We start from the raw sequence: 269,815 nt of genomic DNA on the forward strand, positions 1-269,815 counted from the left end.
TGGGTGACACAGGCTCAGCCTGCACCAGATGTAGTATATGGCCAAAAAATAACCAGACTGTTGATGGTTAAATGCACTTCGGTGACACAGGCTCTGCCTGCACCAGATGTAGTATATGGCCAAAAAATAACCAGACTGTTGATGGTTAAATGCACTTCGGTGACACAGGCTCAGCCTGCAGCTGATGTAGGATATAGCACAAAATAACCACACTATTGATGGTTAAATACACTTGGTGATAGCTTGTGCTGGCGCAACACAAGCCACAAAATGGCCGCCGATCACCCCAGAAAAAAGTGATCTAAAAACGCTCTGGGCAGCCTCAAAAAAGTGAGCAAGTCGATATTAGCACTTCAATGATCCACAGCTGCAGATCGATCACAGAATGAAGTCTTTTGGAGGAGTTAATCTGCCTAATCTCGCCCTAACGTCGCAGCTGCAACCTCTCCCTATGCTTGAATCAGCAGAGTGACGTGCAGCGCTACGTGACCCAAGCTTATATAGAGGCTGGGTCACATGCTGCACTGGCCAATCACAGCCATGCCAATAGTAGGCAAGGCTGTGATGGCCTCTTGGGGCAAGTAGTATGACGCTTGTTGATTGGCTGCTTTGCAGCCTTTCAAAAAGCGCCAAGAAAGCGCCGAACACCGAACCCGAACCCGGACTTTTACGAAAATGTTCGGGTCCGTGTCACGGACACCCCAAAATCCAGACACAGTTCGGGTTCGCTCATCCCTAGTAATGACCGGATCATAGGGCGGGGATGGTGGCTGTCATAACGCAACAGCGTATTTTTATCGGTAGGCTTCACAAACAGGTCAGTCCTCAAACCCCGTCCTACGATCCGGACCTCCATATCAAGGAACTGTAATTTATCAGTGGAATGGACAACAGTGAATTTAACTGTTGGATCGATTTCATTGAGAAATGCGTGGAACGCGAGGAGGCCCAACGTGTCGCCCGTCCACACCAAGCAGATGTCATCGATATAGCGCCACCACCCCAGAACATGTCTGAAGTGGTGGCTGCCATATATAGACGACTCCTCGAGGTGGGCCATGTAGATGTTAGCATAAGTGGGCGCCACGTTGGACCCCATCGCCGTCCCCTGCATCTGCACATAAAAATCGTCCTGAAACAGAAAATAATTTTTAGTTAGAACAAATCTCAATAATGTCAGCATGAAAATTTGGCAAACCTCAGTATACTCTGAGGTTTTAAGACATGTTTCCACCGCCTGGAGGCCCAGCTCATGGTCAATCGACGTGTATAGGCTACACACGTCGAATGATACCAGAGCTGCGCCCGCAGGGATGTCAAGATCATCTATCTTAGATAAAAAATCACCTGTATCTCTGATAAAGGATTTTGCGGAAATGGCATATTGGCGCAACATTTTATCAAGAAAAATAGCCACATTGCAGAATAGGGACCCCCTCCCAGAGACAATAGGGCGTCCGGGGGGGGGGGGGGGAACCAATCTTTTGTGGATTTTAGGCAGGGTGTACAAAATGGGCGTACACGGTTTGTCACAGTATAGGTATGAAAAAAGTTTGTCATCAATAATGTCGGCCTCCAGGGTCTGGTTCAGAATATCACGCAATTCTCTAAGTAACCCAAATTTCGGATCCTGTGTGACCCACTTGTACACCTGCACGTCATTTAGTTGACCATAGATCTCCCGGATGTACTCACTGGTGTCCATAACCACAACCCCACCACCCTTGTCAGCCGACTTGGTGGTGAGGCTGTGGTTGGAGACCAGAGAGTCCACTGCGGTGATCTCATCTGATGTAATATTGCCATATCTCAGGCAATTACCATCAGAGGCATGTTTTAACCCGTCAATATCTCTCCGTATTGCTAGAAAAAAAGCATCAACAGCCGGGTGATCAACTACAGGGTTAAAATTGCTCTTGGTATATAACCCTGTATTGCACAAAGATAATTCAGTTGGTCTAGCCCGGATTGGTTCAGCATGGAGTTGGACTTACACAGGTTCCTATGTAATATTAAACTTAAAATTTGGTTTTCCACACAGTGTCAAACCCCTAGATGTGATATCTAGGGGTTTGACACTGTGTGGAAAACCAAATTTTAAGTTTAATATTACGTAGGAACCTGTGTAAGTCCAACTCCATGCTGAACCAATCCGTCTTGGACACCGGGCAAAAGGAGAGCCCCCTGTTGAGTACGGATTGTTGTGCATCATTTAAGGAAAAAGAAGAAATATTTACCACTGTGTCCTCTTTTTGTTTAATTCCTTCTGGCGTTGGGGTCTGTGGTTTTTGATTTTCCCTTCATCTCCCAGTTTTCCGCTGACAGTCCGCAAATTGCGGCTGTCATTCGGAAACATTGGAGGATGATAGGGAATAGTTTCCCTCAGGTCGAGGAGTTTGACACACCTCCTCTATTCTCCTATCGCAGAGGACGTCATTTGGGTGATAGATTGGTGAAATCTGACGTGGGTAGTGCCAAGACCAGTGTGAGAGCATTATGTGGCTCCACACGGACTGGCTGCTACCTTGCTATCACTGCATAAACTGTAACCTTATGATAAAAGGGAATACATTTTTTAATCCGGCTACCAACAAAATGGTCAAAATCAGTCAGTATTTGACGTGTGATTCGTCCTACGTGGTCTACCAGCTGACATGTCCATGTGGGAAGTGGTATGTTGGGGAGACCACGTGGGACGTGAAGACACGGTTAAATCAACACCTTTATTCCATCAGAAAAGAAAAAATGGATCTGCCGGTGTCCAAACACTTCAAAGAGGCGGGACACACACAAAAAGATCTAAGGTTCCGTATATTGGAACAGATAGAATTGGGAAGGCGTGGGGGGGACAGACAGGCTCTCCTTAAAAAGCGCAAGCTATTCTGGATTTTCACTTTAAAAACCCTGAAGCCCAACGGGTTGAATGTTGACTTTGGGGTGGATTAGTGGTGTCTCTCGCTTGACACGCTTTGGGCCCTACTCCTTATTGTAGGTTGAGTGTACATGTGTACTTATTAGGGCTCTTTCACACTTGCGTTATTGTCTTCAGGCATAGAGTTCCGTCGTCGGGGCTCTATGCCGGAAGAATCCTGATCAGTTTTATCCTAATGCATTCTGAATGGAGAGAAATCCGTTCAGGATGCATCAGGATGTCTTCAGTTCCGGAACGGAACGTTTGTTGGCCGGAGAAAATACCGCAGCATGCTGCGCTTTTTGCTCCGGCCAAAAATCCAGAACACTTGCCGCAAGGCCGGATCCGGAATTAATGCCCATTGGAAGGCATTGATCCGGATCCGGCCTGAAGCTAAACGTCGTTTCGGCGCATTGCCGGAGCCGACATTTAGCTTTTTCAGAGTGGTTACCATGGCTGCCGGGACGCTAAAGTCCTGACAGCCATGGTAAAGTGTAGCGGGGAGCGGGGGAGCAGCATACTTACCGTCCGTGCGGCTCCCCGGGTGCTCCAGAGTGACGTTAGGGCGCCCCAAGCGCATGGATCACGTGATCGCATGGATCACGTCATCCATGCGCATGGGGCGCTCTGACGTCATTCTGGAGCGCCCCGGGAGCCGCACGGACTGTAAGTATACCGCTCCCCTGCTCCCCGCTCCTACTATGGCAACCAGGACTTTAATAGCGTCCTGGTTGCCATAGTAACACTGAAAGCATTTGGAAGACGGTTCCGTCTTCAAATGCTTTCAGTACACTTGCGTTTTTCCGGATCCGGCGGGCACCTCCGGCAACGGAAGTGCATGCCGGATCCCAACAACGCACGTGTGAAAGAGGCCTTAATCAAGTTTATAGAATTTTTCTAAAAATTCTTTCTTTTGTTTTTAGATTCATATATTGACCACGGTCATGGCTGATGCCCTGTATGGTGAATTGAACATCGCTGATCCAGTCGGCTACCCGCAGCTTTTCTTTGTATCGTCCACATACATGATGACCTGACTGCTGCTCCGGTGCAGATGTGGAGTATGTTCCATGCCAGTTTGGAGCCTACTTAGATTATATATGTATATGGTTTTCCCAATAAGATGTAGTTGACATTTTCATCCCTATTATATTTAGCTATGGTATTTACACTCTGTGTACGGATTGGAGGGTGAGGTGGTCCATTGGGGTGAACGACGGTTCGCGGGGTGGTCCCTTTGCGACGTCGTCACCTCCTTAGCCCGACAGTGATTGGACCGTTGATATGGTTAGTCGCTGCCGTGGGACACCAATCCTTCCCATTATGTGCACGTTAGGGTGATTGTATTGCCAGCAATGAGGTTGGTAGGACCCTGGTTCCCGGATTTCCAGATTTGTTCTTTTGTGGGAATTCTGGGTCCACAGTGGTCCAGACCTACATTCTAACATGAAGATTCCTCAATACGATTTATTTACCTGATGGTATCCGATCACGTGACTATGGTTGGGAGGCCGATACTTGTACATGGACATGCGCACACTGACCGGGAGACAGGCCTAGCCCTCTTTGTTGTGGTCACTAGTCAGTTTCTCTGCGCTCGAAGTTTCGCGCAATTTGATTCTTTCGCGCATGCGCAGAGACTGAATAGGGACGCCGCCGAGACCGCGATGCCGGCTCTGTACTGAACATCAGCTGACTGTGAGTTTTGGGAGTGGGATTGTGTCTAGTGTAGTTAGTACCGTATTAGTGTGTTGTTATAGTGTGTTTACATATATTGCTGTGTGCTGCTATAAATATATATCTATTCCATTGATAATAAATACCTTTTATTTAAGCACAGTGTGTAGTCTTTTGTTGTAGTAGGTGCCGCAGCAATAGCCACAGGTAGTTCAGTGTAGAGTGAGGTAATCAGTAGTGTTTGTTCAATTGGTATAAATAGGCGGAAGCATCACTAGACGACTCACGCCTATTTATGAATATTAATGATTGAGATTTTCATAAATATCAATAATTAATATCCCCTTTAACAAACTCCAAAAATGTCACCCCAATTTGGAAACTACACCCCTCAAGGTATTCAAAACTGATTTTTACAAACTTTGTTAACCCTTTATGTGTTCCACAAGAATTAAAGGAAAATTGAAATGAAATTTCAGAATTTCACATTTTGGCAGATTTTCCATTTTAATCAAATTTTTCCAGTAACAAAGCAAGGGTTAACAGCACAAACAAAACTCAATATTTGTTGCCCTGATTTACAGAAACACCCCATATGTGGTCGTAAACTGCTGTACGGGCACACAAGGAAAGGAACGCCATATAGTTTTTGGAAGGCAGATTTCACTGGGATAATTTTAAGTTGCCATGTCACATTTGAAGACCCCCTGATGCACATTTGAAGACACCGTTTTGAAAACTACAGGATAAGGTTGCAGTTTTGTTGGTACTATTTTAGGGTACATATGATTTTTGGTTGCTCTATATTACACTTTTTGTGAGCAAGGTAACAAAAAATAGCTGTTTTGGCACCATTTTAATTTTTTGTTCATCTGACAGGTTAGTTAGATCATGTGGTATTTTACAGAGCAGGTTGTTACTGCTGCGACACTACCAAATATGACAACTTTTTTTGGTTGTAGCTAAAAAAAATTTTTTTTAGTGTCTCCATATTCTGAAAGCCATAGTTTTTCTTTTGTTCTTTTTTTTCGACTGTCTTATGTAGGGGCTATCACACTTTTTGTGATGTAAGGTGACAAAAAATTACTTTTTTTTTTTTACGGTGTTCATCTGAGGGTTTAGGTCATGTAATATTTTTATACAGCAGGTTCTTATGTATACCTAATATGTATCCTTTTTTTTTTATTTAAGTTTTACACAATAATAGCATTTTTGAAAAATCATGTTTTGGTGTCTCCATATTCTGAGAGCCATAGTTTTTTTTATTTTTTGGGGCGATTGTCCTAGGTAGGGCGCGTATGACTTTTTGATCGCTTGGTATTACATTTTTTGTAAGTTTCGTACGGAAGCTGCGATACCTAATATGTATACTTTTTTTTATTTATTTAAGTTTTACACATTTAACACAATAAAAGGATTTTTGAAACAAAAATAATCATGTTTTAGTGTTAATGTGCATACAGCAGGGGTACGGCTATCCGTGACTGCCGGACCCCTGCCGCTGATCGGGTGGGCACAGCTCCTGCACCCACCCGATTAGCCCGCCGTACATGTACGGCACTGATCCTTAAGTCACGTCCACCGATGCCGTACATGTACGGCGCGGGTCCTTAAGGGCATATTCTGCATTTTCCATGCAGCCCTGGCCCGAAAGAAGTGAATGGGGCTTCAGTGAAAAATGCATTGCATGTGGATGTAATCCAGATGCAATGCATTTTTCACTGAAGGTTACTAAGAGATGTTGTTTGTAAACCTTCTTTTTTTTTTCACATTAAAACGCATTGCACCCCAAGATTTTTCTTCCGTTCCTTAAACAAGCATATACGAAAAATTTATTTGGCAAGGAAAGTGCTCGCGGATCTCCTTTGACACACTGACCAAACCTAAATATGGGGGTGGGATAGGTTTACCTGATCAAGAAATGTATATGAGAGCTATTCACACTAGAGTTGTGGATTGAATCAGAACCCCCCTCACAAATTGTGGCTCAACCTAGAAAATGCCTTCTTTCCAACATCTATAAGGGCCCTGCTGTTGACGGGTGGGATGCTCCCTCTATCCAGTACTATACATAACCCCATGATTCAAAGCACTCTACAGGTCTGGAGATGGTTTTTGGCTGGCTGAGGGATAGTGGCGACACCCTCCCCTCTCCTACTCATGAAAGATGTCATAGCTCTAGCCCCTAGGGAACTGAGGGAAAGTTGTCCCATTTCTCTAAGATTCTCGCCTAGGCCCGTGTCGGATTTGCTTGATCAAGACGGCTGTATCCTGTCTGACCATGCTATTCAGACACAGCTTAAAGGGAACCTGTCATCAACTTTATGCTGACCTCACTCAGGGCAGCATAAATTAGTGACAGAAATACTGATTTCAGCGGTGTGCCACTCATGAGCTAATAGTAAGTGGTTGCCGAGAACCGGCATCATAATCATTGCAGCCCAGGCCTTGAAAAGAGTCAAATCTACCTGAGAAGAGTCATGGTTATTTATAATCTCCTGCTCTCTCACCCATCTGCTGATGATTGGCAGTTCTCTACTAGTGAGAAAGGGAGAAAGCTAGGTAGAAGTCTGACAGTCATCAGCAGGTGGCAGGAGAGCAGGAATTCATGAATAACCAGGACTCTTCTCAGGTGGCCGGGACTCTTTTCCAGACCTGCTGTTATTGGTTTATGGGAATAAGATTTAAAGCAGAATTTGACCCCTAGTGAAATCACTATAATATTTGTCACCCCACATAAGCTTTTTCGCTGTATCCGCATCCAAGAAAATAGAAACATAGAATGTGTCGGCAGATAAGAACCATTTGGCCCATCTAATCTGCTCAATATACTGAGTACTACGGATAGCCCCTGGCCCTATCTTATATGAAGGATGGCCTTATGCCTATCCCATGCATGCTTAAACTCCTTCACTGTATTTGCAGCTACCACTTCTGCAGGAAGGCTATTCCATGCATCCACTACTCTCTCAGTAAAGTAATACTTCCTGATATTACTTTTAAACCTTTGCCCCTCTAATTTAAAACTATGTCCTCTTGTAGCAGTTTTTCTTCTTTTAAATATTCTCTCCTCTTTTACCTTGTTGATTCCCTTTATGTATTTAAAAGTTTCTATCATATCCCCTCTGTCTCGTCTTTCTTCCAAGCTATACATGTTAAGGTCCTTTAATCTTTCCTGGTAAGTTTTATCCTAAAATCCATGTACCAGTTTAGTAGCTCTTCTCTGAACTCTCTCCAAAGTATCAATATCCTTCTGGAGATATGGTACTGAGGTTAGGACTGTATCACAGATTTTATATTCTGCTCTTGGGTTTTTACGCCCCAGGTGCATTATCTTGCACTTATCAACATTAAATTTTAGTTGCCAGATTTTTGACCATTCCTCTAGTTTTCCTAAATCCTTTTCCATTTGGTGTATCCCTCCAGGAACATCAACCCTGTTACAAATCTTTGTGTCATCAGCAAAAAGACACACCTTACCATCGAGGCCTTCTGCAATATATATTAAACAATATGGGTCCCAGAACAGATCCCTGAGGTACCCCACTGGTAACAAGACCATGGTCTGAATATACTCCATTGACTACAACCCTCTGTTGTCTGTCCCTCAGCCACTGCCTGGATATAAAGTCTTAACTCGCTGGTACAAAACACCTGACACACCTCCCTCTTTGCGCCCAACATCTCTGATAAATGCTGGAGATGCCATACTAAAAAAGGCACCTTTTTTTCCATATTTGGTGGTCATGTACGATAATTAATGATTAGTGGGCTAAAATTGTCAGGCTCAGTAACCAGATCTGCCCAACTGCCTTTCCCCTGTACCCCTGAGTTAACTTAGCTAACTCTCGGCATTAGAGGAGTAAATGTACATAGAGCTTCTCTCTTTTCCCTTATGTTAGCCGCTGCTAGGGTGCTTTTGCCTACCCTTTAGCTCTCTCCAGAAATACCAAGTATAAAACACTGGACTAATAAAGTAGACCAGATCTATAGGTTGGACGAGATTTCCCATTGGAAACAACGTTCCAGATCCACCTTCCTCTTGATTTGGGCTCCTTGGAAGAGATACAGACAATTCTCCTGAACACCCCTACCTTCTCAAGGTAGCATTTGTGCCACATTTTGGATGATATCTCTTTTCTATTACAGATTTATGTCCTTATTCACCCATGCCTTACCTGTTGATATACCTGTTTGTTATTAGGTCCTGATGTTTTGTATGCATCATTCTGTTCAGTCACTCTTTGTGCCTGTTTTCCTTACCTGTGACTAACTTTTATGTAACTACCTATATACTATGTACAAGCCTTGGTGGTGTCAATATGCATATAAAACAATAAAAATTGTTAATTACAAAAAAAAAGCATTGAACGCAATTGACGACAAAACAGACTGAACTTGCTTGCGAAATGGTGCGAGTTTCACTGAATGTATCCTGAGAGAATCCATATTGTTCATGTGAAAGAGGCCTTAGGCATGATCATGTTGTGTTTTTAAAACTGCTGTGTGAAGGGGAAATTCTCTTTTGTTTGTCTACTTATGTGGGCCATATATTTATATGATGTCCCCTCATGACAACTTTACTAGTTACAAAGTAAAGCTACCTTATCTTTATGGGGAGGATTATCAGGTAGCCCAGGGCATTTTTACAAAAGGATTTCAAGTCATCTGACCCCGATATGGTTTATGGAAATTTCCAGGTTTTAGTAAACATGCAGTGTAGGACATCACCTAAGGCTATTACTGGTGCGTGATCTGAGATAATATTCGGGTATTTGTCACATCTAGTATATTATGGTATAAAGTGTTCAATAGAAGAATAAAGTCTATCTTGGAAAAGGAATCACGGGCTGTGGATTGTACCGGACCTTTTCACTGTTGAACAGTGATATGAAATTCCTGGCTAATGTCCTGGACAATTGGGCTTTATGCCTGGAAAGAATATGGATATTAATTTGCATAGACTTTATACTAATCTCTCCTTCACATATGACAACTGCAGTACACACTTTAGTTTTTATTGATCAGGCCAAAGCGTTTGATTCTGTGGAATGGAGGTATTTATAAGCAGTGAGAAGATGTTTTGATTTTAGCCAAACATTTCTTAAATGGGTGCAATTCATATAACACCAGTTGTTAGGGTCAGGACTAATGCTCTCATTTATGAAAATTTTTCTCTAGGCAGAGGATCCCTAGATGAGGTGCTTACTATCTTTATTCTTTAGAGCATTATGCTCTTATTTAAATTACTATACAGTGCAATATGCAAAAAGTGATTCCATTTATTTGGAATCACCCAGAAAAGACCCACTAAATCTTTTTGGATGAAGGAAGCTAACAAAATACTTTGCTGTATAAACTTACCTATATATTGTGTAGATGCCCTGACAAGTTTAATAAGGTCTAACGCCCTTGGCTGACGAGTTCTGTCACCAATTCAGAGTTACTGGTTGCTTAGGCCTTCTTTGGGATATTTTTTGACTGTATACCACTTAGCGACATTTGAGATTTTGCCCTGAATGCTGTATGGTTTTACTGTTTCATTGAATAAACGTTCCTTTAAAAAATATATCTTTGAAACCTCTTGAGCGACTTCAATGGCCTGACTTGCCTCTGGGCTAGGTGATGCTGGAGGGCTAGCAGAAGAGGGCAGATGAGGAAGGGGGAAATGTTGTCCCCTGGTAGCAGTTCCTGGGATTCAGAAGTTAATTGTTGGGGCTCAGGAACCATGGTTTCCTTTGGGAGTGTTGAACTCTTGACTATATGCTGAGAGGAATATCTCATTAATATCACAAGCAAAAATATAACATACATTACCAAGTCAAGGATGGACAGAGTTTCGGATGGGTCCAGTTCTCAGGAGTTCTCTAGTGGTCAAAAATATAATTCAAGTTTCTTTTGATATCCTTTCTTATGGTTTGATCTGATGGTTTTGATCTCTCTCTATGTTCCACTCCAGCAATACTTATCCTCCCTGATATCTTACGTTACCACCTCCTGGATTATGATCCCCCAATCAACTGAGGAGGGTGTAACGTATGTTAATACTACTATGATGTAATCTTAACCCTTGATATGCTGGAGAAAACAAGTTATAAAATAATATAATATCGTCCATCTACCTCTAGATGGCACTGTTGTACCATATAACAATTTCAACATTAATTCTAAATACCTAATAATATATTAACATGACCTTTTTAACCTATTCAGTATACATCAGTATTAAGGGTTTCTTCCTGACATTTTAATTACCCCTAATCTAGACATGTTGGAGTCACCATCTTCTACTGTCTTCTCAGGGACAATGGACAACGGTTCCTTTTACTTGACATCCGGGTTTATTAACTTGCCCACATGGCTGGCTAATAATATTCAGCTCTCCTCATGAAATCCAGTTAGTAGGAAGACAACGTCAATACTTTCTAAACCTTAAAAAGTCTATATGGTCAGTGGGATACACACGGCATAAAATATATATTCTAAATGAATATATATATATATATATATATATATATATACATACACTCACCTAAAGAATTATTAGGAACACCTGTTCTATTTCTCATTAATGCAATTATCTAGTCAACCAATCACATGGCAGTTGCTTCAATGCATTTAGGGGGGTGGTCCTGGTCAAGACAATCTCCTGAACTCCAAACTGAATGTCAGAATGGGAAAGAAAGGTGATTTAAGCAATTTTGAGCGTGGCATGGTTGTTGGTGCAAGACGGGCCGGTCTGAGTATTTCACAATCTGCTCAGTTACTGGGATTTTCACGCACAACCATTTCTAGGGTTTACAAAGAATGGTGTGAAAAGGGAAAAACATCCAGTATGCGGCAGTCCTGTGGGCAAAAATGCCTTGTGGATGCTAGAGGTCAGAAGAGAATGGGCCAACTGATTCAAGCTGATAGAAGAGCAACGTTGACTGAAATAACCACTCGTTACAACCGAGGTATGCAGCAAAGCATTTGTGAAGCCACAACACACACAACCTTGAGGTGGATGGGCTACAACAGCAGAAGACCCCACCGGGTACCACTCATCTCCACTACAAATAGGAAAAAGAGGCTACAATTTGCACGAGCTCACCAAAATTGGACTGTTGAAGACTGGAAAAATGTTGCCTGGTCTGATGAGTCTCGATTTCTGTTGAGACATTCAAATGGTAGAGTCCGAATTTGGCGTAAACAGAATGAGAACATGTATCCATCCTCTGATGGCTACTTCCAGCAGGATAATGCACCATGTCACAAAGCTCGAATCATTTCAAATTGGTTTCTTGAACGTGACAATGAGTTCACTGTACTAAAATGAGCCCCACAGTCACCAGATCTCAACCCAATAGAGCATCTTTGGGATGTGGTGGAACGGGAGCTTCGTGCCCTGGATGTGCATCCCTCAAATCTCCATCAACTGCAAGATGCTATCCTATCAATATGGGCCAACATTTCTAAAGAATGCTATCAGCACCTTGTTGAATCAATGCCACGTAGAATTAAGGCAAAAGGGGGTCCAACACCGTATTAGTATGGTGTTCCTAATAATTCTTTAGGTGAGTGTGTATATATATATATATATATATATATATATATATATACACAGTACAGACCAAAAGGTTGGACACACCTTCTCATTCAAAGAGTTTTCTTTATTTTCATGACTATGAAGGCATCAAAACTATGAATTAACACATGTGGAATTATATACATAACAAACAAGTGTGTAGCCACCTTTTGCTTTGATTACTGCTTTTCACACTCTTGGCATTCTCTTGATGAGCTTCAAGAGGTACTCCCCTGAAATGGTCTTCCAACAGTCTTGAAGGAGTTCCCAGAGATGCTTGGCACTTGTTGGCCCTTTTGCCTTTACTCTGCGGTCCAGCTCACCCCAAACCATCTCGATTGGGTTCAGGTCCGGTGACTGTGGAGGCCAGGTCATCTGGCGCAGCACCCCATCACTCTCCTTCATGGTCAAATAGCCCTTACTTTCAAAGTTTTCCCAATTTTTCGGCTGACTGACTGACCTTCATTTCTTAAAGTAATGATGGCCACTTGTTTTTCTTTACTTAGCTGCTTTTTTCTTGCCATAATACAAATTCTAACAGTCTATTCAGTAGGACTATCAGCTGTGTATCCACCTGACTTCTCCTCAACGCAACTGATGGTCCCAACCCCATTTATAAGGCAAGAAATCCCACTTATTAAACCTGACAGGGCACACCTGTGAAGTGAAAACCATTTCAGGGGACTACCTCTTGAAGCTCATCAAGAGATTGCCAAGAGTGTGCAAAGCAGTAATCAAAGCAAAAGGTGGCTACTTTGAAGAACCTAGAATATGACATATTTTCAGTTGTTTCACACTTGTTTGTTATGTATATAATTCCACATGTGTTAATTCATAGTTTTGATGCCTTCATAGTCATGAAAATAAAGAAAACTCTTTGAATGAGAAGGTGTGTCCAACTTTTGGTCTGTACTGTATATATCGACACACTGTTACACATAGATGACATATTATATAATTCATTGGTTAAGATATGTTGCAAATTTAAATATACCACACAGGAATATATAGAATATAATTATGAAGACATGAATGGGACATTCACACACCCAATGCTTTCTATAAAGCAGACTTCCTTAATGACTTTGTAATGAAGTAAAATAATACATTGCTATTCAAATGGTTCTCTCTCACAGACACATGTCTGTAGGACCCATCATAGCATTAACAGATATACCACATCTGCTCATAATAATTTTAAGAGACAATACACTCTATGTCCCTACAAACATTTTACCCAAACTGAACTCAGCATAACCTCATCTTGGCCTATTTCAATCCTACAGAGATTTTAGACTTTGGTTCAGTCTGTCTCTATACTTAAAGGCAATGAGCATTGACATTTAAACTATAATATTTTCAGATAAGACTGTACACTTATGAAAATGCACGACAGGTGGTTGTGTCAGATGCAGTTGGGGGAGAATGTCTAGTCACACGGTATGTAAGTGCTTGCTGGGTTTAGTAATATATTTCAAAGAAAAAATGTGGGGGATTCAATCAGCACAACCCTATATGTAGGTGCACATTGCTAATATAGTAATATATTTGTACATGTCCTCATTGTGGGGTAGGCACCAGATAAGTCTCAGAGGTGGAAAAAAAAAGTGGAAGGAGTCATGTGATTACTACATCACAAGTGTAGCTATCAAGTACATGTCTTTGATATCTGCAACACTCCCACTTAAACTGTCCAAAGTAAGGTTTGTGCCTCAGGAGTAGATATCAATATTGGTCCAAGTGGGTAGGCACCTGTGTCATAGGCTATGAGGCAGTATGTAGGAGCTTTTAAAAAAAAAAAGCAAATGGGAGTCAAAGTTGCCAGTTTTTCTGTAAGATGTCACTAGATGGCAGAGTATCTACTAAAAAGTACCTGTTCACAGCTTACACACAAAAAAAATAAGGGGTTAAGAGCCAGTTCGATCTTCTGCCACGTCTCAGGGTGTGGAAAAGCAGTAAGGTAAAGAGGAATAATAAACTGAGAATAGCCTGAGGGGGATGCAAGCAGTCACTTCTTGTCGTTACTAGGAGCTAAGGCCACTAAGGTTAAAACAATATACAGTAACCCTAAGGGGTTAAACAAATATGCCAAGGAGGCTTTACCACTTGGAGCTACTGACTCCTAGTTCCCAAGTCCAAATGTGGATCTCCTCTAGCAAATAACAAGCCAGTGAGTTAGTCCTTTTGCTGGGAGGTAGACATACAAGGATTTATATCGGACTGGCACCTTTGCAAGATTCCTTAGGGTCCATTCACACGTCCGCAATGTGTTTTGCGGATCCACAGATCCGCAAAAACACGGACAGCGGCAATGTGCGTTCCGCATTTTGCGGACCGCACATTGCCGGCACTAATAGAATAGGACATGTTCTATTTTTTTCGGGAACGGAATTGCGGACCTGGAAGTGTGGGTCCGCAATTCCGTATCCGAGCAGCAAATCGTGCTGCCCCATAGAAATGAATGGGTCTGCAATTCCGTTCTGCAAAATGCGGAACGAAATTGCGGACGTGTGAATGGACCCTTACCGATTTCAAGCTCCATAGCCAAGATAGCTTTCAGAACCCAATAATATACGTTAGATCGCCACAAGAGTTAGGGTACTTTCACACCAGCGTTAGAAGAATTCGGCAGGCAGTTCCGTTGCCGGATCCGTCTGACAAATGCATTCAAATACTGGATCCGTCTCTCCGGTGTCATCCGGAAAAACAGATCCGGTATTTATTTTTTCCACATTTTTAAAGGTCTGCACATGCGCAGATCGGAAAACCGGTTCCATCAATGCGGCAATTTCATGAACACTTGGTACCGAATCCAGCATTAATACATTTTAATGGAAATGAATGCTGGATCCGGCAAGTGTTCCAGAATTTTGGCCAAAACCATAAGATAGTGTTTTAAAAAATAAATAAAAAAATAGACATATTAGGTATCGCCGCGTCCGTAACGACCTGCTCTATAAAAATTTCACATGATCTACCACCTCAGATGAATTCCATAAATAAAAAAAAATAAAAACTGAGCAAAAAATGCCTTTTGTCACCTTACATCACAAAGTGTAATATCAAGCATTCAAAAAGATATGTTCCCCAAAATAGTACCAATCAAACCATCTCTTCCCGCAAAAAAATTAGCCCCTACACTAGACAATCTCCCAAAAGATAAAAAAAAAATATGGCTTTATAAAACTATAACTTGATCTATCCCCTCAGGTGAACGCCTTAAAAAAGCCATTTTTTTTGTCACCTTCATCACAAAAAGTGTAATTCCAAGCAATCAAAAAGTCATACACACCCCTAAATGGTACCAATCAAACCGTGATCTCTTCACGCAAAAAATGAGACTCTACCTAAGGCAATTGTCCAAAAAATAAAAAAAATGGGTTTCAGAAAATGGAGACACTAAGGCCCCTTTCACACGAGCGAGTTTTCCGCGCGGCTGCGTTGCGGGAGGTGAACGCATTGCATCCGCACGGAATCCTGACATGAGCGGTGATTTTCACGTATCACTTGTGCGTTGGGGGAAAATCGCAGCATGCTCCTCTTTGTGCGTTTTTCACGTAACGCAAGCCCCATAGAAATGAATGGGGTTGCGTGAAAATCGCAAGCATCCGCAAGCAAGTGCGGATGCGGTGCGATTTTCACGCATGGTTGCTAGGAGACGATCGGGATGGAGACCCGATCATTATTATTTTCCCTTATAACATGGTTATAAGGGAAAATAATAGCATTCTGAATACAGAATGCAAAGTAAAACAGCGCTGGAAGGGTTAAAAAAAAAATAAAATCATTTAACTCACCTTAATCCACTTGATCGCGATGTCGGCATCTCCTTCTGTCCCCTTTACTGAATAGGACCTGTGGTGAGCATTAATTATAGGTCAAGGACCTTTGATGACGTCACTCCGGTCATCACATGGTACGTAACATGATCTTTTACCATGGTGAATCACCATGGTAAAAGATCATGTGACGTACCATGTGATGACCGGAATGACGTCACCACAGGTCCTGTTGCTGCACAGAGATCAGATGAAGCCAGAAGGAGATGCCGGGCCGCGAACAAGTGGACTAAGGTGAGTTAAAATTTTTGGGTACCAAACACGCGCAATTTTTCTCACGCGAGTGCAAAACGCATTACAATGTTTTGCACTCGCACGGAAAAATCGCAGGTGTTCCCGTAACGCACCCGCACATTTTCCCGCAACGCCCGTGTGAAAGAGGCCTAAGGCTGTTTTCAAACGGGCGTTGCGGGAAAAGATGCGGGTGCGTTGCGGGACCATGCACGATTTTCCCCGTGAATGCAAAGCGTTTTAATGTGTTTTGCACGCGCGTGAGAAAAATCTGCATGTTTGGTACCCAGACCCGAACCTCTTCTTGGGTTCGGTATTCTGTAAATTTTATTATTTTCCCTTATAACATGGTTATAAGGGAAAATAATAGCATTCTTTAATACAGAATGCTTAGTAGAAGGTCAATTGAGGGTTAAAAAATAAATAAAAAAATTAACTCACCTCCTCCAATTGATCGCGTAGCTGCCGGTCTCCTGTTCTTTCTTCAGGACCTGTGGTGACGTCACTGTGCTCATCACATGGTCCATCACCATAGTGATGGATCATGTGATGCATCATGTGATGAGCACAGTGATGTCACCACAGGTCCTTTGACAGGTCCTGAAGAAAGAACAGGAGACTGGCAGCTACGGGATCAATTGGAGGAGGTGAGTTAATTTTATTTTATTTTTTTAACCCTCAATTGACCTTCTACTAAGCATAATGCTATTATTTTCCCTTATTACCATGTAATAAGGGAAAACAATACAGTGAATAGACTTACATCCTAGCAATCATGCGTGAAAATCACACAATATAGAGCTTTCTGCGATTTTCACGCAACGCACAAGTGATGATTGAAAATCACCGCTCATGTGCACAGCCCCACAGAAATGAATAGCTCCGGATTTAGTGCGGATGCAATGCGTTCACCTCACGCATTGCACCCGCACGGAAAACTCGCCCGTGTGAAAGGGGCCTAAAACATGATTTTTTTTTTCTTCAAAAATGCTTTTATAGTGTAAAACTGAAAAAAAATTCAAAAAAAAAAATATACATATTGGGTATCGCCACATCCATAACAACCATCTCTATAAAAATATCACCATAAAAAAATAAAAACTACCAAAATTGCCATTTTTTTTCACCATACATCACATAAAGTGTAATTCCAAGCATTAAAAAAGACATATGTACACCAATATAGTACCAGTCAAACTGTCATCTCTTCCCGCAAAAAATGAGCCCCTACATAGGACAATCGCCCAAACGATAAAAAATATGTTTTTCAGAAAATGGAGACACAAACAATTTTTTTTCTTCAAAAATGCTTTAATAGTGTAAAACTGAAATACATAAAAAAAAGTAGACATATTAGGTATCGCTGTGTCCGTAAAACCCTTCTCTATAAAAATATCACATGATCTACCCCCTCAGTTAAACGCTGTTAAAATAGATAAAAACTGTGCCAAAATTGCAATTTTTTGGTCACCTTGCCCCAAAAAAGTGTCATATTGAATGATCAAAAAAATCATATGTACCCAAAATTGGTAACAAAAAAAAAGAGCCCCTGCACGATCGGCAGAAAAATAAAAGAAATGTAGCTTTCAGAAAATAAAAGACACAAAAACATCATTTTTGTTTTCAAAAATACTTTATTATGTAAAACTGAAACTACAAAAAAAAAATACACATAATTTGATATTGTCGCGTCCCTATCAACCTGCTCTATAAAAGCAACACATGATCTATCCTGTCAGGAGAACTCCGTAAAAAACAAAAAATAAAAGCTGTGCCACAACAGCCATTTTTTGGTTACCATGCCTCACAAAAAGCGTAATATCGAGCAATCAAAAATAATATTTACCCCAAAATAGTACAAATAAAACAGTCACCTCATCCCGTAGTTTACAAAATGTGTCACTTTTTGGGAGTTTCTACTCTAGGGGTGATTAAGGGGGGTCTTCAAATGTGACCTGGCAACTTAAAATTATCCCAGTGAAATCTGCCCTCCAAAATCAATATGGCGCTCCTTTCCCTCTGCACCCTGCTGTGTACCCATACAGCAGTTTACAACCACATATGGGGTGTTTCTGTAAACTGTAGATTCAGGGTAATAAATATTGAGTTTTCTTTGGTTGTTAAACCTTGCTGTGTTACAGGGAAAAATATAATAAAATGGAAAATCTGCAAAAAAATGTGAAATTTCACCTCCATTTTCCTTTCATTCTTGTGGAACACCTAAAGGGTTAACAAAGTTTGGAAAATCGGTTTTGAATAACATGAAGGGTATCGTTTCTAAAATGGGGTCATTTATGGGTGGTTTCTACTATGTAAGCTCCAGAAAGTGACTTCATAACTGAACTGGTCCTTAAAAAGTGGGTTTTGGAAATTTTCTTAAATATTTTAAGAATTGCTTCTAAAATTCAAAGCCTTCTAACGTCCTAAAAAATAAAATGATGTTTACAAAATGATGCCAACATGAAGTAGTACTTTTCAGCAAACAGGTGTCTCATGGACATGGATTTTAGGTGCCATGTCGCATGTTAGGCTAGTTTCACACTAGTGGTAAGGAACTCCGGCAGGCTGTTCTGGCGGGTGAACGTGCCACTTGCCCCCGGACTACCGCTTCGGCCCCATTGACTATAATGGGGGCGGGCCGGAGTTTCGGCGGCAGCACGGCAAACATGCCGAGAAGCGGCCGAATAAAACTACAACATGTCGTAGTTTTATTCCAGCAGCCTCTCGGCATGTTTGCCGTTAAGGCTACTTTCACACTCGCGTTTGGTGCGGATCCATCATGGATCTGCACAGACTGATCCGCACCGATAATACAACCGCATGCATCCGTTCAGAACGGATCCGTTTGTATTATCTTTAACATTGCCAAAACGGATCTGTCTTGAACACCATTGAAAGTCATTGGAGGATGGATCAGTTTTCTATTGTGCCAGTGAAAATGGATCCGTCCCCATTGACTTACATTGTGTGTCAGGACGAATCCGTTTGACTCTACAAGCAGCGTTTTGGTGTCCGCCTCCAGAGCGGAATGGAGTCGGAAGGGAGGCAAACTGATGCATTCTGAGCAGATCCTTTTCCATTCAGAATGCATTAGGGCAAAACTGATCTGTTTTGGAGCACTTGTGAGAGCCCTGAACGGATCTCACAAACGGAAAGCCAAAACGCCAGTGTGAAAGTAGGCTAACCCGCCGTAACAGCTTGCCGGAGTTCCTTGCCGCTAGTGTGAAAGTACCCTTAAAAAATTCCTGAGGTCCCCAGAAATTTAAAACCCCAAGAAGTGACCCCATTTTGGAAAGAGCAGCCCCGTACGAACATTTTAAGTAGTGGAAAGGGTACTTTGCAGCAAACAGGTGTCTCACAAAAGGCAGAAACACTTGTTAAAGGATTTCAAAGCACACATTTATAAAAATGAAAATATTACTAGCTGACCCCAATTTTTCACTTTCACAAGGGGTTAAAGGAGAAAATGCACCCCCAGTGTTCCCCATTTTCTCCCCATTCAGGAAACACCCAACATGTGCTTGTAGCCTGCTGTATGGGTGCACAGCGGGGCTCTAGAGGCAAAGTGCAAAATATGGTTTTTGCAGGCTTGATTAACCCCTTAGTGACCAAGCCTGTTTGGGCCTTCATGACCAAGCGTTTTTCTTCCTTTTTCATGGTCTCGTTCCAAGAGCTATAACTTTTTTCTTCTTTCGTCTATATAGCTTTATTAGGGCTTGTTTTGTACGGGACAAGTTGTAGTTTTTAATGGCGCCATTTTGGGGTATACATAACTTTCTGATTAACTTTTATTAACTCTTTCTGGGAGGGAGATGGGGAAAAATAGCAATACTGCCACTGCGTTTTTACATTATAAATTTTACGGCGTTCATTTTTCGGTACAAATAACATAATATCTTTATTCTCTGGGTCAGTACGATTACAGTGATACTAAATACTTATAATTTTTTTACGTTTTACTACTTTTTTTTTGCAATAAAACCCATTTTATTAACCAAAATAATTTTGCATTGCCACTTCACAAGACCCATAACTTTTTTAATTTTTTTTCTATGGAGTTGTGTGAGGGCTTGATTTTTGAGGTACGACTTGTATTTTTCATTGGTATCATTTTGGAGTAAATGCCGCTTTTTGATCGCTTGTTATTAAGTTTTTTTTCGGTGGAAACTAAGAATAAATTAGAAATTCAGTCTTTTTTTTTATTTTTATTTTTTACGGCGTTCACCATAGGGGATAATTTACGTAATATTTATGTAGTCCGGGTCGTTACAGACGCGGCGATACCAAACATATGGGGGATATTTTCTTTTTGCAATTTTTTTCATTGAAAAGCGTATTTTCAATGCAAAAAAAAGAATATTTTTTTATTTTATGGATTTATTTTTTATTTAATAAATGTGTATTTTTTTCTATTTTTTTTTACCACTTAATAGTCCAACAAGGGGACTATAATATACAGTATTTTGATTACTTTTAAAATGTAATGCATTATCTCTATAATGCATTACATTTCAATAGAAATGCTATTCAAACATTGACCAGGCCTGATCGGAAGCAAGGTAAGCTTCCCAACACATCAGCACCCTACGATCGCATTTTTGGGGTGCTGATGGGAGACAGAGGGAGTCCGCTCCCTCTGTCACCACTTTACATGCAGTGGGCGATGTAAAGGGTTAAACAGCCCGGATCGGCACTCCTGCCGGGTCGGGCTGTTAGAGCAGGGCCCCGACTCTCATGTGAGAGCCGGGTCCGTGCAGCGCTTAGACTGGGCCGCCGTAAAAAGGCGGCGGCCCAGCCTAAGGCCCCTTAGTGACCGCCGTAAAAAGGTGTATGGGTGGTCACTAAGGGGTTAAACAGACATGCATTTTAACTGCCATGTCGCATGTTAAAAAATTCCTGGAGGTCCCCAGAAATTAAAAACCCCAAGAAGTGATCCCATTTTGGAAAGAGCACCCTGTTCGAACATTTTAAAGGGTGGAAAGGGTACTTTTTACATAACCGCTGTTTCACAGAAATGAATATGTAGTGGTTGGTGAAAAGTGGATATGTAAGGTGGTAAAACTACAGGGTACATCAAGGATTAAATTAAATTAATGCCCCATGAATGAGAGGTAGATTCTGAAACAGTCCTTGATGCACAGGCCAGGTTTTTCAGGGCAGGTTTCGCAATGGTAAATTGTGTCTTTCCTCATCTCTCTTTTGGAACACACCCATCATCTTTTTTGGGTCCTTCCCTTCCTCGCTGTTTGGGGGTCTTGACCAGGGAAATGTTGCACTGGTACAACTCTGGCACCGTAACTTGCAGAAGTACTCGGGCCCCCCATTGCTTGGTTTGGAAGAATTAGGGCTTTTATCTTAAAATAGTAGGAATGTTCTTGTCTGTCCTCTAGATCTAAATAGCACCATCTGTACAATGTGCACGACCAGTTTTTTGTACCACACTTTTGTTTTTCATGTGGCACTGTAGGGCTTCAGAACTTGATCTGAAAGATCAACTCCACCCATATGCCTGTTGTAGTCCAGAATGCAGTCTGGTTTGGGGACAGCGGTAGTGGTACCACGTACAGGGACAGGGGAGCTGGTGTTACTGTGAATGGTGGTCAGCAAACGGACATCCCTCTTGTCCTTGTACCATTCCCCTTTAAGGCTAGGGCTACATGGCGACATTTTGTTGCACAACAATTTTTATAATGATAGGATCTGCAGAAACAGTCTGCAGAAACGGGCCAATGGCAGCGATCGGGGCTGCAGGGGGTCGGAAAAACCTACCTGTTCCTGTAGGAAAGATGGCTGCCTGCCATGCAGAGCAGCCATCGTACCACGGTCATCAAGTGATTTCGCTCAGGGAACGGGTGTATACAGCGCCGTAGCTGTACGGCGCTGGGATTTCTGACCTACTATCCAGCACCGTACATGTACGGCGCTGGTATTCTACAGGTTAAAGCACTAGCACTGTGACACAAGCAGAGAAATACAATTTTTTATTTTTTACATTTTTTGAATTTTATTTAATTACATCTTACATATTAAATACATTTCCATAAAGTTTTTACACACAAAAGGAAATTAACCTCCTTCATTGACCCTGCCAGAAGTAGGTTCCTTACATTTGGAGGTGCAGTGCATTGTGCAGTCCGTCTTCCTGTTATGCCTAACAGAAGCACAGTATAGATGCTGGAGTACTGAGTGTGAAATGTAAAAGAAAAGTACGCTGGCAATGCTGTTTATTTGTTAGGTAAAATAATATCTGCATTTCAGTTAATAAATATGAATATTTTGTGCTTCCTACCCCAGGGCCACTTCAGCGAAATAACATGCTCAGTTCTGGGAACTCAGCATTAACATATATTGCACTTTAGTCTTACAAACAGAACAGTCTCATGATTCAGCTACAAATGTATTATGGACAGAAGGAACTCAACAAACCAGTGCAAAAATTGGCTAAATTGTCGCCACAATGTAATCTGATTGACTCTTACCACCCCCCAAGTGACCATATCTGCAGATTTCCCACTTGCTGCAATCCCCCTAACCTGCAGAGACACAGGACTAGAGATCACTACACACACAGGAAGGCTGCACCGATCAGAAGGAGCTCAGTAAGGGATGTCATTTTGATAGTACTGGATCATGTCATACGTTCTGCTCCTGTGGGAAAAAAATACAGAGATGATGAGCAAGCCAGAAGTAAACCTCAACTCTGCTTAGCCATTATCAATTCTAAAACCCACTTAAAGAGGACCTTTCACCGATTATTACTCTATGAACTAAGTATACAGACATGTAGAGCGGCACCCGGGGATCTCACTGCACTTACTATTATCCCTGGGCGCCGCTCCGTTCTCCTGCTATGCCCTCCGGTATCTCCGTTCCCTAAGTTATGGTAGGCGGAGTCTGCCCTTGTTCTTCTGAAGCGCTGGCCAATCGCATTGCAGAGCCTACAGCCTGGGAGAAAATAACCTCCTAGGCTGTGAGCTATGCGCTGCGATTGGCCAGCGCTAGAGCAGAACAAGGGCAGACTCCGCCTACCATAACTTAGGGAACGGAGATACCGGAGGGCATAGCAGGAGAACGGAGCGGAGCCCAGGGATAATAGTAAGCGCAGTGAGATCCCCGGGCGCCGCTCTCCATGTCTGTATAGTTAGTTCATAGTGTAATAATCAGTGAAAGGTCCTCTTTAATATATTGCGGGACTGATGTAAAGGTGAAGTAGAGATTTCTTGTGCAGATTTAACCTCTAGATGACTTGCATTGTAATAGCAGAGCTCAAGCAGGAGTCTGTACAGGACCTCCAGCGTACTAGATGGGCACTGCCGCTATGCCCATAAAATCGGGAGCAGGACCACAGGTGTAATAAACAGACGTGGTCCCGCTCAATCTACATCGCTCAGAGAAACCTATGATCTATGTAGTTTAACTCTTGGTATGCAACGATCAAAGAAGGCTGCAGTATACCAGGGGAAAGCAATGGAAGGATCCCTTTTGACTGCAGTACGGCGATTACCTATGACGCAATTTATACCCATTGATAGTCTACTATGGACCCTAAGGCTTTCTATTTATGATGCACGTTATTAAGGCATATGTATATATGCAAGTAAATTATATAAAATCCCATAAAATTGTAGTAAAAATAAATTAACTTAAATGAATTACAAAAAAAACAAAACAAAAAAAAATCCTGGTCTTAAAATTTAAATATGTAAAAAAAAATAAAAAAAAAATATTGCTTAGATGGCTTCACACCTTCGGCTTTCATTCACCTTGCTGGGCTTTTCGAGTGTGTGGAGTACGGAACCATAGGAAATATATTGGATCTGTACTCCTCACGCTCGAAAAGCTGAGCAGGACAGTTAAAAGCAGAAGTCTGCCCCTTCGTGTTTTCAACAAAGGTTTAGTTACCCTTTAAAAGGTCAAAAATGGCCTTGCTTTTGATGCGGTTAAAAAGTGAAAGGCCGATAAAAACTTCTTAATATAAGAATATCTTTTGATGAATATTCTGTAACATGGCTCGTACAGCTGATTGTTTAATAAATAACTTCAAATATTAAAATCAAATAACACTTTTCGTCCAAGATTCCGAATTTCGTTTCCCTCCAGGTCCCCTGTTCCCTCTTGCCAGTTGCTGTCACAGCTGCCACTAGAGGGAGCGAACTGCATACCTATGCATTTATACCGTCCGAATTGACAAACTGAACCTCTAATATAGACAGACAGTATACGATTATCCACTGGATGAGGAAATCTGGAAAGAAATATATCCAACCTGTTGCTGAGGAAGCAGTTTTGAATTATCTTCAGGATGAAATTTGCTGCCTCTTTCTCGGTCATATTAGGACTAAACCTGTGCCTGTGTAATAAAATACAGCCAGGATGAGTGACTAGATGAGAAACAGAAAAATCAACTGCTTCTCTAGAATATGCACTAGTAACTTACTTCAGCAATTTTATTGTCTGCCCACGGAAGCAAGGAAGCCCTGTGTCCAACATGAGTGTGACCAGAGATACTACAGCCTCCATGTAAGGCCTGTTATACAAAGAATACGGAATGGATAATAAAATTAGGAAAAACATCAGTCTGTTCTGCAGCCTTCACTGCATTAGCTTTCCTGCAAGGCAGAGTTACCAACCGTCTGTAAATTTACTGCAAAAAAAACACATTTTTTTCTGCTGTCCATAGTATATGACAGAAAATACGCTGTCACGGATTTTATTTTAAAGTTTGCACTACACATGTGTGGCGTGCGCTGTTTGCAAACTAGACCAGGAGGGAGGGGACATCACAGAAGATCAGTCAGTCCACTCCAGGCATGGAAATGATACAAGTGGCATCATGGACATAAAATGGAGACAAATTTTAAGTGAAACTTTTTGCCTGATCATAAATAATACAGGATCCGATTGCCAAATTTATGAAATTTTACATAACGTATAGTCCCAGATATGTAAAATTTGAAAGATGATCGAGAACAATTCGTAAAGTATTATATAAAATATATTTCCCAGTAAGCACTATGCAAAAGGCAAACAAAGATTTTTGTCTTATTCCTTGGCTTTTTCCAGGGGTACCTGAAGCTAAAGGTCAAAATGCGTGGTGCCTCAATGTCTGAGGTGGAAGCCTCTGCCTCTGTGATTACCATCATGTCTAATATTTGGACTTGTCTATAATATTGGCCAAACTCCTACATATCTAGGAATCAAGAAAGTCTGATCATTTAGCACTTGCTTTTAGCAAAGAACTGAAATATGTTCACATTTTTGTCTGAGGCTCTGTCAGGTCTTGAATGCTGTCAGATTTGATGGGAGGAAGAGAGCTGCATTCAATCACATTCTGTCTGGTTTCAAGTTACAAAAAAATAAAAGAAGAAGAAGGAAGATTGTAGTTTAACATATCCCTCACCTGACAGCCAGGTAGCCACGTACACACATCTCCATGAACCACTTGAAAGGTGTAGCTTCCATTTTGCGCCCCATGATCATCACCATCTCATCAGTTAACTTTATATCCGGTTCCCAGCCCAGATTGCCCCCAGGGGAGCTCTCAAACATAAATCCGAAATCTGAAAATAAACATGTACATTGAGCAATTGAAAATGTCAGGCAAGAAGAAGCCATATACATACAGGACAGTCCAACTTTTACAGTCAACTTAGATCATTGGCCCACGTGTACTAAAACGGTCTAAAAGTAAGTCTTAAAGTGTGCCAGATTTATCACAGTGTCTGTCCGATGCTGGATAATAACTCTGGCGCACCTTAAGGCCTGGTTCACACCTGAGCGTTTTACAGCGCGTTCCTACGCACTGTAAAACGCTCAACAGGCGAAAACCCATGTTTCCCTATGGGCATGGTTCTCACCTGCGCGTTTTACAGCGCGTACGAACGCGCTGTAAAACGCCCTACACCCAAAGAAGTACAGGAGCTTCTTTGGGGTGTATTGTCGCGCGTTCGCGCCCATAGACTTCAGCGGGAACGTTCTCCTCTGTACATAAACACACAGGAAAGGGTGATGGTGCTCCGCAGGAAGTCTCTTTCATTAGACACCTCAGTGTAGACATGGCTGTTTTTCATTGGACGCCTCTGTGGTCAATCGCAAGAACGTGCGTACGATGCGCGTTTCCTATTTCCAAAAACGTGCGTATAAAATACGCTCAAGTGTGAACCCAGGCTAAGACTGTCTAGACTACGTTTACACTGCCTATTTGCTGGCTTAGTATACTCCAAAGTTTTGGAGCACAGAGACACATTTAAGCCATGTCCTTTCTTTGAAAGCCATGTATGTGTGGCAAATTCTGTAGAGACAAGGCGTGGCTGAAAGAAGTCGGCATGGCGTTCTGGGTCGAAAAGAGAACTTCTACATCTTAAGGAGATGTCACTACATTAGGTATGCAGCCCTTTATTCTCCTGTATGTTTGGCAGCACTGAAAAACCAGGCAGCATGCTGAAGTTAGGATGGGCTCAGTGTTGTGGCCTGCATTCAACTCCTCAGCCCCCTCCTCCATATCTTAATAGGAGACAACTGGAGAAGGAGGAGGACAGTAGCTTCTTTGGAGGTATTTTGTGTTTCTGGGCCAGTACATTGTCCTGCACTGTGGTATTTGGCTCTGCTGGGGCGATATTTTGTGCTGCACTGTGGTGCTTGGTTCTGCTGGGGCAGTATATTGTGCTGCACTGTGGTGCTTGGTTCTGCTGGGGCAGTATATTGTGCTGCACTGTGGTGCTTGGTTCTGCTGGGGCAGTATATTGTGCTGCACTGTGGTATTTGGCTCTGCTGGGGCGATATTTTGGTCTGCACTGTGGTGCTTGGTTCTGCTGGGGCAGTATATTGTGCTGCACTGTGATGTTTGGTTCTGCTGGGGTGACTGTGTGCTACACTATGGTATTTCTGGCCTGTCTATTGTGTAGACCCCAATCCTAACCCTTCAACATGGGGCCACGTAAAATTTTTTTTTTCCAGGGCCACTTTAAGTTCCCAGTCTGCCCCTGATGATGGCTGTATATATCTGTGCAAGAGAGGAAATGGGGAGGAGTAGAAGTTTATCATGGAACTGAGGAGAAGAACGTAAGAAGAAAATAAATAAATAAATAAATAAATAAATAGAGAAGTGGCTTAATGAAGGCGAGGTATTGGGACACTGATGTGAAACAGGTACACGCAGGAGAAGCTACAAATTACCACATGCAGGCTCCCAGACCAGACTGGTATTTTGAAGAAAGAAGAGGGAAAACAGGCAATTAGGTTACTGGCCGCACTAACCAATATGAATGATGTGCCCCTCCTTATCCAGCATGATGTTGCCATTGTGTCTATCTTTAATTTGAAGCAAGAACAGCAAAAGGCTGTAGGCCGCCATACTCCGAATAAAATTATATCGAGCCTGTCAAGAAAGAGGAACAAGAATATGGGAAAAATGTATAATATTACTTAACAAATGATGATGCAGAATTCAAATCCAATTAAATACATAGAAGAGTCAATAGTAAGGCCCCAAACATAAGATAGCTGCCAGCTGAAAGCCAGGTGAGGCTTCTTTTACACTAGCTATAGGCTGCTCCGGCAGGGGAACAGCCTGCTAGATCTGTACTAATGCTTGCACACGTGTGCTGCCAGAAGTCTGGCCCCATTCACTATAATGTTTGTCGTGCTGCGGCCGCATCTCCTGCTGTCCCCATTATAGTGAATGGGGCCGCGGCGGACTTCTGGCAGCACATATGTGCAAGCCTAAGTACGGATCCGGCAGGCTGTTGCCCTGCCGAAACAGACCGTCAGACAAGCCTAACGCTAGTGTGAAAGACGCCTAAGCTGACAGCCATCCACCCTGAATTCACGATAAACATTTTATTGCTGGGAACAAGCTGCTGCCCGCCACCGCTTGCTCTGCTGCCCAATCCATGTTTTCCTAATGCCAAATATTGTGGGATAGTCCTAGTCACTCACCCAATACACATTAAATTGTTGGTGGCATTTAGATAAAAAAAAAATTTCAGTCATCTTTCATTACAAGAAGAGAGATGAATTATTTAAAGAAGTTGTCCCACGAAAAATATTCAGCAGTTTTCAAACCAGCCCCTGGATTTGAATACTTTTGTAATTGCATGTAATTAAAAAATTGGTATAGCCACTGAGTTATTCAGTAAAATGTATCTGTATAGCACCACCTGCTGTTTGTTCTTTTTCTTATTTCTCTGTCCACCTCACCGAGGTGGACGCACATGCTCAGTGCCATTCTTCAACTGCCACCTGAACTGTGATAGGGAGAGAGCTGCAGCAGTCAGCTTGATATAAGTCCACCAGAGCAATGAAAGGGGGGAGTTCTGGATCCATATGAGGTATAGCACTGGCTCTAGATATTAATGTCTGATTTTAATTTTTTTACATGTGATAACCCCTGTAAGTAGAAGGCGGTGCAGAAATACTGTACCTTTTGAAATGCCAGAGTAGACTCATCTCCGTACTGCCTAGTGAAGTAGTCATACATGCCAAAGTCTGTCTGTCGGCCTAGCTGATCTCGGGAGGTGCAGTTTGGAATACACTCGATAACTCCACACTGTGATACAATACATATTTAGCATCCATGAATGTTTGATTTTTTTTTCACATAATTTTACAATAATGAACCCCTCCAAAGACCACAAGATACCACTTCTAATGGGGTAATATGATGTATGAATCCCTGAAGACTTGCTCAGAGTTCAGCATCCTTCTTGTGGTCACATATAGTGCAATACACAAAGCAGTCCCATGTTCCATCACATCACTACATGACATGGACAGAAAGACCTTGGGAATTGCAGGCAGCACTTACGGCTTACCTGCACTGCAGTCATTTTAGGAACTCCACACATTTTATTGATTTTTCATTCCTGATCTGTTATCTGTATGGATCTGGACAGCACCTTACACAGAGCACCCTGAATCCAATCGTACTACTGTACGGTGCCTGGTGTAAGCACTACACTTCCACAATTCCAGTCTGCAGCTATGCAGACACTTATGCAGGCCTTACTGATAGATATTAGCTCTGCGGCACGCAGAATAGTGAATGCAGCTCTAGACCATAATAAGGTATAATACAGGTAAGTATCAACCCCAGTATCTAGACCAGGTAAGTATCAACCCCATAGTGGGTCCAACTGCTCTGAAGAGGTTTGTTAAAGTTTAGTCTTTGATAACCCCTTTAAAGACTGTGCAAAATTAACTTATTACATATCCACAGAATAGGGGACAAGTATCTGATTGGTGGGGCTCCCAGCAGCAGATCCCCCACGATCACCATGTAATCAATAGAGCGACCGACGCATGAGTGCTGCTGAGCCACTCATTCTCTAAGGGACTGCCGGAGATGGCACAGTACAGCGCTTACCCATCTCTGGCAGTCGGGCCACCACTGATCAGATGCTTAACCCCTATGATTCTGTAAGTAAACTGTCAAAAGGACAACGTTCTTTACTGAACTCACAGAAGATTTAGTAATGCATATAAAACAACTATAAATTATCCCTAGTATCAGAGAAGCCCTATAACAATATGGGAGAATTATATCATATGTCTAGCGAGAACAGGCAAAAGTTGTTAAATGAGTAATTGTCAAATAAAAATTTCCATTAAACATTTCCATTTGTAATATCTACTCACCCCAGGAGCTGTTGCCACTACTCTGTACGGAAAGACAAAGAGATCAAGCCCAACCAGCTGGAAAATGTTCTTGAATAAATCAATTATCTGCAAGGCCAGCATATCCTGCCATGGAGAAAAGTTATGGATATATAAAATGATAAACTCTCAGACCTGCACATAGAGTTACCGTAATCTCAGGACTGTACATCCAATAGTTACTGGTCCAGATTCCTCAACTATGCTATGGCTCAACATGTTGAAGCCGTAGAGCAGGGGAGATCAGTAGCTTCCAGTCCTTATGACACACCTGATCTCTGGGGACACCAAAGAAGCAAGAAGAAGAGAAAAAAAAAAACATACCCTGTTGTATACTTGACACCCGCTATGCCATGTTCCTTACAAACAAGTTATACACCAGTAATGGCTAACCTCTGGCAATCCAGCTGTGGTGAAACCACGACTGCCAGCATGCTCCATTCATTTCTGTGGAGTTCTGAGAACAGCCAAGCAAGTGTGCATCTTGGGAGTTGTAGTTTTACCCCAGCTAGAGGGCAGGAGGTTAGCCATCACAGGTATATACTTTGCCATGTCCCTTACAAACAAGGAATAAACTATGCCATGTCCCTTACAGATAAGATTATAGGTAAAACACTATGTCAGCTACTAATGCATATTCCACTTCTAGTGCAGACACATTGTGACACACATTTAGGGTTTGCCAGGGTATACAAGATGAAATTAGCTGCAGGAAATGTTACAGAATACAAATATTAAAAGTTTTTTTTTTTTTAAAGGAGTCACATACTGATGTCATCAGGGTAGGATAGCTCTATGTTTTTTTTTTTTGTTTGCTTTTTTAGAACATTTCCTGCGGTTTCTTAAAGGTTTTTTTATGAGAATTATTCTTTTTTTTTTTATCAGTGGAGGTCTGACAACTAGTACCCCCGCCAATCAGTTGTTTGAGAAGGCACTGGTGCTCGCAGCTTTGCCGAGGCCATGTGACCCCCCCTTTAACAATTTATTATATGGTAGAAAATTGCTACTTTTTTTTTTTTTTTTTTATACATCCGTCACTCACTTGTCTGCAGTCATCTCCCACTTTAAAGATGGCCGCTTGCCAGCATATCTTTTTATCCACATCTTCCTCTTCACTTTCATCAATGGAGTCTGAGCGGCACTGAAGGCCTGAGATTCAGAGTTACAAAAAATGAATGATTTCTTTAAAGCAATACAAGAATGGTTACTTCAATAGTAAACAGTTTCATTTTACCTTCCTTCTCCAGCTCACTGACTCCACATCTCTTGACCTTGAACTTGGCAAGATATGGAGCTTTTGCCGCACTACAAAAGCAGACAAAGATTTATCAGATGCTGCAGCAATGACATGGGTATATCCAATGGCATACGACACACACAACATCATTGATACAGACTGAACTGTACTATTAGCAGGAAGTGGGAAATACTTCTAGGCTCAACCTGCTATACAAATCAATTCAGAAATATAACATGTTAAACCATTTCTCTAACTTTTTTCATGTAACAAACAAAGAATCCAAAAATATACAAGGGCAAAAGTACCATTGTCCAAAATCACAAGTATCAGCAGTATAACGATAAAATCAATATACTCATAGTTCACATATCAAAGCTTAAAAGGGACACTGACAGGCCCTATAAACATATTTAGTTATTCCTATGCAGTCCTAGGTCTATTAAAGTGTATTCCAATGATATAAGAGTACCCCCTGTCCGCATTGTAAACCATGTAAAAACAACTTTATATTGATCTGTCAATCACATTTCTTTATGCCCAAGGGGCGTTTTTTCTCCTACTTTCGTGCCCAGCGGCGCCTCAACTGTTGATTCCTACCACCGCCCAGCTCATCATTATTCACTGCGCTGGGCGGCTCTTACATTGACAATGAGGGCGGAGAGAAGAGTTTCTTGGCCGGCGCAAGCGCATTAACTATCAGAATTTCTGATTACATCAGCGCTCTGAAGCGCTAGATACGAGTGCCTTGGAGGAGAGATTGGGCGCAGGCGCAGCAGGAGACAGAGAGCAGCGGCATAGAAGAAAACGGGACGCAGGCGCATTCAATTTCAGGCTTGGGATGGTGTCGGCGCATGCGCAGATGGTCCAATTGAGGCCGATGCCCATAAGTCTCTATCGGGCATGCGCTGGATCTGACAAGATCGGGGAATGTAAGAGCCGCACAGCGCAGTGAATAAATAATGAGCTGGGTGGCGGTAGGAATCGACAGTAGAGGCGCGGCTGGGCACGAAGGTAGGAGAAAAAACGCCCCTTGGGCACCAATGAATGTGATTGACAGATTAACAGGGGGTACTCTTATATCATTGGAATACACTTTAATAGACCTAGGACTGCATAGGAATATCAAAATATGTTTATAGGGCCTGTCAGTGTCCCTAGGGCTGTCTCACTTCGGCTAATGGCATCTATCATGTAGAGAAAGTTATTACAAGGCACTTACTAATGTATTGTGATTGTCCATATTGCCTCCTTTGCTGGCTGGATTCATTTTTCCATCACATTATACACTACTTGTTTCCATGATTACGACCACCCTGCAATCCATCAGCGGTGACCGTGTTTGCACACTATAGGAAAAAGAGCTGGCCTATGCACACTCCCACGGTCCCAGCCACCACAGAGGCCGGTGCCTTTTCCTATAGTGTGCAAACACGGCCACCGCTGATGGACTGCAGGGTGGTCGTAACCATGGAAACAAGCAGCGTATAATGTGATGGAAAAATGAATGAAGCCAGCAAAGGAGGCAATATGGACAATCACAATACAATGCCATTTGCTGGAGTAAGACAACCACTTTAAGCTTTCCCATTCTTGTTTCACAATTTGCATTTGATATTTATTCCTGCAGCATGGCATGGTAGCTGCTCATGACACTTGTTAAGGCAACTGGCATTTGGCTATTTATTTGGACAGATACCTATTTGGTGGAACAACTATTACTGTCCCACCGAGGAGCTAAACCAAAGCTCCGGCCACCAACCTTGCTCTTCTTCCCATAAGAGCAAGGGTAGTTGGCTCTGTTATTCTAATCCGAATTTGAAGGATGATTAGCATTTAGTTTAGCGCACCCAATATCCTTCTGAGATTCTCCCTTAGCACACTTTGTACTGATGCGCGGTCATCAGTTGAACCATTTCTGCTCTCGACCAAACTTTAAGAATAAGAAATTCTTTAGGACATTCAATCCATATCCTCATCGAAGCCCAGTACCATATTTGTTTGCAATTAGGCAATCAGTTCAGATGTCATGGGAAAATCTGTAGATAGTCAGTGAAGAAATATGCCTCTCAGGGCTTAAAGAGGTTGTGCAGGGGTTTTATATTGATGACCTATCCTCAGCTGCTTGAAGAGGAGGTAGCGCTTCATACGCGAGTGTAATTATAAGTACTCTCTCCATTCATTTGACACTACAAAGTACACTACACTGCAACCTCCTCTTTAAACAGCTGATCCGCAGGGCTGCTGAGCATCAGGCCCCCACAGATCTGGTATTGATAACCTATCCTGAGGATAGGTCATCAATATAAAACCCCAATATGAAGATACGGCCAGTTATTTATTATTTGACCATCAAATATAAAAAAAGAACATACATACATTTACACAGGGCCAGTGCAAGGATTTTTGCCGCCCTAGGCAAGATAAAAATTGCCCCCCCCCCCCCCCCTTATCAGATGATCTGCCCATATCATGATCTGTGGATGACGCACTGTTATGGGGGGGATCTGTGGATGACGCACTGTTATGGGGGGATCTGTGGATGACTCACTGTTATGGGGGGGATCTGTGGATGACTCACTGTTAGGGGGGTATCTGTGGATGACTCACTGTTAGGGGGGGGATCTGTGGATGACGCACTGTTATGGGGGGGATCTGTGGATGACGCACTGTTATGGGGGGATCTGTGGATGACGCACTGTTATGGGGGGATCTGTGGATGACGCACTGTTATGGGGGGGATCTGTGGATGACGCACTGTTATGGGGAAGATCTGTGGATGACGCACTGTTATGGGGGAGATCTGTGGATGACGCACTGTTATGGGGGTGGATCTGTGGATGACGCACTGTTATGGGGGGAATCTGTGGATGACGCACTGTTATGGGGGGGATCTGTGGATGACGCACTGTTATGGGGGGATCTGTGGATGACGCACTGTTATGGGGGGATCTGTGGATGACGCACTGTTATGGGGGGGATCTGTGGATGACGCACTGTAATGGGGGGGGGATCTGTGGATGACACACTGTTATGGGGGGATCTGTGGAGGACGCACTGTTATGGGGGGGGGATCTGTGGATGACGCACTGTTATGGGGGGGATCTGTGGAGGACGCACTGTTATGGGGGGGGGGGATCTGTGGATGACACTTATGTCATCCACAGATTCCCATAAGTGTCATCTACAGATCCCCCATCAGATGCATCAGTGTGGAGGGAGGAGGCGGAGACACTCATGGTGGGGCCTGGTGCAGTGATTCTACTCTAATACACCGGGCCCCGCCGCAGCTGTTAAGTACATTACTGTAGTACCTTATGTATAGCATTAAGACGGCGCAGATAGGCAGCTCCCTCGGTCATGCGCCGCTTGCCTGCTTATCTCACTTTATGAATGAACAGGCAGACGGGCAGGCGATGCATGAGGAGGGAGCTGCGGCAGGCGGCGCATGACCGAGGGAGCTGCCGGTCTGCCGATCTTAATGCTATACATAAGGTACTACAGTAAGTACAGTACAGTAATTGCGGACCCATTCGGATTGAATGTACTTAACAGCTGCGGGGCCTGGTGTATTAGAGTAGAGTCACTGCACAGGGCCCTGCCATGAGTGTCCCCGCCTCCTCCCTCCACACTGATACTTCGCTGGCCGCGCTGTGCATCATAGCGGCCAGCGAAGTATCCGCAATCCGCTTTATAAGACGCACGGCCATTTCCCCCCCACTTTTGGGGGGGGGGGGGGGAAGTGCGTCTTATAAGGCAAAAAATACAGTAAATAATAAATATATTGCATAGTCTACTGACTACTTACCACCAGGACAATAAGATGAGCTGGTCTCTGGCTCTTGGTCTGGCTCTGGGGACTGGAGACAAACACAGTACGTACACGGCACCATTCACCAATGTCGCCCTGGGGTCCTGGGGAAGAAGAAAGCAGCTGCACCTGCAGGCTGCACTCCAATCCAGGTAGGAGCCCACTTCTGTTCTGTCCCAGAAGGAGAAGGCACTGCTGCTGCTGCCGCACTGGGGGTCGGGGGAGGCAAATTGCTGGTGGTGGCACACTGGCACTGGTGGACCGTGGCCGTGGCTGGCTGCTCGGCTTCTTGCTGCTCAGTGTGCGGCCTTCTCTTCCTCCTCCGCTCCACTCCTCTCCTCTCTCTGCGTCACGTGCTCAAGGGTGGGAGGGGTCAGGGGGTTCAGATCAAGATCATTCAGGCCAGGGCGGCAGAGCTCCGCCTCCGCTCCCCACCCTCAGCAGCCTGAAGCCAGCAGCCAGGTAAGCTAAAACTAGCAGCAGTTAGTCACTCAGACCACCAGAGAGACAGACAGCACAGCGGTGTCAGACTGTCATTGTCACTGACAGTCTGACAGACTGTCTCTCTGGTCCTCGGTCTCTCTGGTCCGCCTGCTGCTCCGATGCGCCCCCGCCCCACCCCCACGACTTCACTGAGGCGGGCGGCAGCAGCTCAGCCTCTGCCCCCAGTGCCCCGATTCTCCTCCGAGGCTCCGACATGTCAGACAGCTGCACAGAGCAGACACAGACAGCAGGCGCAGCGCAGGCAGGCTGTGCAGCACTGAGCCGGCGGCCGGAGATTCTTTAGAGCGCTCAGCCTCAGCCGCTCAGGAGGCGCAGCCGCAGCATGAGGGGCGCCGCCGGCCGCCACTTACGTTAACTTATATAACCAACGTTTTGGTTTTTTTTAAACCGCAACGGGCGCCCCCTGCTAAATGGTGCCCTAGGCGACTGCCTAGGTCGCCTTAATGGTGGCGCCGGCCCTGCATTTACAACAGTAAAGTCCAGACAACCTCTTTTAATATTCCACACAACATAAGAAGATGGAAAGAAGGTGTATCTTTCATTAGTTACAAAATGGCTCATTATTTGTCTACGGAGCAATCATCAGGGGAAATAAAATGTCCGCCATCCTATTAGTACACACAAAACCTGTCCTAATCACACAGCAGGACAAGCTACTTCACAACACTGAGGTAAACAGCCGCCTCATCCTCCTTTCTGCTCTGCTTGTCAGGGATTATGATCCTGAATACAGCTGATAAGATCTTCAGCTGCATCTCTGTAGGAATAGGGTTCATGAGGAGACATGAAGTACAGAGAGGAGGTGGGGGTGCAGCACTTGTATGTAGTCTCTATTACCACAGCACCACATTGTCACAGTCTGTCCTGTCCGTCCTCTCTGTACTTCAGGTCTCCTCATGAACTCAATTCCTACAGAGATTCAGCTGAAGATCTTATCAGCTGTATTCAGGATCATTATCTGTGACAAGTAGGAGAGGAGGATGAGGCAGCTCTTTACCTCAGTGTTCTGAAGTAACTTGTCCTCCTGAGTGATTAGGACAGATTTTGTGTACTTATAGGACAGCAGCCATTTTATTTCTCCTAATGATTGCTCCCTAGACAAAAAGAGCCATTATAACTAATGAAAGGTATTAAGGAATTTATAGTAATGTAATATTTGAGTATTTTTAAATTTCTTTATTCCCAGAGAACCCCTTTAATGATCCTGAGCACTGGTATTCAATATTCTCACACTGTATAGCCCCTTTAACTCCTTCATCGCAACTGCCATAAACTCACACACGTTGATGCAATGTCTATACAGATTATACAGGAAGTTTTTAAAAATGCATTTTGCTACCAGCACCCCTACAGAAAGCTTTTGCTCACACATACAGTGATTGGCACTGCATTTGTTTACAGAGAAAGATGTAAATTACACTATGTGGTTGGGAGAATCAGTACTCACAGGCACACAGTCAGTATTTGACCAGTATTTTACATCATTATTTGTAGGCCAAAAAAAGGATTGGAACCTCAGTTCTCCAAATGGTGACCAAAATGGACACCAATGCAACTGAAAAATTGCAAATGGTGATGTCATGTTACACATGCATGGTTTGCCTTTTTATTCTGTGTGTGCCTTCTCCCTTCTCCTCCTGCTGTGCTCTCTGTAAATTCTCCTTCCCTCTCTCCCTTGCATTCTGGCTTCACTCTTCATCTTAGCCACATGTATCCTGTTAGCTGCTCACACCATGATTTTTTGACCTATCCATTTGTTCATCGGTGTATGATCTGCACAGTTTGGAATAAACTCCTTCATGATCTACAAGGTGTCGTTTGGATCGAGTCACTGTCAGCCAATTAAACTAAGATTGATGGTTACCGCTATCTCATCATAACTGTTAGTTACAGAGATCACACTTTAAATGCTTTAGACTGGAGAGGCAGAACAGTCAAAAAATTATAATCTGTGAAAGGATCTTAGAAGATCAGCCAAATATCTTTCAAAGGATCCTTGCTAGCTATGCATGTATAGTGAGATGTATATGGACACTGGAATATAGCAGCAAAGCACAGTGCAAGCCTGCATACTCCAGCCAGCAAGCAAATCTCAGCATATAATTCATCAGTTTTCAGCACAGATTGATTGCAAGGACTGTTTCCTGCAACTGTTATATAATCAGCTTCTACACTGTGTCTGTGTATTTCCACATTCATTTTTATCTGTAAGTGAATCTAAGCTCTGTATGCAAACAAAAGTAACTTTGCAGCAGCCATTACTATACTATTCCCTCTTGCTCCTTTCCCCACTGTTTGCCTAGGAAACCCAATCCTCTAGTCAGAACATTGATACATTTCTATGCAAACATATGCCTTGTAATTTAACCCTCTGCTTATTATCACAATGCACCAGCAAGGCAATTTACAATGTGAGGAGCCTAATACACAGCAAGAACCTGAACTTCCTTCAGATCAGAAGTTAGATCCTATTAGCCACACAAAACAAAAACGTTTAGTAAAACCAACTTGGAAAGTTGAACAGAACTAGGAGGCTGACAAAGAGGAAGTGCTGTGTAACATACGTCACTTATGGTCTAACACTGTTAAATGCATGTCAGCTCTGTCTCAACCAACTAATGAGGTATTGCACCTACAGTCGTGGCCAAAAGTTTTGAGAATGACACAAATATTAGTTTTCACAAAGTTTGCTGCTAAACTGCTTTTAGATCTTTGTTTCAGTTGTTTCTGTGATGTAGTGAAATATAATTACACGCACTTCATACGTTTCAAAGGCTTTTATCGACAATTACATGACATTTATGCAAAGAGTCAGTATTTGCAGTGTTGGCCCTTCTTTTTCAGGACGTCTGCAATTCGACTGGGCATGGTCTCAATCAACTTCTGGGCCAATTCCTGACTTATAGCAACCCATTCTTTCATAATCACTTCTTGGAGTTTGTCAGAATTAGTGGGTTTTTGTTTGTCCACCCGCCTCTTGAGGATTGACCACAAGTTCTCAATGGGATTAAGATCTGGGGAGTTTCCAGGCCATGGACCCAAAATGTCAACGTTTTGGTCCCCGAGCCACTTAGTTATCACTTTTGCCTTATGGCACGGTGCTCCATCGTGCTGGAAAATGTATTGTTCTTCACCAAACTGTTGTTGGATTGTTGGAAGAAGTTGCTGTTGGAGGGTGTTTTGGTACCATTCTTTATTCATGGCTGTGTTTTTGGGCAAAATTGTGAGTGAGCCCACTCCCTTGGATGAGAAGCAACCCCACACATGAATGGTCTCAGGATGCTTTACTGTTGGCATGACACAGGACTGATGGTAGCGCTCACCTTTTCTTCTCCGGACAAGCCTTGTTCCAGATGCCCCAAACAATCGGAAAGAGGCTTCATCGGAGAATATGACTTTGCCCCAGTCCTCAGCAGTCCATTCACCATACTTTCTGCTGAAGATCAATCTGTCCCTGATGGTTTTTTTGGAGAGAAGTGGCTTCTTTGCTGCCCTTCTTGACACCAGGCCATCTTCCAAAAGTCTTCGCCTCACTGTGCGTGCAGATGCGCTCACACCTGCCTGCTGCCATTCCTGAGCAAGCTCTGCACTGGTGGCACTCCGATCCTGGCGCTTGCTGGACTTTCTTGGACGCCCTGAAGCCTTCTTAACAAGAATTGAACCTCTTTCCTTGAAGTTCTTGATGATCCTATAAATAGTTGATTGAGGTGCAATCTTAGTTGCCACAATATCCTTGCCTGTGAAGCCATTTTTATGCAACGCAATGATGGCTGCACGCGTTTCTTTGCAGGTCACCATGGTTAACAATGGAAGAACAATGATTTCAAGCATCACCCTCCTTTTAACATGTGAAGTCTGCCATTTTAACCCAATCAGCCTGACATAATGATCTCCAGCCTTGTGCTCGTCAACATTCTCACCTGAGTTAACAAGATGATTACTGAAATGATCTCAGCAGGTCCTTTAATGACAGCAATGAAATGCAGTGGAAAGTTTTTTTCGGATTAAGTTAATTTTCATGGCAAAGAAGGACTATGCAATTCATCTGATCACTCTTCATAACATTCTGGAGTATATGCAAATTGCTATTATAAAAACTTAAGCAGCAACTTTTCCAATTTCCAATATTTATCTAATTCTCAAAACTTTTGGCCACGACTGTAGATGGCGCTGTTAAGTAATTGAATGCTGCTTATGACAACTATCAAAGACTGTCTGCCAAATATGCTGATCTCTTAAAGCAGTACAACACAGAAGATTCCCTACAAGAATTAAAGGAATTGAATGAGCTCAATCTTTAAAGAGACGATTTAGTAATACAAAGACAAAAGCAGAAGTAAAAATTGCACATCTCCATGAATCCAGATCCCATCTCTCCACAACGTCTAGGTGCTCCACAAGAGCTTCCAAATCCTTACGATCAACATCTACTCTCAGCCAACAACTCAAAGCCCGCGCTGATGCAGAAGCTTCTAAAATCCAGGCAGCCATCGCCCAAGAGAAAGCAGAGATGGAAGCTGAAGCTGCACGGAGGAAAGCAGAGATGGAAGCTGAAGCTGCACGGAAGAAAGCATAGATGGAAGCTGAAGCTGCATGGAAGAAAGCAGAGATGGAAGCTGAAGCTGCACGGATGGAAGCTGAAGCTGCACGGAAGAAAGCAGAGATGGAAGCTGGAGCTGCAAGGAAGAAAGCACAGATGGAAGTTTTGGAAAAACAATGTGAGCATGCCAAAGACATGGCAAGACTAAGAGTCTTAAAGCAGGCCGCAAGTTATAATGAAATAGGTATTAATAGCAGTCACTCTGTTACATCTTATACATCAGATTCATCACAGACCTCTTCAGAACTCCATCACTTTGTCATAGCAGCCAAAGCATTCAACCAAGGTGTTTTCTCTGCACCTACTGCAATTTCTCAAGCGGCAGAAACTGGTACGGATAGAAAAGACTTTCTACCTTACTATGGCACTAACCAGCTACCTCCTAACAAACCCACTACTATACAGCTACAAACCAACACACCCTTCGACTGTACCCCAGATCCAGTGTTGAATGCCTTAGCACCATCTTATGTGCCCAAGTCATTCATCAGTGTACCAGCCACTGCAACTAACTCTGTCCTACCTGCAACTGTATACCTAAAGTCTGAAAACACAGACAAGTCACAGTTTGCTAAATACATGCTTCGCAGAGAACTCCCTAGGGCGGGCCTCACCACGTTCGATGACAAACCTGAAAATTACAAAGGCTGGAAATTCACCTTTAAAGTCACAATCAGCGAGCTAGACATCACTGCTGCAGAAGAACTAGATCTACTCATCAGGTGGCTAGGTCCCCAGTCTGCCGAACGTATAAAGAGACTCAAAACAGTTTACACTTCCAATCCTGCTGCTTGGGACAGACTTGAACGTAGCTTTGGCAGCTCTGAGGCCATCGAAGATGCCTTATTCAAAAGGTTGCAAGGCTTCCCAAGGATTACAGCTAAAGATAATCTAAAGCTTCAAGAACTCAGTGATCTTCTACTAGAGCTTCAACTAGCTAAGGCTGACACCCTCCTACCTGGACTTAGTTACCTCAACACCCCTCATGGCATCAACCCTATTGTCCTTAAGCTACCATAGGGCATTCAAGAAAAACGGGTTAGTCAGGGATCAACTTACAAGAAAAACTTCTGTGACTTCATAAAGGAAATCGCGGACTCCAAGAATTACCCAAGGTTCTTCTATGGTGACTGTAACCCTCTCAGTCCACCTCCTCTAGGACTTGCAAACACACTTATAACGCACAGAGACCGCAGGGGCCCAGTATCAGTGAAGAGAACCCTCTACAAGAACATAAGAAACTTTTAAAAGGGATTTAGAGTGTGTGTCAGATGCCGTGCCTCCACAGAACACTGTGCAAAAGACTGTAAGGCTGTCATTAAATGCATGGAATGCGGTAGTGACAACCACGTACAAGCCCTTCATCTGTACCAACACAGCTCTACTGCATCCACAGACATCCCTCCCGGGGCAAAGCATGGCGGGGAGCACACTGAACAAACAGCTGCCTCCACCCCAGTATTCTCTACATGCACTGAAGTCTGTGGGGAAAGACTTTGTGAGAAATCCTGTGCAAAGATATGCTTGGTTCGTGTATACACAAAGGGCCAGCCAGAAAGGGCCATAAGACTGTATACCATTCTTGACGATCAGAGTAACTGATCTCTTGCAAGTAAAAGGTCCTTTGATCTGTTAGGCCTAGCAGGAGATGCTCTACCTTATACTCTAGGTACTTGTTACAAAAGTCTTGGATAGAAGAGCCAGTGGCCTCGTAGTTGCTCTACTCAATAGCAACATGGAAATACTCTTGCCTACTATCATAGAGTGTAATTAGATCCCAACTAACAAGAATGAGATCCTCACTCCTGAACCTGCCTTGCACCATTCTCACTTGAAGGACATAGCTAACCAGATACCAGCCTTTGATGAAAATGCTGATATCCTGCTGTTACTCGGGAGAGACATTTTAAGGGTGCACAAGGTTCGTCATCAAATAACGGCCCACATCATGCACCTTACGCCCAGCGTCTGGATCTAGGTTGGGTCATCATAGGCAATGTCTGCCTTAGCAACGATAGGAAACCTTTCTCAGTTTCTTCCTTTAAAACACACGTTCTGCCAAATAGACGCACTACTTGTTTTCCACGACGACAACATCACTACAGTGTGAAAGAAAAGCTGTGTGACAAAAGGTACGCAAGAGCGCATCATACTAGATCAGGCATCCTCAAACTGCGGCCCTCCAGCTGTTGCAAAACTACAACTCCCAGCATGCCCAAACAGCCTACAGGTATCAGCCTACAGCAGGGCATTGTGGGAGTTGTAGTTTTACAACAGCTGGAGGGCCGCAGTTTGAGGATGCCTGTACTAGATGATAGGAAAGCATTTATCTTCTGGGATGACAACATTGGAAACACAGTGTTTGAGGTAACCACAAGAGACAACGAGTTAGCAGCCACGATGAAAGACAAAGAATTCTTGAGAACCATGAGTAAAGAGTTCTACCAAGATGATTCCAACAGCTGGGTGGCACCGCTACCATTTCGCACCCCAAGGAAGAGAATTCCAAATAATAGACTACATGCAGATTTACGGTTCATCTCTTTAGAACGCAACCTGAACCGGAGATTAAGAAACATTTTGTCGACTTTATGCAGAAGGTGTTTGAGAGAGATCATGCTGAGCCTGCATCCCCTCTTACACAAGGAGAAGAATTCTGGTACCTTCCGTGTTTTGGTGTCTACCATCCTCGCAAACCTGACCAGATTAGGGTGGTCTTCAACTCAAGTGCTCATCATGAAGGCGTTTCTCTCAATGACAATCTTCTCACTGGGCCTAACCTGAATAACAACCTCCTAGGAGTCTTACTCCGCTTTAGACAAGAATCAATTGCCATTATGGCCGACATCCAACAAATGTTTCATTGTTTCATCGTCCGTGAAGACAACAGAAACTTCCTCCGGTTCCGATGGTACCGCAATAATGATGTCAACGACGAGGTTATAGACTATGGGATGAAAGTACACGTTTTCAGTAATAGCCCTTTCCCCGCAGTTGCCATTTACGGAATGAGAAAAACGTCCCAAGAAGGCGAACAAGTGTTCGGGTCTGATGCACGTCAGTTTGTTGAAAAGAACTTCTACGTATACGACTGTTTCAAGTCTCTACCTACAGAAGAAGAAGTCATCGACCTTCTCACCAGAACATGCTCGCTACTGCCAACCTCAGACTACACAAAATCATCTCCAACAGCAATGAGAGCATTTCCTTCTGATGATCATGCTGTCAGTGCTAAGGAATTCCAACTAGGGTCTGACCTTTTCCTCACGCAACGCAGCCTTGGATTGCTGTGGGATGTTGAACAAGACATGTTCACATTTCAAACATCAGTCTGTGACAAGCCCGTCACAAAAAAAGGAGTACTGTCTGCAGTAAACAGTATCTATGATCCCTTGAGATTTATAGGACCCTTTACTATTCAGGGCAAGATATTACTCAGACAACTTACTTTAGAGAACACTGACTGGGATACCCCTTTACCCAAAGTGAAACAACAAAGGTGAGACTCCTGGAAGCAGTCCCTCCAGGCATTGGAACAGTTTAAGATACCACGATCTTACACTCTTGCGTCCTTGAAGAATGCCACCAGACTAGAGATCCATGTCCTTTCTGATCTCCCGGTTGTACACCCTAAATAGGTGTAGGATTCGTCATGGGCAAGGCCAAGCTAACTCCAAAGCCTGCACATACTATTACAAGGCTCGAACTCTGTGCAGCCATGTTAGCTGTTAAAATTGCTGAGCTTATAAAGCATGAAACAGACTTCAACATTGACTCCTTTGACTTTTACACAGACAGCAAAATCGTGCTAGGATACATACACAATCAAAGAAGACAGTTCCATGTGTATGTCAGCAATCGAGTGAAACGCATTAGGAAATTCTCCATTCCCGAGCAATGGCACTATGTACCCACTGATCTTAACCCTGCTGACCTAGGCAGTCGTGCAGTGCCTGCTGCTGCTTTTCTGGATACATCATGGATATCTCCACCATTACTCTTGAATGACAAATTCTTCTCAAGCCCTGTAGTCTACCTTTGAACTTATCCATCCAGAGTCAGATAAGGAAATCAAGGCTATTGTAGTTACACTTAATACCTCCGCGGAGGCAAAGGTGAAACTGAAATCTCACTGTTTTGAATGTTTTTCCAAGTGGTCTTCTGCTGTACGAGCGACTGCACGTCTTATTCACATTGCTCATCACTTTGCAAACAGCGGTGACACTAATCAAGAGTTTCATAAGTGGCCCATCTGTAAAGGACCCCCCACAATTGCAGAGTTTGCTCAAGTGGAAAGGATCATCATCCAATGTGTCCAACATGAAGTATATTCGCAAGAGATTCACAATATGTCAAAGGGACTCAACCTATTTAAAGATAGTCCTCTATACCAATTGAATCCGATAATTGATCAGAACAAACTACTTCGAGTTGGTGGTCGCATAACATTACTGCTCTGCTAGTCAGACATTACCATGAGCAAGTGCAACACCAAGGCCGTCACTTCACAGAGGGAGCAGTAAGGTCTACAGGTTTCTGGATTCTCGGGATGAAAAGATGTATATCCTCCATACTCCATAAATGCGTCAAATGCCAAAGAAGGGGAAAACATCTAAATCAACAGATGGCAGAGCTTCCAGCAGACAGATTAAGCACTGAACAACCCTTTACCAATGTCGGCATAGACATTTTCGGCCCCTGGACCGTTGTCACACGTAAGACTCTTGGCGGAGTCGTTAACAAGGGTTGGGCCGAGCTATTCACTTGTTTGAGCATTCGTGCAGTGCATATCGAAGTTATAGAATCAATGTACTCTTCTTGCTTCATTAACGCCTTCAGAAGATTTGTTTCCATACGCGGACCTATAAAGTTACTTAGATCCAACTGCGGGACAAATTTTACAGGAGCAGAGAAGATAGACAACTTCTTCAATGCAAACAAGTGTAAATGGGAATTCAACCCGCCACATTCCTCATATATGGGAGGCTCTTGGGAACGCATAATTGGGATTTTGAGAAAAATCCTGGACTCTATGCTGCTGGACCACAAATCTTCCCAGCTCACACATGAAGTCTTGGTCACCTTCCTTGCTGAGGTGTCCGCCATAATCAATGCAAGACCACTTGTTCGTTTCCTCAGACCCAGAGCCTCCAGTATTGCTAAATCCAGCCACCCTTCTAACTCAAAAAATCGGAATAGCCACTATTCCTCCTCAGGATTTGCTAATAAGTTTTGGAGCAGTTGGAAGATGTTGTACCTTTGCAACCTTCAAAGTCGTAGAAAATGGCAAGTCAGCAAACCCGACCTGCAAGCCGGGGACATAGTTCTCCTGAAAGAAAGGGATGCTCATCGTAACAATTGGCCTATGGGTCTTATTACAAGTAATGACGGCAAGGTGTGGAAATTAAAAGTTAAGGTAATGAAAGAAGGTTCTGCAAGACACTACTTCAGACCCATAAACGAGCTGGTACTGCTTCTGCCTAAACAGGAAGATGAACTCCTCCCACCGACCTGATGCAAAGAGAGGTAAGAAGGACTGCTGCATGTTGCTGCCTTCCCCTCTGAAGATCGACTCATGGATCTATCTTCCTCCTAACGCTGTCAACACTTTAAAGAGCACGTCTACAAGTATTGTAGTAATGTTTTTGTTGTTCCTTTTTCGTTTTGCAGATTTTCCAGAAGAAGAAGCATCTATTATTCATGGACTTATCTAAAGTTTATTATTGTTATTACAAATCATAGATTTTGACAGGGAGTGTCATGTTACACATCAATGTGTCCCTTCTCTCTTCCCCTCCTTCTGTGCTCTCTGTAAAGTCTCCTCCCCTCTCTCCCTTGCATTCTGGCTTCACTCTTCATCTCAGCCACATGTATCCTGTTAGCTGCTCACGCCATGATTTTTTGACTTATCCATTTGTTCATCGGTGTATGATCTGCACAGTTTAGAATAAACTCCTTCATGATCTACAAGGTGTCATTTGGATTGAGTCACTGTCAGCCAATTCAACTAAGATTGATGATTACCGCTATCTCATTTACCGCTATCTCATCACAACTAAGTTACAGAGATCACACTTTCAATGCTTAGACTGCAGAGGCAGAACAGGCGACAAGACTTTTTAGTCTGGTCGCTATTTGCAACTAAACCCGCCTCAATGCTGCAGTTGAAAAGTTCCCTGCCCGCTGATCACCCTCATAGTCCTGAGGACATTACTATGGGGCACTGTGTGTGTCATTACTACGGTGGAGCACATTACTACTGGTGGGTCAGTGTGGGGGACATTACTACTGGTGGGGCAGTAAGGTAGACAATACTACTGGGGGGCACTGTGGGGAACATTACTACTAGTGGCACTGAGGAGGACATTACTACTGGGGGCACTGTGCAGGACATTACTACTGGGGGCACTACTACTGGGGGCACTGCGGGGGACATTACTACTGGGGCACCGCGGGGGACATAACTGGAAGCATTACTGGGGGCACTCTAGGGGAATTTTTAATACCGGGGACAGTATAAAGTGCATTACTGGTGGCAAAGGGGACTTTTAATACTCAGATACTATGGGGGACATTAGTGGGGCATTTTTCAATATGAAGGCACTATATGGGGTATTACTGGAGACACTAGGGGCATACAAGGATTTCTTTTTGTACAGAGGCATTATTACTGGGGGCACCATATGGGTCATTAATAATACTGGGGGCAGTATAATGGCATTTTTACTAGGGGTAAAAATAGGATTTTTTGTGCTTACCTGTAAAATCCTTTTCTCGCTGAGTTCATTGGGGGACACAGAAGACCATGGGTATAGCTGCTGCCGCTAGGAGGCGACACTAAGCCTACAGGCACCAGATCATCAGGGGACAAACTTACATGAATGACATACTGAGGAAACCATAACAATGATAATCCCAACTCAGAAAAGAGATCCCACAACATAAAAATGAGAGACATAATTAATGATATATTGATTGGAGTTCTGCCAGTATGCCAAAACACGTGCATGCACTAATCAGTGCCAATAGCCCCATACATCTCTAGGGAGGCCCAACAGGTAGAGGAATAGTTATCATTGAAATGAGGCCCCCATTAGATGTTACATAATAAGGAAGGTACATAGATACTGAAGTATAGACAACTGCTAAGGGCCAACATATGATTCAATACTTGCGATACTAAAGAGCCGGCATATAGTCACCAAATCCCAAGGGAAAGCACTGCTGTCATGGTAAAATAGCAGGATCAGTGGCGTAGATAGCAGAATGAGACGCTGCGTTCTGAGTCCCCGCGCCACTTTTTAAATGCGCATGGGGATGGGTATTGCAAGAACACGGCCGCCTGGGTCACGTAACATCATGTGACCTGATGACGTGTGGTGTCATGTTCAGAAGTGGTGCCGATGCCGGCAATTGCGATCCCATAGCCGCCTCAGTGGTGGCGAATTTTCACCAATACAGGAAAACTTTATTTAGATGAACTTCGAGACATGAACAATTGAATGCCCCCAATGGAGCACCACCAAAAGTCAACGCCACTGTCACCAAAATCAATATTGATGCTATTATTTTTAAAGGGAATATGAAGATCTTTATTTACAGTGAAACTTGATATCTTGATTTGGATACAATTTGGGGTTTGATATTGGATTGAGATATATCCGTAACTGAAGGTACAATCTTAGACCGCCATTTTTACTTTCTGAGGATTTGTCAATGTGTTATGTGTGAGCGTCTCATCATAAGTGTATGTATATTGTTAGTGACTTAGTGTCTATATGTACCCTACTTGGCAGACATACATTATTCACTATTTGGTGACGGGATCTATCACTGTGTCAGGGACCCAACAGGGCAAACAGGAGGTTCCTGACCCGGGATCGCCCCCATCGGGCTGGCCATTCCGTTTTTAGGTAGGGTTTAAATAGATATAGGGTGAGAGATAGGGAATTGTTTTTCTTTTTTCCTTTATTCCATTTTCTTTGATGTACCCAGCTTTATACAAATAGTCAAGTGAACAATGATTTTATCAGGGACTTTATCTCTATTAAAAGTTAAGTTTTAGTGGTGTCTTCAGTGAACTCTACTGTTTAATCTCGACTTCCTTCATTATACGACCATCTGACGGTTGACTAATCAGAACTGTATATTCATACTGGTAGTCAGTCAGAATTTTGGTTAGGGTTTTCACTAGGAGGTGTCCATCTTCCTTCCCTAGTTCTCAGGCCTGATTCCCTGTTTCCCCACTTCTCTCCTATGCTCGGTGTGGTGTTTCCCTCCCACACCGAAGCGTGACATTGTCATGGTGGTTTGGGTCAAATGGAGATGTAACTGGATACAGGAGGTATATGGTGCTGTATTCTCATATACAGTAGATATAAAAAGTCTACACACCCCTGTTAAAATGTCAGGTTTCTGTGCTGTAAAAAAATAAGATAAGATAAATCATTTCAGAACTTTTTCCACCTTAATGTGACCTATAAACTGTACCACTCAATTGAAAAACAAACTGAAATCTTTTAGGTGGAGGGAAGAAAATAAAACAAAAACCTAAAATAATGTGGTTGCATAAGTGTGCACACCCTCTTATAACTTGGGATGTAGCTGTGTTCAGAATTAAGCAATCACAATCAAAATCATGTTAAATAGGAGTCAGCATACACCTGCCATCATTTAAAGTGCCTCTGATTAACCCCAAATAAAGTTCAGCTGCTCTAGTTGGTCTTTCCTGAATTTTGCTTAGTCGCATCCCACAGCAGAAGCCATGGTCCACAGAGAGCTTCCAAAGCATCAGAGAGATCTCATTGTTAAAAGGTATCAGTCAGGAGATGGGTACAAAAGAATTTCCAAGGCATTAGATATGGAACACAGTGAAGACAGTTATCATCAAATGGAGAAAATATGGCACAACAGTGACATTACCAAGAACTGGACGTCCCTCCAAAATTGATGAAAAGACGAGAAGAAAACTGGTCTGGAAGGCTACCAAGAGGCCTACAGCAACATTAAAGGAGCTGCAGGAATATCTGGCAAGTACTGGCTGTGTGGTACATGTGACAACAATATCCCGTATTCTTCATATGTCTGGGCTATGGGGTAGAGCCTTTTCTTATGAAGAAAAACATCCAAGCCAGGCTACATTTTGAAAAAAAACACATCTGAAGTCTCCCAAAAGCCTGTGGGAAAAGGTGTTATGGTCTGATGAAACCAAGGTTGAACTTTTTAGCCATAATTCCAAAGGATAGGTTTGGCCCAAAAACAACACTGCACATCCCCAAAAGAACACCATGCCCACAGTAAAGCATGGTAGTGGCAGCATCATGCTTTGGGGCTGTTTTTCTTCAGCTGGAGCTGGGGCCTTAGTTAAGCTAGAGGGAATTATGAACAGTTCCAAATACCAGTAAATATTGGCACAATACCTTCAGGCGTCTGCTAAAAAGCTGAACATGAAGAGGAACTTCATGTTTTAGCATGACGACCCAAAGCATACATCCAAATCAACAAAGGAATGGCTTCACTAGAAGAAGATTAAAGTTTTGGAATGGCCCAGCAAGAGCCCAGACCTGAATCAGATTGAAAATCTGTGGGGTGATCTGAAGAGGGCTGTGCACAGGAGATGCCCTTGCAATCTGACAGATTTGGAGTGTTTTTGCAAAGAAGAGTGGGCAAATCTTGCCAAGTCAAAATGTGCCATGCTGATAGACTCATACCCAAAAAGTATTAGTTTAAGGGTGTGCACACTTATATAAAAATAAAATAATACGGTTGAATTTTTTCTTCCCTCTACCTAAAAGATTTCAGTTTGTTTTTCAATTGAGTTGTACAGTTTATAGGTCACATTAAAAGGTGGAAAAAGTTCTGAAATGATTTATCTTTGTCTCATTTTTTTTACATCACAGAAACCTGACATTTTAACAGGGGTGTGTAGACTTTTTATATCCACTGTATGTATGTAGAGCTGGCTCACTAATGTGCACTTGTCCTGCAAGTCTTTTTTTTTTATTATTATAGTATGTATTTAAAATTTGGTGACTAAAAATTTATTTGGCTCCTAAATTTTTAAGCTTAGCAGCCATGGCTCCTAAGTATTTTTTTTTTTTTTAGTCTGGAGCACTGAACCTAAAGCTTTGTACATTAAAAAACTCTAATTGGATCACATAAAATTAGACATTTCCCCCTCCGTATTATCCTGCCCTCAGACAAAACTAACACAGGAGACCTAACACAGCTGGTTTAAGTCCACATTCGCACAATGAGGTTGCATTGAAGCATTTCCCATCCACTTTCCCCTATCAATTCAAAAGGAAGACTTCATTTAACAAGGAACAGTTAAAGTGCATGTGCACAAAAATGTATCCCCCCTCAGAATATAGTCTTGGTGGAAGTTCAGAGCCGAGACCCTCATCAAGCTAGAACAAACATATTGCTAAGATCACTGTGCTTTTTGGCCTTACTAGGAAAAGCGGTTCTTATGCCATTATGGTCTGTAGCCCAACAGTGTCATGATAGCCTTTTGTGGTCTCGAGTAACTTTTGTCATGTTATAAGAAGACAGACTTTATGTATAAAAAAATATTCTCAGATCATTTTCACCTTTGCATGGGTGTTCCAGATTTGTAGTCTATATCCAAAACTATAGCTTCTGGATTACTGGGCAAGTAACAACCTGAAAACAGGACGTAAGAGAATACTTATCACTAGACACTAATACAGTTATATAACAACACTCTTTAACTTTACTGGTGTTACACCAAATTGGAAACCACACCACAATTTTCTGTTTACTGGTGGTCGGGGCATCACTTAATGGAAACCTATCACACTGAACATGGTGTCTGAGCTGCAGGCAGTATGTAATAGAGCAGGAGTAGATGAGCAGATTGATATATAGTTTTATAGGAAAAGGTTCTTTATAAGTTGTATTTCAATCAGTAATATCTCTGATAAATTCTGGGCTTTGAAGTCGAGGAGGTGGACCTATCAGTGATTGACATCTATCTGTGTATACACGGTCATAGATGGAAGGCTGTCAATCACTGATAGGTCCAAGATCTTGATGCCTAAACTACTACATGTTTTACATAACTCCCCGGTGTGGATCCCGCAAAGGATTTTCTTAACATACAAAGCCTATTTAGATGTTTGATATGGAGGGGAAAAAAATCAGCTAGGATAAGGTTGGGGACTCTGCAAAGAGGAAAGGAATCAGGGGGATTGTCTCTTCCTAACCCTTGGCCGTATGTTATTGCTTCGCAGATGCAGCACTTGGGGGGATGGGGACAGACTCCTGGAGGTGGAGGAGCAGCGGCAAGACTAGTAGCCCACATTATAAAATGTAAATCCCCTATAGCAGTATTGGAACAGGATGGTTTATCAGTTAGTGCCGTGGAAATGCCGACTATCAACCTGATCAGTAAGGTCTAGTAAAAATGTCAAAGGATGTTGTCCATAACGTACTCAGGTTACACCACTCTGGAATAACCCTCAGTTGCTTGAGATATTTCGATTGGAAGGGTTTTCTCCATGGGAAAAGAAGGGTGTGATTTTTCTCCATCAACTGCAGAAAGACGGGGAACTCAAGTCATTTGAGCAGCTAAGGGAGGAATTCTCCCTTCCCCGTACCGCTTTTTAGCAATTTTTAAAATTGAGGCACGCGTTTCAGACACAAGCTAACTATTTCTTCAATGACATGTGTAAATGTCCCACTCCTGCATCAGATTCTCACTAGGTCCTCTACAAAGGTGCTGATCTCCTCAATTTACAGGAATCTTTTTGCGAAATCCGTGGATGAGGGTACACTACCAGTTAGAAAGAGGTGGGAGGAGGATGTAGGTGCAGTCTCAGATGAGGAGCGGAGTGAAATACTGGATTTAACCCCGCAGTTATCAATATGAGGGACACCGAGTATCTTAATTGTTGCTGACTCATAGGGTATATAGAACCCTGTCCTTTCTGTTCAAAATATGGGCTAGAGTGAATGATTCCTGTCCGAGGTGTGGGCGGGGACCAGCATCGCTACTACATATGTTCTAGGAATATGAGGAGCTTTCAAGCTTCTGGGCAGGAGTGCTACAAAACATTAAGGACGCGTATCAAGTGGAGATACCAGCCACTCCTAGAGATTGTCTTTTGGGGGTGATGATCACTGGAGATCAAGGCACATTTCCCGGGGTGCAACGTCTATTATTTCAAGCTCGTAAATTGATAGCCAGGTACTGGATCCGTCCTCAACCCCCCTCGCTAGAAGAATTCTTTAACAGAGTGACCGACTTATTACACCTCAAAAGGGGGGTATATCTAAAAAGGAACTGTGAAGCCAAATTTACGGCAATATGGGACAGGTGGCTCTCGGCTAGGGCTGGGGCCATATCCACTTATTTTGTCAGAGGCCTCAAATACAAGAAGATGATAATTTGAGACATACGTTTGGAATTAAAGTGATGAGGGGGGAATGGAGTATGTCTAGGAACTGCGCCAGGTGGACAGAATTAACAGGATAGCACTAGGCTCTTCATACAGATAGAAAACAAAGGTTTCCTTCCTTTCTATATACGGACTGATAGCTGTCCGGAGGAGAGGGCGGACCGTCTCTTCGCTATGGGGTGGGGGAGATTTGGTTGGGTTTCTTTTCCTTTTTCACTTTATTTGGTTTTCATGATGGCTCTGTTTGTCTATTATGTGATCAGATGTCATATATTATGTAAAGAGAGTCAAAATTTATTTGTATAATGTTGTAATAATGTTGCAATAAAAACTATCTGATTTAAAAAAAAAATTAAAATCACTGATCGGTCCGCCTCCTTGACTTCAAAGCCCAGAATGAGCAGGAATTTAAATGAATGAAATACAACTTATAATGAATCCTTACCCATAAAACTATATATCAATCTGCTCAGCTCCTCCTGCTCTATAACACGCTGCTGGTAGATTACACTACATTTTCATGGTAACAGGGTTTCTTTAATGGACTATAACAAAACAAGTACTGTACATCCTGAAACATCTCAAAATATATTTCATGACTATTCAATCTTTCTCAATAGGCGAAATCAGAAAGTAACACGCAGGGGGTCTTACCTGGCTGCACCTTGACTTCAGACAGGGCATTAAGGCAAGCTTTTTTACGTTCTTCTCCTTTAGGGTATGGTCTGGTAAGAGAAGGAAGCCGATAATTACAATATAGCTATATACACACACATACACAAAGAAAAAAAAAGGGAGGGTTTCTGGTTTAATGGTTTCTTTGGTTAACCAAGAAGAAAATCCATAACAATATAAAACTGACCCATATTTAAGCATTATATATGTCTGTTAGCAAATGGATTAATTCAAAGACAACTACTTGGGACACAGTGCCATGTGAAAGACTTGTTTTACATGTATTTGGATCAACTGGCTGAGTAGCTCCACAAGGGAATAAAGTACCTTATAATACCAGTCCCTAGATTACAAAAACTGACTGGAAAAAGTCACTACATATTCCTTAGACTGTAATATTTTAGGAATAATTCCCATAAACAATTTTCCCCAGATTTATACAGTTTTGTGACTGGATTCAGTGCACTTGACTAATGGGTCTGATGGGAGAACTTTGTGTTGCCCCTGCGCCTCATTTCCCTGCACACTACTGATTAAGCAATGACAATAATTACACATCAATGCCAGGTTTCTTCGACATAAGGGAAAAGGTGCAGTGGGATTAGTGATGCACATAACATGCCAGCTCCAGATGGCTTCCCACAGGTTTCCACAGTAAATTAAACCACCTGACACATTATTATGTTCAGGCAGTAAAATAGATTTTCAGTCTGATGGGTGCTGTAATGGTTAATAAAGCATAATAAAGTGCAGCTTTTAAAGCAATTGCCCTCAATAACTGCCCTTACCTGTGAAGCACATCTGTAGTAAGATAAAATGACAATAGAAAGTGTGACCTCTACCGAATGGGCACTCAAAGGGGCTTACAGAGTGAAAGACTTGCTTCTTCTTACGCTATTAATATGAACTTTCACTGACAATTTTCCCCAGTAAATGCTATGTTATTATGTTATTGCCAGTGTTGCAAGTGTCTACAATCATCTGATACCCCAGACAGGGAGGGTGCTGAGATCTAATATTGGCTCTGATAGCATGAGTAGCAGAAGTATCTCCACAAGTAGAAGAAACTTCTTTTAGTTACTCATCCACAGTGATGTTTTGGCTCATCCCAACCTGTGAGGGAATTTAGGCTGGGTTCACATACATCAGTTGTGTCTGCCCAGTTGTTTTATGCTCAGACACGATTGATGACATTTTGTGCACTGGTCCAGAGTCCATAGACTTAAAGAGCTTAACAGAAAAGAAAACGCTAGTTACATTTTTCTGTCTAGCATTGGGAGACATCTGTTGCTACAACTGATGTGTTGGATGCAAGAATTGATCCCACAGAAAACTATGGGTTCAGTTCTGGACCACACTGGAAAGATACACCTACTGTGTCCTTCTCCCATACCATGTAGATTGTAAGCCCTCTCTCCTTCTGTACCAGTTTGTAACTCGTCTTGTTTATGCTTAGTGCAATTGTCTGTATTATGTATGTATACCCCTTTTCATATGTACAGCGCTATGGAATGAATGGTGCTTTAATAATAAATAATATTAGAAAGGATGGCCATATATTTGGGAACCCAGCTTTAGGAGTATTCTTCAAAAGTTTTAATGATAGAGAAGATACAACAGACTTACTTAATAATGGCAGACACGTTGGTGATTTTATTGAAAAAGTCAAACTCCCGCTGGTAGAAGTCTTTGGCAGGCCCTGAAAGGGATCCTGTGATTTCCTCCATGAGCTGCTCCAGCAGATCTCCAATGTCAGCTGTAGGGGAGCAACAAACCAGAGTCAAGTGCAGCCCAATGCTGACTGGTATGTTAGAATAGTAGACAAAACCAGCACAGGAATACAATGGTAGAATAGTAAACAAAACCAGCGCAGCAATAAATCATTTTGTTACAGATTTTATTTTACATCAACTTTTGCATAACATCACTAAAATGATTCTTAATGCCCTAAAATGAATTTTTGTAATAAACTTTTGTTTTCTCATTTTCCATACAAAATAGGGACCTCAAGTTCAGGTGCCTATAGAGCTTTGGAATCCATACACTCGTACAATGCAGCATGTCAGAGGTGTATGGATTCCACTGTGGGGCCACAGTGAGCATTGTACAGGCAGGAGCACACCTCACTGCTCCTGCCTGCACCAGCTCTGCTAAAGCCTGACATAGGACATCAGATGTGCTATGTCAGGCTTTACCAGAGAGGAACTTGCTCAGGCAGGAGCAGCAATGTGTTATCCTGCCTTTACAACGCTCACTATGGCCCCACAGTGGAATCCGTCCTCCCGTACGTCTCTGACATGTCAGCGGTGTACAAGTGTACGGATTCCAAAGAGCTATATTCAAGTGCCTATTTCGTATGTAAAACGTGGGGGGGGGGGGGGGAGTATATTACCAAAACTCATTTTAGGGCCTTTAGAATAATTTATAATTAAGTTATTTAAAAGTTTAGGTACACTTAAATGGTTCTTATAGTTTAAAATTTTTTTTTTGGTGAAATATCATAGAACTGCAAGCGCCAATTACTAATATATTATTAGCTGCATCACTGAAAATACAGAATCCAGAAGATAGCCATGGGTACATTTATGTATAGGTTCAGCTTTGCAGAGATCTACTGCATTTTCTGCTGAATCACTATAAGGGAGTATATTTGGGGTATATTTGCATTTGTGGATAGTTGGATAGTGACATGACAAACAGAAGCATCACTGTTGTTCCCTTTTAAAAAGAAGAACACTGAAAATGGCAAGATAACAATGTGTACAGATACGCTGTACCGCAACCACATGGCCAATAGGCATGAGATGTTTATTGACTTGTGTGACCTGTCCAGATGTCAAATGTGAGGGCTGAAATGGATGTGTGTGGGTATGAGGGGGCTTAGTGGCCAGTGCAAAAAATGCAGGATTTTAGGAAATTTTTAAAATATAAATATTAACATGTAAAATTAAACATATCACCAAAAATTCTTAAAAAATATCTCTAACATAAAAACTTAAATTTAGACAGTAGGTAATTTTGTGATGATACATTACTATTAAAGGGGTTGTGCCACTTCAGCAAATGGCATTTATCATGTAGACAAAGTTAATACAAGCCACTTACTAATATGTTGTAATTGTCCATATTGCCTCCTTTGCTGGCCTGGTTCATTTTTCCATCGCATTATACACTGCTCGTTATCTAGGGGTTATGGCCACAACTGCAGCACAGATACGAGGTGGCCTGGACGGGAGCTGCTGCGTATGTGTGCCTATGCGTGCTCCCATGGTCCCAGCTACCGGAGAGGTCAGCGCTTTTTGTTATAGTCTTCCAAGACAAGACGAAGAAATAGGCAGCACTCACCACTGGTTCTTTTCTTCTTTTATTTCATAATAGCAGATTACAAGCGGCTGAGTAGCAGTTAGCCAGATTCACATACAGCGGCGATGGCCGTTTCGCGCTTCCTCAGGCCACTAAGTCAGCATGTATCTACGTGCTGACCTCTTATACTAGGCATCCAGTTGTCATAGAAACCGTAAATAACCCAGACGCAACACACATAAGGGTCAATAAAAACAATGAACAAACGCAAGTGCGCTATTACAAAAACACATTCAGACCTAACTGCCCTAGTGCTCCTGTGCATATAATCCATTTCGCTTCCTTTTGCAAGAGAAGACCATGTCTATCCCCACCCTGAACTGGGTGAGGGATGACTTCCACTCCAGCAAATTGAAGCGCTTGTACACTTCCTCCATGCACTTCTCTTACATGGTCGATTAGTCTGCGATAGCCCTTCCCCGTTCTTCTGGAGTTAAAGTGCTCTCTGATCCTTTCAAATAAACACCTGATGGTTTTTCCTATATAAAAATGGCCACAATTGCACATCAATAGGTAAATCCCATATGTACTTCTACAGTTTATGAAACTGGTTACTTTTTGAGTTATGGGACCTATCTCTAAAATTTTCTTTTGGGAATTGTACTCACAAAAAGAGCAACTGCCGCATTTGTAGTTGCCCTTAGGCAACCTCTCCTGCAACCAGTTGCTCTTTTTTTTCCTCTGTGAATCTGCTTCTAACAATCCTGTCTTTGATTGTGTGGCTTCTCCCATAGGTTATCAACGGTTTTTCATCCACTATACCCTTCAAGCCTATATCTTTTTTTCAAAATATCCCAATGTTTAAATATTGCCGTTCGTATCAAATTAGCCATTGGGCTAAATTTGTACGAAAACACAACTCTTCTTTTTTGATTTGTCTTCTGTTGTCCTCTCACCTTGTTTTCTCCTTTACCTATTAACAGCTCATACTGGGAAAACTTGCCTGCCTTCTCCATCTTCTCATCTAGTAATTTCTCAAGGTAAGCCCTTTGCAATAAGCATTTTTTTTTTTTTTTTTTGGAGGTATCAAGAGGCATTTTTTAAGCACTCGGGTGTGTTGGTAAATATCGGCAGTGCCACCTGTAACTCTATTTTGTGGATTGAATGGACTTTTTCGTATAGTATCCAATTGTACAGTGGTCGTAACCCCTAGAAACAAGCAGTGTATAATGTGATGGAAAAATGAATCAAGCCTGCAAAGGAGGCAATATGGATAATAACAATACATTAGTAAGTGCCTTGTATTAGCTTTGTTTTCACGATAAACGCTATTTGCTGAAGTGAGACAACCACTTTATGGAAATCTCTTATTAAGCTCAACATTACTCACGGTCCTTCTGGTGTCCTTCTTCATCAAGATAAATGTTCGTCTTCATGTTCCAGATAAACTGATGAGCCAAGAGCTGGGACTTGGAAGCTGCCCACAGAATGTATTCCCGAACATAACCCATCTGTGTGCACAAAATAATTTATTTCCCACCAAACTCACAGTTATGCTACAAATATACTAAATGGCAATAAAGAATGTTTCTTTAATCTGTCCATATGGTATATTTAAAGAATGAACAATAGTGATGACAAATTAAGTGACACATACTGACAAATCCAGCAAATATTAATTTCCAAATGTACCAGATACTGGTTTTCATCATTTACTTAGATGTTAAGATTTGAACAATGCAAATTATAGCTAGTCATACCGTTAATGGAGCACCTTTATTTGACTTTGGTTCATTCGATCATTTGACAAGCTTTTGGAAAATGAACTGGTAATATATGGGAGGATCAGTAGAGAGAACTCACCTTGTCATACCGCAGAGCTTGAACAATTTGTGGAATGTAAAAAAGAATGGCATCCTAGAAATTAAGAGAGAAACAAAAAGAAACACAACACAAAGAGCAAATTAGGATATAAAGGCTAAAGAGAAATAAAGTAAAGAAAGTGAAGGAAAAAAAAAGCGAGGAGACAAAATGGAAAAGTAAGAATCAGCTACGAAGAGAATAGTTACTTAAGACTAACATTAACACAGGGTGGGGAGTCATTACCGGAGGGAATGATCGCAGTACTTTGACCCCATATTGGGCAGTTAGTGGATGTGGAGGGTACATGCTGGAGAAATAAGACAGTCCGGTAGGTGGGTCAGTTGGTGCCCAGCATAGAATATGGCTGAGCTCTGGAGCATCTGCATCTATCGTATGCCACGTTACCAGATACTGCAATACAAAATAATGCATCAGTGATCAAGAGAAAATGCTGAGGAGTTAACGTGTCTGCCCTTTTCACCACTTACTTTGATGGCCTCTGGAATGTCACTTACAGCACCTGGGTCCAGTCTCACTAGCCGAGTCACTTCTCCAGCAATAGCTTCAGTGTTTTTAAATCTGAAAATTAAAGGGTACCCTTTTTCACGACAGGCCAAAAAAACCATAGAAAGGTCATAACATATCAAAGGACAACCCACATATATACAAAGGCACATATCTTTCCTAACAAAGTTTTACTCCAAATTCTCCACTTGATCTGATATAATGACTCTTAGTGCAGCGTTTCTGAGAAATCAAGCAAACATCACTGACATCTCGTCTCTGTAAAGAACATTCACCTTGCAGGTAACTGGACTGCTAGATGAGGAGAAATACTCCAGGCCAGGTTAACATTGTCTTTCCACTGCTTTTCACTAAGACTGATGTACTTCGATCTCCAGTTGGCAACACTGTTTTCTCCAGTTTGATCCAGCTCCAACTCGGGAGCAGACAGCGGGTTGTACCATGTAGTCAGGCCATCAATCTCAGTAGCCTAGGAAAGCAAAATAAGGAAAAGTTTGGTTTGGAAAGCATTGATGGCACATTTCATACACAATGATAGAATAATTGTCTTTCTACTGATCTGTCCTAGGTTTCTCTCAGACACTAGAATTGACTTGGCTAAGACCATGAACCAGAAATCTGAAGAACAGACCGACACATGACAAACCATATAGGATGGTTTGCAGAGATACAGATACATATATATATATATATATATATATATCTATATCTATATATATATCAAATAATATGCTGGGCAGCACTGCAAACAAGGTAGAAAACAGAGTGCCAGCGGCTGCGTAAGCGATCCAACACCCAGGTAATAATAAAAATGAAAATTGTACGGCTCTTCCAAAGAGGAGTAGTGTGTTTGTGGGTTTATTACACCAGACGCGACGTTTCGGTTCTCTCTGCTTGAAAAAGGTTCCATAGAGAGAACCGAAACGTCGCGTCTGGTGTAATAAACACACTACTTATCTTTGGAATTTCCATTTTTATATATATGTACATTTTGCAGCTGGTTGCCCATGCAGCTACTTAAAGTAGCACTCCCACAAAATAGTTTTATTCTCTGACCTGTTAGAAAGGTGCATGATGTAATCTGTAGTGAATGCAATCAGAAGGGAGGGGATAGTTCACGTATATAGACGCTGGTAAAAAGATTACATTCACTACAGATTACATCATGTATCTTTCTTAAGGGCTGGTTCACACCAACGTTATAAATTCCGTCCGTTCTGGCTTTCCGTTATAACATGGTTATAATGGAAAATAACGGAATCCATAAGACGGAATTCAAAACTGAAACCTTTAGAGGCATTCCGTTGTGATCCGCCATAATAGAGTTCTATGAGCAAGCAGAACAGATCCGTCTGGAATTCATAACGCTGATGTGAACCCGCCCTAACAGGTCAGAGAATACATTTTCTTTTGCGGGAGTTCTTCTTTAAGGTCCCTTTGCATGGGCTGAGAATGTCACAGATAATTGCTAACAAGCATTCATAAAAATGTAACGCCGACTAATTGATGAAAGAGCGAAACGCTTGTTCGTCGGGTAATAATTTTTGTCACCGAACAAATGATCTATTGTTTGCCCACAGCAGATCGTGCTGTGTAAACAGAGTCAGTATAGAGACAAGCAATGGCATTAGCAAACGCTCTTCCACCAGCTGGCAGCATATCGTCGGGAAGGAACGCTTCCTACCCGACAACCTGCTGCCATATCGTCCCGTGTAAAGAGACCTTTAGTAAGGATACTAAACATCAAAGCTTCATTCATGCTCATACCAAGAGGGATAAAAGCAGAGTCCTCCTTTTCATGTAGTATTTGTGTAACTGAGTCCCTCGGTTTGTTTTCTTGGTCAATCCTGAGAACAGAACAATGTATACAATAGAATATAAGCTTACATTTAGGAATAAATAACATTTTACTGTTGGAAAAAACAATCTAGAAAAATATAAGAGGCTCAGTGAAAATACTAATAAATTACCAGATTTTTTGGAGATTGTAGACATGCCACTGGATAAAGGGTACGTATTTATCCAGCCCTGGGTTGTTTGTTGCCGTGATCCAACCGTTACATCTAAATTACTACGCGTCACATCCGCCATTACAGACAGGCTGTTCATTGAGGGATCCTGGTTATCTAGAAGTGAAGAAAAACAATAGCAAAAGACTAGAATCAATAACTAAAAATATAAATGGACACTAAAGATTTCTCATCAGGTTGGAAGTGTACTACACAGTTCAGAATAATCAGGCTTCATTGCCCCATGTCTCAGAAATAGAGGAATAAGACCTGTCACATTGAATATGCAGTCCTATCTGAAGGCACCGTCTTACAGAGCAGGAGGAACTGAACAAACTGATATATGGTTTTGAGGGAACAGATTCAGCACAGTTTGCAAGATATAGATCAAAATCTTTGCTCGTTCTGGGCTTAGGAGTCCAGTAGGAGGTCTTATCCATGACTGACAGCCAAAGTAGTAAGATCTCAGTGCATAGGTCCTCCCACTGGACTCCTAAGCTTGGATTCAGCAAAGATTTAGATCAATAAGTTACAAGTTGTACTAAATCTTTTTCAACAAAACATTGGAAGGGGGGGGGGGGATTTATCAAAACAGATTTAAAGAAAACCTTTCATTTTCCGAAGGTGCTCTGGCAATTAAAAGGTGGAAGCTGATTGGTTGCTATGGGGAACTAAACCAGTTTTCTTTTACATCTGTTTTGATAAATCTCCCGCTATATTTCAATCTACTCAGCTCTAACTGTTCTATAACATGTTTCCGGCAGATCCGACTACATGTTCTAAGTGACAGGTTCTCCCTAAAGGATCTGCTTTCCTAAAACGGCTAGAAATGGCAACACTCTTGTTCACTGTCTGACATTGTAGTTCAATGCTATTCACTCGGAATGGGGCTGAGCTGCAATACCAGACACAACCAATGTACAAAAGTGGTGCTGTTTCTCAAAATAAAAAGCAGACTTCTTTTTTTTTTAATCCTGGAAAACACTCAATCATGTCTAAGACAACTTTCTTAAAAGGGGCTGTGCCAAGTATATAAGTTATCCTCTATTCACAGGATAGGGGATAACAAACTGATTGGTGGGGTCTGACCGCTGGACCCTCACCAATCCCGACAATACATGCACCTGTCCTGATGGCTGAGCATGCACCCTGCTTCTCCATTCATTCTTTAGGAGACTGCCAGAAATAGCGGAGCGCTGTACTTGGCTTCCATAGAGAATAAATGGATCAGCAGGGCACACGCTTGGAGTGTCGCTCCGTCAGGACATGAACATGGGACCCCAGTAGCCAGACCCTTACTGATAGGGGATATCTTTTACACTTAACACAAAAAAGTGGTCTGTATGGTATATATTGTACATTACACATTGGGAATGGACAGGATAGGGACAGGAGCGTAGCTATAGTGGGTACAGAGGTAGCAGTCGCTATCGGGCCCAGGAGGCTGAGGGGGCCCAAAGACCCTTGTGCTGTATAAGAAGACACTGGTATAATAGAAGGTGGGAGGGCTCTGTTATAGATTTTGCACTGGGGCCCAGAATCTTCAAGTTACACCTCTGGCTGAAGGGAAGGGGTTTGGTCAAGAATTTGGCAGAGGGGGGGGACGGGGACGGGGACGGGGGGACGTTTCAAAGCACTGAGGGAACGGGGGCCCAAGCTGAACCCTTGCACCAGGGCCTATGAACCTTTAGCTACGCCCCTGGATAGGGACTGTGTAAGATGTAAACTTTAAATAACGTTTGTATGTTTGGTGCAACTTTTCTACTGCCGTGATCCACACACGTAAATGTCTTGGTTGTGGTGTCAAATGCTCAACTTTTCAGTCTTTTAAAAAAAAACTGATTGATGGGGAAGGGGTGAAAACATGCAGACGTCTATTTACAGGGATAATTTGTGCCTCCTCAAAACAGCCTCCATTGTACGCAGTCGCCTCCACCATGCTGACTGACATGAGAGCTTGCTGCAGGTGAGGCTACGTCAGTCTGTTGTATCACAGGTTATAAAGCAGCTAAAGACCTGAGCCAGTTCTTGTTTTAAAGCCAAGAACACAAGCTTTAAACGAGATCAGGATCGCATAATTGCACCTCATACTTTCCGGCAGATTTCACTGTAGACCTGGTTGCTAAAGTCTTGCTCTGTAGCAACTAGATATGTCTCTGGTCTTGTTTTAGAGCTCACCTCTAGAGTTACTACACAGTCTTAGGGCTCATGCACACGACAGTATGTATTTTGCGGTCCGCAAAAAACGTATATCTGCAAAAAATACGGATGACATCCATGTGCATTCCGTATTTTGGGGAACGGAACAGCTGGCCCTTCATAGAACAGTACTATCCTCGTCCAAAATGCTGACAATAATAGGACATGTTCTATTTTTTTGCGGAACGAAAATACGGAAACGGAATGCACACGGAGTAACTTCAGTTTTTTTTGTGAACTTATTGAAGTGAATGGTTCCGCATACAATATTTATTTATTTTTAACTGATTTAAAATTGAGTCCATAATGAGTATGTCTATAATAAATCAATCTGATCCAATGTATAAAATGTAAAAGTTAATGCCTACTGTTCAATAAGAGATTACGCTTGGAAGAATCTCACCTGGAGGAACCAGCTGATTGGCTGTAAGGTACTTCTTGTCTGAGAACATAGCTGTCCAGAACTTAATCATAATGGTTATATCTTCTCGGAGTTGCTTTTCTGATTGTGTTGGAAATTTAGGAGGAGAACTGTACAAAGAATAGATGTTGTTCATGCATGAAGACAAACCTTATATATTACACCTAGGGATGAGCGAATTGACTTCGGATGACTTCGATTCGCGTAAAATTTCATTTCAATCAAGTACAGAGCGAGGGCTCCGTACAGTATTAGAATGTATTGGCTCCGATGAGCCGAAGTTATTACCAGAAGTCTCGTGAGACTTCTGGTAATAACTTCATAAATTGATTTCTACTGTAAAAAACTATTTCCCGAACTTGGTTTTGGTTCCAAGGTTCCACTTGAACCACTTGGAGTATTGAAACAAAGTTTTATGCGAATCGACTTCGGATGTTTCATCCGAAGTCAATTCGCTCATCCCTAATTACGCCGAAGCAATGCATGGTCATAAACGTATAACTCATAATAAAACTAATATAACAAAAAAAGAATCTGCCTAATTAGAACCAATAATTCATCAAGATACATCTGCAAAAAAGCAGAAAAAAGGCATTCAATACCGTACCTGAAGTAATCAAATGCTGTTGAGTAGATTTTTTCCCTAAGAACATTACGAATGGTGGCATTAGGAACCACATCTGCATGTAATAATGACAAGCCTAGAATCAGCAGCCTGCAGAAAAGGGTGGACACAAACAATTTAAGCAATCTCTTATTAGGTAGACATGATCAAAAAAAAAACTGTTTAAATGCAAGCTTTGAAGCTACTTCAACGATTATATTATTAGTACTAGTAGTAATTACCCAAGTTGTTCAATTTACAGACATAACGCTGCAGAATACATTGTAAATTAGGGAACATTTTCCCAGGGAGCACTGCCTGGCCACACGTGAAAAAAAATGGCTATGGAAAACGGACACACTTATTTTTGCAGCCAGCCACTAAAAATTGATGATTTTTATTGGCTTTTTAATTTAAATCCCAAACCCTGCAGCATACATAATGTCCCCCATAGTGGCCCCCAGAATTAATAATGTCCACCATAGTGGGCCATAGCATTTCCCCCATAGTATGCGAAGAAAAAGAAAATACAAATACTCACCTCATCTACTTGCTGCAGAAGGACCTGCGCTCCCAACATGGTGACATCATCATGCAAGGAGCACAGGTCCTTCTGCATCAAGTGAACAGCAACTGTTTCTGAGCATGCAGGTGGAGGACATGAATACAGTAATAGTTTTTTTAACCGCTAAAATGCCATTTTTCATTAGTGTACCCGTTTTTAATAGCTGTTAGATGGGTGCATTCCTGTCTAAGCGGCTGTTAAAAAACGGTCCCATTGACTTCAGTGGGAAGTCACTCCAACTTGTAAAGCAAACAAATCCAATAGTCTAAACAAAAGTTTCAATTCATATAAATCTGAAAGTAGTGTCATCGTGTACGTTCATCCTACAATTTAGAGCAGTGTAAAAGTTTTTTAGCAATATACTAGGTACTTATTTGCACTGCTGTATACTAATTTGAAGAAAACAAAAAAACGAACTTCCTTAAAAACTTCTTAGTGTAGTCATAACCCCTCCATTATCCGTGTACAGTGGTATGTTCCACAATAATGTAGTCAGCCAAGGAGATGTCCTGTGTATTGTGGAACAGACCACTGTGTACAGATAATAGAGAACACCACAAAATCAGAAAGAGGATTGCTGTTTTCCCGATTGCTATTATGAATTGTAAAGCAAGGCAACATCAACAGATAAATATATATGACAAAACACTACCCTATATAATTACCTAGTTTTGTGTGTTATAAACTTTACACATTAAACGTTAAATCTAGGTCATTTGATTTTGAGTGTATCTGTTGTTTTAGGCAATTTTTCAGAATAAGCTGCAGGACAGAAAGCAGTTGGTTTTATGTCTGCCCAGACACAGGACATAGAGAAAGAGGAGATTCTGCCGATAAACTTTCTGTAGCACGCCCTCAGAAGCAACAGCAGTAATGGAGGATGCTATACAGTTGAACTAAGCAGTTTAGATGCAAATCCTGCAGTTAAGCAAGACGGTAAATCACTTATAAACCAGCAGTCAGTCTCTCTGCCACGGCCTGTCTCCAGCAGCCTATCCCTTCATCCTCCCCTCTCCATACAATTCTATGTAATTTCATCCATCAGTGAGCAGGCAGTCTGTCTTCACTGGCCAGAGGTCTGAGCAGTGAACTGAGAGTTAGTGAAGGGTGGAGCAGGTTCCTGATATGAGGAGAAGAAAGCACCTTTATCTGATAAGATATATTACAAAGTTTTGTATATTCGTGTGTCCAATTTATTAAAAAAAAAAAAAATATATATATATATAAAACAACAGCAATTATACTTCAAGTAGTGGTAAATGAGACGCTTACTTAAATCGGGGTCCAATAGCTGCCACATGTCTATTTATGTTTCCTTTTGCCCCTCCAATATTTAGGGAAAGTGATCGCTGCAGGAGACTGGAGAATATCTCTACCTGATCAGAGCTGCAATACTTGGCAATTTCAAACCTTTGCATCAGGAACTAGAAAGGAGGGAAAAAAAGTAAGTTGTAATTCTAATGTGTCCTCACCAATCCACATTGTTCAAATGATTGATGAAGGACTCATACTTACTTGCTCCCCGCTGCTCTAATCCTGATCTCTGACTCCTGCATGTCCATCTTTCAGTCTGCACCAGCTCCGCTGCAGCCAATGACTTGCTTTAGTGGTAACTAGAGATGAGCGAATTTCATATTTTGAAATTCGTACACGCTTTGTTAAAGCAGAATTGCGTTATGGATTCCGTTACCAAGGACCATAACGCAATTCTATGACTGAATGCATAACGGCATGCCTTTACAGGCATTCAGTTATTCATTTCGTCATAATAGAAATCTATGGGCTGCAAAACAGATCTGTCCTGGATCCGTTATGTAGTCCATAGACTTCTATTATGATGGAATGAATAATGGAATGTCTCTAAAAGGCATTCCGTTATGCATCCCGCCATTGAATTGCGTTAGGGTCCGTGGTAACGGAATCCATAACGCAATTCTGCTTTTACCACCAAATGAAGCGTGAACGAATTTCATAACATGAAATTCGCTCATCTCTAGTGGTAACATATCCACAAGATACACGTCACCGCTAAAGCCAGCAGTTGGCTGCAGTGGAGCACGTGACCATGCCCATGCCAGGAATGAAATAAGCTGCAGACTGAAAGATGGACATGCAGGAGTCAGCGCTCCGGACTAGAGCAGCAGGGAGCAAGTTAGTACAGTATGATTCTTTCAATAGGTTGCGAGCATCAGTTGAAAGCTCCAGACAACCCCTTTAACCACGCTAACAAAAAAATAAATAAAAAGGTACAATGACATACACTTCCCACGTGTATGCCAAAATGACTCTCTTTTGGCACAGATCAATCAACAAGGGCGTATAAAAATAGGGGGTAATTTACTACACTGAAATACGCCTAAATTAAGCGTATTTCATGTGCAGATGGCGGCATAACGGTTATCTGCAACTTTGCCCCGCTCACACCAGTTCTAAAATTGAGGGTGTGGCATGGGAAGGGAAGAGGACGGTCCGGCAGGCTTGTCTCATTGACCATTTTCTACGCCTGTTTCAGGCGTAGAAAATGGTCTAAATGTAAGACTTGAAATCTCTCTTACATTTAGTACTGGCGCTGGATGCACCAAAGTTATGAAGAGGCCGGCGCCTCTTCATAACTCCAGCTGATCAATCGCCAGCTTAGGGCTTTATTAAGACCGGCATCTAAAATGCCGGTCTTAAAAAATGTGCCCCATAGTCCGTATATGCACTAGAAGCTTTCTCGCTGCATATGTCTTAGGTAGATTGCAAACACAGTGTGAGTACACCCTAACATGACTGGTTGCTACTGTTGGACAGTATGAAGAAATCTGTATAGTTGGCAAATTACAACTCACATCAATCCATATGTAATGGGGATTCACTTCTGGAGGACATGGATGAGGTTGGCTTTGCTCTGAGGCAGCCAAAGGGTCTGCTTCCTTCTGCTCAGGTGAGAACAGCCCAATCTTCTGCTCCACTGTCATTTGCCAAGCACCAGCCATCTCTCGCATGAACTGTGAGAATACAATGAGTTTAGGGAAAGCACAGCACAGCACAGATACAGAAGCACAGTAAATAATTAAAAATTCCGTTTACAACCCATGAACCCTCCAGCAACGAGAAAGAAAACATTTTATTATGCTCAGACATAGGGCTTTTCCAACTAAATCAATGATACATTTTCTCTATAAGGTTGGGTCACGCCAATTAGTTCCTTACCGGTACTTCAATCCCATTCTTAGCTGCCAAAAGCCATTCCCAGCAAGCAATGGCTGTCTCCATTCCATGGTCAGTAAACATACGAAGAGGAGCCCAACATAAATGGTGTAGAAGCTGAGCATCACAATCTAGAACATAGATATTTTTATATGTCAGATTAAAAACACATGGTCTTGCTTCTTTTTGCAACAAATCTAGAACTCTTACCATTGCTGCTGATGAGCATGGCTGCGAGTTTGAACATGACTTGGGTGTATGCTTCTGGCTGGTCTGAATCCAACGCATTATTCAGATTTTTCAGCATTAACGTGTTCAAATCAGAGGTCCGACTAGTGGCTCTGGAGAACTCGATCATGCCAGCGACCTACCGGGAGAATCTGAGATTAAGATTTCTTGGGATTTCATAATGTGGTCTACTATTTCTGTTAAATCAAGTATATGCCTTGACCAGGGCAGGATTTAACAATAGACACAGTAGACAAACATGTGGGAAGGGTGACTGAAGGCTGAGCAATGTGTAGTCAACATTCAAAGTACTAAGGGAGTACAGGAAGATGCTCGGGAAGGGAAACAGACATATGACTAGCCTTTTTGATGGGTGGAGTAGAAGGCAATCTGTGTCTACAGACTCCCAAGTGGTGAATCTGAATCAGAATCCCCATTTATTAAAAGAAGTTGTCCAAGTTATATTTATTGAGGACCTATCCTTAGGATAGGTCATCAATATCAGATCGGCTGGGGTCCGACACCAGGCACCCTCACTGATCAACTGTTTGAAGAGAAGGCGCGCGCCGTGCCAGCGCTGCCTCCTCTTCATTGTTTACCTGCTCGCCGTTGCATCTGCAGCAGTGAGCAGGTGTAATTACACCCAAGCCGTCCCATTCATTTCAATGGTACGGATCGCTTCTATACACTTGTATAGGAGTGATCCGTCTTATTGAAATGAATGGGACGACTTGGGTGTAATTACACCTGCTCACTGCTGCAGATGCAACGGCGAGCAGGTAAACAATGAAAAGGAGGCAGCGCTGGCACGGCACGCGCCTTCTCTTCAAACAGTTGATCGGCAGGGGTGCCGGGTGTCGGACCCCAGCCGATCTGATATTGATGACCTATCCTAAGGATAGGTCATCAATAAATATAACTTGGACAACCCCTTTAAGCTTTATGTGTTCTAGTAAATGATAAATTGTATACAAAGTTTTAGCAAAAGCACAATCTGTTTAAAGAGGACCTGTCACTACTAAATGCAATGTAAACTGCTCTTCCGCTCTCCACTCTAGCCAAGAGAGGAGGGTCCTGAAAAGAGGATCTACCTCCATTAACTCAGGGTTCCCTAACAGGGTGTATGAAAAAGACATTTCTAAACTGGAAAACCCCTTAAACGTCAGAAAACAATATAATAAAAAATGCACTAGAACAGCAGCATGTATTGGCTGATACAATGTTATGCCTCACTACCATGAAATCTACTTACCTCTCCAGCATACCGGTTACGCAGGTTCAGAGATGCCATGAAATTGGAATAATCCTTTTTGACACAGGCTGGCCGTTCAGTTAGTTGTGTTGTCTGTTGGAAATGCAGTGCAACATTTACTGGTAATACTTGAAGACTGGAAACCCTGCTCTGCATTACCCAGTTTGCACCAGTTTAAAACAAAAAAAGATGCAGACAGTGAAAGTGAATAAAAGAGAGAAATGTCGGAGGCGGCTATTCCATCTCAAAAACAAATGATTAAAACAATATCAGATACTAAATAAAGCACAGGGTACACAGATTATATTCCCAGAGCTATAGCCATACTAATGAATATAAATCTTAATCAGTTAAAAGGTACAAAACAAGTAAAGGCTATTCTAGAAAATTAGTACTGGGTCCAGAGTGACTTGGAAAGTAATGCAGCCCCCTTTAACTTAATATAATGGTTGTATGAAAGTACAATAAATTGAAAAATTGTTGAAGGGAATCGCTGTGATTTGGCCTTCAATTACAAGTAACAGGTCAATTTACTGTCTATATATGTAAAAAAAAATAACCTATATAGAAGTTGAGGAGCTCTATAAAGACTGCAGCACCTCCTTATTGTGCCATTGTAATCCAGAGCTGCATTCACAATTCTGATGGCTCCAGAGCCATCTTCTTCCAACTCCTGCCGTATCAAAACAGGATGCTCTTCTGATGTATATCCCGAGAGTGTAGGATTATATTGATACATCAACTATGATATCATAGTCAATAGGTGTGCATAACGTTTCAAAATGGATTTAGAAATTTTGGTCAGATTGACAGTCAATTGGTTGCACTGGTTTTTTATTTAACACAAGATGTATGTGCAATAACTGTGTACAGGAGGTCAATTTTTAACACTCAATAGCTGTAGCCCCCGACAATCTGCTCTCTGGCAATCCATGTAAGAAGGCAGCAATGTTAATAGAAAGACACCCAGCAGAGTCCCCACGGAAAGGGTTACTGTGCACCGGTCAGACTGCAGTAAAGTAGAATGCTGTTCACCATTCATTCCAAAAACAGTGAATTAATGTTCCAACAGAGGAAAACCGGAAGATGATATCAAGAAGAAAAGAGCAGCCTTGGCTGAAGAAATAAGAGAGACTTGTGGCAAATGGTGAGTGTTAGAACAAACCTGGAAATAGGGAGCTGGAGACTGGAGGGGAGGGCAACAACAGACAATGCATGGCATGGGCAACAGGAACACATGGATAATGAGATCACATCATCAGTGCAGAAGTGGAAGAAAAGGTAACGGCGTTACATTGTGAATTGACATAACCGTGAAATAAAATGAACAACACATGCACAAACAAATAGCCATGCTAACAGATAAAGAAGCACTCCACAGTACACAACCATCGGAGTGGACAGCGACTACTGGGGGCTTATCGTTAAATGATGCTTTAGGGTTTGTTCACATCTGTGCTTAACATTCCTTCTACAGGAGCAGAATAACGAAGATAATGGAGGCTCCACTCTGTTGGGAAACATGACTGATGAAACCACTGACTATAAAAGGAGGCTGGCGCTCACTCGCTGTAAAATATTCTTATTGGATATGAAAATAAAGAATATACCTTGCTGAAAGCAACACGCCTGCTGGGATTACTTTGAAATTGACCGTGGGGATCGCCCCTTCAGGCGCAGAGCGACACACGGATCGTGAGCTGTCTAACCTCAAGCAAATTATAAAGGAGGTCAGTCAGGTTTCTGTCCGAAAGCCCAACATTTTACTGGCCAAAATGGCGCAGCATGCTACTCTATTTTTCTGGCTTTTTTTTTCCCATGGAATTTGTGACGGAGGTGTCTAGCAGAGCCTTCAACAGGGATGTGAACAAGACCTTAGTTTCACGCTCTAAATTTAACACAAAGAAAAAAATCCTCCTGAAACCAGGCAATCCGTTGCTTCACCCTTGCTCTTCCTGCTTCCTCTTTCTTTCCTGATTGACAAAACCAGGCCCAGATGACAATGCAGTGTCAAGGAGGGGGGAGGCGGGGCTTGCTGAGGAAGCAGGAGGAGCAAAGGTGAACAGAATGGCTTGGGCCCGCCCTCGGTGCACTTAACTGCTCATCTGCATATTGATTAAAAGCACTTTTCTCTAAAACAGATTGCTAAGTGAAAGGTATCAATACATTTAGGTGAGCTAGACATACAAGGCAATGTGTCTGGTTTATCAGGGAATTTCCTAGTGACATATTCTCTTTGTAAGCTTCCGCTAGAGAGAATACATGGAACAATAAGATAAGTGTTATGTGATCAGTAAATAATCTTCAAACTGAAAAAAATGTTTCTAGCCACACACTGTGAAGGGGAAATTGTATAATGTGCCATTACACAGTTATTCTAAAAACTGGATAGAAGTTAAGTCCCGCACCAGGTCTGGAAATAAAAGTCAATCCTTTATTGAAGCATATTAAAATTGTGCTGTAGTTCAGGACAAGGTATGCGTTGGAAATGCGTATAGCTCCATCTATCCATCCTGTTTCTAGACATATCGTCACAAAAATTCAGCAATTATTAGCACTGAATGGAAGAACGCCTCTTTGAGGATTACAGTTGATTTTATGCTTCAATAAAGGAGTGACTTATCTCTAGATCTGGTGCTGGACTTAACTTCTACCCTTGGATCATGCACATGTAACTGACATGGTATCCACGTACAGACATGGGGACTCCATAGGACTTGGCGAGCTGAAACTACATACAAACCTTCTTTCTGCATTGTAACATCCGTGATACCGAAGTCCTAATATAGTGTGTGGTACATGTAAATTGTATTATAGAGAGTTATTTAGAGCCTTTATAGTTATTCGAAGTCTGACTTATTCATGAGTCCTCCATGCAGTGCTGAGAAATCACTTCAATGTGGAGTCTCTGAAAATAATCCATAGTGGGATTTCTCAGGCTCAGATTAATAGTGGAGAAGTCCACCATTCACCAATGGACTAGCAGAAATTTACAAAGAGAATACACCTTCTTAATTTTAAAGTGACCGTCAAACTCAAGAAAAAAAATTCACATTAACTGGGGAACAGAAAACATGGTGATCCCCTTTCCATCTTTGTAGCTGCAGATCTGTCAGTTCCCAAGGTCTTCTGCCATCCACAATGGCTACATTGCTTTTCAGGCTGTCTGAAGCATACTGTGTATTTGGTAACCCAAGACACTTCCTACTGCCCTTGGACTGGCCAGCAGTGTTCACATGAGCAGTGTTGGCCAAATCAATTGTAGCAGGAAGTGTCTTGGGTTACCAAATGCCCAGTGTGCATCAGGCAGTCTTAGAAGCAGTACAGTCATCATGGATGGCAGAAAAGGAGCCCAAGAATTAACAGTGTTGGCCCATCTTGGACATTCGGGGCATATCGCTAGGATATGCCTACAATGTCTGATAGGTGTGGGTCCTACCTATCCTTAGAACACAGCCCGCAAAGTGCAGTTTTTATGGGAGTGCTGAAAAAAGCAGACATTGGGTGCATATCCTAGGAATATGCCCTCAACTCAATGTCCAAGATGTCCCAACCCCTTTATCCGATCTGGAACTAAAAAGATGAAAAGGAGGTCACCAGATAAGTGTTTTGCTCATTCCCCATTTAATGTGATTTTTTTGTATTTTTAATTTTATTATTTTTTTTTACTGGAAAAGGGACACTGAATACATTATATTCTAGTACAAAACAAGTAAAATGTAGAGATGAGTGGCACTGCCGTATGTCTATCCGTTACGTATTGAACCCCCCTGACACTCTGTCTATCTCCAAACAGTATACGTGGTGCTCAGCCAATATTCAAGTGCCAACGATAGTTGTGTATAGAGATAAAAGAAGGCGGCACCCACCACTGTAGAGTATACGTTCCTTTATTCTTCCATATGTGGGGGCCAAAAAAAATATTGTGATTAACTTGACTGACCATGAACTCTCTCCAGACTGTATCGCAGTCCTTAATAAAGGGCTGGGATACAGTCTGGTTAAGTATTTTGATCCAGTGGAGTTTGAGATTGATCTGTATAGATCGATCCACAAGCTGTATCTTAAAAAAATGTTCAGAGATGTACCCTTTAAGCAACCATTGAGTAAGCAAGGAGAAATACCAGCTGATATTAATCAGTTGGGGTTTAGTATCACTAATCAATTCGACAAAATGGAAGTCTCATGCCTAGAGTTACTTACCGATACTGACCTACGATAGCAGAGAAGTACATTTGGAGGGTTCGACAGATTCAAGGGTGGTATTAAATCCACGTTTTGTCCCCGCATGCCGGCCGGCTGTAGCATAGACATCTTTCACAAACAGGTCCTTAGGGATATGAAAGCTTTGATTTATCCCAGGGTCCAAGATAACATAACTGCAGGTGAGAGAATCGCCCTTCAGTGGCTCGGTAAGTTAGATGATGTCGTAGTGAAGCCGGCTGACAAGGGGGACAACGTTGTTCTGATGACCAAGGATTACTACCTACAGGAGGCACACAGACAACTTGAAGATCTCACTGTATATGAGAAATTGGGAAGTGATCCCACTGGAGAAAAACTGTTACTTAAATACGTAGCGGCTGACTTCCTCCCTAGTAGTATCATCGATAAATTGGTACCGTCCCACCCTAGAAAACCCACCTGGTACTTTGTACTCAAGGTCCACAAGTCGCTAAGGCGTTATCTAAATACGTGGACCGCTATTGAAATGTGCCCCCACACATCGAAGTGACACAGGAGACTTCCTCCGTGCCATTAATAATTTTGAGTGGCAGGAGGGATTCAGCCTAGTGTCACTGGATGTAGAGAGCCTGTACATCCGCATTCCTCATACGGTGGGAGTTGAAGCAATTAAAAAAGTGTTAAGCAGGACAGATAAAAGTAAACTCTATTGCCATTTCGTCGAGAAAGCCCTTGATTTGGTCCTCACTAACAATGCCTTTAAGTTTGGCGAACAATGGTAAAAACAAAGACTTGGAACGGCAATGGGTACTCCTGTGTCGTGTATCTTCGTCAACTTATTTTTGGCTGTATTTGAGGACAAATGTGTGTTTTCTAGCAGTAACCCATTTTTACGGTACACGCAGCATTTTTGGCGTTATGTCGACGACATGTTCTGAATTTGGTCGGGCACGGAGACGCGATGTAGAGATTTCCTAACCCATTTAAATAACGTCAATGATATGAACATGAGGTTCACGCTTAATTATGGAGGGAAGTCCCTAGAAATTTTAGATGCATCGGTGTCGGCACACAAAGGGAAATTGTGAACATGTGGATATCGAAAACCCTCTGCTACCAACTCCCTATTGTACCATAATAGCTTTCACCCGCAGAGTGTAAAACAGGCCATACCATAAAGTCAATTTGTTCGGTTAAAGCGAATTAATAACACACGGGAAGGGTATGCAAGACAAGCGCAAGAACTAAAAGACTGATTAGTTGCTAGGGGTTACCCTGAACAAGATGGAAATGCAGCTGGGAAACAAGTCATGCTCCTTACACAGAATCAATTATTGGCTAGGAAGAAGTCTAGGGCACAGGGTGGAGAAGAGAGGCTTGCGTTTGCCTTTAAGTTCAGCCCAATGGCTGATTCAATCAAACATATTCAGAACAATTGGGATATTTTGAGAAATGAAGAAGGGTTACAAGAGCTTATGGAGAAAAGACCCCTCGTTACTTTTAAACGGTGTCATACTATTAAGGACAAATTAGTGTTGGAGAAAAATTCGGGACACAAAAGCGGGTAACTGGTTGTCTAATACAAAACAGACAGGCAATCACAAATGCGGTAATTGCTCCTTTTGTAAATATAACAGTCAAAGTAAGTTTCTGTCTTTTGGAGGGGTGTCACATAGGGTATCTCAGTTCATCACATGTAGAAGTCATTTTGTTGTCTACTTGGTGCAGTGCCGATGCGGTGCTTTTTATATAGGGAAGACGATACCACCCCTCTTTGAAAGGTTCAGGGGGCATATAAATTCAATCAGAACAGGTAAGGGTTGCCCAAGGCTTATAGAACATGTGTGTCCGTACCAAACATGGAGGAGATCTAGGTTGTCTGTCTTTTGTGGGAATTGAGTTAGTTCCACACATGTTTCAAGGTATCGCACGCTTCTACAAAAAGAAGCGAGATGGATAATGAGAACTGCAGCCTTGAGCCCCTCAGGACTTAATGACAGAAATGACCTCAGTGTATTTGTGTAATGTCGCAGTATTGCTAAATGGTTTTTTCTTGGTATTTTTTTGGTAATGTAATCAAGGCAAGCGTCTATGTGCAAAGGTCATCGCATAGGTGCGCGCTGACATCAGTGGCCAGAGGAAGCGCAAACTAGCGAAAAACGGCCGTTGCCGCTCTATTTGCTGTAAAACTTTGCAGGTCGATCCAGTCCCAATGTTTTAATATATGGAAGAATAAAGGAAAGTATACTCTACAGTGGTGAGTGCCGCCTTCTTTTATCTCTATACACAACAAACATTATATTCTAGGGTGGCTGAATGTATTACACAGACTAAGGTATCAGGGGGGACTATTTCTTCTGACAATGGTAAAAAATTAACTTTTCACAAAAACACAGAAGGTATAATACACACAAAAAAGGGCTCATGCACACAGCACAGGTTCCACAGAGGACTGTACAATGATGTAACCATTGCTTGTGGGGTAGAAAAGCTTCATACTGGTGCCATATTACGGCTCTAAAACTCATGAGGCCTAATACAAAGACCAAGTGTGGTAAGTGCTTCAAGGAAGACCTGGCAAAAGGTTTAAAGGGGTTTTCAGAGATTTTGATACCGATGACCTATCCGCTGCCTTCTCGAACAGCTAAATCGGCAGGGGTCCCGGGTGTTGGACCCCCACTGATCAGCTGTTTGAGAGGGCATTTTCTCTGCTTTTTCTAGGCCAGAGACGTCATTCACGTAGCCTAGAAGCAGCTCAATCCCATTCAAGTGAATAGGGCTGAGCTGCGATACCAAACACAGCCACTATACTATGTATGGCACTGTGCTTGGTAAGGCTACTTTCACACTGGCGTTTTGGCTTTCCGTTTGTGAGATCCGTTCAGGGCTCTCACAAGCGGTCCAAAATTGATCAGTTTTGAACGAATGCATTCTGAATGGAAAAGGATCCGCTCAGAATGCATCAGTTTGCCTCCGATTAGTCTCCATTCCGCTTTGCAGCGTTTTGGTGTCCGTCTGACGAAACGGAGCCAAACGGATCCGTTCTAACGCACAATGTAAGTCAATGGGGAAGGATCCGTTTTCAATGACACAATTTGGCACAGTAGAAAACGGATCTGTCCTCCTTTGACTTTCAATAGTGTTCAAGGCGGATCCGTCTTGGCTATGTTAAAGATAATACAAACGGATACGTTTTGAACGGATGGAGATGGTTGTATTATCTGAACGGATCCGTCTGTGCAGATCCATGGCGGATTCGCACCAAACGCGAGTGTGAAAGTAGCCCAAGCTGTAAGAAGGCAGCGGCACTCACAGGAGCGCCACTGCCTTCTCAAAACAGTTTATCAGCGGGGGTCCCAGGTGTTGGACCCCCACCGATCAGACACCGAAGACCTGTCCAGAGGATAAGACATCAGTAAAAAAAAAAAAAAAAAATTCAGAAACCCCTTTTAACCAGCAAGACATTATTTTCAGCTCCACATTAATATGTGTCTATACAAATATGCAGTAATAGTGCAAACTGACCTTCAGCATCCACTATATGTTTCAGTACATATTGTTCAACTAATGCAAAAGTGATAACACTTGCAGCCTAAGTGAATAAATTAAACTTCAAGACATACATTTCTCTGCTGGTCATTACTTTGGAAGATTTTGATTATAACTGTATCATTGACATGGCACATGCATAGCTCCATCCATCTATCCATCCTGTTTCTAGACACATTTTCATTCAAATTCTGCAATTATTAGCACTGCATGGATGAAAGCCCCTTTAAAATCAGCAAGATAGTCACTCACCCCTAAAGTTGTGTTCTGCTTATTGTAGCCTGCAAAATGCAATATGCTTTCAGTTGCCATGGCAAGTCCAGTGTGCTGAGAGAGGCCAGATACCCAGTTCTGGTGCTTGTTCAGATATTCCTGTACAAGAAGTGAATAGAAAAAGCAAATTCATTAATTCATACCAAAACAGTCAACAAAAGGGGCACAGATTACAAAAAAAAACAAAAAAAACACAGCACGTAAAACTGGATATCATCATATTATAAGGGTATTTCTGGGGTCAGGCTTCCCAATTCAACACAAAAATCAGCAAAGATTTCGGTCGAGCTCCGGACAAATCATGCACATGTAGGGTGCCCTCAGTTGTAGTAGGTAAAGAGGCTGTGGTGCTCCAAGAACTGTTCAAACCCCTTTTGTGTGTTGATCGTTGGGAATCAGACTTTCACAGATCCACCTTCTGGTCAAAGGGCAGATGACTGTGGAAAAAGAAAGTGTTTCTTCCCAACAATTGGCTGCTCTTTAAGTGGAGGTGAAGCGCTACATTTAAACACAGCCATCACCTCCACAGTAGGAGGATGAATGACGACTGCTGCTATAGCTCATGCCCATACAAAATCATTGTTCCTGGGCAGCAGAGTAGGGTTTCGATATCACGATCTGCTGCCCAGGAATGATGATTGAGGTGTCCGCACCGCACATTTCAGGTAATATGCGGCACTTTTAAATGGCCCAACATCAGGAACGCTTGTTCCGGAAAATGGTCCAAGCAACGGGCTGTGTAAATGCGGCTTTATTCTAGAGATAGACCTTTAACCAAAGACTTTGGTATAAGGGTGATTTTTTTTCATTTTCTGATCTGCATATAGAAAAATTCACAGATCACACTCGGACACCCATTTGCTATGCCATAGAGGAAAATTGTGGGGAAAATCGTTGAAAAAATGTCATATAGTACAAATTTAACTAATAATGAAGAAGTTAATAACCACAACTCAAGATCCTAGTTAATACCTGCAAGTGGGATTTTGTCACAGATGGTGCCCATTTCATAGCTTCTTGCAGGATCATCCCACAACGAGCAGCAAAGTCCTTTACAATGCTCTGCAATAAAGCAAATTCAAATCTTTTGTTGACTGTCGCAATTACATTTGATGGTACTGGGCAAAATGCTAAATTAATAAATGTAAGATTCATTAGGCTTCAGTGAGGAGAAGGAAGAAGTATAGGCAGCACACTGCAGAGACAGAGAATGCCCTTACCTCTCTGGCCTCATAAGTATCAGGCACAGTGATTCTGTATGGAGCATCTGGAATGTCGTAATATGGTTGGTCCTTGTGAATGTCCTGAAATATGATACAACATGTGCCCTCATCAGTATAATAATGCAAACACGATGCTGTTTGTAATATACATTGAGAACTTTTCCTGATTTATATGTCAAACGAGACAATAAAAGGGCATCCCTGGGCAGATTTGACCCTATTGCACTTGGCAGCTGAAGACATCTGTGTTGGTCCCATGTTTATATGTGCCCGCATTGCTGGCTGATGTTTTAATATATGCAAAATGAGCCTCTATGAGCAATGGGGGCGTTGCTGTTACACCTAGTGGCTCTGTTCTCTCTGCAACTGTGGCACCCTCTGCACTTTGATAGAGCCAGCATTGAAAACATCATCACACCTGACCCTGTCAAACAAAGTACAGAGGGCGCAGCAGTTGCTGAGAGAGCCGAGCCTCTAGGTGTAACGGCAACACCCCGGTTACTCCAAGAGGCTCATTTGCATTTATTAAAACATCAACACAGATGTCTACAGCTGCCGAGTGCAGCCAGTTTCATAGGTACAAAGCTGCTGACAGATGCCCTTTAACATGATAAGAACACAGCCTACTTGCAAGCACTGCAGTATAGTAGTTTTAAAAAAAAAAAAAAAAAAAAAAAAAAAGAAGGACAATGGTATCTCTCTAAGGTCTCTTGCACATGACCGTATGCCCTCCGAGACATATGGTCCGTGAGCGGGCCATATGTCCCGGAGCGGCATTGATAGTGCACACGGGGTCACACAGCATCATAGATTACACTCATATGATCTTATGAGTGCGGGACAATAGCCCCACGGGTGGCCTGACGTCCACAGCATCATTGTAATCTATGATGCTGTGTACTCCCGTGTGCACGATCAATGCCACTCCGGGACATATGGCCCGCTCACGGACCGTATGTCTCATAGGGCATACAGTTGTGTGCAAGAGGCCTAACTCTACCATCCACTCACTGCCAATGAAATGCACAAAAACTCCAAGAAAAACTGATACACTGTGTTATGCCCAGTACAGGGCATGATTTTTTTTTTTTGGTGTTCTCTATTTTGAGGCCTAATGATTTTTTTTTGGGAGTCTTCCCTTAATGTCACCTAGATCCAACAGGGGTGGTTAGTTATAAATACTATACCGTGAATTGGTTCTCACCGCACTAAGTGACAAAGACAAAGTCTGCAAGATATCAAGCATGGTTTTCAACACTTTACCACTCCATAGTAAATGCGGGAACCTGAAAACAAAGCAAAGAGCACTTAGAAGTCACAAAAAAAGGGAAAACTTTAAATATACACTACATATGGTAAATACTTCATTCCAGCAAAAAGTTTACCCAGAAATGATATGTCTTTTTTGCATTCATTTTCAGTTTAAAAACTATAAAGACGCGTACATCCACCAGGTAATTATGCATCACTCTAAACCTTGTGAACACTTAATACTCACTTGTCTACCAGTCCAGATAAATATTTGTCTGCGACCCTCCTGATGCGCTTGTGAATGTGATTGAAGTTCACCAGCAAGAACTGTGCATGACGTTCCAACTCTTCCTCATTCTCCTTGGTTTTAGGCTATAAGAAGAAAATATAAAAGACATACAATAAGAAAAATATAATATAAGATTTAAGAAACAGCACACTTTATACTGACACCAATAAGGGCTCGTTCACACAGGGTCTTTTGATGGTGGAATTTTGGCATGGTTTAAAGAGGACCAATCACCAAAAAATGCAGTGCAATCTGAAAGGGGGAGCAGAGGGAGCTTAGCAGATTGACATACAGTTTTGTGGGACAAGATGCAGTAAAACATGTAATTTATACATTTATATCTCTGCTTTTTTTCCCCCACTTACTGGGAAGAACTATAAGTACAGGGAGGAGGTGTTATCAGTGACTGACAGCTATCTCTCTATGAACACTTATACACACAATGCTATCAATTACTGATAACACCTTCCTCCTGTACCGACAGCTCTTCACAGGAGGTAGAAAAGGGAAATATATAAAATGTATAAATTACAGGTTTTACTGAATAGTTTCCCAAAAATATATATCAATCTGCTCAGCTTCTCCTGCTCTATGACAAGGTGCTTTCAGACTGGATATGTACACCTTCGGAAGCAATTTTTGTTTATGATTGCATTTAACTCATTTTTGGCTAAAAATCATATTTTGCAATTGAGCCACTGTCACAAAGGGTTAACTGTTTTCTAGCTGTGTGACTGGTACTTTCACTTTCACTTTGTAAGCTCATCTAATAACTCTAAACTACTAAGAGGTCAAACACTTATTTAAGCCACATTCTTATCAGTAAGATAAGAACTGAGCTATAATGAGTGTTTATAATGTAATAGAGCAGAGATAAGGAGCCTGTCAGCTCCCCAAATGACGGAAAAGACAGAAAATCCACAAGCTGCCACTATAGCATTTCATCTATGTACACAAAAAAAGGGTTAATTACTCTTACCGGTAATTAGATTTTCCAATAGCCTCCCCAACGGCACTGAACAGTAGGGAAGGGGGGTGACCCCGCCCCGGGACAGGAAACAATACGGAAGCTTGAAGCTTAAAAGGCCTCCTCTCCTTACCTAAGTCAGTAAATAACAGAGTACACTGTAGAGATGCCAAACAAAAAGATTTATATATTAATTCATATACAAACCACAAGACATTCAGAAAAAATTGCATAAGGGAGGGAAATCCCAGTGCCGTTGGGGAGGCTATTGGAAAATCCAATTACCGGTAAGCGTAATTAACCCTTTTCCCAGCGCCTCCTCAACGGCACTCAACAGGAGGATTTACAGAGGAATAAATCTAGGGAGGGGGGGGGGGGGGGGGGGGGGACCACTGCAAAAAGGATTTTGCGTCCAAAAGAGAGGTCCTGGTTATGGACCACGTCTAATTTATAATGTTTGAAGAAAGTCATTGGATTTGCCCATGCTGCTGCTCTACAGATCTGTTCGATAGAGACGGAGGCAGATTCAGCCCAAGAAGCTGACACGGTTCTCTTGTTGAGTGGGCTTTAAGGCCTGCTGGAGGATCTTGATTCTGCTGAGTATAACATAAGGAGATAGTGTCCCTGATCCATCTGGCAATTGAAGCTTTACTGGCTGCTTTACCTTTATTAGGCCCTTGGTACTGGACAAGGAGATGGTCTGAATTCCTGAATTTAATCAGAATATTTTAGATAAGCCAGGACGCATCGTCTTACATCTAAGTTATGAAAGTTATGCTCTTGATCCGATGAAGGCTTGGCACAAAATGATGGTAAGGTAATTTCTAGGTTACAGTGGAAACTAGATACCACCTTTGGAAGAAAGGACGGGCAGTGCTTCAATATGATGCGATCGTCAAGAATCTGCAGATAAGGAGAACGGCAGGAGAAAGCCTGGATTTCCCCAATTCTTCTGGCTGTAGTAATTGCAAGAAGGAAGGTAGTCTTCAGAGTCAGAAGCTTCAGGGAGATTTCCTCAATGGGCTCGAAAGGAGGATTCATCAAGACCGAGAGGACTAAATCTAAGTCCCAAGGAGGGACAGAAGCACAGATAGTAGGAGAGTCTCTGATCGCCCCCTTAATGAAACGTTTGATTAAGGGGTGCTCCGATCACTTAGTGTCCAGGAAGACCCCTAGAGCCGTAATCTGGACCTTAAGAGTGAAAGGCTTGAGACCTTTCTCCAGGCCCGACTGTAGAAAATCCAGTATTTTAGGGATATTCTCTAAGGCTTCCTGGTGAATTTCATATCCCGCAAACAATAAAAAGGCCTTCCAAGCCCTGAGGTATATTCTAGAGGTTATTTTCTTTCTGCTTTTCAATAAGGTGGATATTACCGCGTCAGAGAGACCTTTGTTCTTCAGACTTAGCCGCTCAATTTCCAGGCAGTCAATCTCAGATGAGCGACCTCTGGGATGAGGCACCGGGCCTTGATGTAAGAGACCTGGACTCACGGGAAGAGTCCAGGATATTCCGGACGATAGGCTCCGAAGCAGCGGAAACCATGCCCTTCTGGGCCAGTAAGGAGCAATCAAAATTATTTGTGCATTTTCATCTACCACCTTCATCAAGGTCCTCGGAATCAGGCTGAAGGGAGGAAATGCGTACAGGAGTCCCTGAGGCCAAGGGCAAGACAGGGCGTTTAAGATATCCGGATGGTCCTGAGGAGATAGGGAACCGAACAGTACCACTTTCCGGTTGACTTTGTTGGCGAACAGGTCTATGATGGGCATGCCCCATTTCTCCGTGATCTGAAGAAATACCTTGGTGTTTAAGGACCATTCGCCCTCCTTCAGAGTTTGCCTGCTGAGGTAGTCTGCTATTAAATTGTTGCTCCCTTTTAGGTGAACCGCCATAAGAGAAAGCAGGTGGCTCTCTGCCCATAGAAATATTTTTCTTGTTATCGATGCCAGAGCTTTGTTTCGGGTACCGCCCTGTTTGTTTAGATAGGCCACAGTGGTAGTATTGTCCGAGAGGACCTTTATGTGACCAAAAGGCCTTTTTGCTTTGAGTGCTAGAAGGACCTTGTGAACCGCTGTTAGTTCTCTTAAATTTGAAGAGGCGTCTGCCATAGAATGGTCCCAGATGCCCTGAACCACCAACTGTTGGGTATGACCTCCCCAGCCTCGACTGCTGGCGTCTGTAGTAAATTATCACGAGCTGATCTTCCTGACGCCAAAATACTCCCAGTTGTAGATTCTTCTTTATTTTCCACCAGGCCAGAGAGTACTTCACATGGGGGGGGAAGGGGGGGGGGAATAATGATTCTTTTGTCTAAGGTACCTTTCTCGCCGTTCCATGTATCCAGTAGGAAAGCCTGTAGCATTCTGGAGTGGCTTTGCGCCCACCTAACTGCAGGAATTGTTGCTGTTAGTGATCCCAATAAGGTCAGGACATCCCTGATGGTCGTGGTTCTTAAATCGCAGAAACGACTTACTTTTTGATACAGGGCTGTCTGCTTTTCTTCGGGGAGAAAGGACATTAGTGAGCGGGAGTCGAGAAGGCCTCCTAAAAAAAACTTTTCGCTGAGAAGGAGAGAAATCAGATTTTTTTTTAATTTATTACCCATCCCAGATCTGAGAAGGTAGCCTGGACCATATTTAGATGGGAGATGAGACGGTCTTCTGAGTCTGCGGCAATTAAAAAATCGTCCAGGTATGGGACAATTAAGATACCTCATAGATGCAGATGAGCAGTTACCTCTGCAATAACTTTCGTAAAAATTCTTGGCACCGATGCTAGGCCAAAGGGGAGAGCCTGAAACTGAAAATGACTGAGGTGGCCTCTTAAAAAGACTGCAATTCTGAGGAATTTTTGATGATCTTCAGATATGGGAACATGGTAGTAGGCATCTTGCAGGTCCATAGTTACCATGTAACAAAATTGAGGCAGAAGATTTTCTGTCGATCTGATGGTTTCCATCTTGAACCTCTTGTAGGTCAAGGATTTGTTTAGATTTTTCAGGTTTATGATTAGCCTGAAGGAACCTCCTGGTTTTTGGTCCAAAAAAACAGGGGAATAAAATCCCTGTTGATGTTGGTGCTTTGGAACAGGAAGCAAGACTTCTTTTTAGATCAGGCTCAATATTTCGGATTCCAGACACAGTTGTTCTTCTCTTCTGGGTAATGGATTGTTTATAACAAAATGCTGCGGTGGGTAAGAATCGAATTCTAGTCTGAAACCTTCTTGAATGGAGGCAAGTGCAGATTTTTTCCCAGCTTGGGGCGAAATTTCTCAGTATTGCCCCTACCTGACCTTTGGCGTCATTGGGAGGATTTGGATGATTTATCTGGATTGAAAAGGAACCCCTTTCCTCTTCCTTTTGAAGCCTGCCATCTTCCTGAGGATTCTCTCCTTTTTTGGTCCCCTCTGGACTTGTTTTGGGAACGAAAGGACCGTCTCTGGTGGAAATATTTTGGCTCTGAAGGGAAACCTTTTTTCTTGTCGGACGCTTTTTCCAATATGTCGTCCAGGACAGATCTGAAAAGTCTATCCCCCACACAAGGGATTGAGCAAAGGCAATTTTTTTAACCTGTATCACCTGACCAGGATTGGAGCCATACAGCTCTGCGGGTGGAATTTGATATAGCTGCGGATCTTGCGGAAAGCTTTACCAAGTCAGCTGAGGCATCCACTAGGAAATTTGAGGCTTGTTTGAGTACAGAAAGGGAAGCTATGATCTCTTCTCTGGGGGTGCCTGCGGCCAAATGATCTTCTAGTTGAGATAACCACACAGATAAGGATCTTGCGGTACAGGTGGCTGAGATACTCCCGTAGTATATCTATGTCTTCAAATGGTAGTGAGGATTTCTTTGAAATTCGAGCCACAGGCCCATCAATTTTGGGGGTTTTGTCCCAAAGGCTGGAATCAGACACAGCAAACGGGTACTTTCTTTTAAAGGAACCTGAAATAGGCGTACGCTTTTCAGGGTCCTTCCACTCTCTGGATATGAGTGATTTTATATTATTGTGTACTGGAAATACCCGCCTTTTCCTCTCCCCCAGACCTTGGAACATCTGGTCCTGTAAGGAAACACTTTCCTTGGTATCTTCCAGGTTCATAGTGGCTCTTATAGTTTTTAAGAGACTCTGGGTGTCCTCTGGGAGAAATAAAGGCCTTCCCGATTCGTCTTCTGAAGAGTCAGAATTATCACTGGAGGTATTCTCTCCGTCGTCTAACTCCGGCCCATAACAGGATGCAAGAGATCTACGGGAAGTAGAGGCCTGGGGGGATGAAGGCGGCAGCCTGGATTCTACTGCTGCATTCACTTCTTCCTTAATAATATTGCGCATAGATTCCAGAATGGAAGGGAATTCTTCTGACACAATTTTCTCAGTTCACTTTGAACATAATGATCTTTTGCCTTTAGAGACAAAGGATTTGCGGCAAATTGCACATTTTTGCGGTTTTATTCAGATGCTGGTGCCTTGGAAATGGAGGTTTCTCTGCCCTAAGGGCAGGGGGTTAAATGGCAATATAAGAGATTTCCTCCAGCACGAGGCACCCAGGGTGAAAGAGTATAATCCAGACATAGAGAGGAGGCTTACCGGGCTAAGGGCGACTATGGCTGGATCCATTGGCTTGCGGGCAGCGTCTACCTCGATAGGAGCCGACATCCCAGACCTGGAACACCACAGGTAAGAAAACGGCAGGTTCCCGGTCTTATTTGAATGCCGGCATAGCGTGACGTCACGGACGTCATTACGCATGCGCTGCCGCTCTGCCAATGGGAAATCTCTCCCCGCCGGACACGGGGAGACTCCGCCCCCAGACGCCACTTGCTTACTCCTTGCTCCGCTTCAGGGAGCAAGCGATTTGAGCCCGGGGCTGCCTTACAAGGAAGGACTTAAAGAGGACCTTTCACTAGAATAAAACATCTAAACTAACTATACAGACATGTAGAGCGGCGCCCAGGGATCCGCCTGCACTTACTGTTATACCTGGGCGCCGCTCCGTTCTCCCGTTATAGCCTCCGGTATCTTCATAGTTAGGCTCCACCCAGGGGAACCTGCCGGCGTCTCATTCTTCCATGCTGTAGCGCTGGCCAATCGCAGTGCTCAGCTCATAACCTGAGAGAAAAAAAAGCTCTCAGGCTATGAGCTGAGCACTGTGACTGGCCAGCGCTACAGCATGGAAGAATGAGACGCCGGCAGGTTCCCCTGGGTGGAGCCTAACTATGAAGATACCGGAGGCTATAACGGGAGAACGGAGCGGCGCCCAGGTAAGACAGTAAGTGCAGGCGGATCCCTGGGCGCCGCTCTACATGTCTGTATAGTTAGTTTAGATGTTTTATTCTAGTGAAAGGTCCTCTTTAAGCCAAGGATGGAGAAGGGAGGCCAATCCGTTCCCGAGGCTCCCTATCCCGTGCACGGTCCTCCCAGACTGGGGAAAAGACCAGACCGTGCACCAACGCTAGGTTCCTGGAACGCATCTGGAGGAGCTTCCGTGCGACCCGGGGACAGGAAACAACATTGACTTAGGTAAGGAGAGGAGGCCTTTTAAGCTTCAAGCTTCCGTGTTGTTTCCTGTCCTGGGGCGGGGACAGGGCCGGCGTCATAACCCGGCATCCCCGGGCAAGTGCCGGGGCCCAATGCTCCTGAGGGGGCCCACTGAGCTGCTATGAGCACTTCCATCAATACAGATGGGAGCTCTCACTGCTGTCATTTCACATACGCAGTACCCCTCTGGTGGGCCCTCTGAGCTGCAGAGACTCAGGACACGCCCCCTCTACACAGGACACACGCTGCCTGAGGAGACTGGAGAGAGACCGCACGGCTGGAGCTGGAGCAGAGAAGTGTGGAGACAGTCTGTGAGTCTGCACTGTGACTGTCTCTTCTCTGTGGGACAGAAGGAAAGGGGGGGACACTGCTGCTTCATTCTATTTAGTTGTGTTACTGTTTTATTAAGCAGTTTGCCTCCATGACACCTGCCCCCCCCCCATATCCTGTCCTATATCACCCTTATGGAGCCCCTGCTGTCTCCTTTCCTCCCTTATGTATCCAGGGCTCCTGTCCCACCCTCCTATCTCCTATTGCTGCCCTGCACAGACCTCCTGCCACTACTTGTATGAATCCCCCTCAGAGCCCCTTCAACCTACTTGCTGTGTCCACCCCTCCTGTCCATCCAGGGCCCCGGGCCCCTGTCTCACTCCTCTGCCTCTCATTATGGTGGCATCTGAACCGCATTCACCATAAGGACCTTCTAACATCACAGGGTCATGTGACTGTGCCCCCCACCCCGTACTGAGCCCCTTTATACCCTGCATTGTGCCCTCTTACCACACTCTGTGCAGTGCCCATAGTCATTCCCTGTACTGTGCCCTCTTATACCCTTTTATCCGGTCACTGTATGGTGGTTTTATCCTTGTATGGCGGTGTTATCACTATATGGCGGTGTTATCACTATATGGCGGTGTTATCACTATATGGCGGTGGTATCCAATAACTGGATGGCCATAACTGTATCCCTTTCTGCCCACACCACTTTTTTTAGACCTGGCATGAGCGGGAAAAGATACAGATTGCGGTGTTAAGGACCTTTGCGCCACATCTGTGTCAGAAATACGCCTAATATAGACGTATTTCTATATAATAAATGACCCCCTAATCGTATGATTATTCGGGGGGTGGGGCTAATATCTTTATATTATATAGATTCTAGTGTATTATACTGTGCCCTGTATTTTCCAGTAGAAAATGATCCTTGGGAAACACAGTCCTTATCCCTGACCACCAGGACCAGGTAGCGCTCTGTCAGTACATGGCGGCCTCCCCTCTCCTCCATGCTGCTCCGCTGTGTACTGGGGCTTATTATGACACTAGGGCTGGGTTCACATCACATTTTTGACATCCATTTAATGCATACTGAAAATGTATGCGTTACCAGATGCCTCAGACTGATGCCGTACAGTGGCGTCCGTTCACCATACAGTTCCATGGTAGAAAAAACATATACGTTAACGTATGCATTTTTTACTTGACTCTGCAGGATACAAAAACGTGGAGTGCTGCACATGTGTATACATCAAACCGATAGGAAAAACGTAATGTGAACACACATTGGGGGGGAGGGGGGCGTACTAAATTTCGCTGTGGGGCCCAGTCAGTTCTAGCTCCATCACTGCACATCTCCTTCTCTCCTCCAGGCCTGGCTCACTGCTGCAGCGGGCCGGAGGAGAGAAGGAGCGCAGGGAGCTGCGATTAGTGAATAACAGGACCACCAGCTCCCCTGCAATGATAGGTATGTGAGGGGGCCACTGGGGGTCATTCATCACACTGTGAGGGTCCCTTACACAGTATAATGACTCCCAGTGCCCCCCATTTAGTATAATGATCCCCATTGACCCTCCATTTAGCATAATGACCACCAGATCCCCCATTAAATATAATAACCCCTCGTGCCCCCTCCATACAGTATAACCCCCAGTGTGGGGGCGACTGGGGGTCATTATTCTGAATGGAGGGTCACTGTGGGGTCATTATACTGTGAGGGCCCTTTACATAGTATAATGACCCCCAGTGTCCCCCATTTAGTATAATGATCACCAATGACCCTCCATTCAGTATAATGACCCCCAGAGCCCCCTCCATACAGTATTCCCCCCGTGTGGGGGCTACTGGGGGGCATTCAGGGCCGGCTCCAGGTTCATGTGGGGAGCTGGGAGCTGCAGTTAGTGAATGACAGGACCACCAGCTCCCCTGCAATGATAGGTATGTGAGGGGGCCACTGGGGGGTCATTCATCACACTGTGAGGGTCCCTTACACAGTATAATGACTCCCAGTGCCCCCCATTTAGTATAATGATCCCCATTGACCCTCCATTTAGCATAATGACCACCAGAGCCCCCATTAAATATAATAACCCCTCGTGCCCCCTCTATACAGTATAACCCCCAGTGTGGGGGCGACTGGGGGTCATTATTCTGAATGGAGGGCCACTGTGGGGTCATTATACTGTGAGGGCCCTTTACATAGTATAATGACCCCCAGTGTCCCCCATTTAGTAATGATCACCAATGACCCTCCATTCAGTATAAATACCCCCAGAGCCCCCTCCATACAGTATTCCCCCAGTGTGGGGGCTACTGGGGGTCATTATTCTAAATGGGGACGACTGGGGGTTATTATTCTGAATGCAGGGCCACAGGTGGTCATTATACAGTGGGGGGGGGAATTGGGGGTTCATTATACTGTGTGAAGGGCCACTAGTAGTCATTATACTGTATAGGGGCCACTGGGGGTCATTATACCGTGTAGGAGCCACAGGGGGACATGTCAATGTAAAAAAATGCCTCATGGGGGCCCACTGGGATTTATCGCCCAAGGGCCCACATGAACCTGGAGCCGGCCCTGGGCGGGGACACCCCCTTCCTTACTGTTGAGTGCCGTTGGGAAGGCGCCGGGAAAAGATTCCAAATTTTTTATAAAGACCAACTGAAAAAATATTTTTAGCTCAAAAGAAGTACAATGCAATAATAAATAAAAAATTGCCCCCAAAGGTGTACATAGCCTTCAGCGGGTGTCTGCTCAGAGATTAGCTCCACTCAGTGGTGCTAAACTACAGGCATGTCTGTGGAGTTTACAGTGTTTTCTGCTGCAATAACCCACCATGTGAACCTCCACTAACCGTGTATGTGTGCCAGCATTATGATACATACCTTCAGCTGGCATGGGACATAGCACAATTATACATGCTGCCAAAGAGCGGCAGAATTTAGTGTAGAATTAAAACACTGTTACACAAATAGAAGACTTTTGTTTAGTTCACACAATGTATAAGAGAACAGAGTGTTTAATAGTGGAGTCAAATAGCTTCCATTTAAACTTAATTAGGAATATCTCATGCACTCAATGTATTTTTAGGTTTTGTGTCCCTTTAAAGCAGGCATGCTCAACCTGCGGCCCTCCAGCTGTTGTAAAACCACAACTCCCATCATGCCATGCTGTAGGCTGATAGCTGTAGGGCAGGCTGTCCAGGCATTCTGAGAGTTGTAAAATCAATGGGATAAACAATTTATCAAACTGGTGTAAAGTAGAACTGACTTAGTTGCCCATAGCAACAAATCAGATTCCACCTTTGATTTTCCAAAGGAGCTGTGAAAAATGAAAGGTGGAATCTGATTGGTTGCTACACCAGTTTGATAAATCTTGCCAAATGACTATACAGGGAGTGCAGAATTATTAGGCAAGTTGTATTTTTGAGGATTAATTTTATTATTGAACAACCATGTTCTCAATGAACCCAAAAAACTCATTAATATCAAAGCTGAATATTTTTGGAAGTAGTTTTTAGTTTGTTTTTAGTTTTAGCTATTTTAGGGGGATATCTGTGTGTGCAGGTGACTATTACTGTGCATAATTATTAGGCAACTTAACAAAAAACAAATATATACCCATTTCAATTATTTATTTTTACCAGTGAAACCAATATAACATCTCAACATTCACAAATATACATTTCTGACATTCAAAAACAAAACAAAAACAAATCAGTGACCAATATAGCCACCTTTCTTTGCAAGGACACTCAAAAGCCTGCCATCCATGGATTCTGTCAGTGTTTTGATCTGTTCACCATCAACATTGCGTGCAGCAGCAACCACAGCCTCCCAGACACTGTTCAGAGAGGTGTACTGTTTTCCCTCCTTGTAAATCTCACATTTGATGATGGACCACAGGTTCTCAATGGGGTTCAGATCAGGTGAACAAGGAGGCCATGTCATTAGATTTTCTTCTTTTATACCCTTTCTTGCCAGCCACGCTGTGGAGTACTTGGACGCGTGTGATGGAGCATTGTCCTGCATGAAAATCATGTTTTTCTTGAAGGATGCAGACTTCTTCCTGTACCACTGCTTGAAGAAGGTGTCTTCCAGAAACTGGCAGTAGGACTGGGAGTTGAGCTTGACTCCATCCTCAACCCGAAAAGGCCCCACAAGCTCATCTTTGATGATACCAGCCCAAACCAGTACTCCACCTCCACCTTGCTGGCGTCTGAGTCGGACTGGAGCTCTCTGCCCTTTACCAATCCAGCCACGGGCCCATCCATCTGGCCCATCAAGACTCACTCTCATTTCATCAGTCCATAAAACCTTAGAAAAATCAGTCTTGACGTTTCAGCTTGTGTGTCTTGTTCATTGGTGGTCGTCTTTCAGCCTTTCTTACCTTGGCCATGTCTCTGAGTATTGCACACCTTGTGCTTTTGGGCACTCCAGTGATGTTGCAGCTCTGAAATATGGCCAAACTGGTGGCAAGTGGCATCTTGGCAGCTGCACACTTGACTTTTCTCAGTTCATGGGCAGTTATTTTGCGCCTTGGTTTTTCCACACGCTTCTTGCGACCCTGTTGACTATTTTGAATGAAACGCTTGATTGTTCGATGATCACGCTTCAGAAGCTTTGCAATTTTAAGAGTGCTGCATCCCTCTGCAAGATATCTCACTATTTTTGACTTTTCTGAGCCTGTCAAGTCCTTCTTTTGACCCATTTTGCCAAAGGAAAGGAAGTTGCCTAATAATTATGGACACCTAATATAGGGTGTTGATGTCATTAGACCACACCCCTTCTCATTACAGAGATGCACATCACCTAATATGCTTAATTGGTAAAAGGCTTTCGAGCCTATACAGCTTGGAGTAAGACAACATGCATAAAGAGGATGATGTGGTCAAAATACTCATTTGCCTAATAATTCTGCACGCAGTGTATATGGGGGCAAATGATCACAGTAGCGATTGCTCATCCCCATAGAGAGGAGATGATTGCTGCATGTAAATGCAGCTCTCACCTCCTCTGCCAAGCAGACAATTAAAGGGAATGATGGGATCACTCACAATAATTGCCTGTTGAGTCAGCCCCTGTAAAGGGGCCTTTAGTTCCCTCTCCCCATTCAGAGCACACAGACTCAGCAAAGCATGCATGCGTATGGGGGTTGGGAGAAATAGCTGTTGGTCAAACGAGTAAAAAAATAAAATACAGCGCTTGACTTTCATATAAGAGAGTTTAGAAGCCATATCTCCTACCTTATCAGCCATCACTGCTAAAAAGGCATCAAATACTTTATCAGCTACAGCAATAACACATTGCATCATCCCTGAAAAGAGCAAGAATGGATTACAATCCTATATCCAGAACATATCAAAGCTGCATTAATATTTCTTGTGTTTTAATAGTGACATACAAATAACATGAGCACAACAAATGAATAGGGAACGCCTAGAAAAAATATAAATCCACCCCCATCACTTTGTGTAAAACTGCTGCTCATTTACAGTAAATGAGGAAGAATCCACAAATTGGTAACTTCACTAAAGCAATTTTCTACTTTTTTATGTTTTATTACGGTGATCGCAACCTTTCTTCATCATAAAACAATAAACTGCCATAGCCCCGTACCCCACAAACTAAAGTGAACGTCCACCTTTCAACACCTTTTTAGGTGCAACATTCTGTGCTAAATTTCCTGGAACAAACTCCAAATACCCAGTGCAGACATCCATATCTAAAAGGTGGAAAACTCCTAACCTCTTTAAGCCGGCCATACACAGGACAATGATCAGACACCAGAAGGAAGATCAGTCATCTGTGGGATCAATCGTTTGTACGAACAATCCCACCATCAACATCCCAGACTAAGGCTGAGTTCACATCATGTTTTGGTTGTCTCACTAGAGCAAATGTCAATTATCACGTAGACAAAATTACCGGTAACACAAGGCACTTACTAATGTATTGTGATCGTCCATATTGCCTCATTTGCTGGCTTGATTTATTTTCCCCTCACATCATACACTGCTCGTTTCCAGGGGTTATGACCACCCTGCAGTCCATCAGTGGTGGCCGTGCTTGCACACTATAGGAAAAAGTTCTGACCTCTTTGGTGGACGGGAACATGGGAATTCACATAGGCTGGTGCTTTTTTTCTATAGTGTGAAAGCATGGCCATCACCGATGGATTGCAGGGTGGTCGTAACCATGGAATGAGCAGTTTATAATATGATGGAAAAATTCATCCAGCCAGCAAAGGAAACAATACAATACATTAATAAGTGCCTTGTATTAACTTTCTCTACATATTAAATTATATTTGATGAAGTGAGACAACCCCTTTAAGTTTAACGTATACAAAATAACATACATAAAACATATAGGTTAAACAGACGCCTCCGAAGGATGTCATACAAAGGATGTCATACAGTGGAGTTCCACTGTAAAAAAAAAAAAACACAAAACAAAAACAAATGTTTATGTTTTTGCTGGACTGTGCAGGATGGAAAAGCGTATTGTACTATGCTGCTATGCTTTTGCATTCTTTTCTCCCCCAGTATTTATGTTAAAGATAGGGCAAAAACATGATGTGTACCCAGCCTAAGCTGCCCAACTGATTCTCTCAGAGCCAGAACGATGAGTAGGTGCCTGCCTATGGTGCCACCTATAATGGGGGGCACAATCACGGCTGCTTTTGCAGCTGCTCAGCCTCATAGGCTGCAGGCCGCCATGAGGCAGTAGACGGGCGCAAGAGGTCGTGATGACATCACTGTGACCTCCTGCGTCGGGTCTTGCGTGATTAAGTCATCGTGCGAAACCCGGCACAAGATTGGTGATGTCATCAGGACACAGCATCACATGCTACAACTCAGGCAGTGGCCTGCATCACATATTGCGGGGGGAGTGAGGTGTGTTTTTTTTTTTTTTTTTACACTAGGTCACCACTACTGGGAGCAGCAAGGAGGGGAGGGCGGGAAGTATTATATATACACAAGGCACTACAGAGCGGGGCACCTAGGAGGGAGGAGCATTGTATATCTGGCACTAAAAAGGGGATAATTATCTACTGGGGCACCAAGGGGGTAGCATTATATATAGCGGACACTAAAGAGGAGGTCAACATCTACTGGGGGCATCAAGAGGGGGGCAATATATATATAACTGGTGCTAACTGGCACTAAAGAGGGGGCTTCATCTACTTGGGGCACCAAGGATGGAAGCATTATGTATAACTGGCACTAAAGAGGGGGGCATCATTATATACACCTGGCACTAAAGAGAGAGTCATCACCTGCTGGGGGCACCAAGGGGGGGGGAGCATTATATAAAACTGACACTAAAAAGGGAGTCATCATCTACTGGGGAGACCGGGAAGGGGGGGGGGGGCATTATATACAACTGCCACTAAAGAGGGTGGCATTATCTACTGGGGGCACCAGGGGAGAAGCATTATATATAACTGCCATTAAAGAGGGGGGCATTATTTACTGGTGCACCAAGAGGGGATGCATTATATATACTTGGCACTAAAAAGGGGGGCATCATCTTACTGGAGGCACCAAAGAGGGAGCATTATATACTGGGGTCAACAAAGGTAGGGCATTATATATAACTGGCGCTAACTGGCATTAAAGAGGGCACTTCATTTACTGGGGGCACCAAGGATGGAAGTATTATAGGGGGGAAGACAACAACAATACTGCCACTAAGTTTACTTCATTCTCTGGGTCAGTATGATTACAGTGATACCAAGTATACATAAATTTACTTTTAAGTTTTGCTAGTTTTGTACAATAAAAAAAACTTTTTAATAAAGCTAAATGTTTTTGCACCGCCGCATTCCAAGGCCCATAACTTTATCATGTTTCTTTCTACTGAGCTATGTGAGGGATTGATGTTTGCAGGACGACTTGCATTTTTTATTTTTTACATGATAATTGTGTTAGGGTCGCTATGGATGTGGTGATAAATATACAGAGGGGATTATTTTTTCAATTTTTTTTCCCTTGAAAAGCATTTTTTCAATGGAAAAAAGGTGCATTTTTTCAACTTGGAGATTTTTTATTTTTTTTTGTAAAACTTTAATTCTTATGTTTACTATACGATTTTACTGCGCTGCAGAGGTTAGTACAATGTGGTAGCCCACAGAATTACAGATCACTATGATACAGTCCGTTTTTGTCAGACAAGCAGTCACAAACTCATGTGACTTTACAAAAAGAAAAAAATCTTCTGGATAAAACACACACCTGACTTATCTTTCTGGATAGCTTTATCTTCAAAGTAAAAGAACATCACTTGGAACCGATCCTTATCTGTTGAGTGCAAAACTCTAATAAAGAAACAGAGGTGTACAAAATGAATATATACCGGTAATACATATAGCAATCAAAACATGTTAGTGGGAATGGGCATGTGTTTCTAAAGTTATTCCCACCTCATTTGTTCCAGGCGATAGACAGAGAGCAGATAGGTGGACATGGCAAAGTCTAGCTTGTTGATGAGTGCAGATACCTCAGGAGCCGGGTCCAGCAGATTTATAATTGTGCTCCTTAGCTCATTAAGTTCAGCCTATAAAGGAAAGGCAGAGAAAAAAAACAAAAGACAATATATGCCAGAAACAAATCAAACCTTATGAAACAGACCACACTCTGAGACGTTCTTACCGGTGTCACGGTATCATTCTTCATAGCAGAGTTGTACTGCAGTACTGACCGCAAAGGCTCCTTGCTAGGAAATGTCAGCAATGGTGACTTAGTAGCTATTTCACAGACTCCTTCATACCACTCCTCAGGCCATAGACCTGTAGAAAATTCTAAGATTGGCATTTGTGGAACACACAGAAATATACAAAACGCTGAGCTCAAAATGCTACCTATAAAAATGATAAACATGGCCAGAGTTAAAACGTACCAGTCTCTTCAGATATATAGCACTATATCTGACCATTATATGACCTGCTGGCATCTTCTCCAGTGTTCGTCTCTGCAAGTCCCATCCGTTTCTCAGTTTTCCCTGGACTAGTGAGTAGAGACTAGCTGCTATGATGTCTCTCATACAGTGCACACAAAGAAGAGGAGATACTGCTCCCCCATCACTATCACTCATATATAGGACCACCAGCAGCGTAGAACACATTATAAAGAAGTACTTGTAGTGAATATTTAAAACTAACAAGAGAGAGAGGGGCATTTTTCTTAGGTAAAGTATATTACAAAGTTTCTTCTATTCACTTGTACTATTGATTGAGGCAAAATGTATTAACAGTGACCATTTATGTTATATAGTCCATTTTATGTTCTGTTGTGTGGTGGTCCATTGCTGGCTACACAAACAACGGAGCAAATACACTTTGTGAACACTGAAGACCAATTGCCAAGACTATGTTCAAATGTAACAGGCAGCTGGAATTTACACTAAACTAAACTTTTTAGTAACATAAGTGCACTCAGACTTGCAGTGTTACATTGAACAACATCTAACACAAATTAAATATCTATAATTATGTACCTATCATGATCCGCACTGTAGTGAAGATTAATATATGCAAAACTTCACAAGAGGCTATGGGGGATATTTATCATTTCCCTTGGGCCAGAAAACTGGCTTTAGAAAGTCGCAAGCTGTGTGTTTGTGACTTAAAAAAAAAAATTAATAAAATAAAAGGTTGCAAGTGCCTCTTTTTTTACGCTGCCCTAAGGGTGTGACAAAGGGTGGAAAAGGAAATAAAATGTTAAAAATATACCGCGGCACTCTTTTCTTCATCAATTCAGTATTTATTCACAAATTCTTAGCTAAGAATTGGTGAATAAATACTAAATTGATGAAGAAAAGATACTAAAATGATGAAGAAAAGAGAGTGCCGCTGTATATTTTGAACATTTTATTTGCTGTGACTGGGTATGTACGGACTGTTACCTGACACCGCGGGCACCACCACTACACAATCCCACTGTTGTGCTGTTGCACTTTTCTTTTTTTAAAGGGTGGAAAAGGGGTGTGGCAAAAAGAGACTACGGTAATTTATCTTAATTTACGACAGTTTTCTAGTGTATCTCAGCTGTCGTAGATTTCTGTTTAGGCGCATCGATTGCCAAAGGATGCGTTTAATTTATGAATAGGCCCGCGCATCCTCCAGCAGCGCAGGAGACATCAAGACCATATACACAAAAACCAGTAGTTCAAGTACATTATTATGAGTTACCTGACCCTTCCACTGCAAAGCCCATCAGAACAGAGTACAGCCAGAAATCTCTAAAGAGCTTCTGAAGTCTTGGTTTGGCCTCTTTAATTGGTGGTAATCTTCTTGTTAACTGTAAAACAATCACAAAGACAATGAGCTGTCATGGAAAAGAGAGTGTTATAAAGTCATTCTGCTAAATCTTCCTAAAGTTCTTTTGCAGTCAAGAGGGGGTCCTGATTTGCCTTTCTACCAATCCTATGGGCAGCTGTCTCTGAAATTACAGCTGCTCGTAGGACTCAAAAGAGCAGTGCATGTAAGACAGCCAAGGAATCTTACACAACTGGAAGACTTTTGGTAGGAAGAATGGATAAAAATCAATCAAACAAGAACTGAAAGACTCATGGCTGGCTATAAAAAGCATTTACATGCTGTGATACATGCCAATGGGGTAATAACCATGCAGGATGCCCAAGCTTTTGCTTCAGGCCCTTTTTTCTTTTTTGTCATTTTGAAAATGAAAAAGATGTAAACAAAAAGTTGTTTGCGTGGTATGAAGATTGCAATGTTGCATTGCACGGCGTCGCAATGTGACATGACCAACTGTGACACGACCGATGCAAAACTCTAACACTTAGATTTTTGGTCACAAGTCTCAAGAAATTTTGCCATCACAGACCACAATGCAAGCCACCTGAGAAAGCAATTTGATATTAGCTCAAAATTGGTTATTATTATTTTTTGCAGCTTTAAAACATTTGATACATGTTGCCGTGTATTCCTAGTGGCAAACTGTGGAGGAGAATACCCGATAATAAAGCTTGGGTTGGAATCAGTGTTTAATAAATTCCATATGAACCCATGAAAAAATAGAATCCTACGTATGAAACTGGAGTTACAGAGAGGTACAGTACAATATGCATCCATACAACAATTATGCATAATATCATGTTGGGTATCAGTATGCAGAAGGTACTGTACCATGGTTTGAAACAATGAAGCCAAGGCAGCTATGAAGGACCCATACTCCATCTGTAGCCCAGACAAACTGTTTAATGACCACTACCATGTCTTTTTTAAGGAGCCTTACTTTACAGCTCCATGTTTTTATGGCATTGTATAATAAATGCTGCATATGTGGTAAGACAGCCTAGCTCCTGCAGAATGGGCTGGGAACAGAGGAACCTTTTAATCTTTTCAACAGCGACCTTTCCCTCCTTCAAACGTGTCACTGGGTTTCCTGTGCTCAAGGACTAGGGAACCTAGAAAGAACCCTAGGGCTCTTTGTACACTGAGCTGGCTGTTACGGCACAGTAATGTTGGGTTTACAGGGCCCGATTGTTGTTCCTACGGACGCTCATTCCCCACAATCTGCCCATCTAAAGTTGCAGCCAAGTGAAATGCTAGTTCATCGGGTGAACCGGTTGTTCGTGCAGGCATGTAAATTATCTTTTCTGGGCAGCAGATCGTGATGTCTAAACTGCCATCTGCTGTCCAGAAACCATGCAGATGTAGGAGGACGAGGGATTGCAGTAGACGTCACTCATCCTCATACTGTGGAGGTGATAATTGCATGTAATTGTCCTCACAATAGTCAGGAGGAACGCTTCCTTCCCGATAATCAGTTGCTCCTCTGGCTGTGTAAACCCACCATAAGGCCTCCTTCACACGAGCGTGTCCGGATAAGGTCCGGATGTGTTGCGGCAAACCCGCGCGAGTAGGTACGCAATTGCAGTCGTATAGATATGTAGAGAGAATCTCTAAATCGCACATCCTCATACCTATGCTTCTGATATAGCAACTGTTTTCAATTTTTAGCATTTCTTTTGATAAAACATGGCTATACAGCACTGTTATCAATCATTTGCTGTGCACTATAAAGAGGCATTAGTATACAGTTTGATCAAAGAGCATAGGCCCACTTACCACGACAAGGTTGCCTCTTGTTTAAGTGGGAACCTACTCTAACCATGGCGCGGCTCCGTGCGGCGACCACCGCGCCTCCACACCGCTCCAGCAGGCAATGGGATCCAGCAGCCGCACAGCAGCCCCACTGTACAGTGAGGCCACCTGGGCCTCGGGTCCCATCACTCCACCAGCACGGCACAGAAGCAGAGACGGCCGCCGTCCAGCGCCGCATGTGAACTGGTGCAAAGAGCTCACCTGTTCACAGCCTCTCAGGAACTCCAACTGAGATGTGGTAGGAATTTATAGACCCTTTGCAGACTTCTGCTAATTAAAAAGCACCTGAGCCACATGGGGAGGAGTGCTGATTCAGGGGAGGGGGAAAAATAAGTTTATAGCATAAATTGTATAGATATGTAGAGAGAATCTCTAAATCGCACATCCTCATACCTATGCTTCTGATATAGCAACTGTTTTCAATTAACAGCATTTCTTTTGATAAAACATGGCTATACAGCACTGTTATCAATCATTTGCTGTGCACTATAAAGAGGCAATTAGTATACAGTTTGATCAAAGAGCATAGGCCCACTTACCGCGACAAGGTTGCCTCTTGTTTTGACTGCGATTGCGTTCCATTGTTCAGTTTTTATCGCACGGGTGCAATGCGTTTTGCACGCGCGTGATAAAAAACTGAATGTGGTACCAAGACGATCGGGATGGGAAAAATAATAATGATCGGGTCCCCATCCCGATCGTCTCCTAGCAACCGTGCGTGAAAATCGCACCACATCCGCACTTGCTTGCGGATGCTTGCGATTTTCATGCAGCCCCATTCACTTCTATGGGGTCTGCGTTGCGTGAAAAACGCACAAAATAGAGCTTGCTGCGATTTTCACGCAACGCACAAGTGATGCGTGAAAATCACCGCTCGTGTGCACAGCCCCATAGAAATGAATGGGTCCGGATTCAGTGCGGGTGCAATGCGTTCAACTCACGCATTGCACCCGCGCGGAAAACTCGCCCGTGTGAAAGGGGCCTAAGAGTTGCCCTAACAACAGCTTCTGTCCAGTTTGGATGAGGCTTTTCTAACGTGTATGGCCCATAAATGTGTATGAGGGTATCCGGTCTTTCTTCTGACAGCAGATGTCGGGGAGAGAAGGGCTGGGTAGGTTACATTTCAACATCCTGTTCATTTTGTTCTCAAGGGACATAAACCACCGCCATAGGTGTCTGGCAGGGATTTATTTCCCTCTGGTTATTGAGAACATATGCATGCTGGCTGGGCCAAACTGACCATGCATGCTGGTCAGGAGGAATAGCTGTTCATTTAGCTGTTCTATTTACCTAGTGACACAGATCATAATGTCTTAGCATACAAAAGAAGACATATACATTATAAGTTTTACCATGTAAAACTATCTCTTAATGGGATTATAAAATGTAATAAAAAATTTGACAATATAAAATATATTTTAAAAAAACTATACATTTTTTTATTTATTATTTGCACAATTATTTTGACTAAAATATACCTTCTTGCACATATATACTGAATAAAATAAAAATAACTAAATTTATAAAAAGGTATCTTCTACATGGCAACAATCGCCTGAAGAATGGATTTTGTGAAAAACACGATTGGGGTGTGTATATTATATTTAAAAATGAAAGAAAAACAATGATGAAAGTGGTCTTGCCTAATGTATATCTGATGAAAAACACTAGGGCATCCCTACAGTAGAAACCGTCCAAAAGTGAATCCGTTTTGGAAACTACAAATAACTCATTGAGAAGTTAACTGACCACTTTTACCTCAGAGGCGTTTCATAATATTTAGAAACACATGGCTGTGAAAATGAAAAATTTTACTTTTTACAAGAAAAAAAAATAATAATAAAAAAAAAAAAAAAAAAAAAAAAAAAAATCGCCAAAAAGCCAAAATTTTTCACTTTAACAAGGGATAACAGGGATAAATGCACCCCATAATTTGTTACCCATTTTCTCCTGAATACGACAACACCCTATATGTGGTTGTAAACGGCTGTATGAGCAGACGGCAGAATTCTAAAGGAAAGGAGCAGCATCTGCATTTTCTAACATTAAATTTGCTGAAATAGATTTTAAGGGCCATAACTTTTTTAATTTTTGGTGACGGAGCTGTGTGGGGGCTCATTTTTTGCGGGGTGAGCTTTAGTTTTTGGGTACATATGACTTTTTGATTGCTTTTTATTAAATTTTTTATGAGGTGAAGTGGCTAATATTGCAATTCTGCCAGTGTTTTTTTTTTATTTTTATTTTTTATGGTGTTCTCCATGTGGTATACTTGATTAGATGGTTGTATTCTGTGGGTTGATACGGTTCTGGCGATACCAAATTTATATTGTTTTATTCACTTTTATATAAAAATAAAAATCACTTTTTATTAATTTTTTTTTTTTTTTTTGCATCACCACATCGAAGACCCATAACTTTGATTTTTCCATCAATGTAGCTGCGTGAGAGCTTGTTTTTTTTTGCAGGACGGGCTGTAATTTTTATTGGTACCATTTTGGGGTCTATATGGCTTTTTGAGTGCTTTTAATACATTTTTTAGGAGGTGAAGCGAGCAAAAATTGCATTTCTGTCTTTTTTTATTTCTATTTTTTGGGGGTTCTCCATGTGGTATATTTGTTATCATAATTTTATTCTGTAGGATGATGCAGTTATGGTGAAACCAAAATTGTATTGTTTTTTTCATTTTCTACCACTTTTAAATTATAAAATCACCAAAATCTAAAACCCATTACTTTTAAATTTTTCCGTCAACATAGTTGTATGACCAGGTCATTACGGATGCGGCGATACCGAATATGTGTAGTTTACTTTATTTTATTTATTTTTTTATCTATTATAAATGAGCGGATGTGGGAAAAGGCAATTTATTTTAAATTTACTTTTTAAAAATATTTTAACATTTATTTATAACTTTTTTTTTTTTTTTTTCACACCTTTTCCCCCCCAAGTCCCACTTGAATCTTGAACATCCAGTGGGGTTTAATGGCTGTACTATACTTTGCGATGCAAAAGCATTGCAATCAGTTTTACACAGATAGATGGCAACACTGGACGCCTTTGCTAGGTGTCCGGTTGCCATGGCAACCATCGGGCTGCTGCCTCTGTTAACCCCTTGGATGGCTCTGACAGCGGCATCTAAGGGGTTACAGCAGAGTGTCAACTGACACTTGCTGTATACAGCTGACACTCGCTGCTGATGGTGGCGGCTCAGGAACAGAACTGCCGCCATCAGATACAGCAGGGGCGCCACACAAGGGGGCACTGATGGCAGGGGACATGGATGGGGGCAGACGGGCACAGTTGCCGGCACATACACAGTGCACGGCTGGCAAAGCTAGAGGCAGGGTGCACATATCGGGGCAGGGGGCTCACATATTAGGGCCCAGAGATCAGGGGAAGGGAGCACACACTACCTGATTTCAGGCAGAGTGCAGACCAGAGTCTGAAACTGGCACTTTTACACTGCAGCGATCCGATTGTTTAGTCTGCACAGACTAAACAATCAGAGCGATTGCCGGCAAGGGATCACTCCGATTGGTCCCTTGCCGGCATTACTGGACTCTGCACTGTCCCTGACAGCGGCAGTGCAGAGGCAGAAGCTTTAATCGAAGAGCTTTGCAGTGCTTGGGTTAAAGAGCTGCCATGACGTTTATATATGTGCTATCTGCACAGGGTATGTGCAGATAGCACGTATATAGCCGTATGGCAGAGGGGAAGGGGTTAATCTAAAAATGAAAATCAGACATCATATAGTATATGACAGTCTCTTTCTAAACTTAGAACCAGCCCTGTACCTCACACAAGTCCAGAGATTGCTCTCTAGATTTATATCAAGCTGGTGTCACGGATGATGTTGCAGATAGCTGGAAGTTATGGATAAACATCCGACTGGCTTGATGCCAAACTAAGGAGCATAAAGGTGACCCCTATAAAACCCTAAGAGCTCACCCTGACTGCTAAGCACATATAAGGGTCTCAGAGGTAGACGATTGCATGCCCTCGTACCTAAACTGTGTGACACCTGAAAACCCTATAATAGTGAGGGGACACGACCACCGGCTCCCTGCACTTAATACGGAGGGAGTCAGGGTCACCTAGAATCAAGCCAGCAAGGAAACACAATACATGAAAGGACTTATCTGAACAAGCAGCAACAGAAGTCTCCAGCAGTGATCACTACAATCCAGGAAGTAGTATACACCGCAAAGTGAAGCAGTATGGGAGGGAATATAAAGGGAGGCAATTAGTGTAAATAGGTAACAGCTGGGAGAAGGAAAGGAGATGACAAAGTGAAACCAAAACAAAGAACACCATCCAAGAGGTATAGAAGAACGTCTGCCAGACCTTCTCAGAGAGCTGGCGGTGACAGCTGGCAGCTCAGGGGGATGTGCCCTTTCTGCTGCTGCTCTCTCCCTACAGTTGTGTTCAAAATTATTCAACCCCCAATGCTGTAAAGGGTTTTAGGGAATTTAGTGTACATTTGTAATTGTGTTCAGAATGAAATCTTACAAGGACTTTTTAAAGAACCAAATGGAACTAAAATGACATCAATTTTTTTTTGTAATACAGTATTAAATGTTTTTTTTTTGTGATTTCTTCATTGACACAATTATTCAACCCCTTAAAGACTACCACTCTTAAGAACAGAGGTTCATTCAAGTGTTTTCGATCAGGTATTGAAAACACCTGTGGATGTCAAGGAGCAGCAATCAAGCATAATAAGCACCAATTAGGCAGATTTAAAAGGACTGTGATACTCAGCTCCTTCTAGACATTTACTGGTGTGTTTTCAAACATGGTGAAGTCAAGAGAATGGTCCAGGAAGACAAGAGAAGAGGTGATTTCTCTTTACAGGAAGGGCAATGGCTATAAGAAGATTGCAAAGATGTTAAACATACCAAGAGACACCATAGGAAGCATCATTTGCAAATTCAAGGCAAAGGGCACTGTTGAAACGCTACCTGGTCGTGGCAGAAAGAAGATGCTGACTTCGACTGCTGTGCGCTACCTGAAGCGCAAAGTGGAGAAAAGTCCCAGTGTGACTGCTGAGGAACTGAAAAAAAGATTTGTCAGATGTGGGTACTGAAGTTTCAGCTCAGACAATAAGGCGCACACTGCGTAATGAAGGCCTCCATGCCAGAACTCCCAGGCGCACCCCCTTGCTGTCTCCAAAGAATAAGAGGAGTTGACTGCAGTATGCCAAGTCATGTGGACAAACCACAAAAGTTTTCTGTGGACTGATGAAACAAAATTAGAACTGTTTGGGCCCATGGATCAAAGCTATGTTTGGAGGAGGAAGAACAAGGCCTATGAAGAAAAGAACACCTTGCCTACTGTGAAGCATGGCGGGGGGTCAATCATGCTTTGGGGCTGTTTTGCTTCTACAGGTACAGGGAAGCTTCAGCGTGTGCAAGGTACCATGAATTCTCTTCAGTACCAGGAGATATTGGATGAAAATGTGATGCAGTCCGTCACAAACCTGAGGCTTGGGAGACGTTGGACCTTTCAACAGGACAATGATCCCAAGCATACCTCCAAGTCCACTAGAGCATGGTTGCAGATTAAAGGCTGGAACATTTTGAAGTGGCCATCGCAGTCACCAGACTTAAATCCGATTGAGAACCTCTGGTGGGACTTAAAGAAAGCAGTTGCAGCGCGCAAGCCTAAGAATGTGACTGAACTGGAGGCTTTTGCCCATGAAGAATGGGCGAAGATACCCGCAGATCGCTGCAAGACACTTGTGTCAAGCTATGCTGCACGTTTAAAAGCGGTTATAACTGGAAAAGGATGTTGTACTAAGTACTAAGATTGAATGTCACTTGGGGGTTGAATAAAACTGATAATGATGTGGGCACAGAAAAGACATTTGTGGTTATTTCATTATAAATGTTATGTTATATTTGTCTGACTTACAAGTGCCTCTTCGATTTAATTGTAAACAAGATGACTGAGATGATCAAAATCAATGTCAAACTGGCCAAAACACTCAATTTCAGTGGGGGTTGAATAATTTTGAACACAACTGTATATAAATTTTGATTTACATGCAATTACAAAAGTATTCAGCTCTAGGTGCTGGTTTGAAAACGGCACAATATTTTTTCGTGGGACAGCCTCTTTAACCCCTTAAGGACCGGGCTCATTTTCACCTTAAGGACCAGGCCATTTTTTGGAAATCTGACCAGTGTCACTTTAAGTGCTCATAACTTTAAAACGCTTTGACTTATCCAGGCCGTTCTGAGATTGTTTTTTCGTCACATATTGTACTTCATGACACTGGTAAAATGAAGTCAAAAAAATAATTTTTTTTGCACAAAAAAAATACCTAATTTACCAAAAATTTTGAAAAATTTGCAAATTTCAAAGTTTCAGTTTCTCTACTTCTGTAATACATAGTAATACCCCAAAAAATTGTGATGACTTTACATTCCCCATATGTCTACTTCATGTTTGAATTGTTTTGGGAATGATATTTTATTTTTTGGGGATGTTACAAGGGTTAGAAGTTTAGAAGCAAATCTTGAAATTTTTCAGAAATTTACAAAAACTCAATTTTTAGGGACCAGTTCAGGTCTGAAGTCACTTTGCGAGGCTTACATAATAGAAACCGCCCAAAAATGACCCCATCTAAGAAACTACACCCCTCAAGGTATTCAAAACTGATTTTGCATACATTGTTAACCCTTTAGGGGTTGCACAAGAGTTATTGGCAAATGGGGAGGAAATTTGAGAATTTCATTTTTTTGTCTAATTTTTAATTTTAACCCATTTTTTCCCACTAACAAAGCAAGGGTTAACAGCCAAACAAGATTGTATCTTTATTGCCCTGACTCTGCCGTTTACAGAAACACCCAATATGTGGCCGTAAACTACTGTACGGCCACACAGCGGGGCGTAGAGTGAAAGGTGCGCCGTTTGGTTTTTGGAAGGCAGATTTTTATGGACTGGTTTATTTACACCATGTCCCATTTGAAGCCCCCTGATGCACCCCTAGAGGAGAAACTCCCTAAAAGTGACCCCATCTAGGAAACTACACCCCTCAAGGTATTCAAAACTGATTTTACATACGTCGTTAACCCTTTAGGTGTTGCACAAGAGTTATTGGCAAATGGGGATGAAATTTGAGAATTTCATTTTTTTGCCTAATTTTCAATTTGAACCCATTTTTTCCACTAACAAAGCAAGGGTTAACAGCCAAACAAGACTGTATCTTTATTGCCCTGACTCTGCTGTTCACAGAAACACCCCATATGTGGCCGTAAACTACTGTACGGCCACACAGTAGGGCGTAAAGTGAAAGGTGCGCGGTTTGGTTTTTGGAAGGCAGGTTTTGCTGGACTGTTTTTTTGACACCATGTCCCATATGAAGCCCCCCTGATGCACCCCTAGAGTAGAAACTCCAAAAAAGTGACTCCATTTTAGAAACTACGGGATAGGGTGGCAGTTTTGTTGGTACTAGTTTAGGGTACATATGATTTTTGGTTGCTCTATATTACACTTTTTGTGCAGCAAGGTAACAAGAAATAGCTTTTTTGGCACTTTTTTTTTTTTTGTTATTTACAACATTCATCTGACAGGTTTTATCATGTGGTAATTTTATAGAGCAGGTTGTCACGGACGCGGCGATACCTAATATGTATACTATTTTTTTTATTTATGTAAGTTTTATACAATAACTTAATTTTTAAAACCCAAAAAATGTTTTAGTGTCTCCATAGTCTAAGAGCCATAGTTTTTTCAGTTTTTGGGCGATTATCTTGAGTAGGGTCTCATTTTTTGCGGGATGAGATGACGGTTTGATTGGCACTATTTTGGGGTGCATATGACTTTTTGATCGCTCGCTATTACACTTTTTGTGACGTAAGATGGCAAAAAATGGCTTTTTTTACACCGTTTTTGTTTTTATTTTTTTACGGTGGTCACCTGAGGGGTTAGGTCATGTGATATTTTTATAGAGCCGGTCGATACGGACGCGGCGATACCTAATATGTATACTTTTTTTTTATTTATGTAAGTTTTACACAATGATTTCATTTTTGAAACAAAAAAAATCATGTTTTAGTGTTTGCCATAGTTTTTTCAGTTTTTGGGCGATTATCTTGAGTAGGGTCTCATTTTTTGCGGGATGAGATGACGGTTTGATTGGTACTATTTTGGCGTACATGCAACTTTTTTGATCACTTTTATTACCTTTTTTGGGAAGTAAGGTGGGCAAAATTTCAATTTTCTCCTAGTTTTTTTTTTTTTATGGCGTTCACCGTGCGGGGAAAGTAACATGAACGTTTTATAGATCAGGTCGTTACGGACGCGGCGATACCTAATGTGTGTAGTGTATTTTATTTTTTTCATTTTTATTCAGTGATAAATGTTTTTTTTTTATCTTAACTTTTTTCACTTTTTTTTACATTTTTTTGACCCAGACCCAAAGGCACAGCAGCCCCCCGATGGAGAGGGAGGGAGCTCCCTGACCGATGACAGTTAACTTTTTCCATACAGCGGTCCGTACGGACCGCGGTATGGAAAGGGTTAAACGGCTGACATCTGCACAGATGTCAGCCGTTTATACCAGGGTGCCAGCAATGTGCTGGCACCCTGGTATACCCACTAGAATCCAACGATCGTTCATGGGGAGGCGGGCGGGGGATCGCGATCCCGCCTGCCGCACCGCCCGCCTCCCGCAACGCCCTTACCGCCTGCGACACCCCCTCCCCCGCACCACCCGCCGGCATCAAATCGTGCAGGGGTGCAGGGGGGGGGTGAAAAATATTGATTTTAGCCACTCTAAAGTTTCTGATCCCCGCGGTCAGGGACCGCAGGCATCAGAAACTGCAAAAAGAGCAGCAAACCGCAGGTCTGAATTGACCTGCGGTTTGCTGCGATCGCCGATACGGGGGGGTCAAATGACCCCCCCCTGCATTGTTACGGGATGCCGGCTGAATGATTTCAGCCGAAATCCCGTTCCGATTAACCCCTGGGGCGCCGGAATACAGATTTGAAGTCAGGACGTACCGGTACGTCCTTGGTCCTTAAGGACTCGGGAAATAGGGCGTACCGGTACGTCCTATGTCCTTAAGGGGTTAAAGCCCAAAAAGACTTGGTCTGCAGCATTCAAACTAAAATTATGTGGCTGCTACTTTAACGTTTCGAAGAACTGAAAAAGTAACATACATAGTAACATAGTATATAAGGCTGAAAAAAGACATTTGTCCATCCAGTTCGGCCTGTTATCCAAGTTGATCCAGAGGAAGGCAAAAAAAAACTGAGGTACAAGCCAATTTTCCCCACTTAAGGGGGGGAAAATTCCTTCCTGACTCCAATAAGGCAATCAGAATAACTCCCTACAAAAAAAAATAAATAAATACAAATTATACACTTCTCCACAAAAACTGTTATAAATAGGACAATGAAACACAGGAAATATAATGGAAGAATAGAAGGGAGGGAGGGATAGCAGGGGGCCCCAGAGAAGGAAATACTTCAGCTGACCAGGCAATTCTGTGTATGTTTGATGTTTTGGACTGTTTACTCTGGAAAGTGGCAAAGGTTAGGTTTTGGCTCCTTTGAGCCTCAGCTTTATATTCCTCATCTGGCAGTTGCAACCAGAAGCCTCCAGGTAAGGACATTTCACATTACTTTTCTGGACACTATTATGTGCAGGTCTGTAAAGAACTTGCCAGATAGTTTTATAGACACATATTTGCAGGTTTTTCTAAAAGCATTTTAAACTATTTTTGCTTATCTAGAATCACTGCTCCAAAGATGAGCCTTCTACATCTTGCTACGAGCTTACTCCTGGTTTCTTCAGCATTCTGTGGTGTCAAAGACCTGCATGAGCATTTTGAGAAAAGCAATGGGGAAGGTTCTTTGGAGCCAAGAGGTCTTCCTCTGCAAAGTGAGCAGAGTCTGCAAGATGATACAGTGACCAAAGACCTTATACCTGAAGGAGATGATGAAGAGGACTACCTAGACTTTGATCAAATATTTGGTGAAGATGAAGACTACTCAGAAATCATTGATGCTCTTCCGGAAATTAAAGGCAATGATAAAACCCAAGGAAATATATATGAACTGTTTCCTGGAAAAACTAGGATTCAGAGACTTAACATTATGAATGCAAAGTTTGGCTTCAACCTTTACCGTGCCATTAGAGAGAACGCGAATGCAACAGATAACGTTTTGCTGGCACCAGTTGGAGTGTCCACAGCTATGGCTACCATATCATTGGGAACAAAAGCACAGACTCAAAATGAAATTTTCTCCACATTAGGCTTCAAAGAATTTATCAACGTCAGCACCAAGTACGACGTAACCACTCTTCACTCGGTCTTCCGCAAATTAACTCACAGACTGTTTCGGAGAAACTTTGGCTATACCTTAAGATCAGTCAATGACATCTACGTACGGGAAGATTTTCCTATTAATAAGGACTTCCAGGATAACCTGAAAAACTTCTACTATGCGGAGGCTCAAGTCGGTGATTTCGCAGACAAAACTTTTCTCCACAAGGTTAACCAGCGCATTCAGAAGCTCACCAAAGGACTGATAAAGGAAGCACTTGCCAACCTGAACCCTAATATTCTAATGTTACTTATTAACTGTATCTATTTCAAAGGTAAGTAGTAACTTCCTAATGTTACTCAGTTATGCATCCAAAAGTAGAGGAAAAGCCCAGAGCAACCAATCTGGAAACATCTTTTATTTTACAAACAGCCTCTGAGACTTGAGAGCTGGAATCTGATTGGCTACTTTGTGAGCCCCCAACTTTTCCTTTGCAAGTTTTAATAAATCTTCCCAATTCCCCTTTTCTTTGTCCATAAAACCAAGGTGTATGAATGTCTTCTCATTTCACGCAGGGACATGGGAGAATAAGTTTCCACTAGAGCAAACCTACAATGCAAACTTCCGTGTGAGTGAGAAAGAAGTGGTAAAGGTTCCTATGATGAAGATCAAAGGAAGTTTTCTGTTTGCTTTGGATTCTGAACTGGATTGTGAAGTTCTGCAGCTGCCCTATGTTGGTAATATCAGCATGCTAATAGTGGTGCCACACAAACTATCCGGTATGAAGCTCCTTGAGAAGCAGCTCAGCCCACACTTGATAGACCGATGGCAGAAGAGCATGACAAACAGGTAAAATACAAAAAATAATAAGAAAAGGTGTTACCCTCTTTGGACAAACTATGCTCAAAACAGATAAAATAGCAATCCATTGAACTAGATACATGACAAGATGCGTATCATCCAGAGATACTGTTCTGCTTAGAACCTCTACTACAACGGCACCAGCCTTGTTGCACCCAGGGGCTCAATTACATATTATAAAAGATTTTAGACACATTGAGGCCACATAAAGAATTGGGACTTAAATCATAGCATTCAGCTGACTTGCATACATTGCATGTCAGCTGGATAAATGCTGATAATTTGGTGTCAGATGTCCTTTAAAGAGCATCTGTAAGCAGTTTTGTATCTATGAAAATGGCTGACCTGTTGCATGCGCACTTGGCAGCTGAAGGCATCTGTGTTGGTCCCATGTTCATATGTGCCTGCATTGCTGAGAAAAATGATGTTTTAATATATATAAATGAGCCCCTAGGAGCAATGGGGGTGTTACCATTACACCTAGTGGCTCTGCACTCTCTGCAACCGCAGTGCCTTCTCCTCTTTGCCGCCATGGAAATTGACCTGGGGTGTAGATTTTAAATCCACAGCATGTTAATAAATGCTATGGCCAGCTATAATAGCTATAATCCTAAAGGGGTTGTTCTTCTCTATCACCTCTTTTCTTTCAAAATGTCATATGACTGCACTGAATGAGAACATCTGTTTGCATTGCATTTGCTGCTGGAATGGAGTCAGTTTCTGGCAGGGTGGATTTGATTTAAATCAAAATGATTTAAAACACGATTTAAATCACTAGTCAGTAAGGCTTGATTTAAATCATAGTTTTCTACATAAAGACTAAATTCTTGCTGGTATAACTTATAATATGCAAGTAGATGATGAAGATTTAAACAACTTTTCATATTAGTTTGATTAGGTTGATTCTGCATTCATAGGTTTGTAGAAGTTAGGATTAAGGTATTTTTCTCAACTCTGTTCATGTTATAACATTTTTGCTATGAAGAAGAGGCATGTGATCTCTGCTGAGTCAAATTCAGTTTTGAGAACTGCAAAAGTAAACCAAGCATCTGTGATAATATCTTGTAGGCAGAGAAACTGACCAATAATCTTACAAAAACCTCTGGAAGAGCATCACATTGTGAATGGATTAATGGAATTTATTTACCAAAAAAATTACACATATACAGTAGAAACATAGAATGTGTCGGCAGATAAGAACCATTCGGCCCATCTAGTCTGCCCAATATACTGAATACTATGGCCCTATCTTATATGAAGGATGGCCTTATGCCTATCCCATGCATGCTTAAACTCCTTCACTGTATTTGCAGCTACCACTTCTGCATGAAGGCTATTGCATGCATCCACTACTCTCTCAGTAAAGTAATACTTCCTGATATTACTTTTAAACCTTTTCCCCTCTAATTTAAAACTATGTCTTCTTGTAGCAGTTTTTCTTCTTTTAAATATTCTCTCCTCTTTTACCTTGTTGATTCCCTTTATGTATTTAAAAGTTTCTATCATATCCCCTCTGTCTCGTCTTTCTTCCAAGCTATACATGTTAAGGTCCTTTAACCTTTCCTGGTAAGTTTTATCCTGCAATCCATGTACTAGTTTAGTAGCTCTTCTCAGAACTCTCTCCAAAGTATCAATATCCTTCTGGAGATATGGTCTCCAGTACTGCGCACAATACTCCAAATGAGGTCTCACTAGTGCTCTGTAGAGCGGCATGAGCACCTCCCTCTTTCTACTGGTAATTCCTCTCCCTATACACCCAAGCATTCTGCTAGCATTTCCTGCTGCTCTATGACATTGTCTGCCTACCTTTAAGTCTTCTGAAATAATGACCCCTAAATCCCTTTCCTCAGATACTGAGGTTAGGACTGTATCACAGATTTTATATTCTGCTCTTGGGTTTTTACATCCCAGGTGCATTATCTTGCACTTATCAACATTAAATTTTAGTTGCCAGATTTTTGACCATTCCTCTAGTTTTCCTAAATCCTTTTCCATTTGGTGTATCCCTCCAGGAACATCAACCCTGTTACAAATCTTTGTGTCATCAGCAAATAGACACACCTTAGCATCGAGGCCTTTTGCAATTTCGCTGATAAAGATATTAAACAATATGGGTCCCAGAACAGATTCCTGAGGTACCCCACTGGTAACAAGACCTTGGTCTGAATATACTCCATTGACTACAACCCTCTGTTGCCTGTCCCTCAGCCACTGCCTAATCCATTCAAACAATATGGGAGTCTACGTACAGCCTTATTCTACATAATTAAAAAACTAATCTTTATTTCATGATGGAATAACCTTTGGATGGTAATATATTTTCCTCAAAAAGCATTTTATATAAAAAAAAAAATCAGATTTAAATAAAAAAAAATCTGATTTTTTTTAAAAAAAATCATTGATCTTTATCCACCCTGGTTTCTGGGCTGTATCCATTGTTGCCATACTTTTTAGAAATCCTACAGGCAAATTTGATGTAGGTCATCAAGAAAACATAAGATGGAGGATCATGTATGCTCTCCTTTGAAGTAATTAAAGACAGTCCTTTTGAACATGACTATAGACCATGCTCAAATACTTTCTCACATGCCCAACCGATCAAGTATAACTTTTGTTCTTAGGTCAAGAGAAGTTCATCTGCCACGTTTCAAGCTAGAAAAGAACTACAACTTGAAGGATGTGCTGAGCAGCCTGGGAGTAAAGGACTTGTTCACCAGTAGAGCAGATTTCTCAGGCATTACAGATGAAGACATCAGCATTGGCTTGGTAAGTATAGACGCATTTATGTAAGTAAAGTACTGCACACCTGTATACTGACCCCTCTTTATGGTTTATAGAGTCAATTAATCTTCAGCTAGCTACTGCAATGTCAATAGAAAGCGCTGAATTGACCACTTTCTGAGCACTGATAGAACACTTTTAAGGTGGCTGGAAAGAAACTGTACTTTATGAGCAGGGGAGAAGATGAGCGGCCCTTACAATGGGAAAATTAAAGCGAACAACGCAAAACCATCACTATCTTTTTTTTGTTCTTCTTGCCGTATTCATATTTTACTAAGGGTACTTTCACACTTGCGGCAGAGTGATCCGGCAAGCAGTTCCGTTGCTGGAAATGCCTGCCGGATCTGGCAATCTGCATGCAAACGGACAGCATTTGTAGACGGATCCGGATCCGTCTCACAAACGCATTGCAAGAACGGATCCTTCTGTACGTTTGTCATACGGACAAACTGATCCGTTTCTATTTTTTTTTCCACATTTTTAAAGGTCTGCGCATGCTGCAGTATTATCTCCGGCCTCAAAAGTCAAAAAGACTGAACTGAAGACATCCTGATGCATCCTGAACGGATTGCTCTCTATTCAGAATGCATAGGGATATAACTGATCAGTTCTTTTCCCGTATTGAGCCCCTAGGACGGAACTCTATGCCGGAAAAGAATAACGCTAGAATGAAAGTACCCTTATGCTAACAATATTTTTTTTCTGAATAAATATCCAGAAAAATCACCCTTTAGATTTGTAATGTCAAGCAATGCGATTTAAAGCTTGCAAAACCACAGATTCCATATGTATGCCGCCTTTTTTTTCTACTTCTATAGAAATGTCCAATCGTTATGTCCATAAAAAGGACAACAAGTATAGGACCTGTTCTATCTTTTTTGTGGGCCAGCAGAACGCATATAAGGATGTGGACAGCACACGGTGTGCTGTTCACATTTTTTGCGGCCCCATTGAAATGAATGGGTCTTCATCTGACTCGCAAAAAATGTGGATCGGATGCAGAAAATAATATATATACAATTGTGTGCATGGGGCCTTAATTTACTGAGTATGTGGCTGTGTTGTCCATGGGAGTTCATTACAGTTGATGTGTGGCCATGGGTTACATGGCTGCATACATTTGGGGTCGCATTCAAAATCCAGAACCAGAGATGTTTTGGTACTTCTTTTCCCCAAGCAGCTTTCATGGCTGCCAAACTTTTACTCACACTACATGAGCTGGAAATAGCAAATGTCCATCCACTTGCATTTTCAAGGGGTAGGCCACTAAAATACTATTGGAAGAGCGCCTACAGGCCTTCTACCTTTAGCCATATCATCAAAGAGTTATTGTAGCTCCTGACACAGTGTCCTTAACTACAACAGTGGTATTCACATGGAATCTATGAGTTAAGCATTAATAAACTGAAGATGTACAATTACCCTTTATTAGGGGGGCATTCACATGACCATATGTATTTTGTGGTCTGAAAAAAGCAGATTCGCAAAATACGCATGACGTCAGTGTGACATCCAATTTTTTGGATGACCCACTTGAATTCAACGGGTCCATGTTCCGCATTTGCGGCCAAGAATAGGACAGGTTCTATCTTTTGCTGAACGGACATATGGATCCCAAAAGCACACAGGTCCACACAGACGTCATCCATATTTCATGGACCGCAAAATACATACAGTCGTGTATGAATGTACCCTTAATCTTAGAAAGATACGGGAACCTGCCCATTTTAACTTGTGATTTTTCTTTATGAACTTCCTCTGCTAACATAACGTTCTGCAGTTTCAGCAACAAGGCAGCATCACAGTGAATGAAGAAGGCACGCAGGCAGGAGCTGTTACTGTGGTGGGATTCACACCGTTGTCCATCCAGACACGCTTCATTGCCGACCGCCCTTTCCTGTTTCTTATATATGAGCATCGCACAGATTGCCTCGTATTTTTTGGAAAAGTCGCCAATCCTACTAGATCATGATTCAGCCCCTGTAACCGAGCCTATGCTTCTCACTTAGTTCAGATTATTCTATATTATTATATATGTAACAGAAATAAGGTCTATCCAACATTCAGACCTCCCAAAAAGCTGTCGAGAAGTCATTGGATGTGGCAAAATGCCAAGATCTGATTGCATCCATTGCATTGTTATGTCCATATACAATAAAGATGGAGTCTCTCCAGAGTTATAACCATTTAAAATATGTCATCATAGACAGTGTACAAAATAATTCTTACTTGATGTACTACCGGTATTAGTATAATGCATTATCTTTAATAAAAGGCAATTCATAAAAATATTTGTCTGTCAATGAATATTTGTTGTTAACGAAAGTTACCTATTGATCCTAAGGCGTCTATAGTGATTTCGGATGAAGCTGCGTTTGGCAGCATTTTCACTCAAGGTTTGTGCAAACTTACTAAATATTTGTTTCCCTGCTAACGAAGTAACCATTAACCCCATGTATAATGTCCTCTAAGCTATTAACTGGAAAAGTTACCCAAGAGTTGAGTATACAGTGGCAGCACACAAAACATGAAGTAAGAGGAGGACTGAGAATTCAGAAATGGCATGCACCTCTGCCTATTGACATTTAAAGCTCTAAAAGCAGTCGCTAATTAACCCAGAATGCATGCTGAAGCCCCACCATGTCCATGGGTCTCCTTTTCAAACACAGAATGTGACAAATGTTGCATCCATAGCGCCTGAGATGGAAGGCGTTGCACAATTTACCCACATGACCATCGCCCCAGCGAGGCGCTCTTCTGCACCAGCGCTGAAAACCTTCACGCACATGCCAGATACTGAAAACAAATTGCCTGAATCTACGCTTCAGTGCCGGTCCAACAGAGGACGCAGTAAGGAAAGAAGTCACGTGAGCAAATCAGGTGATTGCCGCCATCATAGGAATTACGTACACAGTGGACTCTGTGGCCAGTATTCACACAGGGTATCCATGGACAGCGAAGGGGGCTTCACCGTGCGTGCTGGAGTAAGGAGTAACCAGTTTAGGAGCTTTACGTGCCAGTACACTGCCTTTTACGCCATTTCTGAAAATCCATCGATGATCGGTTTATATACACTGAACTTTACAGTCATTTTAATAACCAACATTTATATGAATGGCTTCCATGGAACAGTTTCTTTGAGATGAATAGAGAAATAAAAAACTGCCGGTCTAGGACATCACTTTAAAAAAACTCTTATGTAGTAGCCAGGCCAAGAAAACCCAGGTCTGTAGGTCTGATCCAGATGGATGATTTTCTGGCACAACATGTTCTTGGACTGTTAGATATACAGTACCAGGAATCTACAACCTGAATGCTCTGTAGGGCTTCTCCTTTCTAGAAATGTAGTAAATGAATCTCACCTGCACTTTTACGACAAAGACAGCATGCTCGCATTATTGTGACCGTAATATTAGAAATGAGAAATACTCACCACAGCAATTACAGGTATGAGGACCCCCAGGTTCCCTGCGCTGCTAGAAGCCTAGTAAAAAAAAAAAAGACATTTTATAATGAAAAAGTAACAGTTTAATGGCATCAGACCACATGACAGCAAGTCCAAGAATATAAGACACAGAAGTGCATTTACGATCATTTCTAGACATTTGCAAACACCACACACTAACAAACCTTTAATTAAGCTGCATGTGGATCAATCAAAGTTAAAGAGGACCTGTCACCTCTCCTGACATGTATGTTTCAGTAATTACTTGCATTCCCAGGGGGCGTGGCCTGGCCAGCAATGTAGAAGGACATGCGCGGGTGAGCTCCTGAGCGGCGGCTGCACTAATCCTTCTCCATCCTGAGGCTACATCCTCCTTTTCGGTCCAACGGCAGCACACAAGTGTGGGGGGAGACCTCCCTGCGAACATCTCCGGCCATGACCACACCACGAGAAGGGAGAAAGAGGGGCCGGGAGCAACGGCGGTAAAAAAAACATGGTGCCGCCACCACGTCCAAATCTGTGGAGGTGGCGGCGCGTCTGGAACAATTTGCACGCGTCCCACCTGCAAGAGATGGTTCCGGAGGAGTGGAGGGTGTGCTCGGGGCACAGGAAGATCAGGTACTGGAACTTACCGCCGATGCTGCCCCTCATGAGGACGGCACACAAGATGGCGTCACCCGCATGGCAGAGTGTGTAGCAGGGAGTTCCCCCTCACAGGACGACGTTTCTATCACTGTCTGCAATACAAGTGGGCTCCCCTCCCCTGGCTCTGCTGAATATAGCAGAACCTTCATCTGCAGATATATACAGGGCTGTGCAGCAATGCAGTGCTGCACTAATGACCCTGAATACATCCATGGGGTCCTTGCAGGAAAGTGTATCTTTCATTAGACAAGACCTCAGATAAGTCAGCCAAAGAGTGACTGGGGTTGAGGAGAGAATTAGCCAAGTAGAAGACCAGATACCTACCATAAAACGCGATCTTGCTAAAGAAATCCATAATATCACCCTCCTTAATAAATAAAACGGAGGATCTAGAGAACAGATCACGCCGCAACAATCTTGGCTTGGTGGGAGTCCCTGAAAAAGCAGAAGGGGCTAATGCTGTCCAATTCTTTGAGGACTGGTTCAAGACTAAATTTGGTCGCGACTCCCTCTCCCCCCTGTTTGCAATTGAAAGGGCACACAGGGTGCCGTTCCGACCCCCACACCCACCGGGGGGGCCCCCCTAGGCCCATGCTGATGAAAATTCTACACCATTAAGACAGAGACAACATTCTCCGTAAAGCAAGGGACCATCCGGATCTACTCATCGGTGGTCGCAAAATCTCTATATTCCCAGATTTCTCAGCGGATGTGCAGAGACGCCGAGCGAAATTCCTTGATGTTAAAAGACACTTGCGTCTGAACATACAGTACTCCATGCTTTACCCTTTCAGACTGCGGGTGGTGGCGGGAGATACGGTCCATTTCTTCAATTCGCCAGAAGAGGCCTCCCAATGGGTGGACCTGAATGAAAGTTCCTTGCAGTAGCCCAATGCAACTGGTTGACTGGAAGGAAAAGAGACGCTGCATTATGGACTCTAAAGGGGACAACTGGGCCGTTCCATGATGGATGTCGATAAGTATCTCTCTCCTTTTTATGTCGCTTTACCTAAGGACACTGTTTCTTTTTGGTGCCCTTTATAGTATATAACAGGGAGGGGTGGTAAATCCGCTGCCCTTAGGCTAGGTGATATATATATATATATATATATATATATCATACATACATACATACATACATACATACATACATACATACATACACACACACACACACACACACACACACACAGTGGAATGCGAAAGTTTGGGGAACCTTGTTAATCGTCATGATTTTCCTGTATAAATTGTTGGTTGTTACGATAAAAAATGTCAGTTAAATATATAATATAGGAGACACACACAGTGATATTTGAGAAGTGAAATGAAGTTTATTGGATTTACAGAAAGTGTGCTATAATTGTTTAAACAAAATTAGGCAGGTGCATAAATTTGGGCACTGTTGTCATTTTATTGATTCCAAAACCTTTAGAACTAATTATTGGAACTCAAATTGGCTTGGTAAGCTCAGTGACCCCTGACCTACATACACAGGTGAATCCAATTATGAGAAGGAGTATTTAAGGGGGTCAATTGTAAGTTTCCCTCCTCTTTTCATTTTCTCTGAAGAGTAGCAACATGGGGGTCTCAAAACAACTCTCAAATGACCTGAAGACAAAGATTGTTCACCATCATGGTTTAGGGGAAGGATACAGAAAGCTGTCTCAGAGATTTCAGCTGTCTGTTTCTACAGTTAGGAACATATTGAGGAAATGGAAGACCACAGGCTCAGTTCAAGTTAAGGCTCGAAGTGGCAGACCAAGAAAAATCTCGGATAGACAGAAGTGACGAATGGTGAGAACAGTCAGAGTCAACCCACAGACCAGCACCAAAGACCTACAACATCATCTTGCTACAGATGGAGTCACTGTGCATCGTTCAACCATTCGGCGCACTTTACACAAGGAGGTGCTGGATGCGAGAGTGATGCAGAGGAAGCCTTTTCTCCGCCCACAGCACAAAAAGTGCCGCTTGAGGTGGGCTAAAGCACATTTGGACAAGCCAGCTTCATTTTGGAATAAGGTGCTGTGGACTGATGAAACTAGAGTTATTTGGCCATAACAAGGGGAGTTATGCATGGAGGAAAAAGAACACAGCATTCCAAGAAAAACACCTGCTACCTACAGTAAAATATGGTGGTGGTTCCATCATGCTGTGGGGCTGTGTGGCCAGTGCAGGGACTGGGAATCTTGTCATAGTTGAGGGACGCATGGATTCCACTCAGTATCAGCAGATTCTGGAGACCAATGTCCAGGAATCAGTGACAAAGCTGAAGCTGCGCCGGGGCTGGATCTTTCAACAAGACAACGACCCTAAACACTGCTCAAAATCCACTAAGGCATTTATGCAGAGGAACAAGTACAACGTTCTGGAATGGCCATCTCAGTCCCCAGACCTGAATATAATTGAAAATCTGTGGTGTGACTTAAAGAGAGCTGTCCATGGTCGGAAGCCATCAAACCTGAATGAACTAAAAGATGTTTTGTAAAGAGGAATGGTCCAAAATACCTTCAACCAGAATCCAGACTCTCATTGGAACCTACAGGAAGCGTTTAGAGGCTGGAATTTCTGCAAAAGGAGGATCTACTAAATATTGATTTCATTTCTTGTTTGTGGTGCCCAAATTTATGCACCTGCCTAATTTTGTTTAAACAATTATAGCACACTTTCTGTAAATCCAATAAACTTCATTTCACTTCTCAAATATCACTGTGTGTGTCTCCTATATGATATATTTAACTGACATTTTTTATCGTAACAACCAACGATTTATACAGGAAAATCATGACGATTAACAAGGTTGCCCAAACTTTCGCATCCCACTGTGTGTGTGTGTATATATATATATATATATATATATATATATATATATATATATATATAAATTTATATGTGATAGATGATCAAGATGCCTACTGTTATATGTATATTAGTGCCACTCAGGGCTATACCATCAGAATTGTATTTTCCATACTGTTTACTTTTTCAGTGACAGCGGAACTATTGCTGCCTTTGTTACTGTTGGTTTCAGGAACTTTTCTGTGCCTCATGTTACTACACTGCTCAAAAAAATAAAGGGAACACTTAAACAACACAATGTAACTCCAAGTCAATCACACTTCTGTGAAATCAAACTGTCCACTTAGGAAGCAACACTGAGTGACAATCAATTTCACATGCTGTTGTGCAAATGGGATAGACAACAGGTGGCAATTATAGGCAATTATCAAGACACCCCCAATAAAGGAGTGGTTCTGCAGATGGTAACCACAGACCACTTCTCAGTTCCTATGCTTCATGGCTGATGTTTTGGTCACTTTTGAATGCTGGCGGTGCTTTAACTCTAGTGGTAGCATGAGACGGAGTCTACAACCCATACAAGTGGCTCAGGTAGTGCAGCTTATCCAGGATGGCACATCAATGCGAGCTGTGGCAAGAAGGTTTGCCGTGTCTGTCAGCGTAGTGTCCAGAGCATGGAGGCGCTACCAGGAGACAGGCCAGTACATCAGGAGAAGTGGAGGAGGCAGTAGGAGGGCAACAACCCAGCAGCAGGACTGCTACCTCCGCCTTTGTGCAAGGAGGAACAGGAGGAGCACTGCCAGAGCCCTGCAAAATGACCTCCAGCAGGCCACAAATGTGCATGTGTCTGCTCAAACGGTCGAAAACAGACTCCATGAGGGTGATATGAGGGCCCGACGTCCACAGGTGGGGGTTGTGCTTACAGCCCAACACCGTGCAGGACGCTTGGCATTTGCCAGAGAACACCAAGATTGGCAAATTCGCCACTGGCGCCCTGTGCTCTTTCCCAGATGAAAGCAGGTTCACACTGTGCACATTTTTACAGACTTGACGAGTCTGGAGACGCCGTGGAGAATGTTCTGCTGCCTGCAACATCCTCCAGCATGACCGGTTGGCATTGGGTCAGTAATGGTGTGGGGTGGCCGCACAGCCCTCCATGTGCTCGCCAGAGGTAGCCTGACTGCCATTAGGTACCGAGATGAGATCCTCAGACCCCTTGTGAGACCATATGCTGGTGCGGTTGGCCCTGGGTTCCTCCTAATGCAAGACAATGCTAGACCTCATGTGGCTGGAGTGTGTCAGCAGTTCCTGCAAGACGAGGCATTGATGCTATGGACTGGCCCGCCCGTTCCCCAGACCTGAATCCAATTGAGCACATCTGGGACATCATGTCTCACTCTATCCACCAACGTCACGTTGCACCACAGACTGTCCAGGAGTTGGCAGATGCTTTAGTCCAGGTCTGGGAGGAGATCCCTCAGGAGACCGTCCGCCACCTCATCAGGAGCATGCACAGGCGTTGTAGGGAGGTCATACAAGGCACGTGGAGGCCACACACACTTTCCATATTTTTTTTTTTTGTGTGATTTTGTGGTCAGCACATTCAACTATGTAAAGAACAAAAGTATTTCAGAAGAATATTTAATTAACTCAGATCTAGGATGTGTTATTTTTGTGTTCCCTTTATTTTTTTGAGCAGTGTAGTTTTCAGGCACGATTTTGGTTGGGGAATGTTATGTTAACTGGTTTACAGGGAAGGGAATCTGTGGGGAGACGACTCGCACACATCCTTTTTGGTTTAGGAGACACCGATCCAACTATACGGGTAATCCTGTTACACTGCTATGTATCCCTAGGAATGATGGCGGATAGGGTGCAAATTATAGCATGGAATGTCAGGGGCCTGGGAGATGCCACGAAACGTCAAGCAGTTTTTATGGCTACACAAAAAATATCAACCGGCCATATTATGTCTCATGGAGACGCATCTGTCTATAACAATCCCAGTGACGGTTACACAAACCGTGGATCTCCCACGCCTACCATTCCACCTTTTCTACATATGCTAGGGGAGTTAGTACCCTAGTGCATAGGGCCGTTCCTTTTGAATGCCACTCTAGTGACGTTGATCCAGAGGGCAGATACGTCTGTCTGCACTGCTCTATATGCGGGGTGCAATTTTTCCTGATTGCCGTATATATCCCTCCACCTTACTCCTGTGCTATATTGAAAAAAGTGATGGCTTTTGTGATGCAAGGTCCCCATGTACCCATGTTTATGGTTGGTGATTTTAATAAATACTTAAATCCCTAACTAGATAAATTTCACCCAGGCCCCTTGCCAACAGATGCTACTGAAATGTCCCTACAAAGTTACTACAAGAATTAGATCTATGGAGAATCCGGCATCCGCAGGAGCGTCAATACTCCTGTTTTTCTACCTCACATAATTCCCTGTCCAGAATAGACTTACCTATTGGGTCACTACAGACATCGCCATACATCCATCTAATAGAATACCTGCCGCATAGCCTGTCAGACCACTCCCCTATACATATAGGATTGCAATTTAACAGGTATAGAGGTCGTCCTAGGTCTTCTCTCTGGAGGCTTAATCCGTTCTGGATACAACTATTAGATGATGGGGATCCTCTTACACAGCGGCTTATGGAGTTTTTTAGCACCAATATAGGTTCCGCTGCTAAGGGAACGGTATGGGATGCCATGAAGGCATATATAGGGTCTTGTATATACAGAAACTTAAACGGCGCAAGGCAAAAACTAGGGAACTCACTGAGGCTGTGCAGCAGGAGGTGAGAGACTGAGAAGCTGCCTATATAGGGGAACCTTCCCCGTGCACGGACTTCCGCGTGGAGGACTGCGCAAGCTAAACTTAACGACCATCTGCTACACATAGCTGACACTAAACGATTCTTCTTAAAACAGAAGTATTTTGAGGCGGGGAGAGTGCAGGGAGTTTATTGGCTAGAGTGATTCGTTCACAGGAGGGTACGGCTAGAATAGCAACCAGTAGGACTAGAAGGGGAAGCCTCTCAGTAGAGGATTCGGTAATTCTTAATACAATTTATATCTACTATAAGGAACTCTACTCCTGATAATTGTCATTACACCCCCGGATTCTATCAAATCCTATCTTGCCAAAATATCGATGTCTACGCTGTCCCTTGAATCATCTACATACTTAGGCCCCTGGACATAGAGAAACTTAAACTAGCCATGAAATATTTCCCTAATGAGAAGGCCCCGGGTTCGGACGGTCTGCCAGCAGAGTTTTACAAAAGATAACAAGACCCACTTCCTCCCGGACCCCACCTCTTAGAAACTTTCACTGACGCTCTGAGAGTGGGGAAATTGCCAACGTCTATGGGGGAGGCAGTAGTTGTGCTAATTCCCAAACCTGGGAAAGACCCGACTGTACCCGATTCCTATACACCCATCTCCCTTTTGCCAACTCACGTGAAGGTTTTAGCGAAGGTCTTGGCCTACAGACTCAATAAGGTCATCCTGTCCCTTATACACGTAGATCAATCAGGGTTTATGCCAGACAGAAGCACTTCAATCAACCTCCGAAGATTATTTCTGAATCTTCAGAGGTCGATGGACACTGATGGTTGTAGGGCTGTAATATCCCTAGACGCTGCCAAAGCTTTTGACAGCGTGGAATGGGAGTATTTATGGGCAGTAATGGAGGCTATGGGATTTGGATCATGTTTTATGTCCTGGGTCAAATTACTGAACAACTCACCGGTAGCAAAAATCAAAGCATATGGCATACTCTCTGCCCAATTTCCATTACATAGGGGTACGAGGCATGGCTGCCCCCTGTCCCCTCTGCTGTGCGCGGTAGCTATGGAGCCTCTAGCCTGCCTTTTGCGTACCTCCCCTAAATGGAAAGGTTTCCCACTGGGATCCCAGGAAGAGAGAGTCTCTTTATATGCAGATGATTTGCTCCTTTATCTGGGTGATCTGCAACGTTCCATTACTCCTATTATGAAAGATATCACAGAGTTTGGGAAATATTCAGGCTTAACGATACATTGGGACAAATCTGTGATTCTCCCACTTGATCCTCCCTCGCCACAGTTCAATCTTACCAATACCCAATTACAGATGACCAGTAGCTTTAAATATTTAGGAGTCATGATAACACCAAGGCCATCAGAATATGTCAAAAGGAATCCCCTGATTTCTAAATTTGTTGAGAAAACTAATACCTGGTGCAAGCTGCCTCTCTCGGTCATTGGCCGTAGCAACTTAATCAAAATGATACTGATGCCCCAATTGCTCTATGCGATACATAATTCCCCTATATGGATTCCCCAGCGTATATTTTACAAGATACAAAGTATTTTTTGTTCCTTGATCTGGAAAAAACAACAACCTAGAATCCGAATGGAAACGCTCGAAAAAGGCAAAGAGGAAGGTGGCCTTTCAATCCCAAATCCATGGCTATACTTCATGGCTGCACAGTTATAACACAATTTAGAGGATGGGGACGACATGTACAGCTAGACCCCTCTCCCAGAATTGCCTCCGTAGTCATGAAACAGAAAACACATTACATTAGCGGAACTGGGAAGACCACAGTCTTACGCTAGGAACTGCCCTACAATTACAGTAATAACAAAGGTCTGGTTGAAATTTAAAGAATTAATAGGCCTGGTGGGGTTTAACGATTAGACACCGTTATGGCGTAACCCTCAACTACCAGAAATGTTTAGATTGGAGGGTTTTCCCCTTGGGAAGACAAAAGGTATTTTATTTTTATATCAAGTACAATCACAGGGGGTGATAAAATCCTTCATGCAGCTACAGGAGGAATTTGGACTTCCTAGACCCACGTTCTTCCAATATCTGCAGTTGAGACATGCTTTTCAGGAGCAATTTAAGGAAGGCTTGCAACTGTCCGCCTCCCCCTCTATTGTGAAACCGTTATTTGACGGTTGCACTGCTATAGGGGTCTGATATCACTGATATATAAACATCTCTTTCAGAAATGTAATACATCGGACCCCCTGCCCGTTAAGAGAAAGTGGTAGCAAGACATGGGTGAGATCTCCCAGGAGCAGTGGGACAATGTTCTGGCCCTGACCCCTAGTCTCACGCTTAGTGAATCCCAAAGATTGTCTCAGTTATATCTGATTCACAGAGTATACAGAACCCCAAAATTCCTATTTAAGATAGGATGGCACTTAGACTCAACCTGCCCTCGCTGTGGAGGAACAGAGGCATCATTAATACACATGTTCTGGGACTGCATGAAATTGGGGGAGTTTTTGGGAGGAGATGATAAAGATCATAACAAGGACATCTCAAATACAGATACCTAGAGATCCCAAACTCTGTGTACTGGGCATTTTAGACTCACTGGGAGTGGATGATAAGAAATCTCTTGAGTATCCAAAGAATGCTCTTCCAGGCTATAGTCTTAACTGTCAAACACTGGATACAGGAGAAGCCTCCCACTAGGCAGGAGTATATAAATAGATTAAATACAGTTTTACAATTTGAAAGAGGGGTGCACATAAAGAGGAGATGCCCAGGTAAATTTATGTCAATATGGCAGGATTGGTTTGCAGTTCCCGGTATGGCATCTGTGGCTCCAATGAGGGACTGTCTGAGGGGGCAAATGTCCCTGACGGGGCAGCTGACATAGCACAATGCGATATAGGCACTCATATACAGAATTACCCTTTCGAAAGGCCTATCATATCATAACATTCTGTCTCTTGTCAGCCATTTGTACTGGAAATGTATTATGTTGCAGAGGTCTGATACACAGACAGGAGGTGTACACCAATGGATGTGCCTTTGACATGTTAATAAGATGTCCAATCTTGGAGTTTGGATCCGCTCCATCGCTTGGGTAGGGGGGGGGGGGGTACTGGGCTTTAGTTGGGTAGGGAGGGTTGGTTTCCTGTTGATAAATTATTGGATGGGAAATGTGGCTCTGTACCAGATATACTTTGTAACTAGAATACGTGATTTTATGTGCTTCTTGTACCATGGTTTATGTTACTTGTGATACTTATGTAAGTAACTATCTGTCCGATCGTGTAATGCTATGGTATTTTTGTCATCTACTGTTGCATGTATGCTGTACAGACTGTCTTCCTTTGCTTTTTGTGATTTTTTGAAAAACCAAATAAAAATTATCTGATTTAAAAGAAATGTATTATGTCGCTCTAATTTTTTTCTGTATTTGCATTTACTGTTATATAATGCTGTTAAAATATTGCGACAATAGCACTTCTACATGGAGTACATGATTGACATCATGAAGAATTGTACTCTTTCTAGATGCTGTATTTTCAGAAGAATTGTACTCTCTTCAAATGCTGTTCTTTCAGAAAAACTTTATTTTAATAAAAAGTATATTGGATTAAAAAAATTACTTGCATTCCCCATAAAATGACGATTTTGGAGCATCCATTCTTATAACTCTGTTATTCTGGTGCTCTGTTCTTCCTCCTCAAAATAAATGAATACATTGATAGACGGGTGTTACCAGATGAGGGTGTCTCTCTGCAGTCTGACACTCTCTAATCAATGGCAATGGGTTCAAACTGCGTCACACCCCCTTGATAAAGGGTAATGGTAACACCTAGTTGCCAATTTATTCATAAATATTCAGGAGGAATAGGTCTTCCCCGCTGGTAGTCATTGAAGGAGAAATAAAAGGAGAAATAGGAAATATTCCGACCTTGATTCTTATGAGGAAAGTATGGAATAAGGCAAAGAGTATTTTAGGGATAACAGGGTTGATGAACATCTCGCCTTTATGGCATAACCCCGCACTTCAGGAATTGGAAAACCTGAATGGATTCTCCCAGTGGAATAAAAAAGGGGTGTGGAATCTGAGCCATATTTATTTTAAAGGAACTTTAAAACAATACCAACAATTGTGCTCTGAATATGGGCTGCCCTCTTCACAGTTCTATCGATACTTACAACTTAGACATGTTTTAGAAGCTCAATCTAAGATAGCCCCAGTGACATTTATGTCAAGCCAGACATTGAATATGGTGGTTGCAGCTGGTTCAGTGAAGGGAGCAATCTCCATGGTGTTTCAGGCCCTTTTTAAGGACTTTCTTAAGGGGTATCCATTAACAAGTAGACGTCAGTGGGAAAGAGATCTAGGGGTACTCACGGATGAGCAGTGGACTGAGGTGGTGGAACTTACCCCTACTTTATCCCTTAGTGAGGCAGCACGTTTATCCCATCTATATTTAATACATAGGGTATATAAGACCCCAGTGTTCTTGCATAAAATAGGCTACAGAGATAGTCCAGCCTGTCCGAAGTGTGGAAGTGATGAAGCTGACCTTTTACACATGATGTGGTCATGCTCATCACTGACATCTTATTGGAAAGCAATACTACATCTGGTGAATAAAGTATATAGTGCTAGTTTTAAGTTGGATCCCAAACTGTGCGTATTAGGCCTGTTACCTGACAATAATTTGCAGTCTGTTATAATTACTGGAATAGGGAGAATGCTATATCAAGCTAGGAAAACATTGGCAGCAAAGTGGATCCAGCCCATACCTCCTGATATATCAGAATATGTTGCTAGATTAAATATTGTGATTCGCTTAGAAAGAGAAGTATATCAAAAAAGGAAGTGTCTGTCCAAATTCGAAGCAATCTGGGGCAGTTGGATTGATAATTCTGGGTGCTGTAGCTCCTGGCTGGCACTTACAAGGACTTTTTCTATGACAAGGTGAATGCAGTGAGGATGGATGATATATATAGAATATTGGATGGTAGCAGGTGTGTGGTGCATTTATAGAAGCTTGATGGTGAGGGGGTTACCTGGAATTGGAATGTGGCTGTATGGGAAGATTGATGATGGACTGTGATGCTATATGAAGCATCGCTGATTGGAATTAGATGATGGTGGATGGCTTATTTAGGAGTATTGTGGTGCCGACACCCCGAGAGTGATGATTAAGGAAGGTGTATTAGAATGTGTCCTGCCTTAAAGGTATTGGGGGAGGGGGGGGGGGGGGGTATGGGTTTATTTGTTTAGGATGGATAAATGTACTCACATTGAAAATACTTTTGATACCGGAGTTTCTATGTGGATTTATGCAATGTCTTATGTAGATATGTGTAATATAATGTATATATTATATATGACAGATAATGTATACATCTGTGGTCTACAAAAATATCATGTTAATGTGATAAAATAAGACTGAAAATTGTTAATAAAGAAACATCTGATTTAAAAAAAAAAAAATATTCAGGAGGAATAACAGAGGAAGACAACACAGAGTTATGAGAAAATATGCTCGAGAATTGTTATTACATGGGGAATGCAAGCAGTTACTGAAACAGACGCGACAAAGTGAAGGGTTCTCTTTAAATGGGTTGTTCAGCTTCTAACTCTGCATATTCCAAATCTGGATGGAGAGTCCACAGTAAATCTTTTACGTGTGGACAAGCCCTTACAGATGTGGCTGGCAGTGGCTTTCTCCATTTTCCCCATAGAACACTTCTGGTGGTGGATTATCTCCCTGAAGAACAAAAGGATAGGGCAAAAATATACATTTTGCCTGATCCTTCTCTCCCCAACATCATCTGCTCCCCATACACATTAGCATGTTTGGCCGACAATACACTAATATGTAACGAGGACCTTTACACTTAAATATGCCGCATCTATAATTTTTGGGATACATATTACATAACAATGCATGTTAAATGCAGAAACTGCAATACAAGTTCACTGAAATGTCTACAGAGTTCCTGTTTTTCAGCACTGGCTTTCATGAAGCATGCTTATATGTACAGAATATTAGGTCAACGAGTGACGGCAAATTCTCATGTAAGCACAAAGATAAACAGGGCATTGATCAACGTAACCTTCCCAGTTCTGTGACGGGACTTTGCCCCATTCTAGTGTGGGTGTAGACCTTGACTCAGATGCCACATGAAAAGCTGCAAGCTTCGTAATCGGAATTGTTGGCCGGTGGATAACTAATCATGACAAAGTAATAATTACTATGACAAGTAAAGGAGCTAGGCGACACGGCCCATACTGACTGCATTCAAAAAAGATTTCACTTTATATAAAAATGTTACGCTAATTGTACTGGGGCAGGACTGCGGTTTCCCAGTATAACTTTCATTCGGAAGATCTTTGGACATTTTAGTACACAAAAAACTCTATTGAAACAAAAACATAGCATTAAGTAGGAAACTAGTACAAATACCTAGTAAACCACAAAGGTTCAGCTAATTGTTCTACAACAGGATATAAAGCAGAGATGCCTAACGGCCTTTTGGAAGCCGCAGTATCATTTAGGAGTCTCAATTAGAAAAGTTCAGAAGCGTGCATTTCAGATGTAAGAACCACCCTAACTGGGGACAATTCTTATTAGGATCAAATATTTTTTTTTAAGCCCAGTGAAATAAACTCAGCGTGGACAGTTTATTTTTATGCCTAGAAGTACAGTACAAGTTGTCTCATGAAGGCAACACCTTATTACCCTATTAGGGTACATGGAGGTAGAAAGGAAGCACACATGAAGGACACCTCTTTAGCAGCCAGATAATGACCACCACGTTACACTACATTTCTCATGCAGCAGTCAGATGTGGATTCTCTGGGCAGTAACATCTGATCCCTGGGGGGGATAAGAGATTGCCGAAATGGGCTTCCATTTAAAAAGGCATCTCCTTTATCAGAGTTTTATTTGATCGTATATTTTTAATTATTAGTTCCGGTTCATTTTGATCCAGGAGATGAGCGTACTGCATTTCCATGGAGGAGACACGATTACATCTGCAGCCATCTAATGGACAGGAGGGGTTGATGTCTGATTACTGGAAGGTATGGGGAGGTGAATGTGAAAGCAACTATAGGGGTGTTTAGATCAAGACATCTGGAATAAGCACAAGCTCACAAACTTTTTACGTGGGATGGTTGTGAGTAAAGCTCTGGTGTGAGCATAAGAATGAAATACGGCACTTGTAAACTGTCCCAGACCAGCAGAGACCGCAAGGCAAAAACAAGTCTGCAGTCATGATCAGCTATTGAACGTTGGAGTGGAGCAGCGGGTTGTTAAACTTGTACAGACTAACAAATGTTTGAATGTAACATAAAAAAAAAAAAAAGTCTTCATGCTCTCAAAAAAGAGAAAATATAAAAAATTGTAATTTGATACCTTTTAATGTCTAACTAAAATAATTAATGTTATAAGGCAAGCTTTCGAGACTCTGAGGTGCCTTCTTCAAGGCCAGAAATCTGGCTTGACACTACAATGGTGGTTTTCCACATGCACAGCTAAACCCCTTGAATTCTGCCACTCATAATATTTTATTCTGATTGTTCCATCCTAAAATGTCTCACCTTGAGCGCTGGACCTTTTTCACTGGCTCTCTCACTGGCCCGCTTGCCCTCTAGTCCCAGTTGCACAAACAGCTCCAGTAGGTTCATCAGCAGCTCATCTACCAGCTGTTCTCCTTGGATGTTGGCTGCTATGTTTGCCAGGGCGTTAATGACAGCTAATGAGCAATGTCTGACAAAAGAAAATTGGGTGAATGTGCAATCATTGTAAATTAAAATAAACCAGAATTGTTATAAGCGGATATATTCTAACATCTAATATCATCTGAGCAGCATTCAGACCAAAGAAAACTTGATTTTTGTACTTACCGTAAAATCTATTTATCTTCCGTTCATTGGGGAACACAGGCTTGACCTTGGGTATAGCTGTTGCCACTAGGAGGCGACACTAAGCACAAAAGTGTGAGCTCCTTCCTCCAGCTATACCCTTCCTACAGGGACTAAGCTAAAACAGTTTGTGCAAAAGCAGTATGAGAAGCAAAAGAAAAAAAGCAGGAAAACCTAACAATATACAAACCAAGAATCACCCAGGCCACAATGAGGCCCGTAACTAGAGAGAATGGGTGGGAGCTGTGTCCCCCAATGAACGGAAGAGAAACAGATCTTACGATAAGTATAAAAATCTAGTTCTCATCCGTATCATTGGGGGACACCAGGCTTTACCTTGGGACGTTACAGAGCAGTCCCAGAGGTGGGTCATAACTGAAGAAGCCATCCGGCCAATCAGAACTGCCGTCTGCAAAACTGTACGCCCCAGAGGATGCAAAGGTGTAAAATTTGGAAAAGGTGTGCAAAGACGACCAGGTAGCTGCCCTGCACACCTGAAGGACCGAAGCCCCATGATGTCCTGCCCAAGAGGCCTCCACTGCCCGAGCAGAATAAGCAGTAACCCGAGAAGGGTGGAGCCGGGTCACTGATGCGGTACGCTTCCACAATGGCCAAACGAATCAGGAAATGGAAACTTTGGACGCAGCCAGGCCTAGTCTCGGTCCCTCTGGAATGACGAATAATGAATCATTCCATCAGAAAGAGGACGTCTGAGACAGATAGATGCGAATGGCCCAAACCAAACCCAGAGTGTGGAGCGACTGCTCACAAGGATGAGACGGGGCAGGACAAAAGAAAGGGAATGATCTCTTCATTAAGATGGAATGCCGACAGGACCTTTGAAAGGAAGGACTGGACCGGACGAAGGACTACCTTGTCCTAATGAAGGATAAGGAAGGGCGACCGACAGGAAAGAGCCGCTAGTTCCGACACCCTACGGATGGAAGTGACTGCCACCAAAAAGGCCACCTTGTAGGACAGAAAGCAAAGGGACACCTGCTGCAAAGGCTCAAACGGAGAGGACTGGAGAGCGCTGAGCACCAGATTAAGGTCCCAAGGATTCTGCAGGGGGTGCCGTTAAATGTAGCGACCCTAAATTCGGGTGGAAGATCAGTCCCTGCGTCAAGAGGTCAGGGTTCGTCGGCGAGGATGGAGACTAGGGATGCATGCCATACTCTGCATGGTCAATCCGGGGCCACAAGAATGACGGGCAGACCTTGAGACCTGATTTTCCGGAGAAGACACTGAATGAGCGGAAGAGGAGGGAACACGTAAGGAAACGTAAACTGCGTCCACGGGATCACAAGGGCGACTGACGCCTGAGCCAGAGGATCCTTGGACCTCGCAACAAAGTTTTCTATCTTGCGGTTGAAGCGGGAGGCTTCACGATATCCACATCCGGCTGACCCTATCGCTTGCATTTTGCAAGAAAGACCTGTGCAGAGCCCACTCACCGGGATCGAGTCTCTCTCGGCTGAGAAAGTCGGCGATCCAGTTGTCGACGCCAGAGATATGAACTGCCGACAGAGCTGGAACATGGCTTTCCGCCCAGGAGAGGATGAGCGCCGCTTCCGACATGGCTTCAGGGCTCTGGGTGCCGCCCTGGTGATTTAAATATGTGACTGCCATGGAGTTGTCGGATTGAACCCAAACTGGACACCCCAGTAGACGGTCCGTCCAATAAACCAGAGAGGCGAATAACCCTCAATTATAGAATATTGATCAGAAGGGAGCGTTCTTCGTGGGACCAGGTGCCCTGGAGACTGGCGTTCATAGTCAACACTATCCAGAGGAGGGGAAGGAAGGAGCGGCCCGATGTCAGCATCGAAGACATCAACCACCACCGAAGGTCTCGGCGCGTCGGGGCAGGGAGATGGATGAGTCGATCAAGGGAGGCTGGGGAACAGTCCCAAATGGTCAGAATGTGCCGCTAAAGAGCCTTGGTATGGAACTGCGTGTAGGGCACTGCTTCGAAGGAAGAGACCATGCAGCCCAGAGCCCTCATGCATTGGCGAATGGGAAGAAATTGAGACGACTGAGAGTGGAGAGTTTGTCCGGGGGCAAGAATATCTTGGCCTGATCGGTGTCGAACAGCATGCTCAGAAAAGTCAGCTGTCGAGATGGGTGAAGACATTACTTTGACAGGTTCAGAACCCACCCGAAATGTTCCAGGGTGTCCCGGACGATGCGTAGGCTGTCCACCGCTGTCCGCAATGACAGACCCCTGATCAGGATATCGTCCTTGTACGGAATCGCCACTATCACCCTGGCATGAAGCAGAGCCATGACTGAGGCCAGAAGCTTGGTAAAGACCCTGGGAGCTGTGGCAAGACCGAACGGGAGGGCCACAAACTGGTAATGAAAAGGTCCCACTGCGAACCGAAGATATTTCTGGTGACCGACGCAGATGGGAACATGGAGATAAGCGTCCTTGATGTCTATTAAGGACAGGTACTCCCCCGGGCCCATGGATGCAATGACGGATCGCAGGGACTCCATCCGAAAACGTCATGCAGAGGATTATTTGGGGGTTATAGGATTTGGAGCCCTGCTGGCGAGGACGCCAGTGAGGGCGAGGCTTGAAAGATGGCTTGCGCTTCTGCTCTGGGGCAGATTTGTCGCCTGGTTGCTTCGGGCTGGAGGAACTAAGAAAGGGCTGAAAAAGAGGTCTGCGCTTTTTAGAGCTGTTGAAGCGCGTCCTACTCTGCGGCAAATGGGTGCTTTTACACCCTGTAGCATCAGAGATAATCTCATCCAGACGCTTGCTGAAAAAGTCTGTTACCTGCAAAGGGGAGGGACGTCAAGGCCCGTTAAGAAGCATTATCCACCGTCCAGCAAGATAGCCACAGGGTACAGCGACTAGCCACCAAAAGGGCTGAAGAGTGGGACAAACGTCTGGCCGCATCCAGAGAGGCCTAACAGATATAAGAGCTGGCGTGGGAAAGTTGCACAGCAATATCCGAAAGTTCCTCCGTGGAGTCCCCCGAGGCGAGGCCCTGACGTAGCTTGTTTGCCCACTCGGTCATAGCCTTGCTGACCCATGTAGAGGCAAAAACCAGGCGCAGGGCAGTGCCAGCTGCTTCAAAGGCAGATTTGGCAAAAGATTCCCATTTTGCTGCAATGAGATTGTCTACCATAGCGGACAGTTTGGAAGGCTGGTCCACCGGTGAGACAAAGTAAGCGTCTGACAACTTATCCTCAGAACATTCCTCTTCTAATGAGGACGTGTCGGAGCGAGACTCCCTGGGAGGCGGTGGTGAGATGGAGGAAACAGGGGACGCAGACGCCCTTCGAGGAGAGGGTGGTCTGGCCCGTTGGGAAGTAGCAGAGGGATTCCCAGAGTCTGACTGGTCAGACGGTGGCCACGCGGCCAAATGCCCCAGCATTTCCACAATGGCCCTGTTGCACTGGGAAATGTCCTGCACCATCTTGGACAGGGAGCGCACCCACTACCACTCTACCATGGGCTGGGCAGGGGGAGCAACTGGGACAAGGTCAGAGAAACTTGGCGGTGGAGCAGAGCAAGAGGAGCAGAGGGGATCCAACTGACGGATAGGAATTTTGAGCGGCAAGAAGCACATGCAAAATGTCGCACGTAAGTGACCGCCGGCTCTGGGACCTGGGTTCGGACATAGTGAGTAACTGTAGTGAAAGTTAGGAGGGCTAAAGTTAGACCCTGTAGGAAGGGGGGGAGAGTTTATCTGGCCTGTCTCCCTTACTGCAGAGATCCTCCCGAGCAGGAGATGGGCGGGGCCAGAGAACAAGAAGAGAACAAGCCGGCTACAGAAAGAAGTTTGGCAAGCACAAAGGGCTACCCTTCACCTGAGAAGGGGGTTGGAGCCAGGAATACTTACACGTCTGGCGTGTTCTGCCCCCCTGGTTCCAGCCGGGTCACCACCTTCGGTGTGCGGCCCCTTGGTTAGGTCTGCTATACCGGAAACTGAGGGGACTTGCCGTGGTGACCCGAAGGCTGGAGGGATGCAGAGGCTTTAGAAACCTCTGGTCCTCCTTGTCTTCTGGAGACCGGGAAGGAGCAGCGGGCTTGAGGACCCCCTGGTCTCCCGTCTCCTGGGTGGGAGTGCAGGCATCTAGGACTGCCTGTAATCCCGCTAGAAGGAAAGAAAAAAAAAGGAAAATCGAAATAAGGAAAAAAATTATAAAATCAGCAGACCTGCAAAGCAGGGAGGTCTGCCTCCTACAGACACTAAGCTAAAACTGTTTCAGCTTAGTCCCTGTAGGAAGGGTATAGCTGGAGGGAGGAGCAACAGCTATACCCAAGGTCAAGCCTGTGTCCCCCAATGATACGGATGAGAAATAATCACAACGTACCTATACCCATGATCTTTGTAGTCCTTGGTAGCAGAGTACACCACTGAACTGGCTTTCACACTTATCTGCTGGAATAGGTTCCAAACCTCCTGGTAAATATATTGCTGCGCAGAAAGGACAAGACAACATAAAAAGTTTTAATTGACACAGACACAAATGCCTATATACATCACTTAAAGCTGTTCATGCTATAATCACATTTCTCCATCCATGCATGAAGAGGGGTAGGATGTTCTATGCAGTATTCGCTCATTCACAGTGATGTATCTTGCCGCTGCCCTCTGCTGTCTATAATAAGGCCTTAGATGGAGGAGTATGTGATCAAACTCAACACTCTGCATTCTGCACGCAGTGCAGAAAACTGACAATGGTGCAGTGTGTTGCAATGCAGGATGCTTAGTGACATGTCACATGCCCTTGGAAGGACCGAAGCCTGTCAGATTTACAGTAACAGACATAATTCACTCCAATACAGATGTATTCTACTAGCAGTTAAAGGATCACATGTGCAAGTCCAGCAATTAAAAAAAACAAGTAAAAAAAAAGCATTGGGAAAAATTTTAAATAGAAAAAAAAAATATAAAATATGTCTTTCACTTACAAAGTCCGTTATATTTGTAAAAAAAACAACAACTTTAAAATCGTGATGCAATGACTTATACTGTGAAATGAGCACATTATTTAACCCTTATGATGATCATTAAAAAAAGGCAAAAAATGTTTTCTGTTCATTTACCATCCTAAAAAAAAAAAAAGTAAACATGCAGCCTAAAAGGGCTCCAGTAAATAAGCTCGTTTGTCGAATGACTGCATCCTTTGTGTAGCACTAAAAATCCCCTTTCGTTGGCAGCACATCGCCCCGTGTAAAAAAAGAGGAAATGCTGCCAACAGATGAAACCAGGATATGGACAAACAATCACATTAACAATTCTTCATCCCCGTACTCAGAATGATTGCTGCAAGAACAATATTCAATGACTGCCCATATATGATACATGCCGTGCCTTCGATCAATGCTTGTTAACAGGCAGAAATCAGCCCATATAGAAGGACCACAAGCCATGTCCTTGGTGGCCGGTCATTTGTACAGTTTATGTCCACTCATTTACTTACATTGCCAGTATCACCAGACACCCCAGCTGGTCTATGATAAGCACATCGAGCTGTGATGTGGGTGACAAAACTTCTGTTGGAGGGATCTGAAGAATAGCTCCCATCAACTTTGTGTATCCCTCAAGCAACAGCAATGTGACCCAAAGCACGGATTGTATGGTCAGAATCAAATGTGCATCCCCTGAAAACAAAGGAATGGACACTTCTTTATAGAAGTATATAGAGGATCCACTCTACCACTTTAACAAATCATTAAATTACTGTGTGCATTCTTGCTTCTGTGAACACAATAGAACATAGCAGAGCTAGAGAGATTCAAAGGTAGCAAGAAAACTAATAAATGGAATGGGTGAACTACAGTACCCAAGAAAGATTATCAAGCTAAGGATTATGACCAAGGGGAGATCTAGTAACTATGTATAAATATATCAGGGGTCAGTACAGAGATCTCTCCCATCATCTATTTATCCCGCAGACTATGACGAGGGTACTGGATGCATTTAGCTATATAAAAATATTACAGTATTATAGCTGTTTACTGTCGAAGGGTTCCTTAATCCAGGGAGTTAATCTAATTGTTAGTTTGGAGTCCAGAAGGATTTTTTTCCACCTAAAATGTGGAAAATTGGCTTGTACCTCATGAGGGTTTCTTTTGCCTTCCTCTGCATCAATTCACAACAGGCTGAACTGGATGTATGTGTGTCTCTCTTCAGCCTTACAAATTATGTTTACCACACCATCAAGTCACATTATTATGACCACAAATATCGATTCTAGAGTAACAGCACGGACAGCAGCTAGATGGGCTGGAGTAACTCAATAAGGTCCTAGTAGTTGTCACAGGTATCTGGAGCCATGCTGATGTCCCATTGTCTTGCTAAAAGTTCCTATCCGCCCCAGGGAAGACAATCAGCATGTATGGTGTACGTGATCTGCAAGGATGTTATTCATACCCAAATCGTTGAGAGTGCCTTCCACATGGACGAGGGAGCCCAGAGAATGCCCCAGACCATAACGCTGCCACCACCAGCTTGTGTTCTTCCAGTAATTGTTGCAAGATGTTTGTTCTCTGATGTTTTGTTGCCTGAACATGCCAATGTCCATCCGTTCGATGAAGCAGAAAACGTGCTCATCGGAAAAGGCAACCCTTTGCCGATAAGTGTGAGGTCCAACTCCGATACTGCCCTAAAAATTTCACCACCACCACTCCAATAGCACTGGTTGCTCCAAAACCAATATTGATCCCTTTTTTTCAACTCTGATAAATCACTTACTTTTAACCCATGACAGCACATGGGTGATATGTGTGCAGACAGCCTATCGCACACTTTATATACCACCAAGCCAACCCATGACCAGTGACATCCTTTATGAGCTTACACGTTGCCAACATCGAAAGTATAAGTGGTCATAATAATGGGACTCAACTGTGTATTTTCTGTAATTGAATAATATAAAAGGTCTTTCAAACATGAGCTTGAACCCCTTTCTTGATCCTTTTAGCCTACCGAACTACCCACTATTTTTTATACAATACCCCTTAATAGATTAGTAATTTACATTGTTTTTATTCAGTAACCAGCAAAACAATACTTTTCATTCTCCTGCGATATATAAAGACGATTGGATAACCTGGCAAGGAGGCTTCTACAATAACTGGATCATAGTCAATCCTGCCTTTAAACACCTAGAGTGAAGAGTAAAAAAAGTAAAAAATAGAGAGAGAGAGATAAAATGAAACACTTACATATTCCTGTCACACAACCATTCAGAGATTCATTTTTGTCCACTAGTTTGTAGGCCAAGAAAGGGAGATCAGTGGATACAGAGAATCTTATGGCCAGATACACATTCCTTCTGCAAAGGTCAACACAGGAGCAATGTGGAGTCTCTCTACTCCAGTTATTACCATGGTCAGGAGAAGGGCCCACATCTAGATTATATCCAAATGTCCTTGTATCTCTACTAATAGTCTGTTGAATCTGATGAGGGTCTGAGAAAGCACCGGAAGTGGCAGTAGCGCCATGGCCTTCTCTCTGGAAACCAAGCACAGCGCTGTACATTGTCTGTGCTTGGTATTGCAGCTCTGCCCCATTGTGACCAATGAACGTGATGTCACATGCCCTAGCGAAAGCTGAGAGAAGGCCACAGCGCTACTGCGAGCACCAGTCCCTTCTCATACAGCTCATCAGCAAGTAGATCTGCCAGGCAGTTGCTTTCTCTGCTGCAAACTGAAAACAAGCAGCAGAAAGACAGTGGTGAAATATTATGAGAATCAGAACCCTTTTTATTATGGGCATGTCTTATATGGATCAAGTTGTATTTTTCACGGCACCACTCTGCTCTGGGGTATAATCAGGTGAATTACATAACTTTGAAAATATTTTTTGGGGCAATTCCGCCAGTGTTTTTAGAGTTTAGGTTTTATGTTCTTCACTGAACAGTAGTGATGACAAAGATTATGGAGACACCAAATGTGTAAGGTTTATGTTATGTTTTAATAAAAAAAATAAAACACACTTTTTTCTCAAGAAAAAAAAAAGAATTTTGGCATGTTTTTATTTTTTATATTTTTTTTTTATTACTGCACAGGTTAAATAATGAAAATTAGATACTTTAATGCATTCCCGGACTGAAATAGAGACGCTAAAACTACAACTTTATTAAATATTTACTAAAATAAGGGGAGGGAGGGTCAAACCCTGTAAAAAGGAAAAGCCCCCCCTTGTCAGAGGAAGAGATAACGTATGCTATGAGCACAGGGGGGTAGACAAATATGATGTTTATAGATCACTACCCACCAGTTACTGTTATATGTATATATACATATCAACTGTCTGTTAGTCCATTACACTGAGCCCAGGGTGTATGATAAAGTTGCACCACCCCATATAAGATCCCAGTGAAAGAGGGAAAGACAGCAGCCAGGTGAAAAATGAATAAATGTCACTTGCAGCTAAGCCAGACGCCAACCCCAATATGACATGGGAAAACACAGGTGTGTAGTCATTCTGGAATGTAGTCATTCTGACAGGCAGTCTATTGCATCCTGCCAGAGGCTGTGACATGGCCCTTTCAGAAGGCTCCTGGTTGCCATGCCATGTACCACATGACTGCGTTCTCAGGGTGCCGATCATAAGGAGCTACTTCCGGGTTTTTACTATTGATTAACTATTCTCAGGAAAGGTCATCAATAACAGATGGGCGGGGGTCCAACACCTGGCACCCCGCCGATCAGCTGCGGCTTGTACGTGCAGTCTTCCTTCTCTTTTCTTGTTCACCGCTGCCATCTATGGTCTTCACCATACACAGCAACAGCGGACAGGAAAAAAAAAAAAGACGGCACGTGCACACTGCGCGCACCACCCCCTAATACAGCTGATAGGCGGGGGTGTCAGACCCCTGCCGATCTGATATTGATGACCTATACTATAGGTCAATAGAAAAAGCCCGGACAACCCCTTTAATCGCTCTGATGTAGCAGTCGATACTGACTGCAGCATTTGAGGGTGTTAAACTCCCGGGATCATATCTGCAATCCTGGCAGTGAAACCATGGCCAGTGCGGCCCCCCCTCCCTCCCCAGTATTAAATGTGACCAGTGCAGCCCCCCTCCCTCTATATTCATTGGTGGCCAGTGCGGCCCCCCCCCCTCCCTCCCCAGTATTAAATGTGACCAGTGCGGCCTCCCCTCTTCCCCCCCCCCCCCCTAATTAAAAACCCCCCCCCCCCCCATCATTGGTGGCAGCGGAGAGTTCCGATCGGAGTCCCAGTTTAATCGCTGGGGCTCCGATCGGTTACCATGGCAGCCAAGACGCAATTGCATTCTTGGCTGCCATGGTTACTTAGCAATAAATAGAAGCATTATACTTACCTGCGATGATTGTGACCGGCCGGGCGCTCCTCCTACTGGTAAGTGACAGGTCTTTGCTATAGGCAATGCGCCGCACAGACCTTTCACTTACCAGTAGGAGGAGCGCCCGGCCGGTCACAGACATCGCAGCTCGCAGTTAAGTAGAATGCTTCTATTTATTGCGAAGTAAGCATGGCAGCCAAGACATGGCTGCCATGGTAACCGATCGGAGCCCCCAGCGATTAAACTGGGACTCCGATCGGAACTCTCCGCTGCCACCAATGATGGGGGGGGGGGGGGGAGTGATTTTAATTAGGGGGGGGGGGGGAAGAGGGGAGGCCACACTGGTCACATTTAATACTGGGGAGGGAGGGGGGGCCGCACTGGCCACCAATGAATATAGAGGGAGGGGGGCCGCACTGGTCACATTTAATACTTGGGAGGGAGGGGGGGCCGCACTGGCCACCAATGAATATAAAGGGAAGGGGGCCGCACTGGTCACATTTAATACTGGGGAGGGAGGGGGGGCCGCACTGGCCACCAATGAATATAGAGAGAGGGGGGGGCCGCACTGGTCACATTTAATACAGGGGAGAGGGGGGGGGGCTGCACTGGCCACCAATGAATATAGAGGGAGGGGGGCCGCACTGGTCACATTTAATACTGGGGAGGGAGGGGGGGCCGCACTGGCCACCAATGAATATAGAGGGAGGGGGGCTGCACTGGTCACATTTAATACTGGGGAGGGAGGGGGGGCCGCACTGGCCACCAATGAATATAGAGAGAGGGGGGCCGCACTGGTCACATTTAATACAGGGGAGGGAGGGGGGGCCGCACTGGCCACCAATGAATATAGAGAGAGGGGGGCCGCACTGGTCACATTTAATACAGGGGAGGGAGGGGGTCTGCCCCCTCCTGCCTGGCAGCACCTGATCTCTTACAGGGGGCTATGATTCGCACAATAATTGTGCGGATCACAGCCCCCTGTAAGAGATTGGGTGCTGCCAGGCAGCAGTCATGTACACAGTTCTTTTAGTATATTCTAACTTGAAGCGTCCCCATCACCATGGAAACGCCTCTGTGTTAGAATATACTGTCGGATCTGAGTTTTCACGAAGTGAAAAATCAGATCTGTAAAAACCAGTTATGCAGACGGATCCGTTCTGAACGGATGCAAGCGTTTGCATTATAGGAGCGGATCCGTCTGTGCAGACACCAGACGGATCCGCTCCAAACGCAAGTGTGAAAGTAGCCTAAGAAGGCAATATGGACAAGCACAATACATTAGTAAGTAACTTGAATTAACTTTGCCTACATGATAAATGATAGCGACATGCAAGCATACCTGCAGATGTTTTCAATGGCAATGTCTCGCAGTTGCTCATACATGGAGGGCTGGCTCTTCTTACCATGTATGACATTCATTGTTGATTCGGAGTGCTCATTTGTGATGCTGATCTTAATGTCATTAACGCCTGTGAATAAAAAGGTGAAAAAATTGTCTGCCAAGGATAGATACAGAGCACTGGCATTTGGTACCAAAATATGGTCCAACTCACAAAACCACAGAAAATACTAACAATGGAAAAAGTGAGAGACGAAAAGGAAAAATAATAAAAGCAAATTTGAGATGTCTTTTTGTTAAAGGAGTATTCCCATTGCAATCATTCATGACAGAGATCACCATGTCCATTGTTTGCTCAGTGAGCAGTGCTACACTGTTTCAGTAGTTCCCATGGATAATATGAATGTGAGCTATGGAAAAATCGTAACAGTGCACTCGGCTGTTGCTATAACCCAGGCTGTTTCAGAATACAGGTATTCTTATCTAGCCATGGATAGCTGAGGTGTTAATATCCTAAATAATTGGGTGGAATGGGTTAGAAAAAAAAAAAAAAAAAAAAAAAAGGAACATGACTCAGCTACTGATGCCACGTCGTCGCCCTTCTGACGTTGCTCTGGTCTCTGCTGTTCTCCACTTCCTGCGCCCTGTCTTAACACACAGGAAATGGCTTTGTCTGCACAATCAGCCAATCAATGGCTGCGGTCGGTGGAAAAGTGGGCTATGTTAGGTAGGTGCATGCCAGATTTATCATCTGTGGCTTTCTAAAAAAGTTGCAAAATAAGTGCAATCTTAACTCTATTGGGGGTGGCAAACAAAAACTGGAGTAAGATCTCTATACAGAAGTGCAATGTTTAAAGATGGACCAAATTTATAAAACAATGTGCAACATTTGATACATTTGGTGCGAATTACAGCAACACAGTCTCAAAGATAAACTGACTTCCAAAAATTCCCCTCATGATAATTTCACCCTGTGATGGAATGGTAAAAAAGGCCCAGCTGATTGAGGCTTAGTCCATGTTCACATTTCATCTTGGGACTATGTAACTGTTAGACGTCGGGGTATTCCTCAATGTAAGCCTCTGATGGAAGGCTTAAAGTGGAACATATCAGGTATAGGCTCCTATTGCTACAGTGTTCTTCTGCATAGGAAATAGTCATAGAATACTAAAAGGACACTCTTTAGGCCTACACTGGTTGCATGGAGGGGCCTATGGACATGTTAGAGGAATGTGACGGGAGATCCTCCTAAAGTATACATCCAACAATGCTCAAAATGAGATGTAAACAGGGCCTTACTTTGTATAGATGTAACAGATTAAAGTAATAATTTTGTTATACTGATGAGGTGTTCCCACAACTGAATATTACCCCAGCCTACCTGATTGATATTGGCTGTGATATTTATAGAGCTTCACCAGCACTGGAGAAGGTATGACCAGGAAATCCCGAAGAGATGGAGTTACAGAATGAACCACAACAGGAAAGCGTTCACAGAGACGACCCAATCCCTTGTAGGAAGAAAAACACACAGTATAATATTAAGGAATAATCTGCATATCCCCATCCTTCTGCACAGCTAACTGCTAGAAGCTCACCTGTAAGCAGCAGATCAGGAGAGGCATGTGGGCAATGATAACCTTACTAGAGGTCTTCGACTGCAGCTTCTCAGACAGTTTAATGCATAGATTCTCTGCACCTGTAGTGAAAAATGAGGCTCTGAAATGGTACGTGATGATCCACAATGAGAAAACCGCTTTATTTAAAATTAGACTTAGATATAGGGGGGAAATCATCAACGCCAGCAAAGGAGACTCTGTGGGACCCTCTCTCACCATACAGATCTATTATAATTCATGCCAGAAACTGCGCATTTACAGCACAAATTTACACCAGCTCATAGCTAGCATAGATTTGATTTCCTGGCTCATGACTGCCAGAACATGAGGCTGCCTTACACTTTGCCACATCTTACTCCGTTGTGTGTCTTTTTGACCGGCAAATGAAAGGCCAGTTGTTATAAAATTCCCCATAATGTTGTGAAAAAAGTATTCGGCCTACTTCCAAATGTACCCTATTCAGTTTGAAAACAATAAAATGAACTGTGATTAACAATATGCAATACTATACAGGGTGGTCCACGGAAAAGTAGCCCGCCTCCAGTCATAGTATGACAAGATGAACAAGAAAAGTCTAATTACCCACAAGTTACAATAGATGCTGAAAGTGGTCCCAGTTCACGTCTCTGCATCTTTGGGCAGGTCGGATTATGCTGGCTGATACAGCTAGTGATGCTGCGGATGGTGTTTAAAGGGAGTCTGTCATCAGCATTTCACTTTTTTAACCCTTCCCATAGCTCCCTAACCTGCTTACATTTAATAAAAACGTTACCTCTAGCATCAATCCTGGACTTATAGAACCATCAAAAACGATCTTTATAACTTATGCAAATGAAGGCTCGCAAGTGCCCAGGGGCGGCGTTACACTCGTAGGTGCCCTGCTTGCTCAGCCTTTTCATTGCGTCCCCCCGCCCCTTCCTACCCTCCGCCCGCCCATCCTTTCCCTCTGACCGCCTTTCTACTAACTTGTTATTCCGCCGAGATCCCGCGCCTGCGCACTCAGTCCGTCAGCCGGCGCATGCGCACTGCGATGCCCATTCCTTTTATGGCATCACAGTAATTAATGTGCATGCGCCGGCTTCGCGCTGTTAGCCGGCGCATGCGCAATAGTTACTGTGATGCCATACAAGGAATGGGCATCGCAGTAGGCATGCGCCGGTCGACGGACTGAGTGCACAGGCGTGGGATCTCGGCGGAATAACAAGTTAGTAGAAAGGCGGTCAGAGGGAAAGGATGGGCGGGCGGGCGGAAGGTAGGAAGGGGCGGGGGGACGCAATGAAAAGGCTGCGCAAGCAGGGCACCTATGAGCGTAACGCCGCCCCTGGGCACTTGCGAGCACTAATTTGCATAAGTTATAAAGATCGTTTTTGATGGTTCTATAAGTCCAGGATTGATGCCAGAGGTAACGTTTTTATTAAATGTAAGCATGCTAGGGAGCTATGGGAAGGGTTAAAAAAGTGAAATGCTGATGACAGACTGATGACCTTTAAGAGGTTTTCCTTGAGTTCATCCAGAGGATATGGATTGTTAGCGGACACTTTCTGATTTACATTTCCCCACAGATAAAAATCACATGTGGACAAGTCTGGAGAACATGGCAGCCATAACCCCTTGCCCACAGTTCATGAACCCGCGCCAGTGAGTTCCCCGAGGTGCAGCATGGTGCCCCATCTTGTTGGAAAAAGCGGGACATTTTTTCTTCTGGTGTTCGTTGGTTATTCATAGACGTCTAGGTAAATTGCGGTATTCACAGTTGATTTGAAGAAAATTGGGCCCACTACTTGTGTTCTTGACAATGTGCACCAAACTGCAATTTTAGTGCTTATCTCTGTCAGACTCTTTCAGTTCCTGCGCACACGTTATTCGGTACGGTTTCAGGTTCAGAGATTTCAGCACTCGCTGACACATCGCTCGTGAGACACCAACTTGCTGAGATAGTCTTCCAGTTGATTGTTGGGGGCTACTTGATATCCGCTGCTGAACTTCAGCCGTCCTGATCGATGGAGGCCTCAGTTTCTTCATGTTTGGAGCAGAGCCAGGGTGATGCCATTTCTGAACCAGCCTCTGAATACAGCGTTTAGCTGGTGGGTTTGTTCCTGGGTACTTGCCGGTAAAGGTCTCGTGCTTCCTTGATCCATCTGCTTCGCACATAACCTTCCACAATCAATATTCGCTGTTCCAGGGAAAACACCATCTTTCTGACAAAATAGGACACTTTTATCAAACTGAATAATAACTCAGTCTTAATTGCCCATAGCAACCAATCAGAGCTCAGCTTTCAGTTCTTATAGGTTTAATATTAGGAACTTTGATTTGGAAATACTTGAGCGGGCTACTTTTCCGTAGGCCACCCTGTATAACGGTAAATATAACTGCTGAAGAATTACTGGATTTATTAAAATTATCCAGCACTAATATCTAAGAGAAGGGAACTGCCCCCTTGGTCTCAAAATGTTGTTGTGGAAATTGTGTCCAGTTCCTTTGATAAAGTTGTCGCATTATTGGTCAATAAACTAGCAAAAATGAACACATGGAACAGTATGATGATTGTTATAAATGTAGACTGTAATATATCTTTCTTACCTTGCTCATCTTTTACAGCCCATACCATGAGGTCCACACAAGCGGCATTAGCCTGACATCTCAACTTCAAAGGGCTTAGTTCACTGTGCAGTCTATCCACATCATGTAATAACTTCTGTAGTTCAGACTGGCTGCTGTTAAACTGCTCAAGTACAAAGTCATGGATTTCCTTCACAAAGGAGGTCTGGAGGTCTAAAAAAAAGTTAAATTATAAAAGTCTTACAGGGTCATTTAGTAAAACGCGGTCTTAATAACCTCTGCTGGATCCGCCAAAGTTATGTTGAGGCATCGGCCTCTACATAACTGAGGCGTCCGCCGCCACTCTAAATCTAGTCCCGCAGATTACGGCTCAAATAAACTTTGTGTAACAGTCTACAACAGATATACTGTACGCCAGTTCATCGCCATATCAGTTAGTAAATGACCCCCTTCGTTTCCAAAACTCAAAAATATAAAAGCTTATCTATAATTAGACAATTATCTGGTTTTAACAATGCCAGGTGGAATGTAAATCTTTTAACACCATTTCAATACACCTGGCATCAAGGGAGCTGCATCTGTGTATATGTATTTTGTATTTCTCTCACACATTAACAGCTTATATGAGAATATTTCATGTACAGTAATTTTTTTTAATACAAACAAATCTGAGAGGATGGTTCTCTGGATATTAATTTTATACTGGACTGGACATTAAGTCACTCCATGTATTCTACTTCTTATCCTGGCACTTTAAAGGGGTTGCGCACCACCAGCATACTGATGACCTATCCTCAGGAGAGGTCATCAATATCAGATCGGCAGGGCACCCCCTCAGATCAGCTGTTTAAAGAGGAGGCAACCTCTTCACAGTTGAACTGCACACCATCTAGATTGTAGTGGTGGTGCAGTGCCCCAGGATCTAAGCAAAGACTGGAAGAGGGCACCAGAGCACTCAGAATGGAGCAGTGGGAGCGTTTAAAGGGTCGCCTGGCCAAATAAGTAAAAGGCAGGCTCTCTTTACCGATCCCCCACTACTCCCATTCCAATGCTTCCAGGCTCCCCAGCAGCCTATACCAGAGAAAATGACCGGTCAGCTAGTTTCTGACACTGAGTGGTCAGGTCCTGCATGTCTAGAAAGAAAAGAAAGTAGAAACCAGGGTATGACCGCCAAGCATCGAACTATCGGCAAGAAGAGCATGATTTATTTTATTATTTTACAATATTGCAAGTCTTTTTTTTATTTTATCTAATTGGTCATAAAATCCCTTTAAGAAGTGAGTAAACTCTGTTTTTATACTATTACATGTGTTTTGTATTTTCTTGGTGGAACATTAGCGTCACCTTTACCAAGAACTATAAATCCCAAATACAATGACACTTACCTTTCATGTTATACAGTGTATCTCTGAGCATCTTAAACATTGCTACGTAGAGAGGATCACTAAATGTCTTGTAAAAAAGATCAGCGCTGGGATTAGCCTAAAATCAGTAAATAAAGTTAGCTTATATTATGCAATAAAAAAAGAAGTATTAAAAAATTATCTGAAATCTAAACATAACTAGAGCTGCCCAAACTAGCTTTATAAACTTTTCCTATCTTTCCACAATAAAAGCAAGAACCACAATGATCTCTGATATGCCAGGGGAATCACAATGGGAAAAAGGGGCTTTTCAAAATGCAGAATCCCTTTGAATCTTAAAATGTAAATTTAAAATGGTTTCCTGTTAACTTATTAAGATACCATTCTCACCAAAGTTCATGTATTTTATGAGTAGAATGTAGATGGAGGATCTATTTTAATGTACAGTAATCCACATACTTAGTGATATTACCTCTGTAACTTCAGTGATGAGAGAATCCAATGAGCTCAAAAATGGATCTGCAACAATCTGCTTCACCTGCAATGCAAAAGAAAAAAGTGAAAATGGCTTCATAGCCTTTTACAATGTTCTAGAGATGCTCTTGGAACCTTTGAATAAAATGTTTTGTTCTTCCCACAGCAGGTAATATGGTCTTAAAAGTCACTGTACTGTCACACAATTTCATTTCATTTAATAGAGAATGTTGTAACTAGTAAATTTCTAAAACACTTCATTAAAAAAATGTGCCTGCATCCACCTGAAAAAAGCTGTAAAGTCATGACCACTAGGGGGTCTCACGTCCACCTACGGTAATTTGCAGTCCATTGCCTGTTGTACTTTCACTTTGTGACGGTCATCTAATAAACCTCATCTCTAATTTACTGAGAGGTCATAAACACTTATTTAAGCCACATTCTAATCAGTAAGATAAGAACTGAGCTATAATGAGTGTTTATAATGTCAGAGAGCAGAGATAAGGAGCCAGTCAGATTAGCTGGCTGATGGAGCAGAGAGAACATTCAGATCCCTCTATTAGAGCATCTCAGAAAAGGGCTCCATATTTGTGATAAAGACCAATTTAAAAAATGATTTTAAGCTTAAAATGAGTACAGTGCAATAATAAAAAATTGTCCACAAAAAAGGTATACATAGCCTTTAAATAGTGCCATTAAAAAATGCATCTTGTCCTGCAAAAAATAAGCCCTCATATGGGTATGTGAACGGAAAAATAAAATGACCTGTTACATGTGCTCTTGTTAGCTAAAGGCATCTGTATTGGTTCCATATACATATGTGCCCACATTGCTGAGAAAAATTATGTTTTAATATATGCAAATGAGCCTCTAGGAGCAACAGGGGCGTTGCCGTTACACCTAGAGGCTCTGCTCTCTCTGCAACTGCCGCACCCTCCGCATATAACAAGACCAAGTTACATTTATCAGTCATGATGAGACTATACCATGCACAGTAGTTGACGCAGGTTTTCTTGAGGGATATCAAAGTCTTTATTGTTGACACCAGTAAATAGGGGGGAGACAGAGAAGCTGGAGCTGATGGTGGTAAGGCAATAATCTGGATCTACCGCACTTCCATCTGGTAAATAAGACCCTGTGAGAGGAAAAACACAGCAAAAAATATATAATGACGTTCATATCTGTAGGTTTTAAAATAATTACATGATCAAACTACCCAAGAAGAATTAATAAAGTCAGTATACAGTATAGAAAAGTCAAGGGTTTGACCTATTTAATTAACCCTTCCAGTCTCCTCAAAAATGAGAAATTTCCACTGCATGTGAAAACAACATTGCATAGTTTGTACCTAAATACGAAGTTGAGTAAATTGCCTTATCTGTTTTACTGATTATGAATGCTTTTCTTGCCATTTATAAAAACAGCTGCATCTAATATTCTACTAGTTGCCCCTGGTAACAGACAACAGTTTAGCTGCACTCTGTTGTCAGACATGTGACCTAACAGCTTAGCTTCAATGCAACACACTGCACTCTGACAAGAAAAGAGCAGACTTGTGAATTTACTTTTCTTATCATGTTATTAAAAATCAGTATGACAATCATGAACGTAAAAAAGCAGACTCCCCTGACCATGGTCCCTGCTGAACGTTGAGGTAAGATGTCACCACTAAGGCTTTTAAATGGCCACAGTGGTCATGGGACCCCGACCCTTCCTGGTCCGGCAGGGACCAAAAGTGTCAGGGAAAGGAGCAGAGGTGGGACCATGGGCAGGTGTGTCTGCATTTTTATGTTCAGTGGCACAGGTCTGGACAAAGGGGTTGTTGGCTCCAACGATGGACAACCCCTTTAATGTATTTTCAAAACAATTCTGATCCATTACCTTCAAAATACTGCATGGTGGATCCAGCAGGAGATCCAGGCAGGGGAACGACACGATCTGGGCTGACCTATGATGAATCAGAATGGCAACAGTTTGAGATTCGTGCTTAATACCAAATTACAATTTTTTTTTTACCTGTATCACTAACCATGTAAACAGGATTTCCTCTTTTACATTAATAAAGCCTAATTATACAAGGAAAATTACGAGATTCTATTCTGTACCATTTCACTGATCTGTGTGCATCTTGTCAGTGAACTGAAGCCTTTGTTTACTTTCAAATAGTAACAGTATGCAATTGAAGATTTACCTGTGAACTACTAGATACACTACTAGTCTTTCTCTTCAGCGAGTCCCCTTGACATACATTGAGCAGTGAATTTGGAAGAATAGATCGAAAATCATTGAAGGAGCGCCTACGAATTCCTTCCAGCTCTTCCGGAGCCTTCAGAGATTGGGGAGAGATCTTGGGAAACAACTTGGACAGTAGAGACTCTTCACTGTTGCTATATCTTCCGAAGGCCCGGGAAATACCAATTAAACATGGCACTGCATACTTGCACAGGTATTCTGCAGTCAAAGGGAGATTGATTAATTTATATCATGAAAGAGGAGAAGTCACAAAAACATTTGCAAACAATACTCATGCTGCTGTAGAAAACTACAGCATCCTATTTATGACTAGACCATTAGAGGGGCTCTTCAGGAAAATAAAAAAGGCTTGCCATGGGATGCAAAAGGGTGTGAAAAACAAATGATCTTTTATCTACTTCCTGCTCCTATTCAGACAGCGGCAGCAATGACTCAACTGGAGAGCATTCCTATCCAACATTAGCAGGACGTAGAGCGCTGTGGGGGCCGAATGGCCGTGGTAGGGGAGCCGTGGGGAGAGTACAAGATTTTCTATTTTTATTTTTCACACAATTAGTATCCCACTGCAATCCTTTTTGTTTGGCTTGAATACCGCTTTAATGTATGAAAGGTGGGGGTCACTCTGAAAAACACCCACAATCAGCAAAAATAGAAATGGTCTGCTGCCCGATACTACAACCCAACCACTGAACCCCTAATTTTATCTGCTCAGCAGCAGCACCTGACACAGTCCCACTCATATGGACATCACTGCGTCAGTAACTGCAGTGAAAGGGACGTGGCGCTCCAGGGAGTATCACTGGCCCATCAGAATTACAGAGGATACTCTGTGGACCCAGGCTCTGACATGATAACCAGCCAACAGGGTCTAATTCTTATTGGTTCATTCATAAATAATTTTATGGTTCAATAAGATTTTATTATTATTATTATTATTATTATTATCATCAATTACAATCATAAGAGAACATCCCAAATTGCAGTATACATACCGCATACAAAGATACATTGCGACATGCAATCATGAACAGCAGTACAGCATAAAGGACAAGGTATAAGCATGTATCTGTATCTGTATAACAAACAGTCAGCTGACAAAAAGTCAGCTTAATAAGGCCTCAAACAAATGATGTATAGGCCAATAATTCTAGACAAACTTGACATAAAAGGGGGGAAGACAGGGTGACACACAAGAGGAGGGGAGGGGGGGGGGGAGAAATCAAAGGTCATATCTAGAGAATAGCTAGGTACTATTAAGGAGGAGAATCAGGGAGAACCCCAACCAAACCGAAAACGACATAGATGATCTAAACCTGGACCATGGCTCCCAACTCCTAAATTCATAAATAATTTTAAACAACTTTGAAACTCAAATTAGATCTTAATGATGATCCGATATACAATAAAAAAGTGGAAGTGCACATTTTCTGTATAGAAAGTTGGTGGGTCCAAAGAACTGCAAGCCAACACAAGCTGCCATCCTGCCATGTTTTTCTCAATATCTGACATGACATCAGAATAAACCTTTCCTGTTTTTGTCAATTAGGATTACCATAATTATTATTATTTTTCCAAATGCCAGAATAATGAGAGATAGAATTTTTAAGGCATTTTTATTACTTTCTGCAAAGTCAAAAGTTAACATACATTTCATTAATATTTGGTACCATTGCCCTTAACCTGTATGACTTGGGTCAAACGTTTTGGATATCCTTCCACAAGCTTCTCACAATAGTTGGTCGGAATTTGGGCCCATTCCTCCTGACAAAACTGGTGGACCTGAGCCATGTTTGTTGGTCGCCTTGCTCGCACCTGCCTTTTCAGCTTAGTCCATTAATTTTCAATAGGATTGAGATCAGGGCTTTGTGATGGCCATTCCAAAACATTGAATTTGTTTTAAGCCACCTTGTAACCAGTTTGGCAGTATGCTTCGGGTCATTGTCCATTTGGAAGACCCATTCCGTCCAAGCTTTAAAGGGAACCTGTCATCAACTTTATGCTGCCCATAGTAACGGCAGTATAAAGTAGAGACAGGCGAGTTGATTTCAGCGGTCTCATTTAAAAGCTAAAAGTAAGTTGTTGCCGAGAACCAACATTACAATCATTTCAGACTGGGCCTGGAAAAGAGTCACGGCCTCCTGAGAAGAGTCATGGGTATTTCTGAATTTCTGCTCTCCCTGCCCACCTGCTGATTGTCTTCTACCTAGTTTTCTCCCTTTCTCTCTAGGAGAGAACTGCCAATCATCAGCAGATGGGTGAGAGTGCAGGCGATTATGAATAACCAGGACTCTTCTCAAGTAGATTTGACTCTTTTCGAGGCCTGGGCTGCAATGATTATGATGCTGGTTCTCAGCAACCACTTCCTCTTAGCTCACAAGTGACACCCGGCTGAATTCAGCATTTCTGTCACTAATTTATGCTGCACTCAGTGAAGACAGCATAAAGTTGATGACAGGTTCCCTTTAACTTCCTTGCTGATGTCATGAAATGTTGCTTCAGTATTTCCACACAATCTTCTTTCCTCATGATGCCATCTATTTTGTGAAGTGCACCAGTCCCTCCTGCAGCAAAACAACCCCACAACATGATGCTGCCACCCCCGTATTTCACAGTTGGGATGGTGTTCTTAGGCTTCCAAGCTTCTTTTTTCCTCCAAACGTAACTATGGTCATTACGGCCAAAAAGTTCAATTTTAGTTTCGTCAGACCACAGGACATGTCTCCAAAAATGTAGGTCTTTGTTCCTGTGTGCATTGGCAAACATTAATCTGGCTTTATTAAGTTTCTTTTGGAGTAATGGCTTTTTCCTGGCAGAGTGGCCTTTAAGCCCATGTCGATACAGTACTCGTTTCACTGTGGATATTGACACAATCTTACCAGCTTCCGCCATCATCTTCACAAGGTCTTTTGCTTTTGTTCTTGGGTTGATATGCACATGTCGGACCAAAGCACATTCATCTCAGGGACACAGAACCCATCTCCTACCTGAGCGGTATGATGGCTGGACATTACCATCTTGTTTGTACTTGAGTATAATTGTTTGTACAGATGAACGACCTTCAGGTATCCTGAAATTGCACCCAAGGATGAGCCAGACTTGTGCAAGTCCACCATTCTCTTTCTGCTATCTTGGCTCGTTTCTTTAGACTTTCCCATGATGCTACACAAAGAAGCAGTGTGTTTCAGGTGTGCATTTACATACATCCACAGGTGTGTCTCTAACTCAGATGTTTCCAACAAACCGAAGCAGAAGCTTCCAAACACATGACATCATCATATGGGCAGTCCAGAATTGTTTAAAGGCATAGTAATCTTAGCGTATGTAAACTTTTGACATTGCAGAAAGTAATAAAAATGCCTTAAAACATTCTCTCGCTTAATATTCTGGCATTTTGCAAATAATAATAATTATGGTTATCCCAAATAGACCAAAAACAGGAAAGGTTTATTCTGATTTCATGTCAGATATTGAGAAAAACATGCATATGTGTCTTTTTATATAGTGTATGTAAACTTCTGGTTTCAACTGTATACATGTCATGACCAATCACTAGGATAGGTGATCAATACCAGATTGATGGGGGTCCAGCTGCCTGCACCCCACCAGGGGCAGTTCATACAGGCAGCAATGCCCCCGAAACCGCACAGCTCCACACACAGTGTAGCGTCCAGGAAAAACAACAGGTAAAAAATAACGGCTCTCACCTGCCCCTTCTCTGCTGTGAGCACGGAAAAATACTGCATTTTGATGCGAGAAATTTGTAGTCCAATCAAAAAGCGAAGTCCAGCTTTAGTCTCGCAGAGGTTCAATGGTACTTTATTGGTGCGGTTAAAAATACATCCAGTACAAACCGTCTTCGGCTACGCGTTTCGGGCTACCATGTAAGCCCAAGGATGTATTTTTAACCGCACCAATAAAGTACCATTGAACCTCTGCGAGACGGAGCTGGACTTCGCTTTTTGTTTAGACTAGTGTCCAGGAAACGTATTGTAAGCGCTTTAGCTTTCAAGTATATGGAGTTGTGCTAGTTTTGGTTCACAGCAGCTACAAAAAAAATTGCTGATCAGCAGGGGCGCTGCAAGTCCGACCGCTACAGATTTAATATCGATCACCTACCCTACGGTCCAGAAATAACCCTTTAAAAGCAGACTTGGCCAAGTAATTTTTTTTGCCATGTAAAATATATTTTTAGGCCAGCATAAGAGAGAATGTGGACTAAAACATGACCAAGACAAATATCTACACATTTGTATTCATCTGGCACGTCATTCTAGTCTTACAGGCAGTGGTAAAAAAAAAATGGTAGATTTATTTCATATAGATATTTAAAACACCCAAGTCAGTAAAGTTATTTCAAAACCAAAGAGGGCCTATGTGCCAGCAAGTTCATTGGACTTGGAATGGTTATACAAACAGCCTACCTTTGTCCTGGATCTGTGGGGACTGACACATTCCCAGCAGACACTGCATCACATCTAGGATTGTCTCCAATATCTGAGGACACATGGCACAAGACGTACATAAACTACCGCCAGATAAGGAATGGATTAAAAAGCAAACAAGCAAATATCTATCAGTCATAATAAATGAAGCCAAGCTTACACCGAGGTATAACATATTCCACCTTTTGCATGAGGTTTTTGCAGCAACAGTCGGTACTACCATGACCGCAACACGGCAATTGACAGCAAGGTTTAGGCCACCACAATACCATCTCTATAGTTCCAATCATAGACTCGAAAAAGCTTTTATCTCAAGAACAGAGCCCCATCATATGTTGCTGGGAATGGAGAGGAGCCCCTGCAAGCCCAGTTCTCTCAATTCACTGCTCTGAGACTTTCAATAATAGCAGAGCTTAGCGTAATGAGCTATTTTCAAAACTACAAAAAAAAACTAAAAAAATAATAAAATCAATGAACAAAGCGAGCCGGGCATGTGAAACCTCCTCTAGATTTCCAGCAGTGCACGGCAAGGCCCCATTCCTGACAGAACTGGGTCTCAGAGGTGGAACCCTAACCAGACATTTATCCAAATGGGAAAACCTTTAGGCCTCGTTCACATCTCCATTTGGAGATCTGGCAGGCTGTTTCGGCACAGAGCAGCCTGCTGGGATCCTTTACTTCACCACCAGATCCTCAGCGACGACAATGGGGTCTGGAGGTGATCCCGTTGGATAATAACAGTTGCATGCAATGCTTTATGTCTGGGTGAAAGCTGGAATTTATACAGAAAATTAGGCTACTTTCACACTAGCGTTTTGGCTTTCCGTTTGTGAGATCCGTTCAGGGCTCTCACAAGCGGTCCAAAAGGGATCAGTTTTGCCCTAATGCATTCTGAATGGAAAAGGATCCGCTCAGAATGCAATCAGTTTGCCTCCGTTCAGCTCTGGAGGCGGACACCAAAACGCTGCCTGCAGCGTTTTGCTGTCCACCTGATGTAGCAGAGTCAAATGGACCTGTCCTGGCACACAATGTAAGTCAATGGGGACGGATCCGTTTTCTCTGACACAATCTGGCACAATAGAAAACGGATCCGTCCCCCATTGACTTTCAATGGTGATCAAGACGGATGGGTATAGAAGACATAATACAACCAGATCCGTTCATGATGGATGCATGTGGTTGTATTATTGCAACGGAAGCGTTTTTGCAGATCCAGGACGGATCGGCAAAAAACGCTAGTGTGAAAGTAGCCTTAGCCGGATCACTGCCGGACCCCACTGCAGTCAATGGAGATTTGGTGGTGAAGTAGAGGATCCAGCAGGCTGTTCTGTGCCGGAACAGCCTGCCAGATCTCCAAACAAAGACGTGAAAGAGGCCTCAAGTGTTTTTCTTCCCACAATCTGTTTTACAGTAAATAGGTTGTATTTACAGTGCGACAAAAAATGGCTAAAAATAATCAGATATAGTATTTTTACTGTACTTCTAAAAGCTGATTCAGCCTAATTAAAATTGTCCTGGAATCGAATCCTTTTATCCAAAATTAGACAGCGTGAGGAAGGGGGGTATTTTTTCTAACATTAAAATAAAAAGGACATAACGCCTATGTAAATGGCCTTCTGAACTTCTAACTTAAGCCACATTCATGTGGTCAGTATTTTGCAATGCTTTTTGGCTCTGGCTTACAAATACAGATGTAAAATACTGACCAAATACTGGCCACAGTCTCAGAAAGTGAAGATACGCTTAGAGGACTTCAACTTTGACATTTCTCAAATTGCGCTGACATCAACCACGGCTGGAATGGAAAATTGTATACAGTCTGTTTACCAGTGAGTCTAGTAATTCACACTCGCAGTCCATGCAGGTATATACCACCTTTACTCACGGGTAAACATACTATCTACAGTTTGCCATACCCGCAGTTCGTTAGTGCACATAGATAAGGTGAGAGAATAGTGGAGCTCCCAAGCAGGATGAACGGCAATTAACAAGATTCTTGGTCTAAACTGAGTTTGTTGCTGACTTCACTTATCATAACGTTTGCCTGGTAACCTGTACATGTGAAGAGCTGAGGCGATAGGAGTCAAACCTACTAATGTCCCTAGGACCAACTTACACCTTTTAATCCTGCACCTCCTTAATCCTAAAACTTAACCTTTAATGAATAATTATTCTAATATATTACTTAAAGGATGCTTTTAAAATTGCCAGTTCGTCTCTGCTTGCACTTGTAGGTATAACTATACTTCCTATTAGTGATCTCCTAGCTCAGAATAAACATTGTTGCCTTACTGGCTGCGCGCTGCCAGTATATTGCTGAAGGTACAATGTATCCTTTGTCTCGTACTGCTGCTTTGCTAGAGACTATACTGAATTAAAACATGAGAACATCGCTGCCCCCGACATGTTTCGCCGAGTACCGGCGTCTTCAGGGGTTAGGGCAGAGTGTGAGCGTGCTCCCACTCGGCTTAATTACCATCATCACTACTAGAGGGCTGTCCAATAAAGGTCTATTCATCAGTGAACTTCAAATATGATTGGTGTCAATTCCGGTCCTTCCCTCCGGTGTCGCCATTTTTCCAGCCTATTTTTTTTTCCTGGTTGGTTGCGATCAAAACCATGTCATCCGTACGCGCGACGCATGTTTAGTAGACTTAGATTTTTTTTTCCCCACAGTCAGTGCCATTGCGCTGGTCATAAGACTTAGTATTCGGCACTTCCATATCTAAGTCCTGCGTCTGCGCATGTGTCAGTACTTAGTTGCCTATGCAATCATTTGTTGCCAAAGCGCATGTCGCTGGACTTAGTCTCTTTATTTACTCTTTCAGCGCTTCCATGTCTATGTCATGCATCTGCGCATGCGTCAGTACTTAGTTACCTATGCGGTCGTTTGGTACCAGAGCGCATGTCACTGGACATACTCTTTTTTGCTATTTTTAGCACTCACTATGTATTGCGCATGCATAAGCACTTAGAGGATCACACTATCACTTCCATATCTTTACCGTAAACCTGCGCCTGCGTTAATACTTAGTTAGTGCCAGGGCGCATATCTCTGGACATAGTCCACTTGTCCCTATTTGATTTCTCTTACTCATTCACATATCCTATATACTGCACCTGCGCCTGCACATAGTGAATACGATTCTCAATCTTGCTATTCCACATGTCTCAAGTCATTATTCTCCAGGCACGAGTTAGTATGTCTCAGGCATGTATTATAGCTTAGTTATTGGTACTGCCAACAGTCCTATCATGTATATGTTAGAACTTCAGATCATTCACTGACAATATATAACCTACAGTTACACGTACATTAAAGCCTAATTATCAGTTCTACCATGCTTGCTATGGCATATGTCGGGAAATCAGGGTCTCCCTCATCAGGAAGCCATGAATCATCAGTTTTTTTATATAGAGTACTTTCTATTTATCGCTTTCAGAACAGTGGCTTTGAGACCGCACATATTTTTTATCGAATTGTCCTATGTTATTCAATCCTTTAGCTGGAACAGGTTCACTTATTGATTCCTTCTACGCCTTCATTTATTCTACTCTTTGCGTTATTTTTGCCGAGCAGTTACTCTTGTTTACAATTCGTGTTTTTATTATAATATTTCCTTCTTTTCGGTTTACTAAATAATTAATATTTTTATTTTCTCCTAGGAGGGTGTCCGGGCTACAGGAAGGACGAGTACGTGAAACCTTCATTCAGGCCTCTTGGGGATAAGGAGACTTTTGTATTACTTACCAGTAAAGTCTCTTTCTCGCTCTTCCTTGGGGGACACAGGAAACCATGGGTATAGCTCTGCTCCCTAGGAGGCGTGACACTAAGCGAAAGCTGTAAGCCCCTCCTCCATCAGCTATACCCTTCAGCCTGGAGAAGAGACTGCCAGTTGCGTGTCCAAGTAGTGAAAGATAACCACCAACCGGAAAAAGAACTGTCGAGCCCCAACGGGGGCAACCAAGCCGGAACCACAACTGTAACCCAATGAAGGGCGGGTGCTGTGTCCCCCAAGGAAGAGCGAGAAAGAGACTTTACTGGTAAGTAATACAAAAGTCTCCTTTTCTCGCCCATATTCCTTGGGGGACACAGGAAACCATGGGACGTTCCAGAGCAGTCCCAGAAGGGAGGGACCAGAACAAACTCAACCAACACCAGAGGCATCAATCAACTGCCGCCTGCAACACCAGACGGCCTAAAGCAGCGTCAGCCGACGCATGAGTATGCACCCTGTAGAACTTGGTGAAGGTGTGCAAGGAGGACCAAGTGGCCGCCTTGCAAATCTGCTCCGAAGAAGCCCGATTTCTCTGAGCCCAGGAAGCCCCGACCGCTCTAGTGGAGTGAGCGGTAACACCAAGGGGAGGAACCCTGCCCTTGGCGAGATAAGCCTCAGTAACAGCCATCTTGACAAAACGAGCGATAGCAACTTTGGATGCCGCCATCCCTCTGCGCGACCCTTCCGGGACCACAAAGAGCGAGTCAGTATGCCTGAAAGAGCTGGTTACTTCCAGGTAAATCTTGAGCGCCCTGACAACGTCCAGGCGATGAAGCTTCCTCTCCCGCGGATGGGAAGGGGAAGGACACAAAGAGGGGAGAACGATGTCCTCGTTCAGATGAAAGGCGGAGACCACCTTAGGAAGGAAGGAAGGGACCGGACGAAGAACCACCTTGTCCTGGTGGAACACTAGGAAAGGTTCCAGACAGGAGAGTGCAGCCAATTCGGACACCCTCCGAAGAGAGGTGATGGCTACAAGGAAAATAACCTTGCAGGACAGAAGTCGCAAGGAAACCGTCCGCAGAGGCTCGAAAGGAGAAGCCTGGAGCGCTGAGAGAACCAGGTTCAGGTCCCAGGGCGGTACCGGAGGGCGATACGGGGGAACCGCGTGAGCCACGCCCTGAAGGAAGGTCTTGACAGGACCAAGGGGGGCCAGTGGGCGCTGAAACAAAATGGACAGCGCAGATACCTGACCCTTCAAAGAACTAAGGCCTAGACCTTGGGCCAGTCCGCTCTGCAGGAAGGACAAAACGGTGGGGAGAGAAAAGCGGAGCGGAGGAATCCCCAGCTCGGCACAGAACCCCAAAAAAGTCCTCCAGGTCCTATAATAGATCCTAGAAGAGGACGGCTTACGGGCGCGGATCATGGTGCGGACGACGTCCGCAGAAAAGCCCCTACGTGTCAGGACGGTGGTCTCAACAACCACGCCGTCAAACGTAGGGACCCTAAACGCGGGTGGAAGATCGGTCCCTGAGAGAGAAGATCTTCCCTGGCGGGCAGTGGCCAGGGCGCGTCTGCCAGGAGCAGCATGAGGTCGGCATACCAAGACCGGCGGGGCCAGTCCGGAGCGACCAGAATCACCGAGACGCCTTCCGCCGCGATCTTCCGAAGGACCTTGGGCAGGAGAGGGATGGGAGGGAATATGTATGGGCGCGCGAAGCCTCGCCAAGGAAGAACGAGGGCGTCGGCTCCGCAAGCTCCCGGATCCCTGGCCCTGGACAGATAGGCGGGGACCTTGTGATTGAATTTTGAGGCCATGAGGTCCACGTCCGGAATGCCCCAACGAAGGCAAATGGCCTCGAATACCTCCGGGTGAAGAGACCACTCGCCGGGGTCGACGGTGGTGCGACTGAGGAAGTCCGCCGCCCAATTGTCCACCCCTGGAATAAAAATTGCAGATAGGGCCGGGACGTGGGCTTCCGCCCAACGGAGAATGCTGGTGACCTCTCGCATCGCTGCAGCGCTGCGAGTGCCCCCCTGGTGGTTTATGTACGCCACGGCCGTGGCGTTGTCTGATTGTACACGAACTGGATGACCCTTCAGCAGATGAGTCCAGTGTCGTAGAGACAGAAGGGCCGCTCTCAGTTCCAGGACATTGATCGAGAGTTTGGACTCCGATGGAGACCAAAAGCCCTGGACGGATCGGGGAGGAAACACGCCTCCCCAGCCCGAGAGACTGGCATCGGTTGTAACCACCAACCAGTTGAGTGGCAGAAAGGACCTGCCCAGAAGAGGGGACTGTAACCACCAGCGGAGAGATGACCGCACCGGAGGCGAAAGATGGAAGGGATGATCCAGAGACTGCGGCGATTTGTCCCAGGAGGAGAGGATCGCCCGTTGGAGAGGGCGGGAGTGAAACTGCGCAAATGGGATCGCCTCGAAGCAGGCAACCATCTGCCCCAATACCCGCATGCAGAAGCGGAAGGACGGTCGACGGTGGAGAAGGAGACCCCGAACCGCCCCACGGAGGATCAGACGTTTTTCCGAGGGAAGACGTACCTCCGCCGCTCCCGTGTCTAAAAGCATTCCCAGGAAGACGAGTTGTCTGGAGGGGGGAAGAGAGGACTTGGGGAAGTTGATGACCCAACCGAACCTCGCCAGAGTCTCTAGAGTGAGATCCACGCTGGCAACCGCTTGAGAAAGGGACGGAGCCTTGATGAGGATATCGTCCAAGTACGGTAGCAGAAAAACACCCCTGGAACGGAGTAAGGCTAAAACCGGGGCCAGGACCTTGGTGAACACCCGGGGGGCTGTTGCCAGTCCAAAGGGAAGGGCGACAAATTGGAAGTGGAGGTCCCCCACGGCGAATCGAAGGAAGCGATGGTGACACTGGGCTACCGGAACATGGAGGTAGGCATCCTGTATATCGATGGAAGACATGAAATCTCCCTGCTCCAGGGAAGCCACCGCGGAGCGGAGGGACTCCATCCGAAACCGTCGAAGGAGGAGAAAACGGTTGAGCTTTTTGAGGTCCAAAATGGGCCGCACCGAACCTCCCTTCTTGGGAACTACAAAGAGGTTCGAGTAGAACCCTTGGAATCTTTCCTCTAGAGGAACGGGGGTAATCACCCCCCTGTCCAGTAAGGCTTGAACGGCCGCGGAGAACGCAGCCGCGTCTTTCGGGTCTCGCGTGGGGCGGGAGCGAAAGAACCGATCCGGAGGGAAGGATGCAAATTCGATTTTGTATCCGGAGGACACAATTTCGAGGGCCCAGGCGTCGGAGACGTGAGCCATCCAGACGTCCTTGAAAAGGAGGAGCCGGCCCCCCACCCGGGTGGGTGGGGGCGCGCCTTCAGGCAGAGGACTGTTTTGCTGCGGGTGTGCGGGCAGCCTGCGGCTTGCGCCAGGAGGGCTGCGCCCGAAAAAACGGCTTCCTACGCTTGTCCTGGGGAGGAGCCGAAGCGGCAGCTGTGGTGGGAGCCCCAGAGGCCCTGCGGGAGGACCGAAAACGAGACGCACCAGGGCGTCCGCGGGGGGCGCCCCTGGCTTGGGGTTGAGGAAGATGGGTGCTTTTACCACCCGTGGCCTCTGAAATAAGTTCGTCTAAGCGGACCCCGAAAAGGCGGGAACCCGCAAACGGTAGCCCCGCCAAGGAACGTTTGGAGGCAGCGTCCGCTTTCCAGACCTTCAGCCAGAGCTCCCTCCTGACGGCAACTGCCAGGGCGGAGGAGCGTGCAATAAGGGCTCCCGCATCAAGGGAGGCCTCACAGACAAAATTCCCGGCCCGAATAATAAGCTGGGCCAAGGAACGTAGGTCCTGGATGGGGATGTCCGAGTCCAACTCCTGTTCCAGCTGCGTACCCCAAGCAGAGATTGCTTTCCCTGCCCAAGCAGAGGCAAAAACCGGTCTGAGGGCAGAACCGGAGGCAGCAAAAATGCCCTTGGACAGGGTCTCCATGCGACGGTCCTCCGCTGACTGAAGAGAGGACCCGTCGGGAACAGGGATGGCCGTGTTCTTTGACAGCCGGGCCACAGGGGGGTCCACCTTGGGTGGGGAAGACCAGGTGGCCACGACATCGGCTGGAAAAGGATAGCAAATGTCCAGCTTCTTTGGGTTGACAAAACGGGCGTCCGGGCGAGCCCAAGCCTTAGACACCACGGAGGAGAAATCAGAGTGGATTGGAAAGACTTTTGAGGCCTGCCTGGGTCTGATAAAGGAGACGCTAGCTGCGTCCGAGCTAGGGGGGTCATCCTGCACCTTAAAGGTGTCACGTATATCAGAGATGAGTTGACCCATCGCTGAGGCTAGCTTGGACGGCAGGGCCGAGTCCATTTCCAAATCTGAAGCCGCCAATTCACCTTCAGAGAGCGAATCCTTTGGAGAGGAGAGGCTCGTCTGGGTGCGCACGCGTGGCGGGGAGAGGGAGGCATCCGAGGAGGAGGCTCGCTCTACTCTAATACGCTTCTGAGAGTGCCTAGCTCGGGAGGGGTCACTAGGAGAGGGTGAACCCGCTGCAGCGGCAGAAGCAGTGGACCCGGAGGGCGCGACAGTCAGAGTGGCGTCCTGCGGGGTAGGTGGCCTGTCTATTAGGCGGCCCACGACATGAGTGAGGCTTTCCACGGCCTGGGACAGGGATCTAGCCCAGTCAGGCGGGTCAGAGGAAGCAGGGAGCGACACAGCGGGCGACTGAGGCTGCGGTGGAGCTCGGCATGCAGTACAGTGCGGATCAGACTGCCCCCGGGGAAAGGGTTCCCTACAAGCAGTACAGGCATGGTACCATGGCTTGGCGGCTGCAGAAGGGTCTGACATGGTGGAAAGATGTTGCACTTAAAAGTGAGAACCAAGCAACAGTACTGTGGCACGGAGGGGGTTAAACAGTCCTACCAGACCCGGAGATACAAGCGGCAGCTGTAAGGGGAACAGACTGAGGAGGCTGTGGAGGAGAGGCAGCAGCACGGAGCTGAATGGCTTCAGGATCGCACGGCAGAGAGATGAACCCGGAAGTAGCGGAGCGCAGCAGCACGGAGCTGAATGTGTAAGGAAGCTCCGCCCCCCCTCTGCCGCGCTGAAGCCGAAGCAGAGCCGCGCGCGCGGCAAAATGATTTTAACCCCCAAGGATGTTGAAGTGCCGGCCATGACATGGCGCCGTTCATGCCAGGAAAAAACGGCTCCCACCGCGCCTAGATGTAGCAGACGGCTTGCATGTCTGCAGCCGTCCCTGTAAGGCAGCGTTCTAGGACTGCCCTCCAACTAAGCCCGGTAACGTCCCGATATTCCGTGGCGGGGGGCGGGGGGTGGGTTGTCCGGGATTGTAGCAGTGGCCATGTAACAGTGGCCATGTTGGTAGCAGCGGTGGGAGGGAGGAAGGGGAGGCTGGAGCAGCCACTCTCACCATACGCTGTCTTCGCCCTCAGTCCATCCAGCGGGGGTCGCCCCTTCAGCTCCTGGCACCGCGGTGGCAGGAAGCCGGGGGAGGGACTTGGCGTGCGGGTGACCCTGAGCTGGCGGGACGCAGGGGAGCGAGGCTGCCCTGGTCCACCTTGTCTTCTGTGGGGGAGGCGGCAGTGCGGAATTACCGGCACTGGCGCAACTCAACCCCGGGAGAAACAGAGGGGTCTAATGCGCCTCTGTTGTCCCTGTAGGTAGAAAAAAACCGAGTTAAAAACAACAAATACGTAAAAATAAAAATCATAGGATAACAACCCTGCATAAGCAGGGGGTGTCTTGCCTCCTTGGACACTAAGCAAAAACTGGCAGTCTCTTCTCCAGGCTGAAGGGTATAGCTGATTGAGGAGGGGCTTACAGCTTTCGCTTAGTGTCACGCCTCCTAGGGAGCAGAGCTATACCCATGGTTTCCTGTGTCCCCCAAGGAATATGGGCGAGAAAAACTATTTAGCAGGTAAATCCATTTTGTCTCTTCTTGCTGAAGCCTTCTGTCTATATCTCCTTACGTGGGCCTGATTTTATTTTAGTTACTCCCCAAAACTTACAATTCGTGCTGTTTCCTTTATGTTTTTCTCTCATATGTCTGGCTAGGCTTGTATCTTCTCCCGTATTGATGCTGCTCAAGTGTCTAGAAATCCGTCTTCTTAGTTCTTGAGTAGTTTTTCCTACGTACAGTCTGGGACAAATCACATTTAATGATGTACACCACTCCTTTCGTTTTACAATTTATGTAGTCTCTTATTTCATAATTCCTCCCATCCACCGGATTCTCAAACGTTTTTGTGATATTCAGTCGACCACAAAAGGTGCAGTCTCCACATGGGTATGATCCCTTGTGATTTAGCCAAGTTGTTTTATGTACTTTTTTATGGGGTTGATAGTGGCTGTGAACTAGCATTTCTCTCATATTTCTTCCCCTTCTGTAAGCTATCATGGGGTATCGTGGTATCACTTCCTGTATATCGCTATCTGCTTGTAAAATATGCCAATGACGTCTCAAGATCTGTTTTACGATACTGTGCTCAGTATCATATGTTCCTATACAAGTAAACCCACAAACGTTTATAGCAAGCTTGGATGTTGAGGCTCTGTATACCAGCATTCAGCACAACCTGGGAATACAGGCAGTTGAGCATTATCTCAGCACTAAAGGGGTTCAATATCACGAGCACAATTGTTTTGTTATTGCACTTTTGAAGTTTTTTTTGGAGCACAATTATTTTATATTTAATGGCAACTATTATTTACAGACAACTGGCACCGCTATGGGTACGATTTGTGCACCTAGTTTTGCTAATCTTTTTCTAGGGTGGTGGGAAGACCGTATAGTTTTCACAGACACATATAATAAGTACACTCAACACATTTTATTTTGGGATATATCGATGATATAATGATTTTTTGGGATGACACAGAAGCACTTTTTTATGAATTTGTTTGTCATCTTAATGACAATCAAATTGGAATGAGATTTACAGCAGAAATACACAAGAGCACTTTAAATTTCCTGGATCTCAAGATACTATTGCATCTGACGGCAGTATCCAAACAGAAATATACCGAAAACCAACGTCTACCAATAATCTCCTGCATTGGCAAAGCTTCCATCCTGAACCCCTTAAAAAGGGAATTCCAGTGGGGCAGTATTTAAGAGCCAGGCGGAACTGCTCTACAGAGGAAGCATTTGAAAGAGAAAGCAGCACATTGTATTCACGCTTCTATAGTAGAGGCTACTCCAAGAAGTGCCTACATAGAGCATACAATAAAGCAAGAAAGATGGGAAGATTGGAACTACTAGCAGGTAGAACTCAAAAAAGAGGAGAAAAAATAAAATAAAAAAATCATACGCTGTATAGGAACATATGATACTGAGCACAGTATCGTAAAACAGATCTTGAGACTTCATTGGCATATTTTACAAGCAGATAGCGATATACAGGAAGTGATACCACGATACCCCATGATAGCTTACAGAAGGGGAAGAAATATGAGAGAAATGCTAGTTCACAGCCACTATCAACCCCATAAAAAAGTACATAAAACAACTTGGCTAAATCACAAGGGATCATACCCATGTGGAGACTGCACCTTTTGTGGTCGAATGAATATCACAAAAACGTTTGAGAATCCGGTGGATGGGAGGAATTATGAAATAAGAGACTACATAAATTGTAAAACGAAAGGAGTGGTGTACATCATTAAATGTGATTGTCCCAGACTGTACGTAGGAAAAACTACTCAAGAACTAAGAAGACGGATTTCTAGACACTTGAGCAGCATCAATACGAGAGAAGATACAAGCCTAGCCAGACATATGGGAGAAAAACATAAAGGAAACAGCACGAATTGTAAGTTTTGGGGAGTAACTAAAATAAAATCAGGCCCACGTAAAGGAGATATAGACAGAAGGCTTCAGCAAGAAGAGACAAAATGGATTTACCTGCTAAATAGTTTATCCCCAAGAGGCCTGAATGAAGGTTTCACGTACTCGTCCTTCCTGTAGCCCGGACCCCCTCCTAGGAGAAAATAAAAATATAAATTATTTAGTAAACCGAAAAGAAGGAAATATTATAATAAAAACACAAATTGTAAACAAGAGTAACTGCTCGGCAAAAATAACGCAAAGAGTAGAATAAATGAAGGCGTAGAAGGAATCAATAAGTGAAGCTGTTCCAGCTAAAGGATTGAATAATATTGGACAATTCGATAAAAAATATGTGCGGTCTCAAAGCCACTGTTCTGAAAGCGATAAATAGAAAGTACTCTATATAAAAAAAACTGATGATTCATGGCTTCCTGATGAGGGAGACACTGATTTCCCGACATATGCCATAGCAAGCATGGTAGAACTGATAATTAGGCTTTAATGTACGTGTAACTGTAGGTTATATATTGTCAGTGAATGATATGAAGTTCTAACATATACATGATAGGACTGTTGGCAGTACCAATAACTAAGCTATAATACATGCCTGAGACATACTAACCCGTGCCTGGAGAATAATGACTTGAGACATGTGGAATAGCAAGATTGAGAATCGTATTCACTATGTGCAGGCGCAGTATACAGGATATGTGAATGAGTAAGAGAAACCAAATAGCGACAAGTGGACTATGTCCAGAGATATGCGCCCTGGCACTAACTAAGTATTAACGCAGGCGCAGGTTTACGGTAGGGATCGACCGATTATCGGTTTTACTCTTTACTCTTTCATTTATTTTGCCGATATTCCGATAACGTATGGGGAACACAGATCGCGCTGCTCTCAGCGCTCTCCGCGTTTCCTCAGCAGCACAGGGGAGAAGGAAGCAGTGTCTCCTCCCCCTGTGCTGCTGCTGCCGCCAATGAGAGGAGGGAGGACAAGAGAAGGGGAGGGGCTGTGGCCACCAATGAAGAGAAATCTCTCATTAATTTATATACAGGAGGCGGGTGCTGGCTGCAGAATCACATAGCCGGCTCCCGACCTCTATGAGCGGTAGCTGCGATCCGCGGCACCTGAGGGGTTAACTACCGCAGATCACAGCTACCGCTCATAGAGGTCGGGAGCCGGCTATGTGATTCTGCAGCCAGCACCCGCCTCCTGTATATGAATGAATGAGAGATTTCTCTTCATTGGTGGCGCAGTGCGCCCCCCCCCCCCCCCAAGCCCCCCAGTATTAATCATTGGTGGCGCAGTGCGCCCCCCACCCCAGTATTAATCATTGGTGGCAGTGGCCACAGGATCCCCTCTCCCCTGCTCCTCCGTTCGGAGCCCCAGCAGTGTAAGGACGCTATTGAAGCCCTGGCTGCCATGGTAAGCTCCATGCTGCTGTGTGCAGGGACAGTGTGAGCTCCTATTCACCCTGATAGAGATCTATCAGGGTGAATAGGACAAGGGTTCTAGTCCCTAAGGGGGCTAAAAGTTAGTAAAAAAAAAAAATATATTAAGTATAAATGAAAGAAAGATTTAAAAAAAATATATATAAAATACACGTTAACAACAAACATTCATTTTCAGCAGATTTGTGTAGGAATTTTTATTTTATTTTTAAATAAAAATTAACAGAATATCAGTATAAATTATCGGCTATCGGCCTGAAAGTTCACAAATTATCGGTATCTGCCCTAAAAAAAAAATCTATATCGGTCGATCCCTAGTTTACGGTAAAGATATGGAAGTGATAGAGGATCACACTAAGTGCTGACGCATGCGCAATACATAGTGAGTGCTAAAAATAGCAAAAAAGAGTCTATGTCCAGTGACATGCGCTCTGGTACCAAACGACAGCATAGGTAACTAAGTACTGACGCATGCGCAGGTGCATGACATAGACATGGAAGCGCTGAAAGAGTAAATAAAGAGACTAAGTCGAGCGACAAGCACTTTGGCAACAAATGATTGCATAGGCAACTAAGTACTGACACATGCGCAGACGCAGGACTTAGATATGGAAGTGCCGAATACTAAGTGTTATGACCTGAGCAATGGCACTGACTGTGGGGGAAAAAATCTAAGTCTACTAAACATGCGTCGCGCGTACTGATGACATGGTTTTGATCGCAACCAACCAGGAAAAAAGAGGCTGGACAAATGACGACACCGGAGGGAAGGACCGGAATTGACACCAATCATATTTGAAGTTCACTGATGAATAGACCTTTATTGGACAGCCCTCTAGTAGTGATGATGGTAATTAAGCCGAGTGGGAGCACGCTCACACTCTGCCCTAACCGCTGAAGACGCTGGTACTCGTCGAAACATGTCGGGGGGGCAGCGTTGTTCTCATGTTTTAATTTAGTATAGTCTCTAGCAAAGCAGCAGTACGAGACAAAGGATACATTGTACCTACAGCAATATACTGGCAGCGCGCAGCCAGTAAGGCAACAATGTTTATTCCGAGCTAAGAGATCACTAATAGGAAGTATAGTTATACCTACAAGTGCAAGCAGAGACGAACTGGCAATTTTAAAAGCATCCTTTAAGTAATATATTAATATATTAGAATAATTATTGATTAAAGGTTAAGTTTTAGGATTAAGGAGGTGCAGGATTAAAAGGTGTAAGTTGGTCCTAGGGACATTAGTAGGTTTGATTTATATAGGAAAACACCGCATCCTGACACCATAAAGGAAAACTTAGGAAGTTGTGAGGCAATATGAGGGTAGATTTATCAATACTGTTTCCAGAGACAGGTTTGGTTCTATAAATGGTCTGGAAAATATGAAAATGTTGCACAACTGAAGCTTGGGTTATCTAGGGGGTAAATGATACACCAGGCTTGCAAATTAACCAACAGTGACGCAACTCACAGACTTTTCTGTAGTAACATCACACGTTATGAAATCTGACCCATAACCATTAGATTACAGACTGGCACCCAACTTAATATTTTCTCAGTTACCCCATATAATGCACACCCATTTGTCTCATCTCAGACCATAGCGATATGCCACCAATGTCTGAGAGGTGCGGGTCCCAACCCGCTCCTATCTCCAGAATGGGGCCCCCCGAAGTGAAGCAGAGTGCACCACGCGTCCTCTCCATTTACTTCCATGGGAGTTCTAAATATAGCTTGTCGCTGAATGGTGAGCGCACCATACATTCAAGGCCACCTCTCCATTTTCTTCTATGTGACCAGCGCTCGGCTATATTTGGAATTCCCACGGCGACGAACGGAGGAAGGCCGCACTTGCATGATCCACTCTCCTTCACTCAGGGGCCCAAATTTAGAGATAGGAGCAGATCCCAAAGGTGGGATCCACACTTATCTGATATAGCAATATGGCACCAATGTCTGAGATGAGACAACCACTTTAAACCAAATGTCCTGAATGTCTTACCTGTCCTCTGAAGGTTACATCTCTGTGAGCAACATCTGAGAGTAAAGTAACAAGGCAGAAGCTAAATGTCTCAGCTACTGGAAGCATGCCTGTCATGGGGTGAAGAGAAGATCGTTAAGATGTAATAGAGAATAATTTGAGATCATTAAAGACACCTCTGACATGGTTACATAGGTCAGTGGTTAAAAAAGTTGTACTGTTTAAAGTTACAATCTTCGTTCATTTTCAGACCCCCTGATATTCAACTTACAACCTGCACATAGTTGCAGACTTTTCTCATGTGGATGTGTCACTCCCACTAATACGCAAGTTATGTCCAGAAATATTTGGACAGTGACACAGATGTTGGCATTTTAGCTGTTTACCAGAACGTATTCAAGATACAGTTATATTATCAATATGGGCTTAAAGTGCAGACTGTCAGCTTTATTTGAGGGTATTCAAATCCTACTCTTTAATCTGTAGCTGCCTCTTTTTCAAGGGACCAACGGTAATTGGACAGTTAACTCAAAAGCTATTTAATGGGCTGCATGGGCTATTCCCTCATTAATCCTTCATCAATTAAGCAGGTAAAAGGTCTGGAGTTGATGCTAGGTGTGGCATTTGCATTTGGAAACTGTTGCTGTGAACCCACAACATGCGGTCAACAGAGCTCTCAATGGAAGTGAAACAGACCATCATTAGGCGGAAAAAAAGAAAAAATCCATCAGAGAGATAGCGGAAATGTTAGGAGTGGCCAAATCAACAATTTGGTACATTCTGGTAAAAAAAAAAAAAAAGTGCACTGGTGAGCTCGGGAACGCAAAAAGTCCTGGACGTCCACGAAGACAACAGTGGTGGATGATCACAGAAGAACACTCTCCAGGAAGTAGGTGTATCATTATCCAAGTCTACCATAAAGAGAAGACTTCATGAGAGCAAATACAGAGGGTTCACCACAAAGTGAAAACCATTAATCAGCCTTGAAAATAGAAAGGCCAGATTAGACTTTGCAGAAAAAAAACATCTAATGAGGCTAGCCCAATTCCGAAACAGCATTTTTTGGACAGATAAAACTAAGAATGACAGGAAGAAGAAAGTATGGAGAAGGCTTGGAACAGCTCATGATCTGAAGCACACCACATCCTCTATAAAAGATGGTGGAGGCAGTGTGATGGCATGGGCATGCATGGCTTCCAATGGCACTGGGTCACTAGTGTTTATTGATGTGACTGAAGACAGAAACAGCCGGATGAATTCTACTTTCTGCTCAGATTCAACCAAATGCAGCAAGGCTAATTGGACAGTGCTTTACTGTACAGATAATGACCCAAAACGGCGAAAGCAACCTAGGAGTTTTAAAAGGCAATGAAGTGGAATATTCTGCAACGGCCGAGTCGACCAACCGATCTCAATCCGATCGAGCATGCATGTCACTTGCTTAAGACAAAACTTAAGGCAGAAAGACCTACAAACAAGACAGCTGCAGTAAAGGCCTAGCAAAGCAATACAAAAAGGAGGAAAACCCAGCGTTTGGTGATGTCAATGGGGTTCCAGGCTTCAGGCAGTTATTGTCTGCAAAGGATTCTCTACAAAGTATTAAACATGAACATTTTATTTATGGTAGTGTTAATGTTTAATTACTTTTAAGCCCCTGAAATGAAGAGACTTTGTAAAAAATAAAATAAAACGGTTGCAATTCCTAAACGGGATATTTTTCACTGGATATTTTTGTTCAACCCTTTGAAATCTCAGTTGTTTCATTTCAAATCCAATGTGGTGGCATGCAGAGCCCAAATCACTGTCCAAATATTTTTGGACCTAACTATATATGCTGGCTGGCTCTGAGGTCTGTGTGTCCAGGATGCTACTGCCTTCACCAGCGCTGTGAAATCTCTCTCCAGGGCCAACACAGACATGTATGATCTCTACCTCTGCAGAGGTCTGTGTGGGATCTCTCCCCCATCCTACTGCAGGGACTGCCATGGGTTCTTTCATCTCTTTACACTGATGCTGCTTATGTAATCTCCCCCTGAAAACTTTGGGTCCTCTCCTCCCTCCCATCTTGTGCCACTGTGAAAGGTAGTCTGTGTACATTTACACTATATACATTTTAGAGTGGATAAGTAAATCTACCCCACTGTGTTCTCATTTATTCTCTATATAAAGAATTGATTAATTTAAATAGTAGATTGACTGTCACTGGTGCATATAACCATACATCTGACAAGGTGGCATTTTTGGAGAACAAACATACCCTTGTTTTTTCGAGATGTGCTCTCCTCTATCCATAGTACCTTTGGAAGTCCCCTCAGTAGCTTCAGAAGGTATGGTACAATATTATCTTTGTGCTAAAAACACAGAAAAATAATACTAATAAGTAACTGATCAGAGACTATTACATTAGACCTTATAGGGGCACAGAATGCAAAAAAATGTAAAAACAAATAGGCAACAAAATGCAGCTTCTAGCCCTGCCCCAAACTACCATAGCCCATACATGAAATATGTCAAAACAACCATTATGAAAAGGGGAAATTAAAAAAGATTTTAGTTATAGAATTTTTTTTTAAAACATACTATTTGCCCCCTTTTTAAAAAATAAATAAATAAATGACAAAATAGAAATGAAACAAAAATAAAGCCCCATGTATCACTTATAAAAACGATTTAGGGTGCCTTCACACGTTTTGAAGAATTCTGCAAGACAATGTGCAACATCAAGACTTCCACCATGTTATCCTATGGCAAACTGATTCTGCAGTAGAAAATGCTGCAGAAAAATCCACAACAAAATCCACATGGATTATGATGCAGATTTTTCAGTGAGGTTTTCTGCTGCAGAATCAGTTTGCCACCTAACGGAGAGATTCTCATACAGGAAATCTGCAACATAATCTGCACCATACTTCACACCAAAACATCTGCAATAATCCAGTGGATTTTCAGATACAATTTTCCGCAGCATGTGAACGCACCCTTACATAACCAAACAGAAAAAAGTTATGGATTTCAAAGACACATATACGGAAAAAAAACTGAAAATATGCTTGGCCAGGAGAGGGGGGGTACATGGCCCGGTCAGGAACTGGTTAATTACAGGGACAGCGGATTTCTTTTACCATGTTTGCAGGTTGTGAGTGGAAGGGAACATTCATTCTTGGTTCATTACCTAGCCTTAATAGGATATTTAAGGGGTTGCCTTATAAAGACAACCCCTGCCCATATGCCTTATTAGGGCTTATTGCCATCAGTGAGGAGGGGGTCCCTGCTCAGGACTCCCCTATAGCAGCATGAACCGAGATTCACTCTGTGCAATCCGCTCCAGTTCTGGAGGGCTAGAGAAGACCTTAAATAACATGGACAACTATGGATCTCACAAAACTACAGTGGCTGCTGCAGGTGAATTGGATGATTGATCACGGCTTCCTCTTCAAAATCAGCTGTTTTTCGGGGGTGCCTTGAGACAACGCCTTTAAATGATGTAGTCAAATAATGCCCATTGACACAGCAATGCCAGAGGTGAAGAGAGATAAATACCTGGAGGTCAGATTCAACCAAGAAAATTCCCAAAGCAATAAGTGCATCTCTGCGCCTCTCGTCCAGTTGAAACACTCCATGAAAATCAACGGGGCACATACATAGCAACTTCTGCACCTGTTGGAGAACACAGTAAAAATGTATTTTATCCATTCAGACCCAAAAACAAGACAGATTTATGCAAATCAGTAGAACGCTGTGTGTAGAAAGACATCAAAACAGTTAAAAGGTCTTTTGCATACCAGCACTAAAAGGGCAGATAAATTACGTTCAGACCTGCTCATGTACTATAAATCCTTAAGGAATTCCAACCATGGACACAACACCCCAGAAGAATAAAAAAGTAAAGTGGTGTAAGGATGACCAATGCTGTCATCTGACAGCTATCCTGCCTCTCTCGCCCCCATACACATCAACACTCAGCTCACTTAAGTGTGCATGTGCTCCGAATGGGGAGAGGGGAGAAAGCTGCTCACCTCCCCAAGAATAAAAAGGATTTGGTATGTTAAAATCCAACTAACTGATCCTTCTCTGTCCCGGCATCTGCTGTCACAAGGTGGTCAAATGGTCCCTCCAAAGTTAGCGAGTTTGGCTGACATTTCATATAAAAAACACTTTTGGTTTTGCTCCCATTTTGCATGAGCTGATCTACAAAAGACCCATTACTCTCAAATATTGTTCACAAATCTGTCTAAATCTGTGTTAGTGAGCACTTCTCCTTTGCCGAGATAATCCATCCCACCTCACAGTTGTGGCATATCAAGGTGCTGATTAGACAGCATGAATATTGCACAGGTGTGCCTTAGACTGCCCACAATAAAAGGCCACTCTGAAATGTGCAGTTTGATCACACAGCACAATGCCACAGATGTTGCAATGTTTGGGGGAGCGTGCAATTGGCATGCTGACTGCAGGAATGTCTACCAGAGCTGTTGCCCATGCAATGAATGTTCATTTCTCTACCATAAGTCGTCTCCAAAGGAGTTTCAGAGAATTTGGCAGTACATCCAACCGGCCTCACAACCGCAGACCACGTGTAACCACACCAGCCCAGGACCTCCACATCCAGCATGTTCACCTCCATGATCGTCTGAGATCAGCCACCCAGACAGCTGCAGCAACAATTGGTCTGCATAACCTAAGAATTTCTGCACAAACTGTCAGAAACTGTCTCAGGGAAGCTCATCTGCATGCTCGTCGTCCTCATCGGGGTCTGGACCTGACTGCAGTTCATTGTTGCAACCGACTTGAGTGGGCAAATGCTCACATTCTATGGCGTCTGGCACGTTGGAGAGGCGTTCTGTTCACGGATGAGTCCCGGTTTTCACTGGTCAGGGCAGATGACAAAGCGTGTGTGGCGTCATGTGGGTGAGCAGTTTCGTCACGTCAATGTTGTGGCCCGTGGTGGCGATGGGGTTATGGTATGGGCAGGCGTATGTTATGGACAACGAACACAGGTGCATTTTATTGATGGCATTTTGAATGCGCAGAGATACTGTGATGAGATCCTGAGGCTCATTGTTGTGCCATTCATCCATGACCATCACCTCATGTTGCAGCATGATAATGCACGGCCCCATATTACAAGGATCTGTACACAATTTCCGGAAACTGAAAACATCGCAGTTCTTGCATGGCCAGCATACTCACCGGACATGTCACCCATTGAGCATGTTTGGGATGCTCTGGATCTGCGTATACGACAGCGTGTTCCAGTTCCTGACAATATTCTGTAACTTTGCACGGCTATTGAAGAGGAGTGGACCAACATTCCACAGGTCACAATCAACAACCTGATCAACTCTATGTGACGGAGATGTGTTGCACTGCGTTTATTGTGGGCAGTCTAAGGCACACCTGTGCAATATTCATGCTGTCTATTTAGCACCTTGATATGCCACACATCTGAGGTGGGATGGATTATCTCGGCAAAGGAGAAGTGCTCACTTAGGGTCCATTCACACGTCCATAATTTTCTTCCGGATGCGTTGCGGATTTTGCAGACCCATTCATTTTCAATGGGGCCGGAATGGATGCTATGTGCTGTCCGCATCCGCACTTCCACAATTTCGTTCCTGAAAAAAATAGACCATGTCCTATTCTTGTCCGCAATTGCGGACAAGAAAAGCCATTTTCTATTATAGTGCCGGCGAAGTGCAGTCCGCAAATTGCGGAACGCACATTGCCGGTGTCCGTGTTTTGTGGACCGCAAAACACCTACGGACGTGTTAATGGACCCTAACACAGATTTATACAGATTTGTGAACAATATTTGAGAGTAATGTGTCTTTTGTGTATGTAGAAAATGTTTCAGATCTTTGAGTTCAGCTCATGTAAAAATGGGCGCAAAACCGAAAGTGTTGTGTCTATATTCTTGTTCAGTGTGTGTGTGTGTGTGTGTGTGTGTGTGTGTGTGTGTGTGTGTGTGTGTTATATATAATATTTGTGGTCAAGGCTCCGGGGAAAGTGTTGGGAAGAGGATGTGTACTGGACACGGTAGAACCTAACCTTGGCTAGTGGTGTGCCTTTAGCCACGTGACGCGGGTAGCCAAAAAAGGGGGCTAACCCAGGGAGTCTGAGCTGAGTGAAGCTGGAAAATAGGGAGGGTCGGGTGGGGCACTGGCGATGCCGACACCAGAGGGAGGGCGTGAGCCGGCTAAATACCCTATGCCCCTCCCACAAATGCAGGCTGGGAATCCAGCCTGCTATACTTGTGGTCAAGGCTCCGGGGAAAGTGTTGGGAAGAGGATGTGTACTGGACACGGTAGAACCTAACCTTGGCTAGTGGTGTGCCTTTAGCCACGTGACGCGGGTAGCCAAAAAAGGGGGCAAAACATGAATTTTAGGCAGTTTATTATTTGTAGCTTACAAAACCAGACTGGAAAAGGCTTTGGCAATCTCGACCCGTGGATGAGGGATGTAGCGGGAAAAACAGGAAGATTGCCATCGTCCCATCTTCCGTATGACGTGAGCGGGGACGCCATGTTTGGAGGCTGCCGATGCGGCCCCGATCCTGAAGGAGTGTCCGGAAATGGAAGCAGCGTGGAACCCCAGACCCGAAGCTATGGAACGGATGTGTCTGATGAACTGCGCGGACGTCAGTGACCGTACGGGAAAAGGCAGTAGGGGGCTATCGGGAGTTCTGTCATGGAGAGTGGAGAGCAGCTGATTGAACACGGACACTGGGCACCAAGGATTGAATGACTTAAAGTATTCGATCTGTACCGGTGGACCGACTTGGGAGGTTTTGGAGGAAGGAAGAGAGAAGGTGAAGTGGTCTAAACTATGGAGGAGCTGGCTGATAACCGGCCCTGGATTCCGGGCTGAGGTGCAGCAGAATTCCCCCGGCCTGAGAAACCCATAGAAGCTGAGGTAGAGAGCGGCTTTGAGGATCGAACTTCTGAAAGGGCCAAAGGGATTACCATCTAGGGCGACAGAAATTTTTTGGAATAATTCCCCTGTGACTGGTTGTCTGGAGGGAAGGGCAGGGGAAGAGAGCTTCTGAATGCCTCTCAAAACTGCTTTGACCGCCTGGGAGGAAAAGAAGGAGGAATGACTAGGGTGACTGATCATGTGGTGGTGCTGGATGCCCGCTAAATAAAGTCTGATGGTATTGTGGGACAGATGGAGCTCCTTGTGGCAGTATGCCAGGAAAGCCAGGACGAAGGAGACTCTGTCCCTGTCCCCCCTGGGGTGAAGGTGGGCAAACCGCCTGAAGGTGTTCCACCCTGTTAAATAGTTCCGGGCAGAGTTAGCCGAGAGAGACTCGCGGATGAGACCGTGGGCTGCGGAAACGTACTCCTCTAGTCCATGATCAGGGCTTCGAACCCCGGAGGGTTGATCCCGACTCTCCGAGCTCCTGGCATGACCTGGAAAAACAAATTAAAGTTGAAACGGGACAGAGCATCAGCTGCGGTATTTTTCCTGCCCTCTATGTGCCTGCAAATGATGCGGAAGTTGTTTTGCAGGGACAGCCAGGTGAGCCTGCGAACCAGACGCATGACCTTGGGGGAGCTGGACCTACCCCTGGCGAGGATGTCAACAACCGCCTGGTTGTCAGTCATGAAGCACACTGGCTTGTTACTCCATGACTGACCCCAGACGAAGGCGGCTGCGACGATGGGGTAGACCTCGAGCAGGGGGGAAGACCTGGCGGCCTCCTGGTCTGAGGAGACCTGCGTGGGCCAAGGACCTGCAAACCATTGATCCCCGCAGATGGCCCCGAAACCGAGGGAAGCAGCAGCATCGGAGAATACCAAGGGAGAGGCTTCATTCCACTGAGGAACGAAGAGGGAGATGCCATTCCAGCTGGACAAAAACAAGGACCACATGGCCAGGTCCGCCAGCGCGTCACGCCCGAGGTGGATGAGCGCATGCTGATCTGAGGCTGCTGGGAGGAGTCTGAGTAGGCCGGCAGTAAAAGACCTGCCCTGGGGCATGATCCTGGCGGCAAAGTTGAAAGACCCCAATAAAGACTGGAGTTCCAACTTTGACACCGTGCGGGTGCCCACGAGCCTGGCCACGGAGTCCTTTAACCTGTTTAATTTGTCCAGGGGGAGGCTGGCCTCCATTCTGATAGTGTCCAGGGTGATGCCCAGAAAGGTGATTACCCTGGAGGGGCCCTCGACCTTAGCTGAAGCCACCGGAACATTGAGGCGGCTGAACAGGCTGAGGAGGCTGTCCAACCTGTCCGGGGCATGTTCGGCCTGCTCGATGAGCAAGAAGTCATCCAGATAATGGATGACCCTCGGACAGTGGGCATGATTGACCAAGAGCCAATGTAGCGCTTGGGCGAACTGGTCAAAGAGCCAGGGACTGCTCTTTGACCCGAACGTCAAGCGGGTGGCAAAGTAATATTTTGCCCTCCATTTGAGGCCGAAGAACTTCCACAGATGAGGCAGGATGGGCAGCAACTTGAAGGCATCAGCAATGTCCGCTTTTGACAACCAAGCTCCTGCCCCGACCTGTAAAATGAGCTCCACGGCCTCGTCCAGGGACGAGTACTGCATAGAGAACTCGTCCGACGGGACCAGGGAATTCAGGCTGGGGGTGCTGGATGCATGAGGAGCAGACAAGTCATAAATTAATCTTTTTTTATTGGACGATTTTTTGGACACCAGACCTATGGGGCTGACCCGGTACAGAGGGAAAGGGGATTCTGCAAAAGGACCGATCATAAAGCCCTTCTGTAACTCTGCCTCCAGCAGAGCGTCCACCGCCCCGGGATCCGCCAGAGAGGAGAGGAGGTTGGGGCACTCATGAGTGACCTGCGGAAGGGTGACTAGCCCGGTATGGAAACCCTCCGAGAACCCCTGTGAGAGAAACTGGACAAAACTGGGGTCATGATGTAGTTGGAGAAGGGAGAGTAACAGGTCAACGTTGACCCCGCCTAGTCATGAGCGTTTAGCCGTGCGTTGGGAACAGGAGGACTGAGGATGGGCCCTGAAACAGATGGTGCAGATGTGCAAAGCCTTGCATTTATCATAACTGCAAGAACCCAAGTTGAAGTTATTGCATAGCTGATTCTTCCCTAAGAAGGTGATGGGACGGCCGAGTTTGTCCGTGGTGGGATTGGGTTTCTGCGCCCCTGAGCTGGACGTTGGCCTGGCAGGAGATGGGTTGGCGACATGGGGGCACCAATCAGAAGCATGGAGGACTGATTGGCAACCGGCACAGGCTGGGGATTTTTGCCCGGCGAAGTGCCTGCAAAAAATCTCCATGTCCAACACAGCCCAGTTGGTGACATGCTGGTGCTGGAGGAAAGCCGCTGCCGCTTTGGCAGAGAAAGACCGGTGGTACTCGTAGAAGGCGGTACCGCCATATCTGTACCCCAGCTCGGTGACCTTGTACATGTATGTGTCCAATTCTACCCTGCGGTGGGGATGAATGGAGCACACTATGTCCCGGTACAGGCTGAAGGTCAGCATGAACTCGGGGATGGACAACTTCTTGTTGAGGCGGACGTCTCTAGACCTTAGCACCACCGACACATCACCGCAGGCGATTGTCCGGTTTTCGACCGTATCATGGGTGGAGATTAGGATGGCGGCCAAATTGATATCCTTCCCTGCCAGGATATCCCGCCTGATGTTTTCTGGAACGAAGAACGCTGGGGCGATGTCGGGAGAGGCCAGACCTGTACCTGGGACGTTGGCCTGGGAAGTAGAAGGCACGGCTTCGGCCTCTGGCGGAGGAGGAGGCGTAGCCATCTTGCTCTCGACGGCCTGGAGCCTGGAGTCGATGTGTGACATTGACGATGCCATGTTATTGATGGTCGCATGGAGTTGGGTCAGGGAGAGCTGGATGGTCGACATGGAGACCAGATCTTCGGAGGCTCCGGGTGGTTCAGAAGCCCTGGGAGATTCAGGGAAGAGCAGATGATACAGTTCTGCCTTCCGTGCCGATGCCGAATGGCGGATCCCTTTTTTCTTCAGTTCCGCGAGCATTCTGGGGATGGTCCAATGCCTGTAAGATGCGCGGCTGGCTGCTTCCGAGACCGCTGACTCAGGGATGGACAGTGAGTCCTCAATATCCGAGACATGCGACATGTTGCCCGAAGAAGACCGGACCCTGTGGGAGGATCTGACGTGAATTGACAACCCCTCGTGCAACCCCAAAACTAATTTATTTTTATTTTTTCCTTACCTGGAGCCTTAGAAAGTTTAGGATGGAAAAAGTTAGGAAACCTGGGATGGAACAAAACTCGGGAGCCCGCGGAGAGAATGAACTTCCCACCCTGCGAATCTGGGTTTGGTAAGTGAGGAAAAAATACAAAATTTTAACTGGAACCTGCGGGGAGATGTACCCCGACATCTGCTGACAAGATGAAACTTACGTGATGATGAAACAGGAAAAACGAAACCTGGAGGTGGCAGGCCGAAAACGCAAGAATATCCTGAACGAAATCAGGCGATGGGAGGACAACCTGAAAGAAAACACGAAAAACCGAGCGGCCTGAGCGTGTCAGGTGGTGAGGAGAAGGACCTGACGTGAACAAGTGAACGAAAACGTCGGGCCCTGCACAAACCGAGAGCCGAGACGCGACTGGAAACGAGGCCCAACTGGCCGCCAGCACGGAATTGACCAGTGTGGCAAGCAGTGAGGAGACATGACCCGTACGCTCTGGCAAATGGCGAGCAACGGGCCCCAAGCGTGACAGATAAAGAAACCTGAACTGACCGTGATAGGTACACCTGGGGAAGAAGAAGGATGCGACAGGACAGTAAGAGGGAAAGAAAGACGTGGAGTGAGAAGGCGAGCCCAAGAAACGACCCTGCAAAGATAAAAAGACACCAACAGGACCGACCGGACGGGACATGAACCAAACGTAACAGGAGGGAGGACATGATGAAGGCTTGACCAGCAAGAGGACATGACGAGGGCCTGAACGTAACAGGCAGAAACCAGAAAACCCGAACGTATCAGGCAGACAGACATGAAGAAACGGAAAAACCTGAACGTATCAGGCAGACAGTGACGAAAATGGAAACCTGAACGTATCAGGTGGATGGACATGAAAACGGAAACCTGGACGTACCAGGCAAACAGACACAACAAAAGGAGACCTGAACGTATCAGGAAGACGAACATGAAAACGGAAACCTGGACGTACCAGGCAAACAGACATGAAAAAAGAAGCTTGAACGTATCAGGCAGACAGTGCCGGAGATGGAAACCTGAACGTATCAGGTAGACGGACATGAAAACGGAACCTGGACGTATCAGGCAAATAAAACACGCAAAACGAAACATGAACGTATCATGCCGAAAAAAACAGAGAACCTCCAGAACGTATCAGGCAGGAAGACGTGGAGCCAATCCTGGACATATCCGAAAAACACTAGAACGGATCAGGAGGGAGTACATGACGAAAGAAAAACCCCGGACGTATGAGGCAACCGGACCTGAAAGTATTAATTGATTGGACAGGCAGTGAGCCTGGACGTGTCGGGCGAGACCCATATTAGAACAGGACAGGAAGAGAAGACCACCTGGACATCCTTGGAGGAAAGCATGGCGACCAGGTATAATAGAAAACAGGTGAGAGAAAACGGAACATATCTGCACAACCCCTTTTTTTTTTTTTTTTTTTTTTTCAGGGGCGAAACCGCTGCGTGCCTAGCCACCGGCCCACGCGGCTGCTCCCGGAAACGCCCGGCCGCACCGCAAGACCGAGCCGCCCGGCCATGGCATCCCCGCAACATGTCCGCCCAGCGTATTCTGGGCTTTTCATGCAACACTTTATTGAAAAAAAACACATGTGGGGAAACAAGTGGTCCGGGCACCAGGAGTGGGCGTGGTATGCCTTCCATATTGGAGCCCAGGATTAGGGGTTCCCCCTGGGTGCCCCACGGTGGAGCGCAGGGAGGTTGGGAATATGGGGGCCTCCTGATGACTGAAGCGACGTGCGGAATGCCGATGCGTTCCACCGTGGAACGCACCGGGGAAGTGATGGAGCTCCGGGAGATGGGCCGGATGCCGATGCGTTCCACCGTGGAACGCACCGGGGAAGTGATGGAGCTTCCGGGAGATGGGCGGGATGCCGATGCGTTCCACCGTGGAACGCACCGGGGAAGTGATGGAGCTTCCGGGAGATGGGCGGGATGCCGATGCGTTCCACCGTGGAACGCACCGGGGAAGCGATGGAGCTCCGGGAGATGGGCGGGATGCCGATGCGTTCCACCGTGGAACGCACCGGGGAAGCGATGGAGCTCCGGGAGATGGGCGGGATGCCGATGCGTTCCACCGTGGAACGCATCGGGGAAGTCGTGGAGTGGCGCCCCCGTCTGCCGCCCCCCCAAGGCCTGGACAAGGAGGAGGAATCAGCCCGGGGGGGGAGGGGAGACGGTTGGAGCCATGCTTGTTGTGGAGGAGACTGGAAGCGGGGAACCTGAAGCGGCCAGCTCCGGAGCGCCCCAGCTGAATCTTGCCCCAGCGCTGCCTGAGCGGACCGCACCAAGTATCCCGTCTCCTGCTGCACCGCTCCCCCGCCAGCCACGCCAGGGATGCGCGCTCCCACCAGACCGGGCGCAACGGGCGCGGCCGCAACGGAGTATAGATGGCGCAGTCAGAGGAGCGCAGCAGAGGAGAAGCGTCGGAGGGGGAAGCGGAGGTGGGCGGCCGGAGATGGAGTGCGGCGGCGAGGCCCGGAGTAACTTACCCAGAAGGAGCGCCGGCCGGGAGGGACGTACCGCCGCAGCGTCTGCCTCGTCAGTCTAGCCGGAACCGGAAGTCGCACTCGTATGACGTCGCCGTAACACGAGATGCACTGGCGATGCCGACACCAGAGGGAGGGCGTGAGCCGGCTAAATACCCTATGCCCCTCCCACAAATGCAGGCTGGGAATCCAGCCTGCTATACATATATATATATATATTTTTTTTTTTTATTATAAACCAAAAAAGAATCACAGCAGCACAAGACCAAAGATGTGGGTGCAAGTCCTCTCAGCCGCAGGCTTAGACGGCTATAGAGGAGTATAATATCCAAAGGATGAGGCAGCACTCCAAATAAAGTGAAAAAAGTGGATCCTTTATTCCCCTCTGTGCAACGTTTCAACCGTCTGAGACCGCATTTAGACGGTTGAAACGTTGCACAGAGGGGAATAAAGGATCCACTTTTTTCACTTTATTTGGAGTGCTGCCTCATCCTTTGGAGAGATAGAGAGATTATATTATATATATATATATATATATATATATATATATATATATATATACACACACATATACACACACATACATACATACATACACAGTTAAGTCCATATATATTTGGACAGAGACATTTTTCTAATTTATGTTCTGTACATTACCACAATGGATTTTGAACAACCCTAATTCAGATGCAGTTGAAGTTCAGACTTTCAACTTTAATTCAGTGGGTTGAACAAAATGATTGCATAAAAATTTAAGGAACTAAAGCATTTTTTAAACTCGGTCCCTTCATTTCAGGGGCTCAAAAGTAATTGGACAAATTAAATAATTGTAAATAAAATGTTAATTTCAAATACTTTGATTGGAAATGACTGCCTGAAGTCTTGAACTGATGGACATGACCTTTTTAATGCTCTGCCAGGCCTTTACTGCAGCGGTTTGTTTGTCGGCCTTTCTGTCTGAAGTTTAGTCTTTAACAAGTGAAATGCTCTATTGGGTTCAGATCAGGTGACTGACTTGGCCATTGAAGAATATTCCCCTTCTTTGCTTTAATAAACTCCTGGGTTGCTTTGGCTTCATGTTTTGGGTCATTGTCCATCTGTATTCTGAAACGCCGACCAATCAGTTTGGCTGGATTTGAGCACACAGTATGTCTCTGAAAACCCCAGAATTCATCCGGCTGCTTCTGTCCTGTGTCACATCATCAATAAACACTAGGGACCCAGTGCCACTGGCAGCCATGCATGCCCAAGCCATCACACTGCCTCCGCCATGTTTTACAGATGATGGGGTATGCTTTGGATCATGAGCTGCACCGTGCCTTCGCCATACCTTTTTCTTTCCATCATTCTGGTTGATCTTGGTTTCATCTGTCCAAAGAATGTTCATCCAGAAGTGTGCTGTTTTTTTTAGATGTTTTTTTTTAGCAAAGTCCAATCTAGCCTTTTTATTCTTGAGGCTTATGAGTGGCTTGCACCGTGCAGTGAACCCCCTGTATTTACTTTCATGCAGTCTTCAGTAGATTTGGATATTCATACGCCTATATTCTGGAGAGTGGTGTTCACTTGGTTGGCTGTTGTGAAGAGGTTTCTCTTCACCATGGTAATTATTCTGCGATCATCCTCCACTTGTCTTCTGGAGACGTCCAGGTCTTTTTGCATGGTTGAGATCACCAGTGCTTTCTTTCTTTCTTACTCAGGATGTACCAAACTGTAGATTTTGCCACTCCTAATAGTGTAGCAATTTCTCGGATGTTTTTTTTCTGTTTTCGCAGATAAAGGATGGCTTGTTTCACCTGCATAGAGACCTCCTTTGACCACATGTTTACTTCTCAGCAAAATTTCTAAATGCAAGCACCACACCTCAAATCATCTCCAGGCCTTTTATGTGCTTAATTGAGAATGAAATAATAAAGGAATTGCCCACACCTGCCCATGAAACAGCCTTTGAGTCATTTGTCCAATTAATTTTGGTCCCTTAAAAACATGGTGCCACATGTAAAGGAGCTGAAACTCCTAAACCCTTCATCCAATTTTAATGTGGATACCCTCAAATGAAAGCTAAAAGTCTGAACTTTATATCCATTATATAACTATAACTTGAATAAGTTTTAGTAAACGGGTAAAAAATTAATAAATTTGTGTCAGTGTCCAAATATATATGAACCTAAGAGTTAGGTCCATATATATTTGGACACTGACACATTTTGTATACATACAGTACAGACCAAAAGTTTGGACACACCTTCTCATTCAAAGAGTTTTCTTTATTTTCATGACTATGAAGGCATCAAAACTATGAATTAAAACATGTGGAATTAGGGCTCTTTCACACTTGCGTTGTCCGGATCCATCGTGCACTCGATTTGCCGGAGGTGTCCGCCGGATCCGTAACACCACAAGTGAACTGAAAGCATTTGAAGACGGATCCGTCTTCAAAATGCGTTCAGTGTTACTATGGCACCCAGGACGCTATTAAAGTCCTGGCTGCCATAGTAGTAGTGGGGAGCGGGGAAGCAGTATACTTAGCGTCCGTGCGGCTCCCGGGGCGCTCCAGAATGACGTCAGAGCGCCCCATGCGCATGGATGACGTGATCCATGCGACACGTCATCCATGAGCGTGGGGCGCCCTGACGTCACTCTGAAGCGCCCCGGGAGCCGCACGGACGGTAAGTATACTGCTCCCCCGCTCCCCACTACACTTTACCATGGCAACCAGGACTTTAGCGTCCTGGAAGCCATGGTAACCATTCAGAAAAAGCTAAACGTCGGATCCGGTAATGCGCCGAAACGACGTTTAGCTTAAGGCCGGATTAATGCCTTTCAATGGGCATTAATTCCGGATCCGGCCTTGCGGCAAGTGTTCAGGATTTTTGACCGGAGCAAAAAGCGCAGCATGCTGCGGTATTTTCTCCGGCCAAAAAAAGTTCCGTTCCGGAACTGAAGACATCCTGAAAGGATTTATCTCCATTCAGAATGCATTAGGATAATCCTGATCAGGATTCTTCCGGCATCGAGCCCCGACGACGGAACTCTATGCCAGAACACAAAAACGCAAGTGTGAAAGAGCCCTTATATACATAACAAACAAGTGTGAAACAACTGAAAATATGTCATATTCTAGGTTCTTCAAAGTAGCCACCTTTTGCTTTGATTACTGCTTTGCACACTCTTGGCATTCTCTTGATGAGCTTCAAGAGGTAGTCCCCTGAAATGGTCTTCCAACAGTCTTGAAGGAGTTCCCAGAGATGCTTAGCACTTGTTGGCCCTTTTGTCTTCACTCTGCGGTCCAGATCACCCCAAACCATCTCGATTGGGTTCAGGTCCGGTGGCTGTGGAGGCCAGGTTATCTGGCGCAGCACCCCATCACTCTCCTTAATGGTCAAATAGCCCTTACTTTCAAAGTTTTCCCAATTTTTCGGCTGACTGACTGACCTACATTTCTTAAAGTAATGATGGCCACTCGTTTTTCTTTACTTAGAATTTGTATTATGGCAAGAAAAAAGCAGCTAACAGTCTATTCAGTAGGACTATCAGCTGTGTATCCACCTGACTTCTCCTCAACGCAACTGATGGTCCCAACCCCATTTATAAGGCAAGAAATCCCACTTATTAAACCTGACAGGGCACACCTGTGAAGTGAAAACCATTTCAGGGGACTACCTCTTGAAGCTCATCAAGAAAATGCCAAGAGTGTGCAAAGCAAAAGGTGGCTACTTTGAAGAACCTAGAATATGACATATTTTCAGTTGTTTCACACTTGTTTGTTATGTATATAATTCCACATGTGTTAATTCATAGTTTTGATGCCTTCATAGTCATGAAAATAAAGAAAACTCTTTGAATGAGAAGGTGTGTCCAAACTTTTGGTCTGTACTGTACATACACACATACACGTGAAACTAGAAAAATTAGAATATCGTGCAAAAGTCCATTTATTTCAGTAATGCAAATTAAAAGGAATTGCATTAATGCAGCTTAAAATTAGAATTTTGTGAAAAGGTTCAATATTCTAGGCTCAAAGTGTCACACTCTAGTCAGCTAATTAGTCCATACCTCCTGAGCAAAGGGGACCTCAAAATTCTGACTTTGGGATTTCATAAGCTATAATCATCCAAATTATACCAAATAAAGGCTTGAAATATCTCACTTTGCATGTAATGAGTCTCTCATATGTTAGTTTCACCTTTTAAGTTGCATTACTGAAATAAATTAACTTTGCACGATATTCAAAATTTTTCGAGTTTCACCTGTATATATACACAATCTTCTAGGTTCTAATTGATTATTTTCTACGAATGAAGGACCAACTCCGCAGGCAAGAGCTCAGAAGCCTGCACCAAAAGGAACATCATCTTTACAATGAAATCCAGCCAAAATATGTCATAGATACATGTGAGAAGACCCTACTGGTGGACTCTGCAATCCTAGACCCCCACTGATGTCCAGAATGAAAGGGTCCAGTGCTTAAAAGGGGCTGTCGCCATACAACAACAAAGTGTCTTATCCGTAGGGGTCCAAATGCTGCGGGCTTTGTGAACATGAGAACGAGGGTCCAATGTGGACAGCACAGTGGCTTGGGGGTCCTAGGTTTGAATGCAACTAAGGACGACATCTGCATGGAGTTTGTATGTTCTCCCCGTGTTTGCGTGGGTTTCCAGTTTCCTCCTACACTCCAAAAGACCTATCAATGGGGATCTTATATTCCCCAGATGGCGGCGCGCACAGGCGTAGAGGCTTGGAGCTTTCAGGGCAGGGCTACCAAAAGAAGTTTTATATACATGAGTATTACTACAATGACAATAAGGCGGCTTTAACATTTGTGTCGGAAGCTTCCATCACAGAATTCGTCAAAAATAGCAGAGAGAAAATGACATTTTTCGCCGCTAAAAAAAAACCAAAACATTTTCCTGAAAGTAAACCTAATGCATCCTATTACAGTCCGTTAGGCTCTGTTCCTGTCAGTTATTTGCCAAATCCGCCACTTCCGTTATTTTTGTTCTTCTGCTCCTATAACGAAGCAGAACAAAAATAATAGCTGCAAACAAGCATTGGACTGACAGATTTAAAAAGCAAATCGGCTATGTCTGGTAGCTCTAAATAGTTGAATGGAGTGACAGCACACCTTTGTGTCCGCCGCTCCATTTAAACAGGGGAACACGGGCATCTGTTCTCGTGATCAGTGGGGGCATCCACCAAATCAGACACTTATCCTTATGTGGATAGGGGATGTCGTAATGGGACTACACTTTTAATTTAATTATCTAGCACTGCTCAGAGATTTTGGTTATTCAAAACCTGACATTTGACTAGTCTGTTGCCTAGGAACCTGCATTAATTTCCATTAACTGTTTAAGGGCAACACAGTATGGAGACTGGTCTTATCTGCCATTAACTCAAACTACAGACACAAAAAAAACTATTACGGTAGTTATCAAACTATATAGCGGACATACTGTATACTGCAGTTATATACAGATACAGAGCAGCCCCTCAGTCACTGCTGAGACAGGATGGGGCGGAGGTAGAGAAGCCCTGCCCTGGTGACAGCAGGCCCACAACCATATATTCATAAGTCCACTGTATTCTTTCATAACTACTATTTGCACAATACACTGTCTTGGCCTTTAAAGGGGTCATCCGAGCCTGGAGATGCTCCCCCACATGCCCGGGCCCCTCACACTGATTCTACTTACCTGGCTCACCGCAACTCTCCTGGTCCCCGCACCCAATGGTAGGCGGTAACGGGGACAAGCCTCCCTAGCACTGGATGTTTTCATCCTCGCACGGGGAAAAGCAGCGGCAGCCATGCTGTCCTATTTAAAGGGGCATCTCATGATAAATGTAAAAAATGAAAATAAGACATCATATAGGACATGATAATCTCTTTCTAACAAAGTTAGAACCAATTGCTCTTATAGATTTATTTCAAGCTGGCATCTCAGGGTCCGGGTCCTTTCTGCTACCGCTCTCTCCCTATGACAGCCCAGGGGGCATGTCCTGCCTGCTGCAGCTGGTTGCAAAGGACGAAACAGTGGACAGAGAAATTAGAAAAAGAGCAAACAGTAGGTGGCGGTATAAAGATTTCATTGAACAGCTCAGTGACCATACTAAATTTTTTGTTACATGTAATTACAAAAGTATTCAGTCCAGGTCCTGTGACTATAGGGTGTGCTGCCCAGGAAGCAGGGAGTAACACTTTCCTCCCAAACGCCGTACACTTATGAGCTGCTGTTGGCTGATGGAGCACGCAGAAGAATGACAGGCAAGTTGAATGAATTTCGGGCAGTCTGGTGGAATTATTATTAGGAATATTCCCACATTTAAGGAGCCTCTGTCAGCATGATTAACCCTACTAACCCAGGCATTAGTATAGCATGTAGCGGAGCGGCCGCAGGGAGGCCCCTGAGAGCAACATGGCGGAATCAATATGGAGGCAGGAGGTAAACATCTGTGTGTACAGGGCCCTGGCTGTGACACTGAGCCCAAGAGCTGACAATCATCCTGTATGTGACACTGAGCCCAGGAGCTGACAATCATCCTGTATGTGACACTGAGCCCAGGAGCTGACAATCATCCTGTATGTGACACTGAGCCCAGGAACTGACAATATATATACACTATGTAGCGGAGCTGTGTGTGTACAGGGTGCATGCAGTAGTGTAGCATGTAGCAGAGCAGGAAGTCTGGCAGGGACTCGGTGACACGATTCTTTTAACTAATAAACTCTCAGACAATTATCTGAGTCCCTGCTAGGGCTGCACGATATATCGCAAAAGTAATCGAATCGCGATAATCGGCAAATGCGATTTGGCGATTCGGCCGACCTGAAAATGCCGCGATTATATATGAAGGGGCCCCTATTGATAAAAAGTCCTCTGTCCTATTGATAACAGGTCCAGCCTCTGTACTTACTTTCACGATGAATGCACTGCAGCGACGAGCGGGAGCGAGCGAGGCAGCCTGACGTCACTTAGTCACGCTCCTGCTTCCTGAATTAAGTGGGAGGAGCGTGACAGTGACGTCAGTCACGCCTGCACTGCAGTGCATTCATATTGAAAGTACAGAGGCTGGCCATTTTATGAATAGGAGAGTCATGTGCACAGTTTAGGACACATGATGGGACACATAGGGCCATGAGGGGGACCAGCATAAGATGCTATATGTGTGTCTTATGCTGGCCCCCCTCGTGGCCCCATGTGTCATAGCACACATCCCCCATAACAGTGCCCTCCGCAGGTCCCCCATAACAGTGCCCTCCGCAGGTCCCCCATAACAGTGCCCTCCGCAGGTCCCCCATAACAGTGCCCTCCGCAGGTCCCCCATAACAGAGCCCTCCGCAGGTCCCCCATAACAGCGCCCTCCGCAGGTCCCCCATAACAGCGTCCTCCGCAGATCTCCCACATAACAGCGTCCTCCGCAGATCTCCCACATAACAGCGTCCTCCACAGATCTCCCACATAACAGCGTCCTCCACAGATCTCCCACATAACAGCGTCCTCCACAGATCTCCCACATAACAGCGTCCTCCACAGATCTCCCACATAACAGCGTCCTCCACAGATCTCCCACATAACAGCGTCCTCCACAGATCCCCCATAACAGCGTCATCCACAGATCTACACCTCCACAGATCTCCCACATAACAGCGTCCTCCACAGATCTCCCACATAACAGCGTCCTCCACAGATCTCCCACATAACAGCGTCCTCCACAGATCTCCCACATAACAGCGTCCTCCACAGATCTCCCACATAACAGCGTCCTCCACAGATCTCCCACATAACAGCGTCCTCCACAGATCTCCCACATAACAGCGTCCTCCACAGATCTCCCACATAACAGCGTCCTCCACAGATCTCCCACATAACAGCGTCATCCACAGATCTCCCACATAACAGCGTCATCCACAGATCTACACCTCCACAGATGCCCCACATAACAGCGTCCTCCACAGATCTCCCGCATAACAGCGTCCTCCACAGATCCCCCACATAACAGCGCCATCCACAGATCCCCCATAACTATGTCATACCCAGCCGCGTCAGCGGCTCATATGGGAAAATCCAAGCAAATAGACCTCTAGCACAATTCCCTTAAAATATCGCATCGCACATAGTTATCGCAATTGCACAAAATTCCCATATCGTGCAGCCCTAGTCCCTGCAATAACTATAGCCACTACATCACAGTCTGCTCCACTGCATTCACTGCAGCAGAGCTGTGTTTGCCAGGAGCGAGTCCCTCCTGACCTTCGGTTCACTTGAGAGCCGACTCAGCAAGTGAACCGAAGATCCGATGAGCTGAGCATGCACACTGATCTTCAGTTCACTTGCTTCTGCCGGCTCAGGAAGTGAACCGAAGATCCGATTCATGAATCGGTTCTTTTCAGTGAACTGATTCAAATGAACCGATTCATGAAAAAGATCCGAACGTCCCATCTCTACTTCATAGTACACCATTGTTTGGAGCTCCAGAAAGGCTATGTGACCTACAGATGTAGCAGAGTTAACACTCAAACTCTTAACTCAAATTTTTTTTTATATCCCGAAACAAAAGCCACTGAAAAGCAATTCTTACAAAAGATGATTAACAGACTACTGGGCATCAGATCACCACTGATCAGATAATGATGACCTATCCTGAGGATAGTCATTATTCAGTAGGGTCCCATCTGAAAGATGCCACCTTCACGCGGTGGATGGGCACAAATGATTCCTCAAAATACCTCACATTCATTTATATAGTAAATATACAGTACAGTATGGCATTCGTTTATATAATCTATGTTTGCAGAGTGCTGCTGCATTGTGTTTGTATTTTCAGTCATGGCGTTGCACACCTGAGCATGTGTTTGATTTATGACCACCATTTTGTTTCCATTTTTCTGCTTTGTTAGAGCAACAGAACGAAGTGCTGGATAGGTCACATAACTGTACATAGCTGAACAGACTATTGAGTACAATGGAGTCCGTTCAGAGCCCTGCATATAGGACTTTTTCATCCATTTTTTTTTTATGAATCTGCAACGGGGGCTCCAACGCAGTTGTGAACTCTGTTTAACTTTGCTTTTGTTTTTACAGTATGTATTTGGAGGTGCGGCTGCCTCCATGTTGGTAGTTCACCCCTAATAAACCCCTAATAAACCCATTTTCCCCACAGGCTGTTTTCAATTAGACCAGTATGTAGCTGGAGCCTACTCTCCCTTAATTTACTTCAGGCCAGTTGGCACAAGTCACTATAGTGCAGGGTCCCATCTGAAAGAGGTCACCTTACTGTGGTGGATGGGCACAAATGATTTTGATCAAAACATTTGGTAAATGATAAAACCATTGGCAGTGCTGGTGTGGAGACTACTCCGGGGGTCTCTCTATTAGCACACCTACATTGCACTGAATGTAGAGTGGACGTGCTAACAGCAAGAGCACAGTGACCCGTCACCACATCCACAGTGCCCAGATGACAACAGATGAGAGGCACATGGCGCTTTTATAATTTCACGTTCTGCCCAATACTAGAATATATATAAAGAAAGGCATTTACAAGCACTAGAGCAGCACGCCAGTAATCACATTAACACTAGTCACAGCCTTTACGTTGTAATGAGATGAGATGAATGAGGGCATGGGCAGGGCACACTTGCTGCATATCACATGTCAAACTGGAAGGGTTTTATCACCATCACAGATACCGAGCACGAACATTTTGCAGCCGGCAGTTGTATTATATAACAGCAAGCAACTAAACCCAGCAAGGCAAGTGACCTGGAGAAATCTGATGCATACCTATATATCCTAACACCCCACAAAACCTCAATGGTCGATTTACTGCTTTAATCCTGCAACGTGTAATTCAGATATTCTGATAGTATAGCAGCGGTCTCCAGAACAGAATAGCTCTTGCTCACTTGGCCCTTTCTGCGTCTCCTATAGACTTTCACAGGGTGCGCTGCACACATGCTCTGCATCACTTCATACAATGGCTCCTTGCCTGGTAGTCAACAGGAGGAGGAACTGGAGCACGCCAGACAAAACAGATACAGAGGGTTATGGGTATTGCAATGTTCCCCAACCTGTGGTTCTCCAGCTGTTGCAAAACTACAACACCCATCATGCCCTGACAGCCCGCAGCTATCGGGATGATTGGAGATGTGGTTTTGGAACAGCCTAGCGTGGAGCATCAGAGTATGACACTATGTAGGCTCTTCTGCTGCGCAGCTGCAGGTGTTAAAACTGCAGCATTTTACCGTAGTAGTAATATGGATGAGATTTACAGGGGTTTTCCGAGAGTAGAATATTGATGACTTACCCTCCAGATTGGTCGTTAATATCTAATAGGGTCTCACCCCCACTGATCATCTGCTTGAAGAGGCCAGTGACGTCACATGGCCTAGGCGCAGCTCAGACCCATTCAAGTGAATGGGCCTAGGCTGCAATACCAAGCACAGCCACTATACAATCTGCAGCGCTGTACTGGGTATGCTGTGAGGTGCCAGCAGTCAGACTTCCACCGACCGATGGACTATCCTGAGGTCTTCAGTAATCTACTCCAAGGAAACCCTCAATTCTCATCCACGCACTGCGTAAAAACGATGGCCCAGATTTACTAATCCTAAAAATGGCATAAAGTTAGACAGGATTTGGAGACCTGCACCAGACAGGTGCTCAGGCTGGATGATACATCAGGTGCAGGGATAGACACTTAGACCTTATTATCACAGCGAGGCTTTTTACGCCAGTATTAGTTTTCCCCCTGTGTTGCAGTTAGGTTCCTCTACTTTATGATGAGGCGTGGGCCTAATTATAAATTAGGTGTATCTGTGGCAGTTCTTGCAGCTGGCGTAGTTGTTCACTAACGTTTAACCCATAAATGTTAGTACTTGCTCGGGCAGGAGACCCTGGCACAGCCCCTGACTCGCCCTGCCTAACTGGTGGACACAGCATAAAACCGGATGTGTGACTATACTGTTGCACGGACAGTTAAAAAACAGGGACTTGCGACCATTTTACAAAGAAATCCATTATACTCTGTCTGTGGAGGCTCCAGTCCTGGTTTGGGCTCACAATCACTGATGTGTGAATAAGGCCTTACTTTGAGAAAGATTTTTAAGCTAGAAATTTGGTGAAATGTCAGCAAAAAAATTGTGCATCTTAGGCCCCACCTACTCTCCCATGAAGCTCCGCCCCCCTTGTAGAGCATGTTGAAAAAAAAGCGTAGAAACCTTAAAAGTGTTTTCTGAGATTTTTATACTGATGACCTATTCTCAGGATAGGTGGGGGTCTGACACCCAGGACCCCCGCCGATCAGCTGTTTGCGAAGGCACTAGAGCTCCTGTGAGACGGTGTTCCACATGTTGTGGTGAAGTAAAGGACATGTCCTATGTTTTTTGAGCGTGGCCGCATGGATGCGGAGACACACCGAAGGAATTCATGGAGCTCCGCCACCAAATATAGGCCATGTCCTATGCTTTGCCACAACATTCGCAGCACGGAGCCATTGAAGTCAATGGGACTGCACCGTGATGCGGCATGCACACAGCCGGTAACCGTGTTTTGCAGGCCACAAAACACTTACAGCAGTATAATTGAGGCCTTAGGCGCCTGTCACATGAGCGAATTTTCCGCGCGGGTTCAATGCGTGACGTGAATGCATAGCACCCGCACTGAATCCTGACCCATTCATTTCAATGGGTCTGTGTACATGAGCGGTTTTTTTCACGCATCAGTTCTGTGTTGAGTGAAAAACGCAGCATGTTCTATATTCTACGTTTTTCACGCAGCCCTGGCCCCTAGAAATGAATGGGGCTTCAGTGAAAAACACATTGCATCCACAAGCAAGACTAGCAGTCTCAGGGGGTCGCCTCCACGTCCTGGGGTCCAGTAACGGTCGGTGGTCTGCGTATTACAATTTTTTGACAAATAGGGGTCAGAAACCCCCTATAAACAATCAGATCTTCATCATAGCATCTGATCCAGGCCAGATCTTTACTCTATGAGGTGATACTCCCTGAATGGACTCGCCCAGTGACAGGTAATGGCAGTCAGTGACAGGCACACAGCTGCCCTCCTCCCACTCTGACAGCCGGAATGGAAACAAGTCCGGCAAGTAAGAGGTTAACGCCCCCTCCTTTACAAAATGTCAGTCACGCACCAGCTCCCCCTCCCCAGGACTCCTTCAGTAACTTCCCCCCTGCAGCCAACACCTCCCCAAAAGCGCGCTCCCGCCTCACCTTCTCCAAGGCCGCCGGTCGCTGCACTGCCAGGGAGCGGGCCAGGGACAGCACTGTGTTGAAATAAAACCCCCGAGAGTTACTGCTGCCCCCCTTGGCCGCCATGTTTCTCCCGGAGCCGTCAGATGACGTCAACCCTCAACATGACCAGATCACATGACCAGTAAAGAAGAAGAGGAGGGCTTCCATCCCTCGTTACCGTGGCAACTGTATCCGGGCGACATACAGGAAGCTACTTCCGGTATCTATACAAAAACATGGATTAAGCAGAGGTATATACACATATGTAATGACTGCAATAACCGTATTCAGTTGCCAGCACCAACGTATTCTCTCTCTTTATTTTTTATTTACTCGCTTTACGGTACAGCAGTGAGGGCGGAAGTTGACGCGACAGACTGTAGTGACGTCAGCAGAAGGGCGGAAGTGAGCTAGAGCGGTCAGGCGAGCAGCAGGGGCTGAGCTCCGGGGTGTTGCAGGCTTGTCAGCCGGGGTTGTTTACCGGTAAGATGCCTATGCAGCGTCACTGATGTACATGTGTTGTCTGAGGGGCTTCATGTCACGTGACTGTGTCTTCCTCCACACTGCAGATTCATCGTCATGTCTAGGAAATATAACCCCTTCGATGAAGAGGAGGATGAGGACTTCAAGCCTGTCAAGTGGAACAGTGAAGAGGACCCCTATGAATCCCCGGCGGATAGGAGAAGGCGGGAGGAGGCAGACAGGCAAAGGTCCCTGCAGCAAGAAGTGATGAGGAGGGCGCAGTCGGCAGTGGACAGCAGCAATAGATCCGTGTCCTTGATCTATGAGTCGGAGAAAGTCGGGGTGGAAACTGCAGAGGTGAGTGGCCTCTTCGTACATCGCCGTAAAACCACGCAGGCACCTGCTTTCTCTACACCCTATAAGTGTTGAGCGAGTCAAAGTATCCGAAGAGGACTTTGATCCAAATTTCAGGAAAAATTTGATTTGCCACGAACCCGAATTTCCTTGCGCTTCTCGGTAACTAATCAATTTTTCTGCCCCCTGTCATTTAACCCCTCAGATGCTACCTTCAATGATGATCGCGGCATCTGTGACTCACATTAAGCTGTTCAGGGGTTAATCAAGGGTTAAGAAAATAAATAATTATGCTCACCTCATCCACTTGCTCGCGGAAAGGCCGTCCGCTTGTGGCGTGATCACGTGGTGAGGTGATCACACTCGATGCAGGTCCTTTGGCAGGTTTTCTTCAATCAAGACAGGAGCGGATGGCCTCTCCGCGAGCAAGTGAATGAAGTATCATTATTTTTTTTCTTAACCCCTGATTAACCCCTGAACAGCTTAAAGGGGTTATCCAATACTAAAAACTGCCCCCCATATTCCCGTCCCCTCACAGAGGATATACTTATGCCGCTCCTGGTCGGCCATGAAAACATCCAGTGTTTGGGGGGAGCAGCCAATGGCGGACAGGGTCGAGCCTCTCTAGAATCGCAGGTGACGCTAGGGAGACTCATCCCTGCCTGCCATTGGCTGCCCGTCCCCGACACTGGATGTTTTCATCCGTGCATGGGGAGAAGCAGCAGTGGCGGTGACAGGAGCGGGCTAAGTACCGGTATATTCCCTGTGGGGGGGCAATTTTTAGTATTGGATAACCCCTTTTAATGTGAGTCACAGATGCCGCGAACAGCCTAGGGTAAGCAGCATGAAGGCCACGGCACTCACAGTAATTCCAAGGCTCTCTCAAACAGTTAATTGTCTGGGGTCCCGGATCAGATGCCGATGACCATAGGTCATCAGTTACAGACAGATGGATAACCCCTTTAAGAATTGGAAAATTGAAAGCAACGTGTAAAATGTTTTCACTACCCTGCACTCTATCTAAATACATGAATCTATGGGGTCATCCAGAATTCCCGGCAGGAGTAGAGGATAAACACTTCAAAAAATGGAGAGAGCTGGGGATTAGTAACGTGAGAGATCTGTGGGACACAAAAAGGAAGATACCTTACTTACATGGAATTTAAGGACAGGTTTCCAATACTACCAAACCAACATCTACTGGCATACCTACAGGCCAAAGAATTTCTAACTAAACGGGTGTTTAACCTAGCACGGGAAATGGGAATGAATGACTTCGATCTACTAATGGGCCAGGCAATCAGGAAAAAATCGCTGTCAGAGCTATATTGGGGAATAAGAGATATGAAGCAGAGACGAGTAGCGGAAAGCCTTTTTTCACAATGGGGGAAGGAATTTCCGTCAGTAGATATAAGACAGACCATTCTGAAAGGGTGGGACACAATTAGAAAAATGAGGGATGGAGGGAGATGTATTTCAGGATGATACATAAGGCCATATATGGCTTCCGTTTTGCCTCTCGGACACCTCACCCAGACTGGAGTGTCCCAAATGCCACGAAGGTGGTACAGATCTTTACCATGGCATATGGTCTTGCCCTGAGACGAAAAAATTCTGGGCATTGGTCTTATTTCAAATTAAGCGTCACCTAAAAGTTGAAATCCCATGCACCCCAGAGTTTTTACTATTTCAGGTGGCCCCCGAGAGGCAAAAATTAACCCCGCTTATGCATCTCCTGTTACTAGCGGCTAAGAGGTGTCTTTTTAGAGAATGGCTCAGACCCATAGTACCTTCAGTGAACAGTGTTTTCATACACACAAAGACATGTTTTCTGAATGAGAGGGCGGAAGCAGAACAATATGAAGGAAAATGTATTGAAACTTTCTTCAACAGATGGGAAGTATTCATAAAAATAACCCTAAGCAAAGAAGAACTAATAGAAACAATGAAGCCCTTTATCCACTCGGAGTGGTACCTGAAAAGGAAAATACTAAACTCTAGGGAAGTTACAGATAGACTGATTAGCGGAAAAGGGTCAATTCTTAGATATTAGGGGTTATGATTAATTGTGTCAATGACCACGAAGTGAGGGGGGGGGAGTTCAGGGACGTTTCGTATTGTTTATGGTTGATTAATAAAGAAAAAAGGAGATGATGTCATCACCGTAATGCATAACACAAATGTGCGGGCTTCTACTACCATTCACTATGTATAACATCTGTATCATGCACAGTTTACTTGTGGAACAGTGGACACCTGCACTGAAAAGAAAAGATTTCTTAATCTCAATAAAGATTATATAAAAAGAATTGGAAAATTAAATGAGCACGAGTCTCACCTACACGAGGGCTTGCAAAACAGTTAGGTATGTGACAGAGATTATAAAATGTCCTAAAATTCCTAATAAATATGTGCCATTCTCACAAGGAGAGCACCATTACAGACTTAATAGCCACCAAAATTCCTGTGGACTTGGGCCCGCCCCTGAGGAGGCAAGGCAGCGGGTATCTCAGAGTCCTACAACATGTCAAAGGAAAAAAGAAATTAAATTTAATCTAAATAACCCATTATTAACCACTAGCCTACTTCTATATTACTATATGTGACGGTAGTAGGGATTTTAAGAATGGCGCCCACTCCAGAGGCTTCAATGCTAGGTGACATTCTGCTCCGAAATCTGCAATACAAACCGTTTTGCTTCAGAATCCCTGTTGCAGATTTTGTGCCCTGTTTATTACACCATGCACTCTTAGAGGACGTTCACATGGTGGCTTTTTAAGCAGAATTTTGGCGCAGACAGCCACGTTAAAAACCCACCAGCGGCTGCGTCCTTTCTGCCTCCCATATATCTCAATGGGAGGCAGCGCTGAGGATCGCAGAGCCGCAGCTTAAAGCCATTGCTTTGCTGAGAAAGGACTTGTCCCTAATCGGCAAGGCTGCAAAATTTCAGTGTGGCTTTCCTTGCGTGAACATCCCCTTAGACCTTTTGGGGTCTCCTACCTCTACAGCTTCTCAAACCCTTCGTTTTGTATGGAACGGATGTTTAAGGCCCCTTTTTACAATCTGTTCATTCCCCATAATTGCCTGCTTGTTACAGAAGATGAGAGCTGTATGGGGATGAGTGATCGCTGCTGTGATTGCTCATCCCTGTAGAGAATCATTGTTTAGACAGGATGATCGGCTGCTCCTTCCTGATAATTGCCCCCATTGTTGGCCAGGGGGAGAAGTTGCATGCCTTTGTACATTAGCTTGACCTCCACTTCCAGTGTGAATGTTTATGCATTTACTGAATGTATTTGTTCAGTGCACGTGATTGGCTATTTGCCATCTTCCAAAACATGGCTCAGGAAAGTGATTCTTATCAAATTGGCTAGTTTCACTTTTTTCCACCAGTATTAAACCTAATCTATAAAGCTGAGTGTAATGTATGTATGTCCGCTAAAGGAATCTGCACAGTCGTATTTACAACCACGAAATTTTGCACAGCCGCCTCCTGTGACTCGGGGAACCTCATAGACTATGTTTTGAGTGGAAATTTTCACCCCGCCCTTTCCAATTATTTGCCAAAAAATACACTTAGTAACCTACCGGCCAAACCTACAGGAGGCGTTGGCTGTTGTGACACTTAGCCTATATATTCATCAGGTTGTACATAGCAACCAATCACAGCTCAGCTTCTATTTTGCTACAGGTCATTAATATGAGCTCTGATTGGTTGCTATAGGCAACGGAGGACATTCTTAGTATGAGACAGCTTATGTGTGAGTTAATATGATTTCTATTGCGACGTTTAGCCAACATTGTTGTAGAGGCTGATGTACCTCACATGACCTTAAGTGTATACTAATTCTGTGGGGTTTTATATACTGTCAATTAAAGAGAATAATGCCCGGTAAGAAAAGGAATTCGATTGGACGATTGTTGTCAGACGCTAAGAGAAAAGCTGTATAAGGGGGCGGGTTATTATGGAAATCGCTGTTAACGAGACGGGGTACTGTGACGGTCATAATAAATGGGCACTCGCTGTGGATGTTACTGTTAAGGGAGCAGGCCGCTGTGGAGGTCACTGTTAAGGGGTCAGGGGACTGTGGAGGCCACTATTAAAGGGGCAGCAGGGTACTGTTGAGGTCAGTTTTAAGGGAGCCGGGTACTGTGGCAGTCACTGTTAAAGGGGCGGGTGCTCTGGAGGTCTCTCTTAAAGAGGACCTTTCACCAGAGGAAAGCCTCTAAACTAACTATACAGAAGTGTAGAGCGGCGCCCAGGGATCTCCCTGCACTTACTGTTATCCCCGGGCGCCGCTCCGTTCGCCCGGTATAGCCTCCGGTATGTAAGTAGTTAGGCTCCACCCACTTGATCCTGCCGGCGTCTTCTTCTCCTATGCTGTAGTGCTGGCCAATGGCAGCTCTCAGCTCATAGCCAGGCTATGAGCTGAGCGCTGCGATTGGCCAGCGCTACAGCATAGGAGAAGGAGACCGCGGCAGGCTCAACTGGGTGGAGCCTAACTACTTACATACCGGAGGCTATACCGGGTGAACGGAGCGGCGCCCGGGGATAACCGTAAGTGCAGCGGGATCCCTGGGCGCCGCTCTACACTTCTGTATAGTTAGTTTAGAGGCTTTCCTCTGGTGAAAGGTCCTCTTTAAGGGGGCAGTGAATGGTGGAGGTCACAGTTAAGAGGACGGTCTGCTATGGAGGTCAGTGTTAAGGGGGCGAGGTGATGTAGAGGTCACTGTCAAGGGGGTGGGGTGCTGTGGAATTTACTGTTAAAGGGGCAGGCTGCTTTGAAGGTTAAAGTTAAGGGGGTGCTGTAGAGGTCACTCTTATGGGGGATACTGTCGATTATCTTTTAATGACACACCGAAACATTAAATTAAATATACCCGAAGCAGGGTCCTTCTGCATATATATATATATATCTGAGAAAAATGGCGGCACTGGCAAATAGTGAAGAGTTGGGTGCGCGTTCTTAAGGGAATAGGCTTCTTACCCCAGTAAACAGTCCAGAAAATGAACGGCACTCCAGTAGATCATAAACAAATGTCTCCTTTAATCACCCGTGCGGTACAACGTTTCGGCTCAATACTAGAGCCTTGAAAAAGGCTCTAGTATTGAGCCAAAACGTTGTACCGCACGAGTGATTAAAGGAGTCATTTGTTTATGATCTACTGGAGTGCCGTTCATTTTCTGGAATATATATATATATATATATATATATATATATATATAGATATATAGATATATAGATATATAGATGATGAAAAACGGACAGCACTCCAAGTAAAAGATAGTGGTGTTTATTCACCCATGTGGATGGCAACGTTTCAGCTCATACAAGAGCCTTTTTCAAGCGGCTCTTGTATGAGCTGAAACGTTGCCATCCACATGGGTGAATAAACACCACTATATTTTACTTGGAGTGCTGTCCGTTTTTCATCTCTATCAGACGGGGTAAACTGCTACATCCCTGGACTTAGCACCCTCCTTGTGTTTTTCCAGTGCCGCCATTATTTTCTTATATATGTGTGTTATTTTGCCTATGACAGCACCCCTGGAGAGACCACCTCCTCAGGACAGGAAAAAGGAACCAGAACCACCTTTAAAGGAGGGATCATCCCATCTATCTCCAGTTCTGTTTCCTGTCCTAAGGGGCAGGAGGTAATCGGATCCGCTGGAAAGAAGTTCAATGGAAAAAGAGTTGCGGGGGCCCCGGCTATTGTAATAGTGTGTGGAGGGTTACCTTGTGCGGCGTAAGTCTCCTCTAGGAGCCGCTGCGGAAGTCTGGGCTTCCTTCTCTATCCTTACCCCTTCCGTCCTGCTTCCCGGTTCCTGAGAGGGTCTTGACCTTCCTGGGCTCCTGCGAACCTCTGCGGCCGTGTTCGCATGTTCCGCCGCTGGCCCGCGTGATGATCTGCCGATTTGTTCAGCCTTTACTTCCGGGTTGCGGCGGTGGGAGAAAGCTGACGCTGCGGACCGGAAGGATGCCTGCTAGCGCGCACCGAGGAGAAAAGCCCATCCGGCTCACTGCCATGCTGGATGGAAAACGTGGCAGTTCCTCTAGTCAGGCAAGTGTTGGCTGTATGAAACATGGAGCAGGCTCAATGCGCTTTCCCACTGAGACAACCAATGATACATCTGTACCACGGTGGTTGTAAGAGGGGTTATACCCCAGCATGAATTATTTATCTTAATGCTTAAGGGGTCATTTCTTGTTGCTTAGGTTTCAAAGGAGTCTTCTAGGAAGTAAAGGAAAGAGGATGTAGTGTGTGTAAGAAGAAGCTTCCTTCTGCCTGGGAAAAACCCCTATGTCAGGGGTGTATCAGCAAGTTAATGGAGGAGGAAGCTCCGTCTGTTATGGCAGCATTAAACAGATGATACGTGAAGAAGAGGTCAGAGAGTCAGTTAGTGATTTTATAAACCACCGCCCGTGTACTACTTCTGCTGCTGCTAAAGACTCTCTCTTCAGTGATAGTGATATACTTTCTGGTCTGGAACTAGGAGAGTGGGGGTCATCAGACGAGTCTTCTGAGGACGAGGCCGCGGGAGACCACTATTCATGTGGAGAACTCTAACTCCCTAGTAAAGGCGGGCTATTTGGTTGAAAAGCTGGAATGGGGATGCTAGTTCCAAGGCTATCCCTTGTCAAGGAGAGTTTTTGTTCGTGACTATTTACTAGAAAAGGCCTCGGACAAGAAGAAGGGCTTTCCCTCTGTTAGTCAGGCACCTAGAAAGTCTTTCCATCCCAGATTTAATAAGGGGGGCTTTAAGGGTAAAGAAAGAGCAAAAGCAGAGCAGGTCCGGGTAAGAAAAGTAAGGGATTTCTTTTTTCCGGGTCAGATGCCACAAAAAAAGCAGTCCTAATGACGCCAGAGCACCTGTCGGGTGTCGTCTGTCTCTTTTTGCACCTCAGTGGCAGAAGATCTCCAACAGCCCTTGGATACATTCTGTGATAGGGGAGGGCCTAAAACTAAATCTTCAGAGTTTTCCAGTAGGGAGATTTGTAATTACAGATTACCGTTTAGATCCCGCAAAACAATCTGCCATCATATCAGAGGTTTTTTCCCTGATAGAAAAAAGGGTGCTGGTAAGAGTCCCAGAGCAGGAATTGACAGAGGGTTTTTTTTTTCTTGTTTTTTTTCTGGTCAAGAAGCCAAATGGCTTGTTTCGGACTATATTAAACTTGAAGTGTTTGAACCAATTTCTGCAGTATGAGAGATTTCGTATGGAGTCCATCAAGTCAGCAGTGAACAATCTCTTCTCGGATTGCTTTATGGCCACAGTAGAAACATAGAATGTGTCGGCAGATAAGAACCATTTGGCCCGTCTAGTCTGCCCAATATATCTGAATCCTATGAATAGTCCCTGGCCCTATCTTATATGAAGGATAGCCTTATGCCTATCCCATGCATGCTTAAACCCCTTCACTGTATTTGCAGCTACCACTTCTGCAGGAAGGCTATTCCATGCATCCACTACTCTCTCAGTAAAGTAATACTTCCTTATATTACAGTAGACCTGAGGGATGCATACTATCATGTCCCCATTCATCCCAGCCACCAGATGTTTATGAGGGTAGCAGTTCAGTTAGAGAGAGATTCTGCATCTTCAATTGTGGGCGTTACCCTTCGGCCTCGCTCAAGCTCCGAGGGTTTTCACAAAGATTGTTTTCGGAAATTATGGCCCACGTCAGGGAGAAGGAGATCATCATTATACCATACCTAAACGATTTTCTGCTGGTGGCCCAGTCAGGTCAGATTTTTTTAGGGTCAGTTTTCCTGGTAGAGGGAAGTTCTAGAGAATCTGCTATGGGAGATAAACCTAGAAAAATCCAGTTTATGCCCAGGCCAGAGATGCAGTTTCCTAGGAAGGATTTTGGACTCCAGTTCCCAGAAGTGCCTGTTACTCCTGCATAAAGCTTTACTAATCAGATCAAGAGTTCAGCTTCTTCACTTGTCTACGTCAGTCACCATAAGAGAGGCCATGTCGGTACTGGGTCTCGTGACAGCCACTATTCCAGGAGTGGAATGGGCTCAGTACCATTCAAGGTTTCTTCAGCTTCAGATCCTGCGGGATTGGGACAAAAGTCTCCCCTCTCTGGACACAGAGATATATCTTTCCTCCCAGACCCTAGATTCCTTCGGGTGGTGGATGGATCTAAAAAAACCTAGAAAGAGGAGTTCCTTGGACCAGGGAGGCAGTTCTCCCCTTAACCACGTATGTGAGCTAATCTGGTTGGGGAGCCCATGTGGGGTCCCTGCTATTGCAGGGGAATTGGGACAACAAATCTTTGTCCCATTCGCACAATTTCAGGGAATTGGATGCAATCAGGATAGCCTTAGTACAGAGTCTCCCGGCCATCAGAGGCAGGAACGTAAGGGTCTATTCAGACTACACGATAGCAGTAGCCTATATCAACCGGCAGAGAGGTACAAGGGCTCAGGGCCTAATGTCTCTCACTCACTCATCAGAATTTCAGCCTAGCAGAAGCTTCTCTATGATCTCTTTCTGCAGTACATCTAAGGGGTTCAGACAATGTGAAAGTGGACTTCCTCAGTCCTCATCAACTATACCAGGGAGAGTGGTCCCTAGATCAGGGGGTTTTCAATCAAGTGGTAGCATTCTGGGGTACTCCAGACTAGGACTGAAACGATTACTCGGTTTGAATCGAGTAATTTGACACACAAAAAAATCGATGGAGGGGCTGATCTAATGGCACTGGGGGTGTGGGGTACATGGAGGGGCTGATCTGATGGCACTGGGGGACATGGAGGGGCTGATCTGATGGCACTGGGGGAGTAGGGGACATGGCAATGGATGGCATGGAGGGGCTGATGGCACTAGGGTAGTGGAGCTGAAGGCACTGGGGTGGGGGAGAGCTGAAGGCACTGGGGGAACGGAATTTATGGCACTGGGGTGGGGGGAGCTATCCATTGAGTGGATAGTGGAGCTGATGGCACTGGGGGGATAGTGGAGCTGATGGCACTGGGGGAACTGATGCACTTGGGCTGATCGCACAGGAGGGAACGAAGGGTGTTGGGGACTGATGGCAGGGGGTCTGAGTTTTTATAAAGGAAAACAGTGTATTAATTTTTTCTTATTAGATTACTTGATTAATCACAAAAAAATCATCAATAGAATACTCGATTACTAAAATAATCGTTTACTGCGGCCCCACTCCAGAGATAGATCTCTTTGCCACCAGGGCAAACAGGAAGGTAGAGGTCTTCTTTTTCCGGAGGAACATCCGAGAGCTGTGGATGCACTGGCTCAGTCTTTGAAGCAGGGCCTTCTGTATGCCTTTCCCCCGCTAAAATTGCTACCAAGAGTCCTCAAGACGGGGAGGAGGCCACGGTAATAATTATAGCTCTCATTTGGCCGAGAAGGGTGTGGTTTTCCGGGCTCCGCAAAATGTCGATAGCAACACCATGGGTGCTTCCAGAATCTCAGGAGCTTCTGTCCCAGGCTCCAGTTTTTCACCCAGAGGTGAAAAATCTGCACCTGAGTGCCTGGTTATTGAGAGGGAGATTTTAAAGAAAAGGGGTCTCTCTGAGGAAGTAGTAGACACTCTGTTGGCCAGTCGGAAAAAGATCACTTCTGACATCTACCTTAGAGTTTGGAGGACCTTTTTCAGATTCGCCAAAAAACCTGTGGATGTGCTAGAAGCTCCTGACACCCCGCTCGTATTAGAATTCCTACAGGCGGGATGGAACAAAAAAAACAGCACTTTGAAGGTCTAGATTTCAGCCTTAAGCGCCTTATTTGAGTTTAAGTTAGCGGAACATCTTTGGATTAGGAGGTTTATAACAGCAGTGTCTAAATTATCCCCGGTCTGTAAAAATAGAATTCCCCCCTGGGATTTAAATTTGGCCCTCTCCTCTCTCGCTTCAGACTCTTTCGAGCCTATTGATAAAATCTCCCCAAAGTTGCTCTCCCTTAAGCTTGCTTTCCTTCTGGCCATTACTTCGGCTAGAAGAGTTAGTGAGATTTCTGCTCTCTCGATTGACCCTCCCTATTTGGTGATCCTGGAAGATCGGGCAGTGATTTCTCCTGATCCTTCTTTTTTACCAAAAGTCTTTACACGTTTTCACTGTTCTCAGGAGATAGTGTTACCTTCCTTCTGTGCTTCCCCTAAAAATAAAAAGCAATCAGAGTAGCACTGTCTAGATGTTAAGAGATGTATCTTGCAATATTTACAGGTCACTCAGCCTTGGAGATCCTCCTCACATCTGCTGATTTTGTTTCAGGGAGCAAAAAAGGGATCTGCAGCCTCTTCTCACACTATTGCTAGGTGGATTAGACAGGCCATTTCCTTAGCTTACTCTTCTAAAGGGATTGTTCCGCCCTCGGGGTTTGGGGCTCACTTTACGAGATCAGTCTCCACCTCATGGGCAGAGAGAGCTTCTGCCTCTATGGAACAGATTTGTAAGGCAGTTACCTGGAGCTCTCCACATAAGTTTTTTAGACACTATAGACTACAGTTACTACAGTACTTCAGGCTGTGGTCCCACCCTAGACAAATTCTTGCCTATTCTCCAGGGGTGCTGTCCAGGGGCGTAACTACCATAGCGGCAGACTATGTGACTGCTATGGGGCCCAGGGCAAGAGGGGGCCCAGTCTTAGTTGGGATCATCTCCTCTTCTATTGGAGGTGAAAACTTGGTCAGGACTCTACCCTCTAAAGCAGGGATGCTGAACCTGCAGCCCTCCAGCTGTTCCAGAACTACAACTCCCAGCATGCTCAGACAGCCTACAGCTATCAGGGCATGTTGGGAGTTGTAGTTTTGCAACAGCTGGGGTGCCGCAGGTTGGGCAGTTGGGCATCCCTGTTCTAAAAGAACAACTTTTAGCAAATGAGACCAGAAAAGGGATTAGGCAGAAACCCTTATGATCCTTGCTATGGGGCCCTTACTTGTCTATGTACGCCACTGGTGCTGTCATAGGCGAAAAAGAAAGATTGGATTACACTTAGCGATAATCGGTTTTCTTTGAGCCTATGACAGCACCCGGTTAATTCCCATCCCTATATAAAATTTGTATAGAGGTATATAGAGGTATATATGTGTATATAGGTAGGGCTGAAATAATTAATCGATGTAATGGAGGCAAAAAAATCCACGAAGCAGTTTCCCTGCATCGAGGATTTGTTGAAATCGCGTGACCACGGAGTGTGAGTGAAGTGAAGCTTCTCACTCACAGCTCCGTGGCCTCCCGACGGCTCCGCGCTGCACTGGCCAGGGCCTTCCGTGCACACATCGTCAGCACGCTGGCTGACGCTGTGTGTGATGTCAGGTCCCTCCCAGTGCATGCTGGGATAAAGACGCGTCTCCTGCAGACTCCATGTGTCAGCGCACTCTGCACTGCCAGGATAGGTAAGTATATAGTTAGCGGTGGGGGGCACCTGTGATTTGGCATGAAGGGGCTGATCTGATGGGAGTGGGGGACATGGTGGATGGCATGGAGGCACTGGCGAAGGGGGACATCATGGCAATCTGGATGGCATGGAGGAGCTGACGGCAGTGCCATCATGGGGGCACTGGGGGACATGGCATGGAATGGCTGATCTGATGGCACTGGGGCAGTGGGGGACACGGCAATGGATGGCATGGGGGTCTGGCTCTGATTGCAGCAAGGGAGGGTCTGATGGTGGCATCCTGGGGGTCTGATCATGGTGGCATGGGGGTCTGATTGCGGGCTTGTGGCATGGGGGGACTAATTTGAGGGCAAAGCTGACTGACTTGGGAGGGGTCTTATCAAAATGCTATGTCACTGTGCAGCATTTTTTGTCCGGATCCCCATTACAGTCAATGGGCATCCACCGGAACACACTGCCGGAGTTCACAACATAACCTTAGATACACATTCTGGCAGAAGAACAGCCTGCTGGAGTATACTGTATTGGGTATAGCTGGATACAACCAGCTATATGCTCTCATTGACTATAATGTGGTCCAAGGCCATCTGGCTTTGTGTCGGCATACATGCTGGGTATCGTCCAAAGCTTTTTATTTATTTTTTTCTGGCCAAAACCCAGCTTGAATGCTGTAACAAGGCCGGACACCATTAGTCGATCGCTGCAGCAGCCGGCAGATAATCCTGCTATACCCGATATGGTACATTCTGGCTGCTCTTCTGACTAAATGTATATTGCAGCTGTGAAAGAAGCCTTGTGTGTGCAATTATGTGCTATACCACTGTAAGAAATAAAAATATTGTTTTTATAAAGAAATAAGTTATTTTAAGAAGGTTTTTCTTCTTATTACTAAAATAATCGTAATATACAGTGGATATAAAAAGTCTACACACCCCTGTTAAAATGTCAGGTTTCTGTGATGTAAAAAAATGAGACAAAGATAAATCATTTCAGAACTTTTTCCACCTTTTAATGTGACCTATAAATTGTACCACTCAATTGAAAAACAAACAAATCTTTTAGGTGGAGGAAGAAAACAAAAAATAATAATAATAATGTGGTTGTATAAGTGTGCACACCCTCTTATAACTGGGGATGTAGCTGTGTTCAGAATTAAGCAATCACATTCAAAATCATGTTAAATAGGAGTCAGCAAACACCTGCCATCATTTAAAGTGCCTCTGATTAACTCCAAATAAAGTTCAGCTGCTCTAGTTGGTCTTTCCTGAAATTTTCTTAGTCGCATCCCACAGCAAAAGCCATGGTCCACAGAGAGCTTCCAAAGCATCAGAGGGATCTCATTGTTTAAAGGTATCAGGAGAAGGGTACAAAAGAATTTCCAAGGCATTAGATATACCATGGAACACAGTGAAGACAGTCATCATCAAGTGGAGAAAATATGGCACAACAGAGACATTACCAAGAACATCCCTCCAAAATTTATGAAAAGACAAGAAGAAAACTGGTCTGGGAGGCTACCAAGAGGCCTACAGCAACATTAAAGGAGCTGCAGGAATATATGGCAAGTACTGGCTGTGTGGTACATGTGACAACAATCTCCCGTATTCTTCATGTGTCTGGGCTATGGGGTAGAGTGGCAAGACGAAAGCCTTTTCTTACGTAGAAAACCATCCAAGCCAAAAACACATCTGAAGTCTCCCAAAAGCATGTGGGAAAAGGTGTTATGGTCTGATGAAACCAAGGTTGAACTTTTTGGCCATAATTCCAGTTTTACTTCTATTTTATGTACAGCACTGTCCAGGACATAGATACAAGTGTGCTAGAAGCTGGACATGGACACCCCCTTTAAAGATCTGGCCCATTACTAACTGTATTTCAAATTTTTATTGTCAAATAAATGTATTAGTGAAAATTGGCCTATTATGGTTCAATCATATTTATTGAAGCAAAAATGAAAATGAGATACAAAGTCACATGACAAGTGTGGAAAAGGGCAATATAACCTGTGCCCAATTATAAAGGAAACATGGCTATCATAAGTATGCAAATAAGGCTACTTTCACACTAGCGTTCGAGCGGGTCCGTCTGATGTTTCATCAGACGGATCCGCTCCTATAATGCAAACGCTTGCATCCGTTCAGAACGGATCCGTTTGCATAACAGTTTATTTCAGATCTGATTTTTCACTTCGGAAAACTCAGATCCGACAGTATATTCTAAACACAGAAGCGTTCCCATGGTGATGGGGACGCTTCAAGTTAGAATATACTGAGAACTGTGTACATGACCCCCCCCCCCCTCCTGTATTTAACTTATTGGTGGCCAGTGCGGCCCCCCCTCCCTCCCCAGTATTAATTGTAACCAGTGCGGCCCCCCTCCCTCTATATTCATCGGTGGCCAGTGCGGATATTAAATATGAGCAGTGCGGTCTCCCCCTCCCTCCCTCCCTCCCCAGTATTAAATATGAGCAGTGCGGTCTTCCCCCCCCTCCCTCCCCAGTATTAAATATGAGCAGTGCGGTCTCCCCCTCCCTCCCTCCCCAGTATTAAATATGAGCAGTGCGGCCCCCCCCCCCCTCTATTCATTGGGGGCCAGTGCGGATTCAAAGTATTGTGATCAGTGCGGCCTCTCCCCCCCCCCCCCCCATCATTGGTGGCAGCGGAGAGTACCGATCGGAGTCCCAGTTTAAATCGCTGGGGCTCCGATCGGTTACCATGGCAGCCAAGACGCTATTGCAGTCTTGGCTGCCATGGTTACTTAGCAACAAATAGAATCATTATACTTACCTGAAGAGCTGCGATCTATGTGACCGGCCGGGAGCTCCTCCTACTGGTAAAGTGACAGGTCTGTGCGGCGCATTGCCTATAGACCTGTCACTTACCAGTAGGAGGAGCTCCCGGCCGGTCACATAGATCGCAGCTCTTCAGGTAAGTATAATGCTGCTATTTGTTGCTAAGTAACCATGGCAGCCAAGACTGCAATAGCGTCTTGGCTGCCATGGTAACCGATCGGAGCCCCAGCGATTTAAACTGGGACTCCGATCGGTACTCTCCGCTGCCACCAATGATGGGGGGGGGGGGGGAGAGGGGAGGCCGCACTGATCACAATACTTTGAATCCGCACTGGCCACCAATGAATAGAGGGAGGGGGAGGCCGCACTGCTCATATTTAATACTGGGGAGGGAGGGAGGGGGGAGACCGCACTGCTCATATTTAATACTGGGGAGGGAGGGAGGGGGGAGACCGCACTGCTCATATTTAATACTGGGGAGGGAGGGAGGGGGAGACCGCACTGCTCATATTTAATACTGGGGAGGGAGGGGGAGACCGCACTGCTCATATTTAATACTGGGGAGGGAGGGAGGGGGAGGCCGCACTGCTCATATTTAATATTGGGGAGGGAGGGGGAGACCGCACTGCTCATATTTAATATCCGCACTGGCCACCGATGAATATAGAGGGAGGGGGGCCGCACTGGTTACAATTAATACTGGGGAGGGAGGCCACCAATAAGTTAAATACAGGAGGGGGGGGGGGGGTCTGCCCCCTGCTGCCTGGCAGCACCTGCCAGGCAGCAGGGGGCAGTCATGTGCACAGTTCTCAGTATATTCTAACTTGAAGCGTCCCCATCACCATGGGAACGCCTCTGTGTTATAATATACTGTCGGATTTGAGTTTCACGATGTAACTCAAATCCGATGGTATATTCTAACATAGAGGCGTTCCATGGTGATGGGGACGCTTCAAGTTAAAATATACCATCGGATTGGAGAAAACTCCGATCTGATGGTATAATCCTGACTTTACATTGAAAGTCAATGGGGGACGGATCCGTTTGAAATTGCACCATATTGTGTCAATGTCAAACGGATCCGTCCCCATTGACTTGCATTGTAAGTCTGGACGGATCCGTTTGGCTCCGCACGGCCAGGCGGACACGAAAACGCTGCAAGCAGCGTTCGGGTGTCCGTCTGCTGAGCGGAGCGGAGGACAAACGGTGCCAAACTGATGCATTCTGAGCGGATCCGCATCCACTCAGAATGCATTGGGGCAGTACGGATCCGTTCGGGGCCGCTTGTGAGAGCCTTCAAACGGAACTCACAAGCGGAGCCCCGAACGCTAGTGTGAAAGTAGCCTAAGTGTGATGAGTCTGAACAAATAAGACCAAGACAAGACAAGGGGCTGGAAAACGGAAGGGAAGGAAAGGCAGGGGGAGGGGAGGGGATGTGTAAAAAAGAAACCTGAACTTCACCAGGTCAACTACCAGTATCTAGCCAAGTGTGAAATCTAGGAGAGCTTCTGAATTGCAGCCAAGGGTCCCATGATTGCGAGTAGGAACGCGTCTGATTGTGGGCCTCAGCTCTTCCATCCGGACCAGAGTGTCCAGTGCATGGACCCAAGTAAGTCTCCGCAGACTATCTGCTGATTTCCACTGGCGCGGTATGATCTGTCTCACAGCCTGCACAAATAGCCTAAGGGCACCTTTCTTGACAAGTTGAATTCTACCCGAATAGATAGAAAGTAAAGCTATCTGAGGAGACGGTGATATAGAGGTCCGGTAAAATTGGCCTATTATGTTAAAAATGTCAGTGATATTGAGTCTCTTGCCCTTCTACAGTATGTGAGGAGCTAATTCCCTACCGCCAGCACAGTGGTATAATGCAGTAAACCATATTGTAGTCCAGATTTACTGTCCACAGAGGACCGATCACCGCTCCTGACATGTCTGTTTTAGTAACTACATGCATTCCCCATGTAATAACAATTCTGGAGCATCTACTCATATGACTGTAAGTTGCACCATTCCTCTATTATTCCTGCTATAGTTTATGAATGAATTGCCAGCACTTTATTACAAAGGTCCTTCTGGGTGTTACCAGCTGGGGGGGGAGGGGTGTCCCTGCACAGTCTGACACTATCCAGTCAGTCTTGTCCAGATGGACCTTTATTACAGACTGCTGACAATTCATTCATAAAGCAGGAATAGCAGAGGAATGACACAACATAGTCATAAGACTAGATGCTCCAGATTGGTTATTACAGGGGGAATGAAAGCAGTTTCTCTGTCAGGAGAGGTGACGGCTCATTACACCCATGATTCACTTCAGAACATTTTCTGCCAGTTGTTGGACCCTTTTTTTTGTGACACAAACTAGTGTAAGGGATGCAGATGGAAGGCAGTCGTTGGTTGTCAGCTTGGCAGTACTTTGGAGGTCTTTCATGCCAACCAACAGACGTGTACCTCGTGGTTACAAGCCCAGCTCATGTTCCCAGATTGATGCTCAATCTGTTCCTTTAATTTATGGCGTTAATTTAAAAGTAAAAGTCAGAAAATCTCTGGGATCTCAAATCTGTAGGTGACCATTCCTCTGAAAACCGTTTGTGTTATTCACATTTGAATCTACTATTTATCAGGTTACTGTCACGGCAGACGGGTTTCCTGTTTGTTGTGTGTGTTTGCTATTCACTGACTGCAGCATTAAAACACATTCTTAGGAAAAGTAAAAGACTTCTTCTTCCTGCCTTTCTTATGATTATTAGTACTTTCAGTAATGAATGAATTGCCAACAGTCTGCAGTGAGGGTGTCACCAGTTTGGGTGGGGGTGTCCCTGCACAGTCTGTCACTGACGGCACTGATAGGATAGTGTCAGACTGTGCAGGGACACATCCAAGACCAGTAACACCCAGCTGGACCTTTATAACAGACCGCCGGCAACTCATTCATAAGCTTCTACTAGAAATAATAGAGAAATGGCATAACATGTATGATTGCTGGGGGTCTGACCTCTGGGACCCTCACCAATAATGAGAACAGAGGTCCAGGTGTGAATGGAGTTGTAGTGTGCCTGTGTCAGGGGAGGCAGAGTTTTTGCAAATCCGTGGAACAGTCCGAAGGTCAGGGCAGGCAGCACAGTGTCAGTACAGTGAGAATCAGAATCTGGGAATCGGGCAGAAGTTGGTACACAGGCAGACAAGCAGATTTTAGTGCACCTTGGCAGGATCTAGCAAGCTAGTAAACCTATTGCTCAAGCACCTCTTCCCAGGGAAAAATTAAGTTTAGAATGCATGCATTCTGGCCCCATGAGTGCCCTGGGAGGAGACCTAGGAGACAAGTGCAGGCTTTGGCCTGCAACAGAGGACACAGGACTCTGGTGGTGCGGCCTTCTACTCCAGAGAAAAGGAGGGCCAGTGGGAATCTGCCACAGGACAGAGGCACCAGGGTGAGTCAAGCAGTACCCGTGTCCGCCCAGGGAAACTGGACAGTGGCAGGTATAATGAATCTTACCCTCTATCTGTTTTCTTTCTGCACAGGAGCTAGTGCGGCAAGGAGAAGCTTTGAAACGCACAGAAAAAATGGTGGACAAAATGGAACAAGATCTGAAGACCAGTCAACGGCATATCAATAGCATAAAAAGCATCTTCAGTGGCTTCACCAATTACTTTAAAGCCAAACCTGCAGAGACACCACCTCAGAATGGAGCCTATGACTACACGGCTAGCAGCAAGTAAATTAATATATTATACATTTAATTATTTATATTTTAAAAATGCAGTCTTACTTTAATGCAAAATATGTTTTCCTTTTTCTGTCCTCCAAGGATGTGTTGGCCATAGCATTTTATGAGGTTAAATGTTTGTTTAAAGGGAACCTGTCACCTCCAAAAGTGATATAAAACTGCCAGCATTACCTTATAGCAGCCCCCAGTCTGTAACTGATCAGGTGTGTGAGCCAGAAATTCTTTAATCCATACTTCAGAAAAACGCTTTTTTAATCTCCCTGAGCGCTCTGTTTGCAGTCAGGCTTGAAGTCAAGGGGGCAGCGGCCTCCTTGCTTCAAGGCAAGCAATGCCCGCCTTTTCCCCGCCCCCTCCTGACTGATTTACATATTATCCTCTGGATCGGCTGTCAATATCAGATCGACGGGGGTCTGACAGTTGTTGAAGTAGCTGGTAACGACAGTGCTGCTGCCATTTGAAGTGAATGGTTGCAGTGCTGCAGTCAGAGCGGTGTAGTTCTTGCGCTGACTCCCTGAGCTACTCCGAAACAGCTAATTGGCAGGGATGCAGGGTGTCGGACCCCCACTGATCCGATATTGATGGTCTATCCTGAGGATAGGACATCAATATCAAAATCCTGGACAGCCTCTTTAATAGATACAATTACACCTCTAGGTTATTCAGGCATCTTATAGCTTGCCTAAATTCTAGTACTCTGCCCTTGCTGCAGAAGACTTTTAGCATGCCTCCCTGTTAGGACGGGTCCGTAGAGTATGTGGCAGAAATCAGCAGCAGCAAAATCCACACCAAATGGTGCAGATTTAATTGTGGAATAGATGGCGCAAAAACACTGTGGGTTTGCATACGCCACATGTGACTATATCTTTAAAGGGAAACAGTAGAACCGTCTAATATAGGACATCTTTTAGCTACTCGAGTGCGCCATAATTTTGGATTCAGTTGAGCTAATTGGCCAATGGGGATACTGTGGCCACATCCACAGCCACTCAAATTCTAAAGGTCCTTAAATGGGGTTGTATAGGATAAAAAAAAAAAAAACTTTATGTAAGTGTGGTATTGCAGCTTAGCCCTATTCACTTCTCTAGATCTCAGCTGCTAAACCAGACACAATCCGCGGACATGTATGGTGTGGTTTCTGAAAGAAAGCTTCCATTTGCTCCCAATCCTGTAGAACCCCTTTATATGAAACCACCTTGTCCTGCCTGGCCATTCAGTCAAATAAGATTCAGTGCCTAGACCTGGTACTACCTTTTTGTTTCCAAGTATTAATGTAGCAGAAATCGAAAAGACTGTATATTTGGTACTTATAATAACATGTTTACATCATCCTATACATTTAGATTACAGGATGCAATGTCAATAAGCAAAGAACAAGAAGACAAGTATGAAGCCACACATCCGAACCTGCTGAAGCGCGATACTCTAGGTGAGTAATATTTTGGACTATATGTCCTGCAAAATAACAGTAGGCCAAGCAACCGGGACCTCAAGTAGTCATGAAAGGGGTTCTCCAGTCTGGCTGATTATCTCATCATTTACACTATGCAGTGACATGCTTTCCATATGTAATGCCGTTTTCCTGATCCACGTGAAGCAGGTTTCTTCCCTTCCAGTGACGTCATGTTCAATCCCTGCAGCCTTCTCTTCAGAGCAAGGGGTTTCAATGGCTCCTCACCGTTGACGTGAGTTCATAGGAAGAGGAGGAATGCGGGGCTTGGAGCTCAGTTACGCATGCGCTGTGCATTGAACGGGACATCCTTCTATGTGAGGAGAGCTCAAGCCAGTTCAACAGAGGAAGGTCCCATTTAGTGCACATCTGTAAACGGCACATGCTCAAGAGCTTTTGCACATGTGCTGGTCAATACTGTAAACTGAACGGGACTTCACCGCTGACATGCCTCTGTGGGAGATAGCATTGGAGCAGAGCTCATGTAATGTTCAGCGCTGTGTAGTGTGCGGGACGTCTTATGGGATGTAACTTCCAAGAGCCCAGTGATGTCACTGTACTGTACGTGATGACCAGTGTCTGCGTTACAAAATGTAAATGCTAGGCTCTGGGTTTTTCAAGATGGCTCTTTCAGGAAGGAGTGGGAAGTTGTCAGAAGAAGAGAGGGTGCCGTGTCGGGTGGGAATAGCGCTAGCTAAGAAGACTGAGCGTGGAATCCTGGACCTGGTGGGTACCTGGACAGGACGCTTCAGATCAAGGAAGTTCTGCCTGTAAACAAACATGAGGAGATGCTGTGGGGTGCGAAGGAGGGTCTACTTAGAATGCACAGAAAGGTATGGGGGTGGGGGTTGGTGGAAGAGGATATTGACTTTTAGACATTTTCAACATTTTGAAAAGGAGTCCAGAAAAAAACCTTTAAGTGGCATCTGTACCTGCAGTCATATGTGTAACTATTGGGTGCACAGGGGTAGCAGTTGCACCTGGCACATGGAGACTGGTAGTGAGGGCTGTCAGTTTTGGATTGCTCCTTTTCCAAAGTCATTTGGAAAGCATTGTTTTCAGTGAACTTTTCTGTACAGAATCATTATCCCTAAGGTTGCATTCCACATAGGTTGTATATACATTTTCACTTGATAAAGTAATGAAGTCTTTATGTTACAGCCCTGGCCTATGGGTTGCAGTACGTACTGCTCTGTTTACTCATTAAACCGGGTTTGATTTCGCTGAAGGTAAAATATGCAGGATTGCTGAAATTCTTCCCCTAGCTAGGTAAAACTATACTAAACCTTGAACATCTTTGTACTAAAATAGCTCTATAGCTGTTTTTATCATCCACTGATACCAAAGGCGATTTTGTGAAGAGCCAAGTTTTGAGGGAACGGCTCTATGTATACCTTCACTATAATATCATTTCTTTACTCCACATTTGTTAGTTTAAGATCCAGAAGGACAGTTTGATAAATTATAATTTTCACGGCATATCTTGAGGCAGCTGGCACAAGCAGATGACTTACGTGGGTTAGACATCTACCTGTCTACCTGTTCTCAGCATGGTGACTCAGGCTACTTTCACACTGGCGTTTTGGTTTCCGTTTGTGAGATCTGTTTCAGGGCTCTCACAAGCGGTCTAAAACGGATCAGTTTTGCCTAATGCATTCTGAATAGATAAGGATCCGTTCAGAATGCATCAGTTTGGCTCTGTTCCGCCTCCATTCCACTCTGGAGGCGGACACCAAAACACTGCTTGAAGCGTTTTGGTGTCCGCCTGACGATGCGGAGGCAAACGGATCCGATCTGACACACAATGTAAGTCAATGGGGACGGATCCGTTTTCTATGACACAATCTGGCACAATAGAAAACGGATCCGTCCTCCCATTGACTTTCAATGGTGTTCAAGACGGATCCGTTTTGGCATTGTTAAAGATAATACAAACGGATCCGTTCTGAACAGATGCATGCGGTTGTATTATCAGTGCGGATTCGTCTGTGCAGATCCATGACTGATCCGCACCAAACAGGAGTTTGAAAGTAGCCTTAGTAGTTGGAGGATCTTTAATCCAAATTTGACCATAGGAATGTCTGCATTTCTAGGTTCTCACTGTGTTAGCATGGGTTTTCTCTTGATTCTTTGGTGTCTTCCTATACTGCAGAAACATGCTGAGAGTTAATCGGCTTCCTATGAAATTATATCTAACAATATAGGGGTTTTCTGAGATTCTATTGATGACCTATCCCCTTTTCCTTTGTAGTTTATATGGGAGACGTGGCTGACTCCTATTTGGTCGTGCACTCCTGTAGCCTGTTTTGCCTCACAGGCTGATTTTAATTATCATGAGTATATAGTTTGCTCTGCATGCATGCATGCCATTTTGGCACCACAGAGATATAAACCAAAAGGGGCCCAGCATGCATGTGAAACCTACACCCCCTGAACTTCATGGTTGCTGTCATGGCACATAACAGGTGAACTTAGTGTTAGGTTCCCATCTTATAGAGATCGCCTTGACGTGCGGCAAACGGGCTCAAATATTTTTGTACAAAATATATTTGCCAAGCATCTCTAATTTATTAGCATAGCATTTGCTATGTCTTTGTACTTTATTTGGTTTGTAGAGTGCTGTTGCATTATGTGTTGTTCTATCCTCAGGATAGGTCATCAATATCAGGTCGGCAGGGGTCTGACACCCGGCACCGCTGCCAATCAGCTGGTTGAAAAGCGCTGCTTTCCCTTCATTCTTTACCTGCTCACTTTCAACATCACAGCGGTGAGCAAGTGTAATTGCAAGCCTTCCCATTCACTTCAATAGGACTGCTCCTTCCTATACACTTGAATAGAAAGGAACCATCCTATTGAAGTAAATCGGACGGCTTGTAATTACACCTGCTCACCGCTGTGAAGTCGACAGCGAGCAGGTAAACAATGAAGGGAAGGCAGCGCTCGCACAGAGCGTGGCCTTCTCTTCACCAGTTGATCGGCAGAGGTGACGGGTGTCTAATATTGATGACCTAAGAGCAAGACTTCAGGCTTGATACTCTTTAAAGAGAGACTCTTAACTGAAACTACAACTACACTTCAATGAAGGTTAATAGTATGATTTTATTAAATATAATAACAATAGTATATACAGTACATATAGCGATATACATCCTTCTTTTGCACTTATCTATATACAAAGGATAGAACATAATTCACAATGACATCAACACTTCAACTGGAGTCCTGACTACATCCAGAATGAAGTTATTTACGTCGTTGTGAGTTGACATCATCTGACAGCGGCACATCAGCTGGGAAGCCCTGTTTCAGCGGAAAAAAACACGACCGAAAAAACACGGATTTGGTCCCTGCGACAGGTGTCCTCCTGTAGGATGAGCTTTGACCTTTTCCCTAAAGGGGTACAGCTTTAGACAGATCAAACAAAGAACTCCGCTCCCTAGTGGAATGTAGCCAGGACATGCGCAGTATAAAGGGTCACTGTGTACCTCTTGTTCATCTGTTAGCATTCCAGATTAGCAATGATTCAGAATCCCAAACAACCTTGAAAATATATTCACACTAAACAAATCTTCAGTTCATTCACAGGCCGCATTGGCTCTAACAGAAACAACATGAAGTTTAATATGAACAGATACATAAGGGAGCCCAAATGATCAGAAACTACATCTGCACACTTTAAATGTAGTTTTCAATAAAGAAAGCCCACAATTCTGATCTGAAAGGAGTTTGAGCCTATTTTTTGGAAGAATTGGGTTATTGCATTTGTAGTGCTAACATGGAGCTTGCATTCTGACAACTGGGTGCACTGTTCACTTATATACAAACCAGCCTCCCAGTTTATCTATCATGGAATACAGTAGATGATTGTATTGTAAAGTTTTATTTGCATGGTATACTCATGTACTTGTTCCTTTTTTTTTCTAGATACTAACAGAGGTTTGGGTGCAACCAGCTCTGAGTATCAACAAAAAAATCCAGCTCTGAGAGGCTACCACCAGAAAATGGACAATAATTTGGGGTAACCATGTTTTTCTAACGATCATGAAAGATATACATACGTAAAATTATTGGACTCTGTTGCATTGTCCTTCTGTAACTGTACTTTAAGCGAACCTATCACCATGAAATTGCACTGCAGTCAACATCTTGTAAAGCAGGATGAGCTGAGCAGATTGATATATAGTTTTATTACTTTTATATTCAGTAAAACTAGTCATTTATTACATTTAAGCCTCTGCTTTTTATGAACTTAAGATCATCCCCGTGTACAGCTATCTGAGTGACAGCTATCTCTGTATACACACTTACACAGAGAATGCTATCAATCACTGATATCACCTCCCCTGTGTACAACTATCAGTGACTGACAGCTATCTATGTATACACATTTACACAGAGGATACTATCAATCACTGATAACCCCTTCCTCATGTACAGCTATCGTTAACTGACAGCTATCTATGTGTACACACTTTCACAGAGAATGTGATCACTGATAACACCTCCCCCGTGTACAGCCATCAGTGACTGACAGCTATCTATGTGTACACACTTACACAGAGAATGCTATCAATCACTGATATCACCTTCCGCATGTACAACTGTAGTCAGAAATAGCAAAGATTTAAATGTATTTAATTTAAATTTACAAGTCTTACTAATGTTTTCCTACAACACTATATATCAATCTGTCAGCTCCACATGCTCTATAACATGCTGCCTGCAGATTGGACTGCATTTTCATGGTTTCAGGTTAATTTTAAGAAGATAACACCTCCCCTGTGCACGCTGTGGTTTTTGTCCGGCCACCTCTCGACAAGTTTGCCGTGCTGCGGCCGCATCTCCGACCTGTCCCCAGTAGGGATCGACCGATTATCGGTTTGGCCGATATTATCGGCCGATATTGAGGATTTTGAACGTTATCGGCATCTATCTTGCCGATATACCGATAACATATTGGGAACACAGAACGCGCTGCTCTCAGCGCTCTCTGTGTTCCCTCCGCAGCACAGGGGAGAAGGAAGCAGTGTCTCCCTCCCCCCTGTGATGCTGCTGCCGCTGCCGCCAATGAGAGGAGAGAACATAAGAGGAGGGGAGGGGCTGTGGCCACTGCGCCACCAATGAAGATAAGCCTTTCATTCATTCATATACAGGAGGCGGGAGCTGGCTGCAGAATCACATAGCCGGCTCCCGACCTCTATGACAAGTAGATGCGATCTGCGGTAGTTAACTCCTCAGGTGCCGCGGATCGCAGCCACCGCTCATAGAGGTCAGGAGCCGGCTATGTGATTCTGCAGCCAGCTCCCGCCTCCTGTATATGAATGATTGAGAGACTTATCTTCAGTGGGGGGCGCACTGCGCCACCCACCCCCATCCCAATAGTAAAAACATTGGTGGCGCAGTGCGCCCCCCCCCCCCCCCCCCACCCAGTATTACTCAATTACTCATTGGTGGGCAGTGGCCACAGGATCCCCTCTCCCCTGCTCCTCCGATCGGAGCCCCCCAGCTGTGTAATCCTGGGGCTCCGATCGGTTACCATGGCAGCCAGGACGCCTATTGAAGCCCTGGCTGCCATGGTAAGCTCCATGCTGCTGTGTGCACTATGCACAGAGCAGCAGGACAGTGTGAGCTCCTATTCACCCTGATAAGAGATCTATCAGGGTGAATAGGACAAGGGTTCTAGTCCCTAAGGGGGTTCAAAGTTAGTAAAAAAAAAAACACAAAAATATTAAGTATAAATGAAAAAGATTTAAAAAATAAAAAAATACACATTAACAATAAACAAAAAAAATACACATTAACAATAAACATATTAATTTCAGCAGATTTGTGTAGGAAATTTTTTTTTTTCTCAAAAATGAAAATTCCCAGAATATCGGTATAAATTATCGGCTATCGGCCTGAAAGTTCACAAATTATCGGTATCTGCCCTAAAAAATCAATATCGGTCGATCCCTAGTCCCGAGTGAATGGGCCAGGGGCAGACTTCCGGCATCACACGTGTGCAAACGTTATACGGATCTGGCAGGGGAACAGCCTGCCGGACAATCCTAACGCCAGTGTGAAAGAAGCCTCAGTTTGGCTGGAAAAATAATGCCATTTTTCCCCTACAAATAAGACAGAATTTGTAGTGCATATATGAACAGAGCCTTACCCTCCTGGTTTGCCTTTATGAAATTATGTAAAACTATGTATAATTAAACAGTGTTTGCCAGCTAACGGGGATTAGCAATCGGCCTACAATGTAGTAAAATTAGATATAAGTCATGATCACCTTGCTGGTTCTCTGATTTCAACACTTCCCAGGTCCCTTGCCAGTCTCTACTTTCTGGCCCCTTGCAATATGGACTTGTGACCGCTATAGTGGGTCACCAAGCTGGAATATTTTTTAACAAGACTGAAAAGTAGACTAGTCCAAAGTGGGGGGCACTTTAAGTTGGAGAGTATTACCAGCTACTTCCTAATAAATGGTCGCTTTAAAACTCTGGTTTATTTTACAGATGACATGTCTCTAGGCTTGGGTCGGCTGAAGAATCTAGCTCTCGGATTGCAGACTGAGATTGATGACCAGGATGATATAATTGGCCGCTTGACAGGAAAGGTGGACAACCTGGACTTAAACATCAAAACTACGACAAAAGGATCCGGGATGAGCTGTAAAAAGCCACAGAGGTTTCTGGCCACAACAGTCCACTCCTTTTTAAATCCTTCCAACATTTTCTAGAAGAAACCATCACAAGCTCCTCGAGTTTTTATATTGAGCCTTTGGGATATTTCATTTTGTTTATCTGTTTTGCAGAGAATTGTACTTCATACTATATGCAATTCAGGAAAATGAAGGATCTATATTTCCTGTATACTGAGTAATGTTAGGAAGGATAAGTAGTATTATGATTGCATCAAATATCTGAGATTTCCTGGAAAGGGTATCTCCGACATTGAACACAATTTATATCTAGAAATAATTCATATAAAAGGTTGAGTATCTTAGTGAATGGCATTGCATTTCTGATATTGTACTTACCGGAAGTTACACAGTTTTGCCGGTTGTCACTGGAAATAGTCCACATGTTTGGCCTAACGCATATCCCTGAGTTGGGTTCCTAGAATGCAGTGGGGTAGCTTTTCTTACATCAGATTACTGGTGTAAAAACTACCCCTCTGGTTGAAAGTCAGACTTGGAATCAGCAGAGAGAGGTTTCAGCTCTGAAGACCGCAGAATTGTGAATGAAGCTCTGGATAGGGTCAGTGCATATAAGTAATGCCAGGTATTCAAAGAGTTATTCAAATTTTTATATACATTGATGAGATGATCTAAAACAGTAAAATGGTGTTGGACGTGGAACCTGTCTTGTTGAACATGTCTGCTCTGTAGGCTGCATGCTATTGAACAAGAGGAGCTGAGCAGATTGATATATAGTAATATATATATAGAAAATATTTAGTTTAACTTGTATTTCATTCATTTAAACCTCTGCACTTTCTTTCTACACTTAGGAGTCCAGTGGGTGTTCCTGTTCAGTGATTGACCGCTATCTCTATGTACAGTCATACAGGGGAGGCTTTCAGTTACTGATAAGACCGCCCACTGGACTCCTAAGCATAGAAAGAGGGGGTTGAATCATTAAAATATGGTAATCTGATTATTATTATTATTATTATTATTATTTTCCAACAAAAATATATATCAGTCTGCTTATCTTCTCTGTAACATGCTGCCTGCAGACAGGACTCCATGTACAACTTGACAGTTTCCCTTTAAGGTGTCATTGTTCATCTCACTATAAATCTTTTGACTTTCTTCTTAATTCCTTGTGGTGGGAGCTGATTCTCCTGCTTCCAACATGTATGAGAACAGGATCTTATAAGGGTGGGCATGCCTCGTTTACATAAATTGGATAGTCACCGAGGTAGCTGCCACTAATCTGCCATGTGTGAACATATCATAATTGATTTTCAGCAATAAGAAGCTCTTCAGTAGCAGCTCTCTCTAAGGCCCAATTGTTGATGTGTGTGGCCTTCTGGACAACTGACATGAATACAATGTTATAATAACATGGCTTCCCTCATGACATATAATTTTCTTTTGCATTGGTTTTTTAATTTTACTTTTATTTTTTATTTTTTTGTTACACTAACCGTGCTCAAAATTATACTGTGAATATTTTACATGTACTATTAGCTATACATTTTCTCCATTTAAAGCTGTGCTTCTTTTGACATTACACTTTCCCTTGTATGTAAAGAAAGTAATATATACCAAGCATGCCTGTTATACACTGTAAAAATCTCTTTTAGCTGTTAAAACCATTTACAGTTGCTGATTACTAAATTTATTTGCACATCCTGTGTGGTGCTATTACTGCGTGTGTGATCGTATGTTCTTGTTTTATGTATCTGCAGAAATTTAATGTGTCCCTTTATTTGTGAGGCTTCCCATTACATGAACAGTAAGACCTGGTAACTAATAGAATAAAAACATACTGTAGGTTCTTGGAGACAATGTCACAACCTCAAACTAAAGAACTGAAAGGCCAAAGGGACTCTCCTAAATAATTCCATAAATCCTAAAGAAGTGGCTAAGGTATTCCCCATTCTCATTGCTTCATTTAAATGGAACCTCTCAGGTGGTTTCTCAAGCCCTATCTGATATATCAGGGATGCCCAACTTTGCTGTTTCAAAACTACAACTCCCAGCATGCCTGGACATTCTACAGCTATTAGGTCATGCTGGGAGCTATTAGGTCAAGCTAGAGGGCCGCAGGTTGAGCATCCCTGTGATATATGATAGAGGCAGAGAAGTCGAGCTCTGTGATGGATACAGGTTGATATGATTTGGAGCAGGAGTAAAAATCAGAGTAAGTCCTGACAGGACTGCTAGGAGAGACAGTGAGAGGTCCTGATTTACCTGCTGACCCAGGATGATTGACAACGCTCTCTCTATCAGTGTGTTTAGAGTAGGCTGTCAATCATCCTGTGTGTGGACAGGTTAAACAGGACTCTTACTGTCTCTCCTAGGAGTCCTGTTAAGATTTACTCGTTTTACTGAGCAATCCTGCTGCAACTCATATAAACATATATATCACCGAGCTCAGCATCTCAAGTATGGCAGATTCTCTTTTCTTTTAAAGAGGACCTGTCACATCTCCAGATATGTCTGTTTTAGTAACTACTTGCCCCATGTAATAACAATTCTGCACATCTATTTTTATAACTGTAAGTTGTGCCATTCTTCGATTATTCCTACTCAAAGTTTGTGAATAAATTGTCAGCAGTCTGCAATAAAGGTCGTTCAGGTGATACCAGTTGTGAATGTGTCCCTGCACAGTCTGACAATATCCAATCACTGTTGCCGGTGTCATACTGGGCAGGGACACACACCCAACTGGGAACATCCATTATGACCTTCATTGCAAACTACTATAAAGTAGTAATTCTTAACTTTTAGTAGGAATAATAAAGGAATAGCAAATCAGAGTTATAAGAGTAAATGTTCCAACATAATTACCGTACATGGCAATTCTTTCTTTCTTTCGCCCTTTCTTTCTTAGAGGCATTCGTTATTCATTCCGTCATAATAGAAGACTAAGGGCTGCAAACGGATCCGTCCTGTTTCCATTATGCAGGGGAGGACTGCATCTAAAGGCATTCCATTATGCATTCCGTCATAGAATTGCGTTATGGTCCGTGGTAACGGAATCCATAACGCAATAAACCTTTAACCAACAAACGAAGTATGAAACGAATTTCATAAGCGGAAATTCGCTCATCTCTAACTGAGACCCCTACTGATCAGTAAAACAAGGAGAAAGCGACTACACAGAGTGTTCCTCTGTATCCTCGCTGCTGAAGATGAGCTCAATAGAAAGTATTTGAGCCTGTCTCAAGTCTGTCTCCTGCAGTGAGGAGACACAGCTCTCTGTGAGAGTGCTTCTTTCTCCTCCTCCTGGTTATTGGTGGGGGTTTCAGCCCTTGGAGCCCTACCAATCAAAACATTGAAAGGGGTTATTCAGGAAAAGATATTTATTACTTATCCTCAGGATAGGTCATCAGTATCAGATCTGCAGACGTGCATCAACTGGGACCCCCACCGATCAGCTGTTAGAAGAGGCCTTGAGCGCTGCAGCCTCTTCTCTATGCCAGTGACATCACTGTACATGGGTCCCGTGGCATAGTTGCAGCTCATTTGCATATGGATATGGATTAAAAATACTTTTTCTCTAAAAAAGAGTACCGGATCTGTAAGTGAAAGGTATCCCTATATGACATTTTGCCTGGTTCTACAATTGCCACTACATTTCTAACTACAATTCTAACTATAAATGTCAATTCTAGCTACCACAGTGCACAAATCACAGTAAAGCTTCAGACATTAATTAAAAAAGAAATCTTGACTTAAAGGGGTTATCCCATGATTGATCTAAAAAAATAAAAATGTGTTATCATATACTACATGACAATCTCTTCGAACCAGCCCCGTACCTCACATGGATCCAGAGATCTCCCCATTCATTGCTCCGCTAGATTTATATCAAGCTGAAAGCTCAGGAGGAGTGTCTTCTCTACTGCAGGTCAGGGGGGCGTGTCTCAGCTCTCCCTATGAAAGCTCAGGAGGCAGTTGAAAGATGAAACTGAGCATGTGCGACCATCTCAGTGAGCAGGACAAAGAAAAGAGAAAATAAGTGGCACTATACACATACATTTTATTGAATAATTTAGTAGTGATAATACATTTTTAATTACATGCTATTCTAAAAGCAGTCAGATCCAGGTGCAGGCTTGAAAACTGTAGAATATTTTTCGTGGGACAACCCCTTTATCTTGTGATCACTACAAAGTAAGCCCTCTTGCACACGATCGTATGGCTTTTTCAGTATTCTGCGGTCCGTTTTTAACGGATCAGTTTTTCCGGGTTTTTGTTTCAGTAGTGTTTCCGTTCCGTTTGGTTTCCGTTTGTTATCCATTTTTTGAGGATCGGAAATGGAAGCATACAATAATGTTTAAACAGTAAGTACATAAAAAATTGGGCTGGGCATAACATTTTCAATAGATGGTTCTGCAAAAACGGAAGACATACTGATGCATTCCATATGCATTCCGTTTTTTTTTGCGGAACCATGGACTTGAATGGAGCCACAGAACGTGATTTGCGGGCAATAATAGGACATGTTCTATCTTTGAACGGAAATACAGGAACGGAATGCATACGGAGTGCCTTCCGTTGTTTTTGCGGACCCATTGAAGTGAATGGTACCGCAAACAGAACACAAAAAAACCTGAATGGAAACAGAAAACAAAACTTTTGTGTGCAAGAGACCTAAGTACATGATATGGGGGCACTTGTTACTGGCACATGATTGGGGAGGCATCTATGGGGGTACTTGTTACTGGCACATGATTGGGGGGCATCTATGGGGGTACTTGTTATTGGCACATGATTGGGAGGTTCAGAACGGATTTGTTTGTATTATCTTTAACATAGCCAAGACGGATCCGTCTTAAACACCATTGAAAGTCAATAGAGGACGGATCCATTTTCTATTGTGTCAGAGAAAACAGATCCGGCGGAATGGAGACGGAACGGAGGCAAACTGATGCATTCTGAGCGGATCCTTTTCCATTCAAAATGCATTAGGGCAAAAACTGATCCGTTTTGGACCGCTTGTGAGAGCCCTGAACGGATCTCACAAACGGAAAGCCAAAACGCTGGTGTGAAAGTAGCCTTAGTTGTCCATAGCAACCAATCCGATTGCACCTTTCATTTTTCACAGCTCCTTTGAAAAATGAAAAGTAGAATATGATTGGTTGCTATGGGCTACAAAGCCAGTTCTACTTCACACCAGTTTGATAAATCTCCCCCATAGTTGTTAAGCATTGCTGGACTCCCCATGGCACTGAGCATAGGTAAGTATTGTAAACTGGTCATAATTGGGGCAATCTCTATATGGCACAGATTCACATAGGATGGTACTATTTGTATGGTACAATTCTGCATGGGTTGCTGTGTTATGGCCCTATTTACTGTCTATTCTATATTGTGCTGTTTACTGAATGATACCATGGGAGGGGGATTTGAACTCTGCATGACCGTTTTCTGCTTTAATAGTAAGTCTCAGCCTGCCATTTCTACAACTTTGTGATTTTACACAGGTCTCGCTACTTTTGAAAGCAGACTCAATTAAAAATGACTTCAAAAATGCCCAATGCCATGTGTATGGCACTATTTACTGTGAAGCACTGGTTCAAATTTATGAATGTGAGTCCACTAGACCTTGTAAGTTGAAACAAATGTTGATGCTTAATGGAAAAAGTGACATGATTTTTTGGGAAAGAACATTGTTTTGTGTGTAATTTTGTGACAAAATTGCACCACATTTCTGGTGTAAAAATAGGTTGCAAAGTAAGCAATACTTGATATAAATGATATAAAGTTAAACAAAAGTGTCTAGTCATGCACCAAATTTATCATCCAGCAACCAGCTTGAGCCACTGTAATAAATTTGGTTCACAATGCAGTATTTGGAGGGCACTAAGGCCTCTTTCACACTTGCGTTGTCCGGATCCGGCATGTACTCCACTTGCCGGAATTACACTCCGGATCCGGAAAAAACGCAAGTGTACTGAAAGCATTTGAAGACGGAAACAGTCTTCAAAATGCTTTCAGTGTTACTATGGCACCAGGACGCTATTAAAGTCCTGGCTGCCATAGTAGGAGCGGGAGCGGGGGAGCGGTATACTTACAGTCCGTGCGGCTCCCGGGGCGCTCCAGAATGACGTCAGAGCGCCCCATGCGATGGATGACGTGTCCAATGCGATCACATGATCCATGCGCTTGGGGCGCCCTGACGTCACTCTGGAGTGCCTGGGGAGCCGCACGGACGGTAAGTATGCTGCTCTCCCGCTCCCCGCTACACTTTACCATGGCTGCCAGGACTTTAGCGTCCCGGCAGCCATGGTAACCATTCAGAAAAAGCTAAATGTCTGCTCCGGCAATGCGCCGAAACGACGTTTAGCTTAAGGCCGGATCCGGATCAATGCCTTTCAATGGGCATTAATTTCCGGATCCGGCATTGCGGCAAGTGTTCCGGATTTTTGGGCCGGAGCAAAAAGCGCAGCATGCTGCGGTATTTTTCTCCGGCCAAAAAACGTTCCGTTCCGGAACTGAAGACATCCTGATGCATCCTGAACGGATTTCACTCCATTCAGAAGGCATGGGGATAATCCTGATCAGGATTCTTCCGGCATAGAGCCCCGACGACGGAATTCTATGCCGGAAGACAAGAACGCAGGTGTGAAAGAGCCCTAAGCTGCATAGCAGACACATCATTATTAATACCAGAGGTTTTCGAGTTTTAATTTTTATTCCTGTCTTCCTGAAACCATAACTTTTTTAGATTTTTGTGTTCACATAGCAGTACGAGGGCTTTGTTTTTTGTGGGACAAGTTGTACTTTCTAATGCCATCATTTAATATGGCATACAATGTAGTGGGAAGCAGATTTTGTCTCTAGGGCCGTTCCCCTATGCATTAAAACTGACCTGTGCCCTTCATTCTCTGGGTCAGTACAATTTTTATTGAAACCACATTTATATCGGTTTTTCTTGTGTTTAATACTGAAAATAAATAAAAACTTTGAAAAAAAGGTTTTTCTTTTCATCAACCTATTCTGACCCCCCCATAACTTTTTTTATAGTTATTGCCTACAGAGCATTGTAGGGGTTCATTTTTTGCGGGACAATCTGTAGTTTTTGTTGATACCATTTTGGGTAAGTGAAGTGATAAAAAAAAATGGCGAATTGGCATCATTCGCCTTATGGTACAGGCGTTTTTGGGACACGGTGATGCCCATGATCTTTATTAATTTTTATTTTAATTCTGAAGAAAGGGGGGGTGATTTAACTTTTTATATATTTTTTCTGATTCATTTTAGCTTAGACTGTAGTTAAATAGGCCTCCATAGGTACTGCAGCTCTGATACACTGGTTTCTCTAGAGAGACACAGCGCATCAGAGAGAAGGAACGGCTCCCCTGATTGTCGCATGGGAGCCGGACCATGCATCTACAGGGTGTAAATGTATGTGATTACTGCCGGGTACAGAGTCCTAGGTCTCTGCTGTTTGCACCATATTTAAAACACTCACTTCCGCAATACATGTAGGGTGGTGGTACTCAAGGTGTTAAGAGGGTGAGGATATGCTAGGAAAGCATGGAGCCAAAGGTTCCTTTGCGCAAACTCTGCAGAGTTAAAGAGGCACTGTACTTTCACACAGATTGATTTCATTTAATAGAGAGTGGTATAACTAGCAGTTTTCTAAATCACTTCATTTAAAAATATATGACTGCATCCACCAAGCTGTAAAGTCATGACACCAGGGGTCTTATTCCACCTAATTTGCAGTCCATTGCCTGTTGTCAGGAAGATCTATCCTTGGTAACAGACTCAGAGATGCTCACAGGAAATGGGTGCGTGTTAGAGCTAGCTGAGATCCCGAGTTTTATGACCAGCTTGTGGAAACGCTGCCCCACCTGACCCAACTCCTTCTGAGGGACAATGTCTGAGCACAACCCCTTGTTCTTTACACGAACCTCTGATGGTGAGAAGAAACTTTCCCGAGGGAGTACCAAGTGCTACCTCAGAGGGGAATTGGAACACAAGGGAATCGGAACCAGAGTGTGAACCCACTGGACTGACCTCCAGGTGGACATAATACACCCCAGTGGATGCTGAGAGGCTAGAGGCTGATCAGACGGAGGCATAGTCAGGTAACGAGGCAGAAGTCAGGACAGGCGGTAGTCAGGCAAAGTCTGTAAATGTAGATCAGGGTCAGGACAGGTGGCAATCAGGCAAAGGTCCGTATACGTAATCCAAAGTCCGGTACACATAATGACAAGAACCAACAGAACACCTTAGCTCAAACAGCAAACTAGTCTAGCTAGGAACCTAAGTTGCTTAGGTGCCTTCCTGTAGAAGGAGGCTCCTTTAAATACCTCCTGCAGACCAGCCATAGGCAGGGGAAGATAGAGGGCGTGCGCAGGCTGCCTCACAAAGGGAGGAGAGACACGCCCACACACACACACCCTAAATACACACAAGGAACTCTGATCCAGAGTGCAAGCGATACTCAGAGCCAGGAGGGAAATGCTGGTGGCAGGAATGCAGACCACAGCTAAGAAAACCGCTGCCCGCGCCTGTCAGCATGGCGTGCAGCAGTGGGAAGGGGTGAAAAAGCCTGGTGCCAGTACCTGCATGTGGGGACAAAATAACTGCTTCTACATAGCTTTTGAATATTATAGGAGCCTCCTGTGCGTAGGTGTGTGTAATTTCCCCCTCCTTATTTGTTCTGTGACCTCTGGAGCTGAAAACTAACAGAGGGTAAAAAAGGGAAAGGGACGTCACTGCAGTATATTGCTGAAAGATTTCACAGAAAGGAGTACACCCCTGCTTCTGAGTGAAATGCATCTAGCTGTGCAGCTGAAACAGGAAATAATATGGCTGAAATAGACATTAGAGAAGCCCAAAATAGAACATTTCCTTCACAGTTATTATTATACAAAGAAGCACAGCCATTATGCAACTTTTTTTTGAAACTCAGATAGGCTTTAAGTCATAGCTGGAAGCAATCTCCGTCAGATGCACACAGTAAATGACTACAATCAGAAGACATCACATTTCAGCCACTTGTTTTAAAGAGACTCTGTCAGCATGAGAGACTCTTGTGCTTCGGTGCTCAAGTTAGATCATTAGCATAAATAAAAATGTGTTTTTTCTCAGCAATGTAGCCACTAATATTCATAATAAAGGTATCATTTTTATAAGCATAATTAAGCCTACCAGGCTGTATGCCTTGTTTAATGGGATCAATCGTGCTAACAGAGGCGCTTTAAGTCTATGTTCACATGGAGAAATACATTACTGAAAAATCTGTGGCAGATCATTAGAAGAATTATCAGCTTTACAAGGGTTTTCCAAGACTGTAGAACTGATGATCTATCCTTAAGATAGGTCATCAGTATCTGATCGGTGGGAGTCCGACACCTGGGTCCACCACCGATCAGTTGTTTGAGAAGTCACCTGCTCTCTTGTGAGCGGCGTGGCCTCCATGCCTACCAAGCATAGCACCGTACATTATATAGCGGCAGAATGGGCTGTGCTGCACCTGGGCCACGTGACTGATGAACGTGTCTTCACTGTCCTAGGTAAAGCTGTGAGAGGCCGCACCGGTACTGAGAGCGCTCCCGCTTTCTCAAACAGCTGATCGGCGGGGGTCTCGTCCAGGGGATAAGTCACCAGTTGTAAAGTCTCGGAAGACCCCTTTAATGCTGCCAAGTACACTAAAGATATGCCTCCTACTCAAATGTATTGAATCCTTTCCCATTGACGTTAATAGGGAAAGTAGCCTCAGAAACACTCAAAGAAATAGCATGCCAGTTCTGTTTGGAATCTGACCACTAAATGATCTATCTATTCATTCTTAGTATATTGGTGGTGTGTGGCAAGAATTGCATAGTACCAGTAAAAAACACATGTGATGTTGAACACTTTGCGTTAATAAATAGCGTTAATAAATACATTATATATTAAGGGAGTGATACCTTTATAGGCTAAAAGTAATGGAAGAAGGAGCCTTTGTGCTCTGAAAGCTTGCAATATGTTTTTTTTTCTGGTTAGCCTGTCAAGGTATCACTCCTAAATACTTTCGTATTTATTAACGCAAAAGTATTCAACATCACGTTAGAATATTGGTAATATTCACTTAGAGTATGGTGGTGATTTTTGTATTTGTGTAGTGCTTTTTATTCTGCAACAACATGTTTTATTCATCCACTATATGGTGGTAATATTTAGTCACTGTAATAAATTATATTATTTTGGGGGTAAGGCTAATGTAAACATATTCCATGCAGATTCTGGTGCAAGAACTGGGATGTTTTCAGCTTCCAGGAATTGTGTACAGATCCTTGCATTATGGGGACGTGCATTATCATGCTGCAACATGAGCAGGGGCGGACTGACAACTCATGGGGCCCCCGGGCAATAGGAGATTATGGGACCCCTGTGTCCCCCCCCCACCCTCAAGCCACACCCACACACAGCCCCACCCACATATCGCACCGCCCACATCACCTACACTTGGTACAGAATTTCTCTTCACTATGTTCAAAATAAAAGTTAATTATAGTTAAAGGGCTTCTGTCACCCCATTAAACCGTTTTATTTTTTTTTCTTTACTAATAATCCCTATAGTGCGATCTCATCATACATAAGCTAATTAATGATTTTCGTTCAGTAGAATTTGCTAAAAATCGATTTTTGAAATATGCTAATTACCTTGCTACCAGCAAGTAGGGCGGCTACTTGCTGGTAGCAGCCGCATCCTCCGTTCGTAATGACGCCCCCTCCGCATGCTGATTGACAGGGCCAGGGAAGGGAATCGTTCTCTGCTGGCGCTGTTAGAATTTGAAATCTTGCGCCTGCGCCGTACCTGTCTTCAATCGGCGCAGGCGCACTGAGAGGCGGCCGCTCGCTCGACCGCTCCATCCTCAATGCGCCTGCATCGATGACGTCATCGGAGGGCATTTTTAGACATTTGGATACCAGACTTCTTCTCACGCTTTGGGGCCCCTAGAATGCCAGGGCAGTATAAATACCCCACATGTGACCCCATTTTGGAAAGAAGACACCCCAAGGTATTCAATGAGGGGCATGGCGAGTTCATAGAAAAAATTTTTTTTTGGCACAAGTTAGCGGAAATTGATATTTTTTATTTTTTTCTCACAAAGTCTCCCGTTCCGCTAACTTGGGACAAAAATTTCAATCTTTCATGGACTCAATATGCCCCTCACGGAATACCTGGGGGTGTCTTCTTTCCGAAATGGGGTCACATGTGGGGTATTTATACTGCCCTGGCATTCTAGGGGCCCTAAAGCGTGAGAAGAAGTCTGGAATATAAATGTCTAAAAAATTTTACGCATTTGGATTCCGTGAGGGGTATGGTGAGTTCATGTGAGATTTAATTTTTTGTCACAAGTTAGTGGAATATGAGACTTTGTAAGAAAAAATAATAATAATTCCGCTAACTTGGGCCAAAAAAATGTCTGAATGGAGCCTTACAGGGGGGTGATCAATGACAGGGGGGTGATCAATGACAGGGGGGTTGATCAATGACAGGGGGTTGATCAATGACAGGGGGGTGATCAATGACAGGGGGGGTGATCAATGACAGGGGGGGTGATCAATGACAGGGGGGGTGATCAATGACAGGGGTGGTGATCAATGACAGGGGTGGTGATCAATGACAGGGGGGTGATCAATGACAGGGGGGTGATCAATGACAGGGGGGTGATCAATGACAGGGGGGTGATCAGGGAGTCTATATGGGGTGATAACCACAGTCATTGATCACGCCCGTGTAAGGCTTCATTCAGACGTCCGTATGCGTTTTGCGGATCCGATCCATCTATCAGTGGATCCGTAAAAATCATGCGGACGTCTGAATGGAGCTTTACAGGGGGGTGATCAATGACAGGGGGGTAATCAATGACAGGGGGGTGATCAGGGAGTCTATATGGGGTGATCACCACAGTCATTGATCATGCCCCTGTAAGGCTTCATTCAGACGTCCGGATGCGTTTTGCGGATCCGATCCATCTATCAGTGGATCCGTAAAAATCATGCGGACGTCTGAATGGAGCTTTACAGGGGGGTAATCAATGACAGGGGGGTGATCAGGGAGTCTATATGGGGTGATAACCACAGTCATTGATCATGCCCCTGTAAGGCTTCATTCAGACGTCCGGATGCGTTTTGCGGATCCGATCCATCTATCAGTGGATCCGTAAAAATCATGCGGACATCTGAATGGAGCTTTACAGGGGGGTGATCAGGGAGTCTATATGGGGTGATCACCACAGTCATTGATCATGCCCCTGTAAGGCTTCATTCAGACGTCCGGATGCGTTTTGCGGATCCGATCCATCTATCAGTGGATCCGTAAAAATCATGCGGACGTCTGAATGGAGCTTTACAGGGGGGTAATCAATGACAGGGGGGTGATCAATGACAGGGGGGTGATCAGGGAGTCTATATGGGGTGATAACCACAGTCATTGATCATGCCCCTGTAAGGCTTCATTCAGACGTCCGGATGCGTTTTGCGGATCCGATCCATCTATCAGTGGCTCCGTAAAAATCATGCGGACGTCTGAATGGAGCTTTACAGGGGGGTAATCAATGACAGGGGGGTGATCAATGACAGGGGGGTGATCAGGGAGTCTATATGGGGTGATAACCACAGTCATTGATCATGCCCCTGTAAGGCTTCATTCAGACGTCCGGATGCGTTTTGCGGATCCGATCCATCTATCAGTGGATCCGTAAAAATCATGCGGACATCTGAATAGAGCTTTACAGGGGGGTGATCAGGGAGTCTATATGGGGTGATCACCACAGTCATTGATCATGCCCCTGTAAGGCTTCATTCAGACGTCCGGATGCGTTTTGCGGATCCGATCCATCTATCAGTGGATCCGTAAAAATCATGCGGACGTCTGAATGGAGCTTTACAGGGGGGTAATCAATGACAGGGGGGTGATCAATGACAGGGGGGTGATCAGGGAGTCTATATGGGGTGATAACCACAGTCATTGATCATGCCCCTGTAAGGCTTCATTCAGACGTCCGGATGCGTTTTGCGGATCCGATCCATCTATCAGTGGATCCGTAAAAATCATGCGGACATCTGAATGGAGCTTTACAGGGGGTTGATCAATGACAGGGGGGTAATCGATGACAGGGGGGTGATCAGGGAGTCTATATGGGGTGATCAGGGAGTCTATATGGGGTGATCAGGGGCTAATAAGGGGTTAATAAGTGACGGGGGGGGGGGTGTAGTGTAGTGTAGTGGTGCTTGGTGCTACTTTACTGAGCTACCTGTGTCCTCTGGTGGTCGATCCAAACAAAGGGGACCACCAGAGGACCAGGTAGCAGGTATATTAGACGCTGTTATCAAAACAGCGTCTAATATACCTGTTAGGGGTTAAAAAAAACACATCTCCAGCCTGCCAGCGAACGATCGCCGCTGGCAGGCTGGAGATCAACTCTCTTACCTTCCGTTCCTGTGAGCGCGCGCGCCTGTGTGCGCGCGTTCACAGGAAATCTCGCGTCTCGCGAGATGACGCGTATATGCGTCCACTCGGAATGAATCAACCACCTCCAGGACGCGTCTGTGCGTACAGCGGTCCGGAGGTGGTTAATGGGGCCGGCGGGCATTCTGTCTTCATCCAGCAGTGCCAGATCCAGTAAATTCCGGCAGGCTGTTCTCAGCTGGAACAGCCTGCCAGAATCACTAACGCATATGTTAAGGCAGCCTAATACAGCGCCAAATACCTCTTACATCCAGTGACGTCTCCTTTGATGTAGATGTTCTCTTTCTTAATCTTCTCCATTCAGACCAGACTGCCATGATGATTTCTTTCAACCAGCTCTCATCTGTGCAGAGTTTGACAGACAGACATCTTAGTTTCCTACTTTTCCTCCCACCTTCCCAACATCCCATCATGCACCTCCAATACTGAGACGTTGTGCCCCCCAAAACTATACTGTAGAAACATATAAACCCCCTGAAAATACTAGTTACACATAGATAGCACCCTCTTCAATAATTATTGGAACACAATGCTCTAAAAAATAACTGCACCCAGCAAATAGTGCCCCTGACACTAATAGTGTAACCATAATGTCCCCCAAAAATAACTGTACTAAGCTGATACTGTGCCAGGGTGCCCCACAGTAATAGTGCTCCCCGAAATCCCAGCAATAGTAATAATTCTGTGCCACAGTGCACTTAGTAGTAATAGTGCTCCTACAGTGCCCCCAACAGTAATTGTGTCCCAGAAGTAATAATGCTCCCATAGTCCCCCAGTTGTAATAAAGCCCCCTTATAATGTGCGCCAGTACAAAAAAATGCCCTGTGGTGTGGCAGTAAAAAAAAAAACTCCTCTTAGTGCCCCCAGTAGAGCCAATGTCCCCAGAGTGCCCTCATGTGATCAAATGACCCGTACTGTGTGCCACTACAAAAACACTTAGTGTCCCAGTTGAGCTATGGTGCCCATAGTACCCCTATAATTTGTGCCAGTATAAAATACTCCTATATAGTGCCCCCAGAAGATGCCCCCATAGTGCTCCTCCCCCCGTCCCCATAATGCCCTTCATAATGTGCCAGTATAAAATGCCCCTAAAGACTGCCCCACATAGATGTCCCCATAATGCTTATCTCCCCCCCTTCCCCATAGTGGCACCAAAATGGGTGTGAGTATTAAATGCCCCTATATAATGTCCCCATAGAGCTCTTCTCCTCCACTTCTCCATAGTGCCCCACCATAATGCATGCCAGTATATAGGGCCCCAGTAGATGCTCCCATAGTGCTCCTTTTCCCCCACACTTCTCCATAGTGCCCCCATAATGTGTGCCAGTACATAGGGCCCCCAGTAAAAGCCCCCATAGTGCTCCTTCCCCTTCTCCATAGTGCCCCCCCCATAATGTGCCAGTATATAGGGACCCCCAATAGATGCCCCCATAGTGCCCCCCCTAATGTGCCAGTATATAGGGGCCCCCAATAGATCCCCCCATAGTGCTCCTTCCCCCCCTTCTCCATATTGCCCCCCCATAATGTGCCAGTATATAAGGGCTCCTAATAGATGCCCCCATAGTGCTCCTTCCCTCCCTTCTCCATAGTGCCCCCCATAATGTGCCAGTATATAGGGGCCCCCAATAGATGGCCCCCATAGTGCTCCTCCCCCCTTCTCCATAGTGCCCCACATAATGTGCCAGTATATAGGGCCCCAAATAGATGCCCCCATAGTGCCCCCCCCCCATAATATGCCAGCATATAGGGGCTCCCAATAGATGCCCCCATAGTGCTCCTCCCCCCTTCACCATATTGCCCCCCATAATGTGCCAGTATATAGGGGACCCCAATAGATGCCCCCCCTAATGTGCCAGTATATAGGGGCCCCAATAGATCCCCCCTATAGTGCTCCCCCCCTTCTCCATAGTGCCCCCCATAATGGGCCAGTATATAAGGGCCCTCAATAGATGCCCCCATAGTGCCCCCCATAATGTGTCCGTATATAGGGGACCCGAATAGATGCCCCCATAGTGCTCCCCCCTTCTCCATAGTGCCCCCCATAATGTGCCAGTATATACTGGACCCCAATAGATGCCCCCATAGTGCCCCCCCCCCCCATAATGTGCCAGTATATAGGGGCCCCCAATAGATCCCCCATAATTCTCCCCCCTTTCTCCATAGTGCCCCCTCATAATGTGCCAGTATATAGGGGCCCCCAATAGATACCCCCACAGTGCCCCCCATAATATGCCAGTATATAGGGGCCCCCAATAGATGCCCCCATAGTTCCCCCCATAATGTGCCAGTATATAGGGGCCCCCAATAGATCTCCCCATAGTGCTCCTCCCCCTTCTCCATAGTGCCCCCCATAATGTGCCAGTATATAGGGGCCCCCAATAGATGCCCCCATAGTGCCCCCCATAATGTGCCAGTATATAGGGGCCCCCAATAGATGCCCCCATAGTGCTCCCCCCTTCTCTATAGGGCCCCCACCCCCCTTCTTGTCATACTATACTTAAAATAATTAAAACAATAAAGACTTATACTTACCTCCATGATACTCTCAATGATGCGATGCAGGCCTCTTCAGGCCTGTATCCCGCTCTGTACGGCTCAGGCAGCGCGCCATCTGCACCTGGCCTCTGATAGGCTGCAGGCACTATCAGAGGAACGAGCAAGGGAGACGCCTCTCCCCTGCCCCCCACCGTTCATCTGTATCGCCATCCGGAGGACGGCGATACAGATGAATATAGACATGAGCGCTTCCACAATCTCTCCCTGCCGCTACCACCGCCGACGGGTCCCCTAGTGGCCGCAGGCCCTCTGTCCATGACCGAGTGCCCGAATGGTCAGTCCGCCCCTGAACATGAGGTGATGTCGTGGATGAATGGCACAACAATGGGCCTCAGGATCTCATCACGGTATCTCTGTGCATTCAAAATCCCATCAATAAAATGCACCTGTATTCGTTGTCCCTAACATACACCTGCACATACCATAACCCCACCGCCACCATGGGCCACTCGATCCACAACGTTGACGTCAGCAAACCGCTCACCCACATGGTGCCGCACACGCTGTCTGCCATCTGCCCTGAACAGTGAAAACCGTGACTCATCCGTGAACAGAACGCCTCTCCAACATGCCAGACGCCATCAAATGTGAGCATTTGCCCACTCAAGTCGGTTACAACAATGAACTGCAGTCAGGTCCAGACCCCGACGAGGACGACGAGCATGCAGATGAGCTTCCCTGAGACGGTTTCTGACAGTGTGTGCAGAAATTCTTTGGTTAAGCAAACCGATTGTTGCTGCAGCTGACCGGGTGGCTGGTCTCAGATGATCATGGAGGTGAACATGCTGGATGTGGAGGTCCTGGGCTTGTGTGGTTACACGTGGTTTGCGGTTGTGAGGCCGGTTGGATCTACTGCCAAATTCTCAGAAACGCCTTTGGAGACGGCTTATGGTAGAGAAATGAACATTCATTGCACTGGCAACAGCTCTGGTAGACATTCCTGCAGTCAGCATGACAATTGCACGCTTCCTCAAACTTTGCGACATCTGTGGCATTGGGATGTGTGATCAAACTGCACATTTCAGAGTGGCCTTTTATTGTGGGCAGTCTAAGGCACACCTGTGCAATATTCATGCTGTCTAATCAGCACCTTGATATGCCACACCTGTGGGGTGGGATGGATTATCTCGGCAAAGGAGAAGTGCTCACTAACACAGATTTATACAGATTTGTGAACAATATTTGAGAGTAATGGGTCTTTTGTGTATGTAAAAAATGTTTCAGATCTTCAGAAAGTGTTGCATTTATATTTTTGTTCAGTGTATTAAGGGTAGATATCAGGGAATCGCCAGGACAACGCCCTAAGCTTTAACCCAAAGTCAAACTGGTTAGTTGGCTCAGTGGATCCACACCCACTGTCCACTACAATTTGAAGTGTGGCATCCTGCAACTGATATAGGATATTGGACAGCGTGACACCCTGTAATTTACAATAGAGCACATAACTTTTAGGGATCACAGTCCACACCACTGAACAAAACTTTTAAACTGTCTAACCTATGTTTGCACCACCTATTACATGGCTTGTTTTATGTCAGAATCATGCAGCTGAATTTTGACGCCACTTTAAGGGTATTTTCACACTTGCGGCAGGACGGATCCGACAGGCTGTTCACCATGTCGGATCCGTCCTGCGGCTGTTTCGCCGTGCCCCCGGGCCGCCGCTCCGTCCCCATTGACTATAATGGGGATGGGGGCGGAGCTCCGGCGCAGCACGGCGGTGCACGGCTTAAGGCCGCCGGACTAAAATTACTGCATGTCAGGTTTTTTAGTCCGGCGGCTTTCTCCGTGCACCGCCGTGCTGCGCCGGAGCTCCGCCCCCATCCCCATTATAGTCAATGGGGACGGAGCGGGGGCACGGCGAACAGCCACAGGACGGATCCGACATGGTAAACAGCATGTCGGATCCGTCCTGCCGCAAGTGTGAAACTAGCCTTAGACATCTAATGCCTTTCCCATTTGCTGCTAGGCCATGCCTCCCCTTGTCAGTCTGTGGCACACAGCCTGTTCACCAGACCACAGAATTCCGGCATATTTGCAATAGTAGATCTACTGGAAAATTTGTATTACAATCTTAGATCATAGAGAATATCCTATATTGCCAAATGTATGTGCACACCTGGCCACCACAGGCTGCTATATGAGCTTGTTGGATGTTCCACTCCAAAACTATGGATGTGTATATGGGCAGATTATTAGGACTCTATTTACTAATTAGGTGACTTCTGAAGGCAATTGGTCACACTGGATTTTATTGATGGTTATCAGCGTACAGGGGGCTGAATATAAATATTAGTGTTGATCCCGAATATTCGAATTGCGACTTTTTATCGCGAATATAGGCACTTCGAGAATTCGCGAATATTTAAAATATATTGATATTCAGTACACATGATCCCTCCCTGCTTGTAGCTTGTGGGCCAATGAGAAGGCTGCAGTAGTGTTGATTGCGAATTTTCAATTGCCGAGTAAAAACATGATTCCTCCCTGCTTCTTGCTTGTGGGCCAATGAGTCATTGGCCCACAAGCAACTTAAGCAGGAAGGAATTATGACTTTAGATGGGAAAAATTACGAATATTCTAAAAAACAAATATATAGCACTATATCGAATATATTCGTTTTTCGAATATTCTTATATTCTAAAACAATAATATATAGAAATATAGCGAATATTCGAAAAAAACGAGTATAGCGCAATTTAGCTAATATAGTGCTATAATCTTCTTTGTCTAATAGTTGTAATTTTTTTCTCATCTGAAGTTCAGATTGGAAAAAAATTACAACTTAAAAAAAAAAAGATAATAGCACTATATTAGCTAAATTGCTTTACATTAGTTTTTTTCGAATATTCGATATAGTGCTATATATTAGTTATTTAGAATATTCATAATTTTTCCCATCTAAAGTCTCAATGACTCATTGGCCCACAAGCAAGAAGCAGGGAGGAATCATGTTTTACTCGGCAATTGAAAAATTTGCGATAAAAATTAGCATTACGAAAATTCGCTTTTTTGCATATTACGCGATCATTACCTTGCCGATTTTCTGAGTAAAAAAATTGTAGAATATAACGAATATTCGAATTTGCAAATATTTGACGAATATTCTACAAAATATTCGCAAAGTATCGCGAATTCATATATGACCCCTGCCGCTCATCACTAATAAATATACGCAACACTTTCTAGATTTTTATTTAATAAAAATTTTGAAACCCATGTATCATTTTCTTTTCACTTCACACATACTTGCCACTTTGTGTTGGTCTATCTCATAAAATCCCAATAAAATACATTTAAGTTTGTGGGTGTAACGTGAAAAAATTTGGAAAGGTTCAAGGTGTATGAATACTTTTTCAAGGCACTGTATATGTTTGGTGGCAGTTGAAGGGTGGAACTGAGCATGTTTGACCACCTTAGCAGGTAATGATGCACATTACTATACAGATTAAACACCAGGGGGCGCCATTATAATGAAGTAAAGAGAATATCTGGCAAATGTTTTTGTAACAGAAAGTCAATTACAAAAGTAACCAGTTTTTCAAGCTGAAGTATATTAAAATAGGATTTAATGGTAGCACAATCCTTTTAATAAGCAAAATATGACAAAGAGGTGTTATTTGTTATGTTTGGCTGGTATATATTAGTATTCCACAATCCAAACTGTAGTGAAAAGCATAGTTGACAACTGTATGCTATAAAAAAGATATACCGTGTGGTAAATATATGTATATTTTTTATGGTTCAATCTCTTTCTATTAAACAAGTTTCGATATACATTTGACAGAGTGATATAAGCATGAAAACATTATGTCTCAAACAGTAAAGCTTGGCATAGTGCAGTATCATAGGCATATGTAGCTGCTTAATACGATAAAAGACCAGGAGCATGTGTAGTAGAGACAGTAATGTAACCTGAGTAGAAACATAAGAGTAAGGCTATATGCACATATCCGTATGCCATCCGTTGTTTTTTTTTTGCGGATCCACTGTAACAATGACTAAAACGGACAAGAATAGGACATGTTATATTTTTTTTGCGGGGCTACGGAACGGATATACAGATGCGGTTAGCACACGGTGTGCTGTCCGCATTTTTTGCGGACCTATTGAAATGAATGGGTCTGCATCCTATCCACACAAAAAAACGGAACGGACACGGAAACAAAATATGTTCGTGTGCATGAGGCCTTAGGCACAATTATTTGCTGTAAAGTGCAAAAGGTAAGTCATATAGAAACAATAATGCAAGTTATGTTAAAAAAACAGACCAGAGGGGGGAAAAAAACGGGGGGGGGGGGGGGGGGGGGGTATAGACATACTTACGGACTTACAAGGGAGACCAGACAGATACACGAGGTTAGGATGGATAAGAGCAGGAGCGTAACTAACATAGTGGCAGACCATGCGACTGCTATGGGGCCCAGGGCAAGAGGGGGCCCAGTCTTAGTTGGGATTATCCCCTCTTCTACTGGAGGTAAAAACTTGGTCATCAGGGGCGTAGCTATAGGCTCATGGGCCCTGGTGCAAGAGTTCAGTTTGGGCCCCCCCTACCCTCAATACAGTTTCCTAACACCACCAGACCCCTGCACGCCCACCATGCCCAATAGCAGAACTAAAATCTCACGAGAAAATACATTTTAATCCAACAAGTGCATAATAATAATAATAATAGGGATGCCATCTATATACTATCATACCCATCAATATAGACACAAGCACAGAGAGGGAGCGTGTCAGCTCCTTAGCCAAGGGAGGGCTATATACTATCATTCCCATCAATATAGGCACAGGCATGGAGAGAGAGAGTCAGCCCTGCAGCCAAGGGAGGGCATAAACCTATGCACTATATCCCATCAGTACAGCTGTAAACATGTCAGCTCTGCAGCCAAGATAATCCTCGCTCATGCCCATCAGCCCTGGCACAAGCAGGAACAGGACTGTCAGCTCTGCAGACAAGAGAACAGAACTAGTATGTTATTAACCCTTCTCTGCCCATCATAAGAGCATGAGCATAAGACTCTCTGCCCCCAAGAGATGGTGCTGCCCCTTCACAGCAGAGAGTGACAAATGATCAGCTCAGCAGCTGGGCAATGCCTGCCGTACCAGTGCCCTACCATGCCAATAAACACAGCCACCAGCCTGCTGCCAGATTTAGGTCACCCCTGCCCTGCCATACTGAGGGGGGGGGGGGTGGTCCTCAGCTCTGAAGCCCGGGCACAGAGGACTGGCATGCCAGCCAACCATCAACAAAAGCGCCAGCCTGCTGCCATATCCAGATCAACTGCCAGGCACCAGCTCCTATCCCCTGAGGTGGGCACCAATCACCTGGTCTGTGCCCACCCACAGCTAGCCCTGCAGTATGCACAGCAGTACAGAGGCTGGCCAGGTACCCACCAGCATTGAGGGTAAGGGAGCAGCTGGGCACCTTGAACACTGTAGAGAGATCACGCCGGCGCCGCCTTACCTCACTCACTCCAGCGCAGCTTCACCTCCTCCACATCCGGCGGCCCGTACAACTCTGCCAGACGGGAGCGGGACCACTCCCCTCCTGGCTGCGCCTGCACGCACACACGCTCTGCCTCCGCCCCCACCCTATGTGAACTTACTTAACCGCCCACTGCCGGTATTGTAAATCACTTAGGCTTTACTTCGTCTCTCCTGGGGTGCCCGTGGTCCCCCCTGACTATGGGGCCCGGTCGCAATTGCGACTGCTGCGACCCCTATAGCTACGCCACTGTTGGTCAGGACTCTACCCTCTCTAAAGGAACAACTTTTAGCAAATGAGGCAGGGGAAAAATGGCCCAAGGGTCATTGAAAAGGGTTTAGGCGAAACCCTTCTGTCCTGTGTGGGGGGCCTGGTTTGATTCTTTCTAGGGGGCCCTTACTTCTCTATGTACGCCACTGGGTAAGAGTATATACCTTAGTAAAGATATTGACCATCTAGATGACCTGTGAAGGAACAACGCCATTGATCAGCCAATCCGAGAAAAACAAAAACTTGCGGAACTGAAAGGAGCCCAAGCCTGTGTAAAGGCAGATGGTAAATATATATATATATATTTTTTTTTTTATTTTTTTTTTAATAAATGCCTGCATTTTAATTGCCTATCACGTTCCATATGTCTAGCAATATGTCCAGTGTATTGTCTTCCTGAATGTAATCACCAAATGCAGTGTAAATTTAGCATACGTCATGTTAGATTATGCACATTGCTGTCGTAGTCCGCAGCAAAACTGCGATTCCATAGCATACAGTACACTAGGTGCCTCCTAAAACATTTCATCAAACTTAGGGGGAAAATGAAAGGGGGAATCTAATTGGTTGTTATGAGTAATTAAGCCAATTTTCCTTTACACCAGTTTTGATAAATCTCCCCCTTAGAACATAACATCTAATTGTAACTGCTACAACCAGAAATCACTATTCCAAAAGATAGACCTAGAATATTTGTACATAACAGATATAACATGTATATTTGTCGAAATTCAATTTAAATACACAGGGTACTGATATAACTGGAGATAAACAGCTGTTTAATCTGTAAAAGTAAAAGCATTGCCCATTGCGGGGCACCACAGGCTCTTTTTTTTTTAGGGATCTGTGTCCTGCTGGTGTTCATGCTTAGACACAGCTTCTTCTCTGGAGGCTTCTAGTGTAAGACGGAAATTGGAGACATTCCATGAAATACACTAGGGAATCACTAAAATCTAAAGCAACCCTTTACTGAATCCACTTGGCTAAAGGGAAGTTTAAGACCCCAGGAGCCTCCATCCATACCACACCCTTCATTTCCTTCCATTACCATATAGCTGCATCCAGAGTTTTTAACCCTTCATTAACTTCTGGAGGGAGGCATGATGTTGGGCTAGTCCTGCATAGTAATAAATGATGATGAATTAATATATAGAATTGTTAGCACAGTTGACTACAATTTACCATACAGTTTGGGCTGTAGAAACCCTAACGTATGCTGACCAAACATATACCAAAAGGACACCGTTTCTTTGCCTTATTTTGCCTATTAAAGTCTTTGGGCACATTGGTACGTACATCAGGAAATTTTCCCCTTGTATACTCCAACAGTACACCACAAACTTGCTAGAGTAAAATATACAAGAGCTAAATTTATTCAAGTATCAGACTATTTACCACATGTGCAAAGTATCCAGGTACAAGAAGAATTGTCTGAAATTGTTCCATTCATAGCAAATATTGAAGCTAATTCATTTCAGCATTGATGGGAAATGTACAACACTGTAATGACCAAAACCCTAAGCAAATACATAATACAATTACTACATTTATTAAAGGAACAAAGTTATCTATATCCACCACATGAAATTGTAACTGCTCTTTTAAGGTTCATACACTTCATTTTTATGCCTTTTTAAAATTACAGTGAAATATTTGACTGCAATTTTTTAAAAATGCACCAAATATAGCAAGTATGTTAGCTTTATAACTGGTCTTGAGCAGCAATAGTTGCAGCCACACACCCACAATAATTCTCTACTAGTTTTGCACGTTGCCAAGTATAAGGCTACATATTTTCGGTCTGATCCACATTCTTGGTGGATCACACGTGGACCCATTCATTTCTATGGGGCCACAAAAACATCCCCCCAGCAGACAGATGTGCTGTCCACATCCGTGTCGCCGTTCCGCATGTTTTAGAACATATTCTATTCGTGTCCGTTATGCAGACAATAATAGGCATTTTTACAATGTGGCCCGCAACCTCAGTATTCTGCGGATCTGCAATTTGCTGACTGTAAAATGTGTACGGTCGTGTGAATGTAGACTTAGAAGTTAAAAGGGTTCTCCAGGGTTTTGATTAAATTCTAGCTTTCAGACAATCTGTGGAAGGAAGATCGTTTCACCACTGGGTTGTGCTCAGTTGACAGCCTCACTGGCTGCGGGCTCTTCTGTTGATGTCTCGACCTGATCTGCTCCTGTGTCTTCCTGTTCATGATGTATATGCAGATCAGTGGAAGAGCCCGCAGCCAGTCTCATGAGCATAGCCCAGATTGCGGAATCAGCAGCATAACAGAATGGCAAGTATCGGTGAAATATTTGCACAGGTTGAAAGCTAGAATTTAGTCAAAGCCCCAGAGAATCCTTTTAAACCCCACTTTTTGTTTTTCAGAACTTCTTGAAGTCATACACTTTGGCTTCTTAGTTACATAGTACATTTGAAAAAAGTAGGGTAATACGTCCATTAAGTGCAACCAAGGGAAGGGGGATGGGAGGGGATGTGAATTTAGGGAACTAAAGTGGGAAACAAGAATTCTACACATTTACATAAGAATTCATGTTATTCCTACACTTCAGCCATTCAGATGTAGACTTTTGTGTTTCTCTTTGCATCCTAGTTGCCCTTCCGGTCACAGATAGATGAAAGGACATTCTTCTCAAGAATTTTCTGGTACATTGCACAACTTGGTTCATTGCTTTTTTTTTTTTTTTTACATTGGAAAGCCATGGACAATGAAGGCTAAAGAGTCATGCAGTTGGTTGGTAGCCCTTCTGGAATAGGCATTGCTGCTATGCAAAATATTGGAAGGCTATTAATTTAAAGGAAAAATGTGCTGCCATTCCTACTCTTCTTCATTAGGAGTTAAAGGGGTTTTCCAAGGTAATTAAAAATATGTCTATTGCTAGAAATTTTGATTAAATAACAAAAGAAGGCACATACTCACCAGTTTGCTCTGCTGATGAGAGCTAAGGGGCAAAGCTACATACACTCCGGTACCGCATGCTTGTTGGAGAGGCATTTGTTCTGTTCAGAGTCACCAGCGGATGCAGAGCAGACCCGGGTCTGTAAGATCGTGCACACACCTCATTACAGTGTTGGCGCCTAGAGACTGAGACCAGCCCTGTAGTTAGTTAGTTAGGGTCTCTGTTTGTGTCAGGCCACAAGTGTTACTACTATTCATTGCAAGGACTCCATAACTTAAAGTGACATTTCACATTGGAGCAGTGGCGTTGCTAAGGCTGGTCTCACCCGTTGCGGTAGAAAATGGTATCACCCCCCTGGGACGAGTCACCTAGGGGATATCCATCAAGCTCCGCCCTTCCGCCACGGCGCCGCTGACATCCCTTCACGTCCTTCACTGAGCCTGCTGACCGACCCAAGTGGTAACGCGGGGGGAGGGTTTGGATAGTAAACAGACTGATGTGGGGGGAACTAAGCAGACAGATTGCCAACAGGGGGGGATTTTTTGGGGGGGTTGGGGGTGCTCGCAGGCAGATCGACAACGGGGGGGTCGGATTCAAATTTTTTAGAACAGGTTCCCTACTCAACGGCGGACGTGCCGCGTCACGACACGTACACCATATATCTCCAACACACATACACATAAATACACCATATACATGGTACCAGGGCTTTTTTTCTGGCGGAACGCCCCGGAACGGCGTTCCGCCACCTATTTTGCCCCGCCCCCCTTTAGTTACTGGGCCCAGCCGGCCCGCTGCTTATCAGTGGCGTCGCCAGGGGAGGGCCAGAGGGGGCCACGGCCCCCCTACATCACGCTGTGCCCCCCCAACTAAAATGCCCCCCCCCAAGTGAGCCGCCGCCGCCGGGCACAGGGAGATGAGCGCTTCCATTGCGCTCATCTCCATAGTAATCTGCCTGTGCTGCGGCGGTGCAGGGGAGGGAGAGGTGTGTCCCTTCCCCTTCCTCTGATAGGCTGCAGGCACTAGGCCGACAGCCTATCAGAGGCCGGCGTAGGCGGCGCGATGATGTCATTGCGCCGCCTGAGCCATACAGCGCGGGACACAGGCCGGAAGAGGCCTGCATCGCTGACACTGAGGTAAGTAGTATAATATTTTTTTTTTTACAATAGTCTTACTGGCACATTGGGGGGCTTTTTACAATACTGGCACATGATGGGGGCGCGGGGGGCTTAATGGCACATGATGGGGGGGCAGGGGGGCTTAATGGCACATGATGAGGGGGCTTAATGGCACATGATGGGGGGGCGGGAGGGCTTAATGGCACATGATGGGGGGGCGGGGGGGCTTAATGGCACATGATGGGGGGGCTTAATACTGGCACATGATGGGGGGCTTAATGCTGGCACATGATGGGGGGGCTTAATACTGTCACATGATGGGGGGCTTAATACTGGCACATGACGGGGGGTCTTATTACTGGCACATGATGGGGGGGCTTATTACTGGCACGTAATGGGGGGCTTATTACTGGCACGTAATGTGGGTTTATAACTGGCGCGTAATGGGGGGGCTTATTACTGGCACGTGATGGGGGCTTATTACTGGCACGTGATGGGGGACTCTTGTTACTGGCACGTGATGGAGGGCACTTATTACTGGCAGTGGCACGTGATTGAGGGCACTTATTACTGGCACATTATTGGTGGGCACTATAGGGGCATCTACTGAGGTCACAAAGAAGGGGTATTTTATATGGGGGGCTCTGTACAGTAGCATTTTATACTGGGACACATGGTGGGTACTATGGGGAAGAGGAGTACTATGGAGTCATCTACGGGGGGCACTAAGAAGGGGTATTTTATACTTACAAATTATGGGGGACACTGAGGGCATCTACTGGGGCACGATATATATAGGGCATTTTATACTGGTACATTATGGGGGGCACTAGGAGGAAGGGGGAGAGGAGCACTATGAGGGCATTTACTGGGGGCACTATATAGGGGTATTTTATACTGGCACATTATGGGGGACATTAGCTCAACTGGGGGCATAAGGGGGTATTTTTTGCATTGTCACATTATAAGGAGAATTATTTCTACTGGGGGGCATTATGGTGGGCTTTATTACTCCCCCATGGTATGACCCCCCCTAGTAGCAGCACCAGCCTCTCCCTGCTCTGCTATTCCTCAGCCCCTTCTCCAAATCCTTATTATGAAATCTCTCTCATTAGGATAAAACACAACATCAGCTCCGCCGAGCCCCCGGCCAAAGTGTTGAAGTGGTGTCCGAGATCCCCAAGGGCCAAGCCAAGTAACAGAAAGTTTTCATGTGAAATACGTTTATGTTATAGACATATAGCATACACTGTGCCACACAATATACAGTATATCGCTACACTGTGCCACACAATATACAGTATACCGCTACACTGTGCCCCACAATGTACAGTATACCTCTACACTGTGCCACACAGTATACCTCTACACTGTGCCACACAATATACAGTATTGTGTGGCACAGTGTATCCCTGTTCTCTAAAGGGGCGGTTTTAGGGGGCGGTCCTAGGGGTGGGTAGGGACGTGGCCAGGGGAGGGGGAGGGTGTGTTCCACCACCTTTTCTCTGAGAAAAAAAGCCCTGCATGGTACACATACATAAATACACTATATTATACAGCAGCACGTACCTCTCATATCCAGGGCCTCCAGGTGATGTCTCCTCCAATGTAGATCTTCTCTGTCATCATCTTCTCCATTTGGTCCAGACACTTTTTTCAGCCGCGTCTCGTCTCTGCAGAGTGTGACACACGGACATCTAAGGGCTCTTTCACACCTGCGTTATTGTCTTCCGGCATAGAGTTCCGTCGTCGGGACTCTATGCCGGAAGAATACTGATCAGGATTATCCTAATGCATTCTGAATGGAGAGTAATCCGTTCAGGATGCATCAGGATGTCTTCAGTTCCGGTACGGAACGTTTTTTGGCCGGAGAAAATACCGCAGCATGCTGCGCTTTTTGCTCCGGCCAAAAATCCTGAAGACTTGCCGCAAGGCCGGATCCGGGATCAATGCCCATTGAAAGGCATTGATCCGGACCCGGCCTTAAGCTAAACGTCGTTTCGGCGCATTGCCGGAGCCGACATTTAGCTTTTTCAGAGTGGTTACCATGGCTGCCGGGACACTAAAGTCCTGACAGCCATGGTAAGTGTAGCGGGGAGCAGGGGAGCAGCATACTTACCGTCCGTGCGGCTCCCCGGGCGCTCCAGAGTGACGTCAGGGCGCCCCAAGCGCATGGATCACGTGATCACATGGATCACGTCATCCATGCGCATGGGGCGCTCTGACGTCATTCTGGAGCGCCCGGGGAGCCGCACGGACTGTAAGTATACCGCTCCCCCGCTCCCCGCTCCTACTATGGCAACCAGGACTTTAATAGCGTCCTGGGTGCCATAGTAACACTGAAAGCATTTGGAAGACGGTTCCGTCTTCAAATGCTTTCAGTACACTTGCGTTGTTACGGATCCGGCAGGCACCTCCGGCAACGGAAGTGCATGCCGGATCCCAACAACGCAAGTGTGAAAGAGGCCTTAGTGTCCTCACTTTTCTATCATCATCCCCCAACCTGAAGTCCTCCCAGTGTTATCCTGCAGCTCGATGTGCTCCCCAATACCCCCAAATACTATCCTGAAGACATAATAGTGCCCCCATAGTAATAGTGCTCCTCATAGTCCCACCAATAGTAATTCTCTTCTAGAGTGCCATAATTAGTAATACTGTCCCCTACACTTCCCCACATTAAGTAATATGCCCCCCTACACTGCCCCACATTAAGTAATATGCCCCTCCACACTGCCCCACATTAAAGGGGTTCTGCACTTTGTTTTAACTGAAGATCTATCCTCTGGATAGATCATCAGCATCTGATCGGCGGGGGTCCGACACCCGGGACCCCTGCCGATCAGCTGTTTGAGAAGGCAGCGGCGCTGTAGCAGCGACGCGGCTTTCTCACTGTTTACCGCTGGCCCAGTGATGTCATGACTTGTATCGACTAGCGTGGGCGGGGCTAAGCTCTGTTCACTTGAATGGAGCTTAGCCCCGCCCGCGTTAGTTGATACTAGTCGTGACGTCACTGGGCCAGCGGTAAACAGTGAGATGGCTGCGGCGCTGCTATAGCGCCTCTGCCTTCTCAAACAGCTGATCGGCGGGGGTCCCGGGTGTCGGACCCCCACCGATCAGATGCTGATGATCTATCCAGAGGATAGATCATCAGTTAAAACAAAGTGCAGAACCCCTTTAAGTAATATGCCCCCCCACACTGCCTCACATTACGTAATTTGCCCCCCACACTGCCCTCCATTATGTAATTTTCCCCCCACTAATTAATTTGCCCCCCCACTGCCCTCCATTATGTAGTTTGCAGCATTTCCAGGAAATGCACTTTAATGCTCCATGAGTTATGGAGCATTAAAGTCCATTTCCACCTGTCACGGATGATGTTGCAGATAGCTGGAACTTATAAATAAACATCCGACTGGCTTGATCCCAAACTAAGGAGCATATGGGTGAGCCCTATAAAACCCTAAGAGCTCTCCCTGACTGCTATGCCCATGCAAGGGTCTGAATGGTAGACGATTGCATGCGCACGTACCTAAGACTGTGTGACACCTGAAGACCCTATAATAGTGAGGGGACACGACCACCGGCTCCCTGCACTTAATACGGACAGAATCAGGGTCACCTAGAATCAAGCCAGCAAGTAAACACAAATAAAGAAAAAGACTTATCTTATCAAACAGCAGCAGCAGCCTCCAGCAGTAAATACCTCATCCAGGAAGTAGTATAAACTGCAAAGTGAGGCAGTATGGGAGGGAATATAAAGGGAGACAATTAGTCTAAATAGGTGACACTTGGGAGAAGGAAAGGAGATGACAAAGTGAAACCAAAACAAAGAAGGTCATGCAAGAGGTAGAGAAGAACGTCTGCCAGACCTTCTCACAGAACTGGTGGTGACAGTACCCCTCCCTCTACTGGTGGACTCTGGACACTCAGAGCCCACCTTCTCAGGATGAGACCTATGGAAAGCCCTGATGAGACGAGTGGCCTTAATGTCCGCCACTGGGACCCACATCCTCTCCTCAGGACCATAACCCTCCCAATGAACGAGGTACTGGAGAGAACCGCAAATAATGCGAGAATCCACAATCCTAGAGACCTGAAATTCAAGATTGCCATCAACAAAAATCGGAGGAGGAGGCAAAGAGGAGGGTACAGTGGGTTGGACATAAGGTTTTAATAGGGACCTGTGAAAAACATTATGGATCTTCCAAGTCTGCGGAAGATCAAGACGGAAGGCAAAGGGATTGATGACAGACAATATCTTGTAAGGCCCAATAAACCTAGGACCCAACATCCAGGAGGGAACCTTCAGTTTGATATTCTTTGTAGACAACCACACCAGATCACCCACATTCAGGTCCGGACCAGGCACACGTCTCTTATCCGCCACACGCTTATATCTCTCACTCATCCTCTTCAGATTACCCTGAATCTTTTGGCAAATAAATAACAAAGACGAGGAAAATCTCTCCTCATCAGGTAAACCAGAAGACCCCTCTCCAGAGAATGTCCTAAACTGCGGTTGAAACCCATATGTACCAAAAAATGGTGACTTATCAGAGGACTCCTGGCGACGGTTATTTAAAGCAAACTCAGCAAGGGACAAAAAAGAATACCAATCCTCCTGATTCTCCGCCACAAAACAGCGCAGATATGTCTCCAGATTCTGATTGACGCGTTTGGTCTGACCATTCGACTGCGGGTGAAAAGCAGAAGAGAACGACAACCGAATCCCCAAGCGAGAACAGAAGGCCTTCCAGAATCTGGAAACAAATTGCGTGCCCCTATCAGAAACGATGTCTGAAGGAATGCCATGCAATTTAACAATGTGATCAACAAACGCTTGCGCCAACGTCTTAGCATTGGGTAACCCAGGAAAGGGAATGAAATGCGCCATTTTGCTAAAACAGTCCACTACCACCAAAATCACAGTCTTCCCCGAGGAAGGAGGCAGGTCCGTAATGAAGTCCATGGACAGATGCGTCCAAGGACGGGAAGGAATGGGTAACGGGAGGAGATAACCCGATGGCCATGAATGAGGGACCTTGGCACGAGCGCAGGTCTCGCAAGCTGCCACAAAACCCTCAACTGTCTTACGAAGAGCCGGCCACCAGAATCTCCGAGCAATGAGATCCACTGTGGCTCTACTCCTCGGGTGCCCAGCAAGGACAGTATCGTGGTGCTCCTTAAAAACCTTGTGTCGTAAAGCGAGAGGCACAAACAACCTCCCAGGAGGACAAAGTTCAGGAGCCTCTGCCTGGGCTGGCTGAACCTCTGTCTCCAAATCAGGATAAAGAGCAGAGACGACCACCCCTTCAGCCAAAATGGGACCCGGGTCTTCAAAGTTCCCCCCTTCCGAAAAACAACGTGACAGGGCATCCACCTTCAAATTTTTAACCCCAGGGCGGAACGTGACAACAAAATTAAACCTAGAAAAGAACAAAGACCATCTGGCCTGTCGGGTTCAGACTCTTGGTCGATTCCAAATAGGCCAGATTCTTATGGTCAGTAAACACGGTAATAGGGTGTCTGGCTCCCTCTAACCAATGGCGCCATTCCTCAAAGCTAATTTGATGGCCAACAACTCCCTATCTCCCACATCTTAATTTCTCTCTGCAGAGGAGAGTTTCCTTGAGAAAAAGGCACACGGTCGCCATTTGGCAGGAGAGGGACCCTGAGGTAAGACCGCACACCCACCTCAGAAGCATCCACCTCCACAATAAAAGGTAGAGAGACATCAGGTTGTACCAAAATGGGAGTGGAAGCAAAACTCTCTTTGATACTAGAAAAGGCTTTAAGCGCATCTACCGACCACGAGGAAAAATCTACCCCCTTTTTAGTCATATCAGTGAGTGGCTTAACAACAGAGGAATAATTTAAAATGAACTTTCTGTAATAATTGGCAAAACCCAAAAACCGCATCAGCGCCTTCTGATTCTCAGGAAGCTCCCAATCAAGCACAGCGCGGACCTTCTCAGGGTCCATGTGAAAACCAGAAGCGGAGAGAAGAAAACCAAGAAATTGAATCTCCGGAACCGCAAACACACACAGATTTTTCCAGTTTAGAGTACAATTTATTCTCCCGCAGAATCAGCAAGACCTGACGTAGGTGGTCCCGATGAGTCTTGAAATCAGGAGAAAAAATCAAAATGTCATCTAGATACACCAGTACAAATTTCCCCATTAAATGATAAAAAATGCTGTTCACAAAATGTTGGAAGACGGCCGGAGCATTCATCAAACCAAAGGGCATAACCAAATTCTCGAAATGACCCTCAGGGGTATTGAAAGCCGTCTTCCATTCGTCTCCTTCCCTGACCCTGACTAGGTTGTATGCCCCTCTTAAATCCAACTTAGAAAAAACTTTAGCCCCAACAATCTGGTTAAACAGGGCCGGGATCAGAGGAAGCAGATATGGGTCACGAATTGTGATACGGTTCAGCTCCCTGAAATCCAGACAAGGTCTTAAAGAACCATCTTTTTTCTTAACAAAAAAAAAACCAGCGGCAACAGGTGACTTCGAGGGTCGGATGTGTCCCTTTCTCAGGCTCTCAGAGATATACATGTAAGTACGCATAGCGACTCTTTCAGGTTGGGAGAGATTGCATAAACGTGATTTTGGCAGCTTGGCGCCTAGGATGAGATTAATAGGGCAGTCGTACTCCCGGTGAGGGGGCAACTCCTGGACGCCACTCTCGGAAAACACATCCGAAAATTCAGAGAGGAAAGATGGTACAGTCTTGGTAGAAACCTCTGAAAGAGACGCCGTGAGGCAATTCTCTCTGCAAAACTCACTCCAACCATTTATTTGTCTTGCTTGCCAATCAATGGTGGGGTTATGTTTAGTGAGCCAGGGTAGCCCCAACACTAGAGGAGTAGGTAATCCACTTAGGACGAAACACAACATATCTTCAACATGAGTGTCAGCCACAGTCAAACGGATATTGTGAACTATGCCCTTTAACGATCTTTGAGAAAGTGGAGCGGAATCGATAGCAAAAACAGGTATATCCTTTTCCAAAGTGCATACCTGGAAACCATGCGTTATTGCAAATTAATTATCAATTTTGCCAATAGTAGCAAATGGAAAGTTTTTAGAGGGTTTTTTTCTTTTTGTTTTTCTTTTATTACCCTCAGAAAACTCCATGAATCTCCTAGAGGGGCAAACATTAGCCAAATGATTTATACCCCCACAACAGAAACAAACCCTCCTCTGAGAGCTGAATCCTCTACTATCAGAGGCAAGCAAACCCAGCTGCATGGCCTCCTCCTCAGAGGGGATTGAGAGAGACTGAGACCCCTGCACACTGAATGAGACAGCGCCACTGTCCTTGGGCTGAATATGACAGGAAGGAGTAGTCTCCTCTCTCTCTCTAAGACGCCTGTCAATACGAACAGCTAGAGACATGGCAGACTCTGACGAGGCTGGTCTCTCATGAAAAGCAAATGCATCTTTCAATCTTTCCGAAAGACCATGGCAAAATTGACTTTGGAGTGCAGCATCATTTCAACCAGTATCAGCTACCCTTCTCCGAAATTCAGAACAATATATCTCTGCAGACTGTTTACCCTGGCATAAAAGACACAGTTTAGATTCAGCCAGAGCATTACAATCCGGGTCATCATATATCTGCCCCAGGGCTACAAAAAATTCATCCACTGATCGGAGGGGCCGTGCCCCCACCCACAGCAAAAGGGCCCAAGACTGAGCGTTATCCCTGAGCAGCGAGCTGTTGATCCCCACCCTCTGCTCCTCAACACCAGAGGAATGGGGAAGTAGGCAAAAATGGAGTTTCCAAGCCTCTCTAAAACGAACAAAATTCTCACTACCCCCAGAGAACGTATCCGGAAGCGAGATCTTAGGCTCGGAACAAACTCCATGAACGCCAGCAGAACCGGTCACCTGAAACTGAGACACAGTTTTACGGAGATCTGCTACCTCCAGCGAAAGACCTTGCATGCGGTCAATCAATGCTGAAACCGGATCCATGCTTAAGACGGTTATGGCGGTTTATAATGTCACGGATGATGTTGCAGATAGCTGGAACTTATAAATAAACATCCGACTGGCTTAATCCCAAACTAAGGAGCATATGGGTAAAAAACCGTAAGAGCTCTCCCTGACTGCTATGCCCATGCAAGGTTCTGAATGGTAGACGATTGCATGCCCACGTACCTAAGACTGTGTGACACCTGAAGACCCTATAATAGTGAGGGGACACGACCACCGGCTCCCTGCACTTAATACGGACGGAGTCAGGGTCACCTAGAATCAAACCAGCAAGGAAACACAAACAAAGAAAAAGACTTTTCTTATCAAACAGCAGCAGCAGCCTCCAGCAGTGAACACCTCATCCAGGAAGTAGTATAAACCGCAAAGTGAGGCAGTTTGGGAGGGAATATAAAGGGAGACAATTAGTCTAAATAGGTGACACCTGGGAGAAGGAAAGGAGATGACAAAGTGAAACCAAAACAAAGAACGTCATGCAAGAGGTAGAGAAGAACATCTGCCAGACCTTCTCACAGAACTGGTGGTGACACCCCCTTCTGTTCAAGCTTTAACCTGGCTGGACCCCCCCGCCACCCTAAATATAATAAATACAAAAATGGGGTATTAAATTAAATCATCTAAATATAAAGTCAATATGCGCTCTCTGCGCTACCTACCACACCTCCTCCTCCCTCAGGCGCGGCAGTGGCAGGTCTGGCTGGCTCTGTGAGTGAGTCACTGCTGTCACGTGACTCACCACCCAATCCATTAGCTCCAGACTCAAGTCCTGGGCCTGTTGGCTGCTCCTGCAGGGCAGCCGCCGCGGCGCCACTCACCAGGCAGTTACACCCACTTCACCACGTGCCGACGTGCTTGTGAGTAAGGAGAACACCGCGGCCGGCGGTGACACCCCATCAGACTGTGTCACCTGGTGCGGCCCGCACCACCGCACCCCCCTCAAAATGCACTGCATTGGAGAGCTGATAAAAATCCCACAAACTCAAGCCAGCTGGCAATTTGCTTAGAAGGAATACTCAGGGCACGTGCTTACAGACCAGTTATGGAGAGGGAATATTGTAGAGCTTTTTAAGATTGTAAGCCGTTGTGCTGCACCGCAGGCTAGCCCATACCGCACACCCATACAGTGATTCTTGTTCTTTAGGGTAATAACAGGTAAGGTGGTGTGGCAGTTTAGTTGTGCCCGCCAGTGGCTATATTACTGCACTTTCCTCCTGCATCCAATCGGAAGGCGCCGTGCTGGCAGGCACAAGGTCTCAGCCTTCGGGCTGGGTGTATGTAAAATTTATTGTATGTACACAGCATTGCCACATTTAAGGTAAAATTTGGTTTTGGCAAAACAGTTGTTGGGGTTGCTTTCCTCGTTCGTGACTTCACTGTATCCTGGGGAGCCCACCCGTTACACGGCTTACATCAGCACTCACATCCCCACAGATGCACATTCTTAGGGCTTATGCTCATGAAACCTAAGGACTTTGTGGCCCCGCTGCAGACCGCAAATAGCAGTCTGCTATGTGCTAGGGCACTGCCGAGTACACTGCGTGCTGTGGATGTGGACCGCATTGAGCTTGAATGGATACTGCAAAGATACAGCAAAAGATGGGACATGTCCTATCGTTACACAGTATGGAGGCATGGACCCGAAAGCCTATGAATTGCGTTGTAGTGTTTCTGTGAGCTTCCGATCTGTGCCTCCGCCCTGCAAAAGATAGGACATGTCCTATCTTTGGCCATATCTTGTGATACGCAGCACAGAGTGCACATGGCCAGTGCCGCATATATTGTGGACTCCGCTTTTTGCGGTCCGCAATACGGGCACGGAGGCCGTTCTTTAGACTTATCAAAAGTTTTATGAAAAACTCAGTGACCCTTTAATAAGATATACTGAATAAGGTATACTTGAAAACAAACTCAGTTTCAGTTCCGACTGGTACCTCAGAACTGTTCCACTTTAAAAATCAATTACCGAAGTTATTCAACGAAGTCACACGCAACTCGTGAAGTAACTTACTTCGTAGCTCAGTCGGAGCCCATAAGTTCTATTACTTTACGGAGACGGATCTCCATACAGCATTAATCTGAAGTTTTGAACGAAGCGACTTCGGATGTAGCATCCGACGCTCTCTTCGCTCGCCACATAGCAACAGTATTAAGTCTTAGGCCCCTTTCACACGAGCGAGTTTTCCACCCAGGTGCAATGTCGTGACATGAATGCATAGCAACCCGCACTGCATCCTGAACCATTCATTTTCAATGTGTCTGTGTACATGAGCGTATGAACATCAGTTCTAACTGCGTTGCGTGTAAAAACAGCAGTGCATGTTCTATATTCTGCGTTTACTGCAAGAGCCCTGGCCCCCATAGAATGAATGGGTCTTCAGTGAAAAACGCATTGCATCCGATAAGCATGTGCGTATGCGTTTTTCACTGATGGTTGCTAACAGATGTGTTGTGAACCTCCGTTTTTTATCAGCTCGTGTGAAAAACGCATCAAAACGCAATTGCCACCCGCACGGAAAAAACTGACAAAACTGACTGAACTTGCTTGCAAAATGTGCGGGTTTCACTGGAAGCGCATCTGGACCTAATCCGGTATCATTCGTGTGAAAGAGGCCTTAGAAAACCCTTTTAAAGGGGTTGACACAGCAAGTGTCATTTATCATGTAGAGAAAGTTATTACAAGGCACTTACTAATGTATTGTGATTGTCCATATTGCCTCCTTTGCTGGCTGGATTCATTTTCCATCACATTATGCACCTGCTTCATATCCATGGTACGACCACCCTGTAATCCAGCATTGGTGGTCATACTTGCACACTACAGGAAAACTCACTGGCCTACCCCATTGCCACGGTCCTGACCACCAGAGAGGCCAACGTTTTTTTCCTATAGTGTGCACGCACGACCACCACTGATGGATTGCAGGTGGTCGTAACCATAGAAATGAGCAGTGTACAATGTGATGGAAAAATGAATCCAGCCAGCAAAGGAGGCAATATGGACATTTACAATACATTAGTAAGGCTACTTTCACACTAGCGTTGTTTAAATCCGGCGTTCAATTCCGACACCGGAACTGCCCGCCGGATCCGGAAAAACGTGTAAAAACGGATTACATTTGAATCCTGATCAGGATTTTGATCACAATGAAAAAATGCATTGGAAAAAACGGATCCGCCATTTATGGACTTTAACTTTTTTTTCACATTTTTCGGGTTTAACATGCAAAAACCGGATCCAGTTTGACTGAACGCACGTCGCCGGATCCGGCGTTAATGCAAGTCAATGGGAAAAAGACCGGATCCGGCGTTCAGTCAAAGTGTTCAGGATTTTTGCCCGGAGGTAAAAAACAACATGCTACGGTTTTCTGAAAAGCCTGATCAGTCAAAAAGACTGAACTGAAGACATCCTGATGCATCCTAACGGATTACTCTCCATTCAGAATGCATGGGGATAAAACTGATCAGTTTCTTTTCCGGATTTGAGCCCCTAGGGACGGAACTCAGCGCCGGAGAAGAAAAAACGCTAGTGTTGAAAGTACCTAAGTGCATTGTAATAACTTTCTCTACATGATAAATGCTATTTGATGAAGTGACACACCCCTTTAAGCTTGCTGTCAACTAAAATCCCTAAGTCCTTTTCCATGTCATTGTTGACCAACATGCACTGTGTTATCCTCCCATTGCTCCTCTACATTGTATGGGATCATAATAAATGGGATCGCAATGTACATGGAGAATGCCATGGATTTCTTATTTTTATGAAGTTATATTATACATGATCCCTCAGATACAATGGCCTCAGGATACAATATTTTCAGTATACAATGGTCTTTTCTGACTCATCCGTAACTTGAAGCCAGACTCAAGATACAATACCTCAGACTCAGATCCAACCAATCAAGGACACTTCCCTGGTAAAATAGCTGAATTAGTTTGCTAGTTAGCAGCAAATCCTGACTGTTAGGCCTATTGCACACGACCGTATGGCTTTTTCGTGTTTTGCGGTCCGTTATTCAACGGATCCGTTGTTCTGTTTTTTGTTTCCGTTGTGTTTCCGTTCTGTATCCATTTTCCGTATGGCATATACAGTAAGACAGTAATTCAATAGATGAAATTGGGGCTGGGCATAACATTTTCAATAGATGGTTTCGCAAAAACGGAACGGAAACGGAAGACATACGAAGGCATTTCCGTATCTGTTCCATTTTTTTGGCAGACCCTTTGACTTGAATGGAGCCACGGAACGTGATTTGCGGCAATAATAGGACATGTTTCAATCTTTAAACGGAATGGAAAAATGGAACTACGGAAACAGAATGCATGCGGATGTACATTCCGTATATTTTGCGAACCATTGAAATGAATGGTTCCGTAAATGGACCGAATACGCAACGCAAAAAACGGCCAGTAAACGGGGGGGGGGGGGGGAAACGGTCGTGTGGCAGGAGGCCTAAGACATGATATAACTGATTTGATGGGGTCCCATCACCTCCAGCGGTTTTAAGAGACTGCAGTGCTCCCAGTGATTCATGTGGCCTCCTCACAGCTTTCCAAGCACAGCGCTGTACATTGTATAGTGGCTGTACCTGGTATTTGCATCCAGGTCTATTCACTTCGCAAAGCCACATTAGAGTGCTGTGGACTTCAACAAACAGCTGATTGGCGAGGGTGCCCAGTGTCGAACCCCCACCAGAATTATATTGATGACCCATCCTAAGGATAGGTCATCAATATTCAACACCCAGAAAACTGCCTTAATTACAGTTTTTCATTTTTTATTTTTTTTTACTAAACTTGTCATAGCTGCATTAATAATCTCAATCATAATAATATCCATTTTGCCATATAAAACTTTCCACTGCAAAAGCTGAGCAAACCGTCATCTGGAAAATTAGCTGAGGCCAGCGGGCCAGGAACTGACGAAATTTCTTTACTTGTAAAGAAACGTGCTAAGTTAGCAAATATGTCCTTTCCTGTGTGGAATTCAGTTCATTAATGCCTGACCCATGATCAACCCACAGTAATGCGCCGATCCTGTGGTAGGATTTCAGAAATTCCTTGTAAAGGAGATTAAGCCATCAAAGGGTAACCTGACCTCTCCTAAAATGGTCAGTAAGGGTGTGTTCACACATAGCAGTCACATCTTTTTACAGTTACCGTTTATATGGGTGGTCTTTTAAAGTGATAGGTTTTTGCTACCGCTGGACCCCCCACCAACATACCTCCCAACTGTCCTGGATCTAGCGGGACAGTCCCAAATTCCCGCGGCTGTCCCCGGAGGGCTGCAGCATGTCCTGATTTCTACTATGTCTGTGTGCTGAGGATCCAGAACAGTTTGAAAACAATGGTGAAGCAGGAACAGTCTCAGTTCCACCATTCATCGGCCTGTGCTTTCCCCAGCCAGGGCAGGAGCGATGCAGCGAGTGGGAGAGAAGCACAAACCGGGGACAGATTTCAACAAATTGTGAGATGGGGAAAAAGCTCTCCTTGTCTGAACACTGTGTAGATTAAATAAAATGTTCTAGACTGACATTCTGCTGTTTGGCCACAAATGCCGCTGTTTCCTAAACACAGCTACAAACTGCCTATATATCTCCATATTCATGAGAAAGGTGGGGTTTACACAGAGTCTGGAGAGAAGAGAAGGGGAGAGCAGCCATCTTAGAGGGAGGTGAAACTAAGGAACTGTGTGAGCAGAGAATCTGACGGCATCCAGGTGTGAGAGCATCCCTCAGTGACCAGAGCTGCAGCTAAGCCTGACCCTGATCCTGTCCAGAGGAAGGAGGATTGCTGCCATGAACGCAACTAAGAGCAGAGGAACAAAGCAACATACACTCCGGTACCGCATGCTTGTTGGAGAGGCATTTGGTCTGTTCAGAGTCACCAGCGGATGCAAAGCAGACCCGGGTCGGTAAGATCGTGCACGCACCTCATTACAGTGTTGGCGCCTAGAGACTAGGACCAGGCCTGTAGTTAGGGTACTTTCACACTTGCGGCAGAGGATTCAAGCAGGCAGTTCCATCGCTGGAACTGCCTGACGGATCCGTCAAAACGTATGCAAACTGATGGCATTTGTCAGACGGATCAGCAAAACACGGACACCGCGGATCCGCAAAACACGGACACCGGCAATGTGCTTTCCGCATTTTGCGGATCCGCACATTGCCAGAACTATATAGAAAATGCCTTTTCTTGTCCGCAATTGCGGACAAGAATAGGGCATGTTCTATAGGCTCTACAAAAAACGCAGTGTTCGCCCGATCAGGCCTGATCTTGTGCGCACACTTGCATTCAGTCCGCCCCACCGCAGTGACAGAATATTTTTTTTTTCTGATCACTGCAAAAACACAGTAAAATCGCTGCGGCGCTATAAAGATCACTTTTGAGGGGCATGGCGAGTTCATAGAAGTTTTTTTTTTTGCCAAATGTTAGCAGAAATTGTTTTTTTGTTTTTTTTTCTTACAAAGTCTCATATTCCACTAACTTGTGACAAAAAATAAAATCTCACATGAACTCACCATACCCCTCACGGAAACCAAATGCGTAAATTTTTTAGACATTTATATTCCAGACTTCTTCTCACGCTTTAGAAGCCCCTAAATGCCAGGGCAGTATAAATACCCCACATGTGACCCCATTTTGGAAAGAAGACACCCCAAGGTATTTCGTGAGGGGCATGGCGAGTTCATGTAAAATTTTATTTTTTGTCACAAGTTAGTGGAATATGAGACTTTGTAAGAGAAAAAAACCCCCAAAAAAACACATAATTTTCCGCTAACTTGTGCCAAAAAAAAATATTCTAGGAACTCGCCATGCCCCTCACAGAATACCTTGGGGTGTCTTCTTTCCAAAATGGGGTCACTTGAGGGCTATTTATACTGCCCTGGCATTTTAGGGGCCCTAAAGCGTGAGAAGAAGTCTGGAATCCAAATGCCTAAAAATGCCCTCCTAAAAGGTACTCATTGGAATTTGGGCCCCTTTGCGCATCTTGGCTGCAAAAAAGTGTCACACATGTGGTATCGCCGTACTCAGGAGAAGTAGGGGCAATGTGTTTTTGGGGTGTATTTTTACATATACCCATACTGTGTGTGAGAAAATCTCTGTAAAATGACAACTTTGTATAAAAAAAATGGGATATTTATCTCACCCAGCATGGGTATATGTAAAAATACACCCCAAAATGTGTGCCCTACTTCTTCTGAGTATGGCGATACCACATGTGTGACACTTTTTTGCAGCCTAGGTGCTCAAAGGGGCCCAAATTCCAATGAGTACTTTTAGGATTTCACAGGGCATTTTTACGCATTTGGATTCCAAACTACGTCTCACACTTTAGGGCCCCTAAAATGCAAGGGCAGTATAAATACCCCACAAGTGACCCCATTTTAGAAAGAAGACACCCCAAGGTATTCTGTGAGGGGCATGGTGAGTTCATGTAAAAAAAGAATTTTTGTCACAAGTTAGTGGAATATGAGACTTTGTAAGAAAAAAAAAATAGAAAAAATAATTTTCCGCTAACTTGTGACAAAAAAAAAAAACTTCCATGAACTCACTATGCCCATCAGCGAATACCTTAGGGTGTCTACTTTCCGAAATGGGGTCATTTGTGGGGTGTTTCTACTGTCTGGGCATTGTAGAACCTCAGGAAACATGACAGGTGCTCAGAAAGTCAAAGTGCGTAAATTCACATTTTTGCACCATAGTTTGTAAACGCTATAACTTTTACCCAAACCAATAAATATACACTTATTGTATTTTTTTTTTTAATCAGACATGTAGAACAATAAGTCAATTTTGATTAATATCAAAAAAAGTAAAAATGTCAGCAGCAATGAAATACCACCAAATGAAAGCTCTATTAGTGAGAAGAAAAGGAGGCAAAATTCATTTGGGTGGTAAGTTGTATGACCGAGCAATAAACCGTGAAAGTAGTGTAGTGCAGAATTGTAAAAAGTGGTCTGGTCATTAAGGGGGTTTAAGCTAAGGGAGCTGAGGTGGTTAAGTAATATGCCCCCACACTGCCTCACATTAAGTAATTTGCCCCCACACTGCCCCACATTATGTAATTTGCCCCTCACACTGCCCCATATTATGTAATTCGCCCCCACACTGCCTCACATTATGTAATCATCCCGCCCTCTCATTTTCAGGATGGCCGAGCGGTTAGCAAGCAGAGTGTCAGCCCATTACTGACACTCTGCTTGAAACGGCTGACATCTGTGCTGGGATGTCAGCAGTTTAACCCCTTCCATGCCGCGGTCCGTAGGAACCGCTGAATGGAAGGGGTTAACAGGGAGGGAGCTCCCTCCCTCTCCCATTGGGGGCTGCTGTGCCTTTTCAGCCCCCGATTCTTGATGGGATCACAGAGGGAGGGGGCCCCCCTCCCTCCGCATCACCCGCTGCTCTGTTGTGGCAGCGAGTGATGGTTACTATGGCAACCGGATGCCTTCACAGGCTTCCGGCTGTCCATGGTGCTGATCAGACTTCTGCTAAAGGCAGAAGTATGATCAGACTAAGTGTAAAGTAAAAATACAGTATAGTACATTAAATAGTGTACTGTACTGTATTATACAGATATCAGACCCACTGGATCTTCAAGAACCAAGTGGGTCTGGGTCAAATAAATGTAAAACAAAAAATACATTTATCACTGATTAAAAAAAATAAAATGCACTACACATATTAGATATTGCCGCATCCGTAATAACCTGCTCTATAAAAATATCACATGACCTTACCCCTCAGGTGAATACCGTAAAAAAAATAAAAAACGGCGTAATAAAAGGCATTTTTTGTCACCTTACATCACAAAAAGTGTAATAGCAAGCGATCAAAATGTCATACGCACCCCAAAATAGTGCCAATCAAACCGTCATCTCGTCCCGCAAAAATCATACCCTACCCAAGATAATCGCCCAAAAACTGAAAAGACTATGGCTCTCGGACTATGGAGACACTAAAACATGAGTTTTTTTGTTTACAAAATGAATTAATTGTGTAAAACTGACATAAATAAAAAAAAGTAGACATATTAGGTATCGCTGCGTCCGTAATAACCTGCTCTATAAAAATATCACATGAACTTATTCCTCAGGTGAATACCGTAAAAAAAACAAACGGTGCAAAAAAAGCCATATTTTGTCACCTTACATCACAAGAAGTGTAATAGCAAGCAATCAAAAGATCATACACACCTAAAAATAGTGCCAATCAAACCGTCATCTCATCCCGCAAAAATCATACCCTACCTAAGATAATCGCCCAAAAACTGAAAAAAATATGGCTCTTGGACTATGGAGACACTAAAACATGATTTTTTTTGTTTCAAAAATGAAAAAATTGTGTAAGACGTACATAAATAAAAAAAAGTTGACATATTAGGCAGGGCTGTGGAGTCGGTAGATAAATGCTCCGACTCCAACTCCGACTCCTCAGTTTTTGGTACTTCTGACTCCGACTCCTCTGTATTTAATATGCAAATGTATTTTATACATTCCTTAAAGGAAAGAAAGGTAACATACAGTTGTGTTCAAAATTATTCAACCCCCACTGAAATTTAGTGTTTTGGCCAGTTTGACATTGATTTTGATCATTTCAGTCATCTTGTTTACAATTAAATCAAAGAGGCACTTGTAAGTCAGACAAATATAACATAACATTTATAATGAAATAACCACAAATGTCTTTTCTGTGCTCACATCATTATCAGTTTTATTCAACCCCCAAGTGACATTCAATCTTAGTACTTAGTACAACATCCTTTTCCAGTTATAACAGCTTTTAAACGTGAAGCAAAGCTTGACACAAGTGTCTTGCAGCGATCTACGGGTATCTTCGCCCATTCTTCATGGGCAAAAGCCTCCAGTTCAGTCACATTCTTAGGCTTGCGCGCTGCAACTGCTTTCTTTAAGTCCCACCAGAGGTTCTCGGTCGGATTTAAGTCTGGTGACTGCGATGGCCACTTCAAAATGTTCCAGCCTTTAATCTGCAACCATGCTCTAGTGGACTTGGAGGTATGCTTGGGATCATTGTCCTGTTGAAAGGGCCAACGTCTCCCAAGCCTCAGGTTTGTGACGGACTGCATCACATTTTCATCCAATATCTCCTGGTACTGAAGAGAATTCATGGTACTTTGCACACGCTGAAGCTTCCCTGTACCTGTAGAAGCAAAACAGCCCCAAAGCATGAATGACCCCCCCCGCCATGCTTCACAGTAGGCAAGGTGTTCTTTTCTTCATAGGCCTTGTTCTTTCTCCTCCAAACATAGCTTTGATCCATGGGCCCAAACAGTTCTAATTTTGTTTCATCAGTCCACAGAACACTTTTGTGGTTTGCCCACATGACTTTTGGCATACTGCAGTCGACTCTTCTTATTCTTTGGAGACAGCAAGTGGGTGCGCCTGGGAGTTCTGGCATGGAGGCCTTCATTACGCAGTGTGCGCCTTATTGTCTGAGCTGAAACTTCAGTACCCACATCTGACAAATCTTTTTTCAGTTCCTCAGCAGTCACACGGGGACTTTTCTCCACTTTGCGCTTCAGGTAGCGCACAGCAGTCGAAGTCAGCATCTTCTTTCTGCCACGACCAGGTAGCGTTTCAACAGTGCCCTTTGCCTTGAATTTGCGAATGATGCTTCCTATGGTGTCTCTTGTATGTTTAACATCTTTGCAATCTTCTTATAGCCATTGCCCTTCCTGTGAAGAGAAATCACCTCTTCTCTTGTCTTCCTGGACCATTCTCTTGACTTCACCATGTTTGTAAACACACCAGTAAATGTCTAGAAGGAGCTGAGTATCACAGTCCTTTAAATCTGCCTAATTGGTGCTTATTATGCTTGATTGCTGCTCCTTGACATCCACAGGTGTTTTCAATACCTGATCGAAAACACTTGAATGAACCTCTGTTCTTAAGAGTGGTAGTCTTTAAGGGGTTGAATAATTGTGTCAATCAAGAAATCACAAAATAAAAACATTTAATACTGTATTACAAAAACAATTGATGTCATTTTAGTTGCATTTGGTTCTTTAAAAAGACCTTGTAAGATTTCATTCTGAACACAATTACAAATGTACACTAAATTCCCTAAAACCCTTTACAGCATTGGGGGTTGAATAATTTTGAACACAACTGTACATGTCATTACCACAGAACTACTGGCTAGGAAGCTGCTGCCTTCTCCTTTGTGTGCTGATCTTCTGCTGAAGATAGGGCAGTAGGAGGATCCAGGAAGGGGCATTTATTTTAAAACTTGTGGTAGGTTGTGGTGGCTCACTAGCAAGTAGTTGAGGTATGGTGCTGCAAGCTCATATAGAGGGAATCACCCCACCCTCTCTTTAAGGCAAATGTAGTAATAGAGTAATGAGCGAGCACTCATACACTTGGCAACCAAATTGACATGTGCAGAAAATATTTATTATATCCCCATAAAATACAAGTAATAAAATTTATAAGAACAATGTAGCAATAATATACAACATTACAATCACATATATTGTGGTAGATATGATCAACACTATATTCATATGACTCAATAGTGTCGATAAATTCAATAATATATATCACACCAAGAAACTTCAAGTATATGCTGTTATTTGGGAAAGAGGGGGTATTATCTTCTAGCGCTCTATCCCAATTTGGGAAACTGAATGTCACTGAAAATGTTGTAGGTGTATTCACTGGGAGCGCAACATGTTCATAAAGTGTCCACAGGAATCCTGATAATGTGAAAAGTCTCTTATAGCATATCCTTTTAAGCTCGATATGAGCTTTGGATTGGAGAAAACTTTAAATCGATGTTTGGCTTACCGTCTAGCGCAGGGGTGGGCAATTATTTTTTCGATGGGGCCACATGAGAAACTGAAAATATTTTGGAGGGCCGGGCCAAAAGGCTAAACTCAATACTGCATAAAATCACCGCGTCCTGGCACAGGCGGGCGTGATGACATCATCATGCCTGCCTGCGCTGGGATTTCACTACCAAATAGACCTCAGGCCTGTAGCCTATGACAAGTCTTGTCGCCATCTGCAAATTTTAAGGCGCATTGGCGACCATTTTGGTCGCCATCTGGAGCGCTGTATTGCATCAGTGACATGAACACTCTCCACATAGAATGTTATATTACATCAGTGACATCACCGCTCTCCACATATAAGTGATATTTTACATCAGTGACATCATCGCTCTCCACATATAATGTTATATTACATCAGTGACATCACCGCTGTCCACATATAACGTTATATTACATCAGTGACATCACCGCTCTCCACATATATGTGATGAGCGGTGATGTCACTGATGTAATGTATTACTTACCGGTATATGTGGACAGCAGTGATGTCACTGATGTAATATATTACTTATGTGTGGAGAGTGGTGATGTCACTGATGTAATATATCACTTATAAGTAATATATTACATCTGTGACATCACCGCTCTCCACATATAAGAGGCATATTACATCAGTGACGTCATCCCTTGGCGCTGGGGTACGCAGCCAGGGCCGGCCTTAGGTGTTCAGGCGCCCTGTGTGAGCTAACCTTGTGGTAGTGTTACCTGCAGTCCTATGTAAAAACCACAGATAACACTAGTGCTAAATAATGTAGTAGTGTTACCTGCAGTCCTATGTAAAACCACAGATAACACTAGTGTAGATCATGTGGAAGTGTTACCTTCGTCCTTAGTGTGCCTCCCTGTGTCTATCGCACAGACTCCATGCTGGCGCTGCCTCCTCTTCCATCTCTTCCCCGCACATAACGTTCTGAAGCAGCTGCGTCAAGACATAGGAACACTGTGGGCAAGGTGATACACACAGGGAGAGACATACACACAGGGACGGGGACACACACAAAGGGACAGACACACTCACACACACACAAAGGGACGGACACACACAAAGGGACAGACACACACGGACAGACACACACAGGGACGGGGACACACACACAAAGGGACAAACACACACACACAGGGATGGACACACACACACACACACAAAGGGACAAACACACACACACAGGGATAGACACACACACACAAAGGGACAGACACACACACAGGGACGGACACACACACACACACAAAGGGACAGACACACACACACAGGGACGGACACACACACACTGGCACACTCAACATCAGCAGCAAGTCCAACCCTTAATGACCCCCACAATCCCTGGGGGGGGGGGGGTGATGTAGTAGCAGGCAGGAAAGCACACACTGTCCCCCTGTCCTATATGAGCCCCCCCCCACCCCCACCAAATACCTGTAAGTTCTGTTAGTTGCTTGGCTTTGGCTGTGGCTGCTGGCTGGGGCTCCGCCTCCTTCCTCTTTCTGCCTGTGCGGCAGCTGCATCACGCTCCAGCAGCCACTGGTCTGCTCTGTTAAAGAGACAGGCAGGCCAGGCAGCAGAGCGGAGCGCAGAGCGGCCGCGGGCCCCGCCCCCTCCTCACTCCGGACAGTGACTCCGTGCTGTTACAGGGCCGCCGGCGGCGGCGGCAACAAAAATGCCGGGGGCCGGATTAAAAGGTCCGCCGGGCCGTATACGGCCCGCGGGCCGTAGTTTGCCCAGGTCTGGTCTAGCGTCTGCTGTCTCCCTATTGCTTCAATGGAGCTTTAAATATTTGCCGGCTTATTCAGTCGCTCCATACAGCAAGCTGGTTTAAATTTCGCAGGAGTTCCAAAGATCGCAGGAGTTGCCACTCTGTTCCGCAATTTCCTTTGGTGCAGCTTTCGACGATAAGAATAGTTAATCCTTTACTGTAGAGATTTTCTTCTGTATGGCCATACAATATTATCGGAGGCTTTTCAATGCAGGTACATCACTTGTTTCACCATACGCGTTACGGTATATATCACACCAAGCTGCACCAAAAGCTGCACCAAAGGAAATTGCGGAACAGAGTGGCAACTCCTGCGATCTTTGGAACTCCTGCGAAATTTAAACCAGCTTGCTGTATGGAGCGACTGAATAAGCCGGCAAATATTTAAAGCTCCATTGAAGCAATAGGGAGACAGCAGACGCTAGACGGTAAGCCAAATATCGATTTAAAGTTTTCTTCAATCCAAAGCTCATATCGAGCTTAAAAGGATATGCTATAAGCGACTTTTCACATTATCAGGATTCCTGTGGACACTTTATGTACATATTGAGCTCCCAGTGAATACACCTACAACATTTTCAGTGACATTCAGTTTCCCAAATTGGGATAGAGCGCTAGAAGATAATACCCCCTCTTTCCCAAATAACAGCATATGCTTGAAGTTTCTTGATGTGATATATATTATTGAATTTATCGACACTATTGAGTCATATGAATATAGTATCGATTATATCTACCACAATATATGTGATTGTAATGTTGTATATTATTGCTACATTGTTCTTATAAATTTTATTACTTGTATTTTATGGGGATATAATAAATATTTTCTGCACATGTCAATTTGGTTGCCAAGTGTATGAGTGCTCGCTCATTACTCTATTACTATATTTTAAAACTTGACTTCCCTAGTAGAATCCCATAGTAATGTTTAAAGTTTAAGCTAACAATCTGAGTTTACAAGTTTTTATAGCCTTAGCTGAATGACAGCAGTTTTTCAAATGGTTTACAGCTTCAGACTATTGATTATCCATTCCCTTCACTTGTACAAGTGTCTCTAGTCCTGCAAAAACATATTTATTTAGGCTACTTTCACACTTGCGGCAGGACGGATCCGACAGGCTGTTCACCCTGTCGGATCCGTCCTTCCGCTATTTCGCCGTGCCGCTCTGGCCCCATTGACTATAATGGGGACGGGGGCGGAGCTCCGGCGCAGTACGGCAGTTCGCTGTGAGAGGCCGCCGGACTAAAAAGTCGGACATGCAGGACTTTTAGTCCGGCGGCCTTTCGCCGTGCACTGCCGTGGACGAAATAGCGGAAGGACGGATCCGACAGGGTGAACAGCCTGTCGGATCCGTCCTGCCGCAAGTGTGAAAGTAGCCTTAATCAGTTATCAGTGAGAGGCTAGGTTAACCATGGACGTTGCGTTCCCTGTAACAGCGGAACACAACACAATGGAAAGTATAAGTATTGCCGCTCCTTAACTGTGTGTTGCGTGCCATATAGTGAAGCATGTGAATAGCATGCTTCTTCATGGTCACTCAACGTGTTCGTTTTGCATGCATTGGCCTTTATTCTTACAGTAGAGATATACCGTATTTTTCGCAAAAGTGGTGGGAAAATAGCAGTGCGTCTTATGGGGCGAATGCTGCGACCGTCCGGTGAATAGGCTGAGAGGGAGGAGGGGCTGGGGGCCGGCATCTGTTTCTGTAATGGCAGCGGGGCCCGGTTCAGTCACTGTATTCTACTACACCGGGCCCCGCTCACTGTAGTATACCGTAATCATATCTAACTTGTAGGTATTGTTAAAGT

The 269,815-nt window shown here is 44.3% G+C and overlaps 3 protein-coding genes across 4 annotated transcripts; 2 read left to right on the plus strand and 1 right to left on the minus strand.

Annotated features, from left to right (window-relative positions):
* Window positions 1-22,456: 22,456 nt before the first annotated feature.
* On the minus strand, window positions 22,457-193,885 carry PI4KA (phosphatidylinositol 4-kinase alpha). The gene is given in 59 exon segments (XM_040416365.1): window positions 22,457-22,873; window positions 24,492-24,575; window positions 24,663-24,752; window positions 25,626-25,785; window positions 27,482-27,602; window positions 28,647-28,772; window positions 29,861-29,965; window positions 30,921-31,027; window positions 31,113-31,183; window positions 50,623-50,695; window positions 53,107-53,177; window positions 54,754-54,883; window positions 57,821-57,941; window positions 58,294-58,347; window positions 58,537-58,704; window positions 58,782-58,872; window positions 59,094-59,287; window positions 60,586-60,665; window positions 60,789-60,944; window positions 63,430-63,557; window positions 64,055-64,162; window positions 65,889-66,040; window positions 67,448-67,606; window positions 67,812-67,939; window positions 68,019-68,175; window positions 69,289-69,381; window positions 70,454-70,474; window positions 77,275-77,394; window positions 78,268-78,357; window positions 78,516-78,599; window positions 79,723-79,804; window positions 80,017-80,141; window positions 92,081-92,151; window positions 95,075-95,157; window positions 95,263-95,396; window positions 95,492-95,628; window positions 97,030-97,138; window positions 116,321-116,371; window positions 130,157-130,325; window positions 134,810-134,913; window positions 135,919-136,048; window positions 136,050-136,103; window positions 137,516-137,564; window positions 137,567-137,587; window positions 137,590-137,609; window positions 141,120-141,249; window positions 142,501-142,630; window positions 142,718-142,818; window positions 145,322-145,513; window positions 146,686-146,782; window positions 147,137-147,202; window positions 148,125-148,273; window positions 149,020-149,086; window positions 149,330-149,589; window positions 153,813-153,885; window positions 168,820-168,908; window positions 171,056-171,149; window positions 172,339-172,455; window positions 193,722-193,885. Coding segments are annotated over 59 exon segments (6,303 nt in total). The 5' UTR covers window positions 193,827-193,885; the 3' UTR covers window positions 22,457-22,821.
* Window positions 108,449-115,178, plus strand: SERPIND1 (serpin family D member 1). 2 transcript variants are annotated; one of them, XM_040416363.1, is made up of 5 exons: window positions 108,449-108,580; window positions 108,711-109,579; window positions 109,821-110,094; window positions 112,728-112,872; window positions 114,668-114,859. In XM_040416363.1, exons 2-5 carry the CDS (start codon window positions 108,727-108,729, stop codon window positions 114,857-114,859), a joined length of 1,464 nt encoding a protein of 487 aa, XP_040272297.1. In that variant the 5' UTR covers window positions 108,449-108,580; window positions 108,711-108,726. The 2 variants fall into 2 exon arrangements, with proteins under 2 accessions (XP_040272297.1, XP_040272296.1); XM_040416362.1 differs by lacking the exon at window positions 108,449-108,580 and adding an exon at window positions 108,589-108,624 and having other exon boundaries at window positions 114,668-115,178.
* Window positions 193,886-194,091: 206 nt separating the features above from the next.
* On the plus strand, window positions 194,092-222,239 carry SNAP29 (synaptosome associated protein 29). The gene is given in 7 exon segments (XM_040416364.1): window positions 194,092-194,225; window positions 194,312-194,561; window positions 212,240-212,433; window positions 213,786-213,871; window positions 217,817-217,909; window positions 220,393-220,521; window positions 220,524-222,239. Coding segments are annotated over 6 exon segments (771 nt in total). The 5' UTR covers window positions 194,092-194,225; window positions 194,312-194,321; the 3' UTR covers window positions 220,553-222,239.
* Window positions 222,240-269,815: the final 47,576 nt, after the last annotated feature.

This window comes from Bufo bufo, chromosome 2 (genome assembly GCF_905171765.1).
Source record: "Bufo bufo chromosome 2, aBufBuf1.1, whole genome shotgun sequence".
Classification (NCBI taxonomy): Eukaryota; Metazoa; Chordata; class Amphibia; order Anura; family Bufonidae; genus Bufo; species Bufo bufo.

Excerpts from the sequence above, each read along its gene's own strand:
- SERPIND1 (XM_040416362.1), top strand. Across the intron at positions 109,580-109,820 it reads TAACTGTATCTATTTCAAAG|GGACATGGGAGAATAAGTTT; the intron begins GTAAGTAGTAAC and ends CATTTCACGCAG. Across the intron at positions 112,873-114,667 it reads AAGACATCAGCATTGGCTTG|TTTCAGCAACAAGGCAGCAT; the intron begins GTAAGTATAGAC and ends AACGTTCTGCAG.